The sequence below is a fragment of the Lampetra planeri genome, chromosome 20 (genome assembly GCF_965212315.1).
Source record: "Lampetra planeri chromosome 20, kcLamPlan1.2.h2, whole genome shotgun sequence".
Taxonomy (NCBI): Eukaryota; Metazoa; Chordata; class Hyperoartia; order Petromyzontiformes; family Petromyzontidae; genus Lampetra; species Lampetra planeri.
The window spans coordinates 13,022,004-13,270,144 of NC_136126.1; the positions used below are offsets into that span (position 1 = coordinate 13,022,004).

At 52.1% G+C, this 248,141-nt stretch overlaps 5 protein-coding genes across 6 annotated transcripts; 2 read left to right on the plus strand and 3 right to left on the minus strand.

Moving 5' to 3' along the window:
* Positions 1-3,415: 3,415 nt before the first annotated feature.
* On the minus strand, positions 3,416-11,340 carry LOC144724203 (uncharacterized). The gene is made up of 3 exons (XM_078603119.1): positions 11,119-11,340; positions 5,055-5,230; positions 3,416-4,211 (listed from the first exon to the last, which is right to left on the minus strand). The coding sequence occupies exons 1-3, from the start codon at positions 11,338-11,340 to the stop codon at positions 3,974-3,976; spliced, it is 636 nt and encodes a 211-aa protein (XP_078459245.1). The 3' UTR covers positions 3,416-3,973.
* Positions 11,341-14,543: 3,203 nt separating this feature from the next.
* Positions 14,544-28,365, plus strand: LOC144724467 (all trans-polyprenyl-diphosphate synthase PDSS2-like). Its single transcript, XM_078603624.1, has 8 exons — positions 14,544-14,886; positions 17,154-17,303; positions 22,366-22,564; positions 23,069-23,143; positions 23,676-23,840; positions 25,307-25,435; positions 26,122-26,157; positions 26,393-28,365. Exons 1-8 carry the CDS (start codon positions 14,582-14,584, stop codon positions 26,546-26,548), a joined length of 1,215 nt encoding a protein of 404 aa, XP_078459750.1. The 5' UTR covers positions 14,544-14,581; the 3' UTR covers positions 26,549-28,365.
* Positions 28,366-30,008: 1,643 nt separating this feature from the next.
* Positions 30,009-41,430, minus strand: IMP3 (IMP U3 small nucleolar ribonucleoprotein 3). The gene is made up of 7 exons (XM_078603625.1): positions 40,611-41,430; positions 38,970-39,077; positions 34,362-34,436; positions 33,348-33,427; positions 32,477-32,528; positions 31,038-31,110; positions 30,009-30,270 (listed from the first exon to the last, which is right to left on the minus strand). The coding sequence occupies exons 1-7, from the start codon at positions 40,745-40,747 to the stop codon at positions 30,244-30,246; spliced, it is 552 nt and encodes a 183-aa protein (XP_078459751.1). The 5' UTR covers positions 40,748-41,430; the 3' UTR covers positions 30,009-30,243.
* Positions 41,431-69,501: 28,071 nt separating this feature from the next.
* Positions 69,502-151,242, plus strand: LOC144724469 (uncharacterized). The gene is made up of 35 exons (XM_078603626.1): positions 69,502-69,637; positions 74,086-74,167; positions 92,299-92,561; positions 93,051-93,383; positions 104,013-104,135; positions 115,110-115,343; positions 115,683-115,838; positions 115,976-116,161; positions 116,803-116,916; positions 120,007-120,120; positions 126,254-126,487; positions 127,017-127,127; positions 127,345-127,537; positions 128,715-128,860; positions 129,442-129,555; positions 131,385-131,504; positions 132,476-132,628; positions 132,772-133,000; positions 133,164-133,365; positions 134,445-134,598; positions 135,393-135,577; positions 135,868-136,000; positions 136,376-136,633; positions 137,061-137,173; positions 137,465-137,729; positions 138,111-138,444; positions 138,842-139,210; positions 139,783-139,925; positions 140,690-140,909; positions 141,375-141,471; positions 142,811-142,982; positions 143,469-143,800; positions 144,255-144,402; positions 146,556-146,653; positions 146,814-151,242. Exons 1-35 carry the CDS (start codon positions 69,571-69,573, stop codon positions 148,221-148,223), a joined length of 7,605 nt encoding a protein of 2,534 aa, XP_078459752.1. The 5' UTR covers positions 69,502-69,570; the 3' UTR covers positions 148,224-151,242.
* A 3,097-nt stretch (positions 151,243-154,339) lies between these two features.
* LOC144724470 (vesicle-trafficking protein SEC22b-like) lies at positions 154,340-177,489 on the minus strand. 2 transcript variants are annotated; one of them, XM_078603627.1, is made up of 5 exons: positions 176,959-177,489; positions 164,256-164,365; positions 157,175-157,335; positions 155,955-156,101; positions 154,340-155,143 (listed from the first exon to the last, which is right to left on the minus strand). In XM_078603627.1, the coding sequence occupies exons 1-5, from the start codon at positions 177,364-177,366 to the stop codon at positions 154,989-154,991; spliced, it is 981 nt and encodes a 326-aa protein (XP_078459753.1). In that variant the 5' UTR covers positions 177,367-177,489; the 3' UTR covers positions 154,340-154,988. The 2 variants fall into 2 exon arrangements, with proteins under 2 accessions (XP_078459753.1, XP_078459754.1); XM_078603628.1 differs by having other exon boundaries at positions 177,283-177,482.
* Positions 177,490-248,141: the final 70,652 nt, after the last annotated feature.

The following is a 248,141-nucleotide window of genomic DNA, read 5'->3' on the forward strand; positions in this document are numbered from 1 at the left end:
GTTATCTGAGACAATGTTCTGATGCTGTGGTGTTCATTGTGTGGGTGTTTCCGAATTATAACAGATGCTGTATCTGTGTTTTCTCACCAGTTTTACCTGTTACAATCAATAAATGACGATCGGAGTTGGACGGTCATCCTGGCTCCGAGGGTTTATTGAACACATGGTTATCTACTCGACTAGTGGTGCAACGCAGCGCACGGCGAGGCCGAGATAGTAAAAAGATAATGCTTCTTAAGCTCCCACAATGGACAAGTGCAGCTGTGATCTCACTGAGATGCGATGCGTGCCGCCATCTTGACTTATCTGTGTAATGGCTGACGCCCGCGTGGTACAGTGGAAATCTAACATCGTCACTTCCTGGTCACGTGACCAACATTAGCATCAAAAAACAGGAACTTCCTGTGAACACACGCTCCACATCTGCCGTGAGGCAAGACAGCTATCGAGTTGGTAGATCATGCTATATTGAGTTAGTAGATACTAAAACAGTCAGTGTATACCACGACAGTCCGTTAATACTGCTACAGTCAGTATATACTACTATACAGTCAGTACATACTACTACGGTGAGTAGCTACTAGAGTCAGCAGATACTACTATACAGTTAGTCGTTACTACTATAGAGTTGGTAGATACTACTGTAGGCCCAGTCAATACTACTATGGTCAGTAGTTACTACAGTCAGTAAATACTACTACACAGTCAGTGGCTACTACTGACTCAGTAGATACTACTGTAATAAACCTCTTGGAGACGGCTTGTGGAATCGGTCCTTTTATTTCACTTCTGCAGTTCACAAACATTCCCCGTTGCTGGCAGGCAACGGGAAGTGGGCAGACAGCCCACCAGAGACGCATCGCCACGTGGCACCCGGAGCCCACTTGCGCGTGGCCCCTCTCTCTCTTCGTTCCGTGTCTGACCACGTGTCTCTCCTTTCTCTCCTTATTTAACGCCTGGGTCACGTGGTACACTCCAGCCAATCCTCAATAGCCTGCGCCGAATGTTCCAGATTCCCCATCAACTCCCGGGACCATGCCCCTGACTTGTCTTCCCATTGGCTGAGGCCAAGACCAGCAGAACCAATCACCTAGCTGACATCCCGTGATCACGCCGAGGCCATGCTCCCAGGCTCTCCCCCCATTGGCTGTAAAGCGGGACCGGCAGAGCCGATCACCACGTGAGCCCGACATAGGCTCTTATTACACTACTGTACAGTCAGTAGATACTACTACAGAGTCAATAGATACAACTTCCTCTGTTGTATGTAAGGTGTGTAGGTATATATACCTACGCGGGGGTAAATATATTTTTTGAGGGGGGGGGGGTCCACAATTTTCGGAAACCTTTTACATCAACTATTTACCCCACACTTTCTGTAACTTTTTGGACTTGTGCAAGCCTCTTATAATTTTGTTGGTAGAGAAATGTATGTGTAAGGTTTTTAAGAGAAGTCTTGAAATATATTTTTCACCCGGGCAACGCCGGGTACCTCCCGCTAGTAAGAAATAAAGGGTAAGGAAATAATCCTTTCCAGAGTATAAGAAATTATATTTTATATGGTATATACATTAATGGGGTTGTATAAAATATTTTAGACACTACTTATTACTAAAATGCATACATAAAATAAATGCATAAATATAAAATAAATTTCAATAAAAATAAAATGTAACATCACTTTACCTTGCTGAGAGGAGTTCATAGCCGACGAGGATGGTGGTGAGGAAGGGGAGGAGTCATGAACGGGGTCTACGCGGGTACGCGGTGACTCATCCCGACCCATACAAGTTCTAGCAAGCGCATCGTATCCCAAGCAAGAGGTCGTATCCCAAGACATTTTTTTCTCGTCAAAACACGACGTATACCAAATTCGACGTAATCCAAAGCGGTCGTATACCGAGGTATGACTAGTATCTCCTGAGCCAGTTGTAGCTACTGACTGGATAGTAGTATTTACTGACTGTAGTGACTACTGACCGTAGTAGTATCTACTGGCCCTAAAGCAGTATCTACCGACTCTATAGTAGTAACGACTAACTGTATAGTAGTATCTGCTGACTCTATAGTAGTGTAGTGGAGTAGCAAGTGGAGTAGCAAGCGGTATGCACGCATGTGCGAGTTACGGGCAGTGAGGTCGGATCTGGGAGGAACAGGTGCGGCGAGAGAGAGCAACGGAAAGGAGACGGCTAATGAAGATGCATAGCGGTGATTGGCTGGCTGCAAATGCAGGCACGGAACAGGCGCCATGTTGACAGTAGATTGAGGTGATAGCCACGGGTGTGAGGCGATGGTAGGTCGCCAACTTAATTAATGAGTTAATAAGGACGGCGATATATACGGGAGCGTGAGAGAGAGGGAGTTGAGTTGGTCGGAGTGCAGATGAGGAAAGACAAGAGAAGCCCCAGGCCCCGCTCTCCACACCTCGCCCTCTCCAGCGGTGATGGCTTAACCCCCACTGGAGGCAAGGGCGAGGTAGGAGAGGCGAGGGGAGAAAGGCTAGCGGTAGAGAAGCTAGTGGAATCCTAAGTGTGAGCGTGTTGTTGTCTCGTGATGTTCTCGATTCCTATTGTTCATGCTTTTTATTGAGAGAAAAGGATTTTGGTCTCCTCATCCATCAGACCCTCGCACACCCCCCGAGCTGCAAATCATCCCACGATGTGACACGGCCTCGAAGCTTGCGACTGCCCTGGCATTTTTAATTTTTCTAATGGCAGCGCTCATATTCATTCTCAGCTGGCTCCGAATGTTGGGGTTGTCTACCGTTGTTGCTGTCGCTGCGGCTTTGCGAGAGCTCTTCAAGAGGGATGATGACGAAGAGTGATTCGGCATCTGGGAGCTGATGCTAGTTTCTGCCTCTTATCTCTGACCCAAGTGGCCACTAGCATCCATTATTTGGGCGGGAATCATTGCAGGAGGCTACCTGGAGCTGCCTGAAGTTGGGAGACTTGAACAAGAATACATGAGCTTGGGAAAAAAAGAATGAGGGAATTCTATCGTCTAAAGGAAGAAGCAGAAACGTTACGTGCAGGTGGAGAGCGTGGGAGGAATGTATGTTGAAGTTCTTTTGCACCGTACGTAGCCAACCATGCTAAAAGGAAGTGTGTGGATAAGTGGGTGTGTTGTTGTGACGTGCGGTGTGGAAGCAGTCTGGTAAGGCAAGTCGTCAACAACGGTGAAGGAATCAATGAGTGATGTTTACTGATAAAGAGTAACGATTGGAGTAGCAATATTCGAGTGTGGAGGAGGCAATCGACTCAAGTGTTCAGGAAGTTTGCAGTACAAAATATGTTGTTAAATAAGATCCGTGGTACACAATTATCTATTTGAAAATAGGTTGGAATGCAAAAACGTTAATTGCGGACTTAGGTCACTTACAAGGTTGATGTGAATATATTAAAAAACAGGTAAAACATTACATTTTTTGACATTTTTAATTGTTGGAAATATGACAATAACCCCAGCACATATAACAAATAAACATGTGATTACAGATTTTTTTTTTCCCGGTTATTACATTTTGACTAAAATAACACCTCTAACACACGTCACAGTACCGGCTCCAAGACGATGTACGTCAATTATCTGTCAAAGCGTCGACTGCGTTACTCGTGCATAGGTCAAACCAAGCGGCAAAGTCGCTGTGAGGCTAATCACAAACTCTTTAAACTATGTTTTATCTTAGCAGGTAAGGCCCACTGAGCTATATAGCTAATTTTTAGAAGTGACCTGGCCACAAATGATAGCTCAAAAAAGTGGCTTATCAAGTGGAAATTTATAACAGCCAAATACTCGAAACGTTGAATCTAAATGTGGAGGGAAAAAACGAAGGACCCTGAGAAAAATCCACGTGACCACGGCGAGAGATACACGCAAACGCTGAATACACAGCAGGCGTCAGGGTCTGGATCAAGCCCACAACCGCATGTAAACCAGGCGAGGTAGTCAACATCTCGCCTCTGCAGCGCCAGCATCAATCATCGGCGTTGCTCGCCGCGGCCGCATTTGGCTGCTCGGGAAGTTTGCCTGGCAGTTCGCGCGCCGCCCGCTCCACTTGGGTGCCAGGGTCCTCGCCGGCGGCGGCTTGCTTGGTGCGTTGCAGGGCAGCCTGCTCCAAGAGCAGCGGGCGGTAGATGTAGGTGCCACTCGCAACACCCAGCACCATCACAAACATCACCTCCATCACGCGCCGCCGCCGCATCATCATCATCCTGCACGCACAGTGCCAAGCGCGTTACTCTCACAGGGCACTTCATTCGGAGGTCAAAGCGAGTTCAGCGCGTTACTCTCACACACTGGGGGGAGGGGGGGTTAAAACGAGATCCTTCTCTCACGAGCGTGGGAGTGGTGCTCATCTCCCGTTAACGGCGCCAGAACCAGTGGTGGAAATGCCAGGTTCCAGTGGTGGAAATGCCAGGTTCCAGTGGTGGAAATGCCAGGTTCCAGTGGTGGAAATGCCAGGTTCCAGTGTTGGAAATGCCAGGTTCCAGTGGTGGAAATGCCAGGTTCCAGTGTTGGAAATGCCAGGTTCCAGTGGTGGAAATGCCAGGTGCCAGTGGTGGAAATGCCAGGTTCCAGTGGTGGGGGCGAGTCCTATCGACAGGACAACTTCCTCAGGAAGTGGTGACGATGGGCTGAGTCACCCCCAGCCAGGATTTGAACTCAGTGGAGCAAAGAGATTTACAAGTGAGCAGCAAAATAAACGTAGATATATTTAACAGGTAAACACCATACAGGACAGTGTGATTACCGTGTTGTGAATATTTACAGTGATTCCACTGCTCACCGCTTCCCAGTGCATTTGTGAATCTGCCTGCATGTTTATGTTTTCAAGTAATATGTTAATTTGTGTAAACGACTACTTAGTCGTGTAAGTTCTCGCGGAATGTACGCAATGTCCCCTCTGCGTAAACCCCGTATGGGATGGAGCGTTGGAACGACGTCTCAGCCGACGCAGCGCCGCCTGAGGCTTGCGCAGTCGCCCCGTGCCCGGCGCCCCGTGGCCCGGAGCACGGGGCACGGGGCCCTCCACGCGGGACGCAGCTTCTACTCACGGCGCCACGGGCGGAGCGCGGCTCCTCTCGCTCGCGCCGCCAGTCGCGCCAAGGCCCGAGGCCACGTGGAGGCCGCTAGGAGACCTCGTGGAGACCGGGTGGAGGCCGCGTGGAGCGTCGCCGTCGAGACGAACCTGGCTGACGCCTCCGCGCTCAGCAGCAGCAGCACCGTAGAGCTGTCACCCACACAGACAACAGCCACCAAGTGGCAGTGGCGTTACCACGGCGCTTGTGCCAGGCTCGGTGCACGTTGAGACCGTCACGTGAAGTGTGGAAAGCGCGCTGCCGGGAGGTCACGGGCAGACCCCTGTGGCGTTCTGGGTTGACTGCTCCCCTCTGTACCGTCTTACTCGCACATACAGTATCTACTGTACATACAAGAGGCACGTTTGGGACAAAAACTGTTCGCCAACACTTACGAAGAACGGCAGGGCACACGGGAGGCCTTGGAGGTCAGAACCGCGCACGGGGCCACCTTTGTTTCCCCAGTGCTGACGTTTACTACACACACCGCACCAAGTGCTCGTTGAAGGCCGAGTCGACCTAGGAGGAGTCCCCCAGACACAATGGGAGCGCGCTCACTGCGAAGCCGCCGCCGGGAGAGGTCGCGAGGGCGACGCCCGGAACGTGAATCGGGCGGCGAGATGCGGGCTGCTGCCGGGTGGCCGTGAGAGACGCGATGCGCCCTCCTCCTAAACTTCAGCTGCTCCCCGCATTACACTGGACACCCACATCAAAGATACACGTACCCGAAATACAATCACAAAATACGCCTCGGTGGATAGATAAATGTGTGAAACCGTTGTGAATGTTTGTGTAACAGCTTCAGTATCACGACGGGAGAGCAGCGACACGGTGGCCGGGAGATGTTGACTCCCTCGCCTGGTACACAGGAGGTCGGGGGTGCGATCCCGACCCTGACGCCTGCTGCTGTATACTTGGAGTTTGAGGGTCTCCCTTTTCCCGTGGGTCGTGTGGGGTTTTTTTGTTTTGCCTCCACATTTAGAATTGATATCACACAATTAGAGTAATTTGGCTGCTATAAATGTTCACGTGATAATCCACTTTTTTTTAGTTATTTGTGGCCAGGTCGCTTCTAAAAAAAGAACTGTATAGTCCTGTGGGCCTTGGTAAAACATTTTTTTTTAGTTCAGTACGATGTTGGCTATCCGGTCCAATTGGATTAATTTGTTTTATCACAAGCAGCTTCCACTCCGATGATATACACCCCTCTTCAGGCGTCTGCCCCTCCAAATAACAGACGAGCACAACATGTGTTCTTACAATCATCAGCCGCACGACCTTCTGGGATTCACACCATTTCAGCAGCGTTGGTTCAACACTAACAAAACGCTGGATCGGTATTGGCATTTGCCGTCTCGTCGGCAGTCAGGCTTGCTTGAACGAATACTACGAGTCTATTCTTGCGTATGATGGCAATATGTTCAGAAGGTAAATGCCAATGTTGAGATCTGCCGCGAGCCACGAGAGGGCTTCAGGGGAGAGAGTTTGTGTTGTATTGCTCTTTCTACTCCATTTGTTGAGGTCTAAGTGATGATTCGGAGGCAGATCTTCGTTTAAGGGCTTGCGCCGGTTATTTATTAAGGGTTTAGACAACTTCCCCAGGGGTAGGGGTCCTTCACACGAACCTTCACTCGGCCTGTTCCTTAGCTCGGCTAGCTCCGGTCTCTCTCCCTCGAGTCGGATCGGGGGATTAGCGAACACCGACCGACCGGAGAGAGTAGCACCTCCTATGACTACCGCCGGCTTCTCTCTCCAGACTCCTCGAGCCCTGGCTTGGCTCTTCACCCGTTCACCTTCCCGGGCTCCCACAGTGACCCCGCTCTCGTTACGGGGTCCCCCTTAAGTACCTAGAGGCGACATGACGTCATCACCCCGCCTAGCGCGCAATGTGTCTAGACCACTGGTTTACTGCGTGGTCCATAGTTTGGGTTGATCACCGAAAAAACCAAAGAGTATGGTCACAACCGCACGGTAGTGCGGCTCGTCTTTAATTTTCCATCCATGAAGGAGATGTGTGCATCGGCCTGTAGATGTTCTGATGCGGTTCATGGTAACAGCACCAGTGTCTTCAAGGAGGAATGTCAAAGCCAGGAGGAGAGTGCGATGATGTTTGGGTCTCGAATGAGGTGTTTATACTGGTAGGAACGAAGTGGACCAGACCACCAATAGATTAATGTGTCCGTCCGTCCGCGTCCGTCCGTCCGTCCGCCCGTCCGTCCGTCCGCGTTTGTCCGTCCGTCCGTCCGCGTCCGTCCGTCCGTCCGTGTATCAACATCGCCCCCTACTGCAAACACTTGGCATGACCCTGTCCGACAAGATGGCCGCCCGCTCCCCCTGCGATCTGTGAATTAAACAAGATGGCCGTCGCTTCCGGCGCATCACGGCAAAACTTTAAACTTCGCTTCAAAATTACTTTACTGAAACGCAGCACGTTTATTTAAAAAAATACTTTACTGAAACGCAGCACGTTTTTTTAACACAGAGACAAGAAACATTTATTAACACAGAGACGAGATACATTTAATCGCCTTATTTGTGCACGAAAAGCACGGCGCGAGGCCTAGTGCGGCAGGCTTCGCGAGGCCTAGTGCGGCAGGCTTATTAACACAGAGATGAAACGCAGCACGTTTATTTAAAAAAAAAATACTTTACTGAAATGCAGCACGTTTTTTTAACACAGAGACAAGAAACATTTATTAACACAGAGACGAGATACATTTAATCACCTTATTTGTGCACGAAAAGCACGGCGCGAGGCCTAGTGCGGCAGGCTTCGCGAGGCCTAGTGCGGCAGGCTTATTAACACAGAGATGAAACGCAGCACGTTTATTTAAAAAAAAATTACTTTACTGAAACGCAGCACGATTTTTTAACACAGAGACAAGAAACATTTATTAACACAGAGACGAGATACATTTAATCGCCTTATTTGTGCACGAAAAGCACGGCGCGAGGCCTAGTGCGGCAGGCTTCGCGAGGCCTAGTGCGGCAGGCTTATTAACACAGAGATGAAACGCAGCACGTTTATTTTAAAAAAAAAACTTTACTGAAACGCAGCACGTTTTTTTAACACAGAGACAAGAAACATTTATTAACACAGAGACGAGATACATTTAATCGCCTTATTGTGCACGAAAAGCACGGCGCGAGGCCTAGTGCGGCAGGCTTCGCGAGGCCTAGTGCGGGAGGCTTATTAACACAGAGATGAAACGCAGCACGTTTATTGTTGTTGTTGTGCATATTGGCAGTGGTGCCTGACTCGGCTGAATCTGCAGCCCAGCAGCGGCAGAGCAGAGGCAGCGAGAGGCCTCGTCGCTGCTGCTATTCACTCGCTTATAGTTCTACCGTGTTCACTACATCTCTGTCGTGTTCACTACATCTGCTGTGTTCACTACATCTCTGCCGTGTTCACTATCATCTCTACATCTCTGTCGTGTTCACTATCATCTCTACATCTCTGTCGTGTTCACTACATCTCTGTCGTGTTCACTATCATCTCTACATCTCTGTCGTGTTCACTATATCTCTGTCGTGTTCACTATCATCTCTACATCTCTGTCGTGTTCACTACATCTCTGCCGTGTTCACCACATCTCTGCCGTGTTCACCACATCTCTGCCGTGTTCACCACATCTCTGCCGTGTTCACTACATCTCTGCCGTGTTCACTACATCTGCTGTGTTCACTACATCTCTGCCGTGTTCACTATCATCTCTACATCTCTGTCGTGTTCACTACATCTCTGTCGTGTTCACTATCATCTCTACATCTCTGTCGTGTTCACTATATCTCTGTCGTGTTCACTATCATCTCTACATCTCTGTCGTGTTCACTACATCTCTGCCGTGTTCACCACATCTCTGCCGTGTTCACCACATCTCTGCCGTGTTCACCACATCTCTGCCGTGTTCACCACATCTCTGCCGTGTTCACTACATCTCTGCCGTGTTCACTATCATCTCTACATCTCTGTCGTGTTCACTATATCTCTGTCGTGTTCACTATATCTCTGTCGTGTTCACTATCATCTCTGTCGTGTTCACTACATCTCTGCCGTGTTCACCACATCTCTGCCGTGTTCACCACATCTCTGCCGTGTGCTGCAATCTTTGATTATTTAGCTGCTGGCTGCATGTCTGGTGGCGATGCTACCGTTATAGCAGCACCAACTGCGGTTCGTTCTGGGTCCATGGAAACGACGCTTTTCACTGCGAGTTTGTAAAGGGTTCCAGCAGCAAATGCGGTCTCTGTTTCAGCAAGCATATTTTCAACGTGGGCGTCCAGACAACCATTGGGGTCTTCAAAGTCGTGGTTGTTTTCGGTATCCATGTCGTGCGCGCGAATAAAAACTCGAAGTGCCAAACAAACACTGCTCAATGTAGTACTGTTATATGAATATGCCAAACGCCCGTTTATTCAACGCTATGTAGACGACATAAAATGCACCAAGGTGCCGTTTATTCCCTCTATTTTATTTCACCTTTATACTAGTAAATGCATTCGAGTTTCCCCATCTAAGGTCAATTAATCTCAGATGTGATCGTTTGGAAATGAAAGACTACGAGTCTTTAAATCTCACAGCGTTTCTTGTCAAAACAAACACTTTTAATTAACGTTACACTAGAATACAGTAATTTTTTCTTTAACTCCTCTATACCCGGTCGATATCCCTGTACCGGTACTAAGTATTATTCCTACCAGCCCACCCCGCAGGGTCCTGTTTCTGTACGTTACGCGTTCCACTCTGTTCATCAGCAACAGCAGCTTTTGCTGCGTTTTTCGGGATCTGGGTATTATTCTAGAATGGTGCCGACACGAACCCCGAAGGGGGATCGGAAATCGAGTCGATGGCGAGGTACATTTGTAGTGTTGCAGCGCTAACTGGCGGCCACAAGTGGCAACTGCGGGTGTACCAACAGTTGCATATGTAATAGGTAATAAACTGAAGGAAGCTTGCTTGAGGCAACACGTTTATTACAACTTGTCAAACTACAATACAAAGGGGGTAACGGCCCCTTCCACCTGATGTGCTACGTAGTCGGCTAGCTCGCCTCTTTCGGCTAAACTGCCGGGGGCTTGAGTCTTCTCTGAAGACTTCACTGGTTATAAGCTCGGAGCTTCACTGGTACATCTCAAGCCTCACCCTAGCCAGGGGTTCGGCTTTGCCTACAAGGCTAAAGGTTGATCTTCAGTCTTCAGCCAGACGATACTGAGCTGAGCCGTTCAGGGCCCTGGCTTATATACCGGGTCCCGGCTCACTCCGCCCCTGGCCTCGCCTCCCTTCCGGAACCTTCTCGAAGGCCCTGGAGAATGACCTCATCCCCCAGTCCCCTTCTGGGGGCCTGGGGTCCCAACCGTTGGCCCCGGTGCTCCCCCCATGCAACTGCACCTCCTAGGGCCAACTGGCCATCATTACTCTTGAGCAGGTCTGGTCTCCCTTCTGCTCTCTAGTTTCAAGTTTCATTTATTTGGTATAGTCCTGTGAGCCATGCGGCTCTTAAGTCAGGTGCAACCGCAACAAACAAAATATGAATGGAGAACATCTTAAAGCGACGACGCGCAACAGAAACATCCTGGATAAGCCAAAAAAAAACCGCTGTGTGCAAAAATCCCAGTGTGATGCAAGTCAAACAATAACAACCATAATACAATTTAGATTCCCCATATGTTTTCGAAATCACCAAAATAACGCAATAAAAACAATGTAACAACAGTAATCATAAGAACTGTGATTTAAATTTAACAATAAACGAGATATATAACATGTACGAACAAACTTTGCAGCCATAGCTGGCAGCATGACACTCCCAGTGTATGATGTGTGAGTCAGTGGTAGTGTGAGTCAGCGTATGATGTGTGAGTGAGTCAGTGTATGATGTGTGAGTGAGTCAGTGTAAGATGAGTGAGTGTATCACGGCCTCCTCCACGCCATCACGGCCTCCTCCCCTCGGCTCCCTCGGCTCCCTCGGATCTGTCGGCTCCCTCGGCTCGCGCCTCTCGCCCACCGCACGCCATCACGGCCAAGAGGTTGCGTCGTCACAGGAGCTTCTCCTCGGCAGAGAGATGCGGGAGCCGCTGCCTCTTGCGGGGCCGCCGAGGCCGCACGCACGCCCTGCGCCTCATCCCTCATCCTCCGAGACCGAAGCGGCCTCGGAGCTCGAGCTCCGGCCGGACCAGGGCGAGCCGAACCCTGCCGCCGAGCCAGGCGAGACCGAGGCTCCCGAGACACCAGGCCGCAGTGCTGGGACTCCACCACGACCATTGTCACCCCCTAACCCCTCACACACTCATTCTCTCACACACTTCCCCACACACTCACTCATTCCCTCACACACTCACCCCCTAACCCCTCACACACACTCATTTCCTTCCACACTCCCTCACACACTCATTTTCTCACACATTCGCCACTCGGGTCGCCTCCTCACTCGCTATCCACAGCGAGCGAGGAGGCGGCTAGTACTGCCGACTATGAGTAGTGGCGATCGTGACCAACCATGCCACTACACATATAAGGCGCAGACAGTATACACGGGAGCGTCGGCAGAGGGGAGGAACTGGAGCGAGGGTCATTGAGGGGATCTATCTGGAAGCTCCGGGAACCTGCTAGAGAGTTCCAGAAAGGGGGCGTGGCCAGGGCGGAGACGGGTCATGCTGGAAGGATAAAAGGGGGTGTGAGTCGGAGCTGTTTGTGGGAATCGGGGTCGTCTCGTCGTGGAAGTCCTCTTCGCCGTCGCCATTGTCACTGTCGTCCTTGTCATCGCTCGACGTCGCTGCTGCTGGATAGTCAGCCAGCTATCTAGGCAGTTAGCGCCGTCGTGCTAGATGATCAGCGTTGTGTTATGTGCTAGTGACTTGAAATAGTGTGATGTACGAGTAATTAATAAAGAAAGTACCTCTACAGTTATTATCTCCGGAGTCCTACATTACACATTTGTAATGACTGAAATGAAGAAGCACTCACCCCAAGCAAACGTGCAGCCAAACTGTCTTTCAAAAAGTAGGCCAAGGCCTCCTATTGGCAGACAGAGGCCTCCTCGATTATCGGTCGGGAGGGAGGGTTTGAAAAGATTGGAGGAAAGATTTAAGCGGGAAAACACGGGAAACAGAGTGGGACCCGGAAGTGACGGTTGGGAACCGTTGGAGGACGGGGTTTGGCTGCGGTAAAAACGGTGAGGGAAAGTTCGAGAAAAGGGGCTCGAGAAAGATAAAAGGGGAGAGCATGAGGAGAGGGGACATTCGAGAGAAGTGACGAGCTTCAAGGTCAAGAACAAAGCCCGGGCCTAGTGTTGTTCAAAGTTCATTTATTAGGTATAGCCCTGTGAGCCATTCGGCTCTTGAATCGGGTGCAACCGCAACAAACAAAAAAACATGAACAAGAAAACATCTTAAAGTGACTATGTGCAAACAGAAAATCCAAGAAAAGACAGCAAAATATTGCAGAAAAAGCACCGTACACCAACCCTGTGCAAATATCCCAGTGGGATGCAAGTCAAACAACAACAACCACAAGACAACTTAGATTAAGGCCATCAGTCTAACTCTGTACTACAACAAACAAACATGGCCAAACCAAATAACTTTTCGAAAATCACGAAAATAAAGCCATAAAAGCAATGAAACAGTGGTCATAGGAACTGTGACAGAATTTTCACAATAAACGACGTAAACAACATATACTACCAAACTCTGCAGCCATAGCTGGCTGCATGAGTCACTCCACAACAGTAGGAGCATCAGTCGGATTATCAACATTTTTCAATGCACCTTTAAGATCAGCACACTAAATCAAAACACAGATCATACTTTGCATACTTTGCAGCGATCATCCGGAGCGAAACATTGTATTTTAGGCCAATAAATTGCAGTGGCAGCTAGGGGTGTACAACTCCTCTAGAGCAGTTTTGATTGAAGATCTCATAGGTAGTGATTCAAGTTGCAGTTTATTGGCAATAGCATTCCAGACCCTGGGGGCATCAATAGCAAAGGCCCTTCCTCCAGTATTTGTACGGCAATAGGGAATGTGAAGCTGGTAAATGAGAGAAGAGCTTAGGTCAAATTTGTTCTTTGAAACAAAGAGGAGATTGTTACTGTCTATAATAAACAAACTCCCAGGATAGGTCGTCAATGATGGGTGTTGTTTCATCATTCGACCTCCTTTTCCAGTACCAAAATATAATAAGTGTTTTTCCCCTTTTTTTCTGGCAACAAAACTGAAACCTTTTTACAAGGATTCATGGCTGCATTAACCACAATACTTGCAGTCAAAATTCAAACAAAAAACATACTATGTGCATTGTCCTTGAAACTGATTGGTCCACACCAAGGTTTCAGTTTTGTTGCCAGAAAAAATGGGGAAAACCCCTATTATTACATGGGTGTTGTTGATAAGAAAACGGGAAAACTCCTTTGTGGTTTGCACGTCTGTATATATTTGGTGGGAGAATGTTCACTAGAATAGACAGCCAGGGAATTGTCGGTTTCAGTGTTCCAGTTATGATGAGTGCAGCATCTTGACTTATTTAATTGTGCATCTTGTAGTAGTTCTGTGTCCTGTACGATCTCCCGGTACGCAGTTCTCTGCCACTGCATAGATCGTTGAGGTGGCAGCCTAGGTCGCTGAAATGATGCACTCCCCGAAGGGCTGATGAGATGCGTGAAAACATGCTCGTGTTTCGTACGTGGAGAGAGAGAGGGGTGAGTCGTCTGCCCCCGGTACTCGGTGCCTCGTGGATGTTGTCGGCTCCGCCCGGGTCGCGCTGTAACAGGGTATTAATGAATCCGCGACAGAATGAATGATTCATTAAATTAATGTGGAGGGAAAGCAAATCAGCGTCAATGGGCGGCCGAATATGGAATTTTTGGATCCACAAATCGTCTTTATCGATCCAGAAACCACGTGACAGAAATAACTTCACCGATTTTAAAACAAATCGCCCAGATGACTGCTCCAACACAGACACTTGGATGGCAGTTTTTGATCTTTGGATCGTAAGAAATCCGATTCCCGTTCCAGTATGGTACTTCTTATCAGAATCAGAATATGTATCTACAAAGGTCTTTTTCACATATGTCCAGTCGGGGCGGTTAAGAACGTTACAACAACAAACAATACATAAGAAAGGTAAACAAATCACCCAAACACATACAAACAAAACTCAACCATCCTCATCCTACCAGACAAAGCCCACTCAGGTATCATATGGCCAAAGCCACGGCCAATTACTCCATATCTGGGTATTTTTGTTTACATCATGTATAAATAAATCTATCCCGGATTCTACAGCCTGACACAGCGCACGCGGCGCTGCTGACCTCTGAATTTTGACCCCCGCTGCTGCCAATTATTTCGTGACGCCCTTTTGGAATAGCCCCGCCCATCACACCCACCAGCCCCGCCCGCCATACCCACGACCCCTGCCCACCACAGCGACGAAGCCCCGCTTCGCGCCGCGCTCTGATTGGCTGCGGGCGCCTTCGCGGAAGCCCCCTTCACTCGGACCATGCCGCTGCCGCCGCCGCTGGCGCTGCTCGCGAGGCCGCGGTTCGGGGTCGTCGCGCTGCAGGCCCTGGGGGCGCGAGCGCACTCGGGGGGAGGAGCCCCCCCGGGGGGGGGTTTCGTCGCGGGGCCCCCCGCCGCGGGGCCCCCCGGCGCGTGGCAGAGCGCGGTGCACGCGGCCCGGCGCGAGGTCGGCTACCCGGGGTCGGTGCTCGGGCTCCGCGCGCTGCTGGGGGACGGCGCCAGCCACGCGGCCGGGAGGGCGGGGAGGCTGCGGCGCGCGGGGCACCCGTTGCTCAACACGGCCACGTCGGTACCACACCAACACACAACGACCCCCTGCGAGTAGCACCTGTGAAGGCCGACGCGGCACACGAGGGGGTGGGTGGTGTTTACACACCGCACAAGGGACTTACTTGAGGCCGAGTCGACCTAGCGGAGGTCCAGGACCCATTTAGACAATGGTCACTGGTATTGACCGGGAGCAGGAATCGAACTCGTGTCGCCGGGTTGGGGGCCGTCCATAAATGACGTCACGCACCTGGGGGGGGGGGGTCAGACATTTGTGAAGATGTGTGACGAGGGGGGGGGGGTGAGAAATGCGACGTCACATCAAAATGCGCAACTTTATGCGCAACTTTAAATTAATAGTTAAATATACCTTTTTCATAAAACATTTCTCCTACAACATCAGAGTGCAGCGCCACATTAAATACGCACTACTATGACAATAGTTTCAAACGATTTGAAGCATGTTTTATTTTCAAAATGGAAATATGATTTGGGGGAGGGGGTAGAGCTTTGTGACGTCATATGAGGGGGGTCTGACTTTGTGTGACGCCGTGTGCGCGAACCACTGCACCGCTCCCCAACGTCACACAAAGTAACACTCGTAACACCAACACCCTCTCCTCAACATGGCCACGTGAGGATAGCGCAGCATAGGCAACACACGGACACAACAACACACGTTTGGGTGGCGTTGCACTCAGATGCTGTTGGGGTCCCTGACCCTTTGCTGGGTCACGGGTGATCGTCACGGTACGGTAGCGGCAGCAGCTCGGGTCGCGATGCTGGGTGGCTGCCGGTCAAAGCTGTCCACATACACATCGTGGATATTCTCAGCGATGCAGGAAGGCACTGGAAGATGAAATGTTTGTTTTGCTGTGGCCTCCTCCATGCGCCGTGTCCCCGAGGTAGCCAGCCCTCGCGTCGGCCTTCAGGACACGTCGCCATGTGTGGGGTGTCCACCACCACCACCACTGGCCCCTGTCTGAGGAGCTGCACACTGAGCCGAGCCGTGGAGCCGGGCGCAACAAGTGATCCTTATGGCGGTACCCCGGGGGGGGGGTACCAAATAATACTAAATGGGACACTTTTTTCCAGGGGTGTACTTAACTCCGCGACTGGGGTGCCAATCCGAAATCAGTGCCACTCCGCGATGTCGAAACGAGCGAGGACGATTGCGCTGAAACCCTGGACGCTCGCACGCACCACGGTGGTGCATCGTGTCCAGCTCGTTGAGATGAGTCGATTGCCGCATCGCCGACCATCAACAGACTAAACATGACTGCATCACGGACATTGTGCGAGAGCCGGGGTACTATGGTACCCCGAGGTACCGCCATAAGTTTCAAGTGTCTGTGCTCACATTCGAGGCCCTGATTTGCAGCCTCTGGTTTTGGGAAGATGGCTTCTGCGAGTGCGGCGTCTCATTGTCTTACAGTATGACAGCTGTGTGGTTGTGCTGTAGTGTGTGACTGCTGTAGTGTGTGACTGCTGTGTGGTTGTGCTGTCGTGTGTGACTGCTGTGTGGTTGTGCTGTAGTGTGTGACTGCTGTGTGGTTGTGCTGTAGTGTGTGACTGCTGTGTGGTTGTGCTGTAGTGTGTGACTGCTGTGTGGTTGTGCTGTAGTGTGTGACTGCTGTGTGGTTGTGCTGTAGTGTGTGACTGCTGTGTGGTTGTGCTGTAGTGTGTGACTGCTGTGTGGTTGTGCTGTAGTGTGTGACTGCTGTGTGGTTGTGCTGTAGTGTGTGACTGCTGTGTGGTTGTGCTGTAGTGTGTGACTGCTGTGTGGTTGTGCTGTAGTGTGTGACTGCTGTGTGGTTGTGCTGTAGTGTGACTGCTGTGTGGTTGTGCTGTAGTGTGTGACTGCTGTGTGGTTGTGCTGTAGTGTGTGACTGCTGTGTGGTTGTGCTGTAGTGTGTGACTGCTGTGTGGTTGTGCTGTAGTGTGTGACTGCTGTGTGGTTGTGCTGTAGTGTGTGACTGCTGTGTGGTTGTGCTGTAGTGTGTGACTGCTGTGTGGTTGTGCTGTAGTGTGTGACTGCAGTGTGGTTGTGCTGTAGTGTGTGACTGCTGTGTGGTGTGTGACTGTGCTGTAGGGTGTGACTGTTGGGTGATGTGTGGCTGTGGGCTGTGACTGCCGTGGTAAGTATGTGGAACCTTTTTCACACCGTATGTGCTAATCGGAGGTGTGGGGACTGGGGTGGTGTGTGTATGTGCTGTGAATGTGGGGTGCTGTGTTGGTGTGGGGTGCTGTGTGACTGGTGTGTCTGCTGTGGTGTGCACCCACAGGGGCTTGGTTTGTGACAGCAGCCAGATGGTTCAGATGCGAGGCCTTGTCGTGCTTCTCATGTCCAAAGCGGCCGGACCCAAACCCAGCAAGCAGCCCGACGGCAAGATCTCCTCCGATCCCGAGGTGATGGTAGACGGCATCTACCCAAGGTAACGCCTTGATAGGCAACATCTCTACGTGTGTGCACAATGCGTGTTGAATGTATTTGTTGCGGTATGAATGTATTTGTTGGTCGGCAGAATTGCCGTGGGAACAGTAATTGGTAATGGGAAAATGTCAAAACTGGGTGGTTTTTAACTTTTGCCGACAAAACTGGATCCCAAATGTCAAAACTGGGTGCACCCTGGGTGGCCAAAAACTTGAGTTTTGGACACTCAGGGTGCACCCAGTTTTGACATTTGTCAAATACACTTGATAATTGTATACTAGCACAGTGTGCCAGAACCCCATTCATCCAAACACTTGGTATTTGTATACTGGCACACTGTGCCAGCACCCCATTCATCTAAACACGTGGTATTAGTATTCTGGCACAGTGTGCCAGCACCATATAACTACACACACTTGATATTTGTACGCTGGCACAGTGTGCCAGCACCCCAACGACCAACATTTCAAGCTACGGCTCGGACTCGGAAGTGAGCTCGGGGCGGGCTTGCGACCAGGCGGGCGCACTGCCACCTTGCTCACATTCGAATGGCAACCCTCCACCCCAAGAAGACTTTTACCACGCGCCGCGAGGCCATCCACGGCATCCAAGACTTTGCTTTGCAACAAGGCAAGCGCGCGGTCCTTGACCTCAAGCGAAGCGGCGGACGACACGTTGCCATCGTCTGCTCTAGTTCAACACCTTGTTCCTTCAAGGTGAAGCTGACGAAGCTCACGGGGGAACGACGCGGCTTCCGCGTCTCGGCGCTGTGCACGGATCACCACGGCTGCACGGGCACTACCAAGATCACGCAGCGCCAAGTGGAGGCGAACACGACAGCCCGTTCGGCCTTTCGCGCCAACCCCCGTACCTCCGCACCGACTGTCATTGCCCAGGTCGCCGACGTTGCTCGCGTCATTGTCCCGACCCGGATGATGTACCGCGCCAAGGACACGTGCATCGCGGCGAACGAGAGTGCGGCCCATGCAGGCTTCGAGTTCATCAACTCGCTGGTGGAGACGTTCGGCAAGCTCAACGCGACGACCTGCAGTGTGCGAGAAGACGCGGGCATCTTCTGGGGTGCGTTCATCTGCAACCCGATCGCACGCTCGTTGCAGCCAAGTCTTCAACGCGTCGTCGGCATCGACGGGTCGCACATGAAGGCGCGCGCCTACAATGGAACCATGCTCGTTCTCGTTGGGCGCGACGGCAACAACCGCAACGTCCTTCTCGCCGTGGCGCTGGTGCCGTCCGAGACGGCAGCGGCCTACGACTGGTTTCTCAACTGCTGCATGACCAACGACATCGAGCTCGACGGCACGCCGGTCTTCTGCGATCGTGGCACGGGCATCCTAGCCTCCGACTGGAAGGACCTCATGCTCATCCACTGCACGCGGCATTTGATCTGCAACGGCGTGGACAACATCGGCTCCGCGTTCACGCCCGACCTCCAAGGCATCATCTACGATGCCCAAGGGTGCGCCTCCGAGGCCGCGTTCCGCAGCTCCTTGGGCTGCTTGGGCGTAGCTCTGCCTGCGGCGGCCACGTACTACAACAAGATCGACCCCCACACGTGGGCGCTCTACCCGCACCTGCACACGACGCCATTGTACGGCTGGCGCACGACGAACTTTGTGGAGTCCACGAACAGCGAGGCCCTGCCGGCTCGCGAGATGGACCCCTTCCACTTCCTCATGCACCACATGGAAGACATGATGACGACGGCCTTTGCACACCGCAGCGACGCCGAGAAGTGTGCCGCTCAAGGGCGTGTCATTACGCCGTACGCTCAAGGACTCATCGACGCTCAGCAGGCGTTGGCCCCGAGGTACAAAGTCTACGAGAGTACCTCGACGCGTGCATACGTCAAGGATCCAGACGCCTACGCCTCTGCCAAGCGCCGAGTCGATCTCAGCTCTCGGTCGTGCACGTGCGGGTACATGAAGCAGATGGGCTTGCCGTGTCGGCACTACATTCGTGCCCTCATGGCGTTTGGGCGGATGCCCGAGCTCTACGACACATGTGCGGTGTGTTACCAAGTCTCTGCCATCAACACGACATGGACCTCGGTTGCCGGTATCGAGCTGCCCATTGCCGAGGAGCTGCAACGTGACAACACCATGATGGCACCTCCTCGCCAGAAGAAGGCTGGCCGCCCGAAGAAGCGTCGGATTCGCAACCGTGGCGAAGGTGGCCCATTGGGCCTCACGCGGTGCTCCTTCTGTCGCGCCAAGGGCCACAACAAGCGCTCTTGCCCGTCGAAGTAGTTATATATATGTAACAAACATGTTTTGTTCTAAGTGCAGCACCATACTTCTCGACGCAAACACTATCTACCGTTGTTCTACTGTAGTAGGTGTAGCATGCAAGCTGGCACACTGTACCAGTATACAAATGGCAAGTTCGTGTATGTTCGCGAGCTGAAAGTGTTACTGTAGTTGCAAGCTGGCACACTGTGCCAGTATACATATGGCAAGTAAGTGTTACTGTAGTAGCGAGCTGGCACACTGTGCCAGTATGCAAACGGGAAGTTTGTGGTGCAAGGTATGGAACATGAGCCACGAGAAACATCATTTGGAACGCTCTAAATCTGTGGCGACATATGGATGAATAACGCAAGGACCTAAACGTGTACAAAATGATACATTAAATCGTACACCTTCTTCACCCAGTTTTGACATTTGTCCACATTGAACATCACCCAGTTTTGTCATATCAAAAAGCACCACCCTGTTTTGCCTGTCGTTTTCCAAGACCACCCAGTTTTGACATTTGGGATCCAGTTTTGTCGGCAAAAGTTAAAAACCACCCAGTTTTGACATTTTCCCAATTGGTAATTGAAATTCGGTTTCGGCGCCGAAAGTTGGCAAATGGCCTCTTCAGGCATACTTTTGGTTTCGGCCGAAAATCAATTTTTAACTTTCGGTTTACTTTCGGTTTCGGCCGAAACTGATATTGACTTTCGGTCGTTAACCGAAGATCTATTTTTAGAATATAATGCTAGTGCTACGTCTATCACTCTGCCTATCGGCCGGTCAGTCGGCGCTAGGCAATCCTATGCGATAGGCTGCAAACACACACGTCAGCAGCAGCAGCTTGGGAGCGAGGTTACAGCCGCAACCACGGTCTGCTAAACCGGTCAACAGACGGCAGCCTGCATTTCCATCCGTAGGTGGAGTCTCTTTGGCGGGACGACAACAAAGTGCCTCTGTTGTCTGTTCCCAGCCGCCTGCCCGCCTTGGCTTATGTGTATTGCGTTCGCTTCAGTCTACACGCGTGTTTATACCGAGATTCGAAGTCTGACAATATTGATATTCAGTAAGTTAATAGTTCTGTAGCGAATTAGTTATAACGACATTACGAATCTGAGTGAAGTAGAAAATTAAAGTTAATAAACGGAGCAGTTAATCACCGTCAAGAATGTCGAAACACGCGGTGTGGGATTACTTCACTAAAGTTGATTCTGGTGCAAGCAAGGCGCAGCAACCTGCTGGGCGAGAATGCGGAAAAACTGTTGTTTCTTAACTACAACATTCGTTTGTTTGGATATAATTATCTAGGTAAGTAACACCTAAAGATTTTATATTTAGCTACTCTTACTGCAGGCTCTGAATAATTAGTTCTAGATTTATTTTAAATTAAAGTAGCATTGCATCATGACATATTTAATCAAACTTGTGTTCGGTAACTTCGGTTATATACCTTTCTGTTTCGGTCTCGGTCGAAAGTGAAGTTAAATCTTCTTGGTTCTTTCGGTAAAGTCACGTAGGAGGGAAATAATAAAATAAGAAAAATAAAACATAATAAAATACAATTCTCACGACGTTTCAGACGCTGTCTTTCCGACAGACCTGTTCTTCACATGAGGACGGCTGCTTGCGTTGTGGCCGAAACGTCGTGAGAATTATATTTTATTATGTTACATTTTTATTATTTTATTATTTCCCTTCTACGTGACTTTACTGAAAGAACCAAAAAGATGAATCCCTGCAGTCACAAAAGCTTTAAAGTGAAGTTAAACTTTCGGTTTCAGCTTTGGTTTAGGCCGAAAGTGAAGTTAAACTTTCGGTTTCAGCTTTGGTTTTGGCCGAAAGTGAAGTTAAGCTTTCAGTTTCGGCTTCAGTTTTGGCCGAAACCAGAAATTTAGTTTCGGTCAGCCTCTAATGTGTACATCCTTTCAAGGAACCGTTTAAGATTTTTTGACATCACGAGGGAGAATTTCCTGTCTGGTTCGTTCATCATAAACATTGAGATTGAGCTGTGACTTGATCGCTAAAGAAGAATAACCATGCCAACTAATTGAATCGTTAATTGAAGAGGCTGCTGTGGTTCATATGCACAGTACATAACATCCCATGCTTATCAAATGCAAATTATATTTTATTATTGACTGCCACGATGCAAAAACATCTTGTTGTATGATTTGACTTGTAATATTTGTGTGTAACTTCCTTGAAATAAATAAATAGTGCACCACCCTCCCATATCTGTCACTTCATATGAATAAAATATATTTTTTACACATCGCATCAGCTACACAGCCTTTGGGGAGCGCACAAATTCAGGAGCACTGGTTCAACACAAGCAAAACTCTCAACCGGTTTCGACATTCGTTGTCTCTTCAGTAGTCAGGCTTGCTTTGGACTCATTGCTGGTGAAGGGAATACCTTATTGGAGCTGTGCACTGTTGAAGCTAGATTGAAAACGAATTTCTTTAGAACTGCTTTTTTGTATTTAGTTTGTTGTCCTTCCCTCATACCTTCGATTAGCAGTTGGTTACGTACGGTGCGAAAGAAGTTCAACATACGTGCACACACAAGACTCAAATAGAGACCCATAGTTTTTTTCGTACCGTACATATCTATGTGTGCACCGTACGTATGCGTGTGTCTGTTGAACTTCTTTTGCACCGTACGTAGCCAACCGTGATAATCGTGTGTACGGGGAAGGACAACTATGGGTCTCTGTGTATGTATCTATGTTGAACTTATGTACAGTGCGAAAGAAGTTCAACACATTCCACGTCGTCGTTGTTCTAAACGCTTAGTGTTTTCCATGCACAGCCAGCGCAGCTTGGCGGAGATTGCCGAGCTCATCCACACGGCGTTTGCCGTGCACCGCGGCATCGTGGATGTCGCCGCCATGGTACTCAGCGACGACTGCCGCGACGACATGGATTTTGGGAACAAGATGGCGGTGCTTAGCGGCGACCTCCTGCTTGCGAACGCGTCCACGGGGCTGGCGCGCCTCAACAACACGCACGTGAGCGCGTGGCGCTCGCCCTGTTGCTCTGGGTGTCGCATCACTTTCAAGTTTCGTTTTGTGTCGAACTAAGACTCGTATCTAGCGGAGGGTCCTAGTTGTCTATTAACATCTAGTTATTTTGCTGTGCCTTTTTACACCTGCTGAAGGAAGCTTGTGTTGCCTCCGAAACGTCGTGATTTAATTTATTTTCATTTATTATTATTTTATTTTTATTTCTACCTACGTGACTTTACCGAAAAAAACCTAATAGCATGAATCCTTGCAGTCACGAAAGCTCAAATCTAGAATCAAGTGTAAGTTGTTGATGAGACACTGAATTTCAAAACAGGTCCCAAGTTTTTCTGGCGTTGTACTAATGCTGCTGAAATTATGCACTCCCAGAAGGCTGTGTGGCAGAGGCATGTTATCGTGGTTATTTATTTTGTTGCTTTAAAAGATGTGCGCCATGACGAGACAAGGTCTGCAGTTAGGATGGTGAAGACGATGCTGTGACGTGTGCAGGTTGTGGAGTTAATGTCCAGCGCGATTGGAGACCTCGTGCAGGGGTTGTTCTATGAAGGAAGTGGAAGCGAGGAGGTGAGTGGGACACACAGGGCGGCAGTGTGGCCCCGTGCTCACACTCACGCCTCACAGCAACAAGGGCCCGGGTTTAATTCCCAACTCATGCGCCTTTCTGCGTGGAGTTTCTATGCCCCCTCCCCCTGTTGTGCATAGGCTTATCTGGGTACTGTGGGATGTTGCAATGTACCATCTTAGTGCTGAAAAATTACCTGCAAATCGCTCAATTCGGATTACACACAGCAGCATCACCTCGAACTGCGAAAACTTGGAAGGACCCTCCTGAGAGTTAGGCTTTCCTTTGTAAAGTGTAATAATAATTATTTGTAACTCGCCACCGCAGCAGAGTTCATTCGCTCTCGGAGAGGGAGGTGCGAGGAGGAACCAAAGGGGGATTAAGGCAGCCAGGCGATCGGCCATGGATAAATTCCACCCCCCGCCCCAAGCTCTGCGGTCCTCTATATATGAAGGTGGTATCAGACATTGAATGTGTGTTACATGTGGGAGGAAACGAGAGCGCGCGTATAATAATGTTAAACGTGTGTTTCAGGTTCCAGAGAATGCCAGTGTCTGTGATTATCTGGACCGGACCTTCCTCTCTCATGGTGCCTTGCTTGCCAAGAGCTGCCAAGCGACGCTCGTGCTGGCCAATCAGAGCGCTGAGCTGCAGCGGTCCGCGTTCAGCTACGGCAGGGACATGGCGGCGGCACACCAGGTGCGAGCAGCGCAGACGCGTCACGCATCTCACACGGCCGCCTACCTGTCATCCCTTGTGGGCGATAAAATTAGTTTGTATCATTTTGTGGGAAGTCAGCAGCGGTCGTGATTATGGAGAGATGGAAATCCCACATCGCCACCACCACCACCAGGGATGAGTATGGGCCACTCTCGCTTGAGCATCCAGATTTGGAGACCGCTTGGCTTTTGGGTTCACTCGTTATGGTCGCGCAGCACACCTTGTACATACGGAAATGGTCACGTACCCTTCGTATACTCTCATAACAAGCACGCGGCATGCACGTACAAACCGTGTAACCAAGTGCCATTCATCGCGTGAGACGTGATTCTGAAGCACTCTGTGGGATGAACTAAACTCCTAACAGTACACATGGCCGCACAGGGGGTGTGTCAATGAAATACACAAGGTGATATATTCATAGATACCCCACTGATTTTTTTTACGAACCCTCTCTTCTCAACAGCCGAGTAAATATTGTGAACGTGACGGCTCAGTAGCTTACACAGGAGAGGGTTAGAGATGTAGCACGTGTGTTGAGATTGGTAGGAGGCTGCACGTAAAGGCTGTGAAATCAAATATAGTTTTATGTTGGTAGAGTATCTATAAATGGATCACCTTGTCACTGTCTCGCACGGTGAGTTAGCAGTCGTGTGGCTGGGAACATCGGGTTTTCCCGTCTCCGGTAACTGGCTTGAAAAGCAACGGTGAACCGTTGCCCCCTGGGTTTGCTGGAGGCAATGAACGATGTCTCTTGCCATGAACATCGCGCGCGACAATCGGTACCGACATTCCGCTGGAAATGGTTCCCGCTTTACCGCTTAGTAACCCTAATTTACATGTGTGTGCACATGTGTTTGTGCGCGTGTGTATAGCTTATCGGATTTCTCCAGTATAAATATTCTGATGTGCGTGTGTATGTGGACTGCAGCAGTTAGCACGTTGCACTACAAACCAAGTGGCCCGAGTTAGATTTCCGCTTACGGCCAACGCCAGTAACAATTATCTGAACCGGTCCTGGGCCTCCCCTAGGTTAACTCAGCCTCAAATAAGTACCTAGTAAACATCACCACTCGCGAGATAAAGGTGGTCGAGCGTGGTGCTTATCACCCACCTCCTTCCCGTACTTGCCAACAGCACTTGCCCCAACAGTCTGTTCAGGTTATATGGCGGATATTTGTCTTTTTTGCATGCGTGTGCATTGGAAGCAGTAGTGTAGCGGTTAGTGCGCTACGCTATGAACACGGCGACCCGAGTTAATTTCCCACACACCGCCAATACCAGTGACGATTATCTGAATTGTTCATGGGCATCCCCTGGGTCGACCCAGTGTTAAATGAGTGCCTGGTGCCATGTTGGCTTTCATAGGTGCTACATGGTAACAGCACTTTCCCCGACAGTCTGTGTAGGCTGCACAGGGAACCTGTGTCCGTTTGTTTACGCAGCTGAATCTGGACATGCAGCCGTTTATTGGGGTGGACAATGATGCGGTGCACTTCAGCTTTCACTCTGCGCCGGCGATCCTGCACCAAGAGCGAGTGGGAACAAGAGCCTGGCAGAGCGCCGTCAAGAAGGTATGCAAGCATGCGTAGAACGCCGGCACACGTGCGAGTGATAACAAAATATGAATTGCAACATATAAGGAGCTAGCCGCACAGCACAGCGAGTGGTGTTTCTGCTGTAAAATGCAAAAAAAAATATTAGTGTCGCAGTGTAGAATATTCGTAACATTGTGAACAAGCGGGCAATATGCGTCCCCCACTCATCCGTTCCTTCACAAAAAGTATCAAAGTAGGTTTACTTTTAGAACTGCTTTCTATGTTAAGTTTGTTGTCCTTCCCTCACATCTCCAATTAGCACGGTTGGCTATGTATGGTGCAAAAGAAGTTCAACATACATATGTATATCCCGTCAACCTCACGGCCTTCTGGAAGTGTGTCATTTCAGTGGCGTTGGCTCATTACTTGCAAACTCTGGACCGGTTTCAACATTCAGTGTCTAATCAGTAAAGCCACGCTTGTCATTTTATGGATTGTTTTGATTTTAGATTGCTCTGTCGTCCGTCTGCGTCTGTCATATCTGATATTGTCCCGGTATACCTTTGAGGGAGAGAGGTGTTTACCTTGGTCGGATCTTGCCCAGCTAAAGATGCCTCTGGCAATGTTGAGATGTGCAACGTTCATCATGGGGGGCTTGTGGCAACGCGCGTGGGGAATGCACGCCATCGCCCACTCATGGGACTTCTGCCATTCTCTTCCAGGCCACAGATGCCTCGGGACGCATTGACTTTGGAAAGGTGGGAATCGCTTCGCGTGCAATATATAGCTACACACACGCATTGATATTTAAACACAGTTGATGAGGACAAGGCGCAGACGCCCAAAATGTCAAGCGACCAGCAACTGTGCCACGTGCATGACGCATTTGGCGTGTGCCGTTTGTGTATGCTGTACGTGTGTGCTGTACGTGATGCTCCGATACTGCGTGCACGACACGTGCCGTGCGCGACGCTCGCGTTGTGTTGCATGCAGCTGGCCTCCTCCCCGGATGTGCGCCAGTCTGTGCTCGCCACGTCCCAGCTCTGCCACCTGCACGGAGAGCGGGCTCTGGCGGCGCTGGCGGCGCTGCCTCCGTCTCCGGCGCGCGACGCCCTCACCACGATGGCGCACGCCGCCTCTGTGCTGTGAGATGACGCCGCCCTCGACGTCACGGCCGACCCCACCCCACGCGTCTAACTACGGCGATGTCCGGCTCGAATGAGCAGAGGCGGTGCTCGTCTCCCGTTTACGATCCCGAGCCGGTGGTGGAAATTCCCAGTTACTATGGTGGGGGGTGAGTCTCTCCACGGGACAACCCCTGTTGAATTCCCTACAAAGTGGTACATGTTTTTACGATGGGCTGAATCATCCCCAACCGGGATTTGAATTCTCAACCCCCGCTCGCTTGTGCGCCGAGCCACGTGGCTGGACTCCCAAGCACAATATAACATTTGACAAGGCCCTATGGCTGTAAATGAAACATATAACATACACAAATACGGGAAAACCTTGCACATGTCTGGAACACGGGGGGGGGGGGGGTTATGCTGCTACGGTGTGAATTAATCGACTGAGAACGATTTACAGTATTTGCCATGTGTTTGTGTGATAATATAACGCACTCAACATTCACAATGGCACAACACAAATAGGGTGCCGCGGTGGCGAGATGTTAACTGCCTCGCCTGGTTTCCAGATCGTTGGTTCAATCGCGATCCCGACCGACGCCTGTATATTCGGAGTTGACATGTTTTCCCTGTGGTCACATGGATTTTTCTCCAGGTCCTCCAGTTTTTCCCTCCACGTTTATAAACGTGCGTTTAAGAGTATTTTGCTGCTATAAATTTCCACGTGATAAGCCACTTCGTTGAGCTATCATTTGTGGCCAGGTTGCTTCTGAAAAGAGCTACACAGCTCAGTGGGCTTTAGCTGGTAAAATAAAAAAAATGGTTTAGTTTAAAATGTTGACATTGTCGCATGATCCAGCCGCCTGGTCGTTGAGGACTGTCAGGTGCAGGCCTAGATGGCGAATCGTTAACGTTCAAGTATCGGTGTCAGTGGCGAGCATTGGGCGTTAAGTGCCGCTCGCTGTGCGTGAAAAGGAATCGAGCTGGGGGTTTTGTGTCGAGGTTAAATTGAAAAATAAAGTGTACGCACTGCAGAAATAAAGAGCAAATCACCATCCCTTAGTACAATACCAAGGTTGGAAATCTTGTAGAATTAATTCAACAACGGAGGGGGGGGGGGTGATTTCATACCCAGGAACGCTACTCTATTTTTCACCATAAGGTCTATTATATATTTGTTAAAGATGGTTTTGCCCAACACGGAATATTCCAGGAATGTACCCCCCCCCCCCGTGTTTTTTCGTGGTCTGCCTGGACTCAATGTGGTGAGATGGTTATTTTATGTGCTCGGACAGAGACTTTTTGAAATCAAACACTTGTAAAAGTACACAGCTAATTGTATTTTCTATGTTCTTAAGCTCATGGTAGAACCCTACGCAGCATCACTTAAAATCTGCTTCGGACACTAAAGGTCTCAAACTGTTTGTTACAGCCTCATATTGCAATACATGACACTATACATAACTACTATACACGACACTATTGTTCCAGCCTCAAGTCGGTTCTTTGCTGTCGCCCCCTCAGTGTGGAACTCTATATCCCTATGCATATCCGCAACATTAGGCAGCCCTAAGCTTGGCTCCGCGCCTCTGAGTTCTTGACTTGTACACAATCTGGCGTGTTAGAAATGTCATCATTATTATTAAGGCCTGGGTACAATGATGCAATTTGAGCACGATTGATGGTATGCGATGGTGTTTTGCGCTGTCCATGGCATCCCCACCGACACATACGTGGTTACGTTGCTAAGTTGGCACCGTGCCGTCTCTCTTTACGCGTTTGAGCCCAGTTCTCAATTTTTGCAGTTGGGGCATAATCGCAATAAAACTACCAATCGGTGGACGAGTTTGAGTCATGTGACCACGTAGAGGAGTCTCTCTTCAACGTTGTGCGTGCGGCAGTTAGCAAGCCGTGTTATGAACCCAGTGACCCGAGTTCAGTTTAACACGTCGGCTTTCACGACCAATATTCATAATAAAGGTTTTTTTTCGGTAAAGAGTAATCCCTGCAGTCACGAAAGCTCCAAATTAAGATTGAACCACTTCTACGGGGAAGTTTTAAGCTTATCTTTTTTCTCTCTCTCTGGGTTTTTTGTTTTCTCTCTCTGCCTGTGTCCTCTCTTTGGAATTTTCACACTTAAATTCTAACTTAGCAATCTTTGAAATACGTAATCAACCAGGCTATGCGTTAATTGTGTGTTGACCGACTCCCTGTGTTGCATTACATTTCGATATTTTGCTAGGTTATTTAATTTTAGTGTGTCTCTCCCGTTCACCTAATTTTCAAGCTTGCGTACCCCGTACCACACGTCGTCGTACTCATTGACATGCTAATTTTTTCTTTGCCCCCTCCTCTCTCCGCCCCCGCCCCCCTTTCTCTATTTAAGGCCCCGTCACAGAGACGATCTCCTCTCTTTGTGCCGATACGTGTTCTCTCTCTGTGTATCTTTGTGATATCTGTCTGCTTATATGTCTGTCTAGAGTTTTCTGGTTAGATTTTTGTTGCTATTTATTTTATACCTGATGATTGCTTGTGTTGCAATCGAAACGTCGTAGTATGCTATTATTTAATTTATTATTTTATCTTTATACGTGACTTTACCGAAAGAACCAAAGAGTAATTAGTAAGGGATTTGTCACGTAAACAAAATGCCAAATAGTTACCAGAGTTCACTGCCCACTCACGGCCAACACCAGCCACTATCTGAACCGGTTGTAGGGCATCCCCTAGGTTAAGTCAGCCATAAATGAGTACCCTGGTGTGATGTGTAACGATCACCACTGGCAAGACAAAGGCAGCCAGGTGTGGTACTAGCGATACTTGCCCTAATAGTTTAAGGCTTTTATGCTTGCGAGACTTGGAATTCGAACCGTGTGTGATCGACATCGCTCTCGCTGAAGGTATGCCTTCAGATAAGTCGTGTAATGTATACGCAACTGCGCACAATTTTGTGAGTTACTTATTGCCGATTATGGACTCAGACTATTGTCCCATCATCTAATCGAGTCCCTGGCACAATAATATGCTACACTGACAGTGGTGGTCGCAAAAACCCGATTTATTACTAATAAACCCCAATGATCTGATCGAAATTAGGGATTTCAATCGGATCATTGGGGGGGCACGTGCCACCCCCCCCCCCCACTGGCTCTGCCAGTGAATAAGGCCATAACCCCTAAACCGCATGCACAAACAAAAACCATGAAAACAGATGCAGACACTTGAAGCACAAATGGAAAATTAAAAACGTTTCGGCTCGGTGTAAGGTGACTGCGATCGCCGAGAACTAAACCATGGGACATCTAACGGCTGCAATTCACTAACACAAAGGGGGCATCGCAGCGCTACACTCGGCTGCTTCAAACGCAGTTGTTTGGCTCCACCACCTCAATGTAAAACTATAGCTGTTGCTCTTCATCAACACCAGCCATACCAAGAAGACCAGATTGGTGATACTGAATCTGTTGCACAACAAAAATCCATGACGGTTTTCACACATTTATTAACCATTTAAAACCGCAAAACAAAGTTATAGAAAATATTTAATTCAGTCTACCATGTCAGGTTTTATGAACACGGTGGTGTAATTATGAACGAATCCACGACAGTATCTTGGCCAGCCTCCTGCTTTTGTAATGGAAGAGTTAAGGTGGCCAACCAGGTGTCTCCACATCGCTCGCAGGGCCAGGAATCGTGTGGTGACGGCAGCCCCCCGCTTCACCCGACCAGGTCAAAGTCGTCTCTCTGCGGCGAAACGAAAGCATAGCACGGCCATGACGCGGCTGACACCAATTGCTCAACAGCCACCACACCCGAGCTATTGAGCGGCAAGCTTGTATTCTCCACTACGACGCTCGTGATTATGTTATTACGTGTTCTATGAGACCCATGTTGAACAGAGAATCCTCGCCTATAAACACCTGGTAGTTCACCAGCATTGGTTAAAGTAAGCGCGACTGCTGATGAGACAATGTCAAAAACTGGCCCAGTTTGCTTGCGTTGAACCAATGCTGCTGAAATTCTGCACACCCAGAAGGCCATGTGGCTGATAGTATGTTACGGAGGGACAGATATGTGAAGGACACGTGTTACATGCTTAGTTATTTAGCTAACACCCTGGGGTCACGCTGTGCATGACTGGGAGTTTGAATGTCAATACGTATGAGTGACCATCGATTTTCCTTTGACTAACGTCGATCTTCAACAATGGGCACGACCATCCACTCTTTAAAATCTATGACTGTACGAGCCGCCTGGTTTTAACGCATTGAAAACATCACAGCGCAGGCGGTGAGCGTCTTGAGAGAGAATGTGGATGGCTGTTGCTGCAGGCCATGGCTCTGGTGAGCGTGGGCTGTGAGGCCATATCTCTGGTGAGCGTAGGCCGTGAGGTCATGGGCTGTGGCCATGGCTTTGGCGAGTGTGGGGCGTGGTTTGTAGTTCAGGCTGCAGTGGGGGTAGTGTTGGCTGTAGTGGGGGCGGTAGTGCAGGAGAAGTGTGGGAGGCCGTACCTCTTCGTTGTAGTCCATGAGATGGCGCCGGATCTTGGACGAGTCCACCCACGTGACGAAGTCCTCCATGCTCCTGGGATGCGGTGCACACGCAGATGCACACGCAGATACACACCAGCTCACTTCCACACAGCTGCCAAGCCACGGCCCGACGACCCAAAACGCCAAGCGGCCAGGAGCAAATGGCATAATCGCAGTTGTCATTCAAATAAGAGCGAGGTTGTTGCAAGAGCTTGGAGACAGACGATGGGAGAGGGAATTCCGAAGTAGAGTGGTGCAAGGGAAGAAGCAGAAAGAGGGGTGAGGCGACCTGGGTGAGTCGTTGGGTGAATGGGTTAGTGACCAGCTTCGTGGTTGAGACAAAACATCATAATAGGTTTTTACCCTTTTTTTGGCAACAAAACAGGTGTTAAGATTTTAAAACACCAAACTGAAACCTTTTACAAGGAATCATATCTGCATCAACCACAATGCTTGTGGTCAGAATGCAAACAAAAAACACTGATAATATATGCATTGTCCTTGAAACTGATTGGTCCACACCAGAGACCGCTTTCTTTTGAGCCTCGTCTCAAATGGTGTTACACCAGAGGACGCCAAAAGGCATACAGCCCAAAGACAATGCACTATCAGAGTAATGAGAGCTCGTGGCGAGTACCTACATCATGGGACCTCCTTATCCAGTACCAAAATATAATAGGTTTTTCTTCTTTATTCTGGCAGCATCTTAACACCTGTTTTGTTGCCAGAAAAAAGGGGGAAAGTGGACGAGTTTGATACTGGCAAAGGAGGTCCCATGATGTAGATGCTCACCCCGAGCTCTCATAACTCTAATAGTGCATTGTCTTTGGGCTGTACGCCTTTTGGCGTCCTCTGGTCTAACACATTTTGAGACGAGGCTCAAAAGAAAGCTGTCTCTGGTGTGGACCAATCAGTTTCAAGGACAATGCATATATGATCAGAGTATGTTTTTTGTTTGCATTCTGACCACAAGCATTGTGGTTAATGCAGTCATGATTCCTTGTAAAAGGTTTAAGTTTGGTGTTTAAAAAAAAAAAAGTGGAAACACCTTTCATCTTAACACCTGTTTTGCTGCCAGAAAAAAGGGGAAAAACCTATTATCATATTTTGGTACTGGCAAAGGAGGTCCCATGATGAGACAAAACAGTCGGTGTTTGGTACTCTCAACGTGGGTGAAGCGACCAATGGTCATGCGTTCCGAATATTTGGCTGCTTTAAATTTCAACGTGATAAGCCACTTCATTGAACGATCATCTGAAAATGAGCTATATAGCTCAGTGGGCCTTGGTAAAAAAAATGTAACCACGGAAGTGGTGACAGGTGAGTGACCGCTGGTGAGGAAGTGAGAATTGGATCCTCGATCCAGGACTGATGTGGTGGCAGGAGCGGGGCCGGCCCACCTGCAGTTGCGCGCTCACCTGGTCACGAGGAAAGCCGGGTCCATCACCACTTCCGTCCCAACTCGAACGTCTGATCGTTCCTTTAACGGAAACATCTCACGGCAAATGTGTCCCGAGAGCGTTCGCTGCAGCGACGACCACTCCACACAGACGCGCACAAAAGTCTCGTGGATCACAGGGACAGCTGAGAACCCCCACCCTGACTCTAGATTTGAAGCTTTCGTGACTACAAGGATTCATATTCTTAGGTTTTTTCGGTAAAGTCACATAGGTAAAACATTTACTTGATACAGCTGTCGTGGCTGTGACGGTTCCACCTGAAGACGGAAGCTTGTGTTGCCTCCGAAACGTGATTTTTATTTTATTTTGATTAATTTTAATGTTTTACCTACGTGACTTTACCGAAAAAACCTAAGAATACCCCACCCTGACGTCATCTCGCGGAGGATCGTGGCGTCGACAGACAGCACCGTGGGCCGCTCGCAGTGATTACCGTGGCTAACGCCGCGGTAATCACTGCTGCTGCCCATATGATTCACGACGAACGTCAAAGATACGCTGACCTCATTTGAAATGAGGCCATTTGCATGCCGGCATCACAGTCTAAATTTTACAAAATGAAAAAATAAATACCAGCAAATTGACTCAAATGGGACCTCACACACACAGCAGTAATCGTCGCCCCCTACTGGCAGACGACAGCCAGGTGTCGAGTCTCCTTGTGCCACAAGGATAGCTCCCATTGGGGGTGCCCTTTAAACGTCGGAGACGAGATGCGGTGCAAATCGCTGGGAAACGCCCGGCGTATGGGAGGGCGGCGCCATCACATGCCCGTCTCCAGTGACACGCGGTGTGGCGCACCACCACGAGCGCTCGCGACAGAGGATACGTCCCTGCTCGATGAAGGTGACGGCCATCTTGAGATTCTGGGCCATCCTCAGCTTGATGATGATCGTTGGCAACCGCCGCCTACGCTCGGAAAAAACGAGGGGATTGAGCGGAGACCTTTACTAAGGGGCAGGACCCTCCCAGAAAAGGGACTTGTGGGTGAGGCTTTCCTGGATATACAAGCATCATGATAACAAGACAAATCTATTCATCTCTAACACCGCATGGCTCTACAAAACGCGCGGCCTGCACCAACTGAGCGTGCTGTTGAAGCGCAGTGCTTCCCGTGGAAGCACGGTGCTTCCCGTGGAGGCACGGTGCTTCCCGTGGAGGCACGGTGCTTCCCGTGGAGGCACGGTGCTTCCCGTGGAGGCACGGTGCTTCCCGTGGTGGCACGGTGCTTCCCGTGGAGGCACGGTGCTTCCCGTGGTGGCACGGTGCTTCCCGTGGTGGTACGGTGCTTCCCGTGGAGGCACGGTGCTTCCCGTGGTGGCACGGTGCTTCCCGTGGAGGCACGGTGCTTCCCGTGGTGGCACGGTGCTTCCCGTGGTGGCACGGTGCTTCCCGTGGTAGCGAGGGGTCGCCGGAGCTCCATGTCAGCCGGGTTCCCGAGCGGCTATCGCCACGATCCGCTCCCCTTCGGTCCTGACCTCTTTGAGCCCCACAACGGAGCCCTCCACTCGTGGAGGAGGAACCCACCTTGGGTTCCAGCATAGGAAACGACCGCTCTCCCCAACTTCAAATAATAATCCGTGCGGCTGATGGGTTATTTTAAAAATGACGTTCCTTTTTTATATGAAGGGACAGAATACAAAAAGAAAAGGTGTAGTAGTAAGGTTTCTGCATAATGATTTCAGTGTCGTGCCGGCCTCGCGGCATCTTCACGGCACAAACCTCTGGATCGGCGCAATGAGCAGCCTCGCGGACTAAGCGGTCGCGATGAAACCGGCGTGGAGGTGTGGTGGCGGTGCGGTGGCGGTGCGGGGACGGTGCGGGGACGGTGCGGTCCTCGTACCGGCAGAAGGAGCTCGCCGACACGTTGTCGCACAGCTGCAGGCCCTGCCTGGTGGGGATGATGCCCATGGCATACCTGAATGACCCAACAAACAAGCAGAACGGCATTCGCTAAAAAAACGTAAACACGCAAGACGGCGACGTGGTGGCGGCAATGAGTTAGGAAGCAGGTGGTGCAGATTTTGGACCCAAGAGATTGTCATGAATCAGTGTCTTGTACGAATGTACACTGGCCCCACACACATTTACACTGGCAGTATGTGAGCTGCGTTCGGCCAACGCCGGCCCTTCCCCGGCAGGGGCGAGTCACGGAGGAAGATGCGAGCGATGTAAACAAAAACATTTGTAATTGCGCACTCTAATGTCCAGTCCATCACGAATGCACGTCCCTGAGCAGGAGTGGAGGCTAAATAAAGGCGGGCGCGGTATAAATACCCAGTGAGCGCGAGACCCGGGGCTGTGCTGTGGGACGCGCGGCATCAGCACTCGGCACTGGGAACTTGGCACGCGGCACTCAGCACTCGGCACGCGGAATGTGCGACTCACCACACCGCACATAGCACGTAGCACACAGCACGTAGCACACAGCACGTAGCACACCGCATCTAACACACAGCACGTAGCACACCGCATCTAACACACAGCACATAGCACACAGCACGTAGCACACAGCATTTAACATACAGCATCTAACATACAGCACGTAGCACACAGCATCTAACACACAGCACGTAGCACACAGCATCTAACACAGCACTTAGCACACAGCACGTAGCACACAGCATCTAACACAGCACATAGCACACCGCACATAGCACACAGTGAGTGAGTGTGTTTGCTGGGTGAGTGTGTTTGCTGGGTGAGTGTGTTTGCTGAGTGAGTGTTTGTGTGCTGCTACCAGAGAATCTAGCCATAGCCAGAAGGGGGAGTGTAAGAGCCAAGTGGAGGACTAAAACTATTTAAACTTTTAATTTTACCAGGTAAGCCTCATTGAGCTATTTAGCTCTTTTTTACAAGTGAGCTGGTCACAAATGATAGCTCAACGAAGTGCCTTATCATGTGGATATATATAGCAGCCAAATACTCTAAACGCAAGTTTCTAAATGTGGAGGGAAAAACCGGAGGACCCGGAGAAAAATCCACACGAGAGACGCAAACTCCAAATATACAGCAGGCATCAGAGATCGCTAATGATGGAGCAGGGTGAGAGCCAAGTGGTGGACGCGAGTGGTGGAGCAGGGCAAGTTGATGGCTGTAGATGATTCTGGTGGACAGCTGGTGCTTGCACCCAGCTGTCCCTACTGCGGCACTGTCTTTTATTGCACGTGCACCAATTTAAAACTTTCCTCTAGCAGGCAATTATTTAGCTACGTCTCACCATCAACCTCAATTCTTAAAAAAACAGCCCCACTTCTTTTCACTCACCTCCTCGGTGAATCATCATGACCCCGGTGTGCATTCAGTAAATGACCGCAGGTGAAGTGCAATGCGATGTTATTCCACAATAATTGTAATTGTTTCAGAGACAGCAAGAGGAAGGCGTGGATTGGAGAATGACCACGACCGAGAGGCATCGCGTCGACCCCGGAACAAAACGGAGTGCGTTTGGGCGCAGGGCTCATCGCCAGAAGCGACGATGGCCGGTGACGAAAATTATCTCAACCTCCGAGAGCGCGGATAGCGTGCATGTGCGGTAGAGTGTGAGGGGTGGGCCAAGAGCGTGTCCGGTTATGTAGCTCCTCGGAGCGCACGTTAGCACCGAGGAGTTTTCCCATTTTCAAACACTACTTCATCAATGCGGAATTTTGACAAAAAACAAGAACCTTTTTAAGTTTCCTTCAAGATTAACAACGTTCACGCTCTGCACGCCTCCCTGCGGCCTCCTCCTCACTTTTGTCCCAGGGTCGTACGAACGGACATTCGGCTTAAAGTAAACAGTGGGAGCGTTTCAGGGCCCGTTTAAATCAACCGCTGCTAATGGTCACTCGGGCATTTCCCACGCCCCCACGGCAGCTTTTATTCTCATCAGAGCCGGAGCGAAGAGCTGCTCAGCACATGGGCGAGAAACTAGACGCCGCCTGCTACTGCTGCTGTCCAAGTTGCAGCTCACTCAACCTCGCCCGCCTGCTTCTCCCCTCCCTCTTCCTGCCGTCCTCCCTCACAGCCGCCAGCCCCCCCCACTACTCCCACCAGGGGCCACAAATCACACGGAGAGCAAGCCACACAGAGAACCAGACACACAGAGAACCAGCCACACAGAGTCAGGGGCAAGTCACACTTCAAACACTCGTTTACCCCCCAGCATAGTCTCACGAAGTCTCACAGATGTGCTGCTTGTAAGCGTAGCGTATTATCAAGTGATGCTACTACACTGTTTAACTGCATGCCTATACAGGCCACCATACGTCGATGGTGACTAACTGTGAGCAACCAATAACAGGTATTGGGATTTATTGTACTCAAAAAGGGCAGGATGTGCATGCACACATGCATGCGCATTGTGCATGCACATTATGTATGTTGATTACCCTATGAATAACTCATCCAGTAATATATATCCATTGTACTTTAAATGAAAACATGAACCCCTCCACTGGCCTTCACACCTGATTGGTTCACAAGTGATGACATCACGTATCCCTCTATTTAAGACCGAAACAGGATTTCTCCACAAATTTCGCTGCCGCCTGATAATGCTGGTTGTAATTAACGGCGAAACGTCACGGTACTTGAATGGTAAACGTTGTGGGTTTACTCTCTAACACACCGGTCTGCTTAAGTAGTAACTAATTGCCATGTTTTGTTCACGTGACAAACCTTACCCATTGGCTGTCAGGTGGTGGTGGTGGTCTAAAAGACACTTTTATATTTATGCAATCAAACACAAAAAAACCTCTCGAATATGATTTCTACACGTAATTAGAATTGAATAATTTGAGGGTTTATTATTAAAAATTTGGACCACGATTCCGGCACACAATGACTACTCTGGCGAATGAAGTCATGTGGATCTGTAACGCCGGATTCAAACCGTGATCCCCTGCAACAAGCAGTGAACGTGCTTCCGCAAGGCCGCGTCACCACAAAGGAACACTCAACGATTCAACCAAGCCCCGACTGCTGATTTAGAGACACTGATAGTTGAACCGAGTCTTGAAACGGTGCACTCCCAGAAGTCCGTGTGAATGATGGGTTGTGCAGAAAACAATACCGTCGGTTTTTACGTGGAAGGACAGACATGTGAATGAGGCGTGCTGTCCATTTATTTGTTACCTGGGCAGCAATCCCTCGCCAAGCGTGGACTTGCCAACCACGGGATTCATGTACACACACGGTTTATTATCTGTATACCAATGTATCAACCTCGGCCTGGAAATGAGTATCTACGGGTAAGCACGGTGTTAAGGAAGTTACGTGACGTGTATTAACGTCATTGTAATGCGTGACGTCATTGTCTGCTGACGTCGTTCTATGCATCTATAACACACACGGGGGGGGTCCGCAATACAGTTACATGGTTCTCCTCTGTGCTGCCACACCACCCGTGCGCCCCCCCCCCCCCCCCCCGTGGTGCTGCTGTCCGTCTAAATTTCGATTTAAAGCTTTCGTGAGTGCAGGGATTCATCTTCTTGGTTCTTTCGATAAAGTCACGTAGAAGGGAAGTAATAAAATAATAAAAATTCAACATGTGTGTTTCGGCCACAACGCAAGCAGCCGTCCGTAGGGACGGCTGCTTGCGTTGTGGCCGAAACGTCGTGAGAATTATTTTATTATGTTTTATTTTTATTATTGTATTACTTCCCTTCTACGTGACTTTACCGAAAGAACCAAGAAGAAGGAGCTGTCCGTCTGTTGGGTTGCAATTCTCGCAGTGCATCGATCGCATAGCAACTGCATATTTTGCTTGTGTTGATGGTCATTCACGTTAATTTTGCCCTTAATGGTGGGGCCCGAAGCGTAAGGCGAGTGGTGAGGGTGAGAAAAAGGCCAAGAGAGCAAGAAAAGGGATGGGTTTTGCAGAGAAAGAAGTGTAAGTGTTAGATCGGCTTGTACGTGGTGAGAGTGATGCGTCTGTGAAGGCGAGTCTTTGGGGTTAATGAGTCGACAATTAGAACTGTTTAAAGGAAGTGATGTTGCGATTATGGCTCGTGTTGCTGTGTTGTTGGTGAGGCCACCGTGCTTCTCCGCCTGCCCACTCGTCTGTCATTGATGATCCGGAGAGGGGAAGGTTCGGCTGAGGCCCTCCTCTTTCTAACCACCCCTTCCCCCATCATCTCATTGTCATCATCGATCATATAAATGGAATATACAGTTAATGTAATGTGTATGTTATTGTCATTGAGTAATGTGCTGCATTTTATTCGGTGTTTATTATTTAATAAACAGGCAACTCGGTTGAATTGTGACGAGCCTGACCGTGGCTGTCGTTCTGAATAACCCCGTAGTTCCCATAGGCCCCCCCTGTACTTCAACTGCGGATTTGCCTACCGCAGCCTTTTCCAAGTATCTAAACCCCGCAGTTGGCAAGGAATTGTTATTCTCCACACGACGCTAACAATGACGATGATGGTGGTGGAAGAGGAATGCGTTGCGCAGTAGCAGCACTTACAGCTTGTCGAGGAGGCGGTTCGTGCCTTCACTGCGGAACGGATCGGCCGGGTCCAGCTCCTTGAGCTTGCCGGCCAGCGTGCGCACCTCGCGGCTCAGCTTATTGTACCTGCACAGCACAACATCGCACAGCTCGCCAGCGCTCACGACACGGGCAGAGACCACGGTACCTGCACAGCCAAAGATCTCCTGTGGTGTGGCCTTAATAGACTGTTGGGGGAAGTGCTGTTAGCGAGCACCTATGAAGACCGAAACGTTACACGATTAGGTGGGTGGCTTGCACCACGCCCGACCGCCTTTGTTTCCCTAGTGACGATGTTTACTACACACCACACCAGGTACTCATTTGACACTGAGTCGACCTAGGCGAGGCCCAGGATCGGTTAAAATAGTCACCGGTGGTGGCCGTGAGCGAGAATCGAACTCGGGTCGCCGGGTTCATAGCGCAGCGCGCTAACCACTGCACCACCGCTCCCACCACACCACCCACCACCCCTATCACACACACGCCACCCCCATCACCACCATCACACACACGCCGCCCCCATCACCACCCACCACCTCCATCACACACACGCCACCCCCATCACCACCCACCACCTCCATCACCACCCACCACCTCCATCACCACCCACCACCTCCATCACCGCCCACCACCACCCACCACCTCCATCACCACCCACCACCTCCCATCACACACACGCCACCCCCATCACCACCCTCCACCTCCATCACACACACGCCACCCCCATCACCACCCACCACCTCCCATCACACACACGCCACCCCCATCACACCACCCACCACCTCCATCACACACACAACGCCACAATCCCGTGCCGTCCGCCACGTGTGTCCGGCCTAAGCCAGGTACTCATTTGACACTGAGTCGACCTAGGCGAGGCCCAGGATCGGTTAAAATAATAGTCACCGGTGGTGGCCGTGAGCGAGAATCGAACTCGGGTCGCCGGGTTCATAGCGCAGCGCGCTAACCACTGAACCACCACCTCCCATCACACACACGCCAACCCCATCACCACCCACCACCTCCATCACACACACGCCACCCCCATCACCACCCACCACCTCCCATCACACACACGCCACCCCCATCACCACCCACCACCTCCATCACACACACGCTACCCCCATCACCACCCACCACCTCCCATCACACACACGCCACCCCCATCACCACCCACCACCTCCATCACACACACGCCACCCCCATCACCACCCACCACCTCCATCACACACACGCCACCCCCATCACCACCCACCACCTCCATCACACACACGCCACCCCTATCACCACCCACCAACTCCATCACCACCCACCACCTCCATCACCACCCACGCCACCCCCATCACCACCCACCACCTCCATCACACACACGCCACCCCCATCACCACCCACCACCTCCCATCACACACACGCCATCCCCATCACCACCCACCACCTCCATCACACACACGCCACCCCCATCACCACCCACCACCTCCCATCACACACACGCCACCCCCATCACACCACCCACCACCTACATCACACACACAACGCCACAATCCTATGCCGTCCGCCACGTGTGTCCGGCCTAAGCCTCCCCGTGCCCCCCCATGTTGCCTGTCCGCCCGCCCGCACTTGGTGTAGTCGTCGCGGCGCTGGATGTGGAAGCGGCGTAGTGCTCGCAGCTCCTTGCGGTCCGCGTCCGCCTCCCACGAGATGAAGTCGACTTTCTTGAGCAGCTTCTGCTCGTGAAAGCGAAGCTTGCGAACCATGGCGGCGGTGGAAATAAACACTCAAGCACACACACACGTGCCTCACGCTCTCTCACACACACGAATACACGTGTCTCACGCTCTCTCTCACACACACGAACACACGTGTCTCTCTCACACGAACACACGTGTCTCTCTCACACGAACACACGTGTCTCTCTCACACGAACACACGTGTCTCTCTCACACGAACACACGTGTCTCTCTCACACGAACACACGTGTCTCTCTCACACGAACACACGTGTCTCTCTCACACGAACACACGTGTCTCTCTCACACGAACACACGTGTCTCTCTCACACGAACACACGTGTCTCTCTCACACGAACACACGTGTCTCTCTCACACGAACACACGTGTCTCTCTCACACGAACACACGTGTCTCTCTCACACGAACACACGTGTCTCTCTCACACGAACACACGTGTCTCTCTCACACGAACACACGTGTCTCTCTCACACGAACACACGTGTCTCTCTCACACGAACACACGTGTCTCTCTCACACGAACACACGTGTCTCTCTCACACGAACACTCGTGTCTCTCTCACACGAACACACGTGTCTCTCTCACACGAACACACGTGTCTCTCTCACACGAACACACGTGTCTCACGCTCTAACACGAACACACGTGACGCGTCTCTCTTCCTGCCCGCTCGGATCGCCCACCGCGCCACGTGACCGCGCAAGTGAAACCCCATTGGCTGGTTTTCCGCGATATGGCGATATATCGTACGATATGTAAATAACCGCCTCCTGGTCATATATCGTACGATATGTACATACACACGATGTCGCGAAATTTCGTACAATTTATAAATACAGAGACCGATCTTGGATAAACCCAATAACTATGGTCTGTGTTTTTGCCGCATTGTCACTCAAACCATCAAACTCACCGCCACCCCATCCATCACACACAACACACTCCGATATACCTTCTCAAACAATAGAACATCCCATATTGTGTTCATTTTATAATATTCTACAAAATCATAATATCGCTCGTTTCATAAGAAAGATTACAAAACACGTCGAGAAGCTATCAAGAATTATATTCTTGATTAGATCAGGTGTTGAAACCAATCCTGGTCCCATTACTGCCACATTTTCTCCATCACTCATATTTAACTCAATAGATTTCAAAAACATCGTCTTGGCATTGTCCATGTCAACATTCGAGGCCTTATTTTAACAATTCAAATTTTAATTCAATAATATTTGCTCGGACATCTTCTGTCTGTCTGAGAAATGGCTTACCCACATATAACTCCTCGCCTCGTAGAAATTAAATGGTATAATATATTCCGATTTGCCAGACAATCAAGAGGAGGTGTGGCAATACATGTAAAAAACGACCTACCTTACATTCAACTTACTATTGTGTCCTACCCGGACTCTTTTGAACGTATCACACTCATCATTCTTTTAGAGATAACCAACATTTGACTCTGATGCGTTGATATAGACTACCAAATAATAAAATATGAAATTAATCCCTCGACAAAATTGTCAACCATTCCCATAGGTGACCTCTTGATCATAGGGGAACTAAATTGGAATTGGTTAAACCTACCACATGATGCATTCGACTTTAGAAACCAGTACCATATAAATCAATTGATTACTTCAACTACTAGACTAAATATAAAAAAAACTCCGATCGTTCGTCCATACTTGATATCCTACTAACAAATTCACCCAGTAAATTTTCAAAAGTGGGAGTCTTAGGAAACCATCCCAGTGACCATGCCATTTGTCATACAAAATTACTAAAACACCTCATAAATTCATTATGAAACGGTTTGCAAAAAGATTGACCCTTCAAGCATGTATACATGACACTCTCCATTCTGACTTGGATACGGTGAGCAAAATCCCAGTTTTTGAAAGTGCTTAGACATATTTTAAGAACTAGTTCCTGGGTCTTAAATGTATTTACGCGATCTAACCCCAAAAAACCTTTATTATGGATGATATTGGTCACGAAATCCTATGTGTTAAACAGTTCCTAAAGTTATTGACAAACATGTCCCCTTAAAAAGTTCAGAATAAAGGTTGAGAGTCCACCTTAGTTTGATCCGAACATCTCTGAATTAATGAAAACTATATAACCTGGTGTTATATTAAAAAAAAAACATCAAATAACCTCCATGATTAGATTAACTACAGAATAATAAAACGTAGACGTACTCCACAAGTAAGAAACACTAAATTATCTTACTACCACTAAAGAACTATTAAATTCAGAAAAAAATCCAATACTTTTCTGGCAAAAATTCAACTCAGTTGAAAACAAAGGAAAGCTAAATATTACTTCAAATAAACTCTTATTGGATGGCAATGGAACTGTAAAAAAAAACCAAGACATTGTGAATGGATTCAATTATTATTTTGGATGAGGAAAGCATATATTCGACAAAAACACATCAGAGTAAAATGTATCCTAATACTGTACGCCACTGTTTACATCACTTATGTGTTCCTCTTCATCCACCAACCCTCAAAATGTTCGTGAAAGTCATCGTCCATACTTCTCGTTTAGTCCCATATCTCAACTGGATGTATTTTAAACCTCTCAGTTACCGAAGGTACATTTTCACAAGAGTGTAAATCCACTCTTATTTGTCCAGTATATAAAATGGCTCCATATAAAATCCTAATAATTACAGACCAATCTCTATTCTTTCACCAGTGACTACAGTATTCGAAAAATACTCAAATTACAAATAAACTCCTACATAAAAAGGCACAATCGCCTTCACAGTAAACAGTCTGGTTTTCGACAGGATTACTGCACTACCATAGCAAATTATAGATGTGTTACATTTGCTCTTCAGTAACCTGGTTAAAAGCCACTATTGCTGTACGGTGTTCCTAGAGTTGTCAAAAGCCTTTGATACTATTGACCATCATATTCTACTCACAAGAATATATGTTTTTCGGGTAAGATCGCGTAAATATAAATGCGTCGTTAAACCAGCCACCATTTGACCAGCCATTTAGTAAGGTGTGTCACGTAAACAGAACATGCCAATTCGTTACTAGTACAACACACCGGTGAGTTGGAGAGCAAATCCACAACATTTACAATCCTCAGATTATATTATAAATGTTGTGGTTTGCTCTCCAACACACCGGTGTGCTGTACTAGTGTAGTGTCCTCCATCCTCCCGGCGTGTGTGTGCATGTGGTGTGTGGCGCACACACTCAGTCAGAGACGAGGTAATCTCTTTCTTTATTCCTCTATCTTGTTCACACCACCAACTCCGGCCTCCTCTCTCACGACCACGCTGCTGTACAGCCCGGCCCAGACACAATCCTGTCCGCGTTGCACCGGCGGCATCGATCGTGACAGCCAACTACTGTTTGGCCGCGCAATGATCGGGTGAAGGCGGCAGCGACGAAGGCGGCGGCAACGACAGCGACGACGAGACGAGTCCACTCCCCGAACTTGCAGCCCGGAGCTCTCGCTCTTCGCTGCTTATATTCTACTCGGCGTGTTTTGGTTCTGCCCTAGCCGCACCTCCCTTCTCAAACCCACCAGAGGGTTCCAGGGGCCTCCCTATGAGGTCTACCGTGACCCTTGCCCCAGTTTCTCTGCCCTGCCGGTACACCCGTGTATATGCTCAACGGCGTGTGCGCTGACTGTCTACCGCAGTTGCTGCTGCTGGACAGCAGTTGGCACTGTGTCACTACATCACCCCCCCCCTCCGTAAAAAAAACAGCCATCCCGGCTGCCAATACAGCAGCCGCAAACGGTAGACAGGCAGAGCAACCCCCTACTCTCGAGGAACACCCCTAACACCAACGAACTGAACAAAAAAAACGAAGACATTTTTTTTCCCCACAATCCTGTTACAACCACGGTGCTCCCGCGAATCAACAGAAAACTTCGCTACCACCCCAGTGCCCTCCGCGAACCAAAGCGACGCCCCCGATCTCGCGAATTGGCAACCTCCCTCACAGCGCGGCGCCCCCCTCTGCAATCTGCAACACTCTACTCAGCACGGCGCCTTCTTCCGTGAATAGGCAACATTTTACACAGCACGGCGCCCCCCATCCGTGAATCAGCAACATTTTACACAGCGCAGCCCCCCCCCCCCCCGCAATTGGCACATCCCCTTAGCTCCAACACCTCCTCTCCTTCGGATCCCCTCCCAATGCAAGGAAGTGTCCCCCCAAACCGGGTCGCGTGATCTTGTCCATAGCACCGGTAACCCCCATCTCAGGAGCGTCTTGCACCTCGGCTTCCAGGGCATGGCCCCTCACTGCTCGGCAGCACCCGTTCGTATCCGGTCCCCGAGACCTCGTATTTGGCGGTAGGCCTCAGAGACCCGGGTCCGGCGGGGCTTTGGTCGACTTTGCTGATGGGTCAAAGGGTGTGGGTGACTCTGCTGGTGGTCCTCTGTCACCCCGACACTCCACAGGAATGTGGCCCGACCAGCCACACATGAAGCATCTGGGCGTGCGTTCCCAGGGCGGAGGGAATTTGCCCTGCCGTGGGTCCCCCCGTGGGGATCTTCTTGCTTGCGTTCCCCGGCCACCCACCGCTGCCATCATGTCTTCCATGCTCCATGCCACAGCCTCCCATTTTACCCGTTGCTGGTGTTCTTCGAAGACTTGTATCTTCCGGGCCACCATTGAGGATCACATTTCTGTGCCGACGGCAGAGGGCAAAGCAACCCTCAGCTTTCTTGCCAGCTCCCGCAGCCTTTCCGCCACCCGAAGGTCGAGCGCCCCCTCACCCAGAAGTGGGTATGCCTCCCGTCCCAACGCCAGCAGCGCTGTCCGGAAGGCGTAGGGCGTCTCGGCCTCCATCCGCTCCCTCTGGAGGAATCTTGTGCGAGCCTTCCATGCCAGCTCAGGAGCAGCCTCTTGCAGTTCCGTCAATCTTCACACCTCCTACACGTGTTCCCGCACTCACCTCAAAATGGCGCCCGCTGGCAATGGGAGGTCCTCCGAGGGCAAAATGGCGCCCACTATGTGCACGGTCCCTCGTCTAGAGCCCCTTGCTCTGACGGAAGCTCCAGCTGGGTTATCCCCGCTCCCCTTTACGCCGTCACCCGGGGTGTGTTGTTCGCGCCATCTCACACCCCTCTCCATACTGCGGTCCTCTGCCATGCCGCGTGGTCGGCGCGTGACCGCAGGAAAATCTCAGCCGCTCTCCGGGTCGATGTGCAGCTCCCGCTTTCTACGTCGACTTGCAGCCGCTCTGTCTGTCGATGTGCAGTCACTCTCGCCGTCATTGCGCAGCTGCTCTCACCATCAATGCACAGGCGTTCTCGCCATTGTGCATAGCCGCTCTCCCCACAATTGCATAGTGGCTGTCCCGCAGATGTGTAGCCGCTATCCCCATAGATGCGTAGCCGGTCTCTCACAGATGCGTAGCTGCTGCCACGCCGATCTGTGGCGGCTCATTCGCTGCCCAATGGGGTTCATAACCGGGGTCCCGGGGCTGTCGGAAGGATGACCGTCTCACAGTCCTCGTCCCGACAACACAACAGGTGGGTTTTTTAATATCCCACTTCTGACACCAAATGTAGTGTCCTTCTTCCTCCCGGCGTGTGTGTGGGTGTGGTGTGCGGCGCACAAAGTTAGTCGGAGACGAGGTAATTGCAGGAGGCACCGTCTCTCTCTTTATTCCTCTTGTTCACACCATGAACTCCGGCCCCATCTCTCACGACCACACTGCCATACATCCCGGCCCAGACATGACCCTGTCCGTGTTGCATCGACGGTGTAGACAACTACTGTTTGCGCAATGATCGGGTGAAGGCGGCAGCGATGAAGGCGGCGAGGACAGCGACGATGAGATGAGTCCACTCCCCGAACCGGCAGCCTGGAGCTCTCGCTCTCCGCTGCTTATATTCTACTCAGCGCAGCTTGGCTCCACCCTAGCCGAGCCTCACTTCTCAAACCCACCAGAGGGTTCCAGGGGCCTCCCTATGAGGTCTACCATGACCCTTATCCCAGTTCCTCTGACCTACCGGCACACCCGTGTATATGCTCAACGGCATGTGCGCTAACTGTCCCCCGCAGTTGCTGCTGCTGGACAGCAGTCGGCGCTGTGTCACTACACTAGTAACACATTGGCATGTTCGGGTTCAACGACACATTTATATTTAAGCAATCTAAACCAAAAAACCTATATTATGGATGATATTGGTCACAAAAACCTACGTGTTAAACTACTCACAAGAGTTGGTCAACTAAAAATTTCAGACAGTACAATGAAATAGTTTAAGAGCTACCTCTTGGACCGTTCTCAAAAGGTAAAATAGTGATAGAATCTTGTCCACAAATAATAAAATAACAAAAAGTGTTCTACAAGGTTCCATGTTGGGTCTAATTCTGTTCTCATTATATTTAAACAATCTTGGACTCAACTTAAACTACTCAGAATTAAATATCTTTGCTGATGACACTGTCATGCTTGTGTAGTGACATAGAATCGGTCACTTAGCAGCATAGCACTGGTGGCTGGCAGGGGATCTGCCGCTACAGCAACCCTGACTGACAGCAGGTCACGTGATAGGCCAGAGAGAGGGACGGTAGGGGCACATAGAGAACCTGCTAGTAGGTTCCAGAAGGGGGACATGGCCGGGGCGGAGCCAGGCCACGGTGACAGTATAAGAGGGATCCCGGGAGGGGATCTCGGTGCTGTTATTTGAAGTGGCGGCGTCAGTCAGGCAGTCTGCCAGCTGTCCTGACTGGGAACCATAGTAACTAAAGTGTGAAATGTTAAGGCTGTCAATAAACAGAGTGCCTCCTACTCTTAGTGTCTCTGAGTCAGTCACTGCACTGGTGTAATGCGGGCGTAAACGGCCTCGCGGATATGACGTCACGGGGGGGAGGAGTTAGGTCACGTGAGAGAGAGGGGTGAGGTCTTAAGGGAGAGATACCGGAAGAGACGGAAGAGTGTTGGGGATAGAGACAGAGTGAGGCCACGCAGGGCGGAGGTTGGAGAGTGGCGAGATCGCCACACGCAGTAAGACTCGGCACCGTCGGCCAGCGGTGACCGAGCACGGAGGAACGGGGAGCAGCGGTGGAGTTGCAGTGAGAGCAGCCGGAGGACTGCACAGGGGACCTGCAGCGGAGCTGCAGGAGCGGAAAGGCTACGGGAGCGAAGGCAGCTGTCGAGCTGCCAAGCGGGGAGGCTCTGAGCGAGGGCCGTGTGGGACAAGTGTAAAGAACCCAAATAAAGGACAACGGAGACAGACCCAGTGAACGAGTCCTTTATTACACTAGTATCAGGTAAATCTCCAAACAAAGTAAAACAGAATCTCCAACACGATTTCGATTGAATTCAAAGTCAATTATGCCTAATATTGCTCCTAAATCCGAAAAAAGCGACGATCATGATATTTTATTCAACCAAAATCTAATTAATTATCTTCACGTATTACAAACATCAGAAACAGCATTATTGAACAGTCCTTCAAATACTTGGGTTTACTAATTGATTTAAAATGTTATTTCAAACCCCATGTTGATCACTTCTCAAAGAAAAGAAAAGAAAAATTGGGTTTTATAAAGAAGCAAACATTGTTTTTCCTTTCGATTATGCTTGAAGTTATTCTACAACTGTTTGACTACGGTGATGCTGCTTACAGATCACCTACTAATGAATCAATAAACAGACAACCTGCTTTATAATTATGCACTTTGCACTGGATGTACCATACAGGACCCACCTTTGTGACTTCTACTTAAAATACAATCTTACATCACTTGATGCAAGAAGAAATCTACATTGGGCCCTGTTCATCCATAAAATCATGATTGGAAAATATGCGCTATTACTTGTGTAGGGACATCGCGGATGTCACTGTGTGGTTCCGGCTCTCGCGAGGCACAGCGTGCGATGCATTGTCATCGCGGACACCCAGTAGGTGGGTGTTATACCAGCCCTAGAGGGAGCTTGGTGAGCGCTGGGATAGCACAGTTGCACCATGCGTGGCATGTAGTGCTGACTCCTACAGGAGGGAGTGTGGGAGTGTCAGCCATTGGATGAGGTTACTCTAGGCCATGGCACTCTGGTTGACCCTGGAAGGCACGTGACCAGTAAGATCTACACAAGGGCCCCAGGAGGGGGATTGGGGGTGGTCACGTGTCAGGGTATGATCCTATGGGAAGGGTCATGAGATGACCCGAGGTTTCTCAAAGGTGGTCGTGGCCAAGGGCGAGGCCAGCCACGACCCAGCAGCATATAAACCGGGTCCGCACAGGGATTCAGCGTTGCTGCCGTCACCTGAAAATCTACAATCTACGTCCAAGAAGAAGTCACCAAAACGTGGACGAGGACTCCAGCTAGGGTCCTGTCCGTTGTAGCTACTCCCAGTAACTAGCGTAATTAGCCTGGTGGTCCACCACCATAGGTTATCTGGTAAAGGGGCAGTAACCACTTTGTGTTATGTATTGGTATTAATAAATGTGTTGCCTCCAAGAAGTACGTCTGCGATTCAGTTGAATCCACTACTACTGGTGTTGGAAGTGGCCATACGCTAATTTTTCTTTACTTAGCAAGCTGTAGATTATGTCTACGCGCCGCAGACTACGTACCAGGATGTTGGACGATGAAGATGAAAACGAAGATCTCATCCCGCAAACAGACCCGACGGGGAAGTTGCTCCAGGCTGCACATGGTAGCATCGCGGAGCTCCTCCACGCCGCGGCGTCCATTCTGGTGGCATTCCTCATCATCCCGCCATGTGAGAGGGCCACGTTGATGCAAGCCTTCCACCAGATGGCGGCCATTTACGAGCCGGCATCCAACGTGCACCACAAGTTCGCTACGCGAAAAATAGGGGAAACCAAAACGTCCCTTGCCTAACGTAGCGCACTTTTGGTGCTGGCAAAGACTGCCTTTCCAAGGATGGACCACGACGGAGCCGACTCGTTGGTCCTTGAGAGACTGCTGGCTTTGGCGAAGGACCTCAACATCATCCTGCCAGCTGTAGACGACGATCTTTTGTCCATCAAAGTGGCGAGGTGCATTCAGGCTCACCAGCTCCTGCAATAGCACAATGGGTTAGTGGCGTGTTCCGCGTCCCACAAAGGGCCGGATACACTTGACAAAGTGGAGCCCGTCACAGCCTGCACATCGACCCAGAGTGGAGGCGGGCTAGGGGACGGCATGGTGCGGCGGGCGGACGACCAGCGATGGCGGAAGACATCTCCTCGTCCCGGGAGCAGCCCTGTCGTGTGCTACAGCTGCGGCCTGCCGGGACACATCTCGTCGGGCTCTCACCAACCACGACGGCATCTCCCCGGACCACGGCCATCATTCGCCTGACCGTCCTTCGCTCCACTGCACCCTAAGGTGAGTCGCAACACATTCCACACTTGGCCGATAAATCCACCTCACCCATCTCGTGCGTTCGGGGTTCGTTCCGGTCGCGTGTCGGGGAGGAAGGATCCTGATGTTGATCGGGCCGGTCGGACGCTCCGACAGGGTCAGTGGTCGGAGCTGGCCCATCGAGTGGTGGTCGCGACCAACAAAGCTAAATACAACATTTCTGACTCTGTGCGTTTCACCCTTCAGCAGCTTTCCGAAGAGCGGGAAGCCTCTAGGGTTAATTCTGATTTGCGCCAATTGGCCAATGAGCGGCTGAGGGGTTCCCGTGTTTCTACACATGAGTGGGCGCCTGGGGACAGAGCCGGTTGCACTGTCCACAGGTATCGGTAGGTACGTCGCACAAATTGTTCAAACCTTGGAGAGGGCCGTTTGATGTGATTCGGGTCGTTCGGCCACAGTGTGTCCAGATCCGCTTGGGGCAGCGGAGTTGGTTTGTGAATCCCTCGCACCTCAAGCCTTTTATTGCGCCGCGTGAGTTCGTTCCATCTCCACACCGCAGGGGCCGAGTGTCAGATGTGCCCGGCGAGCTTGGGTGTGTGCCCGCTGAGGGTGGTCCTCAGGGGAGTCGTGCGATCCTGTCCCCAGGTGCCGCGCATTTGACGTCCCCAGCACCACCACCTGCGCCATCTCCACAGGATTCGGGAGAGGAGAACCCGTCGACCTGGCCTACTGCTCTTCGTGAGGAGCCGGGCTCGACAGGACAATTGCATATTCCACCAGGGACCTCAAAAGAGAGCAAGTCCACCTCCCCTGGATGCCCGGCCACGAGAACTCATTCTAAATCTCTTCGGGTTTCGTGATCCCCACGCACACACACTCCCACTCCCTCAGTTGGTTATTGCACTCGTTAAGCCGTATCGGTTATTGGCTGAACCTAACCCTTATTGTGCTTGTGGGTGTTGTTACACGGTGAGGTGGGAGGTGTTGGCGATGAAGGGGATTCTGAGCGTTCGCGGTTCACTGCACTGTTTTTTTTCCCTCTCGTGTTGTTCTGTACTCACACCCTTTTTCCCTGTTGTAATGTACATTTGTAGGTAGTGTAAATATTGTATAGGTGGGTTTGGGTATTTAATTGATAAGTGTTATTGTTAATTGTTGAGGCACACATAGCGTTAATCACTTTCTTTTCTCACTTGTATCACCTTACTCACTTAGATCATTTTAAGGGGGAGTTAACAGCCGGGTCGGCTGAGTGCTACAGAGAGGGGGGGGGTGATGTAGTGACATCGCGGGGCACGGCATGCGATGTATTCACATCGCGTTCATCATGTATGTAGCAACATCGTGTATGTCACAGGTTACCCTTGGCCATGGCACTCTGGTTGAACCTGGAAGGCACGTGACCAATACGATCTACACAAGGGCCCCAGGAGGGGGCTTGGGGGTGGTCACGTGTCAGGGTAAGATCATATGGGAAGGGTCAAGAGATGACCCGAGGTTTCTCGAAGGTGGTCGTGGCCAAGGGCGGGGCCAGCCACGACCCAGCAGCATATAAATTGGGTCTGCACAGGGGACCGGGGTTCCGCATTGCTGCCATCATCTGAAGATCTACGATCTACGTTCTACGTCCAAGAAGTCACCAACACGTGGACGAGGACTCCAGCTAGGACCCTGTCCGTTGTAGCTACTCCCAGTAACTAGTGTAGTTAGCCTGGTGGTCCACCACCATAGGTTATCTGGTAAAGGGGCAGTAACCCCTTTGTGTTATGTGTTGGTATTAATAAATATGTGTTGCCTCCAAGAAGTACATCTGCGACTCAATTGAATCCACTACACTTGTATGAATGTGTAGTGAGCGACTTCCGAGACATGACGTTTAGAGGGCTCCTTGTTAATTTCTCACACTTTACAGGCACAATCACTGAGCAACATATATATTGAGCTATGCATGGCTGACCCACTCGCACAACCACATCGCTGGCTTCTAACTATATAGCTGGCTGACTAATACGGCGACGACGGCTATGGGAGCCATGCAGCGGATCGGCCATGCGCTCGGGCGATTGAGAAGAGATGACAGTGAAGACAGCGACGGCAGCCAGGACCCGAACCCCCACAACAGCCCCGAACCTCTGATTACACCCCCCTTATATACTCCTCGGCGTAGCCAAGCCCTGCCTCCGGCCACGCCCCCTTCTAGAACCTTCGAGCAGGTTTCCGGAGCTTCCTGACTGATTCCCGCCTCTGACCTTAAGCGAAGTTACACCCACCCTTATGGTTGGCTATCATATACGCATCCATACCCGTAATTATCCCTCCTGGTCACTCCACATATATGTTGAACTTCTTTCACACCAAACATAGGCAACCATGCTAATTGGAGATGCGGGGAAGAACTTTCTAAGCACAAAAAATCAGTTCTAAAGAAATGAGTTTTCAATCTAGATGTATAACTCCTATGCCTCTCAAACCGTGCGATGTGGTAACTATCTTTGTTCGATGGCTAGCCAAAAGCTGCTGCGAGGATGACTGGAGTTTGAGTGATGTAACACAGGTATTGTGGTTCATTTGTAGCAAGCAATTTGTGTGGAATGAGTATGACCTTATAACGTATTAATTCGGCAACCGGAAGTTAACGCAACTCGGCGAGCACAGCACAGATGTAACGGTGTAAATAGTGCAGGAGACGGTTGACGGAGGCAACACGTATTTATTTATAACACACTACAGTAACAGTCAGCTATACAGCCTAGGAACACAGCCTACGGCTAGCGTGCCTGACACCGGCTATGCTCGCAGGTCCTCCGGCTATGTATTTCCTAGAGGAGGCTATCTGACCCGACCTAGCCAGGGTATGGGTCCCAACCACTGGCCCATCGGACCCAGCCCTGATAAGGACGTCGGGCCGGGGGTTCCCAGGGTCTCACCACTGAGCCACACAAAGTCCCGGCCCTGATAAGGGCGGCAGGGCTAGGGGTCCCAGGGTCCTACCTAGCTTGCCCTGTCTTCCTTCTTCACTGGCTCTTCTGCTCCAACGACTCCTCGAGCTCTCTCGCGCACCGCCCTATATACCCAACTTCCCCCTGAGGGGCGGGGCTGTATCCGGACGTCGATGTAGCCACCCCACGCACGGACCGTGATGTAGACACCGCAACGTAATGGCTTGCTACACCCCGGTACGTACCACCTCTACACAGACATGGTCGGATCTTGCAGTACCCGTCACGACACATGTCAGAGAATTTTGCACAAGCTGCAGCATGAGGCCTTGGTCAACGGATGGAGTCTGTCTCCCCATGGGAGATTCTGACCTCCAGCCCTCTCCCCTCTCCCCATCTCTCTTTTGCCATCTTCCACCGTCGTTGAACTTGGAATCTGGCTGAGTTGTGTTGTGATTCTCCTCCTCCTTCCCCGGTTCCTCTATCATTCTCCGCTCGCTTCTCCCCAGTAGCGCGCGTTGGGGGTGGGGGGTTATGGGGAGGACTGTTGTTGCAAGCAGAGTTCCCCCTCTCCCCTCCATCTCTCCTGCCGCTTTGCTCACCTCCATCCCTTCACCTGCCTTTCCCTTTGCGCATTAGTTATCATGTCCCAGTTCAGTGCAGTATGGAAATGTCTCATGGCCCTCGTCCATCTCCGGGAAGAATGCCTGGCACGGGTCCCCTCGCCCGACCCCCGTTATTAGCAACAGATCTCCCGGCAGTGATTAAACTGAATATCGTTTTTTTAAACGTGAACGGCCCGAATCACTTCGTAAAAAAAACGTGTCCTAAAATTTCTAAATGTGCGGATATAGCTTTCATACAGCAAATGGACCGAACTCAACTAAGAAGCCAGTAAACTAAGGAGAGGCTAGGTTGGTCATGTGCATCATGCCATATACACCTCGGGCAGTAGGGGGTAGCCATCTTAGTCAATAAAATATATCAATATCTCTCCTGAGTTGCTAGTTTTCGATCCTCAAGGCAAGTATCTCCTTCTATCTGGCAAGTTATGAGATAGGGAAATCACCTTACTAAATGTCTACAACCCACCTCGCCATTAATTCCAAAATGTTAACATCGATTCCTGTGTTGATTGAGAAGAGAATGGGCAAGATTGTTGTGGGAGGGGCTGGAATCTGGTACTGGACCCTACCCTCGACAAATCCCATGTTACTGCATCGGACCAAAATGCTGCAAAAATTCTCTTCACCGAAAAAATTTCCAACACAACTTAGTCGATCTCTGGAGAGCACTTAACCTGACAGAAAATGATGTTACCCATATCTCTAAAGCACACAGTAAACTGTGCAGAATTTACTACTCCCTGGTCTCTAAGCTGCTCTTATCACAACTCACGAAAGCCAAAATCCTGGACATGCAACTTTTGACCACGCCCCGATATTGATCCAACTAATTTTAAACCCAGACGAAGTAGTTTTTAATATCTTGTCCCAGGACAGGCAGCACTTGGATGAAGAAAACATGATGGAGGAGCTGAGGAAGGAGATAGGTGAGTTTATACAGATTCATTTGGCTCCGAACCCCCTTCTTCTACCCAGCTAATCTGGGATTCTCTTAAAACCTTCATAAGGGGCTCATTAATGGAAAAGGGTGCTCGCAGAGTTAAAAAGATGAATACAGACAATTGGAGCTGAAGGAGGGTGTCACTGCTTTGCATGCAAAGTTCCTGATGACGACCGCTTGTGTTGTGATCGAAACGTCGTAGTTTTTTGTTATTTTATTTGAACCTATCTACGTGACTTTATCGAAAGACCCAAAGAATATGAATAAGTTTAAATCCACGCAACAGTCAGGAATCATATGATAAATTAATGCAACAAAAATCTAACTAGAAAAGGTTGTCAACAACCAAGCTAGCTTGTTATATAGGAAAGCCTGGCTGCACTTCTGTAGTGGTGATACGTGCTGGCAGGGAGGATCGTGAGACAGTGCGTGGTGGGTGGCTACATTACGGTCCGCAGGCGGGTGCCCACATTGCGGTCCGCATAGGCCCCGCCCCCTGGAGCGGAGGGCTATGTAAGGCGATGCGCGGGGGCACTCGGGGAGTTGGTAACCGGCGAAGACAGAAGACGGAGGAAGAGATAGGCCCTGGGACCCCTAGCCCCGCTGCCCTTGTAAGGGCCGGGGCTCTGTGAGGCTCAGAGGCGAGGCCTTGGGATTCACGGCCTGACGCCCTTGTAAGGGCCGGGCTGTGTAACTCAGTGGTCGAGACCCGTGGCCTGGAAAGGCGGGTCTGATAGCTCCCCGTGGGGAGAGCGTAGCCGGAGAGCCTGAGTGCAAGGCAGAGTTAGGCACGCGTACCCTACGGGAGAGACTGAGTGCGTGGCCGAGCCGGCGCGCGTAGGGGTCTGATAGCTCCCCGTGGGGAGAGCGTAGCCAGAGGGCCTGAGTGCAAGGCAGAGTGAGGTACGCGTACCCTACGGGAGAGACGGAGTGCGTGGCCCAGCCAGGCACGCGTAACATAGGCGTTATCTCGGTTGTGCCTGTTACTGTGCATCCATTGTGAATAAACAAGTGCTGCCCCGTCAACTCGTCTCCCGCCATTATTGAAGATATTACAACTCGTGTCAGAAGTGAAACTGTCTTCAAGTTATGGATACCAGGAAGACTCATCGGACTCACGAGCGTGACCGGGAGGACGACCACGACGAATCGGGACAGCGAGCATCGGGAGGAGAGGAAGAGGAGATGCCGACGCCACAGAACCTTTCGGGGAAGCCCGACGCTCCGCTGGGGTCCGACACCGGACTCCAGGATGCGCACTCTCGACTGGCGGAGCTGCTACTCGCCGCGGCGTCCATTTTTGCGGAGATCACCGCGTCGGGAGGAGGAAGGACGACGACGGGCGTCGAAAAGAGTCGCGTGGGAGATTCTCGCCAAAATGCGCTTCGCCCCACTGACTTTTAAAATGGTGCCATTTTTACGGAGCGCCCGTCAATTGGCGGGAATCACGAGCAACATGTGACCGGGGACCTCCACTCTCCGCCGCTCACGTCATCGGCGCGCACCACGGCCCGCCATGAACCACCCATGGTAGGGGCCGCCATTTCCCATACCGACGGCGCAGCGCGGGAAAATCACCTGTCGGAAGACGACATGGTGTTTCAACAGCGACTTCCCGCGTTGACGGCCTTCAAAGCTGAGGGGGGTGACTGGGGCGCCTTCCAGCGGAGATTCCTCGCCCATCAAGAAATGTCGGGGTGGTCCGACGCTACGGCGCTACGGGCACTGCCTGCAATGCTGGACGACGACGCGCTCGCAGCCTTCAGGTCCGCCCCGAGATCGGGCCGCTCCACACTCAAGGCCGCGCTGGGCCTTATGGCCAAGGTGTATGGACCACCCTCGGCCTGCCGCCACCAATTCTACGGGCGACTAAAGGGGGACACGGAGACTACGCTCGCCTACCGCACAGCGCTGCTTGCTCTCGCGGACGCCGCCTTCCCTCGCATGGACGAGGAGGGGCAGGACGCCATGGTGATGGAAGAGCTGCTGGCAATAGCTCAGGACCTGGGGGTCCCCATCAACACGGCGGACGAGGTGGACATTTGTTCGTTGCGGGTTGCAACGAGCATCCAGGCACATGAGGTCCTGAAACGGAAGCAGGCGGTCGTCTGCGCTTCTGCCGCGGTCTCAACTCCTGCCCCGGTGGACACCGACCCCCAAGTCATCCGGCCTCGGGAGGAGGCATTCGCTATAGCGCGACCGGGGGATTGGAGGTCGGGAGGTCGTTTGCCTCTGTGATCGACCCGCAAGCTGGAGCAACCGAAACCTGCGACGTCCCTCGTCACGTGCTACAACTGCGGCCTTCGCGGCCACGTGGCGTCCGGGTGCCGCGCTCCGCGTCAGCGCGCCACGGGACCTCGGCTGGACGACGACCAAGGCCTAAAGTCGTCCCAACTACCCCCGGCAAGTCGCGGCACTACACATGCTCGGTCCACATACACGTCACACATGGGCCGCCGCTTCGCGGCGGAGGAGGTGCGCATGGGGGCCCGGTATTCAATTCGGCAAGGGGGGTTCGTACGGGGGCCGGGAGCGATCAAATGGTCCAAGCTGGGCCACAGGATGGTGGCTGCGTCGGCCGGGTCGTCTGTGGTTACGGGATTTATAGACGGTATTGCAGTCAGGGTGCTGGTGGACACGGGTGCGTCGGCGACTATCATTTCTGATCTTATTTACAACATTTTCCCCGTCCAATGTCGGCCCCTGCTCCCGGTAGACGTGCCATGTTGGGGGCTCGTTGGGCATTGTCGGCCAGATTCGGGCGAGCATTTGTATAGGGGATATTAAATTGGCGGGACCTGTTTTGGTCTCTTCTTCCCTGGCGGTTCCATGTCTGTTGGGCACAGACTTTTTGGCTAAAATGCCGATTAAAATTCTCGTTGATCAGGGTTGTATCGAGCTGCCATCGGGTCGCCGTATTTCTTTTTTGTCTAACCCTACAAAACTGCGCACAGCTTGTGCGACGGTCCAAGCGCTGGCGACCCATACGGTGCACGTACCCCCGGGTTCGCAGATGTTGGTACCCCTCTGGTTGCTGAAGCCATTGGGTGGGGAGACTGCGGGGCAGGGCGTGCTGTTGGGTCTGTCGAACAGAGCTGTTGGGGGTCTGGACTTGGCGGTGGCTCAGACGTTGGTACGGGCTGACAGGGACCCGTTCGTCATGGTTTTGAACGCGGGGTCGCGGCCGGCCGTGATTCCACAGGGCACTGTGCTTGCTCACGCGGCACCGGTCCCTGTGGAAGAGCGGCTCATTGCGCACGTTGATCCCGTTCCGGCGCAGAAATTTCAATCGGGGGAGGACCAACAGTGGTTGGACTCGCTATGTGCGGGCTCCAGTAACTTGTCAGGTGTGCAATTGGGGGCGCTGCGTGCCCTGCTGATTGAATTCTCGGACGTGTTCAGCAAGCACAAATATGATATTGGGTGCACGGACCTGTTATGCCACCACATTGAAACGGGTGACGCGGCCCCGGTTCGGCAGAATCCCTTTCGGTTAAGCCCAACCGAGAAGGAACACGTTCAATCGGCCGTCAATGACATGCTGACCGCCGACATCATTTCGCCCTCATCCAGTCCATGGGGAGCACCCATCGTGCTTGTTAAAAAACAAGACGGGTCCTTGCGATTTTGTGTAGATTTCCGCCGCCTCAATAAGATCTCCGTGGCTGACGCGTATCCGCTCCCCAGAATGGATGAATCTCTGGATGCATTAGCGGGGGCGCGTTATTTTTCTACGCTAAACCTACTGTCGGGATTCTGGCAATTACCGCTCGATGAGGAGTCGAAACCTAAGACCGCATTTTGGACCCCAGTAGGCCTGTTTCAGTTTAATCGCTTGCCCATGGGACTCCATTCTGCTCCCGCGACGTTTCAGCGCCTTATGGAATTGGTTCTGTCGGGTCTCCAATGGGATACCTGCTTAATTTACCTTGACGACGTCATGGTTTTCAGTAGAACTTTCGAGGAACACCTCCAACGCTTAAGGGGAGTGTTCCTGAGGATGCGATCGGCTAAGTTAAAGTTTAAACCGGCTAAATGCCACCTACTTCGGGAATCCGTACGGTACTTGGGGCACATTGTCGGCCATTCGGGGATCTCCACCGATCCCGCAAAGACAAACTGCGTCAGTTCATGGCCGACGCCCACGTCGGTTACTGAGGTCCGCAGTTTCATTGGGTTTGCTTCCTACTACCGTCGGTTCATTGAGCACTTTGCCACCATAGCCAAACCCCTGCATGCTCTGACAGCTAAAGGGGTCAGGTTTCGCTGGGGGCCAGAGGAGGAGGCCGCGTTCTGCTCCCTTCGGGACGCCTTGGTGAGTGCCCCGCCCTTGTGTTACCCTAATTTTACGAAACCCTTCCTGCTGGATACGGATGCCAGTAACACAGGCATTGGGGGGGTGCTCTCACAGGTGGTCGGGGGAGTCGAACGGGTGGTCGCCTACGGTAGCAGGGTTTTGTCACCAGTGGAACAGCGCTACTGTGTGACCCGTCGCGAGTTGCTGGCTATCGTTTTTTTTGTACAGCAATTCAGACCGTATCTCTACGGCCGTCATTTTACGGTCCGTACGGACCACGCAGCGCTTCAATACGCAATGCGGGTCGCCCAACCCTTGGGCCAATTATCACGGTGGTTGGAGGTCCTCCAGGACTACCAATTTACGACCACTTACCGTAAGGGGTTGCGCCACACCAACGCGGATGCCCTGTCGCGGTTGTCGCCTCGTTCCGAATGTGCGTGTTTTCTGGGGTCGGCGCGCTTTAAGCCGCATGTCGCTGTCCCCGGAGGTGAGTTGGTCGCGGCCGCAAATGCACCACGGGTCGACGTTCCCGCTACTCCTGCGGGCGGGGACTCGCTACTTTCGTTGTCTCTCGTTGAGTGGGGCCGACTCCAGATGTCTGACAGCTCCCTACTTGCGTTGCATCGTAGGGCAGGGGGTCCCGAGGAAGGTCAGATGGGAGCCGGCTCCTGGGTGCTCAAACAGGGCCTGCTCATGAGATGGGACAGTATGTCCTGGTGACATGCGCTTGTCGTGCCTTCCGCTATGCGGGGCAGAGTTGTTCTGGCCGCACACGAACGCCTCTTGCATCTGGGAGTTAACAAAACGCTCGCTCTGCTCCAGCGGGACTATTATTGGCCGGGGATGGGGAGCGATGTGGTCAACATACTAAAGGGGTGTGTAGGGTGCGCTCAACGGAAACCACCGCCCATTGCGGCTAATCCACCGCTACAGTCCATTCAGGTCTTGCGCACGAACGAGCTCGTTGCGCTGGATATCTTGGGGCCTTTTCCGGTGACGCCTAGGGGTAACAAGTACCTGCTGGTTGGTGTGGAATACTTCACTCGATGGCCCATGGCATGGCCGCTTGCCAACCAGTCGGCAGCGGCCGTGGCGGACGCCTTTGTCCAGGGCTATGTCTTGGACAAGGGTGCTCCCGAACGCTTGCTGACCGACCAGGGAAAGAATTTTTCGAGCATTTTACTGCATGAGGTGTGCGACCTTTTGGGTACAAAAAAGTGCGTACCTCCCCGTACCACCCACAGACTGATGGGATGGTGGAGCGACTCCACAGAATGATTACTTCCATGTTGTGCCAACAGGTATGCGAGGCACAGGTTGACTGGGACTTGCAGGTCCCTGGTGTCCTCGCCGCGTACAGGATGGCCCCCCATGCGGCTACGGGGTTTTCCCCATTTTATCTGATGTACGGTCGGGAGGCCGATCCGCCCATGGAGGCCCAGCTGGGGATTCCAGAGCCGCGGCCTAGATCTAAGTTGGCCGACCAAATTAAATTTAACATAGCGAAACTGGCCGAGGCACGGGAGGCTGCAAGGCTGAATTCGAGGTCTCGCCAAATCGCTAACGAGCGGTTGCGTACACCAAAGGTGTACGTGCACGAATGGAAACCGGGCGATAGGGCCTGGCTGCACTGCCCGCATGCGCCATTGGCTACATCCCCTAAACTACTGAGGCCATGGCGGGGACCAGTGGAAGTCGTGCGGGTTGCACGACCCCAGTGTGTTCAGATAAAAGGGGGAAAGCGCCTTTGGTACGTTCACCCCTCCCGGCTGAAACCATTCTCGACACCATATGGCCTTCCTTTATGTCGTGATGACCGAGCATGTGATGTGGCCGTCGACTCGGGGAGGGAAATGTCTCCGCCTGATCCTCACATGTCTCCGCCTGATCCGCTCCCAGGTGTCTCGGAACTGACGGCTGCCGACCGTCGGCGACCGGATCCCCAAGGCACGTGCGGTTCTTCCAAGCCTGCTCCGTGCCTTCCTGGGCTGCCGGAGCCACCAGACGGTCAACCACGTCCCGTCCCGTACGATGGACCGGCCAGGCGGACTCGCGCTAGGTCGTGCCACTTTTCCTGACTGTAAAAGGGGGGGGTGCGGGACGGTTCCGCCGGATCGTCTCGTCACAGCGTTCCCCGTCGGTCCGACCGCTCTAATGTTCCGTTCAAGGGGCGAGCGGGGGGGGGGGGGGGGGGGGGACCAGGGGGTCGAGGGGACGCTGGACACGTCATTCTTGTAAATACTTTATTCGGTTTACTCGTCGGTGTGTACATATGTTCGTTATTATTACTGTTTAATGTTCGGGGTTATTGCGGTTGTGTTGCGTTGTGTTGTGTTGATGTTACGGGGCGCACATGCGGAGTGGGGTTTTTTTTTGCCGCCGGGCGGGCTGCGAGCTATGTGGGAGGGGGTGATGTAGTGGTGATACGTGCTGGCAGGGAGGATCATGAGACAGCACGTGGTGAGTGGCTACATCACGGTCCGCAGGCGGGTGCCTACATCGCGGTCCGCATAGGCCCCGCCGCCTGGAGCGGAGGGCTATGTAAGGCGATGCGCGGGGGCACTCGGGGAGTTGGTAACCGGCGAAGACAGAAGACGGAGGAAGAGATAGGCCCTGGGACCCCTAGCCCCGCTGCCCTTGTAAGGGCCGGGGCTCTGTGAGGCTCAGAGGCGAGGCCTTGGGATTCACGGCCTGACGCCCTTGTAAGGGCCGGGCTGTGTAACTCAGTGGTCGAGACCCGTGGCCTGGAAAGGCGGGTCTGATAGCTCCCCGTGGGGAGAGCGTAGCCGGAGAGCCTGAGTGCAAGGCAGAGTTAGGCACGCGTACCCTACGGGAGAGACTGAGTGCGTGGCCGAGCCGGCGCGCGTAGGGGTCTGATAGCTCCCCGTGGGGAGAGCGTAGCCAGAGGGCCTGAGTGCAAGGCAGAGTGAGGTACGCGTACCCTACGGGAGAGACGGAGTGCGTGGCCCAGCCAGGCACGCGTAACATAGGCGTTATCTCGGTTGTGCCTGTTACTGTGCAACCATTGTGAATAAACAAGTGCTGCCCCGTCAACTCGTCTCCCGCCATTATTGAAGATATTACACTTCCATGACCCCTCCCCTGGCAGTGGCCAGACTGTTAGCCAGAATGGTCAAGTCCCAGCGACACCGCTCGTTTATTGCTTACATCTGGCGCGGGAAGGACCCTCGTCAAACTTAAAACCAAAGATATTAACACTCACTTTAGGGAATTCTGAGTCTCTGTACACTTCTGAATCCCAACCGGTGAGGAGATATACACCTTCTTAGCAAAGATTACACTTCCTAATCTGAATCCCCACCAGAGTGGAGAGCTGGTCAGGCCTATTCCTCTCCAAATTTTATGGAAGACATGGTCTTGTCATCTGTAGGGAAAGCGGCTGGTCCAGATGGTATCCCAGCGGAGCCTTACAAGAAAGTTGGAGCCCCCCTTTACTTCCCAACTAATGGTTAACCTCAATGCGACCTTACATTCCTGCTCTCCATGATTGAAGCCAGGATCTCGGTTTTACATAAACCGGGTACCCCAGTGGAAATTTTAGGTAATTATAAATCTATCTCCCTCTTGGATGCAGACTATAAACTCTTTGCACAGATCCTTGCAAACAGACAGGATGAGATTATTCCGACGATCATTGGAGAAGCACAGACTTGTTAAGAATAGGGACTCGGCAGATAATGTGAGGACTCTGGTTAATACAGTGGATATACTATGAGACCTCCTTTTCCAGTGGCAAAATATAGTAATAGGTTTTTACCCTTTCAACTGGTACAGAAACTGACACCTTTATACAAGGCATCATGTTTGCAATAACCACAACACAAGCAGTCAAAATGCAAACAAAAAAAACAACTCTGATGATGATAATGATATGCACTGTCCTGATGCCTTGTATAAAAGTGTCAGTTTTTGTACAAGTTGAAAGAGTAAAAACCTATTACTACAGTGGAGATAGCCACGAAGGACAGCTTGGTCACCTATGCCCTTATTCTGGATGGGGAAAGGCATTTAACAGGGTGGAGTGGGCCTTCCTATTCCGGGTGATGGATAAATTTGGCATTCCTCCCCCATTTATTGACAAATGAACCTTATGGCGGGACCCGGAGTCCCACATGCCCCTGGCTCTCGCATAAACATTATATCATAATGTTAACAAAAACTTTGCTCTTTTTCACCAATGGGTTTGAAGGATGGTGGCAAGTGTTGTCTTGTTAAACTATGCCTTTAAAACTGAAAACTACTTACCTGCAGTACATGTATTTAAATCCACTATCGAAAAAAGTATTCACACCCCTCTGTTAATCATCGTGTTCCTCAGTGTGTATTTGTGATTACACTTTGTAAACAGTACACGAAATAGTACGCATTTTCAATGTGCTGTTCATATTGTAACAAGCGTTTATACCAATGTTACTCTACAGAGTAGTGGGTCGCCGCTCCTCTTATCCGCATTGATACGAGCTATGGCTTAACCGCAACAAAAACCTATCTGCACAGATGCATACGGACAAGAGAAGTATTATCAAACAGGATGAATTAACGGTGCAACGCATCTCATCTGTTAAATATCTGCAGGTAATAGGATTGTTATCGATTGATCCTGGCTGCAGACATTGGTAGGTCACAAATAATAATGAAGATAAGAGAGCAGTTTCACTGTATTATGCATAAGACTTACGATCCTGCCCATACCCGAGCATGGAGTGCATTCACTTGTACAGCTCTTCTACGCATTCGTCCTCGTTGCACTTGGACGACATGACAACAGAATGATCCATGCCAGATGGGTTGCGGCGTTTATGTGCGCGGTGGGATGGAGTCGCCAAAAACAAATTAATTAATTGCGTTTTTTTTTTACTTCCGTTTATTTGGGACCACGGGGTCCCGCCAAAAGGTTCAAATGTAAATTCCTATATGCTAACACATCGGCTCGGTGGTTATAAATTGCTTGGTATCTTCAAGTAGAGGCACAAGGCAGGGTTTCTCTCTCTCTCCGCTACTGTTCACAAGGGAGGGTTGGCCTCTCACTCCGCCATGGTTTACTTTGGCCATGGAGTCATTTGCTGAGTGTGTCTGGAGTAGTCAATAGATCTCAGGAGTAAGGTGTGGAACGGTATCAAGTAAAATTAACCTGCATGACAACGATGCTCTAATCACGTTCACGGACCTGGAAACTTCGATCTCCGCTATTTTAGCCTCAGTAAGGGAATACGGTGGAGCATCGGGATACAAGTTGAATGTTTCTAAGTCGGAACTGATGCCCCTATCCCCTGTATGCCCACCCCATATAAAACATGGATGTGGCAATCCCTTCTTCCCTAGCATCGCTTTTCCAGAAGAACTTTCCTTCCCTGCTCCAGGATATTACATCTTTACTAGTGGCATGGGCAGATGTCCCCCTATGCCTCCACAACATTTTATTAAGATGATGGTCCTCCCTAAACGTTTATAATATTTACAAATGGTCCCCTCCCAGATCCCAAGGCCCTTTTTCTAAATGATTTCACTCCCAATTCTCGTCTTTTATCAGGAACTATAAACTCACACGGGTAGATAATCACTCCGTTACTCGCCCTGTGAAGGAAGGAGATATACTTAAATGTCATAAGGCAGTCGCCCTCCAGAACATGAAAAGCTGGTTTGACCCTACAAAGTGAGGGATCGGTAAACGGTGGGGGTGAAATCTGTGAGCTCGTGGTCCCTTGCTCGGCTTTTTTTCTCCTCGGTCAAAGATAGACCCTGGGGCATTAAGTCAGGTGTGGACAGTTTCCTCGATGCTGGGGATATGTAGGGATAGACGCATCCCCCCATCCAGCGCCTTTTCATCAAAGATCCTCACTTTGGGGCAACACCTCGTTGAAAATGGAGGGCAAAGAGATGAGGAGGATTTGCTGGAGATAGTTGGTGACCTCTTGTAGAAGGAAGGCAACGTGTTGCCCTTCGTTCAGTTGCAAGCAAGATACAACATCCCCCGGTCACATTTCTTCAGGTATTTACAGACTAGGGACGCCATCACTAAAGCCCCTGGAAAGAACATACATTATTTGTTTTACCCGAAAATAGACTGGCTAGAGATACCAAAAGTTAAATGCATATTAGTAGAGGTAGAGTGAGTCACTCGGAGACACTCATCGTAGGAGGCACTTTATTTATTTCAGCCTTCACAGGCACAAGGGTTAACTAGATTAAGGTCAGGATAGCTAACAAGCTCCCTGACTTACAACGCCGGGAAGGTGAAGACGGTGACGAAGACTCACGCCGCATGACGGTTCCACACCAACAACAGCCCCGAACCCGCACTTGGGGTCTTTCCTTTATACACCCAGCGTGACCTCGCTCCGCCTTCAGCCATGCCCCCTTCTCGAACCATCAAAAGGTTCCTGGGCTTTACCACACATACTCCCTCTATCCCCCTTGCCTCACGTCCCTCCCTCTGGCTCAACACATCCTGCAGGCAGACAGGGCTACTACACCTCCGATCCCCTTCTGTGCCAGCAACCAGCGCTATGCGCCACAGTGAGACATTCAATGTCAGTACATCACCCCCTCCTGTGAAAAAAAACAGCCATCCCCACTGACCTCCATACCTCGCGTAACAGGACAACAAACACAACAATAATAACCGTCATCCCATTCTGCGAGTTGAATTAACGATAACAATAAATAACTGGAACAATAAAAAAAAATCGCGAACGCACAGCAATAAACCCGGCCCCCAAGAATATACAACACCCAACGACCTTCAGCATGCCTCAGCCCACGAGCACAGGAAGGACCTCAGTTCAACTGATAGCCACAGCCCGGCTTGTGTTTGCGACTACCCGCCAGACAGTGTTGGAAAAAATAGGACAACGGGAAGGGGCGGGTTATTTGAACCGAATAGTTTTGGAACGAGTCCTCATCGCCAGGCCCCAAGGCGGGGCAAGAATGGGTTTCCTAGGAACCCCGGGGACGTCTTGTAACTGGCCTAATGGGCGCGGCCCCTCCCGGGAAGAAGATGTAGGGGGAGAAGAAGCGGGTGGCGGTCGTTCCGTCCTCCCTGGCCCGCCTGTGGACGGCGTCGCTGGTGGTTCCACGGGTGTCAGGCGCTGGTATCCTGGAGGTGGAAGAATAAAGTCTCACTGAGACGCAATCTCCGTGACCGTATGTCCCGGGCTCAGTGGACACATCAGACACCCGGCCTTCAGGTAGTGGGGATGAAACGACCTCGCAAGTGGGAAATAGGGTTTCCCACCTTGACGGGTGCACATACCAACGCCTGCGACCGACCTGGATCCACACGCACTGCGGCCTCCTGACCTGCAAATTGAGTACAGGGCCGGATGGACACACGCAAACGCGGACGCATTGTTAAGGCGACCTGCGGTGTGCTCCAAGACACGGGCTGAGGAGGCATGCCCATGCTTCATGGGGGGACCGCTGCCAATAGGCAGTGCCCCCCCCCCCCTGGAATTCCCTGAGACTAACCCCCCTCCGTTGAGAGAGAGTGCCATGTGTGCCACAAAGGTCCCTGCGGAATGAGCCGGGGGCCTGGGGGGCCACCCGGCGGGCACAGAGCCCACACCAAGGGGCCCGAAGGGACACTCTGCCCCGTCCGATTGGATCCAAGAGGACATTGGCTGTGCGTTCCCTGGCCTGGATAATGAACAGCTGCGACAGGCCCAACAGCGGGACCCGGATCTGGCGGCGGTGGAGGCGGCCCTGCAGGAGGAGGTCGCCGTACAGGGACCCTGGAATGGTTTGTACCTCCGGTTGTGTGTGAAAGATGGGGTGGTGCGGGAACTAACCGAAGCCGGACAGCCGGGGTGCATCTGTGTTCCCACCCAGGTGCGACCCCAGCTGCTATGGTTGGTGCATGACCACCCGTTCAAGGTCCATGATGGGGAACGGCGTACTCGGGAGACCCTGCGTCGCCAATATCTTTGGCCCAAACTGACGGAAGACGTGGCCGCCTGGGTACAAGGCTGTCGCACAGAAGCCGGCACGGTGCCCCTGAGGCCGTTCCGCGTCACCTGGGCGAACCTGTTGGTTGGGGTGGATCTACAAGGGCCATTCCCACGGTCCCACTGAGACAGTGATAGACAAGGTTCTCACCTATCTCCGTCCCTCCGCCTCTCTCAGCGTCCGTGCAACGCCGTGAGAACAGCTGCGAGGTACATAACACCTGATATTCATTTGAGGCTGAGTCGACCTAGGGGAGGCCCAAGACCGTTTCAGACAATCGTCACTGGTGTTGGCCATGAGCCAGAATCGAACTCGGGTAGCCGGGTTAGTAGCGCAGCATGCTAACCACGCACCACCGCTCCCCCACATCACGCATCGCAGTGAGCGAGACTCAACTCAATCATTAGCGTCGTTGTGAGGAATAGAAAAATATATTATCGCCATATAAATAACAAACATTCTCCATAATAACAATAATGATTATTCTGTTGTGTATTATGTAAAGTTACGGAGATGCTCCTTGCAGTTAGCCCAGAATTAGTGCAGGTGTAGTGGGTTCGAATTAGGTGCACACACACGCAGCTTGGAGGCCACCCTATTTATTAACGGTAAGTAATATAACACTGTACATGAGGTGGTGACCACCTTCCTCAACTCACTAACACTCTGGAACGCGACACAGACTGGACTAGGCAGGCAACGGCCTGCCTGGCCCAGGACGACGACTCGGGACTTGACGACCGATGATGTCTTCACTTTGGAGTACAGTACAACAGCCTCGCTCTGCGTTCACACCACGCTTATATCTGCTTTGGCGTGGCTGGCTCCGCCCCGGCGTGGCTGGCTCTCTTCAGGCCACGCCTCCCTTCCCAGGACACGCCTCACTTCCCCCACCTCTGGGAAGGTCCGGATCTCTTCACCACGTGACCCCCCAGGCACCCCCTTGGGGCCCCCAGCCTTCGTACGGGCCGACACAGTAGTGACCGTTCTATGTCACTACACAGGCAAGCATCACCACTGATGAGATACTGAATGTTGAAAAACTCGTCCAAGGTTTTGGTTGCACTGAAACAATGCTGAACTCCCAGCAGGAGGCCGTGCGGCTGATGGGATGTGTAAAAAAATACTTCACGTGGAGGGCGGATTACATGTGAAGGGGACATTGTCTGCCGGTCAATTTATGGGTTGTGTGTGATTGAAGATCTCGCGGTGGCAGTTGCTGAGTGGCTTAACTTTGATCTCTTTCCTAAATCCAAAGTCAACATTCAGCGACGTTGACCTGATATTGCGATTATCGCGATATCGTGAAGTGTGATACCGAAACGTATCCTGGTCATTATATCGTGCCGACTCGTATCGTACAGAAAGACAACCAACACAGATTCGCCAACGCCTTGTGTGTGTCCTTGAAGGGAAGCGTACAAAGACAGGGTGGCCCAAAAGTCAGGACACAGGGTTATTTAATGTATTGTAACACTGACATGAACACATTTTAATTGTTTATACCGTTAAGTTTATCTTTAGTCTCTTATTATTGTTTTCCTGTGGGGTCACCTCAAATCTGTCGTTTAACTAAGACCCCTGAATTAATTGAGATTAAACAGAGTTGATAAATTCTAGTTTTGAAACTTTCGTGACTGCAACGATTCATACTCCTAGGTTTTTTCGGTAAAGTCACGTAGGTAGAAAATAATAGAAATAAAATAATAATAAATGAAAATAAATAAATTACATCACGACGTTTCGGAGGCAGCCAACATCGGCCGTAACCCCGAGCGAGGTGCACCAACTGCACCCTCCCTGCTAGCCCCGCCCCCCCCACACCGTTCCATTCCCTGACTACCACAATCAGATAAGCCCCTCCACCCCTCCCCTTAACTTGTATTTAAGAGCTTGTCTCTTGGATTTTTCCTCACTTGATAGAGTAAATTTAGCTGTGACGGTCCCACTTGAAGACGGAGAGTTGTGTTGCCTCTGAAACGTCGTGATTTAATTGATTTATTTTTATTTATTAGTATTTCATTCATATTATTTTTTACCTACGTGACTTTACCGAAAAAACCTAAGAGTAGAGTTGATGAATGTTCACATTACATCTTAAAAAAAGCCTTACATTAATTTCAAAAGTTAATTTATGCACGCATTAACGTTAACATTTGTAAAAATAAATTAAATAACTATTTGTGATTTGTTTAAAATAAATATAACCCTATGAGTCCGGTCTTTTGTGCGACCCTGTATAATAGGCAACGTTTCGGGCAATTGCACTCCTTCACAACACGTTAGCCCGAACCGTCAGGCATTAAAGCCACACGTAGACGTTGACGACTGCGCCGAGTGGTTTGTGATCACTCCACTCTACTCCACTCTGCTGCATTGTCGGCGCTGATTGAGCCAGTCGCGCACTACGTTTCCTGTCGGCTGGCGGAGCGCTCCACTGTGCTGGAGGGAGCGGAGAACGGTGACGTAGCGGAGGGATACAGCGCGTGGAGAAGGAGGGGGAGTCAAGTCTCACGAGAGGGGCGGGGCATAGGGGAGGGGCGGGGCACGGCAGTCGAAGGAAGGGGGAGGGGAAGTTGATGTCTCACGAGGAGGGGCGGGGTACGGGGGTAGGGGGATGGGCGGTGGAGGGGGCGGGGCGTGGGGTGAGTGGGCGAGACGGGGGGGGGGCCGGAGAGCTCGCGGAGGCAGTCGCCTCGAGAGGAGCAGCGGCAGCAGGAGCAGCAGCAGGAGGAGAGCGGCGCCATGGAGCCCCGCGCGCTGCTGCCGCTTCTTCTACTTCTACTCGCGCTCGGCGCCCGGCTCAGCCGAGGTGAGAGACGGGGAGAGGAGAGACTGTGAGAGGACAGGCGGGGAGAGGAAACTATTCGAGTTGAAGGAAGCGAGGGACGGGAGAGACGAGTGGGAGAAAACTCGAGAGTCGAGGAATGTGAGACGGAGAGGCGAGGAAGGGTTGGGAGAGCCGAGGAGAGACGGGAGGGAGAGTCAAGAGGAGAGACGGGAGGGAGAGTCAAGAGGAGAGACGGGAGGGAGAGAGGTGGGAACAAGGGATGGCGACACGACGAGGAGGGAGAGACGGGGGAGGCGAGTCGAGGCGGGGATGGATAAGGGGAGAAGGCGACGAGGAGAGACGGGGCGATACGTGGGCACGGACGGGAGAGCCTCCAACACACACCCACGTGCAGTACACAGATACAGCACACACGTGCAGCACACACGTGCCAAAGCCCCCGTATAGCCTCTAACATTATGTTGGGGCAAGTGATGCTCGCGAGCAGCACCTCTGAAGGTCGGCACGGCACACGAGGGGGTGGTGTGGCCTACAGCTGCACATGCTCGTGGTATATATCTAACGTGTGTTTGTGTACACATTAGATAATACCACGTGTGCAGTACACTCACACGTGTGTCGCGGCGAGTCGCTCTGAGTCGGAGTCCTGGGACTGGAGTCATGCGCTGCGGGCTGAAAGGTGGAGTGAAGGTGGTGGTGGAGGTGGATGAGACGAAGGTAGAGGAGTTTGGTTGCGTGGTGGCACGGCTCAGCGGTAGCGTATTCGTTCGCCAGTTATGGAATTTCGTGGTTCTAACCCAGCGGCCGCCCTGATTAATACTGCCGCGTGTTACCCATCATTACGCGCCGACTGCTTCGCAGGAGATGTTACCGATCCCCTGAGGTCATTCGAAGCGAGTAGGCCATTGCGGTATAAACTTGCCAAATGAGTAAAATTACACCGCAAATTATTCAATTAGGATTACATATAGCGCTAGTATGAAGGAGGTCGTGGGCTCAATCCCGACCCTGACGCCTGTATATTTGGAGTTTGCGTGTCTCTTTCCTCGTGGTCGCATGGCATTTTCTCCAGGTCCTCCGGTTTTCCCCTCCACATTTAGAAACACGTGTTTAAAGTATGTAGCTGATATAAATTTCACATGATAAGCCACTTCATTGGGCTGCCATTTATGGCCAGGTCGCTTCTGAAAAAGAGCTACGTAGCTCAGTGGACCTTCCCTGGTAAAATAAAAAAAGTTTTTTCATGGTTTACTTTTTAGTTTTACCATCGACCCCTTTAACTGTGACAACGACTGCAGACTGGGGAACCCAGCCAGCGCCGTCGTGGGAACCTGGCGCCCGTAAGAATGGCGTGAAGACAACATTTACTCCGTTATTGTTATATTACTGCTTTGCAATGGGGGGTGTTTACAGAGGCAAGGAAGCCGAGGGTTGGTAACCTGGGCAAAGTTCGCTCGCACTAGGAGTTAACGCTCCGCAGTCCGCGCGGATGGGGTGACAAACCTATTTGCTGTACTGCTGTCCCTAGGCCACCGGGCAGGCCAGCCGGCTGGCTATGGGTGTGCAACAGCAAAGCAGCTGATCTCTGTGTGCGCCACCAACCCCACTTGTAAAGCTGTGGCTGTCAGCTGCAGTTTACATCATCATGTGTAAGCTCGTTTACCTAGGATGAGCCGTGCCCAGTCTCAAAACTCCTTTTTTAAGGAGGGTCCTGCCATGTTTTTTGCAGTAGGTCGGTGATGATGTTGCTCTGTAATCCCATTAGAGTAAATGTGCAGGTAATTTTTAAGCAGTCAGATGTTTGGTCAATACCAGTTACATTGCGTGTGGTTATGTAAGGTAGGAAACCCAAGCAGAATAACAGGGTAACATACAAACTCCACGCAGAGAAGACACCCGAGGCAGAAATCGAACCCAGGCACTTCTTGCTATAAGGCACGAATTTCGCCACTGCGCCGCCGCCGCCGTCGCCACCAACCACTGCCTGGCGCCCGTGATGTAGAGGCTAGGAGCACTTGGCACTGCTGCGCAGAGTCGATGGTGCCAGAGCTGAGCCGAGGGAGCCCAGCTGACGTGAGCCCCACTCCCCCGTGTATCCGTGCAATAAAGGCCGTTGGCTCGTGCCTGTTAACCTCGCTGAGTCGGGCCCATATCTATCAGGAAAAGGTTCCTGCTCATCAAAATCTGACTACCACCAGCAGCGGTTTGAACAGCCTGGCTCTGCTGATGAGACACTGAATCTTAAAACTGGTCCAAGGTTTGCATTGAACCAATTGCTTCTGAAAATGTTCACTCCCAGAATGTGGCGTGGCTGATGAGATGTGTGAACATTTTTTTTTTTAAGTGGAGGGACAGGTGTGCGAAGGAAGGAGGCGGATTGCTTGCTTAGCGATTGAGAACCACATGGGTTCTGTTGTTCCTTGTGGGTGGTGGTGGTGTCTTTGGAGGTCAAGGGGTCGGTGAATCTTCTCATTGTTTACAGATCTCACAGGGCTTGTGGGGGAAGTGCACCATGGATAAACAACTCTCAGGCCTGCCATACAATGGGTTTAATTCCTTGAAAGTTTAATTGTGTTGATAGCGTGGTACAATCATGACCTGCCTTTAAATATGGATGTAAGTTTTGCAGATCACGTGAAAAACAAGATTATACAACTCAAGGGAAATAAAGTTTTTTCATTTTGCAGCCAGACATTGTAAGTCACTGTAAAGTGAAGTTTGTTACCACGTGAAGCCTGACTTTTAATGACTTATATGATTAACTCACCTGCGGGGAAATTGATGTCATGCAGCAGAGTCCCATGTGAACTGAATTCACAAAACTCCCTCTGAGCTGGCCTCTTGGCTCAGCGGTTGGGGTACTGAGTTGGCACTCTTGAGAAGCGGGGTTCAAACCGGGGTCTCGTTCGCCTGCGGGTAAAACAAGCTTCTCGGAGTGTGGCTTTGGCCTTGTCACCAATGACTGCACTCAATTCCCAACGTGTTCCAGTCGCTTTTGTCGCTTTAGTTTGGTAAATTTCCAGCTCTTGAGAATCGTGCTAAACTGCCATGCGACGAACGTTTCTGAGGAAAGTATGTGCGCTCGTGAGTAGATAAAACGGTCACTTGAAGGGAGCTCAGATATAATTTGCCAGGTAAGGCCCACTTATTTACGTAGCTCTTTTTCATAAGCGACCTGGCCACAAATGATAGCTCAACGAAGTGGCTTATCTTGTGGAAATTTATAGCAGCCAAATACTCGAAATGCATGTTTCTAAATGTGGAGGGGAAAAAACTGGAGGACCTGGAGAAAAATCCACATTAATCCACATTAACACGGGGAGAGCGACATCCAAACTCCCAAATATACAGCTGCCTGAGTCAGCATCATACCCACGACCACCTGTATACTAGGCGAGGGAGTAAACATCTCGCCATCGTGGTGAGATGTTAACGTGAACGTTTACCTATGAAAGTTTTGAGTCTGAAGACTTTTTTAGTGAGGCGTGAGCCGTCAACGTTGCACTGCCGCCCCCCCCTGCCACCGTAGTTATATTACCGTCGCTGACCCTGGGGCAGCTTCTTGGGGCTGTTGGTGTGCTGTACCCTTGCGCTGGTCTGCGAGAGTTTCTCAATGGCCACCTCATCTCGTGTCGCGATGCTTGCCGATAGCGCTCTTGGAGCACAGTTAAGAAATAGACCAGAAGCTGTGCTCACTCCCCCCCACCTCTTTTATATGAATATCACATTTATCTTTCGTGAGTGTATTATATCATGAATAACATTAACCTTTCGGCTCATTACAATTTTCAAACTGCAGACTTGGTGCAGTTGCTATGGTGCAACTGTGTTCCACAGCTTTTATTACAGACGTGACATCTAATTATTTGTGGTCTTTGGTTGACGGTGTTGTGGGTTCTTAACGCTGGGCGGCGGAGGAATACATCGTCGTGCGATCTTTTGTGTTTGTTCTGAACAAATCCCAAAGAGAAATTCCCCCCCCACCACCTCCGTCAGCGACGGCGACGAGTGGCCAGGCACGTGCGCTTGGTGGTGGACGCTGCGTTTCCCACATGTGCTTGCTTATTTTGATGAGTCTTATCTTCGTTGTTGCCCCTGCAAGACCCGTCTGCATTGGCTGCTTTCCATTGTTAAAATGAACAAAGTAAATACAAAAGCGCGTGACGGCACACTGCTGCGGAAAGCCACAGACAGGTGTTTGGGGAGGGGGCCAAAACCTGCACCAACAATTGCCCAAGCTCTAGAGTCCTATTTTGCGATGTTTTTCCAGCTCCATTTAATGAGTATTTATACAGGTGGGAGAAAACCAGAGTTCCTGGAGATAACCCGTGCATGCGAGGGTGTAACACTCGATCCCCCGTACACATGGAAATGGACGGAGATTGATCTGCCACGTTCCGTACGGGTTGCCGTGCCGCCCGTGTTTTTATGGCATTGTGCAAGGCTGACACTTTTTCTTCTGTTTGCAGGGCTGCAGTGCCAGGACTCTAACCAACCGTGCATCAACGGCGGCACGTGCGAGACATTTGCCAACGGCACGGGCATCTGCAAGTAAGTGGGACGCCTCAACATTATCGTTATCATGATCATCATCATCGGCATCAAGAATTTTGGCAACAAACTAAATATGCAGAGGTCGCCGCCTCGCCACGTCTGACACTTTGCACACACACAATGGAAGACATGTTTTTGTCCGTCGTGTTTTTGTCCGTCGTGTTCTCCGCGACGCCGCCAAGGCTTGTTTTGTGCTTTGTGGTTGTGCTTTGGCCACCAGAGCCCGTCGACGCAGTGGTTCACCCTCCCTCTCGTGTTTCTCCGAGAGTCGTGGCTGTGTGTGTGACGCGCCGAAGTCGTTGTCATCATTATCCAGGAAATACTTTTTCAGGAGGGTCCTCTGACGTTTTCACAGTAGGAGGGTGATGTTGCTGCTCAGTGTGATCCCAATTGAGTAATTTTCAGGTACATTTTTTAAGCATTGGTTTGATTTGGCCGGTGTGAGTTCCATTGTGTAGTTTAATTTTTTTTAAGTAAGGGAGAAAAACGGGAGAACCCGGAGGAAACCCATGTAGAACAGGGGGAGGGAGAACACACAGAATCCGCGCAGAAAGTCGCCTGAGTCGGGAATCGAACCGAGGTGCTTCTTGCTTTGAGGTGCGAGGGGGTTACCATGGCGTCATGGCTACCGCCCTCTTAGGAGTGTTGGATGGTAGGCACCTCTTGAACTTTAAACAAGCGGTCGGGTCGGTTCCTGTCGTGTTGCGCTTGACGGGCCGAGGTGTAGAGGACGGGTCGAGGCACAGCCCTGCAACTGCCTGCTCATGCCACTGCTGGCTGAAGGACCTCCACTCGAGAGAGCCCCAGAGAGTCCCTCTAGTGGATATTTGGCTTTCACTTCCACGCCAGCCGCACTTCACCCCACCACATGCGATCTGCTGATCGGCCACCAATGTTTGGGATCGCCGCAGGGGTAGCAGCATTATAATAATGCCCGTGAAATAACCATAAAAATGCTACGTGCCACTTGCTTCATTTTACAGTGGCTGTTGAAGCTCCCTTGGCGGCAATGGGAGGGCCAATGTGCGCTGGCGTCGGGGTCAAAATTTGGGTCCTTATACTGAAAATTACTCAATTGATATCACACGTACAACAGTAATCGTCGCCTCCTAGGGACAGCTGCCATGGGGGTGCCCCGTGTGTGAAGTGTGTAGAGATGAGATGCCATATAAATGGTTCAGAGACACCCCCGGCGTAAGGAGGGTGCTCGATGGCGATAATGCGTTGCGCCAGGGCAGATCGCCGGTGCGTCTCCCTCCGGCTCCCCTGCCCTCACGTTCACTTCCTCCGCTCTCGCCGACCGCACCTGCGGCCCCGCTCAACAGTTACCCTAGTGACGGGGTCATATTGGGTGCCAGCCAACTTTCGCGTTTTGTGGGCGGCTCGCAGGGCCCTGGCGTGAGCGTGGTTTTCTCGTTCGTTACTCACAGAACCCCAGGGAGGAAGGTCAGCACCGACACGCTCAGCTGGGTAGAGGAGACACGGCGCTGCCCACAGCCACAGGGTAGCTCAGCGTCAGGCCGGAGAGGCCCACACGGCCATCGAGACCAGTGGACCTCAGGCCTTGCCTCAGTCGGTGTGGAGACAACGAGCTCTGTCAGAGAGGCTATTTTACACGGATCTTTGTGAGTGAACTGTTTTACACGAAGCTCTGTGAGAGAGAGAGAGAGGGGGTTGTTTTACACGGAGCTGTGTGAGAGAGCGAGGCTGTTTTACACGGAGCTCTGTGAGAGAGAGACGGTTTTACACGAGGAAGTCTACTGCTAGCTCCCACCACCTGCCTTCGTGTGGATGTATGCTTGATATCTACCTGTGGTGTACAAATCATCCCTCCATACACATTATCTGTCCCCAGGTGGTAACTTCGCGATTAAATGGAACTAAAGCGTTTAGAATGGCGACCTCTGGAGTGCGAGTCTCGTGTGCCAAGTCTGTTCCCCTTGTCACCCCTCATGATTAGAAACAATTCAGCTGCTTGGCACGACGATAGAACGTCTGAGCGTTCACCGGCGGTGTATGAGACACGCACAGATACACGAGCACATGCAAGATGATTATGCACGTACGTATGTTGAACTTCTTTCGCACTGTACGTAGCCAATCGTACTAATCAGAGGTGCGGGGAAGGACAACAAACCAAACACAAAAAAAGCAGTTGACTATTTGGTGTCCACCCCAAACTCTTTTTGAGCGCTGCCACCATTGGTCCGTATTCATGAAATTTGTCCAACATTTCCTTGCCATTGTTCTGTTATGAGGATTATTCCGTTTGATTCTAATTTATTTGTCTGAATACACAGCTGATCGCTGTGTATTCAATGTTTGAGTTATTTTGCCAGTAAGTTTTCTAAATTGCCAAATTTGGACCCTGACGCTGGTACACAATGGCCTACTCCTGCGTAGCCTGCGAGTGGCCCCTGCGTGGTTCCTGCGTGGCTCCTTTATGGTTCTTTCTCAGCCCGTGATGTAGTCCGCAAGCAGCCTGCGGTGAGGCCCAGGTATAGTTGAAGGTGCAGTTGGTAAGTATGCAGCTGGCGCTGCTTGTGCCCGCTGCTGCTGCTTGTACTGCTCTTGTTTTCAAGGGGGGCGTAATGGACCACATGCAGCCTATTCCAGGCTCTCTCAAATTCCACTCCTTGTGCTGCGACGCGGGCTTTTTTTATCCGTCAGTCTCGTCCATTCAGATGCAAATGATGCTGTTATTCAGTGCATACGCATGATAAGTGGAAAAACTGGAACTCTAGACTGCATTGAGTTCAGAGAGCCGCGGTTTGGGAAGCACTGCACTCGTGTGAAAAATCATTTGCAAGGGGACTTACGATGACCAGCAGCAAGTCACCATTAATCACGTGGGATTTAACAGTGAACTAGTGATCAAAAGCACCCTAACAAAACACCTTTGAGGCCAATGTAAATAACCGAATAATGTACGCTGAAGCGTTCCTATTGATCAGGTGCGGTTCTGTGAGCAGTATCGGATAAACGGTTCCATCGCGCAGCTTTCCGTGGAGTTGGCGCTGGATCCGCCTCTCGCTTGGTTGCACCGCACGCGTTGGCAGAGCCGCGTTGGCAGAGCCCCGTTGGCAGAGCCGCGTTGGCAGAGCCGCGTTGGCAGAGCCGCGTTGGCAGAGCCGCGTTGGCAGAGCCGCGTTGGCAGAGCCGCGTTGGCAGAGCCGCGTTGGCAGAGCCGCGTTGGCAGAGCCGCGGTGGCAGAGCCGCGGTGGCAGAGCCGCGGTGGCAGAGGCAGCAGCTCCACGTCTGTTCCACAGTGCGGAGTAAGGCAAATAAAAACTTGCCTGAAAACTCTACCGCCATTGCCCCATTACAGTAAAAAAAGAGATTTATGCAGATTTGAGTTTTTCACCACCGGTGCTGTCAGCGGCCCCGAGCAGGAGCTTCAAAGTGGGCGATGTGTCGGCATTCAGGGATGAGAGGCCTCGGATTGGCTGGCCTGCACTCTTTTATTCGTGCCCATTGAGGCCAGCTGAACGCGTAACAATGGCCCACATTGTGTGCCAAGAGCGTGTTGGCCGGTGGGGGGGGGTGAGGGGGGCTCCAGATCGGTGCACGTGACGGCGCCTGCTAAATCGCACTCCCACCTTTGTGAACTCGCAAGGCCCGACTCCGCTGAAACCGGCCCTGAGTTCGGTCGCGTCGAACCGATGCCGCTGGAATGTCGCGCTCCCAGACGGGGAAGGCTCCTCGTGTGTCTGAAGGAATGTGTAACCTTTTGGTGTGGTTGGACAGGGATGTCAAAGGGTTTGTGCTGTACCCGCTTAGTTGCTGGCGATGTGCCTCTTGCTTGGAGGTCACGTATTTTTGCTGTGGCTTGACCTATGCTGAACATGGCGGCTGATTGCGGCACTCATCCCACGGCAACTGATGGAGTCAGGCAGTGCGCGCGCTAGCAATGGGGCTCGGTGGCGCATGCGAGCATGAGCCGATGAAACCACAGCAGGGTGCTCTAAGGGGTCCGCTTGGTGTTGCTCGGCGTCAGGACGGTGACCCCCCCCACCCCCCAGTCAGATTTTGCATTTGTTGCGCAAGTTGTTATTCTGGTTTCGCCCACAATGATTATTCAATGTTCATTGTACATCACCGGCTTGGAACCTCTTGGGCATCTTGAGACGCAACTGCATTCATGCACTGCTCGAAAGCCAATTGTGTTCCAGTCGTATACATTGTCATGCAAATACAATTTAATATCGTAAAAACACGCATTCGTAAAATGGAAAACCCCAAAATATCTCAATAAGTGTAGAGAGGTCTGTAAGTTATGCACTTTGTTGGGTGCCTGGACGAGACACCGTGGAGACGAATGCAATATCTCTTAACGCAGTCGTCTTTACCCAGACACAAAGCTCTTCGGACGCAAATTCCTTGTTGCGAGGATCATGCAACCAGTGTGATCTGCTGCCAATTCGGGATGCGCTCACTTCCTGAGTCCTGTCCGATGGTTGCCTGAAGATGCTGGGTGTAACCTCCGGTGACGCGTCGTGACAACATTTTTGGTGTGAATTGCCTTCCAAGATGCAATTGCCGCGTTTACTTTTGTTCGTTTGACAACCTGATGCTGTCGTAAGATGTCACACGTTTGGCGCAACGCTCCTTCACTGACTATGCGTTTCATGAATAACAACCTGATGTGTTTGTCCGTGTAAGGTGGAGGAGGGTATACGAGACCATTGCACATTAATGGGTTGTGCTATATCCAACCCAAAAAGGAATTGTAAACGTTGTTGTTGGTTGTGGCTGCATTATACTCCCGTCGCGGGCCCCTGAGCCTGCACCCTCCTGCACGCTGCCCTGTGCAGCGATGCGACACGCCACGGGTGGGAGGCTGACAGCCCAATGGGCAAGGGCGCTCAATAGCAGATGCTGCTCTGCCACTGATCACTCACACATCGTGTATATCATCAAACTAATATGAATACTATTATTAATATGGTGTATCTACAGTCTGTTCTCTTATAACACAAATTGGATATAATGCGATGAATGTATTAGGGAACACATTTTTTTCATAATGCGGACGCGAATTGGATATAACGCGATTGAGAGAACAGAACTACGTCGCGCGAGTAGGAATAAGCGGTTGTACGGCTGCCTCGGCGTAGCATCACACAAGGCATTGGGATGATGCTGGATGCTTCGAGATGCTACCCACGCGCCTCAGTTTTTGTTCAGCCTGCGTACACATCTCACGTGTTATCGCGGACTGTCCTTTACCCTATATTATATTTTATTCATCGTAACGCGATTTTTCCATGATGCGGTGTTCTTCAGGAAAGCAACAAATACCACGTTATAGGAGAACAGACTGTATGACACTGCATAATAGAGGTTTTTTGGGTTAGATCGCGACACAGCCAACTAGTAAAGGTTGTCACGTAAACAAAACATTCGTCACTAGTCAGTCTCTCCAGAAAAACGCGATTATCGATCACAAGATTTCACGCAAAATCAGCCAAAGTCCGCATATTTATGCGGGGGACGCGTTTTTTCAAATACGCCGCACTTTCGCCGCATAAATTGCAGATTTCCGCGCGCAAAATATGCGGGCTTGCTTGATTTCATAATCCCCGCATTTTCGTTGCAAAAAGTCACATATATCTTAGCAGAAAGTTGAAAAATGTTGCGTTTACTTCACACAAGCGCAGCCATTTCCCCTGTTGCCATGGGAACGTTATGAAGTGACGTCACTCATTACGCGACATCATTGAAAAGCTGCAAACCCCGCGATGCCAATGAAACCATGATGAAGCCCGCAAATCTTTCTCATTTGCCAACAAACATAAGCGCAAAAGACCGCGCAAAGCAGTTCCCCAGTGTGTTACATGACAGTGGGGGCAAATTATTTTGCATAGCTACCTCTGTAAAACAGGAAGCACACATTTTATTTTTTAATATTTTATTTATTCATTTTTACAGAAATTGTAGCATATTCATTTTGTAAAGCTACAGAACTTGTTCGACTCAATGTTTTGTAAGTTTGAGCCATCTGTTTGTTAAGGTCTGAAATAAAACAAGATGAGAACTTAAATATTCCCAGCACTTTCTGTGATGTAGTATGCTTGCTTATCATAGGAAGTAATAAGAAATGACTCTTTACATTAAAGTAGTAGCCTAGTGAATAGGGTGTTGGGGGAATCGCTTTTTTCTCTTTTTCATCAAACCGCAGTTTTTGCAAGTTCCCGCAATTTTTGCAAGTTCCCGCAATTTTTGCAAGTTCCCGCAATTTAATCGCATAAAATTGCATAAATATCCCGCATATTCCATCGCATTTTTTAAGAAAACGTGCCGCATAATCAACGATTTTTGCCCGCAACAATCACCAAAAAACTCCGCGTTTTTCTGGAGGGACTGACTAGTACAGCACTAACCGGTGTGTTGTAGAGCCAAGCCACAACATGTACAATCTGAGTACGACGTTTCGCCAGTAATTACAACTAGCTTCATCAGGCGACAGACAGATTTGTGGAGAAGTCTATTTCGTTCCTTATATAGAGGCGTAGATGTGGTGGCCACGATTCTGTGCTCTTGCGCCACGTGGGGGGGGGGGATTACTGAGGCAACGTACATTATGCATTATGCGAGCCCTTTGAACTTGTCCTTCCTGTCTATTGTGTGTATTAAAATAGCCGTACCAACGGTAATCTCTCTTGAAGTATGCGGCCCTTTGTGGGCATGCATTTAAATAATGTATTATTTGATGATTCGCTTCCACGCAGCACTAAGGCGGTAGCTATCCGAACAGTTAAATTTATTTTTTATTTATTTGAATTTCGATAGATTATCTAATGAGTCTTGGCCAGTAGTAGATAGTTTTGCACAGAACTTCAACATTATCAAAATCAATTGAGTGTCCTTGTTGGCACGCGTGTTCTGCTACTGGTGACAGTTGTATTTGGGATAATTTAATATTTATCTGATGTTCTTTTAGTCTCATGCTGATCATTCGTCCTGTTTGCCCAACATATTTACCACACGTGCAGTTAATCCTGTACACCTTCTGTTGATAGCTTCGGTAATACATCTTTTGTACCAGATATTCAATTCTGTATTTTATGTACCGTGCCACATCTGACTCGGATGTTTTGTTTTTCCAAACATCTGGCTAGTTTATCAGTTACTCCCGCAATGTATGTATTTTGATTGTTTTAATTACTTGGGCAGTTTCAATGCTCGTGTTATTTGATTTGGTTTTCACATTCAATGCCCTATTGATTTGTGCATCATTGTAACCGTTCATTTGCAGTGCTTCTTTAATATGTTGAATTTCCCTTCTCAGACTGTCACCATCTGACACTTTCTTAGCTTGATGAATGAGCGTCTTGATAAGAGCAGATTTCTGTACGGGATGATGGTGCGACTCTGCATTCAGATAGGCGTCAGTATGCGTTTTCTTTCGGTAAGCACTGTGTTATTTTACCATTTAGATCCCATCCGAGCAGAATATCCAGAAATGGTAGAGTTCTGTCAGCTTCCACTTCCATGGTGAACTGGAGGGATGGGTTTTGCGAGTTGAGATGATTTAGAAATGCGTTCAGTGTATCTTTGCGGTGTGGCCAGACACTGGACTGCCGATTGTTGCAGATGAGAAGAGTACAGACTCATTAGCATAAAAAGCCTTCAGGCTGGAGTCCAACATTTCTATTGTGAGCGTAGTTGAACCTGACTGTGCCCGGTTTGTCCAGTTTGTCCAGTCCCCATTCACTCTGGCGGGGAAAGTGCTCACTCCAGATATCTGCGTGGCGCTGTGAAATATGATGGCTCGATGCACAACAGTTGCAATTGAACACATGGCCGACTGACATGCTACACACGTGTATATGCTACGCATATTATGCAATGTCAACTGGGAAATGCCATTCAATTTTCCGGTATTGCCTCGTGCTCTCGGTGTGACGGTATTCTTACTCTCGACCGGCGTTCTCGGGAGTGACTGGGCCGCCGCAGCCACCGGTTGGCGCACGGCGTCCATCTCGGACCCCGTGGCCGTGCTGCGGGCGAGCGGAGCGGTGCGTCGCATCCTCCCGCTCGGCCCCCCGATGCTTCCGGAGCTGTGGTGGTGACGCACCGAGTCGCGTGCTCGGCTCGGTCCGCGCGCTCACAGGAAGTGGGTATGGAACTTGTGCAACACGCGTGGGGTTGGGAACGGTGGAGTTCTCTCGTCCGCTCGCGTATCTCGAAACGAGCACTGTACACGCGTGCGCGTGGCAAAACGATAAGGCGGCATCGCATTGGGGGGGCACGGACGATCAGGGTCACGGCGGTGTGAACGTGGGCGGTGCAGACTGCCACAGGCGCTCCTTGTTGCCGATCGTGCATTTGCTTCTGCCTCATAGTGAACGTTTATAAAACTTCAACAGAGTTATTTCCTGCTCATTGGAGCATCGAGCCACTGTCGGCTCATCTCTTGTTTACAGCACCCAAACCATTGGTGTGAATTTCATATTCGTGCGGCGTAGAGATTGTCTCTGTATCAAACAATTGCTGTTGACTTACACGTTAAGTGGTACGCATTTTATTGATCCCGTGACCAGGATTTGAACTTGCAACTTTCCGATTGTGAGCCGCTTGCTCTGCTCTGAGCTAAGTATGTCTCACGTGTATTATTTAGCAGCCACTCCTGCTGCTGCAGTGCCTGGTTGCCTTGTCTAATCGGTCGAGGTATTCCAGACGAAGAAACATAAATTTGGAAACGTCGCTAATTTATTCTCCTTCACTGCTACGCACAACACTCCTGCAGCTGTGTACACATTGAGGAAATACCGGTCTGGGGGAGGGGGGCGGTGAGCGCCCACACCCCACTCAGCCTGATCAAGCTAGCAGCACGCTCGGCACGGGACCGGGAGCACAAGCATCACTGGAGGCTCGATACGGCACTTCAGCCCCCCGTTCACAGAAACGGAAAGCCAGGCGGAGCGCGGCACCAGCTCCTTCCATCCTGCCCCACCCTCGCCACGCCGCCGCCGCCTCCGGCTTTGCCACAGTCACTCCCACGGCGGAGCGGGAGGGGACGCCGCTGTGCAGTCCCGATCGCCGCGCTCGCTTCGTGCGGCCCAATGCTGCTGTTGGGGCCCTCGACTCCTCCGTATCAACCCAATGCGAAAGGCTTTGAACCCCCCGTGAAATAACGCTACTCCAAGATTATCCTGAAACCGAACACGCGCACTCACCGGTGCAATACAGTCATACCTCGAATTTGGTATATGTCGTGTTTTGACGAGAAAAAAAAATGTCTTGGGATACGACGTCTTGCATGGGATACGACGCGCTTGCTCGAACTTGTATGGGTCGAGATGAGTCACCGCGTACAGTACCCGCGTACACAATACTGTTACGGCTCTAACAAGCCGCAACAGTATTGTGTGGAATGACCAGACAATGTCACACTTCAGGAACATTCTTAGAAGAAGGCAAAAACGAACTTCAATGGACAGGTTTTTAGTAAAACTCAAACCTGGTGAGCCTCAACCAGGTCCAAGTCAAGAAAAAAAAACAGAAAAGAGAAAGAAAAAACCCCAGAATTTTAGTTTCCTGAAATTATAATGGAAGGGGACTCTCCTTCCAAAAAATAACATTTCCTCCCCTTCCTCACCACCATCCTCGTAGGCTATCAACTCCCCTCAGCAAGGTAAAGTGATGTTACGTTTAATTTCAATTTATTTTAATTTATTTATGCATTTATTTAAATGTATGCATGCATTTTAGTAATAAGTAGTGTCTCAATTATTTTATACAACCCCATTAATGTATAATATGCCATATAAAATATAATTTCTTATACTCTGGAACAGATTATTTCCTTTCCCTTTATTTGTTATGGGAAAAATTCGTTTGGTATATGTCATTTTCGGTATAAGTCCTACCTTCTGAAACGAATTAACGACGTATACCGAGGTACCACTGTATCTCACAAACCGTAGCTGCCGTTGTGGAGAATATAAATAGCGAAATAAATATACGCAAACAACGCGCCTCCTTTGCACGTCTGTCCCTCGTAAACAAACAAAAGTATTTCTTGCACAAGGCATCGTCCCGACGGCCTTCTGGGAGTGCGTAATGCGAACGGCGGTCTGCCCTTTTTTGTTGTTGCTTACGTTCCGCGCAAGGACACTCGTGGTTACGTTACCACTGCATAATCGGTGGTGGTTTTGAGAAGCCGCACTGAAGCACCAAACACTTTGGAAAAACGCCATTTGTTATGAAGGCCACAAAGTAAATGTGTCATCTGCGTGCCATGAACGGGGGCCTTTCACAGTGTGTAAAACATCCAGCCACCCATGCCCTCCCTACAGCAAGTTTTATGGATGAGTGAGAAGGGAAAGAGGTCCCCTTGAGCACAGATTAGCAAAGGGCTTCACTCAGGACTGCTGCCTATTTGGATTCTCCAAAACCCCGCTGGTGCTTCATTTCCAGTCCTAACATTGCCACCGCTAATTTTCATGAGAGCTCAAGCCGTGAACACAAAGTGACAAACGGAGTCGGCAGACCCCTGGGCTTCACGTTCTCTGCCCCTCAGAGGAGACTGACGGGGGAACCGAGCGGGCATGTGGGCACGCGCGCGGCAGCCGTCTCTCAGTCACACGGTTGCTCGCGTTCGTCCAAAGACATGGCTCTACCCAAACACCCCGATGTGTGTGTGTATATATAGGGGCCCGAGTTGTAGATAATTAGTATCGTAAGAGCTGAGTAATCTCTGGAGACTGCCGCCTAATCCAGCGGCGGCTGCCGCTCTCTAGCTGTGAGGCATCGGAGTAGCGGGTGGGCGGCCCGCTCCGTGGGCAAACACGCGCAGGGGCGGGTGGCGTGCGTGCGGGCGAGTATCCCGGGGGGGCGGCTCGTGATCTGGTTTCCCCCGCACGCGACAGCTGCGGCATTCCGCGGAGGCCCCTCACGGAGCGGGGTGGCACGCTCCTCCGGGGCGACGCGCGGCGGCGGCCTGCAAACTGCGGGGCCTGGCTTCCTTTAAACCCTTAAAGCTGCCGTTTAAGGAAGAATTAAAAACAAGCGTGTTGCCACCAATAAATATATCAGCGCCGCTGTCTCTACGTCGCCCGTAGTTTTTTTCGTTAGCTGATGTTATGAGGCGTGAGAAATGTTTGGGTTCGGGCCACGTAATTATCCATTTGCTAAATCTGGGTATGAGAATCGCTCTTTAATATTACCGCTGGTGAGCTGATACAATAATAATAATCGGCGTTCTTTAAACACTTGTACTTGTGACAGTTTAATTTGTTGGCTGCGTTGGGTGGTGGAGGGTTTCATGACACATTTGGTCAGATCATGATGAGGCCTGACACAAAAAATCTATTTGTCTATTGTTGCGGTTTAAGCTTAATTATCTGAATGTTTTTACTGATCTTATTGCGATCTCAGGGCTATTCTCAACATTAAGATACATTTGACACCAATTGTATTGGAGAAAAAAAAGGCATAGAAATCAATGGAGATCATGTGAGCCACCGTGCAGATTTTTAAACGTATGCTTCGTATTGAATTTGCAGCCAGTGTTTGGCAGAACCCACGCACTGGATCCCTCGCACTGGGACTCGTTCACACTGCGCGGATGAATCCAGAAGATGACTGCCTGGCATTGATGTGTATGCCTAACACCATTACATAAACTCAACACAATACGTTGAACTTCTTTTGCACCGTTCATAGCCAACCGCGCACTACATCCGTCAATAACACGGGCCTGAAAAGGAAATGCTGTGTCTGTAATAGGTGACATTTTGGCCAATGGGGGCCCATCTTCATCGCACGTGTGCTATGGAGACTGGTCGCCCATTATCTTGTTTCTTTTGAAGGCCCACACAGTTGTTGTTGACGAATGTCCAGGTGTGTTGTTGTTTGTGGTTGTGCACCACTTTCCGCATGGCAGCAGCAGCCCCACATAATTAGTGCAATACAGTGACAATTGTTCAAAGAGCACGTTTATACTAAGTGAGCTTGCACAACAGTGTAGGACACAGCTTCACCCGACGGACTTTTGAGCACGAGGATCGCACCACGGTTTGTTCGTGCCCAATTGCGCCGTGCAGGAAAGAATGATCGGCGTAACGCGATGGGCACGAGTCGCCGTGTCGGTAAGTCACATTCGCAGCCTCTGCCTTTACGTCAGGGGTAACTTCCTGGCATAGAATAGCAAATCCTTCCGAGGGTTTCATCCCAAACCCTGGCGCTTTATCCGTGCGGGAAGGCTGCTGGTGGAACGGATGGGGTTTGTTGTTCCGGTTGACTCGGCGTTGAGCGCGAGCTGCCCGCGTGCGTGTGGAATGAGAGATCTCATACGTGGCATTTCAAGTGCTTTGGCCAGGTGTCGAGACGTAGCTGCAATATCACCGTGGCCTTCACAGGAGGGAACAGATACATCTACAATGGGCGAGGCTTTCGGCCGTCGCCCTCCTGGATGTGCTCTGAAGAATGGCAATTGGCTGAAAAGACTCTCATTTGTCGACATTTCTTTGACGAAGGTGGCGAGTTTGTGATGTTTGTGCTTTTGTGCACCGTTGCTGATGCAGCAGCAGCATCACTACCACTGAATAATCGATTTAGCTTAGTGTAATAAGTGAAGTTTTTTTGTTTTTACACACTTGCTGAGCACAAGTTTTTGGCCCAACACGTCGAGCTTGCCAGCAACAAACAGCACTGTGATTGTGTGTAATAGATTAGGGTGAACACGTTTTTAACAAGGTTATGATTGTAAGAGGTTGGGAGGGGGGGAAGAGACAATGGCAGGGAATTGAGCAGTGCGAGGGAAGACGCAGGAAGAGAAGTGTTGTGACCTGCAGTTTGGTGAGTTTGTGAGAGTAATTGATTGGGTGAATGGGTGAGTTAGTGAATTGTTGTAACCTGCAGTGTGGTGAGTGGGTGAGTTGTGACCTGGTTGAACACCGTGTGATTGAGACAAAACAGTCGGTCGCTGGGAGACCGATTCCTCAATTAGGGTGGTAACCACGGTAGTAGTGATAGTGATAGAATGGTGACAAGGAGGCGACTGAACGCTGGTGAGCGAGTGACCGGAGTGAATCGGTGAGTGCTGGATCAGCCACCCTGACTGTTGCTCTTCTCTGAATTCTATCGGGTGCAGTGAAGTGGGAATTGGGTGCTCCACTCCGGATGTGTTATCTTGCTTACATGCATTAAGGAACACTTACGTAAGAGCTTATGCCACTTGCGTTTCAGCCACGGGCGCAGCGTGTAGGCAAGCCATGTGCTCGCCGTAGACACACGTGCCTTGTGTGTCCACGCGAAGGGAATGCGCGGGTATCTTGACACGCGTGTGCTGGCTGTATTTTGGAATGTGTGCCTACAGACAGACACAGGTGCTACAAAGTGGCCCATGGGAGGAATTTCTATTCTTTTTGGAAGATGGAGTTTTTATTCGGGATAGTTTAGTGCTACACGGTGGGAGCGAGAGAGGGAGCGGCTAAGTTTATATTGAGTGTGGTAAATTAACCCCATGTGGTGTTAATTTGAAGACTCTCCACGCTGCCTCGAGTGATTGATAAACCATTTGTTTGGATGAGCCCTGAGCGAGCAACCAGGGGCGCAGCCGGCGCGTAACGCGATACGTGTGAGAAGCGGCGACTGAAGGACGAGAGGGCACATGTGGGGTTCCCATCGGGGTCGCCACGTCACCCGCCGCACCGGTTCCACGACGGCACCCACCGTCATCCCGGCGCGTGCCGTCGAGCGCGCCCGCGCGTCGTGTTTTACCCGCGCACGGCAGGACGCGTGCCCTCGGTCGCCGGTGGAAACGAGCCGGTACACCGTGCCGGTGAAAAAAAGCGGCAGAGCATGAGGGACCGCCCGGTGGACCCTCCACGCCCATACGGTGACTGCTGCTTGTAGAACCGCAGGTTGGCACAATTTGGTGACAGGGTAGCGCAGTGGTGACGCTTGTGCCCCAAACAGCAAGAAGTGCCTGGGTTTGATTCCCAACTAGGGCACTTTTCTGGATGAAGTTTGTGCGCTCTTCCCTCCTCCGTTTTTCATGGGTTTCCTCCGGCACCTCCGCTTTCCTACCATAGCTAAACAAAAGACAAAGATACCCCGTTAGGCCTAACAGACTGTTGGGGCAGGTGCTGTTAGCAGGCACCTTATGAAGGGCGGAACTGCACACGAGGGGGTGGGTGGGCAGCACCACGTCCGACCGCCTTTGTCTCCCCAGTGGTGATGTTAACACACTGCACCAGGTACTCATTTGAGGCTGAGTCGACCTAGGGGAGGGCCCACGACCAGTTCAGATTATTGTCACTGGTGTTGTGCCGTGAGCGGAAATCGAACGCGGGTCACCGGGTTCGTAGCACAGCGTGCTATGCGATACACCACCGCTGCGCCCTAGCTAAAGACACACATGCAACACAATGTCACAGGTATTGGTCAAACATCCCAATGATAAAAAAATAACCCTGCAAATAACTCAATTGGGATTAACACACAGCAGAAATATTGCCTGCCGTATTGCAACAAAAAACTTTGCAAGGAACCTGCTGAAAAAGAGTTTTGAGAAAAAATGAGGCTCTCCCGGGCAAACAAGTTCAGTGATCAAATAATATGACATTCTCTTGCCACTTGGGAAACACAAGAATCCCCCTCCACGTGGCTTCCCCGCATGGCTTCCTCCACCGGAGTGAACTGGGCTGGCGGCCGCCACCACTCCTCTAGCCCTGCTTCCCAGACGTGCGGGCTGCTGCGATGAACCCACTCGGCTCGCTTAGATCGATGTTTTGCTCTTATTATGAATGAGATTCTACGTTAAATAACAACCCATGCGTTTTAACAACCCTGGGGCAGTTTATTAGCCTATGAATAAAATATTGAGTTGTAATTTTTTTTAAAGCACTGCAGGGAGAATAAACAATATTTATTATCGAAGCTTAGAAAAATTGCATTTGCTGAATTTAAAACGTGAAAATCAGATTTCCCAATAACTCGTTCCCCGAGATGTTGTTTGGACAAACTGCAGTCGTTCGTTGGGCTGCATTTCCTAAGGGGATGTTACAGATAGGAACAACAGGTTCCACACTGCCCACCAGGGGTTATTTGTCTGTCTGTCGTGTATAGCCACGCCCTCGATTTGTATTTCATTGAGCGCTTCGGGCGGGCTCAGCACCACGTGACGCGCCGTCCCACGCAGCTTTCACCGCGTGACACGGATCGCACGAAAGCGCTGTCCAACCAAGTTCCTACCTGCCCACTCCGAAGGAACGTGTGTTTGTGGCAGAGGAGTGGGCTTCATTGCTCTCGAGGCCTGCTCCAGACCTGCTGCTGCTGAAGCCAGCTATGCTGCTGTGCTGATGCAGCCATTCTGCTGCTGCTGCAGCAGACTGGCTGCAGGCGGGAGGGCGAGGGCTAGGGCGGGCGGGATTGCTAGGGCGAGGGCGGACGGGAGGGCGAGGGCGGGCGGGAGAGCGGGAGGGAGGGCGAGGGCGGACAAGAGGGCGAGGGCGGGCGGGAGAGGGTGAGGGCGGGCGAGGGCGGACAAGAGGGCGAGGGCGGGCGGACAAGAGTGCGAGGGCGGGCGGGCAGGAAAGCGAGGGTGCGGGCGGGAGAGCGAGAACGTGGGAGAGCGAGGGTGGGCGGGAGAGCGAGGGCGCGGGCGGGTGGGAGGGTGGCGCGGGCGAGAACGTGGGCGGGCGGGAGGGCGCGGGCGGGAGGGCGAGGGCGGGAGGGCGAGGGCGAGGGCGCGGGCGGGAGGGCGAGGGCGAGGGCGCGGGCGAGGGTGCGGACAAGGGTGCGGGCGGGAGGGCGCGAGCCGGGTCTCTGACCATGTGGAACTTGGTGATGAAAAGAGGCTGGAGAGGAACATCGCATAGCCGGTGCCCACAAAGAGAAGGGAACAAAAGCTGACATGTGCGCAAAAGAAGCGCGCAGAGGACGCGCGCTTAAATTACACACAGAGAGGGACGCTTGCATTGGAGAGCAGTAACAAATAAGACATCTATAGACTCCATAAGAGGTTTTTGGGTTAGATCGCGTAAATATATAAATGTGTCGTTAAAACCCGCCACCACCCGACAGCCAACTAGTAAGGGTTGTCACGTTAACAGAACATGCCAATTCGTCACTCGTACAGCACACCGGTGTGTTGGAGAGCCAAGCCACAACATTTACAGACTGTCAGAACAGTCATCAGTAGGCTTAGGCAGAACACATGGTAATAATCATAATGACAATGACGTAATTGCGTAGAAATTCTAATGTGCACAGTTGTTGACTCTCAGAGGGAGAGAGAGAAGGATTCAAAGGCACGGGAAGCCTCAGACAAGCGCGGGCGAAGGCAACCAAAACCGGAGCCAACAAAAATGTCCAGTTCTGTGGTCCGATGTTGGGATGTTTGGCCAAGAAAGGGATAATGGCTGATGGACGAACCCGCTAATGGAATACCGAGCCGTAGGAGGGAGCGAGCACTGTGGAGACAGCCACGCCATCGGCTGTTGTGGTGGCTGCCTCCATTGCTTCGCTCCGCTCGGAAACCGGTGGCCACGACGTACTGCCTTGGCGAGGTTCGCTGGCTGAGCGCGAGGTTCGCTGGCTGAGCGCGAGGTTCGCTGGCTGAGCGCGAGGTTCGCTGGCTGAGCGCGGGGTTCGCTGGCTGAGCGTGAGGTTCGCTGGCTGAGCGCGAGTTTCGCTGGCTGAGCGCGAGGCTCGCTGGGTGAGCGCAAAGCTCGCGAGCGCCCATGCTCCGAGCCACCCCGGGTAGTTCTGTGTTGGGGGTTCTCCTGTGAGGCATTGCTGGCTCTCGTACGTCTTGGTGTTTTTTTACTTTCTTCGTGTGGTCTTGGTGAGACCAGGCTGTGGGGGAGGAGGAAGAGGGTTGGGGGGTAAGATGAAGACTTAGTATGATTGGTTGTGTCGTTGGTGCTGCAGTGGGTGACAGCGCGTGGGGTTTGAAAGAGGACGTTGGCTGCCGTTGGGGTGGTTTGGATGACGGCGAAGCCCTGGAGTCTCCCCGGTGTCGTTTTGTAATCGGCTCAATGGCTGGGAAAGGCCAAACCTTCCATTGTTCGCACGCGGTGCAATGATGAGAACACTTCGCTCGCTGTGCGTCCTGGCGTGTCGCGTAACCTGCCACGGAAGCCGATGCGCAGGCGACTGCCACCGGCGGTGGCGGCTAGATTCCTCACCGATGGTTGTGTGTGTGTCATGCACCCTCCTCCGCCCGACACAGCCCAGGAGAAACTTTGATGTGTTTTGTTGTTGTTGTGCATTCCACGTGTGTTTTGTTTCGGACGCGTCCTGATAAAAGTTTTGGTTTTTAAGGAAAGCAGCTTTTTGAGATTTGCATTAGTTAGGAGCGAGTTGCCGTTGCAGCATAAGTCAGGGGGTAGTGACAGGGACACGCACCCTGGGGCCTCGCAATCCTCACCAATCTACGTTTACCCCTGGATTCCTTCTCCTCCTCTGTGCACCGAAAATACGGTCGTGGCGTTGTGGGGTGCTCTGGGTGTTTTTAATGTGGCCCTGCGTTGTGGCCTAACCCGGTGCTCGCTTTCTACCGCTCATGCTGTAGTTGAAGTGTTTTTATGACGTAGTCATTATTATTTTATTGTTTTGTTAAGGCAAGGAGTCTCGATGGGTCTTAGGCATCGACACTTTTTCATGACTTTCTTGGGTAATTTTTCAGCATTGATATGTTAGACCAATGGCAGATGCATTGTTTTTTTAATTTTTTTACCTATGGAAATAAATCGGAGAACCTGGACGAAACCCATGCAGAACAGGGAGAGAGCATGCAAACTCCACACAGAAGGGAGCCTGAGTCAGGAACCAAACCAAGGCCCTTGTTGTTGTGAAGCGAGAGTGTTACCACTGGGCCACCACCCACCCTGCTGCCCTTTAACTGGCGAATGACTGTGCAGAGAAGGACACGGGAGGAGTGGCACCGCTCCCTGCTGCCCAACGCCAGCTCCTCAACAGGAAATTAAACCAAACCTCTCCTGTGAGCTGCCGAAAGCGGCGATCGATCGAATTTAAATTGCCTTCTGTTTATGATTCTGCGTCACCATGACCCTGGTGTCTGTGCGTCACCCTGGCTGTGCATCACCCTGACCCTGCTGTTTGTGCATCACCCTAACCCTGATATCTTTTGTGGTTTGTGTGATGCGCAGATGCCAGCGCAACTTTGTGGGCATCTACTGCCAGCTGGATAACCGGTGCGCCAGCTCGCCGTGCCAGAACGGCGGCACGTGCAGCACCGTGGTGCGGGGTGGTGTGCCGGACTACGCTTGCGAGTGCCCGTTGGGCTTCATGGACCCCGTGTGCCTCACCCCCGCCGACAACGCCTGCCTCGGTGTGCCGTGCCACAACGGCGGCACATGCCGCCTGCTCTCCCTCCACAGATTCGAGTGCCACTGCCTCCTCGGGTGGAGTGGTACGTTCCACACGCCAGCCTGGGTAGTACCGCAGGGCGATCGCGTGAGGCGGTGCGAGACTCGCTTGGCGGGAGGGAATGGGATATGGGTTGACTGGCAGATGCACCGACATGTGCTGCCCACTGTGTGAACGGTGGTACATGGCCACGCATGCACACTGCTGTTACACACATGTGCCTTTGGTACGCAAGGTGTTTTTTTATGCTCGGTGACATTCACGATCCACAGTGATATCCACCTCAAATGAGCATCTAGGCGGTGCTCATCTCCTGTTTACCACCCTGAGCCTGTGGTTGAAACTACAAATTCCTATGGCGGGGGTGAGTATACCCTTAGCACAAGCACTTTATTTTTGACACAAAGCAGTGCTCATTTTTTTCCACCCCAGAGGGATGATGGGCCGAGTCAAACCCCCCCCACCCCAGAGCAGGAATTGAACTAACCCTGACTCTCCCCCGTGCATCTCCGTCTCCGTGTTCGTGACACAGGTAAAACGTGCGAGAAGGCCGACCCGTGTGCCTCCAACCCCTGCGCGCACGGCGGTGCCTGTCGCGCCGTGGGCTCACGCTACGCCTGCGCCTGCCGGCCCGGCTTCTCGGGGCCCATGTGCCGCGCCGACGTGGACGAGTGCGCCGCCAGGCCCTGCCGCAACGGGGGCTCTTGCGCCAACGTGCCGGGCTCGTACGCTTGCGCATGCCCCGCTGCCTACACTGGCCGCCACTGCGAGACGGCGTACGTGCCCTGCGCCCCGTCGCCCTGCCTCAACGGGGGCACCTGCCGGCAGACGGGCGACACGGCCTACGACTGCTCCTGCCTGCCAGGTGACGGCTACCACGTGCCGCGGGGTCGCACTCGGGGTTGCCGTTACGACGGCGCGCTTTCCCAGGGCCGTCTCGCCGAGTCTCCGCTCGTTTTTCAGGAGGGTCCTGCTGAGTTTGCGCAGTAAGGGGGGGAGCGGTATTGCTGTCGTGTGCTACCGGACCTGCCAGTCAGGACGCGTCAGTTAGGAAGTTCCTGTCAGGAGCTGCCAGTCGGGACGCGCCAGTCGTGACGCGTCAGTCAGGCAACTCACCCTTGCTGTGGCACGTGCCTTTCTGCCATTGAACCTTACCAGGGATTGAGACTGGTTATTTGAACTTTGTCTGGCACATATTCTGGTATGTGCTGTCAGTTGGTGACTTAAAGTTATTCAGCTGTGTAGCCTCATAACGACCACTCATGTCTACTGTGGGGCTAAAAATACCCCCCAGAGAGAGCTCCACTGGTGGGTATTTTTGTCTTTGTCTTCCACCCTGCCAGACATCTTGGAAGAGGTGGTCGTAACCACACTTTACCCCACCACACGCGGCCTGGCCGATTGACTAACCGTGGTGGTATAATTTATCCTGCTGAGTGGACAGAGGTGGGAGATTGAATAAACGTTTCCCTATTGTTTCAAGTGCCACTCCAGGAGGTTGAACTGGTGACCTCTGGATTGCGAGCCCAGTGCGCTAAAACCACTATGTGGATATTCTATGAATTTAATATTTCAGTCTGCAGTCACTCACTCTGAACTGGATAAACCAATCATTTCCTGCACCATAGCTACAACACGCGCAGCTGAGCATCGTAGCCGCACGCACGCACAGGGAGCCATGAGGCCGTGGCGTCGCGCGCGTCTGGATGGTGGATTGGCATCCCCCGTAATCGCCTCGATCCTCCATTCCTTGCTGGCTGTGCTCACCAGCGGACACGCTTTTCCAAACCTCACCTACTCTTGGCGCACACGAGGTCGCGAGGTCGTGTCAGCCAAAAGTGCGTACTTGGCGCAGGGTGCGCCCTCGAGCTGTGGAGGAACAGCTTCTCGCGGCTGGCTGCTGCTGCTGCGTCCCATTGAAAGCCGCATTGGTGCCACTCCCGAACGGGTCGTGTGGACGAGCGTTATAAATACGAGCGGTATGAACGCATTCGCGTGTCTTCCATGCGACGACGCCAATGACTATTTTGTGTTACGGTGGGGTGCCCACTGCCAGACCCCACCGCAGTGACTTCGCCCCCCGGTGACGTCACCCCTTGGGCTCGTTCCAAGTTTCGGTCTCCTAAAATTTCCTAACGTGAGAAAGTTTTCTTAAGAATAGCTATTTTGCAATATCCGCGCTCAGCATTTCTTGTGATATTTAAAGTTACCAGCCCAGTTAATTAAATGCGTCGCGACACAGCGAGTATTTGCAGCCCTGATACTTGAAGTGGCGCATCAGCCTTGTAGCGCGAGCAGCTATGGGGTAAATCATCCTGGAGCTGGATTAATATTCCAGTTCGAGAAACACAAAACTAGAAGCAATTGTAGAAATGCAGAGGTTGTGAAGAATATTTTAATTTTCATTGTGCATGGGAGATTTCAATTCATAAGAGGTTTTTTGGGTTAGATCGCGTAAATATGTAGTCGCACTCTTAGACTTGGAGGCAGTGCATTTATTTAGTTCCAACACAACAGGGTGACTTCACCCTTTAACAAGAAAACGACCTAGGGTGGTGACCACCCTGGCTAACTACACTGGTTACTGAGTAACTATGAACTCCGGACCCGGGATCAACAACATACTGCCCGGGTCCACGTGCTGGAAGACTCGCAGACCGGAGATCATAGACGAAGGGTTTCGTCCCTGGGATGGACAACCAAGATCCCTTTCCAGCATGGCCGGCTCTGACCTTGGCCACGCCCCCCTTCCAGAACCGTCACGAAGAGCCTGGGTTTGAATCACGTGACCCTCCTAGCCCCCTCTTGGGGGTCCCCCTGTCATTCTAACCGGTCACGTGTCTTCCTGGATCAACCAGTGTCATGGCCTTACCCGACCTTCCCCTTAGATTGGCACACACACACACACCGTGCCCTCTAGGGCCGGCACTGCACTGACAGCATGTTGCCATCCAGCGATGTCACTCCACGCACACCGTGCCCCTCTAGGGCTGGTACTGCACCCAGAACATGGTGACATCCAGCGATGTTTCTACATCACCCCCCCCCTCCTTCGTAAAACCCAGCCGTCTCGGCTGTCAACTCCCCCCTAAAAACAGAACGAAGCCCCCTAGCACGCCTCAACAAATACATATCAACAACTGGTATGTACAATATGCACACTATATACAGTGACGAACGGGGGATGGGAACAGAGGGACAGAACACAACAATAGGGCAATAACACAATAGAAGAGGGAGAAAGAAAAAAAAACGTACTAACACACAATCTCGGGAACCCCTTCCAGCACCAGCATCACCCACCCTCAACGTGTAACAAGACCCGTGAGCACAATAAAGGCCAGGTGCAGCCAATGACCAATACGACTGACGAGTGCGACAACCAACCGACGGCGTGGGAGTTTGTGTGTGTGGGGGTCACGCGAACCGGAGAGTCTTGGAACGAGTCCTTGTAGCCGGGCCCCCAGGCGAGGTGGGCATAAGCTCCCTGAGATCTTGTTTAGCCGACGAAAATCAACACAAAACCGCAAGGAGCCGTCGTGTTTTTTAACTAACACGATGGGTGCACCCCAAGGGCTGGTAGAAGGGGATTTAATATCCGTAGCTAGCATGTCGTCTACGGCCGATTTGACATGATCCTTTTCGGCGGGACTCAACCGAAAAGGATTTTGGCGGATTGGCACACTGTCACCCAGTGTCAATATGGTGTCGCAGCAGTTTAGTACAGCCAATATCGTATTTGTGTCGACTAAAAACGTCGGAAAACTCGCGCAGAAGGGTTCGTAGCTTATCACGCTGTGAGTTGGACAGGTCCGATGATCCCCCGCAAAGCGCATCCAGCCACCCCTCGTCACGGTCCGAATGCGGTTGCGACGGAGGAGCGATGCTCACCTGTCCAATGACCGGTTCCTCACAGGGTACTGGCGTTGCGGGCGCAAGCACGGTCCCTTGAGGAACCACAGCCGTTCGCAACCCAACATTGAGGACCGTGATGAAGGGGTCCCCGTCCCCTTTCACAATGGTCTGGGCCGCTATCAAATCAGGTCCGTTGACCCCAGCCCTAGACGTTCCCAATAGAACACTCCGATCCCCAATCCCCTTAGCGAATGGTCGACGCAGCCTAAGAGGCACGAGCATCTGAGCTCCCGGCGGTACGCGTACCGTCCTCGCAACAAGCGCCTGTACCGTCGAAAATGCCGTACGAACAGTAGCGGGGGAGGAAAAGAACATCATACATCGGCCCGATGGGAGTTCGATGCAGCCTTGGTCGATCAAGATTCGAATTGGCATTTTGGCCAAGAAGTCCATCCCCAACAGGCACGGAACTGCCAGCGAGGAGGAGACCAATACCGGCCCGGATAATTTGATGTCCCCAATACAAATTTGCGCGCGGATCTGTCCGATAATGCCCAGCGAGCCCCCGTTGGCAGCATAGCACGGAACATCAACGGGGAGCAAAGGATGGCTTTGAACGGGAAGAATGTTATAAATTAAATCGGACACAATGGTCGCCGATGCTCCCGTATCAACTAAGACCCGCACCTCAACCCCATCAATATGCCCCACAACGTCCGACGACCCCGCCGACGCGGCAACAACGCGATGGGCCAACTCAGACCACTGGCCCGGTTGGAACACCCTCTCCATCATGGCACCTTTCGACGCAACGACAGGCGATTTCTGACCCCCGTTCGTTGCAGTGCGTGAGTGTGTCACAGGTGTGTGCGTAGGCCAAACGTGGGGTGCCACGACTTGCCGGAGTTTGTTGGTGAGCCTTGGGTAGAGGCGCGTCGTCCGGCCGAGGCGTCGCACCGCGCTGTCGAGGAGCCTGGCATCCCGAAGCCACATGGCCCCGGAGGCCACAGTTGTAGCACCGCGTGAGCGCCCCAGACGGCTTGGGTTGATCCTGGTGACTCGGCCCGTCCCGAGCTGGCGGGCCGACGGATCTCCATTCGGTCGGGCGACCCACAGCGCAGACCTCTTCCGATGGGAGGTTGGCTGCAGTCACGGTATGCCTGGCCGCCGCCTTGCTGGCCTTGCGACGTTGGGACAGCAAGTTTGCGTGGATGTGCCGTGCGGCCCGCAGGGAACACATCTCCTTGTCGTCTTGCGCCAAGACGACGATGTTCAAATCGTCCGCCAACAGCAATATCTTCTCAGCCACCATAGCGTTCACCCCTTCCTCGTCCATCCGCGGGAAAGCCGTCTTCGCCAGGGCCAGGAGAGCTGTGCGGTATGCCAGGGGCGATTCCTTGGCGCCCCGCTGACGATCGTAATACAGCTGTCTGCAGTCAGAAGGTGGTCCGTAGACTGCAGACAGGAGTCGAAGCACCATCTTCAGCGTGGCGCGCGCCGATCTTGGCGCCGAGGTGAGGGTAGCGAGGGCGTCACTGTCAAGCATCGCCGGTAGCGCGCGTAGTGCTTCGTCGTCCGTCCATCACGACATTTCTTAGTGAGCGAGGAAACGTCTTTGGAAGGCTCCCCAGTTGCCGTCTTCCCCCACAAACTCTTTGAGGACCGGCAATCGCTGCTGGAACGAGGCCTCCGCAGCCGTAGATCGCCAACCGTCGTTCCCGCCAATTCGTACAGTATCGGCGGGAACGGCGGGCGCCATCAGCGGTCGCACTGCTGGTGACGCGCTGGCCGCTGATTGGCGTTCGCCGTCACCGGCCGCTGTTGATGACGTGGCGGCTTCTGGTTGGCAACTGTCGGTCACCTGATGTAGCCCGGCCCCGCCCTCAGCACCCACTGTACTGATGGCGGCAAATCCAACTTCCAGCCCCGTTGAAATGGCGGGAACTGGCGTTGCGTGTCGTCCGATGTCGCCCTGTGCTGCTCCTCCAACCCCCAGGCGAGTGATTTCCTCCAACGTGGCGGCTGCCACGTAGAGTAGCTCCGCCAGGCGGGAGTGAGCCAGCCGCACTCCGTCAGTGGACGGTCCCCACCCGTCCGGCCGCTGCGGTGTGGGTGGACTCGGCCCCGGTTGCTCGGATTCGCCTTCGGCGATCTCGGGCTCTGAGTCGGCCGAGGTGTCCTCCTCCCCCGGTTCCTTGGTACGAGCCGTCCGTCTTCTATCCATCTTTAGAAGACCACTTCTGACTCCAGTTGTAGTAGGTTCAAGGAGGCTTGGACGACGTAGTCGGAGGCACACTTATTTATTGAACGTTCCACTATATACAGGCCAAGATATACAACACTCGAAGGGGTATCGGCCCCTTCACCCGCCTAACAGGGAGATCCCACAATCTCTATCCCGGCTAGCCTACTCCCAGGTCCTCCACTACAGGGCTAGGGGAGGCTAGCTGACCCAGCTCTGGTCAAGCTGGGATCACGGCACCCTGAGTCCCCAGACCGGCTCTTATAAGAACATCGGCTCTGGGCTCTCGGGGCCACGCCACTGGCTTGCCCTGGTCGGTCCTTAGAAGGACGGCGATCCAGGGGAATCCCAGGGCCTATCTAGCCAGTCTTCTTTCTTCGCTGGTTTAAGCTAAACACTGAACCCCGAGCCCACCGGCTCACCGCCTTATATAGCAACTCCCCCACCGAGGGGTGGGGCCGTGGGGGATCACAGCGCCGTTTTAGCCCCCCAGGCTAAACGGTGCGGACGTGGATGTAAGCATCCTTCCGCGTGCGGGCATAACCACCCCTGGTGTGTTTGTTCGCCCTCCCGTAACACCTCTACACCTGTAGTAAGGAGAGTTGATGGCTTGAGTGGAAGGTCGTGAGGAGTAGGAGGAGGAGGTGGTGATGTTATTGTTTTGAAGGGGGAGTCCCCTTTGTGTGGGCAAGCGTCATGCATGCTGGCCATATGTGTCTCAGCCGTACAGGTTCTTTCAAGTCGCGATTGCCCATTCGACCTCCGAATTTCGTTCGGTTTCCGGGGCAAAAAATGTTCGGAAATATCGTTCGAACACTGATTTGTTCGGGTTCTGGTGCGTTCGGTCTCCGAGGTTTGACTGTAAGATTGGAGAGCTGATATATCAATATAGTAAAAGAATAGTCTTGCAGGACTTCCAACCAACATGAAAGCTGACCAGACGGCTGTTCAATGCGCAGCGCGTACTGTAGTGCTGCATGGTCAGAGCGCACCTCAAAGTGCCTGCCATAAAGGTAGGGGCAATACTGCTGCACAAATAAAACTATAGCCAAAAGTTTCGGCGTTTCACGTAGTATCGCTGCTCGGCCAGAGCCAGTACTCTGCTGCATTATGCCACAATGCTCTCCACGCCATCCACGACTTCAGACAGAACAGCGCCAATTCTGGTTTTACTAGCGTCCGTATCAAGGATGAACGGGAAGGATAAATCGGGGTATCTGAGGGGAGGGGCGTTCACCAGGCCATCCCGGAGCGCAACAAATGCGGCCTCCTCTTTCCCCCAATGAAATTTCTGACCCTTTGCCGTCAGGCCGTGTAGAGGCTTGGCGATAGTGGCGAACCCGGCGACAAAACGGCAGTAGTAGGACACAAATCCTATAAAACTCCGCACCTCACCCATGGACTTGGGGGTCGGCCAAGAACGCATGCATGCAGTTTTGTCCAGGTCCGTCGCTATCCTTGACTTACTTTGTGGCCAAGGTACCGAACTGATGTTTGAAACGGATGACACTTCTGTGGTTTAAATTTGAGGTTTGCCGCACACATTTTAAGAAAGACAGCGTGTAATCGTTTCAGATGTTCCTTAAACGTGCGGCTAAAAACAATAAGATCATCAAGATATATTAGACACGAATCCAACTGGATGCCAGCTAGAACCAGTTCCATTAGCCACTGGAACGAAGCTGGAGCGGAGTGAAGACCCATTGGAAGCCGATTCAATTCAAATAAGCCTTGTGGTGTGCGAAATGCGGTCTTCGGCTTGGAAGACTCATCCAGAGGCAATTTCCAAAATCCCGATAGGAGGTCAAGCATTGAAAAATAATGTGCCCCTGCCAGAGCATCCAGGGAATCATCCATTTGTGGGAGGGGTATGCATCAGCCACATACATTTGAGTAAGTTTGCAGAAGTCGACGCAGAAGCGCAAACTACCGTCCTGCTTCTTAACAAGAACGATCGGGGCCTCCCATGGACTAATGGATGGCGAGATAATATCAGCGGCCAACATCTTATCAACCGCCAGCCTTACGTAGTCCTTCTCTTTGGGGCTCAGTCGGTAGGGATTCTGCCGGATGGGGGCGGCATTGCCCGTATCGATGTGGTGACTCAAAAGGGTATTGCTAATCACATCGGAGAATTCCTGCAAAAGCACCTGCAACTCCTTCCTTTGAGTCTCGGACAATTCTGGGTTTGCGGAGCAGAGTGCATCCATCCACTTCTCATAGGAATGCTGCTGCGGCTCCGTAACCGAAGCGGGCGACGCGTGGGCTAGCACGGTACCCTGCTGTATAACTGACATGTCCAACCCCGCATTGAGGACCAGAATGAATGGTTCCTGGTCATTGAACACCAGAGTCTGGGCCCCAACCAACATCAACCCACGAACGGCTTTGTTTGAGGGCCCTAGGATTCATCCCGCAGTTGCCTCCTGGTCAAGTGGCTTCCGCAACCGCAAGGGCACTAGCATTTGTGCCCCGAGAGGAATCGTTACGGTTTTGCTCGCAAGCACTTGTACCGTAGCGTAGGCCGTATGCAATCGAGTGGGCGAAGGTAAAAAGGCCAACCTGCGGCCCAATGGGAACTCGACACATCCCTGATCTATTACAATTTTCAGGGGCATCTTCCCCAGGAAATCCCAAGCAAGCAGGGAATGGCAAGGGACGTCGAAACAAGAACTGGTCCCGTCAATTTGATCTCTCCAATGCACACTTCTGCCGTTATTTGTCCAATAATGCCCAATGAGCCGCCATTTGCGGCAAAGCACGGAACGCCGACGGGACACAGGATACGACACTTTCTGGGCAAGATGTTATAAATAAATTCAGAAATGATGGTCGCAGACGCACTGGTATCGACGAGCATCCTAATTTTTATATTTCCTGTATCATACCAATAACAGCGGACGAACCCGCAGCCGCGGCAACTACCCTATGAGCCAACTGACGACTGACCCAGTCGGAGTGGCCAGCCGACCCTGGGACGGACAACCAAGATTCCTCTCCGGCGTGGCTGGCTCCGCCCTTGGCCACGCCCCCCTTCCAGAACCGTTAGGAAGAACCTGGGTTTGAATCACGTGACCCTCCTAGCCCCCTCTTGGGGGCCCCCCTGCCATTCAAACCGGTTACGTGTCCTCCCAGGTCAACCAAAGTGTCATGGCCTTACCCGACCTTCCCCTTAGGTCGGTACACACACCGTGCTCTCTAGGGCCGGCACTGCACTTACAGCATGGTGCCATCCAATGATGTCACTAAAAATATATAAATGTGTCGTTAAAACCCGCCACCACCCGACACAGCCAACTAGTAAGGGTTCAATCTTGATTTGAAGCTTCCGTGACTGCAGGAATCCATACTCTTTGGTTCTTTCGGTAAAGTCACGTAGATAGAAAATTAATAGATCATGATGTTTCGATCGCAACACAAGCGACCGTCTTCAGGTGAGAGAGAGAAAGCTACTGAAACAAGGTCTTATGTAGGCCTGAGTAGCTTTCTCTCTCTCACCTGAAGACGTTCACTTGTGTTGCGATCGAAACATCGTGATCTATTAGTTTTCTAGTAAGGGTTGTCATGTTAAAAGAAAATGCCAATTCGTCACAAGTACAGCACACTGGTGTGTTTGAGAGCCAAGCCACACTATTTACAATCTGAGTACGACGTTTCGCCAGTAATTATAACTAGCTTCATCAGGCGACAGCTAGATTTGTAGAGGTGTCTGTTTCATTCCTTTTATGGAGGCGTAGATGTGGTGATCACGCTTCTGCGCTCTTGTGCCACGTGAGGGGGGTGATTATTGAGTTATCGTACATTATGCATATACATTATGCGATCTTGTCCTTCCTGTCCATTATGTGTATTAAAATGTCCATACCAACGGTAATCCCTATTGACGTAAGCATGCATTTAAATTATGTATTATTTGAGGATTCGCTTCCACGCAGGCGGTAGCTATCCGAACGGATTTTTTTTTATTTTTTTATTTCAATTTTGGTAGATTCTCTCATTAGTCTTGGCCAGTAGTAGCTAGTTTTGCACAGAACTTCAATATTATCAAAATCAATTGAGTTTCCTTGTTGGCACGCGTGTTCTGACAGTAGCAGAACAGAGTTAGACTTCACAAATCTGGCTGTCGTTGATGAAGCTAGTTTTAATTACTGGCGAAACGTCGTACTAAGATTGTAAATAGTGTGGCTTGGCTCTCCAACACACTGGTGTGCTGTACTAGTGACGAATTGGCATGTTCTGTTTACGTGACAACCCTTACTAGTTGGCTGTGTCATGTGGTGGCGGGTTTTAATAACACATTTATATATTTACGCGATCTAACCCTAAAAAAACCTCTTGTGGATGATATTGGTCGCGAAAGCCTACGTGTTAAACTGAGATTTCAATTAATCGTCGCATTCCAGAAATTATCGTTACAAATACATGCACACACAACTTCCGAGCGTGACATTATTTTGAATCGTTTGCACTTTTAATGTAGAATTGTTTTCCTTTCTCGACCTTTGCCTGCGCACGGATTTATTCTAATGGGGACGCTCAGCAGGGCCGTGCCGAGCCGACATTTGGCAGCAGGTAAGCCCCTCCGTGCCGCGGTGCCGGCCGAGCTGCACGCCGCCACCTCCCCCGCTCCATTCCCTGGACCCCCCCCCTCCAAGCCCAATCTGGCTCTGGGGGCAGAGCGGCGCTGGGGGTGGCTGCCCTAATGCGTTTTTCCACTGGAGGTATCGGCTCTCTGCGCGTCGGCACTTCCCATATAAAGCAGTGGCGGTGGTGGCAGCTTGTGTTGAATGCCCGCACTGCTGGTATGCATGCCTCTAATTAGCCGCCTGTGAGTGTCATGTGGCGAGCTTCCCCCTGGATCCGCGTTGAGGGCGGCCGCTCGTAAAGGGACCCACGTGGGCTTCCTGTTGTCGGGGCCGTGGCTTGTCCTGGCGCGATCGACCCACATGGTGTAATGTAATTACGGTGTTAAATGGTCCAATTTGTTAACGTCGCCCCGAACAACTTAAACTTCAATCAACAGAGGTGTCCACTGTCGGGAAGCGGGACGCGCCGTCGCTGCGGCAGACGCGCCGGTGCGAAGCGAGGTTTCGCTGCTGCTGCTGCCGCCCCGTGCTTCTCGCGGTTTTGCTGCTGAGCCCTCCGCTGCATCCTCAAGTCGCACCCCTGTATTCGGTTCCTAATAAAAAGCTCCCAGCAAGTGGAGTAAAACGTCAGACACCGCGCCAAATATTACACGCGGTTCAACCCGTAAGTGCACCGGAGAGAAATTAAGCCACCGCGTGTAGCATTCTTAGAATGCATCGGAATGGGTAAACTGATCGTACCCGCGTCGAATCGCGTTCCGTGAGTTTACGTTCGATGCTGTGTGATTTGGCTGCTGCGGCGGCGGCGCAGGCTTCGAAGGAAGGGATTGTGACGTGAACGTGGACGACTGCCCGGGCAACCGCTGCGACAACGGGGCCACGTGCGTGGACGGGGTCAACACATACAACTGCCAGTGCTCCCCGCAGTGGACAGGTAAGCGGCGGGCACCCGTCTGGGTGCGCGAGTTTCACCTCGCCTCCAGGGCTGGGTGGAGGCGTCACGGGCAAGGTTTATTCTGGACTGTCTCTCAGCCGTTTTGTGTGGAGGAATTGGGATCTGTCGAGCATCGGTGTATATCCAACGTTCTCCCAGCGATTTGCATGTTATTGACTACTTAGTTTCAACTAAGCACATGTCCTCACTCTCATCTGTCCCCTCCAAAAACAAAAACCAAAAAATTCACACCTTGCAAAAATTTCAGCAACATTGCTTCAACACATTCTAGACCGGTTTTGAGCTAGGCTGTTTAAACCAATGCTGATGGGAGAGTCAGATGTTAATAAGCAGCCAGGTCGATGAACTTCTAGACATTTATAGGCTAAGGGCCCTCTCTCTCTTAGACGTGGGCCCTAGCTCGACGCAAAACTCTGTAATACACAATAACATAAACAATAATAGGAAGAGTCTGTAATGAGACAATCACCGGGGCTCGGTGCCAAGCTTCCACTTGGCACGTGGAGCGGGTGGCAGTGCGGGCACAGGGACCCGGAGCCTCCTGCCGTAGAGCCAGTTCTCTGTGTGGTCATGTAGGCGCGGGCAGGGGACAGGGTAGGGAGGAACCCGCGGGGGAGGGGGTGAGATCCATGGGAAGGATCCCGTGGGAGGGGGAGGGACCGGTCAGGCAGTGGGGTGCAGGGAGGGGGCACTGTGTGTGTTTGTGTGTATTCGTGTGTATATGAGTGCGTCTGTTGTTTGAGAGCGGAAGAGTAGTAGTTGGCGTGCTGTGCTATGAACCCAGCGACCCGAATTCGATTCCCACTCGTGGCCATCCACACCAGTAAGGCTTATCTGAACTGTTCCTGGACCTCCCCTAGGTTGACTCAGCTTTAAACGAGTACCTGGTATGGCGGCCAGGGGTGGTACTGGCCACCCACCCCCTCGCTAATAGCACTTGCCCCAAAGCCTGTGAAGGCTATACAGGAGGGGGGGGGGGGCGGAAGCTTTGTGTCCGTAATTGAGTGTGTGTGCTTGTGTGCGTGTGTGAATGAGAGTCTGCACTCTGTTGCGGTTCCCTGCCGGCCCACCGGTAGTTTCTATTTGACTGGAATGATTCCTGTCACTGTGCAACATCAAATGGTAAAAACGTGTCCATTGGTGAATTATAAGAATAGGTTTTACCCCTTCTGGCAATAAAACAGGAGGTGTTAAGATGTTCAGACACCAAATAGATACCTATTCGGTGTTTGAATATCTTAACATCTGAACATCTCCTGTTTTTTTGCCAGAAAGGGTAAAACCTATTCTTATTTTTTATAATTTTGGATCCTGGCAAAAAGGTGATGTAGTGTCCATTGGTGTTATCAGGTTGGAGGCTTTAGAGTGTGACAAACGTAAGCAACAATATACGTGCAAAAGTGTGTGGACAACCTACTTGCTGCTCTGCCAAGTAGCACTGCATATTTGGGAAGTGTCTCGCACGCACGAACACGCACGCGATGATCTCCGTGTGCTCCGGCAACACCGCCCTGCGAAGCCACGCTTGTCACGCTGCGCTCTCACACCCAGTAGTAACCAGCCAAGATAATTTTGCCCGAAGATCATTCCGCAGCTGCCCATTGTTGCAACGGTGAAATGGTTTGTTTAGTTTTTCACACAAGAGTTGCCTGCCGCCTCGTAGAAAGGTGCCGGCGGCCAGACGGGCACGAGCAGAATGTTCGTTATGAGCAGGCGCGACGTTTAGCAAACGAGGCCTTGCGTCAGCGTTGCCACTCGGCAGCGCAAGCCGCCCCTCGCCCCTGGTGCTGCTGCTGGGCGTCTCCGTCCCAGAAGCCAAGGATGGTCGCTGAGATGCTCTGGGAAACTGTCAAAGCAACATTGTTTATGATTATGACATGTTTGTACAATATTAATATAACATGAATACGACCTGAAAAATTACTCCCATTTAACTTGGTGTGCCATAAAAAGCTGACGAGTAACTTAAGTCATCGTGCACCCATTATTTTATGATTATTTATTATTCTTGTTTACCGAGGAAAGCCTCACTGAGGCTCAAGACTGTCATGAAGGAGAGTCCTGCCTCTCAGGTGTACAGACAATTGGCCCAATGTGAGAGATAGCCGTCAGGCCTTCGTGTCTTCAGGCTTTTCATCTCTCGTGTGCCGTCTCTCTTGCTGGCGAGGTTTCGTGAAGTCTACTTTGTGCTCCTGTGCTGAGTTGCCCTGCCGATTCCGAGGTCCACCCATTGGCTGGTACAGCCTGTTACCCCGTGACCCTGTGACCCAGGAAACGAGTTTTATAATGAGGTGCATCGCTCTTGCAAGTGAGACTGCCGGTCTCTCTTCAATTCTCACCAAGTTCAACAAATTAACTTGGTCGCTGTGTCTCAGAATGCTAGAGAGCTCAGACTTACCTTCCAAATAATCTTGGCGAGGTCAACAGGAAAGGGTGCCGCGGTGGGCGAGATGTTAACTACCTTGCCTGGTATACAGGAGGTCGTGAGTTCGATCCCGACCCTGATGCCTGGCGTATATTTGGAGTTTGCATGTTTCTCTCCCCGTGATCACGTGGATTTTTCTCTGGTTTTCTCCTCCACGTTTAGAATGTATATGAGTTTAAAGTATTTGGCTGCTATAAATGTCCACATGAGCCACTTTTTGAGCTATAATTTGTGGCCAGGTCACTTCTGAAAAAGAGTTAAAGCTCAGTGGGGCCTTCCCTGGTAAAATAAAAATAGTTGAGTTTGGAAAGACACACAAGGGAACGTATCGGTTACCCGTGATGTGCACGCACGCCACCTCTCACGTGGTCCAGGTGGGAGCTTGCGAGCTGCTGGGACCTGGAGCCCTCCCTTGCCACCTATGCGGCTGCAGCTCTTTACCGACCCGGTTCGCGTACGATCCGTAATCCACAGATGTGACGACGCCCATCAGAATTATCTCGCACACCTACATTTGACAGGGCCTCTGCACGAGAGCATCGCCGCATGCCTTGGCCTCCTGACATTGTCTCAAAAATAAAACGCTGGACAAATAAATGCACTTATTATTGTGGACGTTTTATTTCCACGAGACACGCGTTTTCCCGCACCTTTGCGTGCCCACACGATGCCAGTTGTAACCACGTGAGTTGGAGCGCCGAGCAACGTGGGTGGCCATTCTCTGCTTCCATCCGTTACCTGGCCCAGTTCACCCACTGATGAACAAGGCGAGGACTCATTGCTACCCACGTGAGAGGCGAAATAATGTAGTTAGTTTGCATGTGCGGTGACTGTACATTTCCTCTAAGTGGATAAACTGGTTTCATATTTGTGCCCACTGCTACTCGGTTACCATTTAAAATGTATTTCATTATGTCGTGTGACCACTTTATAAGTCGAGCCGTGTTCCCATGCTCTCTCTCCTTCCCATGGGTTAAGCCCTGAAGACACAAGACTATAAACCACTCTTCAAGAGCCAAAGCCACGCATTACGTCTTTATCAAATTCATTTTCCACGGGGAGGGGGGACGAGTGCTGTGTTTTTTTGCCATGAGCTGTGTAGGTGTTTAGCCCGGGCAGCTTTACAAGTGGCGTCATTTTTCTCAGCCCATTGTCGCCACTTTTTCACGAGTCTCGCCAGCTCGTTGACACACCCCCCGCGATTATTTTGTGAGCCAGTTCTATCCATGACTCGTGATAGTTATTAATAACGCTCCGGGTTTGGGGCAGCGCTGAAACCTCCCACGTGCCCCTGGCTCTGTGCCCACCCCCACCGTTCAACTCTCTCCCCTCTTCCCGTGCGAAACTCTTGGTTCTCATTGCGCAAGACATTTGCGTGCTCCCTCGGCACGTGACGGTTCGGTGAAACTGCGACGGTGATGGATCCGTGCCCAGGCCGGGACCGGCGTGTTTTCCCGTCGCGTCCCATTTGCCAAGGAGGTTTTTGATTATTTCCATCCTCGGTGATCTGCCAGTCTTTCTGGCCGTAGCCAATCCCGTGCAGGGGCATTCTGTCAGTGAATCGGGGGGGGGGGGGAGGCGTCCCATCCGTGCTTCAGAGTTAGCTTGTGTTGAACCAATGCTGCTGAAAATTATGCACTTCCCAGAAGGCCGTGTGAATGATGGGATGTGCAAAACTACTTTCTTTGCTTATGTGCAGGGTCATATCTGTTGAGGAGGCTTGTTTATTTTCTTCCTTGGTTAATGTGTTCTTCTCTCCCCTGCAACGGTGGGGGAGGGTGAGGGAGGGGTTAGGGGGTTTGTATGTTCATAGGATCACCACTTATGCTGATTCCCCACATTTTTTTTATTCAGTCAACCCCAATGGGTTGATTGGCTGAGTCGAATCCTGTTTGGTGTTTAAACTCACAACCAAACCTTCTGGGAAGCCGTGTGCATGAGGTCATGTCCCTCAAAAGGTTTTGCTCAGTATTTTGCACGTTTTACTCATTCATTATTCTTCAGGAAGTTGAGAAGTGTTACTCCAAATACAATTTAATAACGAGATAATCATAGACCTCCGACACGTCGTTTCTTTTCGGTTTCGAGTTCAGTTTTGCAAAAGTACTGCTGCCAGCTCCTCCGTCACGTCTTCAACTTCATCAATTCCATCTCGATGTGATCCCAGGCTGCCTGTGATCTCGTCACCTCGCTTCTGCACGTGTTCTGTTTTCTCATGTATCTTCAGTCCGTTTGGCAGCCTACATTGTTAAGTTCTTATCACATTTAGCCAGGTTGTGTAGGGTTGGGTCTGCGCACATTGAAGAAATCGCAGCGCAAGTAGAGAACCCCTTAGTTTCGCAGGGGAGACGCTCGGCACGCCACGCACACGGGTTGACAATCCACTTGCTGTACTGCTGCCACCTGGTCACCCCGTGACTCAGCAGGGCTGGGAGTTGCACAGAGCACTCAGTCGTTCACTCGAGTCACTCGAGTCACTCGAGTCACTCGCACGCAGGTGGTCAGTCGTCTCCTTTTTCAGTCTTATATAGCTACTTCCACGGTTACTATTTCTGTAAATCATTTCCTTGATTGCTCCACTCGTATTAAAGACCCGGTCTATACCAGCGACTGTCTATTTCGTCTCATCTATGTTGGTCGACCACCACACTGCAGGACACAACCACTCACTACCCATTCCTCCACCCACTATGTCTTTCACTCACACACTCACTCACCACACTGCAGGTCACAGCAACTCATTTACCCATTCACACACACACACACTCACTCTCTAAATCTCACACTCACTCACACACTCACCACACTGCAGGTCACAACACTTCTCTTCCTGCGTCTTCCCTTGCGCTGCTCCACTTGAGAATTCCCTGCCATTTTCTCTTTCCTCCCCCCCCAACCTCTTACAGTCATAACCTTGCTTGGTTAAAAACTTGTTCACTCTAATCTATTACACACAATCACTGTGCTGTTTGTTGCTGGCAGCTCGACATGTTGGGCCTTTGGGGCTGTGCTCGTTAACGCTGCGATGACTCTAATAAGACTGTGTTGGTGTGTTGCTGGCCATGTGATGTACAATGGGTACATTGGGCCTTTGGGCCGATGCTCAGCAACTGTGTTAAATGATAAATCTCCGAGATTAATGAAGCACCCCCCCCCCGCCCCCCGAAAGCGTGAGGGTTACAGACCTGCCTGCGCCACCTCTTCCACAGACTTGAAGTTCTCTTGAGAATAACAATGATAGCAACGGTGATGCAGACGCAATCCACGGCGCCATGTTGAGCATTTGACCAGTGTGTATTAATACTCTTTGGTTCTTTCGGTAAAGTCGGTGTGTTTTAAATTCAATATGTAGTGAATCCAACTATTAGCACAACATACTCCAGGCTATTAACACAACACACTTCAGGCTATTAACACAACATACTCTCGGGTGGTGACCACCCAACTAACCACGCTACGGCAGAACTAGACACGGTTCCACTATCTCGGTCCGGACCACAAGCTGGGTCCCGGACCACGTGGCTGGATGCTTCTTCAAGCTTGACGTGCATCTGCTGCCTCTCCAACAGTAAGAACCCCGAGCCCCTCCCAGGGCCCCCCCTTATATTGAGTCGGGCTGGGGCTGGCTCCGCCTCTCGCCCCACCTCTCGCCCCGCCCACCTTCTCGATCTCCCTCGCCCTTTCCTGAAGGCTCTCGAGAGTTCTTCCCGGACCATGTAACCACCCATTGGCCCCCTCCACCAGTGGCCCCCTCCACTATCATCCGGTCACATGTCCCCAGGTCAGCCAAGGTATCATGCCCCCAGGTCAGCCAAGGTATCATGCCCCCAACGTAACCCTAGCTGGCTGACACTCTCTCGCTCTCTCAACGGGAGCCCGCACCGCACGCTGTGCGTGGTGCCACCGTGCTTAACCAACGCTCACCCAAGCCCCCACTAGGGCTGGTACTACACCCCGTGTCCAGGGTGTACACACAACAGTATACATCCGCCGTGGCCTCGCAGGCCCGGCACCACACAGTGACATTCCCAGTCACTGCAAATACAAGACAGCGCTTATAAATTCAACTCAAGGCAGAGCTTCTGTAAATGTAACGCAAAACCACGCTTCTGTAAATTCGACAAGAAGCAACGCTTCTGTGAATTCGACAAGAAGCAATGCTTCTGTGATGCTTTTGTCTCTGCCAAGAGAGGACGTGAAACGTAGTCAGCGTCTTCCTGCAGGAGTAACATAACCATCTGCTACAAGAGCAACACATCGGCATAATAATCCTCTCGGAACAATAAAGATTTAATGAGATTGAAGGCAGGGTTTTAAAAGGCACTTGTCCATGGTTGCTACGCTAATCTCGCTCTGGATGTTGTGCAATGGTGACCGACTATTTGCATAAAATAAAGGAATTGCTCAGACAGGAAGTTTGCGCGTGTGGTATTGGACGGAATGACCACCACCAGAAGCCAGATGTTCCGCTTCCTCGTTAGACATCGTTGGCGGATTGTGCAGCCGAGCCCCGGAGCGTGCAGCTTGGCCGCTGTAGCAGCCGCTCGCTCACTGCCAGCATGGCCCACGTCTGCGTGGGAGCCTAGCGTTGCCTCCGTTGGTCGCCGCTCACTCGTTGCCGTGTAACTTCTGTTGGTAAACGGTTCCACATGCAATCGTGGCATCAGAGTCGGGGGTGGGGAAGAGTTTTACTCTCCAAAGAAGCACTTGGTTCACACAAAAAGCTACTTTTTTTCATCGGCCACGGACAATCCACTGCTGCGCATTTCAGTTGGCGGTAGACGTTCGAAGTGGAACTGCGACCCTCAAAGCAATGGCGCCGCCCCCGTGGTCTCCTCCCCCATGATCCATGGATCAAACAAATAACTCGATACACCGGAGCACAGCAGCAAGAGTAGTTCATGCGAATGCTATCGCAAGAGGTCACACGTTTGGCGCAACGCTCCTTCGCTGACTATGCGTGATGAATGAAGACCCCACAAAGCCACCGCTACCTCTCATGGCTCTAATACATTGTCCGTCCGGCGCCTGCACATTGACTGATCTCATCGTTCTATCTCCTCGGTGGACGCTCTTTTGGATGCGTTACATTCATCAGCTGCCACTTCGTCATTATTCTCAATCATCGGCCATCATCTCTTCAAGCCGTGATGGATTTTGCCCCCAAGCCCTGCTGTTCTTCACGGTTTGGGTGGTGTCACGGACCTGTGTGTGTTCTCTAATCCATGTGGGCCCCTTTTTGGTTATGCAATACATCCTAATTCAGTTGAATTTGGGTTGAGCGGAGGTGCTGGATTGGCACGCTGGCGTTTTCAACCCTTGGCTCGATTCCCTGCCACGGTTCGTGGACAGAAAGCTCGGCAGGGCCTCGTGTCATTAACATTCCTTGTAAGTTAGAGTAAAGATTACATTTGTTATCATCTGTGAGCCCCAAATTCTCCTCAAAACATTTCCATTTTCAACATCATTAAACACTTGGTGTGCCTCTGAGAAGACGTTAACCTCCCATAATTACCTTCATAGTTTGTTGGCCTCTCAATTTAAAATCCCACTGAGAGAAACTAAAGATCAAGATCGGCTTCCTCTACAGAAATCGCTCCTGCTTCTTACGAACCACTCCCCACTAACTCTATTGCTTCCACTCAGCTGACCCTCATGGTTACAGAGGCTTGCGTTAAATACCTCGCACACGGCCTCAGGTAGGGTTGGCCTGCTTTCCTTGTGGCCCTGTGCCCGATCTTAATTTGCCACAATTCTGCTACTCATCACGATTTGCTCCTCTAACGCTTGGCCGCAAGCTGCTATCGGTACAGAGACCGGCGCGGATCCTAAGTTTGTCGTTTCAGCGCCCGCCGACGAGGCGCTCTCCGTTGAGCAAGGCAGTGTGCATCATTTACACGTCGTTTATGCGTTGAACGCTGTTCCGTGGAAATCAGATTCTGCTGAGCTGTCGCGTTTCCTCGGTGGGAAATGAGATTGTGAGCGCTTGTGATTGTTATTCATCCGTGCCCTGCTTCGTTCTTGGTATTGCTCCAAGTCGGGTTTTTTTTAATTCGTGTTCAAACCTGCTTCATAGCTTGCATCCACGTGTAACATAATATTTTTTTGATTTGTAAAATGTTTCTTTTGTTATTTTGTGGTTTTGCTGTCGCTACCTATACATATTTTATGGCAAGCACGTGTGGAGTTATGCTGTTCACTCTGGAATCACTGTGTTTGCTGACTGACCTGGCCCCTCTCGGATAAGATACTTTTAACATTGTGTCCTGTCACGCAGTTAAAAATGACTTGACCCAGGTAACAACCTATTGAGACCGGGAGTCTATTATTCATGGGATGAATTGGGTTATAATGAACATATCAAAACGGCAAATATGGCAATATTGTTAACGAGACACCATAGAGGATTGATACGGTAACAACAACAATATTCACAAATAATCGGAGTTTTGGTGTTCCCTGTTTTAAGATCGCAAGGTGCTTTGTGACAGTTGTAGGATCGCTTACTACATGCCTTACGTTACGGTGTACAGGCAGGTTCCCACGTCACACTGTACTGGCAGTTTCACCCACGTTACACTGTCCTGGCAGTTTCACCCACGTCACACTGTACTGGCAGTTTCACCCACGTTACACTGTCCTGGCAGTTTCACCCACGTCACACTGTACTGGCAGTTTCACCCACGTTACACTGTACTGGCAGGTTCACCCACGTCACACTGTACTGGCAGTTTCACCCACGTCACACTGTACTGGCAGTTTCACCCACGTCACACTGTACTGGCAGTTTCACCCACGTTACACTGTACTGGCAGTTTCACTCACGTCACACTGTACTGGCAGTTTCACTCACGTCACACTGTACTGGCAGTTTCACTCACGTTACACTGTACTGGCAGTTTCACCCACGTTACACTGTACTGGCAGTTTCACCCACGTCACACTGTACTGGCAGTTTCACCCACGTTACACTGTACTGGCAGTTTCACCCACGTCACACTGTACTGGCAGTTTCACCCACGTTACACTGTACTGGCAGTTTCACCCACGTCACACTGTACTGGCAGTTTCACTCACGTCACACTGTACTGGCAGTTTCACTCACGTCACACTGTACTGGCAGTTTCACTCACGTCACACTGTACTGGCAGTTTCACCCACGTTACACTGTACTGGCAGGTTCACCCACGTCACACTGTACTGGCAGTTTCACTCACGTCACACTGTACTGGCAGTTTCACCCACGTCACACTGTACTGGCAGTTTCACCCACGTCACACTGTACTGGCAGTTTCACTCACGTCACACTGTACTGGCAGTTTCACTCACGTCACACTGTACTGGCAGTTTCACCCACGTTACACTGTACTGGCAGTTTCACCCACGTCACACTGTACTGGCAGTTTCACCCACGTTACACTGTACTGGCAGTTTCACCCACGTCACACTGTACTGGCAGTTTCACCCACGTCACACTGTACTGGCAGTTTCACCCACGTCACACTGTACTGGCAGTTTCACCCACGTCACACTGTACTGGCAGGTTCACTCACGTCACACTGTACTGGCAGTTTCACCCACGTCACACTGTACTGGCAGTTTCACCCACGTCACACTGTACTGGCAGTTTCACCCACGTCACACTGTACTGGCAGTTTCACTCACGTCACACTGTACTGGCAGTTTCACTCACGTCACACTGTACTGGCAGTTTCACTCACGTCACACTGTACTGGCAGGTTCACTCACGTCACACTGTACTGGCAGTTTCACCCACGTCACACTGTACTGGCAGTTTCACCCACGTCACACTGTACTGGCAGGTTCACTCACGTCACACTGTACTGGCAGTTTCACCCACGTCACACTGTACTGGCAGTTTCACCCACGTCACACTGTACTGGCAGTTTCACCCACGTCACACTGTACTGGCAGTTTCACCCACGTCACACTGTACTGGCAGTTTCACTCACGTCACACTGTACTGGCAGTTTCACCCACGTCACACTGTACTGGCAGTTTCACCCACGTCACACTGTACTGGCAGGTTCACTCACGTCACACTGTACTGGCAGTTTCACCCACGTCACACTGTACTGGCAGTTTCACCCACGTCACACTGTACTGGCAGTTTCACCCACGTCACACTGTACTGGCAGTTTCACCCACGTCACACTGTACTGGCAGTTTCACCCACGTCACACTGTACTGGCAGTTTCACTCACGTCACACTGTACTGGCAGGTTCACTCACGTCACACTGTACTGGCAGTTTCACTCACGTTACACTGTACTGGCAGGTTCACTCACGTCACACTGTACTGGCAGGTTCACTCACGTCACACTGTACTGGCAGTTTCACCCGCGTCACACTGTACTGGCAGTTTCACTCACGTCACACTGTACTGGCAGGTTCACTCACGTCACACTGTACTGGCAGGTTCACTCACGTTACTCGGCGGTGTGAATGTTGGCGTAAGCTGTGGAAGACGCCTGCATGTTGCGGCGCACGCTGCTGCTGCATTGCAGGCCAGTACTGCACGGAGGACGTGGACGAGTGCCAGCTTCAGCCCAACGCGTGCCTTAACGGGGGCACGTGCCACAACACGCACGGCGGATACAACTGTGTGTGCGTCAACGGCTGGACCGGCGAGGACTGCAGCGAGAACATCGATGACTGCGCCATCGCTGCCTGCTTCAACGGCGCCACGTGCCACGACCGCGTCGCCTCCTTCTTCTGCCAGTGCCCGCTCGGCAAGACCGGTGAGGGCGAACGCTGGCAATCGGGTTTCCCCCTCGAAATCGACATTTGGTGTTTTGTCAGAAAGGTCGGGCTCGCTTGAACCACCGCTGGTGAACTGCCGGATATATTTATAGGCAAGGGGACGCTTTCCATGAGATGTGGTTCCTGTTAAACTGTACAACACACGATGCAGGATAATCAGCATATTTGTGGGGAATATGAGTAACAGTGAATGGCGGTTTTCTTGAGCGATGGCACTGTGGGCGGTGCCGTGAGAGAGTTGGTATCACCATGGACGTCGCCGGTTGTGACGCGGTCGGCCATGGTGACGTCTTTTCACCGCACCCGTGTATGCGCAGGTTTGCTGTGCCACTTGGACGACGCGTGTGTGAGCGACCCGTGCCACGAGGGGGCTATCTGCGACACGAACCCCATCAACGGCAAGGCCATCTGCACCTGCCGTGCCGGATTCACCGGCGGCGCCTGCAACCAGGACGTGGACGAATGCTCCATCGGTGAGGCGCGCCCCCCCTTAGCGTGCACGGCACAGTGAGCTGCCCTTTCGACAACGTCAGTGGCGAGCAATGTCTGTAGAGTGCTCCCCTTGGCTGTCACCGTCATTTGATCCTGCGCGGCCATTGCTCTGTTTCAGGAGCGAACCCCTGCGAGCACGGAGGCCGCTGCATCAACACCCAGGGCTCTTTCCGCTGCCAGTGCACGGCAGGTTTCACGGGCCCGCGCTGTGAAACGGACATCAACGAGTGCAACTCAATGCCCTGTCTCAACGACGCTACCTGCCTCGACAAGATCGGAGAATTCACCTGCATCTGCATGCCAGGTATGCTGGGAGATATTTTGCCGGCTGCCGCGTAAGAACCGCAATCTGTAAGTGGCGACAAAAGCAAAGGCACGAGCATGCACCGGTACAGTGCAGTCATCAATGTCTGCCGCTGCCGTGCGCCTCTGCTGTGTACGACGGTGAGAGTTTTTCGCCGACACAGTGCGTGCGTGCCACCTTATTGTGCATAGTAGGGGGCACAGGTGGTGCATCGGCCAGTCATCTCAGTCAGTCAACCCATGGCACCTGTGTCTTTCTGGGGCCTTCTGCCAGCGGGCGTTCAACTCTTCAACTGGACTTAAAGTGCACATAGCCTGGCATAAGCACCTTGGTGATGTCACCGCTACTTAGTGGCAAATGGCGGTTGTTGTTGTGCAATTCCACTTTTGGGGTTCACCCGTCGCTCGCCTGGTGAACCAGAGCGGAGCGAGTGAATGAGCATTCAGGACACCAGGATGGTCTCATTTACACGAGTGACCTGGGAGCGGGCTTGGACCGCGTATGAGAGGTAGTCGCTTGTGGTATCAGCTTCTTGAGTTGTTTTATGAAGCTCTTAATTAACAAGCGAGCAATCCCAGTGTCCGTATGGCTCCTGTTGACATGCGATTAACACGGGCGCGGGGCCGCGGTGTCGCTCGCAGGTTTCGAAGGACGGCACTGCGAGATTGACATCAACGAGTGCCAGAGCGGACCTTGCCTCAATGACGGAAACTGCACGGACCATGTGAATGGCTTCTTATGCCGCTGCCCACCCGGTGAGTCGCATGCTAACGCAACGTCGCCTTATGGACCAATGGTGTAAGATTTTATTCTAACCCACTGCCCATTTCAAATCGGTGCGCTTCATCATTCACTCGGGTTCCCATTCACGCATTGATGGAAACTTTTTTTTTCACTTAATTTTTATGGAAAACGAGACACCGAGGCGGAGGGTGGTGCATGTTTGGCTGCTATGCAGAGTGCTGCCAGAGAAGCCTGTTGTTGGTTTTGTACATTAAGAGCAAACTGGTATTTTTCGCTTACAAAGTATCTTTATGCAAAATTCTAACACTGTTAGAATGACCGCTTGGGTTCGGCAGGGCATGTGGTGCATGTGGCGGCACCGACCTGCCTCTTGCGCGCAAACGCTGCATTGTGCTCGGCGGAACCACAGCCGGGCTTTGCGGAATGCCTTCTCAGCTCCGACCGCGAGCCGATCTCCTTGGAGCTCCCACTCATGTTGTTTGCTCAGCTCTTGTCGTGTGGTGCCTTTGTCTCACTGTCGCCCATTGTTGGGACGGGCACACCTTTTCAAAGCCGCAATTCGGTGGCCCGAGCGACAATGTGGCCGCACATTGGGTTTTTGTGAGCTGGATGGTCTGGACAAGACTGAGAGCGTTTGTACATGCGATGCTGCATGCGCCTGTGCGTTTTTTAATCAACCGGAGTCGCCTTCACCTGTCCTTGTTTACACTCTTACTTTGTGAATGCCACCTGTACCCGTGACGATGGGTTCCCGACACTCCTTCAGGTCATTTTAAAGTTCTAACTACGTAGTTTAAATGTGGCAAGTGGAACCCTGTGAGCGAGTGGGGGGCCCTGCGAGCGGGGGGGCCCTACGAGCCAGTGGGGCCCCACTCGAGGAGGCCCGGCGTGCGTTTCCAGGGGCCGTTCCCGCTCAGGAGTGGTGGCCGCTGGATAAAGACCGTCTGGCCACTGCGAGCGTGGTGGCGGCGGCGGCGGTGCTGGCTTTGTGTACGGAGCACAGAGGAGGCCATTGTGAGGCTCGCACTGGGATCGAGTTCTGCGCGCCTCTCACGGCGCTGCCCCCGTGCTGCACAATGCTCATGAGCCTCTGCTTTCAAGTGCAAATGTTTTGCAACTCCCTCTCCCGCCGATGCTTGCCGCTAAAAACCGCCGAGCTGTACATGCAGATTAGTCGAGAGGGAGGGTTCATTGGTTTGGTGTGGCCGCTGGCCGGGCCCTGTGTGCATGCGTTTATCGAACGCTCCACGGCGAAGGGAACATAAACGCCGCGGATCACTCCGATTTGGTTTTTAAAGCGTGTCATTTGTTGTTCGCATTTTTTTGGATTCGATTTTAACCCGGAGACATTTTCGCCTTCACCAGATTGAATTAGTGTGGCTTTGGCTGTTGCGTAAGCTCTTTGTAGATGTTGGAGTAATTTCGTTTATGGGCTGGAAGGTAGTTTGAACCAGTTTGACGGCAGGATTATTCTGGCTTGTGCTGTTTAAGATTGTACCGGCAGTAATTGAATATCCTGTGTGTGTTGTAGTGATGCATTAGCGCAGCTCGTCTCAGCTGGTTGCCCCATTGCCTTCCTGGGGGCTTTACTCCGTGGTCGGCATCGGCTGTGGCTATACCATCATCTTGGCTGCCAAGCAAAATGGGAACAAAATATGACACCGCAGTGGAGGGATTTAATAAGCAGTGACTTGTGCAGTTTCATTATCATCAGCATAAGTCGGGAGACGCACACCAATTCGAAACTGATGTGCAGTGATGTTTATTTTTCTCAACGTTGTCCTCGCAGTTTCACTTCTGCACTTCAGTTTTCTCCGCTCTCGTTTCTCGGTCCATGTGGAGTTCCATTTGAGAGTGACATTGGTTCCACATTGGGACTACGTTAGTAACAAGTTGGTATCAGGTTTGGAACCACATTGGTACCATGTTGGAATCACACTGGTGCCACATTAATACTAAGTTATTACCACGTTAGTACCATGTTGGTACCACGCTGGTATCTTCCTGATGTCGCATTGGTTTCAGAATGAGTGACGAAGGGGGCTGTGCCGGCGCTTGGACTTGTCGGGGGGGGGGGGTGCGGGATGCCAAGTGGACCTTGTCTTTCCTGGCATGACGTGCCTTGTTGGTGTCGTGCTCACACTGGCTCAGTGCTTCAGGCTTTTGCGCTTTAACTCGTGAGAGCGGCGTGTCGGCACCCAGCATTTAGCAGTAAACAACCCTCCTGGCCAATCTGCTCTTCCCTGCCAATTGTGAGAGTGAAGATTGGCCGGTGTAACTCTCATTGGCCAAACATCCACGGTGCTTAAATATTTCCTGCAAATCCCTCAATCGGGATCACACACGGCAGCAGCAACATCGCCCCCCATTGCAAAAAAGCTTGACAAGACCCTCCTGAAAAAGAATCCTGAGGCTTTCCCCGGGCAAATAAGCGAAACGGTAATAAATATATAATTACACGATTTACGCTAAGATCCGGACTCTCTTTGTTGACCAAGGGGAGCATGGTGGCCTCGTCTGCGACTGACATGCCCATAGTAGTACCTCCTGCAAGTGCTGGCTGGGGGTCCATGCCAGGGCTGTCTCTTGCTCTCGTGGGTGATGCCAGCGTCTGCTCGCCCTACGGTGCAGCACAGCCTCGTGTGTGTGTGTGGAGACATGAATGTACATATCCCCCTGATATGCAATTCACTGTAACAATCCTGTGAGTCACGGTAGAAAATACAAGTAACAAAATTAACACGCTCCCCTCCCATGTCTGTCCCTTCACACATAAAATACTAAATTATGTTTTTACACATTTCATCAGCCATGCGGCCAGCCTACTGGGAATGTGTCATTCCATCAGAATTGGTTCAACATGAGCAAACTCTGGACATGATCTGCTGATGAGACACTGCATATCAAATCCTGTCCGGAGGGCTGTCTTGCCGATGGCATGCGTACATTTATTTTATTACGTGGAGGAATAGATGTGCGATGGAGGAGGAATATTGTTTTATCTGCTGATTTATTGCGTGCAACACAACTCTTGCTGTCTTGTACTGCTCGTCCTGGCGCCGTGTCTGACACTGACCCCCCGCGCGTTTCGCCCCCGCCAGGCTTCACGGGGCCCATGTGTCAGATCGACATGGACGAGTGCGCCAGCACGCCATGTCTCAACGGGGCCAAGTGCATGGACCAGCCCAACGCCTACTCGTGCGAGTGCACAGAAGGTATTGTGAAATGGCACCCTCCGCACTACCGGGCCCCACAGGCCCCAGCGTAGCGGTGAGAACTTCTGTGGAAAAATAACTTCACAGCTCAGCGGACTCATCCACTCTAAATACAGATGCTGATTCTGAAATATTCCGATTATGAGAACCGATATAACTATTAAAAAATATGTTTTTATTTTACCAGATAAGGCCCACGGAGCGATATTATAGCTCTTTTTCAGAACCGACCTGGCCACAAATGATAGTCGACCAAAGTGGCTTATGTGTACATTTATAGCAGCCAAATACTCTAAATGTATATTATAATGTGGAGGAGAAAACCGGAGGACCCGGAGAAAAATCCGCGTAACCACGGGGAGAAAGACGCACAAACTCCAAATATGCAGGAGGCGTCAGGGGTCAGGATCGAACCCACGGCCTCCTGCATACCAGGCCAGGTAGTTAACATCTCACCACCGCGATGCCCTACGCCCCTTCTCTGCTTTTGGAGCGAAGTTCACAGGAACAGTTTGCCGTGGCAGCGGCGATAGAAGCACAATTTAAAGTCCGATCTTTGAAAAGTTTGGTAATGGTGTAAAACGTGTGGTGACTTGTTTAGCGATGATCAAGGTTGTGCCTGGCGCGTGACGTTGCAGCGCTCGTGCGGCTTCGAGTTGCGAGTGTGAGCCGACATTTCACGACGGCGACTCCCGATTGGCCCCGGGGAGGACGCTCGCTCGCGAAATCCTCGCCGGAGAAGAAATAACAGAACTCCTTTATTATAGCCTCGGAGGGCTCTCACCTTTCACCCGGCCTTTGTTGGTACCAGGTCAACCGGCTCCTGGGAAGAATTGCCGAGAATTATAATGAGCGGCGGGGCCCCGGGGGCTGAGAAGGGGGCAGCAGCGTGATAGAAATTCTAATGAGTTGGGGGGGGGGGGGTTGGGCGACCCGCGTGAATAGAAATTATAATGAGCGCCCGCCTGGAAGCCGCTGCACAGAAGCGGCTCGTTCTCACGGAAATGGCGGGAAAGTTGCAGCTGGAGGCATGGCGTGCCTAGGCTGCCCCGCCGGCCGTCCAGGTTGCGGTGTTGGCCTTCCGGGCCCGTGCAGGCAGGCGAGCGAATCTCGCTGCCTGGCCGCGTCGGCGAGCGTCTGCAAGTGTTAGAGGGCGGAGCCCCCTAGCCTGGGCCGATGGTCGCGTTTACTGCAGGTTTCAGTATTAAGTCGCGTTCAGTGAATGCTTGCGCCCGCGTGGTATTGAAATAAAGTTATCTCTGAGCTACGATAGAGGGGAGGCTGCTTCCACAGTTTGATTGTTCGCGCGCTGAAAATTCAGAGGTCACCGGTTCTATCTCCAGGCGTGGCAGTTAAAACAATGGGGCGAGTTCCTTAAATCACTTCCCCCTGTGACCGCCGCCTCTGTCCGCCCAGCGGTGTAACTGGGTCCATCGCAGTCAAATCTGTAGGTAGCATTGAAGAGTAGGCCAAATACCCCTCGTCGAGGAGATCTCTAGAGCCCTCCCCCTAAACAGTGGCATGAGCGAGCGATTGCAGGGCTGCGCCTGTGCTTTGTGTTGGTATTCTTGCTTCGGAGATTTCGAAACACACCCAGACGTCTCAACTCCTGCTGAAGGAGTCCCGACTGCCTCCCCACCTCCCCCCTTCCCCTCCCCACTCTTATTCCCCACTCAACCCACTCCTCCCCCGTTTAAGCCTGTCTCTTCTACTGTACAGCTTCTGGTAACACTACTTTAGGCCAGCACGCTTCAAATCCACATCGTCTCTTGCAGTTCCTCCCCATTCGTTTTGGCCTCTGCGGAGCAGCTTATTTGGACTTTGCTTACAAAGTGATGCAGCCTTTTCAGTGCCTCTGTCTGAGAGGTGGTGCATCACAGATGCCCCCCACCAACGCACACACCTGGGGCCGCCGTGATGCCACGCTCTCGAGTTGGCGCGCGCCAACTCGGCTCCGCGCGTCGCCTGGCCGCGTGGGTCTGCCTGTCAGAGCGTTAGAGTCCACTGTGCCGTGCCACGTGCCACTTGCGGCCTTGCCATGGAGGCATTGGGATCCCCCCGGGGGCACGCCGCCATTGACGCTGCGAGGGGCGGCTGCGTGGATGCCGCCGCCAGCTCGAGCCCCCGGGTCCCTGCAGCACTCGATGGCAGCATGCCGGCAGAGTCCGCACGCCCGTCACTTTCTCTCCTCATCTGTCGCTCCTCACCGTGTCGCTGCTTGCCTGTCGCTCGCTTACCTGTAGCTCCTCACCTATCCCTCCTCACCTGTCGGTTCACTCACCTGTCCCTCACCTGTCGCTCACCACAAATACCCAGACAGTGACAAGTTAGAGTGGCATTTAAATATTTACTAATTCTTAACAAGCGTTTAATTGGTTCTGGAAAGTTGTGTTGTTTTATTATCATTATTGTTATTAAGTTTCCGCAGTGTGACGAGTTGCGTTCCATGCCGTTGCTTTGCAAAACACACAACATTAGAAATGGGAAACAGCAGAGGCGGCTGGAGTTTTTATTTATTTACATTCATTCAGTGAAATTATAGTTTGGGATTTTTGGGGTAGCTGAGCTGCGTTTGGGCCCCACGACGTCGCTGCGCAAGGGGGGGGGGGGCTGTCCAGGCTCACGGGAGCATCCGTCTCTCCTCCCCTGGCTCTGGTGGGACATCTCACTGAGTCACTTCTGCCACTGGGGCCCATCCTGAGAGCTGCACTTCACGTCTCTACCGACTCCTGTGAGCCACCCCCCCGGCCAGGCGCTGAGTTTGTTATTTGGTTCTCCGGCCCCCCCATGGTGCGTTTTTCCCCTCGCTGTGAAACGTGGTGACATTCAGGGCTGTATAAAGCTATGAACCACAGCACAGGGGGGTTGCTTGAGGCTCGCGTTTACCCATTTGGGTCCGGTCGCCCAGTGAACTGGGCCCCTGCTTTATTTCTGTGCTCTCGTTGAACGTGGCAACGTAATTATTGTTTGCTACCGCTTGAAGCAATTGAATTAACTTGCGTGGTGTCGCGGCAGCTGCTGTGGCCGTGCGGCATGGAGGAGCGGGCGGAGGAGCGGGCGATGGGCGGGGTGCAGCGCTCGCGAGCTCTCATCTCCACGCGTCTCGGGTTGCCGTCTCTACCGGCGCATGAATGCGTCTGTCTTTTCTATCCCTGCTTGACTACGTCTCTCCCTGTCCCTTCGCTCGCATCGGAATGCGTTGTTCATATCATCTCCGCTTTCTCTCTCATCCGAACACGCCCCTCTCCCATCGTTGCGTTTCACAGCGATATGTCTCCCCATTCTCTGCCTCGTATCTCCCCTGAATACTCCTCTCCCCTGTCACGTCTCCTTTCTCTCATATGGACGCATCTCTCCTATCATCTCTTGCGTCTCAGTTGACGGTGTCTATATTCACCTTCGCCTACGTGTCTCTCTCTGACACGTCTCGTGTCTCACTGCCCCCTGCGTGCCTCTGTCTATCGTTTGTAATCTCACCACATCTCTCTTCCTCTCTATTTGCATCTCCTCCTCCCTTCTCGCTACTTATCTATCCAAGGCTTTACTATGCGGATCAGTCCGGATACCTGATTAGTTGCAGTGGACCCCCCCCTCCTTCCCCCGTGTGTCCCGGTGCTGCTAATCTGTGGTGCGGATTAACCATCCGTGAAGCTCTCACTCACACGCAAGTGCAGATTTGGCGTGGTGCGCCGCCGCAAAACCCAGACGTGGAGCGTCCACACACGGATCCTGGAGTCCTCTCCCAGGACGGCACAGCCTCTGCTTTGGCTCTGGCTGTTGCCGTCCCCTGCCTGCTCTGTACTGGGTTGGGGTGGGGATGGGGGGTTACTTAACCCAGTTGCTGAGCACAAAGGCCCAAAGCTTCAAGCGGCCAGTGACAAACAGCACTATCAGAGTTGTAATAGAATATAGAGTGAACACTTTTTTTTCAATTGAGCAACGTTGTTAAGAGCTGGGGGGAGGAGGAGTCAGGGGGTGGAACGGAGAGCAGTGTGAGCAAAAAGGGATGAAAGCAGAGTGGTGGGTGGTTGAGTGGGTGAGTTGTGACCTACAGCGTGGTGAGTGGGTGAGTTGTTGTAACCTGCAGTGTGGTGAGTGGGTGAGTTGTTGTGACCTACAGTGTGGTGAGTGGGTGAGTTGTTGTGACCTGCAGTGTGCTGAGTAGGAGAGTGGTTACCTGCAGTGTGGTGGTTGAACACAGTGTGGTTGAGACAAAACAGTCAGTCCTCGACATGGCTGGAGTAAACAATGAGTGAAGTTCACGGGAGCAGTAACCATGGTAGTCGTCCTAGTGATAGAAGAGTGATAAGGAGGCGACTGACCACCGGTGAGCAAGTGACTGGGGTTCCTAGACAGATGCATACAAGGGAGATGGTGAGTCGTTAGGCAAGGTGAGCCTCAACACAAGGAGTGGAGCGTCAATAGTGGGATTGGAAAGGCAGCCGTTTGATCGTCTGGAATGTGGAAGGTAATTGCAGGCCTGCTTGTACAGTGCAGCGCACTGTGGTAATTATTTTGAAATGAGGGTCCCCAACCCGTCCGGGCTCGACCCGGACAGTCCAGGTATTGGAATTTGTGTTCAGGTGGCAGCAGTTGATTTGTACCGAGGTCTGGTGCCGGGTGTTGTGTTGAACTTGTATCACAGTTTACTGCACAGTGTTGATTGACCTGGGCTAACAGCAAGGCTGTGTCATGCTGGTTTGGTCTAGAGTGGGAAAAGGTGGCGGTGTCCCTCATGGGATCTTTGTGCCGTACAGTCCAGCAGCAGGAACATGTTACCACTGTGCTGGACCACCACTCGGCACTGGCGGTGTTTTGTCGGCCTATAAAAAAAATACCTCCTCGTCCTGGGTGTAAACTCAGCCATGGGGTGTTCTCTCTGCCCTCATTGCTGATTATCCTTTTACGCAGAAATTAAATCGCATATCTCGCTTGTGGGAATAATGCCTTGTTTGTTTCACTGCACACCCGGTTGTTTGCCTCCTGTCTCGCGAGGACGTGACTTATTCATAGAAAACCGACATTGTGGAGGCCGGCCATTGACCCAAGGAACCCTGTACAGCTTCTGGTAACACTACTTTAGGCCCAAAATATTTCCGACCAATCAGAAAATGAGTTTGAGATACCATCTACGCCTGGCTTTCCAACTGCAGCTCGTCACAGCTTTACGACTTCGAACACTGATGAAATCGATGAGGTCATGTGACCCCCGCGAGTGTAATGGGGGTAAATGCTGTTCATTATCGAGCTATTTTTGTTTAATAACTATTGTTCCAGGAAATACGTGTATATATTTACGAGTCATGACCATCACAATACGTCGATATTTAGCAAAATAGGAAATACAATTATTTTAGATCTTATTATTTATGTTGACTTTTACTCAGGAAATCCTCAACGAGTCTCGTGGTTATTTTTTCAGGAGGGTCCTGCCAAGTATTTGCAGTGGAGCAAGGTGGGGGGCAATGATTGCTTTGTATCATTCCGATTGAGTAATTTTGTGGGCCCATTTTTCAACTGTGGCAGATGTGGACCATGATGCTGGGACAGTGTCCTACTCTTGTAAATTATCAAATGAAAAAACCTTTTTATTTATTTTAGCAGGTAAGGCCCCTCATCTTCAGAAGCAACCTGGCCACAAATGAAAGCTCAACGAAGTGGCTTATATGGAAATTGACAGCAACCAAATGCTGTAAACGCATGTTTCTAAATATTTGGAGGGAAAACCTGGAGAAGCCAGAGAAAAATCCACACGACCCCAGGGAGAATGCGCAAACTTAAAAATGTACAGGCATCGTCAGGGTCTGAATTGAACCCACGACCTACTGCATACCAGGTGGGGGAGTTACCATCTCGGCACGTGGATCTTTAATATCCACTGTGAAACAGATGGAGTGAAGTATTTCTGTGGTCATGACACCTGCAGCGATAACCAGGGCGGCTGCTGAATGCAAACCGTGAACATCTGCAACAGGCGAGGAGTGAGCTACCTATGCTGGGCCCCATCACCACCCCGTACCCCGCGGTCACCAAAGTGAATGTAAATGTAGTAGTGAAAGCGCAATGCTGGGCATTGATTGAATCTCCGGCCGTCAGTGTTTACTCCGTGTGTGTGTGCTCGTGGGTGATGCAGGCTTTGCAGGGCTGGTATGCGAGCTGAACGTTAACGAGTGCCAGCCTGACCCGTGCCACCACGGCAAGTGCGTGGATGGCATCGCCAGCTTCTACTGCGTGTGCAGCCCCGGCTACACCGGCTTCCTGTGCGACTCCCAGCTCAATGAATGCCAGAGCAGCCCCTGCCAGAACGGGGGCAAGTGCGTGGATCTGGTGAACCGCTACCACTGCCAGTGCCCCGAGGGCACTGAAGGTAAACTATCTCTCCTCACACCTTCACATCACTTGGCTCGCGACGTCACGTGTTTTAGCAGACCAGTACCACTCTAGCCCTGCACTTGGGTAGGCTGTGATGTGGATGGGGGGGGAGCCTGGGGGTATATCGGACTAGCTGTGCAGTACCCGAAGTGCCTGGAACCGGCCGGTTATACGACGGAGCAAGTGTACTGCCGGCAGTGAACGTGGGCTGCTGCAGGCCGACTTGGGTCACGCCACCACTGCTGCTGCCTACATTTCGACCAATGGCAACAACAAGAACAACAAAAGTCCACTCTCGATAATGTGCTAAATGTATCCTCCCTCTAAAACAGACGCACGTTGAGGTGTCATGCAGAGTGCGTACGAGTTGATTGACGAACGTAATTCATACGGATGTCGCATCTTGGATTTTTTCCGTCACGAGATAGTGTGTGCCCGTTTAACAGATCGCGGCACGGAATCTCAGTTTCCAAACGAGTTGCAGGTTGAGTTTTTATTTTTTTGTCCACCCATTGCCCCGGCAGGTGTGAACTGTGAGACGAACTTTGACGACTGCGCAGGAGATCCGTGCCAGCGTGGGAAGTGCGTGGATGGCGTCAACGAGTACCGGTGCCTCTGCGACGCTGGCTACACTGGTAAGCCTGGCAAGTGGCGTTACAGTGTGCGAGTGCGCGCCGTGTTCTCTGTTGCCCTCACCGTGATGCTGGGTATGCCCAGGGAAAGCCTCGCTGAGTCTCACGACCATTTTTTATGAGGGTCCTGCCAGGTTTTGGCAGTAGGGTGACGCGCGCTCGCGAGGCTGTGACGCGCGCTCGTGTGTGAGCCCATGACAAAGGCTGTGGCATTCCACAGGCCTGCAATGTGACGTCGAGCTGAACGAGTGCGAGTCGTCTCCGTGCCACAACGATGGTTCGTGCAAGGACCTCATCAATGCGTTTGAGTGCGTGTGCCTGCCGGGGTTCCACGGGCCGCTGTGCTACTCAGAGACTGATGCCTGCTATGCCAGCCCCTGTCTGCATGGAACCTGCCTCGACCATGGGGAATCGTACGCTCGCATGCACGCACGCACGCACCCATGCACCCACGCACCCACGCACCCACGCATGCACACCCACGCACTGGCCATCACACGCAAAGATCCCCCGGTCTAGCTTTTCACAGGCTGTTCGGGAAAGTGCTGTAGTGAGCACCAATGGAGGAACACAATGGAGTGGGTGGCCAGCACCACGCACTTGCCCCAATAGTCTATAAAAGCTATACAGGGGATCGTTGTCTTTGTATATTCCAATGGAGATGCGTTACCGACAGCGCTATAAGAAACAGCGCGATAGGAGGTTACTATAACGTGGTTCCAATGGAGATGCATTACCAACAGTGCTATTTTTTTACCTATGAGCAATATATGAGGGCTTCATTGGGTTATTGGTAATGGCCTTAATAATGATACTGTACACATCATAAACGTATTAAAGCAATTAACAAACAGAATTATACATTTCAATGATAATGACATAAAATACAATAAGTTATGTACTCGCCAGTGCATTCGGTTGAAGCTTGCCTAAGATTAACCACCGTTTGCCATAAACACACATTCCGCGGGATGCCTTACTTACCAATGGGATTACTCTATCCATGAATCGTCAATGAATTGATACAGTGATTAACCCTCGATGAATCAATACTCTTACATGGCTGTCGGATCGACTGTGAGCAAAATCGATACAATAGACACCTCGCTTTCAGGATCCACAAGACCATGTATGGTATGAGACACGCCCCTACGGGCGACGTCATGCCTATTCTCTAACACGTATCGGCTGATCTGCGTCCGGATTTACGTGGCATTACGCATTTGCTACGCATGTGTCAATCTCGGAGACATTTTCCAGTCAAGAGCCGTTACCACATGTTCGCACGTATGTTGAACTTCTTTTGCACCGTACGTAGCCGACTGCACTAGTCAGAGGTGTGGGGGAAGGACAATAAACTATACACAACAACAAGCAGTTCTAAAGAAATTAGTTCGTAAATCTAGATGATGATTTAAAAGTTCGTAGCTCACAGTGGCTTCCTAATATCAGAAAGGAAGAGCATTTCAGACGGCCGCAGAAGCACATTTGAAAAGCGCCGCGCGATGATGCAGTGACTGGGGTGGGGGAGAGGGGAGCGGCGCCTTGTCGGCGTCGCTCACGGCCAGCATGCTCCGTGTCTTGCCACAGCTATCGGTGCGCCTGCGAAGCGGGCTGGACAGGGCCGCTCTGCGAGGTGGACATCGACGAGTGCGAGTCGTCACCGTGCCAGAACGGAGGCGCCTGCCAGGAGCAACTCGACGGCTACACGTGCCGGTGCCGCGACGGCTTCAAAGGTATGCGCCCGCCGGGCTGCGCCTCTCGGCATTTGGCGATTGTTGCCCGGCAATCGCACGGCTTCGGCGCGTTTGCGAGTGGACGCGCGAGCGTGCGTCCGTGGCGCTGTCCCGGTAATTCGTGAGCACGTTAATTCCCTTTTTCCTGCTGACGTCATGCCTTACCAGCAGGCCGATGGGTTGTGTGAGAAATAGTCTTATGGGTTTTTTTTGCAGCTAGACAGACGCGGGGAACGAGGTGTATTGTTTCCTCGAGGGTCACTGGTCATCGTCTAAATTGACACTAATTATAAAAGTGAATCGTGCTGTTAGGGTATTAACAGAGATTGACATGGGAACATGGAAGTGCCACTGGGGAAGTGCCACTATTGGTCATGCGGAAGCTAATGCTCACTACCGTTTCCCCTCTGTGGAGACTTCATACCTGGGCACGCCGATGCCCCCGAGTCGCCTGTGAATGTGGACTGTGCTCGCGTGAGCAGTGCCCCCCGCCCCCCCCAGGTGGCTGCGTGTGTGCGGGAACACTCGCCCTGAGCGTGAACTGACACCGGAAACCATCCCCTTCCCTTGCTGGTGCGCAGGCCCTACCTGCCAGAAGAATGTGAACGAGTGCGTCTCCAACCCGTGCCTGAACCGGGGCACGTGCGTGGACGGGGTGGCCGGCTACACATGCCTCTGCACGCTGCCGTTCACCGGCAAGTAACCAAGCGTGCCGCCCCCGCTCGACCCGCTGGGGCCAGCGCCTCCACCGCCTGTCGGCTGAGAGCGCCTCGTCCGTGGCTATAATGTGCAGATCCTCGAACCGCGTTCCCATCCCGAGCTGAATGGCTGATGTTACCCGGTGATGTTACCCGGTGATGTTACCCAGTGATGTAACCCGGTCACGGTGGTGGGGGTGTGCGGCTCGTTTGTTTTCCCGTGAACCATGGCCTCCAATAGGGACGGTCTCCCTCCCTGGGGGGGGGGGAGTGGGGCTGCTTGTGATCCCCTGATGTCGGCCAATCACGTGCAAGCACCCACAGTGCACTGCGCGGCCTGCTTTTGCTGCTGCCATTCCCTTATCAAAACATTCCCCCAGCTGGATTGTAGTGATGGCACTTTTGGCGGCAACGAGGGTTGGTGGATCACACGAACATTGTTGTTATCCTTCATAACGATGATAATAATAGTAAATTGTGCATGAGAGGGCGTTTTCACACCCAGACGACTCGGAGACCATGCCCATGGTGTGGTGCCCGTGTCTCGCAGGGGCAACGCTCGCGTCTGTTGTGCTCCCTCGCAGGGTTCGCTTTGCGGTCTGGCTGCTCCACGGAAGTGAGGGAGATGGAGCCACGCTCACTAGGAATGAGTTCCCAGTCATGACCCAGGGTTTGACTGCAGGGCAACGGTTATTCTCGCATGGTTGTGGATGCTATGTTTGTTCTCCGGAATGGCTCGAGTCATGTCAACAAAAACTCAGAATAGTCAGTAATCAAAGATGCGTACTCCCCTAATGTTGTTATGGTTTGCCGTCTGACGCAGTATTAATTGGACGTTGTAGGAAACATAGCTGTAAATAACCAGGTGTCGTCGTGTCACGCAGCGTGAGTGTCTGTGCCGCCTGCAGTCCACCAGATTGTTGATCGTATTTGTCGCTCTGAGCAGGGAGCTCTAATGGCTGTTTGACTGCAGACCCTAAGGATGATTTGGTAGCTCAGACGCCTGGAGACAAACACTTTGTCGTGACTTTTGCTGTGAATTAAGGGCCATTCCAGCATCCGCTTGTGTTAGTGAGCCATGTTACACATGTGCTGATGTTTGTGTGTGTTGAATTGTACGTGTGTGTACATATATATCAGTCAGTAGGTGAGTGGTAGTGTAGTGCTTAGCGCGCTGCGCTATGAACTCGGTCACCCGAGTTCAATTCCCGCTCGCGGCCAACAGTAGTGACGATTATTTGAACCAGTCATGGGCCTCCCCTAGGTTGACTCAAGCTCAAATGAGTACCTGATGTGGTGTGTAAACAACACCACTGGGGGACAAAAGGCAGCTGGGCGTGGTGTTGGCCACCCACCTCCTTATGTGCCATGCCAGCCTTCATACGTGCTCGCTAACAGCATTTTCCCCAACAGTCTGTTCAGGCTGTACGGGGGTGTTTAGCTTTGTTTTGTTTTTATTAGGCGATAGGGAGACAGCGCATTGGTAACACTTGTGCTTCGCAGAAAAAAAAACCTGGGTTCCATTCCTGACTCAGCCTCATTTTTACGTGGAGTTTTATGTTCTCCCCCATTTTCTGCGGTTTCCTGCCATCGCTTAACAAAATAAAAGCCACGCCATGTAACCGGCATTGGCCCAAACATCCCAATAGTGAAAATTTTACACTGCAAATTACTCAACTGGGATTTGCACACAGCGGCAACATTGCCACCCCCCCTACTGTGAAAACGTGGCAGGACCCTCGTGAAAGGGAGCCTTGAGACTCGGCGAGGCTGCTCTGGGCGAACGAGCACCATGTTGACCATGTGGCTGATGCTGTGTGCCCCAGGCCGTAACTGTGAGGTGGTGATGGCCCCGTGCGCCTCCCAGCCGTGCCACAACACAGCCACCTGCAAGGAATCGGTGAACTTGTCCTCCTTCTCCTGCGCATGTCCCCCGGGCTGGCGTGGTGAGATGCACCATCCATGGTCCCCACGGACACCACAACCTCCACATCCTCCATAACCTCCACATCCTCCATGACCTCCACAGACATCACGACCTTCATGATTTCCACAGACACCATCAGCTCCACATCCTCCATAACCTCCACATCCTCCATGACCACCACAGACACAACGACCTACTTGACCTCCACGACCTCCACAGACACCACGACCTCCACAACCTTCACAACTCCCACCCCACCTGCAGTTCTCAAAACGTGGATCCTGGTCGACCTCTGCGAGCACCCCATCTGGGGCGCTTGGCGAGACTCAGGCTCGCGTGCTCCTCCTGTTTTGTGTTTGTGGGCGAGCATGTACGTGTGTGTGCAAGCGTGTACTTTTGTGTGCAAGTGTGTACATGTATGAGCATGTACGTGTGCCAGCGTGTATGTGTGTGTGTTGAACTTTCGCATCGTACGTAGCCAACCGTGCTAATCGGAGGTGCAGGGGAAAGAAAAGCTCAACCCTGTTGATGGTTCAGCTTGGAACGTGTCGCTGCCAGACGCCGCGCGGGATGCCTGACAATGGCTCCGTCTCCCTGCTTGGTTGGGCATTGAGACGAAGCTGTTAACCAGCATCTAGGTTGTAAATCTAGAGCACAGCGATGATCTCTACCACCCGTGCCCTTGAGAAATGCTCACAGCAGACACAAATTTACACCCACTCGCACAGAGACGCACCGACTCGCACCGAGACCCACAGACTGGAGATGATGGTTGGGTTTTCACAACTCTGCCAGTCCCCCAAGCTGCCCGCCATATAGCTCGGTCTTTCCACTGTGGGGCTTCTCGCTTCGCGGGCTACGCGGAGCGTGAAGGCCAGCGTCGCGCCAGCTGGCGCTGCGCACGAGAGAGGAGCGACCCCACGTGGAGGAGGCCGCTTTGCTCCGAGTAAAACTCACGTTTGTGACGGCTCCGACACCGGCCGCGTGCAGGTGCCACCTGCTCGCTGGACATTGACGAGTGCGCCGGCGCGCCGTGCCAGCACGGGGGGGCTTGCATGAACACGCAGGGTGGATTCCGGTGCTCCTGCCGCCCCGGCTACACAGGCCCCACGTGCCAGACGGACATCGACGACTGCAGCCCGAGTGAGTGGCGCGAGTAGACCGATACGTGAAGGAGGCCATAATAACATTCCGCTTATTTAACACAAAGTGTTCGAGTGCCGCTGGCGTTGGTCGGTGCCCCGTGAAGGGGACGGAGCCGTGAACGTCCATCTCGTCCCCCGCAGATCCGTGCCAGAATGGGGGCTCATGCACTGACAGCATCGGCGCCTTCAGCTGCAAGTGCCGCCCCGGATTCCGTGGGTCGCGCTGCGAGACGGAGGTGAACGAGTGTGCCAGCAACCCCTGCCGCAACGGAGGCTCGTGTGCCGACTATGTCAACAGTTATACGTGCCGCTGCCGGCCCGGCTTCAACGGCATCCATTGCGAGCACGACATCACCGAGTGCACCGACAGGTGAACCGCACACCAGCCCTCTTAACTAACAGTGTGGTGCAGTGGTAACGCTCGTGCCGTGCAGCAGTCCTTACTAGCGTGATGGCGTGCGATGCACCGGCGTGTTGGCTCGTACGCATGCGCTTTGGAGGGGGAGGGTGATCGGCGTTGTGTCTATGCGTAGCTCGTGCCTGAACGGCGGCTCGTGCGTGGACGGCATCAACGCGTACACGTGCCTGTGCCGCGGCGGCTTCACGGGAAGCTACTGCCAGTTCGACATCGACGAGTGCGAGTCCCAGCCCTGCCAGCACGGAGGCACCTGCCTGGACGGCCTGGGCACCTACAAGTGCACGTGCCCGCGCGGGTACACTGGAGGGAACTGCCAGGTATCGTTGGTGCGCCGGCGCGGCCTGCGTGGTTCGATCGCGCCACCCTCGCCGCCTGTTCAATTTCTGTCACGGTTCCTGAGCGCGCAGGCCTCGTTTTGAATTTACAGCAAGACCGTCTCTTCTTGAATTTAAAACGCACCGATAAAATGCTCAACATGGCGGCGTGCATTGGATTGCGTCTACATCGCTGTTGCTTTCGTTGTCTGTGGAAAAGGTGGTGTAGGCAGGCCTGCAACCCCCTGCGCTCTGGGGATGGTGCTTCTTTCATCATGGAGATTTATAATTTAATACAGTTGCTGAGCAGAGGCCTAAATAGCCCAATATACATCACATGCCAGCAACACACCAATACACAGTCCTATCAGAGTCATCGCAGCATTAAGCCCAGGCCCAAAGGCCCAATACGTCAAGCGACCGGCAACAAACAGCACTGTGACTGTTGTATCACCTCAAGAGTTAACACATTTCTTGAATTGAGCGAGGTTATTTTTAGTGTAAAAACTTGGGGGGGGGGGGGGGATGAGGTAAAGACGGTGTTGGGAGGGAATTTCAAAGTGCGACAGTGCAAGGGAAGAAACGGAAAGGGAAGCGTTGTGACCTGCAGTGTGGTGAGTGGGTGAGTTGAGTGGGTATGTATGTCTAGGGTGCAGTAGTGTAGCGGTATGCACGCTGTGCTACGAACCCAGTGACCCGAGTTCGATTCCCACTCATGGCCAACACCAGTGACGATTATCTGAGCCGGTTTTGGGCCTTCTCTAGGTTGACTCAGCCTCAAATGAGTATCTGGTATGATGTGTAAACATCGCCACTCGAGAGACAATGGCTGCTGGGCATGGTGCTAGTCACCCACCCCCTCGTGTGCCGTGCCGGCCTTCATAGGTGCTCGCTAACAGCACTTGCCCCAACAGTCTGTTAAGGCTATACAGGGGATTTTTCTCTTTGTTTTATGTATGTATGTTGAACTTCTTTCGCTGGGTTAGTGGGTGGCTGGGTGGGTTGGTGCAGGCTTACTATGATGATCGGTTTGTTGGCAATAGCTGGAGCTGTGCTTGTGGCTGTCGCTCCGCTGCTCAAAGGCGCTCGTGGACTGGTGCTCCTCGTCACCCTGCAAGAACAGCGGGTCCTGTGTGCAGTCGCGCACGTCATACCGCTGCGATTGCCACAGTGGCTGGACTGGCCTCTACTGCGACATCCCCAATATGAGCTGCGATACGGCCGCCAGAAACAAAGGTACCAGCTGCAGCAGCAGCAGAAGCAGTGCTGTGCCGCATCACGTCGAATCGAAGAAAATTGTTAACATTCACTTTTAACACAACAAACAGAAATATAATTTACGCAGCAGGGTGGCACCCGTGGGTGACACTCTTGTGCCTCACACCAGGAATGTCTGGGTTCGATTCCTGACTCCGGTGCCTTTCTGTGTGGAGTTTGTCTGTTCTCTCACCGTTCTGCAAGGGTTTTCTTCCAGGTTCTTTGCTTTACTCCCATAACTAATAAAACTCAATGTATCAGATGCTAGCCAAACATCCCATTGCTGAAAGATTCCCTGCAAATTACTCAATTGGGATTATACAGAGCAACATTGCTCCTGGGCTGTGACAAACTTGGCAGGAATCCTCCTGAAAAATAATCTAAACTAAACTATGTAAACATTTTTTTTACCATGTAAGGCCCCACTGAGCTGTGTAGCTCCTTTTCAGAAGCGACCTGGCCATCACAAATGAAAGCTCAATGGAAGTGGCTTATCACGTGGACATTTTAGCAGCCAAATACTCTAAATGCATGTTGATTCTAAATTTTGAGGAAATCCACGTGATGACGGGGAGATAGAACACGCAAAATCTAAATATACAGCAGGCATCAGGGTCAGGATCGAAACCACGACCTTCTGTATACCAGGCGAGGCAGTTAACATCTCGCTACTGTGGCGAGTCTGTGTGGCTCTCCTGGGTAAATGAGCAGAACAACAACAATAATATTAAAAAAAGCAATAAGGATGAGTGAATGCGGCGGATGTTTTGCAGGCCTGTCGGTCAGTCACCTCTGTCGGCACGGGGGCCGCTGCATTGACGCGGGCAACACACACCACTGCCAGTGCTCGCGTGGATTCGAGGGCAGCTACTGCGAGAAGGAGGTGGACGAGTGCACCTCCAACCCCTGCCACAATGGGGCCACCTGCCGGAACTTCCTCGGGAGCTACAAGTGCGAGGTTTGTAGTTGGGCCCCAACCGCAGGAGAAGCGCACGCATTTTGCAGAGTGATTCTACAGAGTGTGATTAATGCCGATTGGTAGAATTTCCCAAACGTCCCAATATAGGGCCAATAGAGCTTGCGCCTGAAAATAAAAAAAACGCACTGTACGTTAAAAATTGTACGGCGCTTTGATCGGCAATTTGCACGAATGCTGCAGATGCGCGCAAATGATGGCGCTGCCCTTGTTGTTGTTACCTCCGTGCACATCGCTCACCTTGGCGCTCGCCATCTCCTCTCTCCCTACAGTGCCCCGTGGGCTACCATGGCCTGAACTGTGACTATGAAATCAACGAGTGCCTCTCGCAGCCGTGCCAGAACGGCGGAAAGTGCATCGACCTGGTGAATCGCTTCAACTGCGTGTGCCCGCCCGGCACCCAGGGTGAGCGCCGCAGATGCGCGGCATGCACCGCGATCGTCATGCACCGCAATCACCACGCACTGCCATCGCCACGATCACCATGCACCGTGATGTCTCTGTGGAGGGGGAAACCACAACGCGCCGTGGGGCTGCCGCACGATGGATGGGTTTCGCGCATGCACATCGAGTATGCGTTGAGAGGAAACCACACGCCGCTTCCATGTGCGGCAGGGTGGCGGCGGTGCAGCGATGGCACTCACGCCTCACAGCAAGAAGCGCATGCGCGTACGCGTGCTGCACGTGCGTAGGTATGTGCGTGCTCCTGCATGCGAGTGTGCGTGCGAGCGTGTATGCACCTGCGTGCACCTGCATATGTGCGTGCGTGCGGCTGTGTAGGAATCCTGTGTGAGATCAACACTGACGACTGCAACCCGGGCCCCGACGCGCCGATGCCCGGGCCCCGGTGCTTCAATGGGGGCTCATGCGTGGACGGCGTGGGCAGTTTCACGTGCTCGTGCCCGCCAGGCTTCGTGGGCGAGCGCTGTGAGGGCGACGTCAACGAGTGTTTGTCCAACCCCTGCGACCCCAGGGGCTCCCTCGACTGTATCCAGCTCGTCAACGACTACAAGTGCCAGTGCCGGCCCGGGTTCACAGGTTCATTCTCCGCAGCGCCGTGGCATTCTCGCCGCGTCATCACTGGGTTTACGAGCGCTTTGCGTGCACGATGTTGGGTTTAGAATTTTCACGAATCTGCTCCGTGAGGTCACCCAACCCGTGCACTCCAAAGCGCCGCGCTAGAGGCGCATACTTGGGGGTCAACTTTCTCGGCGCGATCTCCACGCCGAGGCCGTAATTTATTGTTTTGGCCAAACAGCCGTTTTTAGTAATTAACAATGATAAACAGCCACATTTGTTTGTTTTCTAATAATTTCACGCAAAACCCGACTGACCTTCGTCACATGCTTTGGCTTCATCGTTTTTTTTCTCGCCTACGTTAATCGCAAATGCTTCCATCAGTAAGCCGACAGTGGTTGCCGTCGTCGTTGTGTGACGCGGGTTTGTGTTGCATGGCGCCACGCAGGTCACAACTGCGAGGTGGTGATCAATACGTGCCGGTTGGAGCCGTGCCGCAACAGCGGCACGTGCATGATCACCGTCAACACGCCGCTGGGATTCACCTGCCTGTGCGCCCCGGTAAGTCCCGTCGCACGAGCCCCACGCGGCGCGCACTATAGACAAGGCGGAGGGCCTGCAGGAACGTTCCTGCGGGCCGGAACACAGACCGGTTGCAGTTGTTGTTGCCTTCGGGCAGGCGCCGATGGGTTCCGCATCGGGCGGAGCTCACGGCCCTCTCCATGTATGGGGCTTCCAGAGGCACAAGGTAGCGGCGAACATTCGTGGACAAAGATTGTGGAAACGAACGAGCAATTAAATGTGCGCGAGCAGTTGCGTTGTGCGTGACTGACCGTGCCGTGTCGCCCACAGGGCTACGCGGGCCATGCGTGTGAGGACAACGCGTACACGTGTGGCAACCTGAGCTGCCGCAATGGCGGCACGTGCCTGCTGGACCGTGCCGCGGGCCCGCTGTGCGTGTGCCCGCGTGCGTGGCGCGGCCCCGAGTGCCAGTACCATAGCGGCGGTGGCGGAGGAAGCAGCGCATGTGCCAGCTCACCGTGCGAGAATGGCGCTGCGTGCTACGAGGAGGTGCGCCCACCATTCTACCGCTGCGTGTGCCCACCCCTCTTCACAGGTGAGCGCCTCGCTGGCGGTAGGTCGCCTTCGCGTCACACTTCTCATTGCTCCTACCACTAGTGTGGTTACCATTTTCGTGACTTTCTACTCATTGATTCCTCCACACCCGAGTTGAGGACTTGGGTCAACCCGACGCTGACCCATTTCATCTCACCCAATCGCATGCTCGCTTACCCACGTGCGCCCAAGTCTTGCTTACCCTCGCACTCAACTCTCGCCCTCGTAGCTCCGGCCAATAGCCAGAGAACCCGGACACCAATCCCGCGCAACCGCGTCACGGGGACGCGGTTGCTCGTCCCCGCGATTGCTCGTCCCCGCGATGCGCCGCATCAAGGATGGCGAGTGAGGGTTTGTGTGAACGTCCGCTTGCTGTGTGAAGGGCCGCGATGCCGGGTGCTGGGCCCAAAGGTGCCCGGCGACGCCAGCTCGGGCCGCGCTCTGCCTGTGCCGCCCCCCGTGCTGGAAGAGAGCTGCCCTGTCGCCGAGTGCGAGAGCCACGCGGGCGACGGACTATGCGACCGGGACTGCAACAACCACGCGTGTGCGTGGGATGGGGGCGACTGTTCCCTGCACTTCCCCTCACCCTGGCGCAACTGCTCCATTCGGCTGCAGTGCTGGCTCCGCTTCCGCAACGGCGAGTGCGACGAGCAGTGCAACTCCCTGGGCTGCCTTTTTGACGGGTTCGACTGCCAGCTCGGCATGAAGAACTGCAAGTGAGTTGGCGGGGGAGGGGGGGGGTGTGGCGGCGTCGCCACCGTCGCGTGGATTCTCCATCGGGTTGTCCTGAAGCACGCGTCACGTGTAAACTCCTAGAAGAGTAATTAGGCAGCAGGATCCCCTGTATGGTGTGTGTAACGTGACTGGGCGCGCTCGTCGCCCGTTATCGGGTTGGGCAAGCTCCTACGTTTTGAGTCTGCGTGCACCGCGCGTGATTGTGGAACCGGCGGGGCTGATGCGATCACACCACCGTCGAGTGATGTCCCCTTGCCTCTCGCCCCCACGAACACCGCGCGCTGCCGATCGAGCCTAACGCGATTGCGGTTCTGGTCGTTCCGGCGATCGTGCTCCAAGTGCCGCAAGTACATCTCGCCCCTCCCTTGTGCTCCGCAGCCCGCTGTATAACGCCTACTGCACGGCACACTATGCCGACCAGCACTGCGACCAGGGCTGCAATAGCGACGAGTGCGGCTGGGACGGGGGCGACTGCGCGGGCGAGGTGCCCGAGCGGCTGGCGGACGGCGTGCTGGTGCTCATCGTGCTGCTGCCGCCTGCGCGCGTGCACAACGACTCCGCCAACTTCCTGCGCCAGCTGGGCAGCCTGCTGCATGCCACCGCGCGCTTCAAGAAAGACACCAATGGCCAGGACATGATCTTCCCCTACTACGGGGACGAGGCGAGGGGGGGTGTCGGGCCGCGCCTGGAGCGCGCGTCCCGCTCGCTTTCGCGATTCGTCCGGGAGATGGAGCGGCCACTGATCGGGTGAGATGCTCGCTCGCGCACCGTCAAGCGAACGTGACTCGTGCGATCCACCCTGCGTTCGACCACGCTACGTTGGTTCACTGGCCGCTTGGCAAGCCATGTCTTTGGGGCCGTTCACTTGAAACAAAATGGAGCCCCTCGTCGTTGAGCCACGTGTCAATTTGAACGCTGCATTTTTAAACCGGTGTGAAACGTCGTTTTGAAACTTTCCATGTGCACATGCACATGCGCACATGCACACACGCACATGGTCGTGTAGTGGTTAGCGTGCTGCTGTGCTACGAACCCGGTGACCCGATTCCCGCTCACGGCCAACACCAGTGACGATTATCCGAACCGGTCCTGAACTCTCCCCTAGGTCGACTCAGCCTCAAACGAGTACCTGGTGTGGTGTGTAATCATTGCCGCTGGAGAGACAAAGGCGGCCGGGCGTAGTGCTGGCTACCCCACCCCCTCGTGTGCCACAGTGCCAGCCTTCATAGGTCCTACTCGCTAATAGCACTTGCCCCAACAGTCTGTTAAGGCTATAAGGGGGATCTTTGTCTTTCTGTGTGTGTGTGCGTGGGTGGCAGCTCCAAGGTCTATGTGGAGATCGACAACCGCCACTGTTACCAGACCTCGGACCGCTGCTTCTCGAGCGCCGCCGATGCGGCGGCGTTTCTCGCCGCGCAGGCGACACATGGCAGCCTCCCCCTGCCCCTCCTGGGTGTCTCCAGTACGACACCCCCACCACCCCCACCACCCTCACCACCCTCACCACCCTCACCACCCTCACCACCCTCCCTCACCTCCCTTCACAGTGGGCAAAATGTAAATGTGGAAGAAGGCCTAGTATGAAGCCTACCTGCATCCCCTATGCCACACGTTCACTGACACTCGCACAGACACTCGCTCGCACACCCTCACGCACCCTCACACTGTGTGTGTTTGTAGAGTGTAGCTGCGTTGAGTGTAGGGGTGTACTCCTAACCAATCTCAGTATTCCACATTCATATTCTTTGGCCGTGCGTGTGTTAGGGCCATGTTGTAGGATCTAGATTGAAAACTAATTTCTTTAGAAGCACTTTTTGTGTGTTAGTTGGTTGTCTTTCCCCCACTCCTCCGATTAGCACAGTTGGCTACATAAGGTGCGAAAGTTCAACATACGTACATACAGGATCACCTCTGCCACGATTGCTATGAATGCGGTGGCTAAACCGCTGTTTCTGAGGTGTGTACACGGTTTATCTCCTCACGTCTGTGACAGGATTTTCGACGCATTTTTTTATTTGTTTGTAAGGACTGTTTATTCTGCCTACAGTGAGTTCTGGTGTTGGTTTTTTGTAAATAATTTGTTGCTATTTTTACTCATGAGTTGGCACATTCCCACCTACACTGCCGTCCTTATAACAGAGCTGCTTTGCGCAGTGGGGCTTTACCAGCTGAAATATAAAGTCTTAGTTTGAGTGTTGTTGATCCGGTGTCTCGCTGTGCGTGCAGGCGAGGTGCCTGACGTGACGGCGCCGCGTATCCAAGTCTACGTGCTGCTGGGCCTCGTGCTGCTCGTGCTCATGGTGGTTGTGCTGCTCGGCGTGCTGGTCGGGCGCAAGCGGCGGCGCGAGCAGGGCACCCTCTGGTTCCCCGAAGGCTTCATCCTGGGCCCCCCCTCTGACAAGAAGAAGCGCCGGGAGCCCGTGGGACAGGACGACGTGGGAATGAAGTACGCGGCACTGCGGCGTGGCGTCGGTGCCAGCGGGGGCGTGTGCCGGGAATCGTGCCGCGATGCAGGGAGGGAAACGCGCAGATCGGATCCTAGAAACGCCACACCCATCCGTGTATGACCCGGACAGCTCTCCGGAATCGGCATCTGTGTCGGACTTCATGAAAGTTTACCTAGCAGTGTTGATAGACCTGGGCTGGCATGTGGAGGCTGAGGGAGCAAGCCCCTTAATGCTTTTCAGCTCAGGCTTCAAGTTATTTGTGCGCCAGTTCCGTCCGTTCATGTTTCTGAGCACATGGTTGTATTTGAGTTTTGTGCGATGCTCGGTGCTGGCCCTGTGAAGTTCTTGAGACGTTGAACAACACTCGTCTGAGAACTAACGCGCTGGTGTTCTGTGCTGTGTGTGGCACCTTCTGTCTTTCTCCGTCTCTCTGTCTCTTTCTGTGCATGGTGTTGTGCTACCAGGACCTTGTCTCAGAGCTCCGTGGAGGACAGTCTGATCGATGGAAACCAGAACGAGGCGTGGCTGGATGGCAGCGTGCCCAGCACCAAGCGTAGGAAGGTGTGTACACACAGACACACAAAAGGTTCCCCGCATAGCCTTCACGGACTGTTAGGGCAAGTTCTAGATTTGAAGCTTTCGTGACTGCAAGAATTCATACTCTTAGGCTTTTTTGGTAAAGTCACGGAGGTAAAAAATAAAATTAATAAAAGTAATAATAGAAATAAAATAATAAATCACGACGTTTCGGAGGCAACACAAGCTTCCGTCTTCAGGTGGAACCGTCACAACACAATTGCTGTACTTGATACAGCAATTGCTGTACTTGATACAGCAATTGTGCTGTGACGGTTCCACCTGAAGACGGAAGCTTGTGTTGCCTCCGAAACATCGTGAATTATTATTTTATTTCTATTATTACTTCTATTATTTTTATTTTTTACCTACGTGACTTTACCCAAAAAGCCTACGAGTATGTTAGGGCAAGTGCTGTTAGCGAGCACCTCAGAAGACCGGTACAGCACATGAAAGGGTGGTGTGGCCAGCACGAACACCGGCTGCCTTTGTCTCCGCAAATACCGATGTTTACACACCACACATGGTACTCGCTTAAAGCTCATGTGACCTAGGGGAGGCCCAAGACTAGTCCAGATAATCGCTATCACTGATGGTTTGCAATGAACGGGAATTGAACTCGGGTAGTCTGGGTTCGTAGTGCAGTGCGCTAACCACTGCGCCGCGGCTCCCCGCATCCAAGCTGTATGATCACTCGGCTACATGCGTGGCCTGCAGCAGAGCCAGCGATTGGCGAGCCAAACCTCCGACCGGGATTTGAACTCGCGACGTGTCGATTGGGAGCCGCGTGCTCCAGCGCTGAGCCATCTGGCTCCCGGCCAAGTTTAGTGTGAACCAGAACCTTGAATGGGTCTTCACTTCAACAAATGATCACGATCCAATGCTCTTACTCTGTTCGTTGACCCAGGGAAGCCTCGCTGAGTCTCAACTCTTTTTCAGGAGGGTCCTGCCAGGTTTTTTGCATTCTGGGGACGATGTCGCTTCTGTGCAATCTAAATCAAATAATTGACAGGTTTTTGTTTTTTGGAGTGGTGATGTTAGGCCGATTCCAGTTACATGTAATCGATTTTAGCTATGGGAGGAAACGGGGGAACCTAGAGGGGGGAAACCCATACATACGGGGAGAGCATACTAAATTCACACAGAGGCACCCTGGTGAGGAACCAAACCGAGGCCCTTCCCTTCCCATTGTGAGGCGCGAGTGTCATGACTGCGCCGCCACCCCAAGTCCTGGGTGCACACGTGCAAAGGAGCAATCGTAGCAAGCCGCGCTTACAAAGGGAGAGGCTTGCGGCTTGAGTGACGAGGCGACGCGTGCGCTCAGCTGGAGGAGCAGGGGATGTTGCCTGAGGCCGAAGAGCCGGTGGACCACCGCCCGTGGACGCAGCAGCATCTGGAGGCAGCCGACATCCGCACGGCGCCTGCACTCGCGCTGGCGCTCACCCCACCACAGGGCGAGGCTGACGATGGCATGGACGTGAACGTTCGGGGGCCCAGTGAGTCGCCGCTCCCCTCCCGCACGGTTGTGATCCGCACGCCGTGATGCACACGCAGTTACCCGCATGGTCATGACCCGCTCGCAGTTACCCGCACGGTTGTACGGCCGTGACGCGCTTGGCGGTGCCACTCACAGGTTAGGTCGACAGGGGCAGAGTAAAGTGTCCCATTCGCTGTGTGACGTCAGTGTCTGTGTGGAGGTGATCACACCACATCCCTGTTTTAACGGTGTTTCCCATGTGTATAACAGTTGAGATGATGAATACCAGCAGCAATAAAGAGAGATCACGTTTTCTTAATGGCTGTGTAACTCTCTTAAGTGGTGAAATGTTTGTTAGGTTGTTTGGCATAGCCGTGTTGGAGTATTGGGGAGTATTGGGGAGTGTTGGGGAGTGTTGGGGAGTGTTGGGGATTGTTGGGGAGTGTCGGGGAGAGTGTCTGTGGCTGAAATGTTCCCCGCCGCCTCCTATTCCCCGTGATCCCAGACGGCTTCACGCCGCTCATGGTGGCATCATTCCACGGTGGGGGCCTTGACTCGAGCCTCTGCGATGAGGAGGAGAGTAGCGACGGCCTTTTCGAGGACGGCGCCGATGACGGTTCGGCCAACGTCATCACCGACCTCATCTGCCAGGGCGCCGCGCTGCACGCACAGACGGACCGCACTGGTGAGACGGCGCTACACCTGGCAGCTCGCTACGCGCGCTCCGACGCCGCCAAGCGGCTGCTGGATGCCGGCGCCGATGCCAACCTTCCCGACAACATGGGCCGCTCGCCGCTTCACGCCGCCGTGTCGGCCGACGCGCAGGGCGTGTTCCAGGTGAGTGCCCTACCAGGGCTCTGCGTGCGGAAATTAGAGCGGAGAAGGATGAGGGCGTGGTCGCACCGTTGCGTACGAGTCGAGTGCTCGAATGGCAAAATGATCAGTGGCGCAGGGGGGGGGAGGGGCAAAGACGGCTACTGCCTGTGAGCGCCAAGCTGACGACGGAGCACGCGGCACGGTACTGCCCACCCTCCACGGCCCTCGGCAGGCAGGGCCACCTCAACAACCGGCAGGGCCGCCGGAGCAACCAGTGCCTCCTCACAGCCAGCGCTGCCACACAACAAGCCGTAACAGCTGTCGCCGTTCCGGAACGCGGTCGCTCGTCTCCGCAATGCGCTGTACGTTGAGAGTTGAGATGTGAGCCGGTGCGCCCCATAGCGTGACGTGTCACTGCCCCCGTCGCTGTGCGTGAGCCGTGTGCGTGACCCATGCGCGTGCGTTCTTCCGTCAGATCCTAATCCGCAACCGTGCCACGGACGTGGACGCGCGCATGCACGACGGCACGACGCCGCTCATCCTGGCCGCGCGGCTCGCCGTCGAGGGCATGGCGGAGGAGCTCATCAACTGCCACGCTGACGTCAACAAAGTGGACGACCTCGGTACGACCATGCTGCCAGGCACACAGCGCCCACACAGCGCCCACACAGTGCCCGCATGCTCGAGAGGAAAGCCGTGCTGCCACCCCACCCGTAGCGGCGCTGCTGCTGCTTGCTGCTGCTTGCTGCTGCTTGCTGCTGCTGCTGCTTGCTGCTGCTTGCAGCTGCTGCTGCTTGCTGCTGCTGCTTGCTGCTCTCTGCTGCTGCTTGCTGCTGCTTGCTGCTTGCTGCTGCTGCTTGCTGCTGCTTGCTGCTGCTTGCTGCTGCTTGCTGCTGCTTGCTGCTGCTTGCTGCTGCTGCTTGCTGCTGCTTGCTGCTGCTGCTTGCTGCTGCTGCTTGCTGCTACTGCTTGCTGCTTGCTGCTGCTGCTTGCTGCTGCTGCTTGCTGCTGCTGCTGCTTGCTGCTGCTGTTGGCTGCTGCTGCTGCTGGCTGCTGCTTGCTGCTGCTGCTAGCTGCTTGCTGCTGCTGCTAGCTGCTGCTTGCTACTGCTAGCTGCTTGCTGCTGCTGCTTGCTGCTGCTGCTGCTTGCTGCTGCTTGCTGCTGCTGCTTGCTACTACTTGCTGCTGCTTGCTGCTGCTTGCTGCTGCTGCTTGCTGCTGCTTGCTGCTGCTTGCTGCTGCTGCTTGCTGCTGCTGCTTGCTGCTTGCTGCTGCTGCTTGCTGCTGCTTGCTGCTGCTGCTTGCTGCTGCTGCTTGCTGCTGCTTGCTGCTGCTGCTTGCTGCTGCTGCTTGCTGCTGCTGCTTGCTGCTGCTTGCTGCTGCTGCTTGCTGCTGCTGCTTGCTGCTGCTTGCTGCTGCTGCTTGCTGCTGCCTGCTGCTGCTTGCTGCTGCTTGCTGCTGCTGCTGCTGCTGCTGCTGCTGCTGCTTGCTGCTGCCTGCTGCTGCTTGCTGCTGCTTGCTGCTGCTTGCTGCTGCTGCTTGCTGCTGCTGCTTGCTGCTGCTGCATGCTGCTGCTTGCTGCTGCTGCATGCTGCTGCTTGCTGCTGCTGCTTGCTGCTGCTTGCTGCTGCTTGCTGCTGCTGCTTGCTGCTGCTTGCTGCTGCTTGCTGCTGCTTGCTGCTGCTTGCTGCTGCTTGCTGCTGCTTGCTGCTGCATGCTGCTGCTTGCTGCTGCTGCATGCTGCTGCTGCATGCTGCTGCTTGCTGCTGCTGCTGCATGCTGCTGCTTGCTGCTGCTGCTTGCTGCTGCTGCTTGCTGCTGCTGCTTGCTGCTGCTGCTGCTTGCTGCTGCTGCTTGCTGCTGCTGCTTGCTGCTGCTGCTTGCTGCTGCTTGCTGCTGATTGCTGCTGATTGCTGCTGATTGCTGCTGCTGCATGCTGCTTGCTGCTTGCTGCTCTGATCGCGCGAGACGTTCGACCGTTCGGGTGCCCCGCATCGGCATTGCACAAACACGCGGTGGGGTCGTTGTCGGCCACGTGGTGGCCATCGATCGGTCCCCCATCGCAGATTGTATCACGAGCAGCCTCCCAGCGGGCACACCCCGTGCTCCAATTAGCAACCGTGATAGCGAACATTTGCAGAGCGACGGTTTTGGCTACATGCAAGATGGCGCACACATGCTCCGAATGTCACCCACGAATAACAAAACGCTGCCCTTCGTGGTGTGAAAAGAGGGAAAGCTCCTGAGGGCCAGATGTTAAAACTGTGGATGTCGTCAGAGAAGCGGAATCGGTTGTCGGTATATAACTCGATCGGGGAATGATAACACCATCAAGAATTCTTCCATTCAAAGCGCCAATGAGCAGGCGTCCCTGGCCGCTTGCGCGTAGAGATTATTCGCGAGTCGTCAGGAACAGAAAATGTGAAGGTTTCTCACGGCTGGCAAACAATTGAATTCCCAAATCTAACGCGACAGCGATTCCGCAACGAGGAAGCACCCACCGTGAAGAGAAGAGGCGAGAGCAAGGGTGGCATTTTTTTTGAGAGAACGCACCCGAGGAGGAGACGGAACGATGATATTGTATTTTTTGTGGGAGCTTGATGGAGGGAATGGCGACGGCTTGGGGAGGACTCCATCAGGTGTGGCTAGATGGTGGCTGGCTGATGGCGTGCCAGTTCTTGAGTTCTCGTCGTCAATCGCTTGGTAGTATCCGCTCCGTTTCGGCAGTGGGCGCGTGTCCGTGTCGTCAACTCAAGACACGATTGTCGCCTCGCAGGGAAATCAGCGCTGCACTGGGCGGCAGCTGTGAACAACGTGGAGGCCACCCTCGTGCTGCTCAAGAACGGAGCCAACAAGGACATGCAGGACAACAAGGTGAGCGCACGCACAAGCTGGCACCTCGTGCCGCGCAGCCGGGCATTCCCTTTGTACGTCAATGCTGCACTGGCGAACAGTTTCTGGCTACTTTACGAAAATCTTTTTTTGCCGCGACCCGACGTGCTTGCCTGCCCACCCATGTTTGGCTTCTCTGCAGGAGGAGACGCCGCTGTTCTTGGCGGCCCGCGAGGGCAGCTATGAGACAGCCAAGCTGCTACTGGATCACTTTGCCAGCCGCGACATCACGGACCACGTGGATCGCCTGCCAAGGGACATCGCGCAGGAGCGGCTGCACCACGACATTGTCCGCCTCCTGGACGAGTACAACGTCGTGCGCAACCCCTCGGGGCCCAACGGCCTCGTCTCCCCGCCGCAGGCCAACGGCGCCTACGCCCACGGCGCCAAGGCTGGAAAGAAAGGGGTGCGGCGGCCCGGCAACAAGTCGGGCGTGGCGCACGATGCCGCCAAGTGCAAGAAGGCTCAGAAGAAAGTGAACGGCGGCATCGCGAGCGGTGGCGGTGGCGATGGAGCGCCGCTGCTAGGATTGGACGGATCGGCGTCGCTATCTCCCGTCAACTCCGAGTCGTCGCAGTCGGACGCGACCTCCCCGTCCTTGCTGACATCTCCGCACGCAGCGCATTCCCTCTACGCCTCCATGGAGGCCGTCGGCTGCGGCCCCCCTCGCGTCGGCCACCCGATGGCTTTCAGGAACGGAGCCATAGCGGTGGCGTCCGGATGGATAAACCCCATGCAGAATGTGCCTCTGTCGCAGTTCGCTCATCAAGGCCACTCGCTCGGCCTGACGTCATCGCACCCTCAGTCTAACCACAGGGCCATGATGTCACCCCTGCACCCGGCCATGATCAATAGCCAACATCACCAGATGCTGGCCTTTCAACAGAACTTGTATTCACCGAGAAATAAACCCCTCATGGAGGCTCCACAGCATCACCCGGAGCAGGCCCGTGGCGGGGCTTTTTTTCAGTCCAAGATGCCAATGATGCAGCCACAAAGCAACCTGCAGGCCGCATCCCAACAGTCGCAACTCCTAGCATCCATTAGCCAAGGCAATATGTTTACTTCTCTTCAACAGCAGCATCAGCAGCATCAGGGAATCGCAGTGCCCATGCAGAGTTTTGTAGGGAGCGAATTTGGAGAAAGCTTTACTGCCAATGACTACAAGCCCAACGAGATGTCCCGCTCGCAGACCAGCTGCGTGCTAACGCAGACCGTGCTGCCTCCCCAGGAGGCAAATCCCTCGGCGCAGTCGAGCCAGCTCGCCAAGCGCGAGGGGGCGGCCCCCGCAGAGCAGTTCCCCACGCCGCCGTCCCAGCACAGCCGTGGCGAGGGCAGCCCCGGGCACGCGCCCCCGCCCGGCACCCCCGGCGAGCACCCCTACCTCACCCCTTCCCCCGAGACCCCTGAGCGCTGGTCCACATGCTCGCCCCGCTCGGGGGCATCAGATTGGTCCGACGGCGTCTCCAGTCCGCCCGGCTTAGCCGCACGGGCACAACGCCGGCCCGCCGACCCTCAGCAGCAGCTGCACAACCTGCAGGCGCTCATGTAACCCGGCCTCGCGCCCTCTTCTCTCGCCCACTTCGCTCCTTCTCTCCCAAACGGCACGTGCCGCCGGTCCTGTGACGTGCGGCTGCCCCCTGCGTCGCCGTAGCAATGGCGGTGATGCGGCGGGAGATGGCGTGGCGGAGGGTCGCGGAGCCACGGGTTTGTTTATTCCGGACCGGTGGCGGTTGTGGTTTGTCGTTCACACCAAAATCCCCGCGCGCTCATTCTGCCTGCATCCTCCAAAGATGGAATATCTGCTTCCGATGCCGGCAGAATCTGACCGTCTCCCACCTTGTTGTGAGCGAGCGTCGAGTCGGTAGCTGTGATTGCTGCTGTAGGGGGTCGCGTTGCTACCGCTGCTGCTGTTTTAAGAGCTTGCGTGGGGGCAAGGTTAAACTTGCACGTTCAGTTAAAATATTTCACCCGGGAATGTATGTACGTTGGACTTCTTTCGCACCGTACGTAGCCAATCGTAGGTGCGGGGGAAGGACAACAAAAATGGCTCAAGATGGAACATCTGGTTTGCAAGGGGGTCCCGGCTGCCGTTTTGACACGTGCATAGCGAACACGAGATTACACGGAGGCAAACATGTTACGTATTCAGTTAGTTAAAAAAAAGTTTCACTTAGTTAATTTTTGCACAAATCCTGAGGGCGATCGGACGCAGCAAGTGGTACGGCCAATCACAGCATCCCGTGCTCGTAATTTATGCGACACAATGCAGGCGTTTTGATTTTATTTCCGTCATGGTTTACGATTTTTCTGTTTAGCTGTGGTACCGGCGTAGATGTGTCTTATCAGAGCATGCACAAGCATTTCTGTTGTTGTTCATTTGAAATGGATCAAGGCGTGGGAGTGGAGAGGCCCGCCCGCTGTCTCGCGATGGGAGAGTGGTCGACCTTCTGCTGCTGCTGCTTTTGCAGCTGCTGCTGCTGCAGCTGCACCCTGCCGCGTGCCGTATCCCGGTCGAGTTGTTTCCCACAGTACGCGGACGGTCGGTCGGTCGTCGCGATGAGCACACGTGCATCAAAAAAACTCAAACTGCTCTGCAAACAAATAATTTCCAACTCGGATGAATATTGTTTTGAGCTATGATAATAATTGTGTTTTTTAATGAAGCTCGTTCATGCAAATCGCCTCTCAAGACGCTGCTGTAGAGTCTGTGGCGCCGTAGTATTTCGCGCAGAGATGCATTAAAAACCACAGACAAAGCGAGAAAGCAGCCGGAGCTGGTGCCACCAGTTGTCCAAGCTCTGTGGTCCTTTATTTCGATTTTCAGCCACCTCCATTTCGCCAAAACGCATTGGTTTTGGACAGGGGATGCCGGCGGCGGCACGGCCCGTGACCCAAGTCGCGGCTCGGCTCTCGCCCAGGCGAGCCACTTCAAAGCGACGCTCAACTTGAGCCGGCTCAGAGAACGGTTCCTAGCCACGCACAGGATGTACGTGAGCCATGGCTGAGTCACTTGTGCGTCTGTTTGAGGCAATTGAGCGGCTTACACCTGAGCTGGGCTGTGGCCAAGGTACCGGGCCCGAGTCTGCCAGGAGAAATCACGCGTGGCCACACACACACGCGTGCGTTCGTGCGCGCGCGGGGTTTGTGCGTGGTTACATGAACACACACGCACCGGGTGTGTGCAGTGCTTCCTGGGCCTGGTCTCCAGTGCATGCTGCATCGTGTGTTGTACCGGGAGAAGGGTCACGTCTCAAAATTGTTTAACTTGAATGGATTTGTCTTAAATAGGGAATATATCTTGAAAGCAAAACAATGTCTTATGATCGGAGCTTATTTACACGTGTTTGCCTTATCAGTAAGTGTGGTTTATGCATCACAATAATGGCATTTTTACAAACATTTTGTTTCTAAGCTAGCTTATGTAACCATGTGTAAATTATGATATTGTTATATTCTACATTTTTAAAAAAATGCTTGGGACAGGTATACTTGTCGCGAGTGCACGTTACATTGGTCACGTGTTTGCGGTAGGTTGTCGGCCTGGTGTGAGCGTCAACGTCTCAGGCTGCGGGTGTAGCCTGTAGGGAGTCACCCTCCCGTGGGTTCGATTGAATCCTCCTCCTGTGCCCCTGCTCACTCACAGGTGGGACGAATGTCCCGCAACCACGCAACCCGCGTCTGGTCTGTGCGGTGCTCTTCTCGCAAACCGTGCAGTGCTATTCGTTAATCTCACGGGCTGCTAGAATGCGTGCGTTTTCTTTTCTCTCCGTAACTTGTTCCCATCGTGCATCTGGTATGAACGGTACTCTTAGGAGCGCTTTTATTGGCCGGCGTCTATAGCCTACGGGAACCGTGTGTGTCTTGTCTCTCCGTTGTCGCTCCGAGCAAAATACCGCGGGGAGATGGAGAACGGTGTGGCCGTAAAGAGTCGGGCTCGATGCACATTCTCGATTTAACTTGGTTTGGTACCGAGTCCCTGTGGTACCAGCGCCGCGCGCGCGCGCCCGCTTACTTTCCCACGGTACTGTGGCATGCGTTTAATTGTGAACAGATGTGCTGCTGGTCGGCTGCCAGTCGTGCTGCAGGCGCGGGGGGAGTGCCGAGCGAGGAGCAGGAAGGAGCAACTCCGTTCGTTGCTGCTCGGCGTGGGTACTGCTCGCAGTGTGGCCAGTCGAGCTTTCCAAGGACAATCGTGTCGCCACCGAACGTTTCTCAGTCCCCCTCCCTCAACATACACCAAATCACAATGCTGAATACCGGTACTCACTGTATATGACACTCAACAGATGCTTCAGTGTACATAAGTAATTTGTTTCATGTTTTTATATTTGGTAACTTTTTTCTTACAAAAAGAAAATAACTCCTACTTATTTTAGTATCCAGCGCTGTTGACGTGGAGCCCGTGTTGGTGTTTGACGGAAGTTTGTGAATAAGAAATTATTATACTGTTTAGACTTTTTTTTTTACTCTTAAAATATTTTTTTATTACTAAACCCTGTAGAAATGGTATTAAAATATGTATTTTGAATTGTAAGCACCGACGTGGTAATAAAAGTGCCTATCAGTTGGCTCCGGCTCTGTGATACTGGTGTGCGACCGTGGCGGGTTTGCTTTGGAACGTCTGGGATCCTGTCTGGGATCTTGAGACTCGTGTGGCTCTCAGCGTGCCAGTGTCAAGCGCGCTGCCAGCGGGGGATTTCTCACACAATTAGCCGCGGGGAATTCATGGAAGTTCGATGGAATTCAATAACCACTTTTGTATTTGCATGGCTTCGTGTAAATTCCTCTGCAGCTGAAAGTGCCTTAAGTCTACATCTGAAGCATTCGAGGGGGGGATCCCTAGTGGCAGCTATCCCTGTGCAGGCACTTGGTGACTCAGCAGTGGTCTGTCGGAGGGGTGATAATTGATGGAATCTCAATTGATTTCCAGGAAGTGTTTGGAATTTGGTAAATATGGATCATGAAAAGTGGACTTCGCATAGTGATGTCCGTGGGGTCTTTGAAGCCCACTGACGCGGATGGCGTGCGTTTACACGGCGAATGCGCCTGGCCGCATACATTTAAACAATCGCCACCGCAACAGGGAGAAAGTGCCACCTGCTGGGCCATGCCACCTCCCGGTGAAATTGCTCATCTACTGCTTGGCCCATCAGGAACATTGACGCGGCAGACACACAGACGAGAGCCGTCGCACGGTTGAGAAACCCAGGCATCAATTGTTAAAGTCACCGTTCCAAAATGACCTGCAGTTGCTGATCTCTGCAAGGCGGATGGTGCCTGGGCTTGAATGATTCGCCGGCGCCTCCACATGGTTCCCCCTGCTTTGGTCAGTCTATTGGATTTGCTCTCATTTTACCGTTGAGAGTACGAGTCTCAACTATTCCACTGGAGAAAGTCACAAGGTCGCTGGCGTCTTGTAAAAAGCGCGAGTGAGCAGCGCAATGAGGAGTGGCATTGAGCCACCCACCCCTTGGCACTGCGACCGTATTAGCATGCTTGGATGCAGCTGTAGCAGTGGCCCCATCAGGCGCCCAAGGTTAATTGGGGCTAATGCTGACATCAATAAATAAAACCGTTGAAAAAAAGCAAGAATTTTCGTGGGTTTGATTCTCGACACGGGCACCTGTGCAGAGTTTTATGTTCTCCCCCCCTGTTCTACATGGGTTTCCTCCCTGAGCTAAACACACAGTGTAACTGGCCAAAACGTCCTAATGCTGAATAATTACCTGTGCAGGCTACCCAATTGGGATTGCGCACGTAAACATCGCCCCCTCACTGCGAAAAACTTGGCACGAAGTTCCGAAAAAAGTAAGGCTCATTGAGGCCGAATATAAAAAAAGTAGGCAGTATTTTTACTGTTGCCAAATGCATCCATACATCAAAAAGGGAGAGTAGCTGGTGGATGTGTGAGGGGTCGTCCTATAAGCGGCGAGAACCGCAGGAATATGCAAGTCCCAATCGACCTGTGACTCACTGACCAAGTGACTCAACATGGAGTCCGGTGTAGGCGTTTGCAGGTGGTATGGTGACGTGCGTACCTTTTTTGTCCCCAGCAAATTGCAAACCTCACGCAGCAGCTTGGACGATTTTTTTTTACCTTCATCGGCCCGAGAATATCGAGGGCAAGAACTACGTTACTACCTGGATGTATTGCAGCGGAGGGTAACAGGATCTCGCTAGCGGCTTCCGCCGGGCACATTACACGCAGCCCTTAAGCAGATCTTGGACGTCGGAGGACATGGCCGGCCAATTTAAGAGTTGCCAGCGTCTTTTGCACTTCGAGATGCAACAATCGTTTATGCACAGCCCATACAACATCGCCACGCAGGGCGGTAGGGACGACAATAGTATAACGGCGCAATCCCCCGTCCCAATACACATGAGCAGCCCACCCCGCAGGACAAACGAGGCGACACCTCGCGGAGACGTGCAGTGTACTTCAATAGGGATTACCGTTGGTAGGGCTATTTTGATAAACACAATAGACAGGCAGGACAAGTTCAAAGGGCTCATGCACAAATGTACGTTACCTCAGTAACCCCCCCTCCCCACAGTGTGCAAGAGCGCAGAAGGGTGGTCAACACATCTACGCCTCTATTTTAGGAACGAAACAGTAAGACTTCTCCACAAATCTGGCTGTCGCCTGATGAAGCTAGTTGTAATTACTGGCGAAATGTCGTACTCAGTTTGTTAATGTTGTGGCTAGGCTTTCCAACACACCGGTGTCCTGTACTAGTGACGAATTGGCATGTTCTGTTTACATGACAACCCTTACTATAGTTTCCTGTGTCGGGTGGTGGCGGGTTTTAACGACACATTTACATATTTACGCGATCTAACTCAAAAACCTCTTATGGATATTGGTCGGGAAAGCCTAGGTGTTAAATTACCAATGCAGTTTTTGCATTCGTGGTAATCGCACAAATAGAATAACAAAACCGATTTCCAGTTTTCTGCACACAAATTATTTGTCTAGAGCCGTAAATAAGTAACATTTTTATGTTTTTAACTGAGACACGAAAGGGAAGCCAGCTTTGTGCGCTGGACTTTCAATCCAGAGGTCGCCAGTTCTATTTGATCTCTCGAGACGGCAGTTGAAACAATGGGGAAAGTATCTTAAACCACACCTGCCTCAATCCAGTAGTACAAGTGAACCATTTGCAGATTGTGTGGTAGGGTAAAATGTGGGTACTTGCAACCCTTTACGATGTCTGGTCAGTGTGGAAGTTCAACGATCCTGTAGCGCTCCCCCTAGTGGAGGCCCCTCGCACCAGCAGTGGGCAGAACGAGCAATCGCAGGGCTCCGCCTTGACCTTGTAAGTGAACCACGCCGCGGCGACCTGAGCCCGCCGCTGGTGCCTGAAGATGCCGCCGACCCAATGGGAGAGGCAAGCGCCGGTGCGGTTCGGACGGCTCCACCTGAATCGATGGCCAACTCTTCGGTCACCACAGTCCCGGACTAGCAACTCTCCGGGGGTGGACATCGCACGCCCCCAGGATCCCCATGAACTGTCCGGCTGCAAGCGTCCCGGGGGCGCGTTGTTACCTGCCACTAGCTCCGGGGGGGGGGGGGGGCGAACCAGACGCCGACCCATCACTTGACTGCGCGTTCCTCACTCCATTCTACTTTGAAATCCTTAAATCATGTAAAAAAATCACACGAGAAAATTTTTACGAATGTATTTCAGCCAATCGGCTCTCGGGAGACGAACGCGGATCAACAACGCGACTTCTTCCGCTGCAGCAGCGTTAACAAATGCAGGGGGAACTGACCGGCACCTAGAGTTAGGTATAATTTACGTTTGCAAAGCACATTTCGCAACGTGTACATCCACGTATCTCAAGACCTTGTGTCGCCGCTGTACACATCTGTCCTGGCTATTGTCGGGTGTTTTTAAGCGCCGTAGTTTCAACCAAACAAAGTCTTTCAATTTCAAAGTCGCTCCAAACAAACAATTCTCATCTCCGCTGTACTAATGGGAAACAAAGGCATACAGGAAACGGGGTTTAGGTTAAACTGACGCAGTAAGGGAGAGGAACAACGGCCGGTCACGAAAGGCGCCTGGAGGCACCACAGTGCGCTGTGTGCGTGTTATGTGCATGTTATGTGCGTGCTGTGCATGTTATGTGCGTGCTGTGCATGTGCTGTGCGTGTGCTGTGCGTGTGTGGTGTTGTGTGCATTGTGTACGTGTTGTGTGGTGATGTGTGTTGTGGAAGAGGGCAATGTAGAAAGACAGGATAAGAGATGGGTAAGGAGGCACGTGGGAGGAAGTGACTGTGGGGATCAGCGAATAGGACGTGGCCACGGGACACTCAGAGCCACCAGAAGCGAACGTAGAGGATGAACATGATGGAGAAGACGGCCACGGCCGCCACCTTGGCGTAGGTCGAGCGCATGTTCAGGTATTTGGCGTCTTGCCGATACTTTTTGGACAAACTTGACAAGTTGCTTGCCTTTGTGTCAAGAGCTGCAAAGAGGAAAAACAGCACGTGGTTCACGTTCACCAGAGCTCATTAGCCGACAGCGCAACAACGGGGCATGCTTCCACTCGAGGGCAATTAACATGGACAGCTCTTTATTCATGCACTGCAGGAGGAAGGCCTCCCCAAGCTGCTGGCTGGGTGGGGTGAGATGTGTGGGTGATTGAGTGGGTGGGTGAGTGGAGTAAACTAAACGATTTTAATTTTACCAGCTAGGGCTCCACTAAGCTATATAGCTCTTTTTCAGAAGCGACCTGGCCACAAATGATAGCTCAACGAAGTGGCTTATCAAGTGGAAATGTATTGCAGCCAAATACTCTAAATGCATGTTGAGTCTAAATTTGGATGGAAAAACTAGAGGACCCGGAGTAAAATCCACGCGACCACGGGGAGAACATGCAAAATCCAAATATACAGGGATCAGGGTCGGGATTGAACCCACAACCTCCTCCATACCAGGCGAAGTATTTAACATCTCAAGTACATGAGTGAGTGAGTGGGTGATTTAGTGAGTGGGTGGGTGGATGGGCGAGTTGGTGGTTGGATGGGTAAGTTGATGGTTGGATGGGTGATTGGGTGGGTGGGTGGATTGGGTGCGGTGGGTGGGTGGATTGGGTGCGGTGGGTGGGTGAGTGGATGGGTGGGTGTGCCGTACCAGCCTTCATAGGTGCTCGCTAATAGAACTTATCCCAACCGTCAGTTAAAGCTTTACGGGGTATCTTTGTCTATGTGTACGTGTGTGCGTGTGTGCATGCGTGTGTGCATGCGTGTGTGCATGTGCAAGCCACGGGTCCCAACCTGAGAGGGCCTCTCCGCGCTGCAGCACCTCCTCGATGTTCGTCACCATGATCCTCTGCACGTCCTGCAGCTCTGAGTTGATGGAAGTCAGGTTCCTCCTTGCACGCGAGTCCACATACGACTTCTTCGTTTTCTGTATGAACGTGTCTGTTGAGGCACGGAGGAGATGCAGGGCAAAAGGAATACCTCCGACCACATGGTAGTAGACTGTCAGGGCACATATATGGAAATCTGCAAGTCTGCGGGTTTCTGTGTGAGAGTCGAGTCTGCGGGTCTCTGTGCGAGTCTGCACGTCTGTGGGCCTCTGTTTATTTTTGTTATTTGTATTCTCCACAACGATGTTGATGATTATTCTGTGTTATAGAGTTTTGCATTGAATTAGGACCCATATCTACTACGTTTGGCAGTTCAACAACATGGGTTTAAGAGAGCCTGACTTTGCTGATGAGACAATCAATATCAAAACTGGACCAGAGTTTTGCTTGTGTTAAACAAGTGCTTATTGCAGCCGTCTGGAACGCTCTTTCTTCTGATATTAGGAAGCCACTGGAGCTATGCACTTTTAAATCTAGATTGAAAACTCATTTCTTTAAAACTGCTTTTTTGTGTTTAGTTTTTTGTCCATCCCCCGCACCTCTGATTAGCATGGTTGGCTATGTACGGTGCGGAAGAAGTTCAACATATATACAATGCTGATTAAATTATGCACTTCAGAAGGCCATATGGGAGATGGGATGTGTAAAACAATATATTTTTTACGTGTGAAGGAGCGGATTGCTTGCTTAGTGGTTGTGGTACCTCTATTGTATTTATATTCTCCTTGAGAACGCTGGTTGTGATGCTGTGGTGTGTGTGATGGGAGCGGTGGAGCAGTGCTGAGCGCACCGTGCTACGAACCCCACTACCCGAGTTCGATTCCGGCTCGTGACCAAAAACAGTGGCGAACATGAAACCTAGGTCAACTCAGCTTTAACGGAGTACCTGGTGCGGTGTGAAAAACATTAGCTCTGGGGAAACAAAGGCAGCCTGGTGTGATGTTGGCCACAGTACCCCCTCGTGTGCTGTGCCGACCTTCGCAGGTGCTCACGAACAGCACTTGCCTCAACAGCCTGTCATAGGCTACAAGGGGGATAATTGTCTTTGTGACACGTTGCGGCGCGAGTCACGCAGCCTGCAAGTGACAGGAGTCTACGGCGGCGGCGACCGCGAGCGGCGCTCACCAAACTCGATGAAGGAGTAGGGCCGCGACACGGTGGCCACCTTCTTGTGGTAGAGCTCGTGGAACTCGGTGTGCAGATCGTCCAGGTAGGAGAACGCCAGCTTCTTCGGAAAGGCCGCCTCGCACAGCACCAGGTAACACACGCCCTTCTCGATCAGGTAGCTGGAAACACAGCGTCCACACGGGCCTCCAGCAACAACAAGTCGCCGGGTTCGACTCCCAACCCTGGGATGCCTTTCTGCGTGGAATTTGTATTTTATCCCCCTTTCTGCAGAGTGAGAGTGTGTGAGAGAAAGTGTTTGTGTGTGTGTGCGTGCGGGGAGCATAAGTGTAGCGGTTAGCACGCTGCGCTACAAACCCGGCGACCCAAATTTGATTCCGGCTCACCGCCAATACCAGATACGATTATCTAAAACCAGTCCTGGGCCTCCCCTAGGCCGACTCAGCCTAAAATGAGCACCTGGTGCGTTGTGTAAACATCGCCATTAGGGAGACAAAGGCGGCCGGGCGTGGTGCTGGCCACCCACCCCCTCGTGTGTCGTGCAGGCCTTCATAGGTGCTCGTTAAGAGCACTTTCCCCAACAGTCTGTTAAGGCTATACGGGGGATATTTGTCTTTGTGTATGTGTGTGAGAAGTGTAAGCATGAATGTGTGTGTGAGAGAGTAACTATGAGTGAGTTTCAATGAGTTTGAATAATTTGTTCTCTCCCTGTTCTGCATGGGTTTCCTCTGGGTTCTCTGGTTTCCTTCTATTGCTAAAAAAAACACACACAATGTAACTGGTACTGCCAAAACATCCCAATGTTGCAAAATTACTCATTTAAGAAAGCAACATAACCCTCTGCTGCAAAACAAATTTGGAAGGAGCCTCCTTCAAGATATTTGACATGCAGCTCTGCTACCTGGGTAAACAAGCATCGCAGTGTAGCAACATCGCCCCCTTGTGAAAAATGTCTGCAAATTCACTATAAAACGCAGCAGCGCCTTCCTGCACGGAGAGCCTTGATCTAAGAGTGGCGCAAATACCAAAGGCACCAGAGCAGCGCTTCCAAAATTGTTCTCCAACAGCCCCCCAATTAATGTAAATAATTTTTTTACGACCCCCAACAACGACCGGAATTTAAAATCATGCCAAGTAAGTAATGTAATGTTGCACGGTGTTAAGTTTTGGTGCTGAAGAACAACAAATGAGGCATGCGACACAGCTTCTAAAAAATATTGTGGTATGGTTGATATTACACATCCCACCTCAGCTGTGATATTAAGATTCGATGCAAACAAGTGCGCTCAATCCGGCTTCACTCACGTGTACAGTACATGCTTGCAAAGGGCACCATCGGTTTTAAGGCACGCGTTGAGGAGGTTCTTTCTTCACCGTCAACTACAATCCTGGAAGAGGAGCTCGCAAATATGTTCCGTGCCAAAGCCAATCACGTGACATTTCAATGATCTGTTCGATTTCAGCTGCGGTCAGATGCATTGTTTTAGGCTGGCATTGAAATGGATTTTGTACCCAGTCACAATATTTCACGTCCAGATCAGGGAAATTGGTTGCGAAGTGTGCTTCCAGGCAGCTGAAGTTGTCAGTCTTCACCCGAGTGAGGCACGGGTCAATTTCGTTGTCAAAGATACATTTTGAAAGTTGATTGTAGGAGCCAGCAGCTCAACTTCGACACTCATCTTCCACAGAGGTCTTTTTTAATGAATGCTGTGATTCGATCACTCATACTGGCATTCAGTTCGTTTAAGTTTACGAAATATTTGAGTTAGATAAGCAAGGAGACAAATCTTCTGCTGACCAATGACATCCATCGCCAATGCGAGCAACTCATTCTGCAATTCAAGCAATCTCTACAACACCCTTCCTGTCGACAACCAGCGAGCCTCGATGTGAAACAACAAAGCCATGAACATCACGATGATCGAGAGACCCCATGTCTTCACAAAATTTTGCACGCAGACGCCCACAGAATGGATGGGGTTCACAGTAGTTCAGAATTGATGTGAATTGCTGCATTACCTCACCAAGTTCTCCGCTCAGTTCTTTCGCTCCCAGTTGTTTTCGATGAACCATGCAGTGCATCAAAACAGCGAACCGAGCAATACTCTTCACTGAGGTGCCCACAAGTCCTGTACACAAGCCCACCATGCAATCCCAAGGCATATTTTCCCCCTCTATTTAGCCAACAGCACACGGAACACTCCCCTGAGCGCTTTCGTGTTCAGGGAAGTGTCAGAACAGAATGTCCTCAAGTATAGAATCATCTGAAATGTAGCGCGCAAAACCCGATGTGCGTGCACCACAGCCGTCGGTGCTCACATCAGTTTGAAGAGCGTAAACAGCAGTGAATTTCAGGCATTCAACTTTGTGTTTATTCCTGATCGCCTGCTATAGATTCCATTCTTCAGTTTTACGGCGTTGTTTTGATGGCGGCATATATTTCAGTTTATTTTCCTCCACTTGCCCACCCATTACAGGGACTCCTCTACTTACGAATCAGTTAGATTCCAGAGGTCTGTTCTTAAGTCGATTTGGTCATAAGTCCTCTTGTTGATTCCAAACATTTTATACGGCATGTACAAAACATGAGGCATGGCTTTAAAAGTTGTATAATCTCCTATAGATATAGATGCCACCACCACCATCTATTGCCCTGCGGTTGAACTTGGTAAACAGAGATACGACATCAAAACGGACGAGGATATCATCAAGAGATAGTATCATGTCCTTGACCATAGAGGCTAATTGGTTAGTCTCTAACAATAATTGAGGACTTGGTCCAACATGGATTGAATTCGGATGTACCTGCGCTGGTTAGGCATTGCCTCACCAACACTTATTTTACCTGGAATGGCACCTTCTACAAACAGAATGAGGGTACCCCTATGGCCACTTGAAACTCCGATCAAAACTGTCACGTTACCATACATAGCAGGCGTGACCAAAAAGATCTCCAAAATTCGAAACAAACATAAGATCCAAGACCGATTCAGTACAGTACATAAAATCCGTGATCTAATTCCATCTGTGAAGGATGTCATCCCTGACTTGCAATACCCTGGAGTCTATAAACTGAGTTGCAGCTGTGGTGACTGTTATCTGACAGGCACTATTTTACTTTACCGAGTGTTAACATCCCTAGCGTTTAACAGTACTCTCTTTATTGTCAGCCAACACTGGTATAAACATGGGCATTTTCGTTTCTTTTCTATCATGTGCATCCACAGTGACTTGCGCACAAACACGTCCACGCCCACGCCCACGAATAACCCATGCCCTCTTTTAGCCCCGCCCCCCCCCCTCCCGATACGTTCCATTCATTGGCTACCACATTCTGATAAGCTCCTCCCCCCCTCTCCTCCCCTCTTAACTGGCATTTAAAAGCTTGCATCTTGAATCCCTCCCTCACTTGATGCAGCAAATCTGGCTGTGACGGTCCCACCTGATGACGGAGACTTGTGTTGCCTCCGATACGTCGTGATTTTATTGTTTTATTTTTATTCATTTTTATTTCATTTTTTACCTATGTGACTTTACCGAAAGAACTAAGAGTATGAATCCTTGCAGTCACGAAAGCTTCAAATCTAGAATTAAAGGCTTGTTCGTATCTTTGAAAGTTCGTAAGTCGAATGTTCGTAAATAGAGAAGTCCCTGTACTTTTAAAAGTATCAATTGCAGTGGTTAAAACCATATTTTCCACAATTGTATGTGGCTTCTTTCTTAGCCTGAGCAATCTGGGTAGCTCACCTCGAAGGATGCTCAGAGACAGCCGGCGCCATTTTAAAAGGCACCGGCTGACACGACAGCTCCCGTTTTCTGCATTGAAAGAACTATCTGGGCTTCAGTTTCTAAGCGCCGTTTCCCTTTTATTTGTTTTCGCGCTCTCGTTCGACGGCACAGCGAAACACAAGGCATTTTTGATTTTCTTAGTTCTTCTCGAACAGACTTGTGAAGCCACACTTCAAGAAATATCTCGTGTCGAATTTTCAAAACACGTCTCTTTGAGTTTATTTTCTCGTTTCAACGAGTCGGTGAATTCACTCCTAGAGGTGGAGTTTCAAGTTTCGCTCCATTATGGAAGAATCGACAAGCTCGTTTTTTGTGTTTCATACGTTGTCCTTTCCCTGTACATACGTACGGTGCACGTACAGAACAAACTGTAATTCTCAAAGCTCAATCATCTCCACCAATCAGATAGCCGTATGATCTGAATAAAATAACTTTACAGATTTCTGATGGGTGGAGATGTTTTGGTCTAACAACCGAAAGCAGACTGAGGCATCTCCCTCTACGATGTCGTTTTGCTTTATATGACCAAAACTTTAATTTGTGAGCATGAGACGATTTGTACTGAATTTTACTCCTGAATTTCTTGCGGCCCCATCTTCTGCTGCACTAGAGCCTGAGACCAGGTAAAATGCCAGGCAGAGATGACCTCTCAAGCGAACTATTGAGGGAGCGTGGCATCTGTGTGCTGGCTGCCCTATATGACATCACTAGCTTTACTACCCGACTTCACCCGAGACTTGGATTCTTGTCTTGGATTAATACACGGCCTACGTGGAGGGTTGGGGCGGGGGATGCGTGAACTCAGCAGGCACACTGCGTAACGCTTCCGCATGCGGGTGACATCACAGATGTGACATCCATTATTGCGCCCCCCCCCCCCCCCAAAATACAAAAATCTATTTTTATACTTTTGCAATCTGTACAGTCTCGAAGCTACCCACCCACATGCCAAATTTAAAATTAGTTGCATGTCGGGAAGTATGCTAAACATTTCGAACAGACACACATTCACAAATTTCCCGTCTTGTCTCCAGGCTGGGTCCCGCAGGATTGGAAGGATGCATTTATGTACCGCCTTTAAGAAAGGGGACAACGCTGATTGAAACAACTACCAGGGGGCATCTACCTCCTCAATGTCGGGAAAGGTCCTGGTAAGGATTCTTCAACATTTAGTTACCAGGCATGCTGATGGCTTATAGGGCCTCAATGTGGTTTCACAAAGGGGAGATTCACTCACAGATACGATGTCCTCTGTCCGTCTGTCACAACAGAGGTGTAGCAAATTTAAACAGGAACTACATCTCTGCTTTATTGAGCTGGTCATGACCTATGATACCATCAATAGGACAGGGCTTTGGGTTACTCTTCATGCTTTTAGGGTCCCTGACTCTCTGCTCACAATCTTAAAGGACTTTCATGATGATGGGCAGGCCCGGAATAAATCTGCGTCGCCAGGAGTCAGACTCATTCCTGTTCACCTTGGGGTGTGACAGGGATGTCCTCTGGCCCCCACACTATTTAACATCTTCTTTGACAACGTAGTTAGATAAGCTTTCCATGGCTGTACCAGAAGAATTTCCATCTAGTACAAATGGAATGGGAGGTTGATCAATGACTAAGTGCGGTCAAGGAATGACTCGGTATTGGTCAACCATGTTATGTATGCTGATATGGCAATTGCTGCTCAATCTGAGGAATTGAAGACTCTACTGCTCAACCTGGAGTGTATCATCAAATACTCCACCCCTTCAACTCCGCAAGAGTGGTGGGGTGGTTGTGGAAAGAGTGGAGAAGTTTCTGTAGCCGGGGAGCTTGCTTATGACCAGCTCCAATTTGGCAGCTAAGGTCTCATTCTGAATCAGTCAAGCGGCATTATCTTTTCTTCAGCTGTGTAACACTGTGTGGAAGAAACCTGGCCTATTGCTCCACATCAGTGGAGCTCCTCCTTCAGGCAAAAATGCTTTAGCTGGGTCATATAGCTTGCATGCTCAAGCAGCTTCTGTTTGGCCAAATAGAGGGGGATAAATGGGTGCTGCATGGGCTGGAGAAGAGATGGGATCATGTGGTACAGAAAGACATGGAGCTGATTGGACTTGCTGATGACTGGTACCAGCAGTGTCAAAATCGGCCTATCTTCTTCATTCTTATGGCAGGAAGGAAAAGCAACAATTTTTTACGTATGATAATTGAATGCCAAGTTTGTTTCACAAATACAAGAAGGTTTTAGATGGTGTATGGATCGGAGTATTACTGCCAGGATGTGCATCAATGGCGTGTTCATCAGTGATGCGATTGATGGTTTGGACCTCACCAGTTGCAGTTTGGCAATCCTGTGATCGTTTATTTGTGGAAGGTGGTTGCGCATCTCCCACGCTGCATTCCAGCGCGGTGTCGTGAGATCCGTGGTCATCGTGAAAGAGAGGAGCCCCATGCTTCCAGTCGGCTCCTCAATGAGGTTCATGATTGTTTGCCACATCCATAGCCACCCACAATTCCATCCAGCAAGTGCCGAGGTTTTAATTTGACTGCTAAACCGGAGACGCGCATCCAGAAAGTTTTCCTGGATTTCAGGCGATGGCGCGTGTTTTTATGTTTAGGTCTTGATGGAGCGGCAGACCAGCATTGTCCATAATATTGTGGTACTTCAGCATTTTCGCGGCATCTCAGCTGGGGCGATGTGCGCCAGCACACAGGAAACCACGGAAGTGGAGTGGACTTCAGGGGTGGTTATGCTGATGACACAGTGCGGCGTTGATTTCGGCATTGCCGAGGATTGTGAGTGAGCTGACACCCCATGCTGGGGCACACAGTTACTCCACTGCGGAGTGGGACGAGGGCTTTGCGTCAATGTCTTCAACGTTCTGGTGTAATTTCTCCACCTTGTTCCCGCATGTTTTTGAAAAATGTTGACTCGTTTTTTTTCTCCTTTTGGCTTGTTTGAGGTGCTGGCGGTAGGTGAATGTCAGCCTATGTGGAGGAGGTTCGTGAAGGATGCTACTGGTCAGTTGCCCTTCAACAACGGTTGACAGAGGAGATTATGCTCACAACAAATGAGTGGCGATGCATGTCAGTCATCTCAGTCAGGCAACCCATTACACTTGGATCTCTCCTATAAACTTCTGCCAGCAAGCCCTCCTCATTTCACATGATCTCAAGGTACATCTAACCTGGCACAAGCACCGTAGTGACATCACCGCCACTGAATAGCAAAGAGCACAATATCAGCTTCATAGCTCGTGCATCTCTCCAACCCCACCACACTCTAATACACGAGGAGTTGGACTGTACTCACTGGAATACCATGGGCCCGGCCTCCAGCGTGCAGCGCGACGGGGACTGCTCGTTGAGTTTGCGGAAGAGCTGCTTGGCTTTCGTCTGGTACTCCGTCAGGTTCCTGCCGAACTGCAGCGTCACGCAGAACATCGGGACAACAACTGCCGCTCAGTAACGCACGCCAATGGAAGACGCAGTTAAACGTTCCGAACAAACACGATACATTAAATTTTCCTACGTTTTCTCATGGATTAATGTGTTTTTTATATGAGTACAAGAGGCAAATTCTTTTTAAGCAGAGTTAAGATTTAAACGTACAAATTCCTCTTGCGTCAGTGAAACCTTTACCATCTCATATTCATGAATCTGTTCAGTTGCTTGTAAATGCCATCGCAACATTTTTATAAATAGTAACCGGTAATTTGGGACGTATAAGGTTAAGAGGCAATGTCAGCCATTACCACCGATGACTCCAATCCTCACTCCACTGCACCTCCCGTGAGGTCCTGCAACAGTCGACTCCCAACCTCCCCGCCCCACCTCACAGGATCCCAGCATCTAGCTCCAGGTCTTACCCTGGCCACACACTCAGCACATCCTTATAACGACCCCTACCACAGCATCCCAGCATCTGGCTCCAGGTATCTCATCCTGTTGGTCACCGCCCTTTGCCACTTCAATGCCCGTCTCGGTATCCTGCCCTCCTCCACCCTGCACACGTATCCCACCCATCATAACCTCCTCCTGTATTCCCAACCTCCAAGTTTGCTTACCTTATCCTCATCCTCCTCCACCATTCACACCACGTGTCTCTCCTATCACAACCTCCTCTCTCAGATCTGATCTGCATACAATATCCCAAGTCATGGGACCTCCTTTGACAGTGTAATACGAGAGTTCACCGCCGATCACCGATCAGTGGGATAGGCTCTGCCGCCTGGGCCATCAACCAATCAGAGGGAGGAGCCGAAGTTAAGTGCGGAGCTTAAAGGCTCTGGGGAATACCCATCTAGAAGGGTCGTGAGGGGGCGTGGCTGTAGGCGGGGCTTGGTGACATAGGTCAGGGGATATAAGGGAAAGCGGGAAAGAGCTCGTGGTCAGTGTGTGGAGTCAGAGAGCGGGACCACGTCTCGCGCCTCCGGAACGCCAGCGGCCACGTGGCGGGTCGGAGGCTTCCTCCTTGCGAGCCACCTGTCAGCGGCGCGCGGGAGCGGGAGAGGGTGTGAGCTAGCTGGCGCGAGCGACAACATCTAACCGCGCGGGAACAGCAGTGCAGCCGTGTCAGAGTGAAGAGCGCGGAGCTGTCCAGCTGTGAAGGAATGAATAAATAAAGACACAAGTTCCATATTGTCGTCGCAAGTGGTTTATTATACCAGTACCAAAATATGAGAATAGGTGTTCCCCTTTTTTCTGGCAAAAAAACAGGTGTTAAGATGTTTTAGGCATCCTCTGGTCTAACACCATTTGAGACAAGGCTCCAAAGAAAGCTGTCTCTGGTGTGGACCAATCAGTTTCAAAGATAATGCATATATTATCAGTGTTTTTTTTTGCATTCTGACCACAAATATTGTGGTTAATGCAGACATGATTTCTTGTACAAGGTTTCAGTTTGGTGTTGTAACATCTTAACACCTGTTTTGTTGCCAGAAAAAAGGGGAAAACCTATTATCAATATCCCAAGTGTGCGGAAGCACGTAGAGTGCAACAAACGGCACCTTTCTCCTCAGCAGCCACCGGGTCTCTTGCAAGACCTCATCATAACCTCTCCCCTCTGTCCTTCACACCACGCCGGTGCCACTGGTAAACCGCAGCTCTTTATTTCATACCATTATTGTGCGTATGTAGTGGGAAGCGGTAGTGTAGTGGTCAGCACGCTGCACTAGGAAGCCGGCGACCCAAGTTCAATTCCCACTCACGGCCAACATCAGCCTCAAATGAAGACCTGCTGCGGTGTGTAAACATAACCCCTGGGGAGACAAAGGCAGCGGGTGTGGTGTTGGCCACCCACCCCCTCATGTGCAGTGCCGGCCTTCATATGTCCTTGCTAATAGCACTTGCCCCAACAGTCTGTTCAGGCTATACAGGGGATCTTTGTCTTTCTCTTTGTTTGTGTAGTGTGGTAAAATACGCGGTGTGCACTGCTGCCCGAGGGCAAACGAGGGCAGGCAGGTGCGCGTGTGCAATGTAAGGTTGCACGTGCAAATCGCCACCTCTTTAGCAGGAGATTCGGTTGCAGACGGGGTCGGTCCGGGGTCGTACGCTGGCACCGGAAGTGTCGCCTTGGAGACGTGCGATAAGGAGTGATTGATGGCCCGACAGGCGCCGGCCTGTCGGGCCCTAAAGAGACACAAGGGAGGAGCTGGATAATTGGGAGGAGGATATAAGGGGGTGTGTGAGAGCGGAGTGAGAGTTCGGCTTCTGGGACCAAGGTGAAGACATCTCGCCGCTGCCGCTCAAGCCAAGGATGGACCTCAACCCTCACAAGTCGATGGGGGGGGTGATGGTTGATCCTCCTGCCCAGATCGGACGAGTGAGTGGGTCTGAGGGAACGTAGGTGAGGGCAGCGGCACAGAAGGAGAGCAGCTGTGTGCAAGCTCTGTGTGAGCAAATCCTCTGTGTGAGCAAAGCCACTGTGTGAGCGCTGCCGTGTGCAAGCTCTGTGTGAGCACGACTGTGTGCAAGCTCTGTGTGAGCTGCTGTCTGTGTGCAGAGCTGTGAGGGCGAAGCTGCTGTGAGGAAGAGCTGCCGCAGGCAGGTCAGCGAGGTGTAAAGTAGATAGGGGAAGTTGGTTAACAAAGTGACCGTATAGACAGAGATAGGGATGCCTACAACTGGTGCAAGAGTAGAGTAATAAAGTGTAAGCAGGTGACTTGGAACAACGTGTCCGACTGAGTGATTCTACACAACACTACATTTGGTGTTAGAAGGGCCAACGAACCTGTGTCGTCATGTCCAAGTCGGCATCGAAACGAAGAAACCCACCTGCTGCGTGGTCAGATGATGAAGCGGAGCCGGACGTCGTCCCTCCAACGGCTCCAGTTGCCGGGGCTTTCAGCGGTCGCTCCGACGACGTTCTGCAGTCGGCGCAGGAGACCGTGGTGAGTCCAGCCCTGCCGCCTCCTCCGCAGAGCTGGCTGGACATTGCCAGTTATTTGGGGAGGCTGTTGTCGGCCGCCGCTAAACTGTTCGAGCGAATGACGGCCGCGGCGACCACCAGTCTCTAGCGCGTGCTTTCCACCGCTGTTGGGCCCGAGGCGTTGGGAGCGCTGGACCCATCCGCCATTTTGGAGGCTGCAGCGGGGCTCCGCGTGTCCGCTATTTTGAACGAGCGGCCCACGCCACAGCAGCAGCTGCCGTCTCCCAAGCTGGACGCCTCCAGGCTTCGACAACTGCCACCAGTGCGCCAATTCGTAGCTGCGGACGGCGATTGCACGACCTTCCATCGTCGGTTCAAGGCTGCCTACATCTTGGTGGGATGGACGCCCGGCAAAGCGCTCCGAGCTCTTCCCACAGCCCTCGAAGACCACTCGCTTGCCGCCTTCTTCGCCATCCCTGAGGCGTATAGGGTGACCCTCACACTTACCTACACCGAGATGGCCGCTATCAACGACCTCCAGTGGAATGTGCATCGAAGATTCCGCCTGCGACGACGGGGCGCAAACGAGATGCCATTGGCGTTTCGCAGTGCTCTCCTCACTCTGGGGCACGCGGCTTTTCTGAAAATGGACAGCCAAGCGCTGGACACCTTGGAGCGACTTCTCTCCAAGACTCGGGAGTTGGGGGTCACCCTCGCGGTGACGGAGGACGATAACATCACCTCCCTGCAAGTGGCCCGCGGCATCCAGACACACCTTGACCTAAATGACCGGCCGGCGGTGGCGGCCAGCACATTGGGGCCGAACGCGGACGCGCTCGGGGGTGCCTCCTTCGACCGTGGGTTGGAGGAAAGGGGTACCGCACAACGCCAGCAAGTGCGGAAATAGCGCCCCAGGCTACGCCAACCGACCAGTCGCCCCTACCGTACCTGCTACAAATGCGGCTGTGCAGGACACATCGCTATCGACTGCCGCCGCGGGGCCAGAGGGTTCCCGCCGCATCCATCCTACGGCTTCGACGACTCCTCTTCCCGCAACGTATAGGTGAGTCCGGTTGCATCAGACACACGGCCGTCCTTGTCCCATCATCCATCTAGTATAAGTTGCGTAACATCTCATCCCATCGCGAGTTGTAAACGGGGTGCGCGTTCGTTCATGTGTTGGCCACGCGGCGCTGATCAGTGGGACGTGCTAGCTCATTGTGTTGTGGCCACCGCGGCTGGTTCTTCAACAATTGAGGGGCTGATTCAGGGGATTCGAGTTCGGTTGTTGTTGACACGGGAGCCGTTGCGACTATGGTTTCCGAGGCCATGTTCCACACGTTGCCTTTGTCATCCGATCCACTTGCCCCCATGGAGAACACTTGTGTTGCGGCTAACGGGGGAAGCCTGGGTAATCTGGGGCAAATGTCGGCCACTGTTCAAATCGGGGAGATCCTTCTGGAGGGTCAAATTTTGGTGTCAGGAACGTTGGCCATGCCCTGTTTGTTGGGCACCGAATTGAGCAGGATGCCCTTGAAAATCCTAATCGACCAGGGATGCATTGAATTACCGTCGGGGCAGCGGTTGCAGTTCCTACATTCCCCTGGTCGACAGCCGTCGCAGAACGCTGTCGTTCACACGATGACTAGCTAAACCGTTAAAATACCTGTGGGTTCTCAAATGCTCGTGCCTCTGCGTTTGCGCAGAGAGTTGCCTTTTCCAGGGCCGGAGGGGATCCTGTTTACCCCATCTAACATTCGTTAGTGGGGGCTGTGACGGTTGCGTCCGCCGTGCAGACACCGTTTCTGCAAGTGTTGAATGCGGGACACGTGCCGGTTGTGATTCAGGCGGGTACGGTTCTGGCACACGCTTCAGCAGCCCATTGTCTTGATGATGCAGGGCCGGCTCGATTGGTTGTGGGAAATGTCGGTAATGCTGAGGAGCCGGATTCCACGTGGTTGGAATCCCTGTGCTCTGAGAACCCTGCACTTACGGTAGTGCAGAGAGCTCAACTACGCCGGCTTTTGAACGATTTTTGACATTTTTAATACTGACAAATTTGATATTGGGCGCACTTCCCTCCTTCATCACATTAATACGGATGCACTCCCAATTCGGATGAATTCCCATAGGTTCACCCCACAGAGAAGAAACAGGTGCACCTGGCTGTTGATGAAATGCTAGCAGCAGACATTATTTCTCCGTTGATCAGCCCGTGGAGAGCGCCCATTGTTCTAGTGAAGAAGCGTAATGAAAATTTGAGATTATGCGTTGACTTTTGCAAATAAAATAAAATATGGGTGGCGGATGCGTACCCTCTGCCACATATGGACTACTCGCTCGATGCATTATTGCGCGCGCAATTATTTTCGATGCTCAATTTGTCCGGATTTTGGAAATTGCCCCTCGACGATGAGTCGAAACCAAAGACCGCTTTTCGTACGCCCCAAGGCCTTTATAACTTTAATTGTCTTCCGATGGGATTGAATTCAGCGCCGGCCACCTTTAATCAGTTAATGGAGTTGGTCCTAGCAGGGTTGCAATGGCATTCTTGTCTCATATTTGGATGAGGTCATTGTCTTTAGCAAAACCTTTGATGAACATTTGCAGCGATTGCGCTCGGTCTACGAGAGAGTGCGTGCGGCCAAATTGAAATTCAAGCCACAGAATTGCCATTTGCTTCAGACGTCGGTTAAGTACTTGGGGCATGTAGTTAGGTGCGGCCGGTGTCGCAACAGATCCAGAAAAGACTTTGTGCGTGCGCACGTGGCAGGTGCCTAAATCGGTAGCAGACATCCGCAGTTTCGTTGGATTCGCTTCTTACTACCGACGGTTCATTCAAGATTTTTCCACCATTGCTAAACCACTCCATGCCCTTAAGGCCAAGGGCCAGAGATTTTGGTCGGATAAGGCTGAAGAGGTTCCTTCCTTGCCCTCTGCGCTGCCCTTGTCGATGTCTCCCCGCTCGCATACTTCGATTTCACTAAACCCTTCGTTTTGGACACCGACGCCAGCAACACAGGCATCGGGGCGGTCCTTTCCAGCTTATCAAAGGAACGGAGAGAGTGGTTGCTTATGGCAGTCGAGTCTTGTCTCCTGCTGAGCAGCGCTATTGCGTCACGTGCAGGGAGCTACTGGCCATGGTCCACTTTATTCAGCTCTATCATCCTTATTTGTATGGACGGGACTTTGTAGTCCACACGAACCATGCGGCCCTCCAGTATTCCCTGCGCATTGACCAACCGTCTGGCCAGTTGTCTCGTTCAGGGTGGTGCACAGGAAGGGCACCTGGCACGTCAATGCTGACACCTTGTCCCGGCTGCCGCCCCATGCCGTATGCACGTGTGCTTCAGGCACGTCAAGATGCGAGCCCCCGCAAGGGGAGGCGCCCATGGTGCTCGTGGCAGCAGGGACAACACGGGATGCGGGCGCTCAGTCGCCATGTGATTCTATTCTGAATCTCGACCACGAGACGTGGGCTAAACAACAGTTTGATGATGCTTTGCGGTTGACGTTGCGCCGGCGTGCTTCTCGGGGCCCGGGTCCTGTGGGTCGCCCTTCCATCGTGCTGCGGGAGGGACTCCTCATGCGGTGGGAGGGGGAGTCCCAGCGATATGCTGTGATCATACCCAGGGTCCTTAGGGACAAACTTACAAAGGCCGTACACAAAAAAGTTAATGCATTTGGTTGTGCATAAAACGTTGGCGACGTTGAAAAAGGACTTTTACTGGCCCAGGCGATTAAAAGTTGTGTCGATTGTGCACGTCCGAAATCTCCTGCCATGCGACCGCAGATTCTGCTACAGTCTATTGTTGTGTCGCGGGTGAATTCATTGCTTGCGCTGGACATTGAGTCCCTTCCCAGTCTCCTGGAGAAGGCACAAGTACCCCCTCGTAGTCGGTTGATTATCTGACTCTTTGGCCTATGGCCTGGTCCTTGGTTGACCAGTCAGCTGCGTCTATAGCCGACGCCTTTGTGAACGGCTATGTTCTGGATAAGGGAGCCCCGGAGCAACTGCTCACGAATCAAGCTCGGAATTTCTCCTCCAAATTGCTCCAGGAGATGTGCGAGTCCTTGGGCACGACTAAAATACGCACCTCACCGTATCATCCGCAGACTGACGGGATGGTTGAGCGGTTGCATAGAACCCTCACCGCTATGCTATGCCAGCATGTGACCGAGGCACAGTCGGATTGGGATCTGCACATCCCGGGTCCTTGCGGCTTATAGACTTGTTCCCCATGCCTCGACGGGGTTCTTACCGTTTTATTTCATGTATGGGAGGGAGCCCGAACTCCCTGTGCAAGTTCAGTTGGGACTGAGCCCCCCACGGAAAGGTTCGGCAGTGCCTGACCACATGTTGAAAGCACTGGAGCAGCTGCGGTTGGCCCGTGAAGCCGCTAGGGTCAACTCGGCCCGCAAACAGGCCTATAACGAGTGGCTGAAGGGTCCTGAAGGGCCAGGAATACCATGGCAAGTGGGGGACAAGGTTTGGCTACATTGTCCCTAGGTGCCTGTGGGCTTGTCCCTAAAACTGTACTGCCCCTGGAACGGATCCGTCGAGGTCATTGAGGTTTGACAGCCACAGTGTGTGCGTATCCGATTGGGCCGGTAGTGCTATTTTGTGCATCCTTCGCGTTTAAAAACATACATTCCGTCCGGTCTGGTCGATTCATCCCCACATCCCTGTCGGCCGGTGTCTGATGCGTCCGGTACTCAGACCGCCACGCCTAAAGTAACAGGCCATGAGGAGGAATGTTCTATACTGCCTGCAGGACCTAAGGACCACGGGCGGAGCGTTGCGGACTCCCGCATTGGACCACTCATCACACTCAAGCGGAACGGTCTCTACCCACGGAGACGGGCCTGCTGCACACACTCGTTCGCGACGTGTCGTTTTTAGTTAATTCCCCATTCCCTTGTTATTGTTCTTCTTGGTTCTTTCGGTAAAGTCACGTAGAAAGGAAATAATAAAAATAAAACATAATAAAATACAATTCTCACGACGTTTCGGCCACAACGCAAGCAGCCGTCCTCAGGTGAAGAACACGTCTGTCGGAAAGACAGCGTCTGAATGAACACCACCAAGCTTGGCAGCGTATATTGAATCTGGGTTAGAGGAGGAAGAGCGCCTTGACAAAGGAATTTGCATATCAACAGATGAATTTAGCATATTTATGGAAATTGCAGATATGGGATTAGTCACTACTTGTAGAATGTGTAGGAGGTGGGGGGGGGTCTCAAAGTCATATTATGCTCGTGTATTATGTAGGATTAGCAGTAATAAAGGGAGGAAGTAGGGTTAGCAGTAATAAAGGGAAGGAATTTTAATAGTAAGGAGCTGCAGCAGCCAAACCACCACGTAATAACTAAAATATAAACTACATCAATATCATCAATATACTAAATATACTCTCCAATAAGCTGAGCTACTAACAGTAAGTCATACATTACAATTCTATGTCACAAAAAATATAATATGCCTGCAGCTAAACTTTTTCTTACATCACACGGATCTACCCTGTACTATATACTGCCATAGACAAACCCAACATTAAATTATATACTGCATTACTATACACCACCTTAGACTATACATTGTAATATTACAGGTAGGAACAATGTTCCACACTGCCCACCAGGGATTTTTTGTCTGTCTGACTGTCCGTCTGTCTGTTGTGCATAAATAAATATATAACATAAACAGCTCTTTGATTGGTGGAGACCTACTTCCGGGTACAGAGAGGGGAGGTGCTTAAGGGAAGAGGGTCAGGGGAGGGGCCTAAGGAAGGGGGGAGTCAGGAGAGGGGCCTGAGGGGGGGGGGTCAGCGGAGGGGCCTGAGGGAGGGGGGGTCAGGGGAGGGGCCTAAGGGAGGGTCAGGGGAGGGGCCTAAAGGAAGGGGGGTCAGGGGAGGGACCTAAGGATATGGGGGGTGGTCAGGGGAGGGGCCTAAGGGAAGGGGGGTCAGGGGAGGGGCCTAAGGGAGGGGGGAGGCGATAGTTAAGGGGGCTACCTAAAGTCAAGTTATTTTTTATATAGGTAGGAACAACAGGTTCCACACTGCCCACCAGGGATTATTTGTCTGTCTGTCTGTCGTGCATATTATTCACTGCGTTAACTCTCCCATGCCACTCGAGGGCATCTTGGTGCCAGTCCTTTCCCACCCCACCACCTCTGTGCTCTCTCCCTCCCCCGCCGATGCTGCTTCAAGCAATGTTGAATAGGCTTCAACGTAAATATTAAGAGTCTTCTATTAAGAGTCTTCAAGGCGGTACGTGACTCCACAGACATTTGCTTTATCACTAAAAGCACCATGAGTATATTGATCAGCTTTTCTCTCGTATCTCTTGACGCAGAGTAAGCTGCCTATGCACATATAATATCGTATTGTAAGTTAGGGTACTGGCGAAGCGTACTCAGTGTTTTGTATCTCCTGCACTTTTATTATCGATTTCTACCGTTTGCTTATGGAATATTGTATTGATTCCTAAGTCATGGAGTCTATAATCTTCTTTTTGAGTGCTTGATCAAACTGCTTGGCGCATGGGACGCATTTTTACAGACACATGTTGTAATGTCATTGTTCTGATCATTATAGATACAATATAAACAATATAATAGACGTACACCCCTTGGTCAAGCCACTGCTAGATGAAGGCCTAACCACGCCATGTCAGTCATTGAGCTTGTTTTGACCATACTTCACTCCGGTTATTGTGGGTGTGGTGAAGATTGGTCGTGGTTTTTTTAATAGGCTTTTGTGCATGCAATTATCGTAAAACCCTTAAAAATTCAATGAACATCCCTAATTGGGCATGTGTGCATGGTGACAATGGCTGCCTGTAGCCATGTTTACGATTCAACTGGAGTCCCCCCCCACTCCCAGCACACTTTCCAGTTATTCAATTAATTGTGATTGATTTACAGTCATTATTTCATTATTTTTATTTCATTTTGACCATCTCTATTTTAATTCATAGAGTTATTTTTTGGTTACTTTACTTTATCCTCAATGCAACATTGCGAAAATGCAAATTGAGTTTTAATTAGGCTTGGGGCAAGACACGTCGTGGCTAAAAGGGATAATAGCAAGTGGACAGAGCTTGAGATGGCATGTCAACCGAAGGATAAAACACGTCTGAGAAAATAACCACCACAGAGATGAAGCAATGAGATCATCTCATGCGCATGAGCTGGGTGGATCGCAGGATCATGAGGAATGGTGACAATATTGGGGAAAATATTGGGGAACCTTTTCTCCCAGCAGTCGATTGAGCATGGCTGATGATGATGATGAAGAACATTGGCATGTAATGTATATGCATCGTAAATAATCTAATCTCACGTGCATTGTTTATTTGTCAGGAGCATAATAAATTTCAGTTTTTGAATATATTTTACGTGCCTACTCAACACTTTGGGTAGTTGCTAGATGTGTAGGTAAGACACGAGGTTTCCATTTATTCATTTGAAAAATTCTGTTTGGCATTTATTAATTATAAAAAATTCTGACATGATACATTATTTAATTTATTATTTTATCTTTATACGTGACTTTACCGAAAGAACCAAAGAATAATTCCTGCAGTCACAAAAGCTCCAAAATTAAGATTGAACCACTTCTACGGGGAAGTTCTAAGTTTACCTTTTTCTCTCTCTCTGGGTTTTTTGTTCTCTCTCTCTCTGCCTGTATATTTAGTGTACTTTTTTCTGTCTACACTCGTTTTTTGTCGTTCTTATGTTCTGCTCTGTCTGTGTGTCTCCGTTCCTCTTGTTTTTATGTTTTGTCTTTCTTTAGAATTTTCACACTTAAATTCTAACTTAGCAATCTTTGAAATACGTAATCGACCAGGCTATGCGTTGTGTGTTGACCGACTCTCTGTGTTGTATTACATAACATTTCGATATTTTGCTAGGTTATTTAATTTAGTGTGTTCTTTCTCCCTCTTTCCTAATGTTCAAGCTTGCGTACAGGACCACGCGTCGCCGTACTCATTGACATGTTAATTTTTTCTCTAACCCCTCTCTCCGCCCCCGCCCCCCCTCTGTCTATTTAAGGCCTCGCCACAGAGACGATCTCCCTCTCTGTGCCTATGTGTTACTCTCTCTCTATGTATCTTGGTGATATCTGTCTGCTTATATGTCTGTCTATAGTTTTTTGGTTAGATTTTTGTTGCTATTTCATTTATACCTGATGATGATTGCTTGTGTTGCAATCGAAACGTCGTATGCTATTATTTAATTTATTATTTTATCTTTATACGTGACTTTACTGAAAGAACCAAAGAGTAATTCCTGCAGTCACGAAAGCTCCAAATTTAAGATCGAACCACTTCTATGGGGAAGTTTCAAGTTTATCTTTTTCTCTCTCTCTGGGTTTTTTGTTTTCTCTCTCTGCCTGTGTATTTAGTGTACTTTTTCTGTCTCCACTCGTTTTTTGTCGTTCTTATGTTCTGCTCTGTCTGTGTGTCTCCGTTCCTCTTGTTTTATGTTTTGTCTCTCTTTGGAATTTTCACACTTAAATTCGAACTTAACAATCTTTGAAATACGTAATCGACCAGGCTATGCGTTGTGTGTTGACCGACTCTCTGTGTTGTATTACATAACATTTCGATATTTTGCTAGGTTATTTAATTTAGTGTGTTCTTTCTCCCTCTTTCCTGTTCAAGCTTGCGTACTTGACCACGCGTCGCCGTACTCATTGACATGTAAATGTTTTCTCGAACCCCTCCCTCTCTCCGTCCCCGCCCCCCTCTGTCTATTTAAGGCCTCGCCACAGAGACGATCTCCCTCTCTGTGCCTATGTGTTACTCTCTCTCTATGTATCTTGGTGATATCTGTCTGCTTATATGTCTGTCTATAGTTTTCTGGTTAGATTTTTGTTGCTATTTCATTTATACCTGATGATTGCTTGTGTTGCAATCGAAACGTCGTATGCAATTATTTAATTTATTATTTTATCTTTATACGTGACTTTACCGAAAGAACCAAAGAGTAATTCCTGCAGTCACGAAAGCTCCAAATTTAAGATCGTATTTGGTATAGCCCTGTGAGCCATTCGGCTCTTGAATCGGGTGCAACCGCAACAAACAAAAACATGAACAAAAAAACATCTTAAAGAGACTATGTGCAAATCTTAAAGTGACCATGCGCATAACCCAACCACCGTATACCCAAGCAGCTTCTGTTTGGATGGATAGGGGGGGTGGCTAAATGGGTGCGCGGCACGGGCTGGAGAAAAGATGGATCAGGTGTGGTACACGAGGATGTGCAGCTGATTGGAATTGTCGATGACTGACACCAGCGGTGTCAAGATAGGCTTCTGTGGAGGCTCATTAAGGACATTACTGGGCAGTTTGAGGAAGTCGCCTTTCAACAAAGGAGGGCAGAAAAGGGACGCTCACAACAACAAACGAAGCACCGGGTGTCTAAAGCGCAAGTTGGCGCAGTGCGGGGCACAGCTGGTGCATTTGCCAGTCATCTCGGCCAACCCAAAGTACCTGGGTCTGTCGCGTGACCTCCTGCCAGTGAGCTTTCCTTACTTCACATGGCCTCAAGGTACACCTAGTCTGGCACAAGCACCGTGCTGACGTCACCACCACTTGGTGGATATTCGCGGCTGTTGGTGTGCGTGCACATACATACATAGTTGCACGCTGTACAGATGGCGTGGAGGACTGGCGGGCAGGAGCGTGGGCTGATGGTGGAGCGCGGGTTGATGGGAGCGCGGGCTGGTGGTGGAGCGCGGGCTGGTGGTGGAGCGCGGGCTGGTGGTGGAGCGCGGGCTGGTGGTGGAGCGCGGGCTGGTGGATGAGCGTGGGCTGGTGGATGAGTGCGGGTTGATGAAGCGTGGGCTGGTGGTGGAGCGTGGGCTGGTGGATGAGTGCGGGTTGATGAAGCATGGGCCAGTGGAGGAGCGCGAACTCGCTGCGTGACAATTGTTAGCGTGGCGCCACTTCCCGTTCTCACCTGCTCGTTCTGCTGGTTCTCCTGCATGGAGGCCGCCAGCGGAAGCCCGTCCGCCACCCGCGCTATCATCGTCATCGCCACCATGGCTGCGGAGGAGACGCAGGCGGGACTCTCGCGGGGAGAGACGCAAGGAGAGAGTACGGCCTGCGGGTGACGTGGCCCTGCGACCCCTGACCGGTGACGTCACCGCTCCGGCACACGTGTCGAAAACAGCTGATGGCCGGTTCGAAGCGCCAGAATCGATTCCCGATTCACTCGCGCAGCGATTGCTCGTGATGATTCCAATGATTGAGGGGAGTCAGAATTGATTACTCATCTAGGAAATGATGGAATAGATTCCCAATCTACCCCACCGAAACAAACTAACTTCTGCGTTGTAGAATATTTTATTATCGTTTTAATTGTTGTATTAATACAGCACGAACAATGCACGAACGACTACGCGATGAAAACGAACCCATGTACAGAAGAATAAACATGTAAATGACGGATCTGAATACTTTTGTAATACCTGAATGTTAAACCATTCAGATACATATAAATACTGTACTGCATACTAAAAAATAATAGCAAAAATATGAAAATAACCTATACATATTCACAATAAAAATCTAATTTATAAATTCCAACCCATGAATAATCACAATTCATACCTATCACCGTTCATTAAAATGAGTTTACTTTATGAATAAAAAAACGATTGTCTTTTATAATTCAAGGTTTGGAATCAATGACGTGGCTGGATTCTGCTCGATTCAGGCCAACACGAGAATCAATTTCGAAACTCGCCTTAAACGGGGGCTCTCAGGAATCGATTCGAGTGGGAAGGACTCCAGCACAAACCGCGTGAACCGACAGCCTTGTCCACACCACCAGCTTCAGCAGAACTAAAAGTGTGTGTGCATGTGTGGGGGCTACTGCCCCCCGATTCCTCTCTGTGAGACATAACTCTCAGCTGGCCCCTTGGTCACCTTGTTCATTCAAACACCCTCCGCATGCCTTCCCTCAAACATTGGTAATAACTACCCGCACGCTACTGTTCAACTCCGTGCACGCTCTAAAAAGGGCATGGCAGCTGGGAGTCGGAGGTCAGAGGGCAGTGGCGTTGCTCGCACACGCGCGGCTGCCGTGAGCGGGTGATAACGCTCGTTTAAAGAGACCGTGGAACAGGTGTTTACGGTGGGTGTGAGCCCTCACGCAGCACGAGGCTCCACAGCGACAGAACAGAGCGGGCACCCGCGAAAACACCGACCACCCACGTTACGAGCGTACGTACACACAGCACCACGCGCTTTCACACGCTCGTCGAAACCACACGAGGCTGCGATTAGCTATTAATGATTTATTACCGGCCGACTGTGATTCACTGTTGGGTCAGTAGGGATCGGCAAGGCAGGCCTACACTATCGCCCGAGGGTCTGTATAGGCTTTAAGCGGTTTTGGTTTCTCTAGCCTCAATCCCAATACTCTCTTTTTTCTTACTCACAGTTTCGATGCGTACGGCGCTCCGGTGGTCTCGTCCTCTCTGCACACTTTGATGCGTCGCACGGACGTTCGAGTGGCCGAACTGGGGACCGTCCCCGGCGCTGACCTCAGGAGCAAGACCGTTTCTACCTTTCTGCGCCCCCCTTTTATGGCTAACCCACATCAAAGAAAGCTGCCGCTGAGGGTCTTCTCGGCCAATCAGATCGCTGTGCTTGCTCAGCCGTTACTCGCGCTCTACATCGCCGTCCGCCGCCCGGTTTCCATAACAAAGGGCCCGCCGCTGGCTGCGGCGCGGGCGGCGGTCCACGAGCACATTTGCTATGCTAATCAGCCACCCACCCTGCTTTCTCTCTTCGTTCGTGGCTGCGTCCCCCTGCCTGCCTGCCGATTCGTGTGTGGGGGTGCATTTTAACCGTGGTGGCTGGATAGCCCCCGCCGTGACCATGTAATCTCAACCCAGGTCACAGCGCCGCGGTGCGAATTAGCATCGGGGGGAGATCGCCCAATTCCCTGGCCGCAGGAAACCGTGAAGATTATCCCTATGAGGGCTTTCGGGTGAAAACCTGTCGGCCAGGTGACCTCCCCTCGGAGCTCTATGGGGGGGAAATGTGTGAGGGTGTGTTTATGTGGGGGGCGGTGAGGGAAAAGCAGGGTCGGCCCCGTCGCTTGGTGGTGGCGAGGTCGTAGATGGGGCGCCCGCCGAGCGGCTTCGCGGCGGCGGCATCACAGACCTCCCCTCGGAGCTCTATGGAGGGGAAATGTGTGAGGGTGTGTTTATGTGGGGGGTGGTGAGGGAGAAGCGGGGTCGAGCCCGTCGCTTAGTGGTGGCGAGGTCGTAGATGGGGCGCCCGCCGAGCGGCTTCGCGGCGGCGGCATTACACATGCGTGCGCCATCCATGTTGTTTAGACCACCAGCTTTCTCACTCTATCTGTAGTACGCAACTAGAGATAATTGTTCCACGTCGTTGTGGAGAATACAATTGTAATGGGTTCCGGAGACACTTGTAGAGGTAACTCCTTTATTACAACACAACACTCCAACAGTCCTGATACTCTGTTACAGCCTAGGTACACAGCCTCGGTACACAGCCTAGATACTCTACTCTGGCTACGCTCTGGAACTCGCCCTCACAAGGTCGTAGAGTCGGGAGTTCCAGAGTCCCACCACTCGCTCTCACAACATTCCAGGGTCTTCAGATGGCTGGTCGTGGGTCTTGGGTCTTGAGTTACAACTGGCCCTGATCGTCTAGGGAGCTCTGCTTTTATAACTACTCCCCAACGAGGGGTGGGGCCGTGTGCGCCCCCAGATCTCCCACAGAGCACACACAGCCCCCCCCTTTGGCGGCGCCAAGGGGATTAAGCGCCTGGGAACTTAACGCCTGGCGCCCAGAGGCTTAAGCGTCTGGACCCCCTGGGAACCCAGCGCCTGGCACCCAGAGGCTTAAGTGTCTGGACCCGCCCGGGAACCCAGAGCCCCCAGCAGCCCCTCCCTTCTTATGTCACTACGTAGCCTCCAGCCGACCCGGCTGTCAAAAAAAATAATACAATTGTACAATAAATAATTTGTTAACCATCAGAATGAGTGTGTGACAAATCAAGAAAAAAAAATGAGAAGAAAGCGCCTCTCCCCCTCCTGTGGTCACCGATGCAGAACAACACTGTATAAACACATATATGCAGGATGAACGCACGCCCCAATCGCCCACTATACATGATGGCAAGGTGAGTGGTGTCGCGTTGGGACGAGAGTTCGTGGGCGGGGGTCATGAAAATCGTTTGAGTTTTGAGCGAGTCCGAGTGGCAGGTCCATCGGTCGCGACGGAGGCGGGAGGGGACCGACGACCCACTGTTGCACTTGTGTCCTGGGTCGCTGATCCCGCGGGCAAGCTTGTTCCCGCTGGGTCGGCCGTGGCGGGTTTCATTCCCAAGGCACCTGAGGGCGGGACAGCGGGACCTGCCCGAGAGTTAGAAGCAGCATCATCGCGGCGCGGCTCGTCAGACATGTCGCGCTCTCGGCCCCGGAGAAGTGAAGGAGGTGTGTAGGGTTGAATGTAAGGTTTTAGACGTGACGGGTGCACGAACCAACGTCGCTTGCCATGCTGGATCCTGACACACTGCGGGCGGAGAACGCAAATAATAACAACCGGGCCTCTCCAAAGCTTAAGCAGTTTTGAGGAAGTAGCCAATGGTACCTGCGGGCAGTGAAGCCAGGCGCGGTCCCCTTCTACCCAAACGTGGCGTGACGTGCGGAGATTCCGCAACCGCTCGTTGGCAAGCTGACGGGCTTCTGAGTTATTTTGAGCAGCCTCCCGGGCATCCACAAGACGACGCACATTAGCACGGATGTGGTCGGCAATCTTAGCCTTAGGTGTGGGCTGTTTAATGTGCAATTGTACGTCGATCGGGGGGAAAACCTCCATACCATACATAAGATAGAATGGCGAGTACCCCATGGTAGCATGGGGCGCCATTCTATAGGCGGCCAAGACACCAGGTATGTGGAGATCCCAATCAGTCTGTGACTCAGACACCTGGTGGCTTCGCATGGAGGTAAGTGTCTTATGTAATCGCTCGACCATACCGTCAGTTTGGGGGTGATATGGCGAGGTGCGAATTTTGTGTGTCCCTAGCAGGTTGCACACATCCCGCAACAGGGTGGAAGAGAAATGTTTCCCTTGGTCAGTCAGCAGGTGTTCGGGAGCACCCTTATCGAGGACGTAGCCCTGGAAAAAGGCTTCCGTAATAGCTGCTGCAGACTGGTTGGGGAGTGGCCAGGCCATGGCCCATCGGGTAAAATATTCGAACCCCAACCAAAAGGTACTTACTACCCCGAGGAGTAGCGGGAAACGGACCCAAAATATCCAATGCGACGATCTCATTGACCCGGGAAACCTTAATGGATTGGAGCGGCGGGCAGGACGGCCTAGCAGGTGGTTTCCGCCGTGCACATTCTGTGCAACCTTGCACAAGGTCAGCCACATCGTTTGACATGCCCGGCCAGAAAAATTCCAATTGGATTTTAGCTAGTGTTTTCTGAACACCCAAGTGCAAGAGGCGACTGTGGGTTTCCCACACAAGTCGCCCCCGCAGGGAGGTGGGCACCACCAATGTGTGGGATTGGGACCCCCCATCCCAATGCATGAGGACGCCTTCCCGGATGACATATGATACGGGGCCCCCCTGCCCCCTGTGACCCTCGGCATCCCTAGTGCGGCGTCTCAATTTGAGGAGGGAGACGTCTTCCATCTGAGGCCCAGCAATGCGTCCTGCGGAACTTGCGTGGAGGGAGCCCCGTGGTTCCCGACCCCATCCCCGGCCGCGGCCGCAAGGGATGGGGGCGGTACCCCATCAGGCTGCCTACAACGCCCCGCACCCAAAAAACAAGCACAGCGCCCATTGTTCGGCAGTCGCGACAACCCGTCGGCGTTCCCGTGTTGAATCCCCTTGCGGTAAATGACAGTGAACGCAAAGTCCTGGAGGATCTCGAGCCAACGCGAGAGCTGTCCAGATGGTTGGTCCACTCGCAAGGCGTATTGTAGCGCCGCGTGGTCAGAGCGTACTGTGAAATGCCTGCCATACACGTATGGCCTGTACTGCTTTATGAAAAAACGATAGCAAGCAATTCGCGGCGCGTCACGCAGTAACGTTGCTCCGCAGGCGACAGCACCCTGCTGCCATAGGCGACGACGCGCTCCACTCCATTGACAATTTGCGACAGCACCCCTCCAATTCCGGTGTTGCTGGCATCTGTATTCAGAATGAACGGAGTGGTAAAATCTGGATAAGACAGGGTAGGAGCATCGACCAGTGCTTTTCGGACGGCATTGAACGATGCCTGTTCTAACTCTCCCCAGCGGAATTTGACCCCTTTGGCCGTTAATGCGTGGAGGGGCTTCGCGATGATGCGAATCCCGCAACAAATCGTCGATAATATGAGGCAAAGCCGATAAAACTCCGCACCTCCCCAACAGAGGTAGGAGTTGGCCATGAGCGCACGCAATTTGTCTTTTCGGGGTCCATGGCAATTCCCGAGCGGCTGACAATATGGCCCAAATAACGAACCGAATCCCTCATGAGGTGGCACTTTTGTGGTTTGAATTTGAGGTTAGCCGCTCGCATTTTAAGGAAAACTGCCTTCAATCGCGTGAGGTGTTCATCAAAAGTTTTGCTGAACACGATTACATCGTCGAGGTAGATTAGGCAAGAATCCCACTGGAGCCCAGCGAGGACCAGCTCCATCAGGCGCTGGAACGTCGCCGGGGCCGAGTGAAGACCCATGGGAAGTCTGTTGAATTGGAACAGTCCCTGCGGCGTGCGAAAGGCCGTCTTTGGTTTGGATGCGTCATAAAGGGGTAGCTGCCAAAACCCCGAGAGGAGATCCAAGGTGGAGAAGTAGTGCGCACCTGCTAAGGCATCGAGCGACTCGTCCATCCTGGGAAGCGGGTAGGCGTCGGCCACAGAAATCTTATTAAGTTTCCTGAAGTCAACACAAAAGCGGAGGCTCCCGTCGTGCTTCTTAACAAGAACGATCGGCGCCCCCCATGGGCTATTTGATGGCGCAATGACATCGGCCGCCAACATATCGTTGACGGCCACCCGTACATGTTCCTTTTCGGCCGGGCTCAACCGGAATGGGTTTTGACGAATTGGAGCGGCATCACCCGTGTCGATGTGGTGGCTTAGCAATTTAGTGCAGCCAATGTCGAATTTGCTTTGACTGAAAACGTCGGCGAAATCGCTCAGCAGCGTGCGTAATTTAGCATGCTGTAATGGTGACAAATCGGCAGAAGTGGAGCAAAGCGCGTCGAGCCATCCTGTGTCAGGACCTGGCTTGGCAACGGAAGAGGACTCGCCCCCTACGCGACCCACGATCACATCTTCTGGCGGGGCTGGCGTCGCGTGAGCAAGCACCATTCCCTGACAGATAACGGCCATTTCCAATCCCGCATTAAGAACCTGGATAAAGGGGTCGTGGTCGCTTCGCACGAGCGTTTGTGCACACACGAGGTCCGACACCCGCTCAGCTGAACGCGAAGGCCCGATCACAGCACCCCCCATGAACGCGTCGTAATCAAGGGGTTTACGAAACCGGAGGGGAACTAACATCTGAGAGCTGGGAGGAATGTGAATTGTGCACGCCGCCAACGCCTGCACCGTCGTAGATGCGGAGTGCAACCGAGTGGGTGTGGGTAGGAAGGCCATGCGTCGGCCGGAGGGGAGCTCAATACACCCTTTGTTAATGAGAATTTTAATGGGCATCTTCCCCAAGAAATCTGTTCCGAGGAGGCACGGAACGGCGAGGGTTGATGAGACCAAAATGGGCCCAACTAATTGGACGTCAGCAATGCGGATCTGAGCATTGATCCGTCCGGTGATGCCCAACGAACCCCCATTTGCGGCATAGCATGGCACATCAACTGGCTGCAAGGGACGGCATGTATCGGGCAGAATGTTATAAATTATGTCTGAAATGATGGTCGCTGACGCACCCGTATCGATCAACATACGAACATCAATGCCCTCGATGGAACCCACTACGGCAGAGGACCCTGCCGCCGCGGCAACGACCCTATGGGCCAACTCGGACCATTGACCTGGTCCGAGCGCCCGGTTGTTCAATGATGGGCCCGAATCCCCCTCCTCCGAAGCATGACCCCCCTGTGTGGTGTGAGGGTGCGTGCTTGTTGTAAGTGGGGGCCGAGAGTGCGAGGTGTCGTAACTCGCCTGGGTATGCCGAGGATACGGTGGTGGCCGAGTCGCCGGAGGTCCTGAAGTCCGGCGTCGAGGGACCCGGCAGCCGGACGCCACATGGCCCCGAAGGCCACAGTTGTGGCAGACGATGGACGCCCCATCCTGGCGCGAGGTTGGCCGGTCCCGCTGGTGGTGATCTCGCTGGGATCACCAGTTGGACGATCCACGATTTTCTGTTGCCACGAAGGCCTGATGAGGCCCCGAATGCACGTCATAGGCTTGTGCATCAGGTGGGCCTGCGCAGGCGGCGATGGTCGTGTCCTCATCGCAATGTAGGTGTGCTTGGATGCACCTGGCAGCACGGTGCGACGTGAAGTCGTCGTCGGCTGTCGGCATGGCAACTCGAAGCTGGCGGGCCAAGCTCATGAGCTTCTGCAGCACGAGTGACTCCACAGCGTCTTCATCCATGTGAGGGTAGGCAACCCGCGCCATGGCCAGCAGCGCGCTGCGGTACCCCATCGCCGACTCGGAGGCCTTCTTCCTCCTCGCATCGAAGCGGTGACGTGCTTCGGACGGGGGTCCATAAATCAGCCGCATCTGATGAAGGGCATCCGTGAGCGTGGCACGTTTCGCCCGTGGCACCGCAAGGAGTGCTGCGAGGGAGTCGTCGTCGAGCATGGCCGGGAGGCCCTGGAGCACTTCATACTCCGACCAGCCGGACGTCTCTATAACAGAGACGAACCGGCGTTCGAACGCTGCCCACTCACCTCCCTCTGAAGAAAATGCCTTGAGTGCCGGCAGGCGTTGGTGGACGTGAGCCCCGCGCTCGTTGCCTGGCAACCCGGCTGAAGCTGGCTTCGCGTTCCCAGTGCTGTCACTTGGCGGTGAGGGACGCAGCGCTGATGACGCGGCGTTGCTAGGTTGCAAACAGCTGTCACCCGGCGGTGAGGGACGCAGCGCTGATGACGCAGCGTTGCTAGGTTGCAAACAGCTGTCACTCGGCGGTGAGGGACGCAGCGCTGATGACGCGGCATCGTCGGGTTGGCCCACGCTGGGCCCGGAAGTGACGTCGCTCCCAGCGGTCATTGCTCCCCCGGCAGAAGTAACGACACACCCGGATGTATTTGCGGCGGGAACGGCTGCCATCTTTGTGTTGGAGCCAGCGGAATGGCGCGGCCGCTGCGCCGCCTCTCTCCCTCCTGTCTCCGCCTGTGAGCGACGCATGTCGTCCAGGATGGAGACGGTGGCGTGGAGCAGCTTGGTGAGGCGAAGCAGCGTTTCCTCCATTGCTGCTCCCGACGCTGGAGGAGGATCGGCAGGTGTGGTGGACGACTGCTCAGCCGGCGGTGCGGCGTCGTTGTCGGCCCAAGTTGGCTGCCCCGTCGCCGCTTGCTCCTCAACATCGCCGTCAGGACTGAAGGTACGTGGCTTACTTCTTGTCTCCATTGCCACTTCTGACGCCAAATGTAATGGGTTCCGGAGACACTTGTAGAGGTAACTCCTTTATTACAACACAACACTCCAACAGTCCTGATACTCTGTTACAGCCTAGGTACACAGCCTAGGTACACAGCCTAGATACTCTACTCTGGCTATGCTCTGGAACTCGCCCTCACAAGGTCGTAGAGTCGGGAGTTCCAGAGTCCCACCACTCGCTCTCACAACATCCCAGGGTCTTCAGATGGCTGGTCGTGGGTCTTGGGTCTTGAGTTACAACTGGCCCTGATCGTCCAGGGAGCTCCGCTTTTATAACTAGTCCCCAACGAGGGGTGGGGCCGTGTGCGCCCCCAGATCTCCCACAGAGCACACACAGCCCCCCCCTTTGGCGGCGCCAAGGGGATTGAGCGCCTGGGAACTCAACGCCTGGTGCCCAGAGGCTTAAGCGTCTGGACCCGCCCGGGAACCCAGAGCCCCCAGCAGCCCCTCCCTTCTTATGTCACTACACAATCAGCAATATTTGGCCAATACGAGTTTACGTTTAAAGTTGAGTATATTGCATATCTGTCAACGCCTTATCAGTGACTTCCTTAGAACAAACCAATTCAGACGTTATTGTTCACCAGGTTCCCTTATAAATCTCAAAGTTCATCCTACAAAGTCCAATCACAAGGGAGAAACACATATAGACAAAAAATGTTGCCCGTATTGAAACGGTTGTATGCCGTATGGACCTGAAAACTAAATTTCCCTGTACAAGAACATTGGTAAACCGTATGAGTTGACATATATGATATTGTCACTCCAAGACAGTGAGGAAAGTGGAAACAAATGACAAAATCTGCCCATGGATAGTGACGATGATTTAAGCAGGTGTGGGGGCTGACGCCCACCTCCCCCCTCCCCGCGAGAGCTTCTCGCCGGGCCACCGCTGATCGGGTGAACGCCCCCCCCCCGCGCCAGCAACCTCTTGGAGAGACATGTCTCACGGCTGGTTCACCACCGCGCGGATTATTACGCGTGCGCCCCTATGGGCACTCTTCACTCCACAACATGCACGTCCGCACTCGCGGCGTTCCACCTGCCCGCGCTGATTGTGCAATATATGCGTGTGTGTGTACCCGAGCTCTCCCACGGGTGGTGACTGATTAACCCGCTGGCAGCCACGGCTCGGCTCTGCCGCTGTTCGGATATAAATTAATTAATCTGCACTCACGCGATACCCACCCACTGATTTTTCTCTGCGCGATACACGCGCGTGTCTCTCCGTTAATACTGCGGTTCTCGCATGTACACGCGCTGGCGTGGGCGATCGTTTATATTTTAATATGCGCGCACATCATACACACACTGATTTATATCACCCACACACACCGATTTATATCACCCACGCCCACCGATTTGTATCACCCACATACCGCATTGCGCCAATCGCTGTTCCACCACTCTTCACACACACACGCACAACGCGTCAACCATCAATCTGTACTAAGGTTTTATTCTCGGCGCGAATAGTGAACCCCTGTTTATGGCTCCTAGCGAACACCCTACAGGTAGCACCTAGCCTCTTATTTCCCACCCTTCATGATGTGTGACTATCTCAGGCTAAGTCGAACGAGCGAACTGGACTGAATCGACCAACTGAACGATCACTCACCTCGCAGACACACTCACGGCGTCGCACGGGCACGGTGGGAGTTGGGGAGGACGCTGGACAGCGAAGACTCTGTCTGGTAGACGGTTCGCAGCTACACCCGGCAGGCGTCACGCGGACGCTGCGAGCGGCTTAGATTCTCGACGGTCGGAGGAGAACTCTGATTCAAATTCGCTCTCTCCCTTATCGCTCTTATCCTCTCAGAGCCTGTTAAACCCCCGGGTGACATGATGTCATCCTGCCGAGTTTTGAACGCTCTGGCCGTTACGGGGGGCATCATGATATCCTCCGCCCCTCTTCTCCCCCTTTCCATTGTCCCCGTATCTGCATTCCTCATCTCTGATTCACCGGTAATTTCCTGTGTCTCTCTTATAAATCGCTCATCCTAGGGCACCCAGGGATTTTCCCCCACCCCACTGTTTGCACTGCCCGTAGAGTGTTTTCCTTCAAGGTCCTAGGTTTCGTGTTGTGTATGCTTCATCACGGCCAGCCTGTAAAGCTCTATGCGCCCCTACGACTTTTTTAGGGGGGGCGCCATGTAATCTGGCCTGGGGGAGGGGGTCGGCCAATCTCCTCGCAATGAGAAACTGGGGGACATCTCTACTAGGGGCCCTTCGGATGAAAACCTGTGGTGCCAGGCACCCCCCCCCCCATCGAGACCCTACGTGGGTGCGTGTGTGTATAGTGCGGGTGTGCGTGCGTGCGTTCGTGTGGAGGGGTGCGAGGGGATTGCGGCGCCGGCGGAGTTGCTCCGTGCAAGACTGGCCGAGATCAACCATGGGTGTTGTGTCTCGTAGAGAGAAGGGACAATGTGTTGTTAAGAGCTGAGTTCGGCATGAACCGACAGAGTATCGCTGAAGTTGTTTTCTACATTTATCCTGATATTTTGAGTCGCTTGCAGAATCGAGGATTGCGAAAAGTTGTATTGCAACTCCTATGACTAATTGGGCATGGGACGCAAGCGTAGGATTGATCACCCTGTCGCTGGCCGCCTTTGGGGAGGGTGTATAGTGTGAAAGGCCGAAACACCCTAGGAACCAAAGGTACACTACTGACGATGCGCTCCCCAAATTTCACCAGGCTCACTGTTCATGAACTCTTGGAAGTGCTTGCACAAAGGATAGTAACATCTCATCCTGTGTTCTTGGAATCTAAGCTATCAGAGTTGTGTAAGAGGTGTGCTAATATAAGCACGAAAGTTGAGCAACGACAAGGCGAAGCTCTGAAGTAAGGATGGAGAGCAGTGGAAAGAGCCTGAGCCAGCGCAGCCCTGAAGTGAGGGCGGGAGAGGCACCAGCGGGTGGCCGTGTGAAGCTGGCAGCTGCACGATAAAGGAGAGAGCATGGAGAAAACAAGGAGAGAGAACGGAGCAGTGGAAAGAGCCTGAGCCAGCGCAGCCCTGAAATGAGGGCGGGAGAGGCACCAGCGGGTGCCCTGTGAAGCTGGCAGCTGCACGCCAAGGGCGAGAGCACGGAGAGAGCAAGGGGAGAGCACGGAGCAGTGGATAGAGCCTGGCCAGCTGCCCGTGAGGAAGAGGAGAGCGCCGGCGAGAGCGCCGTGGGTTCGACCCACACACATCGACCAGCACCAGCTGGGAACCAAGAGAAGAGTGAGGAACCCGCGCAGCGGACGAGCCGCGCGCTATCTGACGACGGAATCATTGCGCACCGCCGACGGCGAGCATCGTGCCAACTCAACCAGCAGTGGAGAGAGCTGCAACGCCAAGAGGAAGAATGTTGGCGCAGGCAAGAGCGCCGTGTGTTTAATACACACACACGCCATCCAAACGGCCCTGCTGGGAACCCGAGGTATTTTCAGCACAAGGAACGCCATACCGCGTAAGTCGCCAAGTCAACAAGTGGCAAAGAAGACACACGCACACAACATGCATATCGGGACTAATAAGATTGTTCCAAAGAGTTATCTTTGTGTTTCAAGAAGGGTTGCCATTCCAAGGTGGTGCGTTAAATATCAACTGATCGTGAAAAGCATTGCTGCCCATCGAGTTACATGAAAACGATTGTTAGAAGTATTTTAGTCATTCGTTTTCGTTAATTGCATAATCTTTCCAATGAATTAATTGATAACTACTCTTGCTTTAGGAACAGGTTCCTTCATTACTTTTTGTGTAATGTGAGGATATATCCGTGTTGCTGATGGATCACACCTTGTTACGATGATTGTCTCTACCGGTCCTGGCCCATAGCCAATGGGGGGAAGTCTAGGGGCGTGGCCCTGACGTAATGGGAAGGTGACATCTGTAAGTAGAGGATTGGATCTGCTGGCTTTAGCCACAGCCAATGGGGGGACGAGTCAGGGGCACGGTCCTGGGAACGTACGATGGAGTCTAGAAGATTCCATAGAGGTTAACCAGGATTGGTGGAAAGGTACCACGTGACCCGGGTATTAAAAGGGGTGGAGACGAACAACACGTGGTCAGATCTGGAACGAACGGAGGGTGAGGCCACGCTGGAACGGGGTCCAGGCTGCCACGTGGCCGCGCGTGTCTCTCTCTCTCTCCCTCTCACGCTGTCTGTCAGCAGCGTGAAGGAGTAAGATAGGAGTGTTGTGAACGAAATAAAGACCGGATTCCAGAAGTCGCTTCCATGACCTTTATTACATTGGTGACAGAAGTGCTTCTTGAGACCGTTTGGACAATTATTAGAAAATGTCCAAGCACCTCAAGAAAAGAAACCCACCGGATCCTCCATCGGATGAAGATGTCGAGGCGGACAAGGACGAGCTGCTGGGAGCCACGGGTCCTCTATCACCGTCTGCCGCTCTCCCCGACACCGCGCATCGACGACAGGCCGGCGAGGCGACGTCTCCGGCTGCGGACGAGGGGTGGCATCGGGTGGCGGAGCAGATAGAGTCGCTCCGTGCGATCCTGCTAAATCTTGCAACGGCGGTCGCATCATCAGCGGCCCTCGGTCGGCCGCGTGGAACTCACCCAAGGGCCGATGACCAAGATCTTCAGCGGGAAACGCCATCCGCCATTACTTCTGCCGCGGAGGGGGAGGCCTCCATTTTGGGCGGGGCTGCTGCCACGGGGCCGCCGGACGCCATCTTGGGCGGGGCTGCTGCCACGCGGCTGCTGGACGCCATCTTGACGGAGCCGCGTGCTGCGCGGGGAGCGGGATCTGACATGCCCGAGGCCTCGGATATTCACCGCGGCCATCGCCTTCCTCAAATTAAAGAATTTGTCGCCGGGGGAGACTGGAGCGCGTTCACGTGGCGAGTCAGCCTTTCGGTCTGTGCGATGGACGGAGGCAGAAGCACTGGAGGCTCTGCCCACGCTATTGGACGACGTCTCCTTGGCAGTCTTCCACTCCATCCCGGCGAGTAAGAAAAAGATGCTGCATGACGCTTTCGCGGAAATGGCGGAGTTCTACGAGCCGCCGGCGGCGGCTACCAGGAAATTCATGCAGCGGCATCGAGGAGTGGATGAATCGCCCTTGGCCTACCGAGGGGCGCTGTTGGCGCTTGCCATGGCTGCCTACCCCGATTCGTCAGCCGATCTCCTGGATCCTCTCATCCTTTCTAGAATGATTGAGTTGTCCCAGGAACTTAACATATCATTACCGGTGTGCGGCCACGAACCGCTAACATCTCGATGGGCGGCGCGCTGTTTGGAAACCAAGTTCATCCTCAAACGCTGGGACCAGATGGCTGCATGGACGGGAGATCCTGAGATAGACGGGCCACCGTTGGGATGGGCCCCACGTCGTGTCGTCCACGGCTCCAATGACTCCAGCGACGACGAGGTGATGGCAGCCGTTCCTTGCTGGGTCTCGAAACGCTGGCTGCGCGACCAGCATGACGGGGCCGGACGTCCACGAGTGGGGACCAGGGTGGCCGACCACCGGGTGGCGACGGCCATTTCGCCCGGGATTGCCGCTGCCGACTTCAACCTCCTCAGCTCCCGTCGGGCCGACTTCCATCTCCTCCACCGGACGCGGATCCACGGCACCCTCGGGCAAGTCGGCACATATCGGACACCCGGCAGGTCTTGACACATCACGCATCCACTCGCACCCATGTTTGCACTCCTGCACCGGCAACGTTCCAACGCCTGATGGAACTGATGCTAGCGGGGCTGCAGTGGGAAACGTGCCTCATATATTTGGACGATATCATCGTATTCAGTCGCACCTTCAAAGAACACCTCCAATGACTGGAAACTGTCTTTCAGAGGATGCGGTTGGCTGACCACAAATTTAAACCAAAGAAGTGCCACCTTTTGCAAAGATCTGTCTGCTACCTGGGACACATCGTCAGCTGTGACGGTGTCCACGGACCCTCAGAAAACGTCGTGTGTCCGAGAGTGGCCCATGCCCACTTCAGTGGGCGACGTACGGCGGTTTATAGGATTCGCATCCTACTATCGCCGATTTGTTAAGAATTTCGCGATGCTGGCTAAGCCGCTGCATGTTCTGACAGGGAAGAATCAGAGATTTAAATGGGGCCCGGAAGAGGAGCACTCTTTTCAATCTTTCCGGGATCGTCTGGCCACCGCTCTGACACTCGACTACCCAGACTTTTCCCAGCCGTTCATCCTTGACACTGATGCTAGCAACATCGGCATAGGGGCCGTTTTGTCGCAACGGAAAGACGGGGTCGAGCGAGTGGTGGCATACGGCAGCAGGGTTCTGTCTCCTGCCGAGATGCGCTATTGCGTGACGCGACAGAGAATTGCTGGCAATCGTCCATTTTGTTCGCCAGTACCGGCCGTACCTGTATGGAAGGAAATTCCTCGTGCGCACTGACCATGCCGCCTTGCAATATTCTTTGAAATTGGAACAACCGTCCGGTCAATTGGCTCGGTGGTTAGAATCGCTGCAGGAGTTTTCCTTCAATATCACGTACCGCAAAGGTACTCGCCATGGCAACGCGGACGCTCTCTCTAGGTTGCCCGCGACTCCTCCCTGTGCCTGTTTGACGGGTACGCACCGCTGTACGGCGCTGCCTACCCCGCCCTGTTCGGTCATGGGGGCGATGTCAAAGGATGAAGGCCAGGATGTGCCCGTTGGCGCCGACAATACGCTGCATTTGCCGCACTCGGTGTGGCTACGCAAGCAAGAAGCTGATGCCTCTTTGGCTCCACTGCGGGAATTGGTCGGAAAACCGAGATCTCATTTGGCAGGATGGAAATGGCAGTTGTTTCGGGGCCAGGCGGGATTACTGATGTGTACGGATGGGTTGTCGGATCGTTCACGCCTGGTTGTGCCGACGTCCCTTCGCCACGATCTGATCCGCGCGTTGCACGCTGACAAGCTGATGCACCTTGGCGTGCAGAAAACATTGGCCGTGATGCAGCAGGATTTCTTTTGGCCAGGCATGACAGCGGATGTCACTTTATCCGGTCATGCCATGATTGTGCGAAGCGGAAACCGCCACGTCAAAATCATGTCCCGTCCCTACGATCGATCCAGGTGTCCCGTATTAATGAGCTGGTTGCTCTGGATATCCTGGGCCTGTTCCCTCCATCGGCTAGGGGAAATAAATACCTTTTGATCGGGGTCGAATACTTTTCTTGCTGGCCTATGGCCTGGCCTCTACCTGACCAAACGGCCTCATCCATCACCGAGGCTTTCTTGAATGGGTACGTCATGGATAAGGGAGCACCTGAAGGGCTGCTCACGGATCAAGAACGTAACTTCTCCTCTAAATTGCTCAAAGACGTGTGCTCTGCCTTGGGTACAAAGAAAATCCGCACTTCCCCTTACCATCCACAAACGGATGGCATGGTGGAACAATTTAACCGCACCCTTTCGGCCATGCTTTGTCACACGGTGAGTGAAAAACAAACCGATTGCATGCGTCCACAGGAAATTCGCCATTTTTCCTGATGTATGGCCGTGAGAATGTACCCCCGATTGATGTGCAACTTGGTGCAGCGGGGAAACAACCATCCTCTTCCTTGCCTGACCACGTGCGGGACTCGCTTAAACGGGTTATGGAGGCGCGAGAGACCGCCAGATGTGCGACGGCCTGTACGCAGGCAAGGAACGAGAGGTGTGCGCGTCGATCGCGAACTGACATGCCTTGGTCAGTGGGCGATATGGCATGGCTCCATTGCCCTCAGATGCCAGTGGGTACGTCCCCTAAACTGCACAGGCCTTGGCGGGGGCCTGTGAGGCTGGTGGACATTCGGAATCCCCAGAGTGTTCGCATCCAGTATGGCCAACGTCATTGGTATGTTAATTCGTCGCGGCTCAAGCCCTATGTTGACCCGCGTGCTGGCCCTTCATCCCCACTTGTTGACCTGCCGGGGTCTGGCGTGCCAAATGTGCCACTTGCCTCGCCGATTGATCCCCAGTGGGGCTGTATTCTACCCCCCGCAGACGCACAGGTTTTGAAGGACGACGAGACCCCGGACGTTCCACCTCCAACGGGGCCTGTCCCAGACACAACAGAAACCGAAAATTCTTCTTCTTCTCCACTGCAACCACCTCCTGCTGAACAGTCGGCGAGGCAACCACGCGTGAGGGGAGGAGAGGGTCCGGCGTCGCGTACGCGGTTGAAGTCTCTCCCATTTCGCTAATACTGTTGTCCTTGCGGTCTGTCACCCTGGTGTTACTGCGCTACAAGGGCGCCCTAATGTATGTCGGTTGTTTTAATGTTTTAATTCCTCTGCGCATTGGCACCTACTCCCCTATGTAATGTGAGGATATATCCGGGTTGCTGATGGATCACACCTCGTTACGATTGTTGAGTAGTTCCGATGGACGTACTCGGAGAAGGAGGTGAGTTAGGGGCTTCCGCCAGGGTTTATTAACACGTATCACTATCCCTGGTTCCCTCTTCACCCCTTCCACTATCCCCGTTCCTCCAGTGATCCCGCTTACGTCACGGGGTCTCCCTTAAATACCCTCTCAGGCGTGACGTCACGTGCACTGCCCAGCACGTGCGACCCCACGTCCCGTGATGTCACCGCACCGGACAGCGCACATGACGCCACCACTCTCCTCTACTCCTCTACATCACCCCCCCCCCCCCCGTGAAAAAAAACAGCCGACCCGGCTGCAAGCACCCCGCAAGCGGGGCCCCACACCGGACCGAAGACCGAATAATCACGAGTTCATGTGCCTGAAGGTAAAACCGGCTGCTAGAAAACTCAACCTTAGGGCAGCACGGCCCCTCAAGCAGAACAGCAACAACAACCACAACAAAAAAACAAAGCAAATAGAGCCCGAAGGCCTCATCCGCCGGATAGCGCCGAACGGGCGCCAGGGGCTGGGCCCGCTGAACGGCCATCAGGGCCGTCACCGGAGCCGCATCCCCCTCGAGCGGGTATGCGCTGCTGGCCCGCTCTCCCATGCGGTGTCCGCCTCCCGTGCAGGTGGCCCGTCAGCGGGCAACAGGCCCACCGCCGTGGCCTCCGGTGACCGGGGGGTCTCTGTCGGCCTCACTCGGGAGGGGCCTGGGGGCACACACACAGGTCGGACGTCACCTCCGTCAACGAGACCCGGCCGGTCAGGCACGCCGGATACATCATCAGCCGGCCGCTCCGGAATTGGGGGTGGATCCCCCAGGGTAGATGGAACATAACGTTTGAGCCAGGACGGGTGCACTATCCACTGCCGGCGACCGAACCGAATCCGGACGCATTGCGGCCGGCGGACCTCCACAACCTCCACGGGGCCCTGCCAAGGGCGATGCAATTTGGCCGATGTGCCAACGGGGACCTGGGGACAATGCAGCCACGCTTTTTGACCCGCTACCCATGGGAGGCCAGCTGCCTGGTGTTTGGGCAGCCGCTCATTAGCCGCCTGCCGGCTTGCGGAATTCTCGGCAGCGGCCTGTCGCGCCTCGCGCAGCCGGTCAAGCGCGACCTTCAAAGGGGTCGGCACCGCCGACCCCTTCTTGGAGGAGCCAACGTCCATCTGGACGTGCACCGGGGGCTCCGGTTCCCTACCGTACATCAAATAAAAAGGCGAAAATCCCGTGGAGGCATGAGGGGCCAACCGATACGCCGCCAAGACCCCCGGGACGAACAGGTCCCAGTCTGACTGGGACGTGTTCACCTGGTGGCACAGCATGGACGTAAGGGTGCGGTTCAAGCGCTCTACCATCCCGTCTGACTGGGGGTGGTAGGGCGAGGTGCGGATTTTCTTGGTGCCAAGGAGGTCACACACCTCCTTGAGCAACCTAGACGAGAAATTCCGCCCCTGGTCAGTCAACAATTGTTCCGACGCGCCCTTGTCAAACACGTACCCCTGGATAAAGGCCTCGGTGATAGAAGAGGCCGACTGATCGACCAAAGGCCATGCCATGGGCCAACGTGTGAGGTACTCAACGCCCACCAAGAGGTATTTGTGGCCCTGTTGGGATGCAGGGAATGGCCCCAAAATGTCGAGCGCCACGAGCTCATTAACGCGAGAAACCCGGATGGACTGCAGCGGGGCCCGTTCCCGGACAACTGGGGCCTTCCTCCGCGCGCAGTCGTGGCAACCCTTCAAAATCAGTGCCACGTCACCCTCAACACCCGGCCAGTAATAGTCCCGCTTAAGGGTCAATAAGGTATTGTGGTAGCCAAGGTGCATAAGCTTCTCGTGAATGGCTCGGGTTAATTTACCACGCAGGCTAGTGGGCACAACCACACAATAGCGTTCCAATTGGGCATCCCAACGCATGAGGAGTCCGTCATGCACGGCGATCGCCGGGGCAGCCGACGAAGCTGAGCTCCGGGCCTTATGTCCGACACGGCGCCATAGCTTCAGCAGAGAGGAATCCTCCATCTGCAAGCTGGACCATACCTCCCGGGGAAGTCCAAGGGCGAAATCCGCGGGCGCCGCCGCACTTGGAGGGGTGTCCGCCTCGGCCGACGCGACCAACTGGGCCGCGGCGTCCCCTGGGGCCTTGCAACGGCTAGAGCCCAGGGCGCAAGCACACCCGCCGCCTGCCGGCAATCAGGATAAACCGTCCGCATTTCCATGCTGTGTCCCCTTCCTGTGGATTACATCAAAGGGGTAATCCTGGAGCACTTCGAGCCAGTGAGACAGCTGACCCGAGGGCTGACTAATCTTCAGCGAATATTGCAGGGCCGCGTGGTCGGTTCGGACCGTAAACAGTCTACCGTACAAATATGGTCTATACAATTGAACAAAATAAACTATGGCCAAAAGCTCCCTCCGGGTCACACAATATCGCTGTTCCGTCGGGGACAGAACGCGACTGCCATAGGCTACCACCCTCTCAACCCCGTCGACCACCTGGGCCAGGACAGCCCCAATTCCCGTGTCGCTGGCATCGGTATCGAGCAGGAAGGGTTTCGAAAAATCCGGGTACCCCAAGGGCGGCGCATCTGCCAAGGCCGTGCGAAGCGCCGCAAAAGCAGCCTCCTCCTCCGCGCCCCAGTGAAACCTTTGGCCTTTGGCGGAAAGGGCGTGCAGTGGCTTCGCAATTGTCGCAAAATTGCGGACAAACCGGCGATAGTACGATGCGAAGCCAACGAAGCTACGCACCTCCGCGACAGATGTGGGAGTCGGCCACGTCCGGACACAAGCCGTTTTATCCGGGTCCGTGGTGACACCTGACGTGCTAACAATGTGTCCCAAATACTTCACCGATGGTTGTAGCAAGTGGGATTTCTGGGGTTTGAATTTCAAGCCAGCAGCACGCACTTTGACGAACACCGCCTCAAGGCGTTGCAAGTGCTCGCCAAACGTACGGCCAAAAACAATAACGTCAGAAGCCGGAGAGCAAATCTAAAGTCGAAAAGAACCGCGCGCCCGAGAGGGCGTCGAGGGAATCATCCATGCGAGGCAATGGATATGCATCAGCCACCGAGATCTTGTTTAATCTACGGAAATCGACGCAGAACCGGAGACTCCTGTCCCGTTTCTTGACTAACACAATGGGGGCACCCCAAGGGCTAGTAGATGGGGAGATGATGTCCGCCGCCAACATTTCGTCGACAGCCGAGCGGACATGATCTTTTTCTGCTGGGCTAAATCGGTGGGAATTAAGTCGAATAGGGGCCGCGTCGCCCATGTCTATGTGGTGGTTCAAAAGAGTAGTGCGACCCAGATCAAACTTACTTTGGCTGAACACATCGGTGAACCGCTCGATGAGGTCGCGGAGTTGCCGACGTTCCCCGGAGGACAACGAGGCATTCTCGTCACACAACGTGGCGATCCATGATGCGTCGGGGTCCCCCGTGCGCATCACGCCCGCCACGACCCCTCCATCTGGGGCAGCGCTCTCGGGTGGAGGAGCCGGGGTCGCGTGTGCCAGGACGGTGCCTGCCGGGACTACAACCGGCAAGGATCCCGAATTGAGGACCTGCAAAAAAAGGTCCTGGCCCCCCGACACGGCCGTCAAGGCGCCCACCAACCCCTTCGTCCTTGCTTGCGCAACCTAAGGGGTATCAGGATTTGTGACGCCGGTGGTACGGTCACCGGTGCTTTATTCAAGGCCCGTACACCGGTGACCAAGGGAGATAGGACGGTAGGCGATTGTAGGAATTACAGCCGCCTCCCTGACGGCATTTCCTCACAGCCCTGGTCAACGAGAATTCGGATGGGCATCCTAGACAAAAAGTCGGTCCCCAAGAGGCATGGCACTGCCAAGGTCCTGGAGACCAAAATAGGCCCGGCCAACTCAATCTCGTCAACCCGAACCGACGCTACAACTTGGCCCAAGATGCCCAAACTGCCGCCGTTCGCGGCGACACAAGCCCCGCGAACCGGCCTTAACGGACCCACGCTGTGGGGTAGCAGCCCAAAAATGGCCTCAGAAATAATGGTGGCCGACGCCCCCGTATCCACCAGGAGGCGAACGTGCACCCCTTGCACATATCCTGCCACCGCTGAGGAGCCGGCAGCTGCCGCCACCATCCTATGCGCAAGCGCATCCCAGTGGCGGGTCTGTCTGGGCCATTGAGGGGGTGATGACGATGGTGCACCCGACCCTTCGAGGACAACCCCATGACGATGGGCCCTAGCCCCGCTAGATGCATGAGGTGAAGGGAGCGGCCGCGCAGATGATGCGTCGCGACTCGCCTGGGGCCCCGGACCCGATGCCAATGAGGGTCTGGGAGAAGGTGGAGTCCCTTTTCCAAAGGCCCCCGGGAAATTCCGGCAGCCCCGCTCAATGTGGCCCCGCTGACCACAGCGGAAGCAGGCCACCGTGTCCGCCTCCTGCGGATGGGAAGGTCCCGGCCGCCCCCGCTGCTCCGGACGGCGACCATCCGCCCCCCTTCCTCGACGATCGGGCATCGCCAGGGCCGCGAGGGTGTCCACCCCCTGAGAGGTGGCCCCCCCGTCCGGCGCCGGGACCCCCGCACATGCCACCATCTGAGGCCGTTGGCGGAGGGAGAGGTGCGCCTGAATGTTTTCGGCGACCGCCAAGGATGTGATCTGCCGATCATTGTTGATCGACAGAGCAATTCCTAGCTCCCTTGCCAGGTCAAGCAGCTTCCCCAAGGCCATAGAATCAAGTGCCCTGCCGTACAGGTCAGGGTATGCAGCCTGCGCCAGGGCCAGGACCGAGCAGCGGAAGGCCAGCGGCAATGAAAACTTTAGCTGCGCGCAGGACGGCGGCTCAAAAACGTTGGCCATTTGAATATAGGCCGCCGGGAGTGTAGCCCGATTGGCCGGATGGATGGACTTGAAGGCCTGCAGAGCCCTTTCGTCCAAGCAGGTCGGAAGCGCCGGCAAGGCCTCCTCCATGGACCAGCTGACCGACATGTATGCCGCGTCGAACCGGTCCTGGAAGGCCGACCAGTCGCCCCTTGCGCGACAAACGGCGCGACGTCGGGTAACCGGCGCTGCCATTGGCCGCGCGGCGCCGCGAGCCAAGCGGCACCTGCGGGCCACCCGGCGGACGCGACGTGGTGCGGCAGTGGCAGCGTTGCGGCTCCCGCGGGCCACGCCGAAGACTCGGAAAGGTGCGGTGGTGCTGCGGCCCCCATGGGCCACGCCGTAGGCGCAGCGAAGTGTGGCTGAGTTGCGGCCCCCATGGGCCACGCCGTAGATGCAGCAAAGTGCGGCTGAGTTGCGGCCCCCATGGGCCACGCCGTAGACGCAGCGAGGTGTGAAGGCTCCTGCGCTTTCGCGACCCACCTGTCAGCGGCGGCGTACGAAGCCACGGCGTCGTCCCGCGACGCGGCGAGTGACCACGGCGTTGCAGCCTCAACGGGCCACACCGAAGACGCGGCGGTATATTTCGGGCCTGCAGTGGCCCTCGCGGCCCACCCCGCCGGCGCAGCGAGATGCGGGACAGCGGGCCGTACCCGCGGCAACCTCCCGCGACGCGGCGAGGCACCACGGCGTTGCAGCCTCCATATAATTTGGGTCTGCAGCGGCCCCCGCGGCCCACCCCGGCGGCGCATCGAGGTGCGGGACAGCGGCCGTAGCCGCGGCAACCTCTCGCAACGCGGCGAGGCACCACGGCGTTGCGGCCTCCCTGGGCCACGCCGAAGACGCGGCGGTATAACACGGAGCCGCGGCGGCATCCATGACAAGGGACGCAGGCACGGCGAGGTGCAGAGCCGCGGCATCGCCGGTTGCCGGCCCCGTGAGCGCGGCGACAGGTGGAGCTGCGGCAGCACCCGCGGTCCATTCTGGCGGCACGGCGATGTACGGGGCAGCGGCAGCCACCGCTGGCCCCCCGGCGGCCCGGCGAGGACGGCACGCGCGTACTTACCCGGGGCCCCCCCGGCGGGCGCAGCTTGATATGGAGCTGCGTCGTCGCTGGCAGCTGGTCCCGCAGGAGCGGCGTGCCGAGAAACCCCGGCCGCGTCGGTGGAGAGACGCGGCATCGCGGTCGCCATGGCAGCCATGGCGCCGACTTGCGGCGTCGCAGCAACAATGTCCGCCGGCCGCCGCGTCGCAGCCGTAGCAGCGGCCGCATACGGCTCCCGAGCCAACATGGCCGCCACGGATTGCGTCGCAGCCAACATGGCGGCCATTTGCGGTGGAGCGGTCGCTGGGAAAACGGCGGCGGTTTCAACGATGGCGGTTGACGGTTGCTCCCGTCCCGAGTGCGGGCCGGTTGGCTGCGTCCGCGCCTCCACCTCGGCCAACCTGACGGTCAGCTGCCTTACCGCCTGCAGGACCTGCTGCAGCAGAGCTGCGGGGACGCTCTCCGTCTCTGGCGGCGGCGGTGAGCTGGCACTCCACGCAGCCGACTCCTCCCGCTCCGGCCCGCTCGTCTCTATGGGGACCGTCACCGGGGTCCCGGGCTCCGGGGTCACTGCTGGAGCCTCCTCTCCGCCTTCGGCACCCTCCAAGTGATGTGCCGGTGGGTTCTTATGCCGTGCGCCCGCTTTAGACATTGTGGCGACGGTGTAAACTACTGACACCAGTTGTTGAGTAGTTCCGATGGACTTACTCGGAGACGGAGGTGAGTTAGGGGCTTCCGCCAGGGTTTATTAACACGTATCACTATCCCTGGTTCCCTCTTCACCCCTTCCACTATCCCCGTTCCTCCAGTGACCCCGCTTACGTCACGGGGTCTCCCTTAAATACCCTCTCAGGCGTGACGTCACGTGCACTGCCCAGCGCGTGCGACCCCACGTCCCGTGATGTCACCGCACCGGACAGCGCACACGACGCCACCACTCTCCTCTACTCCTCTACACGATGATTGGCTCTACCGGTCCTGGCCCATAGCCAATGGGGGGAAGTCTGCACCCGTGTCAATTTGGTGCTCACTAAACACGTCGGCGTACTCCCGTAGTAACCCCCACAGCTGATCCGCCTCCACCTCGGTTAAATCTGCCCAGGGTACCCGTAGCACGTCAAGCAGGACGACCTCAGCTCGGCGGGTCGGGCCGACCCCTTACACCAGGTCTTGGTTGTCCTCGGGGCGGCAGGGATCCTCAGCCCAGAGGGCAAACACCGAGCTGCTAGAGTGACGCGCGTGCAGGAGGTACATGTTGGCCACTGGGGTGCGCCGTCCCAGTGTTCCTGGGGTACTGTGGGGGTTAAAAACTTGCAGAAACAGCCGGCCCCCATCAACGTGGTCGACCCTACAACCCCGTACCGTGCCGCAAACTCCAGGTGAGGAGTCAACATAACCTCACCCAATGATCAGTGAGAGGGGTCGGTGGGGGGGCCGACGGTGACGGCTGACGCCAAGATAGCGGCCATGGGCTCGAAGCGGCGGCGATCCGGCTCCTATCCCAAGAAGGAAATCCACACATTGAGCCACAAATTTTCCAGGAGGTCGGTACCTACAACACACTTGTGGCATAACACGCTCGACATATAGAACTCCTGGTTACACATCTGGTGTCCGAGGCGGACCTCAAGGGTCACCCTCCCCAGCAGTCCCATCCCAGCTCCACTTGCAGTGTGCAGCGCATGATCCGGGGCCTGTAGGTGGCCCACGTCAACCCCGTCTACGCTGCATTGTGTTGCGCTCACGAGTGAGGCTACCGCTCCCGTGTCCAGCAAAATCCGGGTACGCCGCCAGTTCACCTGCCCTTCCACCAGCGACGTTCTTGGGTGTTGTCGGCATCTGCATGGGGGTCACTCGCTCAGCATTATCATTACCGTTTATTTGTGGCAGGACTGCATCGATTGTACCCCTCGGTGGTCCCCTCTCTCGGGGCGCATTGGTGTTTAACCCTGGCACTTGTCTACCACGGGCGATCTGGGGACAGTCTCTCATGAGATACCCCCATTGGTCGCATAGATAGTACGCACGGGGAAGGGCGGTGGCTCCATAAGAGGCCCTTTGCTCCCTTCCCCTCCCAGTGCGCATTTGTTCGAGCTTTGCCTCTAATTGAGACACTCGCCCGGTTAGCCCCCGTACCGTGGAGCATTGCCCTCCCACCTTGGACTAGACTATCTCCACTGTGGACTGCAGCTTGGTCACCTCCCCGCGTAAATGGGTCATATTGCCTGCGATATCTCCTATGCCGGTCTGTATCCCTGCCACCCATCCCAGGGTGACCTCACTGTGTCTCAGGGGCTCGTTCCCCCCCCTCCTCACCGTCCTGGCGAGCTCCTTCTCCTCCTCCTCCGGAAGGAGGCTTGCGATGGTGCGCTCCCGTCCCATCCCTCGGAATTGCACGCGCTCATGAGCAAATCTCTCACAAACACGCGCGCGCTCGACAAGGGTGTTAAATGGGGGATACGGGCAGTTCGCATCTGGCTGCCACCACGCCGTGCTAATCAGATACTGCTGAATTTTCTCAGTGGCGAGGTCATCAATGGTCTCGGCATCGTACCCCAGGCATGCGCTCTGCATTAGCAAGTGCACGTCCTTGGCATACAGTGAGGGAAAAAAGTATTTGATCCCCTGCTGATTTTGTACGTTTGCCCACTGACAAAGAAATGATCAGTCTATAATTTTAATGGTAGGTTTATTTGAACAGTGAGAGACAGAATAACAACAACAAAATCCAGAAAAACGCATGTCAAAAATGTTATAAATTGATTTGCATTTTAATGAGGGAAATAAGTATTTGACCCTCTACAAAACATGACTTAGTACTTGGTGGCAAAACCCTTGTTGGCAATCACAGAGGTCAGACGTTTCTTGTAGTTGGCCACCAGGTTTGCACACATCTCAGGAGGGATTTTGTCCCACTCCTCTTTGCAGATCTTCTCCAAGTCATTAAGGTTTCGAGGCTGACGTTTGGAAACTCGAACCTTCAGCTCCCTCCACAGATTTTCTATGGGATTAAGGTTTGGAGACTGGCTAGGCCACTCCAGGACCTTAATATGCTTCTTCTTGAGCCACTCCTTTGTTGCCTTGGCCGTGTGTTTTGGGTCATTGTCATTCTGGAATACCCATCCACGACCCATTTTCAATGCCCTGGCTGAGGGAAGGAGATTCTCACCCAAGATTTGACGGTACATGGCCCCGTCCATCGTCCCTTTGATGCGGTGAAGTTGTCCTGTCCCCTTAGCAGAAAAACACCCCCAAAGCATAATGTTTCCACCTACATGTTTGACGGTGGGGATGGTGTTCTTGGGGTCATAGGCAGCATTCCTCCTCCTCCAAACACGGCGAGTTGAGTTGATGCCAAAGAGCTCCATTTTGGTCTCATCTGACCACAACACTTTCTCTCAGTTGTCCTCTGAATCATTCAGATTTTTATTGGCAAACTTCAGACGGGCATGTATATGCCCGTCTGAAGTTTGGGACCTTGCGGGCGCTGCAGGATTTCAGTCCTTCACGGCGTAGTGTGTTACCAACTGTTTTATTGGTGACTATGGTCCCAGCTGCCTTGAGATAATTGACAAGATCCTCCCGTGTAGTTCTGAGCTGATTCCTCACCGTTCTCATGATCATTAAAACTCCACGAGGTGAGATATTGCATGGAGCCCCAGGCCGAGGGAGATTGACAGTTCTTTTGTGTTTCTTCCATTTGCGAATAAACGCACCAACTGTTGTCACCTTCTCACCAAGCTGCTTGGCAATGGTCTTGTAGCCCATTCCAGCCTTGTGTAGGTCTACAATCTTGTCCCTGACATCCTTGGAGAGCTCTTTGGTCTTGGCCATGGTGGAGAGTTTGGAATCTGATTGATTGATTGCTTCTGTGAACAGGTGTCTTTTATATAGGTAACAAGCTGAGATTAGGAGCACTCCCCTTAAGAGTGTGCTCCTAATCTCAGCTCGTTACCTGTGTAGTGACATAGAATGGTCACTACTGTGTCGGCCTGTACGAGGGCTGGGGGCCCCAAGGGGGTGCCTGGGGGGTCACGTGCTGGAGGGATCCGGACCTTCCCAGAGGTGGGGGAAGTGAGGCGTGTCCTGGGAAGGGAGGCGTGGCCTGAAGAGAACCAGCCACGCCGGGGCGGAGCCAGCCACGCCAAACCAGATATAAGCGTGATGTGAACGCAGAGCGAGGCTGTTGTACTGTACTCCAAAGTGAAGACATCATCGGTCGTCAAGTCCCGAGTCGTCGTCCTGGGCCAGGCAGGCCGTTGCCTGCCTGGTCCAGTCTGTGTCGTGTTCCAGAGTGTTAGTGAGTTGAGGAAGGTGGTCACCACCTTATGTACCGTGTTATGTTACGTACCGTTTAATAAATAGTGTTGCCTCCAAGCTGCGTGTGTGTGCACCTAATTCGAACCTACTACATTTGGTGTAGAAGTGGTCATCGAACTTTCGCTGATTAATTTGAAGAAGCTGTACCCTTCGCTGCCATGGTGTAAAAGCTGGCAGCGAAGTGCAAGACCCAACCGGAGGTGCGGATGGACGGTGTGGGTTGCACCTGGCCTCTCCCTGCGACGACCCCGGAGTCCAGGGCCCCGGTGATGTGCCCCGGGGGGATGGGCGACTGCAGCCTGCATGGGAGGAGGCTGCGGGCCCGGGCTGGTCGCCATCGACGGCGAGTTGGAGCGACGTCGCTCGTCAACTCGACCAGCTGCTGGTGGCAAGGGAGTGGCCGGGTGTTGGTGAGTGATGGCGAAATTGCAAGATGACGCAGCTGTGGCGTTCGCGCCGTTTCGGCGGTGCCGGCGTTCCTGCATTTCACTGCGGCGGCGTTCCCGCCAGTTTCACAGCGCCGGCGTTCCCGCCATTTGCACCATACCGCGTTTCCCGCCACTTCAACGTGCCAGCGTTCCCGCCATTTTTTTACGTGCCAGCGTTCCCGCGGCGGCGGCGTTCCCGCCATTTCCACGTGTGGGCGTTCCCGCACTTCCCACAGCGGCGTTCCCGCCATTTTCACCGCGGCAGTGTTTTCGCGGTGGCAGCGTTCCCGCCTTTTGCGCCTTGGGTGCTGCGCCGGCCTGGCGCCGCGCCGCTGCAGCCCTGTGATTACGGGCCTCCCTCCCCACATTAAAGTAAGAAGAGCGGGGGAGGGCATCGGTGGTGAGAGCGAGAGGGGCCCGTGATTGAAGAGAGGGTTTCGACGTTGGAGACACTGCTGGGAGGGACTTTTTCAGTTTGACTCTCCGGTTTTGTGTTCCTCGCGGACGGTTTTTCCCTCTGTTCTTTTTGCATTTTGGCTTGTGCGAGTGTTATTTGGTGTTATATTGTTGTTGTGATGTTGTGGCCAGGAAGAGGTTGGCTTAGGGCTTTTGGTTTGCTATTCATAGGGATGTTAGTTGGGTGCTTGGTGTTGTGGTGTGTTGCTGTGTGGCGTTTTTGATGCTTGGCGTAGGGGGTTAGGATTGGTTTGTTGTTGCGGTTGTCTAGGATTGTTGTTGTTTATATGTGGGGACTGGATGGAGCATTGCGCCAAATGATTGACTGTACGAACTTCGTATACTGCATATACTGTATTAATCAATTCGGCGATTTTTGACGTTTGTGTCTAGTTTTTTTTTTGCTCTCAAAATTCGAATGCCCTGAGTCCCATGGTTAATGTTGAAGGGGATTTTGAAATGACAGGTTCGGTTTGTTTCAAACTCACTGGTTGGTTCCTGTCCGTTGTTGCACAGATGATGTCTTTTGTGCGGGAATGCTCCTTGTGTTCTACGTGGATCGGGGGTGCGTTTCCGTTAATTGCCGTCAAATTGCGTTGCTCTCTCCACTCGGTTGGTACCGCTGCATGCTGCAATGCGAGTCTCGGAGATGATGTGTACGGATACGGGATGTGAGGTGTATTGTTGTGACCATTGAATATTCGGGATCGTCACAAATTGTGCGTACCTGTTCGGCATTGGATCAGTTCTGTGGGGGATCATAATTCAAATTGTATGTGTTGTGATCGTGTTAAATTGCGATGGTGACATGCTGCCAGGGATTTGGAATTGTGGTGCTGGCTGTCACTTATCTTGGGGCGCAGATCCTGACCAGGATGGCCCAGTGAGTGTTGCGTGTCTAACATGAACGTTGTGGTCCCGTCATGCTATGGCTGACGGCTTGACCTGACAGCCCGGAGATTGAAACACTCCGTGGTATGTCTAGCCTAGTGGGCTGTGCGCTCACAGGGCTCGGAGAGTGTGGTCCCGTCATGCAATGGCTGACGGCTTGACCTGACAGCCCGGAGATTGAAACACTCCGTGGCATGTCTAGCCTAGTGGGCTGTGCGCTCACAGGGCTCGGAGAGTGTGGTCCCGTCATGCAATGGCTGACGGCTTGACCTGACAGCCCGGAGATTGAAACACTCCGTGGCATGTCTAGCCTAGTGGGCTGTGCGCTCACATGGCTCGGAGAGTGTGGTCCCGTCATGCTATGGCTGACGGCTTGACCTGACAGCCCGGAGATTGAAACACTCCGTGGTATGTCTAGCCTAGTGGGCTGTGCGCTCACATGGCTCGGAGAGTGTGGTCCCGTCATGCAATGGCTGACGGCTTGACCTGACAGCCCGGAGATTGAAACACTCCGTGGCATGTCTAGCCTAGTGGGCTGTGCGCTCACATGGCTCGGAGAGTGTGGTCCCGTCATGCTATGGCTGACGGCTTGACCTGACAGCCCGGAGATTGAAACACTCCGTGGTATGTCTAGCCTAGTGGGCTGTGCGCTCACATGGCTCGGAGAGTGTGGTCCCATCATGCAATGGCTGACGGCTTGACCTGACAGCCCGGAGATTGAAACACTCCGTGGCATGTCTAGCCTAGTGGGCTGTGCGCTCACATGGCTCGGAGAGTGTGGTCCCGTCATGCTATGGCTGACAGCTTGACCTGACGGCTCGGAGGTTGAGACCCTCCGAGGTGCGTTGAAACAGTGGGCTGGAGATTCGTAAGGTTCAGGTGGAGTTGTCCTGTTACGTTTAGACTGTATCCCTCAGTTGTTAGGGTGCATGTTGTGCAGTGAGTGAACGATGGGTCGTCTCAGCTTGGTCGGTACAGCTATATGCTGCGATGCGAGTCTTGGAGAGAGACTGGGTTAAAATCCCACCGATATGGCCGACGCGTGCTGCTGGTTGTGACGCCGCGTCGGAAAGGCGGTGGGGTGGTAACATGGAAATTCCCCCCCCCGATATGGCCGACGCGTGCTACTGGTTGTGACGCCGCGTCGGAAAGGCGGTGGGGTGGTAACATGGAAATTCCCCGCCCGATATGGCCGACGCGTGCTACTAGTTGTGACGCCACGTCGGAAAGGCGGGGGGGTGCTAACGGGTGACTGTCATTGCATGCGTGATTCTAACGGGGGGGGGGGGGGGGGGGGCTGTGCTGGAGCGTAAGTGGGTTAGCCAGTTTTCATGTATATTTGTTGTTAATTCCCGTTTTCTATGCGGTTCCCTTTTACCCTCGTCGATTCTGTATATATTACGTGATTGTATTTCTTATCGGTCGCCGGTCATTTATTGATGTTGCTGGTTCGGAGGCACACCTTTTCGATTTTTCACAGTTGTGTTACAGCCAGGGACGGCTGTGTGTTTATACAGGGGGGGGTGATGTAGTGACATAGAATGGTCACTACTGTGTCGGCCTGTACGAGGGCTGGGGGCCCCAAGGGGGTGCCTGGGGGGTCACGTGCTGGAGGGATCCGGACCTTCCCAGAGGTGGGGGAAGTGAGGCGTGTCCTGGGAAGGGAGGCGTGGCCTGAAGAGAGCCAGCCACGCCGGGGCGGAGCCAGCCACGCCAAACCAGATATAAGCGTGGTGTGAACGCAGAGCGAGGCTGTTGTACTGTACTCCAAAGTGAAGACATCATCGGTCGTCAAGTCCCGAGTCGTCGTCCTGGGCCAGGCAGGCCGTTGCCTGCCTGGTCCAGTCTGTGTCGTGTTCCAGAGTGTTAGTGAGTTGAGGAAGGTGGTCACCACCTTATGTACCGTGTTATGTTACGTACCGTTTAATAAATAGTGTTGCCTCCAAGCTGCGTGTGTGTGCACCTAATTCGAACCTACTACACCTGTATAAAAGACACCTGGAAGCCAGAAATCTTTCTGATTGAGAGGGGGTCAAATACTTATTTCCCTCATTAAAATGCAAATAAATTTATAACATTTTTGACATGCGTTTTTCTGGATTTTGTTGTTGTTATTCTGTCTCTCACTGTTCATATAAACCTACCATTAAAATGATAGACTGATAATTTCTTTGTCAGTGGGCAAACGTACAAAATCAGCAGGGGATCAAATACTTTTTTCCCTCACTGTAGCTGCGGAGGTCCTTGCCGGGCTGGTGGCGGCGCACATTTAATGCTGCCTATGCCTACATCACAGTCGCACGCACAAAAGCGTTGGCCGCGGTGGTGCATTAACTTTCCCCAATGCGCTTGTGCGCTTGTGGGTAGTGCTTCCACAAAATCGGCAGCCCGCCCATGCAAATGAATGTTTAGCTGCTGCTGCAGCTCTTGCGCGTCCGTCCGGTCATTAATGTCTCTCGCATACGTGAGGTTCCGGGCAAACGATTTCCATGATGATATCCCTTGCCCGGTGAACACATACCTTACTTTTCGATTTAAAGCTTTCGTGACTGCAGCGATTCATCTTCTTGGTTCTTTCGGTAAAGTCACGTAGAAGGGAAGTAATAAAATAATAAAAATAAAACATAATAAAATAAAATAATTCTCACGACGTTTCGGCTACAACGCAAGCAGCCGTCTTCAGGTGAAGAATGAGACACTGCCAAGCTAGGAGCTTATATATAAGCTGGGTTGGAGGTGGAAGAAGAGCGCCTTAACAAAAAGAATGTGCATATCAAGAGGAATTTAGCATATTCATGGAGAATGCGTAGGAGGTGGGCGGGGGGGTTTCAAAGTCATATTATGCCCATGCATTATGCAGGATCAGCAGCACCAAAGGGAGGGTGCAGGGAGTAGCATTAACAAAGGAAAGGAATGTTAATAGTAGGTAGCTGCAGTTACTAAACAACCACGTAGAAAACTAAAGTATAAACTACATAAAAAACTAAAGTATAAACTGCATAGCATCATCAGTATACTTACTGTAGATATACTGATGATGCTATGCAGTATTTATACTAAAGTAATACAAAAATGACTACAAAATATTTAAAAGTGAGTAGTTTTTCGAGATTTTCGATTATACTGTAAATAATTTTCACGAATCAGCCCCCAAATGTAGTCTCCCATCATGTTTTCGTTATACTGTCCTTGGTAGTGCCATTCTAAGTCCAGTATATCCTGGTGTAAGCGCTCGCCTTGTTCCTCCGAGTAAGCTCCCATGTTCTCCTTGAATTGATCAAGATGAGCATCAAGGATATGGACTTTGAGGGACATCCTACAGCCCATTGTGCCGTAGTTCTTCACCAAAGTCTTAACCAGCTCCACATAGTTTTCGACCTTGTGATTGCCCAGGAAACCACGAACCACTGCGACAATGCTGTCCCAAACCGCTTTCTCCTTACTATTGAGCTTCTTGGAGAATTCATTGCACTCTAGGATCTTCTTTATCTGTGATCCAACGAAGACACCGGCTTTGACCTTTGCCAGACAGCTTAGGAAAGAAGTCTTGAAGGTACTTGAAGGCTGCCGACTCCTTATCTACAGCTCTGACAAATTGTTTAATAAGGCTCAATTTTATGTGCAGTGACGGCATCAGCACCGTCCGGGGATCCACCAGTGGCTCCCACTTGACGTTGTTCCTCCCCACAGAGAACTCGGTCCGCTGTGGCCAGTCCCGTCTGTGGTAGTGCGCCTTGATGTCCCTGCTGTCCCAAAGGCAAAGCTAGTAGGGAAACTTGGTAAAACCGCCTTGGAGACCCATCAGGAATGCCACCATTTTGAAGTATCCGATGACCTCTTCGATGACCTCCCTGCCATACTCACCATACTTCAAGGCGTCCAGCAAGGTCTTGAGGTGCACCGAGTGAGCAGCACGGCTTTGAGGCTCCTGGATGAGCTGTCAATGAAGAGTCGCCACTCATTCTGGTTACAGGCGATTCCGATTTCCTCGAACAGACTGGTCACATTGTGGCAGAAGCAGAGCTGCAAAAAGATTGGTGACACTTCCCCTGATCTGCGACTTGCATCCAACAAGTTCTACTGCTTGAGCCTAGACGTCAAAAGCTCGGCATTGGACTTGGTGAGACCAATATCTCTGTTCAAGTCGTTGAGGTCTTTTTGGTTGGAGTAGTATGGATTCTAGATTTGAAGCTTTCGTGACTGCAATGATTCATATTCTCAGGTTTTTTCGGTAAAGTCACGTAGGTAAAAACATTAAAATTAATGAAAGTAAAATAAAACAAAACAAAATAAAATTCACGACGTTTCGGAGGCAACACAAGTCTCCGTCATCAGGTGGGACCGTCACAGCCGAATTAGCTGCATCAAGTGAAGCAATGATTCAAGATGTAATCCCTTATAAGCAAGTTGAAGGGAGGTGGAGAGGGGGGAGAGCTTATCAGGCTGTGGTAGCCAATGAATGGAAACGTATCGGGAGGGAGGAGGAGCGGTGATCAAAGACTGCACGCAGTGCTCAACACAATGAATAGAGACGTGTCGGGACGGAGGGCGAGCGGCGATCAAAGACTGCACGCAGTGCTCAACACAATGAATGGAGACGCGCCGGGACGGAGGGCGAGCGGTGATCAAAGACATCACGTAGTGCTCAACACAATGAATGGAAACGTGGCGAGCGGTGATCAAAGAACAATGAAGAGATTACTGTTAAACACTGTGGATGTTAACACTCGGTGAAGTAAATTAAAATAGTGCCTGTCAGATAAGATGGTCCAAAAAGTGTAATTAAGTGTTTTTTGCGTGGTTAATAACATCTTTCCAGTGATTGCTGAGTTTGTACCCATCATCACGGTTGAAATTATGTCTGTGTTTGTATATTTGTATGGCTTCGTGTACAAACCTTTGATGGTAGCCCGGAGGTTTGCAGAGAACCTTGGTCTCGGAAAAGACAATTTCATGAGAGCCCGCCGAGTTGTAGCAATGATCGGCAACGGCCGAAGAATCAGTTCTGCCGTGTTTCAGATCTGACTTGTGCTCGCGGACACGATCAGCAACATGACGTTTTGTTTCTCCAATGTAGCAATCACCACAAATGCAACTCAATTTGTAGACTCCAGGATACTGTAAGTCAGGAACGACATCCTTCACAGATGGAATCAGATCACGGATTTTATGCACTGTACTGAATCGGACTTGGATCTTATGTTTGTTTAGAATTTTGGAGATCTTTTTGGTCACGCCTGCTATGTATGGTAACGTGATAGTTTTGGTCAGAGTTTCATGTGGTTGTTTCTGTGTGGTGGGAGAGACAGCTTGGCGGATAGTGCGGTCAGAGTATCCGTTCATCCTGAGGGCCCGATGTACATGTCTTAATTCATCAGTCAGGTGGTGTTGGTCAGAAATGCCATGGGCTCTGTGGTATAGCGTTTTGATGAGAGAATTCTTTTGAGATGGGTGGTGGTGGGAATCCGGTTTCAAGTAGGAATTTGTGTGGGTGGCTTTCCTGTAGACAGAATGTCCCAAGGATCCGTCAAGCCTCCTCTTAAACAGAATATCCAAGAATGGTAGTTTACCGTCTTTCTCCACTTCCATGGTGAATCTGATAGATGGGTGTCTAGAATTGATGTGGTCCAAGAAGTGGTTCAATGCTGGGAGGCCATGTGGCCAGATGACGAAAGTGTCATCCACATATCTCTTCCACAGGGAAGGACGCAGGGTGGATGTCTGGATGGCGTCTGATTCAAAATCTGTGAAGGATGTCGTTCCTGACTTACAGTATCCTGGAGTCTACAAATTGAGTTGCATTTGTGGTGATTGCTACATTGGAGAAACAAAACGTCATGTTGCTGATCGTGTCCGCGAGCACAAGTCAGATCTGAAACACGGCAGAACTGATTCTTCGGCCGTTGCCGATCATTGCTACAACTCGGCGGGCTCTCATGAAATTGTCTTTTCCGAGACCAAGGTTCTCTGCAAACCTCCGGGCTACCATCAAAGGTTTGTACACGAAGCCATACAAATATACAAACACAGACATAATTTCAACCGTGATGATGGGTACAAACTCAGCAATCACTGGAAAGATGTTATTAACCACGCAAAAAACACTTAATTACACTTTTTGGACCATCTTATCTGACAGGCACTATTTTAATTTACTTCACCGAGTGTTAACATCCACAGTGTTTAACAGTAATCTCTTCATTGTTCTTTGATCACCGCTCGCCACGTTTCCATTCATTGTGTTGAGCACTACGTGATGTCTTTGATCACCGCTCGCCCTCCGTCCCGGCGCGTCTCCATTCATTGTGTTGAGCACTGCGTGCAGTCTTTGATCACCGCTCCTCCTCCCTCCCGATACGTTTCCATTCATTGGCTACCACAGCCTGATAAGCTCTCCCCCCTCTCCACCTCCCTTCAACTTGCTTATAAGGGATTACATCTTGAATCATTGCTTCACTTGATGCAGCTAATTCGGCTGTGACGGTCCCACCTGATGACGGAGACTTGTGTTGCCTCCGAAACGTCGTGAATTTTATTTTGTTTTGTTTTATTTTACTTTCATTAATTTTAATGTTTTTACCTACGTGACTTTACCGAAAAAACCTGAGAATAGGAGTAGTATGGGTTTCTCTCCTCAGCTCGACCCCTGAAATTATCATCTGGATCTACGTCTTCCTCGCTCTCTGACTTGCTGCTCTCTTCTAAAGACGGCTGCTTTCTCTCAGGAGCAGTGGGTATGAGGAGCTCATGGCAGTGTGGCATTGGGACGATGGATGAAGGAAGGTCCGGAAACGTGATAACAGGTGCATTCTTGCCAGTCCGACTTTTGGAAGGAACCACCATGCAGAAGTAGCAGTTGCTTGAGTGGTCAGTGGGTTCCCACCAAATTATTGGGATAGCTAACTTCATTGCTCTCTTTCCCCCTCTGTACCATCCTACAAAAATACATTTATTATCAGCCATGACTAATGTGTAAGAGATTCTCGCAACATTTTTCATATATTATATATTTTTTCAATAACATTGAAAATTATAAAGCATTTTTAAATTATAAAATTTTACAATATATATTTTTAACACATTGTATAACATAAAATTCCGAGCAACAATTGTCCATTTTACCTTCCAGAGGTTTTTTTCATTGCTCGCAGTTGAAATGAGGTGCCCAGGGTTTGTCTTGATCCCTGACAGGCATGCCGAAATATGCCTTGTAGGCCTCACACATCTTCGCAGATGCTTCCACAGAGCACTTTTTTGCTCTTGTCTTGATAAATTGGCTGCAGACATAGCAAAATGCGTCTGCCAGATGCTTGCAGCCTCTTGATCTCGGAAAAATACAGAAATGTATCCACTTAGGCAGCTGGAACTAAACTGAACTGGTGGGCTTAAGGCCCCTGTAGTTGCAAACGGCGTGAAACAGGGCTGTGTTCTTGCTCCCACGCTGTTCACCATTTTGTTCAGCATGATGCTCCAGCAGGCCACAGATGACCTCGACGACGCTGATGGCGTATACATCCGTTTTCGTCTCGATGGGAGCGTGTTCAACCTGAGGCGTTTGCAGGCCACACAAAGACCATGGAGCAACTGATCAGGGAGCTGCTTTTTGCTGATGATGCCGCCCTCCTTGCTCACGCAGAGGCAGCTATGCAGCGAATTACGTCCTGTTTCGCGAAAACAGCTCAGATCTTCGGCCTTGAAGTCAGCCTGAGGAAGACTGAAGTTCTTCATCAGTCCGCACCCCATGAGGAGCACCATCCACCAAGCATCTTCATTGAACAAACAGAACTGAAAGCTGTCCACCAGTTCAGCTACTTGGGGTGCGTGATCTCGTCTGACGCCAAGATCGACAACGAAGTCGACAACAGGCTGGCCAAGGCAAACAGTGCATTTGGCAGACTATACAAACGTGTCTGGAACAACAGCAACCTTAAAAGAGCCACAAAGGTCAACGTCTACAAAGCTGTTGTGCTGACCACTCTCCTGTATGGCGCTGAGTGCTGGGTCACATACCGTCGTCACCTGAGTCTCCTCGAGCGTTTCCATTCAGCGCTGCCTCCGCACAATCTTCAATATTCACTGGAGTGACTTCGTCGCCAACACTGAAGTCCTCAAGTCAGCGAAGGTCATCAGCATCGAGGCCATGGTCCTCAAGACACAGCTTCGTTGGGCAGGGCACATCGCCAGGATGGAGAACCACCACTTACCTAAGATTGTGCTGTATGGGGAACTGTCCTCTGGCCATCGCGACATAGGGGCACCACGAAAGCGATACAAAGACTCCCTGAAGAAGTCCCTCACTGCTTGCTGCATCGATCACCGTCAGTGGGCAACACAAGCAGCTGATCGCAACTCCTGGCGGCACACAGTCCACCAGGCCACCTCCTTCTTCAAAGATACCCGCAGGGCCCGTTTGGAGGACAAAAGGAGGAGGAGGAAGAACCATGATCCCTCAGCACCCATGCCAGATTAGACCTATACTTGCAGCAGCTGTGGCAGGACCTGCTTGTCCCGCATAGGCCTCGTCAGCCACCAGCGTGCCTGCAGAAGACGTGGATGTCCTTCCTAGATCTTCGTTCGCGAAGCCAAGCCATGAGTTATACTACTACTATTTATATTACTGGAAAGTTCTAGAATGTTCTAGAAGTTACACCAAGTTTACTCAGCACTGAATCTTTCTGGAATGTTCTGGAAAATAGGTAAATTTCCAAATATCATTGTCCTGGTCAAAAAAGCTCAGTTTGCGGGGAATAATAACCATTTTCTGTACTTTTGAGGCATAAGCAATTAGGAAATAACACTTACTACCCAGGAACAAAAAAGAAATAAAAATTTGTTCCACAGTGTTACTGCTCACTTGGACCTTGTGCCACGGGGAGTGCTGCTGCTCCGCCCACCCATTGTTCTCCCGTGCTCATTAATTCTGAACTCCTGGTCTGCCCTTCTTGCCTAATATTCCACCCTCAGCCTCTCCCAATATCGTGAATAACTCATTGTGGCTGGCCCAGTGAACCTTTTTGTGCCCATACAATTTTAAGCCAACTCAGGGGCACCGCAATGTCATCTGTCCTGCAAGGGTCAGCCAATCTCCTGGCACCGGGAAACCATGGGACTTTCCTCCTAGGGACACTTCGGATTAAAACCCGTCGTGCCAGGCAATCCCCCACCAGGACACTACGTGTGAGCGCTGCGTGTGGGTGCTCAGGGTGTGTGCTCAGCGTGGGGGCCAGGGGAGAGTCGTGGCGCTGCCGACTTGCTTCGCAGCTGTGGCACCACAAACCTACGTTCTTTAGAGCTGGCCAGCTGGATAAGGGCCATGTGTTGTTAGATATTTGTTTCTGCCTGTACTAACGTTTCTGTTGTGATGTGTGTGGGGGGGGGGGGGGTCTCGTCATTTTACAGATTTGAATTGGAAGGCTGCATCTGAGTGCCAGAGAGAGGGGTGTAGTATCCTGCAGTGGCTTATGGGTAGCTCAGTCTGCAAGGCCAGTCTGTCGGCAGACTGAGATATACGTTGCGGAGATAAAGAAAATACATTGGCTCGCGTTGCTTATTACTAAGGAGACTTGAGCGTTCATAGACAAACTGGGACACAGTGGGGATCAGCGAGGAGAGGATCAATTACTGGCACGGACGGTGTTGAGTAGCGAGCACTCTTTATTACTGTTCACTTTACAGATGAACAATTACTCTGGGTGCAATTAACTTGAGTACCCAGAGGAATGCCATGCACGTAAGGTTTTCAAGAGTCCACACAAATAGATTCAACAATCCATGTGTCTGTGCACATTGTCTGCAGCGCTGATATGCTCCGCCACTTGGTGAGCAGACAGGTCTTTGCACTGTTCGCCTTTTGGCGTTCTCTGGTCTAACGTTGGTGCAGAGACAATGCCATAAAGAAGACTCGCCTCTGGTGTAGTCCAATCAATTTCGAAGACAATGCATATGAAACGGAAGAGCCGACACAAGGTTGCAGGGGGTTCATCTTTTATTTCTTCCTTCAGTCCACACTTGTCCGCAGCCATCTTAATCTCGTCCTGCCAAGATCTCCCCTCTTCCCGCCCGTTCTCTGTCTTATATCTCCTCGCTTGCTCCTCCCCCTTCCCCAGTCACCGTCCCACTCCCCCTCCTTTTGGTGGGAATCCTTCTCTTGACATCCCTTACATCAGCCCCCCCCCCCCCCCTGGAAAAAAAGTCCTCGGTTCTGCCTACCCCATGGACCATTTAACTCTCCCCATGAGCCCCCCCACCCCACTTACAGTAACAACCACCCTTAACCCCCCCGCAACCATACAATTTAATAAAACACAACAACATCAATGGAACGGTCTGCCCAGGTATCCAGCCAGAGCCCCGTAACAGCCCGGACATCCACAGGCTGCAGATGACTGCGGCAGGCCCCCTCCGTCGGAGGCCCTCTCGTCGCGGTCCCCGGTTCGGTGGCGCCGGTGTCGCCTTGTCTGGTGCTGCTGTCTCTCCAGCCCCCGCGACCCCCGGTCGTGCTGCCTCTCCATCAGGCCTCACATGGGGCACTGTAGGCGACAAGGGAACACAGGGCACCGAACCCCCTGCTGGTTGGCGAGTGGTGGTAGGCGACCTTGGCCCGGGTAGGGGTGATGATGATGGCGGTGACGATGGCGGTGAAGATAGCAGTGACGATGGCGGTGACAATGGCGGTGATGATGGCGGTGATGATGGTGGAGATGCTGGTGGAGAGATGTATGGCTTGAGGCGGGTGGGGTGCACAAACCATCATCGCTTACCCAGTTGGACCTAGACGCACTGTGGTCGGAGTGGTTTAACGACCTTGACCGGTTCTTTCCAGGGTCGGTGCAGCTTCGGTGAGAGGCCGACCGGCACCTGAGGACAGTGCAGCCATGCCTGGTCCCCGACTTTAAAGGGCTTGGCTGTCACTGTCCTCTCCCGTATCCGTACAATGCTCCCTTGGCTAGTGGCCGATGTGGCCTCGGCTGCTTGGCAGGCCTCCCTCAAATAAATGAGAGAGGCCTTTAGTGCCTTTGGCCACGCGTCGGCTCTCACGGAAATGTCCGTCAGGTTGAACGGGATCTCGTCCGTACATCACCCTGTACGCCGATGGGATGTGGAGGTCCCAGTCGGAGTGGTTTTCATCCACCACTTGGGACAGCATGGCTGCTATGGTGTGGTTAAGCCGCTCCACCATCCCATCGGTCTGGGGATGATACGGAAATGTTCAGACCTTTTTAGTGCCCAGAATAGAGCAGACGTCCTTCAATAGCTTTGGGGAGAAATTCCTGCCTTGATCCGTGAGCAACCGCTCCGGTGCCCCCTTATCAAAAACAAGGCGTCGGCAATGGTCTGTGCCGTTTGGTCTGGGAGGCCCCACGCCATCGGCCACCTCGTGCAGTACTCAACTTCGACTAACAGGTATTTATTTCCCCGTGGCGTGACCGGCAGTGGTCCCAGGATGTCCAATGCAAGAAATTCGCTGACCCTGGTCACCATGATGGGCTGCAGGGGCGCCCGGGTTACCCCGGGTGGTGGCTTCCACCACGCGCATTCGACGCAGGTAGCAGACCCATCGGTGCACGTCAGGTGTAGCAGCTGGTGGCAGTGCACGTCCATGACCAATTGTCGACGCAGCGACTCCAGAACCACCAGGCATCGCTGGCGTCCTGCCGGGTCCCATCTGTTGTATATGTTGGGTATGAAATTTTGATGTGTTGTATGCGTGCGTGGGTGAAATTATTATGTTGTATATGTGGGTTATGAATATTCAGTGAAAATAATAATAATAATCAAATGAAATTTGGCCAAATGTGTAATTATCCGGAAATATGTTAATTTATGTAATTATGCACATTCAATTATGCCAATTCGAGAGGTTGTCGTAGTAATTATGCGAGTGGGTGTAATTATTGTAATAAAAGACTTGACCACGATCTCTGGCTCAGTGTCCTTTATTTGGTCCTTACTGTATTACCCACACGGCTGTCTCTTCTTATTCTCTCAGTGCTGGTTCCGATGTCACTCCAGTCACCATCAGCAGCCCCGCTGCTGTTCTTTGTCGCTCTTGCAGCCCCCACAGCAGCTCCGCTGCTGTTACTCACTCTCAGCCCCCTTGGCTGTAATCGCTGCTGCTCACTCCGCAGCGCTGACAGCCTCGTGCTGTCTCTCTCTCTCTTCGTCGCTCCTGCGACTCTCTGCAGCCACACCGCTGCCTCTAACACACAGCCTTCCTGGCTGTACTCTCCTCTCTCTTCGTCGCTCCTGCGACTCTCTGCAGCCACACCGCTGCCTCTAACACACAGCCTTCCTGGCTGTACTCTGGGGTCGGCTCCCGCTCGCCGGCGGTGCCCCCCTCCTCTCATTCGCCCTCGTGGCCTCACCCTTTTCCATTCACAACCCGACTGCCTTCTCTTTCCGGTTTACCCGCTTAAGGACCCCAACCTTTCACCCACGTCACCTGGCTCCGCCTCCTCGTGACGTCACATCCGGAAGGTCGCTTACGCCCGCATTACACCACCCTCCCCCGTAGAAAAAACCCAGCCGACCTCGGCTGAACAATACCAAAGCGTAATGCGGTGAACCGACCTTCCCCCTTAAAGGACACTAAGCATGTAATATAACAACAAGAACAACAATGGCACAAAGCACAACAACGCACATCCGCATGTCGTACACGACAGCCACCCGGCCCCAGGGTAGTGGAGATGATGTAACTCCGGCCCGCTTAAGAAAACCCCAATAATTACCCAAATAACCGCGATGGACGCCCCAGTATTTACATTTTAACAACAATATTATTTACACGTGAAAACAACAACAACAAAAAAATTTCTGCTCTTACCCACCAGCAGTCCTCCCTTGAGGACCAGCACAGACCTCAGACGTACACAGCATGTACCCACAGTCACTCTCAACAAACCAACAAAACCCCTAATCGCACACCCTCGCGTGGAGAGAGCCACGCTCCCCAGCGGTAACGTTTAATTCGCCGTAACCCTCACCGTGGTCGTCAACCCACGGCAACATCCATTTACCATACTCTCAGCTAGTGCCATTTCGGGGATGAGCAGCACTCGGCCATGCTCCTCCCTTACTATCCCATCAGCGATGGACACACACCAGCCTTGCCAAAAATAATGACGTTGCAACGTCAACAAAGTCTTCTGCACCCCTAAATGCAATAGTGTGTCACAATGGAGAGTTCTAATCAACTCGAATCGCAAGGACGTTGGTAGCACCACACGCCAGCTTTCCTGGAACCCTTCTCGCCACATAAGCAGACCATCTCGGAGAGCGGTTCGCGGCCCCACAGCCGTACTCGGACTCCCATTGTCCCTCATAGACCGCTTCCGCATGGACAACAACAACTCATCCATCATTTGTTCCCGAATCCAGACAGACCGCGGCAGATTCAAAACCCCGTCAGTCGGTCCCGGTTCCATCGGAGTATCCGACTTCTCGACGGCCAACGTAAGCGGCTGAGGGGGGTTTAGAATCGGCGAACACCTATGCGTCCCCGGCGCACATTTACAAGGGGCGCGCCCTGGTAATCTGGAAAGTGCGTCAGCGTTCGCATGGCGCACTCCCTTCCGATGCTGAATTTGGAAGGAAAATGCCTGTAGCGTGTCCAACCAACGTGCCCACTGTCCCGATGGCTGGTCCATTTTAAGTGCATATTGCAAGGCCGCATGATCCGTACGCACAATAAAAGAACGACCGTAAAGGTACGGTCGAAATTGCCGTAGGAAAAACCAACCGCCAAAAGTTCTCTACGAGTGACACAGTAGCGTGTTTCCGCAGGCGACAAGACTCGGCTACCATACGCCACGACGCGCTCTACGCCCCCTTTAGACTGTGATAATACCGCCCCATTACCTGTGTCACTCGCGTCCGTATCAAGAATGAAAGGGCGATCAAAATCGGGATAATCCAATGTCGGAGCCGTAGCCAATAGATCACGCAGACTCCGAAAGGCCGCCTCTTCCGGCTGTCCCCAACAAATTTCCGTCCTTTACCCGTAAGGAGATGCAAGGGCCTCGCAATCGTCGCAAAACCCGGCACAAATCTTCGGTAATACGAGGCAAATCCCAAAAACCGCCGAACATCCCCCACGGTGGCCGGAGTCGGCCAATCCCGGACGCACGCCGTCTTTTCCGGATCCGTGGACACCCCCTCAGCACTCACAATGTGCCCCAGATAACGGACGGACCGTTGCAGTAGGTGGCATTTCTTTGGTTTAAATTTTAAAATCGCAGAGCGCATCCTCGTGAACACTGTCTCCAGCCGTGTTAAATGTTCCTCAAATGTGCGGCTGAAGACAATGATATCGTCCAAATATATAGGACACGTCTGCCACTGCAACCCCGTCAAACGAGCTCCATCAATCTTTGAAATGCGCTTCATAGCCAAGGGAAGATCAATCCCTCGGCAAGGCCAGATATCAACGACCCCCCCCACGGGGTAATGTTCTCTTATAGAGACAATAACGCCCTAACCCAAAACCCGTGAGCCCCCGGCACACCAGGTTCAGTCTGCCACCGCACAACTGAACCATGACTCCCCGAGCCATATGAGCACACGGCCCATTAGTTTAAGACATACCACGGAGGTTTCGCCTCCGGGCTGTCAGGTCAGCCATCAGCCATAGGCCGACGTGACCACCACTCGTGCATCACCCAATCAACAATGGCAGGCATAACAGATGGAATATTTGCCCCACCGAGGTTTTTCCCGCGCGCTCAAAATGGCGGCCCCCTTCGCCCAGCGCGTTCGCGCAATATCTCGCGCGCACTCAAAATGGCGGCCCTTTCCGCAAAGCGCATCGACGCCATACCCCGCGTGTGCGCAAAATGGCGGCCCAACGTGCGAACACGTGGCCAGTTTTCTCCATTCGTGCACCCCAGCTTCCCTTTGCTGGGGGTCACAAATTGCATCCCCCGTCTTATTGTAACAATCCCAACAACGATAGACGCACAGCCCCAGCTTGCTGCGCGCAGCAGTCATATCGGGGAATTTTTAACCAATATTTTACCAACCACATTGGTTACACAACCCAACTCGCAAAGCAACTCGTGGCTGCATGCGACCAACCGAATACGCGACGCAACTTGGCGCCAATTTACGGTCCCATTAGCATTAACCTTTGAGACACCCACAACGGCGTCATCACGCACCCTCAAAGTGCGCTCTCTCTCTCACAAAGCGCCGTTACCCATAATATACACAAAATCGCGTGTACATAACATCCATACGACCAAATAATAGGGTCCCCCTCGAATTTGTTACCAATTTCCAAACAGGTACGCACAATTAATAACATCCCAACCCCAATAGTCAATCAATGCATCGCACCCCATAACCGTACAGAACGGTGTAACAGCACATACAGTCAGCATATCGCGATCACACGCGCACATTTAAGCACAATAGCAAGCCGATCTGCAGGTAACCAACACACCATTAATCCAGTCGTAACATTGCAGCAACAACACAAATATTACCCACAGTCCGAACCGCGCTCCGCACAATCGAGTCATGAGAGAAAACAAAATCGCCCCCCCCCGGCCCTCGAAAGATGGGTGAGGTGTGTGTAAAGGCCGGGTGCGTATCGTTACGACCCGCCCGGGGCTGCAGCAAGAAGAGGACGGCAGGGCGGCAACTTGAGTCGTCTCGCAGAACTCGTTCGGCGACTTGACTGCTCCGTTGTCACGCACCCGAGCCAGGACGGGAGAGCTCCCGCCCCAGCAGCTGTAGCGTCGTCGTCCTCTCCTCGCAGCTCCCCCTCGCAAAACAGCAGCTCACAGCAGGCTGCTCTCCCCACGGCACCTCCAGATGGCAGCGCTAGGCTGCCTCTCCGCCGCGATGTTGAAGATGGCGGCGTCTCCCCGCCGCGGTGAAGACAAGATGGCGGCTTCCCGCCGTTTCTCCCCTGCCACGCCCAAGATGGCGTCTTCGTGCCGCGTGGCAGATGGCGCTGGCAGCGCAGCCAAGGCGTCGGCCTGCAGACCACCATCGGCTCTCCCCACTGCCGTCGTCGGCGTGGTGAGCTCACACGGTTTCGCCAGCACGATTTTCCAGGTCTCCAGCTGCGCCATCTGTCTCAATCGTAAGTCGGATGATGTAGCAGATGATGGCACAGGAATATTCTTTCTTCCGAGCCATCTTGACAAGCCGTTTCACTTCTGACACCAGTGTAATAAAAGACTTGACCACGATCTCTGGCTCAGTGTCCTTTATTTGGTCCTTACTGTATTACCCACACGGCTGTCTCTTCTTATTCTCTCAGTGCTGGTTCCGATGTCACTCCAGTCACCATCAGCAGCCCCGCTGCTGTTCTTTGTCGCTCTTGCAGCCCCCACAGCAGCTCCGCTGCTGTTACTCACTCTCAGCCCCCTTGGCTGTAATCGCTGCTGCTCACTCCGCAGCGCTGACAGCCTCGTGCTGTCTCTCTCTCTCTTCGTCGCTCCTGCGACTCTCTGCAGCCACACCGCTGCCTCTAACACACAGCCTTCCTGGCTGTACTCTCCTCTCTCTTCGTCGCTCCTGCGACTCTCTGCAGCCACACCGCTGCCTCTAACACACAGCCTTCCTGGCTGTACTCTGGGGTCGGCTCCCGCTCGCCGGCGGTGCCCCCCTCCTCTCATTCGCCCTCGTGGCCTCACCCTTTTCCATTCACAACCCGACTGCCTTCTCTTTCCGGTTTACCCGCTTAAGGACCCCAACCTTTCACCCACGTCACCTGGCTCCGCCTCCTCGTGACGTCACATCCGGAAGGTCGCTTACGCCCGCATTACATTATGATAATGCAAGTCGTTATGATAACCATACCCCGCCTCGGTGACGAGGGTGGGTTATCGATCGGAATACGGCAATTAATCGTATGCAGTTATGCAGGTGTGGTGTAAGTATACAAGATTAACTTAGATTAACTCGGCATCGTTGTCTAGGTTCGTCTCATTCTCGCTTATTTTTAGGTCCCCGGTTCACCCCGTTATCGCTTTAACATTTACTGAGTACGTGTTAGTGTGTTTATTAAGGTCACCAAGTTCAGATCTCAACGCAGAAGCAGATCTTATGCATAAATTTCAGGAAAGAATCACACAACCACTTCTGTATTAATCAATTTATTACTAATTCAACTTCAACTATGATATAGTATGCGAACTCTCAATCTCGGAACGTCAATACGGCATCAATACAGTATCATCAACGATTGTCTGATTTCACTTTGACAACGGCACATAGATCCCGCATAACGCGATGGTTGTTAGTGAGAGAGAGAGTCGTTAAAACATGCAAATACTATGCTAAGAAAACCTTAACGTTAATGAATGAAAGATACTTGAAAGATTATACGGCGATAAAAACACAATCAAAAACAGTTATTATTCTTAAAGGCACCAATCTCAACAGATACATCGGCAGGTTATCTGACAGCAGAATGGCTCGGAGTAAAGGCCTGCGACGGCGCTCCTTTTCCGAAGATCGTTATCTTATACAGAGTTTACTAATTGGGGACCAGATCACCTGATAAGGATCTGGTGGGCCACCACTCCCCACGTGAGCGTGGCTCGGCGGAAGGAGGTGCCAAGAATCAATTCGTATTGATGGATCTGTTGGGAATTTATGCGATTAAGAGTACAGTCCACTAAATATTAAAGATAAAATTACGAATACTCTTATAAACGACGGATGGCCATCACTCGGTCGTTGGGATGCCTTCACAGCCACGGACGGCTTATGGGTTCGAGTGGGTTTGAGTGGTAAGAGTGGTCTTGAATAGTCAATGTTCGGAGTCGGTTCTTTATGTCAAACAGACGCCTGGTGGTCGTGTGGTGAGGGGGCGGTGCGCGTCATACGTATTAGTCGCTCCTCTGTCGCCGTGGGGAATTTGGTTTGGATGCTCGGTCGGTAGGTGGCGCCCACAGCTCGCTCCTGGCGTGCAGTGTTGGGTCGTCACCTCGTCGCCAAACCGCGACGCTGGCGGCCAGCAGAGGGACCTCCGACTCAGCAGAGGTTGGCCCACGCGGCCGAGTTGAGCTGTCAAGCGGGTCTTGCCCGCCTGCAGAGGAGACGGGGAGCCGCTTGAGTCGAGCCCCGAGAGCCGTCTGAACTCGGCTGAGTCCCAGACGAGCTGAAGAGTCGAGCCGACCCGTTGGTCGCAGCTCGCTCCTGAGTGGACCCGCTCGGTCGAGCTGAAGATGAGTCGAGCCGACCCGCTGGTCGCAGCTCGGCTGGTGAGTTGACCCTTCTGGTCGAACTCGGCTGATGAGTCGAGCCGACCCTTCCGGTCAGGCTCGCTCCTGAGTCGACCCGTTGGTCGCACTCTTGAGTCGACCCTCTCGGTCGAACTCTTGAGTCGACCCTCTCGGTCAAACTCGTGATGAGTTGACTCTCCTGGTCGAACTCCTGAGCCGACCCTGTTGTTAAATTCCGACTTTAACGTGACTTTAATAGCAATACAGAATAATTGAGCTTTTTGACTTAACTAGGCAAACATGAACTTCTGGTGGCCCCCGCAGCCTCGCTGTTCAGCTGAGCCAGCAGCCTCGAGAGTAACAACACCCTTATTCTCGTCTCACTGTGGTCACCCAACCTTCTGCTCTGGGAGTGTGATTAATTTCAGGACAAGGCCCCCTCACGTTCAGACGCGCAGTGGTTGTTAATCAGCCCCCTCTCCTGTGTACACAACCTTGAGCTGAGTTTATCTTGGCTCTTTCAGCTGCAGAGAACAAGGCGTATTTCTCCTCCCTGTGTGCACGTGTTCCAATTAGCTCGAAATCCCTAACACACAATCAGTGATGACCCCCCCGGCCTTCTGTGGCCGTGATCCAGACAAAGGCGCCTCTGCTTCGAGTCGACACTGCCCTTATCTCTCCTTGAAACAAGGCGGCAATTCTGCCATCCTAGCCCTCCTCCCGTTCATTACTACAACACCTGGTGTTTTGCAGTTTTGCTGCGCTTTGGGGTGTTTTCATTCATTATATATCAATGATGGAAGAAGGCTAGAATACAACATTCCGCCCTTTTAAAAATGGCCAGTGGTCAAATGGCCACGGGTTATTTTTAAAAAAATGTATACCCTTCTTCCATCATGAACCATCAATTGTCCTCAAGTTTTGCTGCTATTTCCTTACAACGCGCGCGTACGTGTCACAACTTACATGGTTATATGTGACAAAAAATATATATATTCTAAAGGAAGGTAAAACAATAAGGGAGGTTGAAATTATTCTATTGACTATGTGTTATAGGAGATATCGTTAAAAAGATAGTTTCTACGGTTATTCTTGGGTGGCATCATCAGGCCTTGGCTCTATCCCTGCTAGCTTGGCAAGGTACGTTAGCAGGAGCGTGAGCAGGAGGGCTGCCCTTTCCTGGAAAACATGTTACACATTATTGTAGTGAGATATGCCCATTAGTTTAGTTCCCCAGAGATTGGTGTTTATTCTGAGTTAATTTTTTTTATGTCCTAAGGTTAAGTGTACTAGGCACTTAAGCTTTCTGGAATTCGTACTCTTTAGTTTTTCGGAAGGTCGTGTAGATAGGAAACATATACTAATAGAAAAAAATATTATTGTTTGTTGGTTAATTATCTTTGTTAAGTTTCTACTTTTCGGTAAGGAAAACGTTAAGAAAACGCGAAGTTTCAACCGTTATTTATTCTGCCCTTATCTGTATATCTCCAGATGTCTCGGGAGGCTAGTCCATACATCTTTGTCCATTTGGATGTCCATGACCTCTTTGTGACCCAACTCTCAACATTTTAACCGCCCTCCATGTTTCATGGATTCCTGGTGTTCTTGTGAGGAGAAGTGAGTTGTTTTCATTAATTAATTAAAAAGGTATATATATAGATTGAAAAAATTATTATATATTTTTTTGAATTGTTCTTAATTAAAAAAAATAGACACAATAATCCGGCCGTTTGAAAATTATCAGGGGTCGATTTGGCCACTGACGAATTTCCAAACCAAGTAAATGCCCCTTTTTTTGTGTTATGAATCTATAAGCCGCCCTCACTCTCGGCGGTTATTTCTTACGACGCGCGCATATGTATCACAATCGTAACATAATTACATTTGAAATAAGCAAAAGAAATAAAACACAACGTTAAACATCGGTACTAATCCATAACGCATTCCTTCCAAAGCGCGCGCATGTATCACAATCTTAACAAGGTTACATTTGAAATAAGCAAAAGAAATAAACTTTAACATCGATATCACCAGTTACATGGTTCTCATCCCTCATAACTCCGACGGATATCAATTTTTTTTGTTTTTGTTAAATCCTGGGAAACGATAGGTAGCGGTTTCGAACGCATTTTTGCGTTAATTCCCTCCTGTTACATCCTGGCAATCTTTTTACCAAGTTCCGAGTGTCTGGTTTACCACTTATCACTTTGATCATTCGATCACGGTTTTCCGGTTCGTTTTTATAATTTCCCCTCTCACTCTCTCGCGTCGTGGGAGTGTGGGGTGTAAAATTGTGCTGCACATAATCAGAATTCGCGCACACAACCAACTTCGGTATTCCGTCATCACTGGCATTCGCTCTCTCTGCGATTACATGCACATTTGCCGAGTCAGTGTGTCGATTTAATTCTGTCCCTCGTAATGTTGCCCTCTTTGTTTTTACGAGTGTGTTGGATTCCAACACCATTCCAGATACGTCATGGACATTCGTCTCCATTTTAGCACTCCGATCTACATAAATTTTGGTTTCCCTTGGATATTTTCCATTCAAAGGCTCATGCCTGCGCTCCTCAGGGCGTGTCCCTGCTGTCGGTTTTTGTACTGTCCGATCACGCTTCAATGCAACCCTGTCCTTGTATTCGATCCGCGCGTCATTTACGGGAGTACTGTCCACGTTTTTGCCCGCCCTGTCACTTGCAGCCTGCCTGTATTTCTCATTGAGCTTCGGGTTTAATACCTCGGCGGGTGGGGCGCGTGTTGGCCGCTCGCTCGCGCTCACTGTGGGTTGTTTATCATGTCTTTGGACCGCATTCTGTGTTATTCCTCTATTCCCTCCTGGTATAGCCGGTGGAGGAATTGGTCGGAATTGGATCGATTGTGTTTGACCTCCCATCCTGCGATTCCTCTGAATCTTCGCATCCATACCTCCGCGGTCTGTGTAACACCTTCCCGCTAGGTGGTTATCTTGCCATCTCTCTGCGTAATTTGAACCTGGCGTGTGTCGTGGGATGGGGTGTTGATATGGTTCTGCTCTGAACCTCTCCCTCCTACGATTCTCCTGCATGTTCGGCTTTGTGCCGCTCTCATTCTCGTGCCAACCTCTCTCTGGGTTATTTTGCCATGTGTGCGTGTTTGTTTGCTCCGTCCTGCATTGTGGGACTGCTCGGTGATTTGTATTCCTCTCTGAGAGGCTGGGTTCCTTATCCCTCTCCCTGTGTTCTGGATCCGAATTATGATTCTTAGCTCTGTATAACCATGCCATGTACGCCTTGCTCTCTATGCGGCGTAAGGATGCGGTTTCTGGATTCACAACCATTCTCACCCTTTCGGTAATCTCTGGGCTCAAGGATTCAAAAAACATAATTTTGAACATTTTATCTCCTTCGTGGTATTGATTCACATCGCCTGCGTAATACGCTCTTTTAAATTGTACGAGGTAATCACGTGGATCTTGGTCCATGCCCTGGGTCATCGATTTTACAGCATAAAACCCCTCAGTGAGTGTCGAATATTCTCCAAACTTCCGAATCACTGCCAGGCTCAGTTGTTTAAAATCATTTCTAACCTTGTGTGGTAGTGACTTTACCCATGGGATAGAATCTTTATTTAAGCTTCGTTTCAACAAACTCGCTTTTTCATCCCGTCTCATCAACCCTCTAATCATTGCCTCCTCTTCCACTGTCGCGATATGTGTGTGGATATCCATAGTCTTATTGTGGGGGTCAAAATCGGGAATTCTGACTAGAGCCTTGTCCATCAATTTAAGGGTTTTACTGTTGAAAAAGTATTCCGAAAGTTGATCGCCGTCAGCGTCATCATCAAACAAGTTATCATCAGGCAATCTGTCACTTTTATCTGTTCTGTGTGGGGCGTGATTAAGCGGTGTGCATTTTCTGTGTGCGCGCCCAATGCCGTGTCGCTCGTGTTGCCATTTCCCTTCAGTTTTTGCCTCTGCCCTTAGCGGAGCACGTCCTGTCGACTTTACTTTAACATTTTGCTTCCCTCTATCTGTGAAGTTGTCAATCTCACATGTTTTTGTTTGCATATGTATCTCTCCATCCCTTCTCTCGAATGAGTGTGATTTAAAGTTACTTCCATATTTATTCTGTGGATCCACGTCTGTGAGTTCCGCTGGTGTCGCGAGCCCTGACTTCTCCTCCCTTACGATGGTGTGAGGACATTTTTCCTCGTTTATGAGAGACGATTTCTCTCCTGTTTCCTTTCCAAATTTCCCTTTATTCCACCATCCCTGTCTGTATGCCTGTGTGAAAAGGAATGAGTCCTGTCCTGCCTTCTCTGCAGCTTTTGCATCGTGTTCGCCTTTGTTACATTTTATCCAGTCAATTAGTTTCCCCCGAGGTGTGTTCGTGTTATCGATACAGCTCCCTCCCCATATGTCTCTCTGACTGTACTGCTTTGTAACAGATTGGTCGGTACGTTTTAATACGAGTTCCCCGTACCCCGTCACCAATTCAAAAATTATTCTTAATCCTATCATCTCAGGTATGGCGGAAGTTACTTTGACATTCCTTTTCAGAGTACTTATACACAATTGTATCACAGGATGCGTCAGTTCAACTCGAGCAAATAATCTCAGCCCAGCTGTCTTTGTTATACTCTGCTACTCTGGTATTTCCCTTCAGAGCGCGTATATACCCCCGTTTATAATCACAAGGCAACGTTAGTTCACAACACCTTGATTAACACAACAGTGATTCGTTCCTGAATTCATGCATAAACTGTCTGCGAGAAATCCCGGACCCGAGCCCCCATTATGTTGTATATGTTGGGTATGAAATTTTGATGTGTTGTATGCGTGCGTGGGTGAAATTATTATGTTGTATATGTGGGTTATGAATATTCAGTGAAAATAATAATAATCAAATGAAATTTGGCCAAATGTGTAATTATCCGGAAATATGTTAATTTATGTAATTATGCACATTTAATTATGCCAATTCGAGAGGTAGTCGTAGTAATTATGCGAGTGGGTGTAATTATGATAATGCAAGTCGTTATGATAACCATACCCCGCCTCGGTGACGAGGGTGGGTTATCGATCGGAATACGGCAATTAATTGTATGCAGTTATGCAGGTGTGGTGTAAGTATACAAGATTAACTTAGATTAACTCGGCATCGTTGTCTAGGTTCGTCTCATTCTCGCTTATTTTTAGGTCCCCGGTTCACCCCGTTATCGCTTTAACATTTACTGAGTACGTGTTAGTGTGTTTATTAAGGTCACCAAGTTCAGATCTCAACGCAGAAGCAGATCTTATGCATAAATTTCAGGAAAGAATCACACAACCACTTCTGTATTAATCAATTTATTACTAATTCAACTTCAACTATGATATAGTATGCGAACTCTCAATCTCGGAACGTCAATACGGCATCAATACAGTATCATCAACGATTGTCTGATTTCACTTTGACAACGGCACATAGATCCCGCATAACGCGATGGTTGTTAGTGAGAGAGAGAGTCGTTAAAACATGCAAATACTATGCTAAGAAAACCTTAACGTTAATGAATGAAAGATACTTGAAAGATTATACGGCGATAAAAACACAATCAAAAACAGTTATTATTCTTAAAGGCACCAATCTCAACAGATACATCGGCAGGTTATCTGACAGCAGAATGGCTCGGAGTAAAGGCCTGCGACGGCGCTCCTTTTCCGAAGATCGTTATCTTATACAGAGTTTACTAATTGGGGACCAGATCACCTGATAAGGATCTGGTGGGCCACCACTCCCCACGTGAGCGTGGCTCGGCGGAAGGAGGTGCCAAGAATCAATTCGTATTGATGGATCTGTTGGGAATTTATGCGATTAAGAGTACAGTCCACTAAATATTAAAGATAAAATTACGAATACTCTTATAAACGACGGATGGCCATCACTCGGTCGTTGGGATGCCTTCACAGCCACGGACGGCTTATGGGTTCGAGTGGGTTTGAGTGGTAAGAGTGGTCTTGAATAGTCAATGTTCGGAGTCGGTTCTTTATGTCAAACAGACGCCTGGTGGTCGTGTGGTGAGGGGGCGGTGCGCGTCATACGTATTAGTCGCTCCTCTGTCGCCGTGGGGAATTTGGTTTGGATGCTCGGTCGGTAGGTGGCGCCCACAGCTCGCTCCTGGCGTGCAGTGTTGGGTCGTCACCTCGTCGCCAAACCGCGACGCTGGCGGCCAGCAGAGGGACCTCCGACTCGGCAGAGGTTGGCCCACGCGGCCGAGTTGAGCTGTCAAGCGGGTCTTGCCCGCCTGCAGAGGAGACGGGGAGCCGCTTGAGTCGAGCCCCGAGAGCCGTCTGAACTCGGCTGAGTCCCAGACGAGCTGAAGAGTCGAGCCGACCCGTTGGTCGCAGCTCGCTCCTGAGTGGACCCGCTCGGTCGAGCTGAAGATGAGTCGAGCCGACCCGCTGGTCGCAGCTCGGCTGGTGAGTTGACCCTTCTGGTCGAACTCGGCTGATGAGTCGAGCCGACCCTTCCGGTCGAGCTCGCTCCTGAGTCGACCCGTTGGTCGCACTCTTGAGTCGACCCTCTCGGTCGAACTCTTGAGTCGACCCTCTCGGTCGAACTCGTGATGAGTTGACTGTCCTGGTCGAACTCCTGAGCCGACCCTGTTGTTAAATTCCGACTTTAACGTGACTTTAATAGCAATACAGAATAATTGAGCTTTTTGACTTAACTAGGCAAACATGAACTTCTGGTGGCCCCCGCAGCCTCGCTGTTCAGCTGAGCCAGCAGCCTCGAGAGTAACAACACCCTTATTCTCGTCTCACTGTGGTCACCCAACCTTCTGCTCTGGGAGTGTGATTAATTTCAGGACAAGGCCCCCTCACGTTCAGACGCGCAGTGGTTGTTAATCAGCCCCCTCTCCTGTGTACACAACCTTGAGCTGAGTTTATCTTGGCTCTTTCAGCTGCAGAGAACAAGGCGTATTTCTCCTCCCTGTGTGCACGTGTTCCAATTAGCTCGAAATCCCTAACACACAATCAGTGATGACCCCCCCGGCCTTCTGTGGCCGTGATCCAGACAAAGGCGCCTCTGCTTCGAGTCGACACTGCCCTTATCTCTCCTTGAAACAAGGCGGCAATTCTGCCATCCTAGCCCTCCTCCCGTTCATTACTACAACACCTGGTGTTTTGCAGTTTTGCTGCGCTTTGGGGTGTTTTCATTCATTATATATCAATGATGGAAGAAGGCTAGAATACAACATTCCGCCCTTTTAAAAATGGCCAGTGGTCAAATGGCCACGGGTTATTTTTAAAAAAATGTATACCCTTCTTCCATCATGAACCATCAATTGTCCTCAAGTTTTGCTGCTATTTCCTTACAACGCGCGCGTACGTGTCACAACTTACATGGTTATATGTGACAAAAAAAATATATATTCTAAAGGAAGGTAAAACAATAAGGGAGGTTGAAATTATTCTATTGACTATGTGTTATAGGAGATATCGTTAAAAAGATAGTTTCTACGGTTATTCTTGGGTGGCATCATCAGGCCTTGGCTCTATCCCTGCTAGCTTGGCAAGGTACGTTAGCAGGAGCGTGAGCAGGAGGGCTGCCCTTTCCTGGAAAACATGTTACACATTATTGTAGTGAGATATGCCCATTAGTTTAGTTCCCCAGAGATTGGTGTTTATTCTGAGTTAATTTTTTTTATGTCCTAAGGTTAAGTGTACTAGGCACTTAAGCTTTCTGGAATTCGTACTCTTTAGTTTTTCGGAAGGTCGTGTAGATAGGAAACATATACTAATAGAAAAAAATATTATTGTTTGTTGGTTAATTATCTTTGTTAAGTTTCTACTTTTCGGTAAGGAAAACGTTAAGAAAACGCGAAGTTTCAACCGTTATTTATTCTGCCCTTATCTGTATATCTCCAGATGTCTCGGGAGGCTAGTCCATACATCTTTGTCCATTTGGATGTCCATGACCTCTTTGTGACCCAACTCTCAACATTTTAACCGCCCTCCATGTTTCATGGATTCCTGGTGTTCTTGTGAGGAGAAGTGAGTTGTTTTCATTAATTAATTAAAAAGGTATATATATAGATTGAAAAAATTATTATATATTTTTTTGAATTGTTCTTAATTAAAAAAAATAGACACAATAATCCGGCCGTTTGAAAATTATCAGGGGTCGATTTGGCCACTGACGAATTTCCAAACCAAGTAAATGCCCCTTTTTTTGTGTTATGAATCTATAAGCCGCCCTCACTCTCGGCGGTTATTTCTTACGACGCGCGCATATGTATCACAATCGTAACATAATTACATTTGAAATAAGCAAAAGAAATAAAACACAACGTTAAACATCGGTACTAATCCATAACGCATTCCTTCCAAAGCGCGCGCATGTATCACAATCTTAACAAGGTTACATTTGAAATAAGCAAAAGAAATAAACTTTAACATCGATATCACCAGTTACATGGTTCTCATCCCTCATAACTCCGACGGATATCAATTTTTTTTGTTTTTGTTAAATCCTGGGAAACGATAGGTAGCGGTTTCGAACGCATTTTTGCGTTAATTCCCTCCTGTTACATCCTGGCAATCTTTTTACCAAGTTCCGAGTGTCTGGTTTACCACTTATCACTTTGATCATTCGATCACGGTTTTCCGGTTCGTTTTTATAATTTCCCCTCTCACTCTCTCGCGTCGTGGGAGTGTGGGGTGTAAAATTGTGCTGCACATAATCAGAATTCGCGCACACAACCAACTTCGGTATTCCGTCATCACTGGCATTCGCTCTCTCTGCGATTACATGCACATTTGCCGAGTCAGTGTGTCGATTTAATTCTGTCCCTCGTAATGTTGCCCTCTTTGTTTTTACGAGTGTGTTGGATTCCAACACCATTCCAGATACGTCATGGACATTCGTCTCCATTTTAGCACTCCGATCTACATAAATTTTGGTTTCCCTTGGATATTTTCCATTCAAAGGCTCATGCCTGCGCTCCTCAGGGCGTGTCCCTGCTGTCGGTTTTTGTACTGTCCGATCACGCTTCAATGCAACCCTGTCCTTGTATTCGATCCGCGCGTCATTTACGGGAGTACTGTCCACGTTTTTGCCCGCCCTGTCACTTGCAGCCTGCCTGTATTTCTCATTGAGCTTCGGGTTTAATACCTCGGCGGGTGGGGCGCGTGTTGGCCGCTCGCTCGCGCTCACTGTGGGTTGTTTATCATGTCTTTGGACCGCATTCTGTGTTATTCCTCTATTCCCTCCTGGTATAGCCGGTGGAGGAATTGGTCGGAATTGGATCGATTGTGTTTGACCTCCCATCCTGCGATTCCTCTGAATGTTCGCATCCATACCTCCGCGGTCTGTGTAACACCTTCCCGCTAGGTGGTTATCTTGCCATCTCTCTGCGTAATTTGAACCTGGCGTGTGTCGTGGGATGGGGTGTTGATATGGTTCTGCTCTGAACCTCTCCCTCCTACGATTCTCCTGCATGTTCGGCTTTGTGCCGCTCTCATTCTCGTGCCAACCTCTCTCTGGGTTATTTTGCCATGTGTGCGTGTTTGTTTGCTCCGTCCTGCATTGTGGGACTGCTCGGTGATTTGTATTCCTCTCTGAGAGGCTGGGTTCCTTATCCCTCTCCCTGTGTTCTGGATCCGAATTATGATTCTTAGCTCTGTATAACCATGCCATGTACGCCTTGCTCTCTATGCGGCGTAAGGATGCGGTTTCTGGATTCACAACCATTCTCACCCTTTCGGTAATCTCTGGGCTCAAGGATTCAAAAAACATAATTTTGAACATTTTATCTCCTTCGTGGTATTGATTCACATCGCCTGCGTAATACGCTCTTTTAAATTGTACGAGGTAATCACGTGGATCTTGGTCCATGCCCTGGGTCATCGATTTTACAGCATAAAACCCCTCAGTGAGTGTCGAATATTCTCCAAACTTCCGAATCACTGCCAGGCTCAGTTGTTTAAAATCATTTCTAACCTTGTGTGGTAGTGACTTTACCCATGGGATAGAATCTTTATTTAAGCTTCGTTTCAACAAACTCGCTTTTTCATCCCGTCTCATCAACCCTCTAATCATTGCCTCCTCTTCCACTGTCGCGATATGTGTGTGGATATCCATAGTCTTATTGTGGGGGTCAAAATCGGGAATTCTGACTAGAGCCTTGTCCATCAATTTAAGGGTTTTACTGTTGAAAAAGTATTCCGAAAGTTGATCGCCGTCAGCGTCATCATCAAACAAGTTATCATCAGGCAATCTGTCACTTTTATCTGTTCTGTGTGGGGCGTGATTAAGCGGTGTGCATTTTCTGTGTGCGCGCCCAATGCCGTGTCGCTCGTGTTGCCATTTCCCTTCAGTTTTTGCCTCTGCCCTTAGCGGAGCACGTCCTGTCGACTTTACTTTAACATTTTGCTTCCCTCTATCTGTGAAGTTGTCAATCTCACATGTTTTTGTTTGCATATGTATCTCTCCATCCCTTCTCTCGAATGAGTGTGATTTAAAGTTACTTCCATATTTATTCTGTGGATCCACGTCTGTGAGTTCCGCTGGTGTCGCGAGCCCTGACTTCTCCTCCCTTACGATGGTGTGAGGACATTTTTCCTCGTTTATGAGAGACGATTTCTCTCCTGTTTCCTTTCCAAATTTCCCTTTATTCCACCATCCCTGTCTGTATGCCTGTGTGAAAAGGAATGAGTCCTGTCCTGCCTTCTCTGCAGCTTTTGCATCGTGTTCGCCTTTGTTACATTTTATCCAGTCAATTAGTTTCCCCCGAGGTGTGTTCGTGTTATCGATACAGCTCCCTCCCCATATGTCTCTCTGACTGTACTGCTTTGTAACAGATTGGTCGGTACGTTTTAATACGAGTTCCCCGTACCCCGTCACCAATTCAAAAATTATTCTTAATCCTATCATCTCAGGTATGGCGGAAGTTACTTTGACATTCCTTTTCAGAGTACTTATACACAATTGTATCACAGGATGCGTCAGTTCAACTCGAGCAAATAATCTCAGCCCAGCTGTCTTTGTTATACTCTGCTACTCTGGTATTTCCCTTCAGAGCGCGTATATACCCCCGTTTATAATCACAAGGCAACGTTAGTTCACAACACCTTGATTAACACAACAGTGATTCGTTCCTGAATTCATGCATAAACTGTCTGCGAGAAATCCCGGACCCGAGCCCCCATTATGTTGTATATGTTGGGTATGAAATTTTGATGTGTTGTATGCGTGCGTGGGTGAAATTATTATGTTGTATATGTGGGTTATGAATATTCAGTGAAAATAATAATAATCAAATGAAATTTGGCCAAATGTGTAATTATCCGGAAATATGTTAATTTATGTAATTATGCACATTTAATTATGCCAATTCGAGAGGTAGTCGTAGTAATTATGCGAGTGGGTGTAATTATGATAATGCAAGTCGTTATGATAACCATACCCCGCCTCGGTGACGAGGGTGGGTTATCGATCGGAATACGGCAATTAATCGTATGCAGTTATGCAGGTGTGGTGTAAGTATACAAGATTAACTTAGATTAACTCGGCATCGTTGTCTAGGTTCGTCTCATTCTCGCTTATTTTTAGGTCCCCGGTTCACCCCGTTATCGCTTTAACATTTACTGAGTACGTGTTAGTGTGTTTATTAAGGTCACCAAGTTCAGATCTCAACGCAGAAGCAGATCTTATGCATAAATTTCAGGAAAGAATCACACAACCACTTCTGTATTAATCAATTTATTACTAATTCAACTTCAACTATGATATAGTATGCGAACTCTCAATCTCGGAACGTCAATACGGCATCAATACAGTATCATCAACGATTGTCTGATTTCACTTTGACAACGGCACATAGATCCCGCATAACGCGATGGTTGTTAGTGAGAGAGAGAGTCGTTAAAACATGCAAATACTATGCTAAGAAAACCTTAACGTTAATGAATGAAAGATACTTGAAAGATTATACGGCGATAAAAACACAATCAAAAACAGTTATTATTCTTAAAGGCACCAATCTCAACAGATACATCGGCAGGTTATCTGACAGCAGAATGGCTCGGAGTAAAGGCCTGCGACGGCGCTCCTTTTCCGAAGATCGTTATCTTATACAGAGTTTACTAATTGGGGACCAGATCACCTGATAAGGATCTGGTGGGCCACCACTCCCCACGTGAGCGTGGCTCGGCGGAAGGAGGTGCCAAGAATCAATTCGTATTGATGGATCTGTTGGGAATTTATGCGATTAAGAGTACAGTCCACTAAATATTAAAGATAAAATTACGAATACTCTTATAAACGACGGATGGCCATCACTCGGTCGTTGGGATGCCTTCACAGCCACGGACGGCTTATGGGTTCGAGTGGGTTTGAGTGGTAAGAGTGGTCTTGAATAGTCAATGTTCGGAGTCGGTTCTTTATGTCAAACAGACGCCTGGTGGTCGTGTGGTGAGGGGGCGGTGCGCGTCATACGTATTAGTCGCTCCTCTGTCGCCGTGGGGAATTTGGTTTGGATGCTCGGTCGGTAGGTGGCGCCCACAGCTCGCTCCTGGCGTGCAGTGTTGGGTCGTCACCTCGTCGCCAAACCGCGACGCTGGCGGCCAGCAGAGGGACCTCCGACTCGGCAGAGGTTGGCCCACGCGGCCGAGTTGAGCTATCAAGCGGGTCTTGCCCGCCTGCAGAGGAGACGGGGAGCCGCTTGAGTCGAGCCCCGAGAGCCGTCTGAACTCGGCTGAGTCCCAGACGAGCTGAAGAGTCGAGCCGACCCGTTGGTCGCAGCTCGCTCCTGAGTGGACCCGCTCGGTCGAGCTGAAGATGAGTCGAGCCGACCCGCTGGTCGCAGCTCGGCTGGTGAGTTGACCCTTCTGGTCGAACTCGGCTGATGAGTCGAGCCGACCCTTCCGGTCGAGCTCGCTCCTGAGTCGACCCGTTGGTCGCACTCTTGAGTCGACCCTCTCGGTCGAACTCTTGAGTCGACCCTCTCGGTCGAACTCGTGATGAGTTGACTGTCCTGGTCGAACTCCTGAGCCGACCCTGTTGTTAAATTCCGACTTTAACGTGACTTTAATAGCAATACAGAATAATTGAGCTTTTTGACTTAACTAGGCAAACATGAACTTCTGGTGGCCCCCGCAGCCTCGCTGTTCAGCTGAGCCAGCAGCCTCGAGAGTAACAACACCCTTATTCTCGTCTCACTGTGGTCACCCAACCTTCTGCTCTGGGAGTGTGATTAATTTCAGGACAAGGCCCCCTCACGTTCAGACGCGCAGTGGTTGTTAATCAGCCCCCTCTCCTGTGTACACAACCTTGAGCTGAGTTTATCTTGGCTCTTTCAGCTGCAGAGAACAAGGCGTATTTCTCCTCCCTGTGTGCACGTGTTCCAATTAGCTCGAAATCCCTAACACACAATCAGTGATGACCCCCCCGGCCTTCTGTGGCCGTGATCCAGACAAAGGCGCCTCTGCTTCGAGTCGACACTGCCCTTATCTCTCCTTGAAACAAGGCGGCAATTCTGCCATCCTAGCCCTCCTCCCGTTCATTACTACAACACCTGGTGTTTTGCAGTTTTGCTGCGCTTTGGGGTGTTTTCATTCATTATATATCAATGATGGAAGAAGGCTAGAATACAACACATCGCATGAGGAGGTCCTCCCATATGACGTACTCCTGCCCCCCCTGCCTCCACTGAGGCACATAGCACTCGCAGGGGGGCCTCCTCCAGCTGTAGACATCTTCAATCGTCCAAGGTCAGCCCCAGGCCGTGGTCGGTCAGCTGGACCTCACCCTGTGCGCCCTCTGCCGTGTGTATGAGAGCGATGACCGTTCCTTCCGGCCTCGCCTCCTTGCAGCGTACTGCGCCTGTGGTGCATGCACAAGGGCCCTGGGGCACCAGCCGGGACAATGCGTCCGCGTTGGTGTGTCTGGTCCCCTTGCGTGGTCAGTGAGGAGCCTAAATTTGCGACCATACAGGTAACGACTGCCAAGCGTTCCCTACGTGTGATGCAGTAGCGTTGCTCTGCTGATGAAAGCACGCGACTACCGTAGGCGATAACCACCTCCCGACCCTGCTGGATTTGTGACAAGACGCTGCCGATGCCCACATCGTTGGCGTCCGTGTCCAGGAAAAAGAGGAAGCCAAAATCCGGAAAGGCACCGTCGCTGCTCTGTTCGAGGTGTTCAGCACCTGAATGAACAGATGCTGGTTCCCCTAGACAATAGTTTCAGCCCCCACCAGTGCGTTCCCCGGCAGGGTCCCCGGCCCTGGCGCGATCCCCGGCCTTGGCGCAATCCCCGGACACCCGGTGCGATCCCCGGCAGGGTCCCAGGCCCTGGGTGCAGTCCCCGGCCCCGGTGCGATCCCCGGCAGGGTCCCCGGCCCTGGTGCGGTCCCGCGGCCCCGGCGCGGTCCCCGGCCCCGGTGCGGTCCCCGGCCCCGGCGTGGTCCCCGGCCCTGGCGCGGTCCCCGGCCCCAGCGTGGTCCCCGGCCCTGGCACGGTCTCCGGCCCCAGCTTGATCTTCGGCACTGGCGCGATCCCCTTCCCTCGACCAGGACGGTGGAGCCCGGGCCCCGACACCGACGGCGCCCACCCCGAGGAGGCCCCCGGTGAGGTCGTGGTGTTGGGAATGCGGATTTCCAGCCCGGCCGGTAGGCCGGGCGGGACGGTGTCACTCGCCTGGTTCCTGTCGGTGTTCGGCCCCGGCGGGTTCCAGGTGTAGTTGGCTGCCTCTGGCTCCATGCGGCACCCCCTCACCACATTCCCCTCTCGACCACAATGGTGGCAGACCCACGGAGCGTTTCATCAGGGTGGCTCGGCGCGGTGTTGTAAAGGCAGCTGCCAGCAGCGCGGCGGCTGGTCGCGCCCCTGGTCTCTCTGCTCCGCCAGCCCCCAGATCGCCAATTAGACCTCCCGCAGCGATGGCTCCGGCTCAAACACTGAAGGTCCGTTCCCAGCTGCCACATAGGCAGCCTACGGCGACGGTGCAGGTTCGGCAGTTGGCGTCGCTGGTCCCGGTTGCTCCCCCCCCGCCACGCCAGCCACCTGGCCCATGGGTAGCGCCCGGCCCATTACCTGTTCATGGACTTGGAGGATCCGGGTGGCCCACAGCGAGGTACGTTCCTCCGGCGTCACCACCGGCATTACAATGCCGGTGCGACAAGCATAGGCGATAAGACAGAGGTCGCAAACGGGTTTTGATTCCTTACCCGTACCCGTACACGGCCGCACCAGGGTCGCAAACGGGTACCCGTACCCGATACCCGGCCGGGTACGGGTAGCCGGGTATCGGATAGGGTACGGGTATCGGGTACCCGATTGCAACTTCTGGGATGAAGCCATGCTGCAGGTGCGGGTGGGTTGATTCTAGGAACTTGAATTGTGAGAAGATACAAGACGTTGGGAAATGAGTAACAAACGGTTACTCACCAGTGACTCACGGTCTACCCATACCCACCAGGTATCGGGTAGGGTACGGGTATCGGGTACCCGATTACGACCTCTGCGATAAGGTGCTCGACCACGAGGTTTTTGAGCGCCTCGTCAGCTAGGCGAGGGAAAGCCCTCCTCGCGAGCAGCGCACCTCTGTAGGTTAAAGGGGATCCTCTAGCCCCCCGCTGGCGGTCCTGGAACCGTCTAAAGGCGCCCTCAGCTGAGCAGTAAATCTCCCCCAAAGCCTCGTAGGCTGCCTGTAGCGTGGTCTTGCTGTGCGTGGGAAGGGAGGTGTAAGAGGCGAGCACATCGTCGTCTAGAACGGATGGCAATACTCGTAGTGCCTCTTCGTCCGACCACTCGAGAGCATGGAAGGCAGCCTCGAATCGGCGGACGAACGCCTCCCAATCACCTCCCTCGGCCACGAATTTCTCGATGGGCCCCAGCCGGCGCGCCCGTCCTCCCACCAGCTCCCCCCGTTGGGTGTTTAGCCCTGGCGGTTTTGGTGGGAGCGGCGGCGGCGGCTGGCATGACGAGGTTGGTTGCGGCTCATGCTCGGCTGGCTGGTCAACCTCTGGGTCCCGTGGCGCCTCCTCCCATAGTACAATGGGAGAGGGGGTCCCGATGCCGGCGGGCCCCCCCATAGGGAGCCGCCGCAGTAGCTCCTGGATTGCCCTCTCCACGAAGGCCATGCGGTCCTCCATGGGGTCCTCCATGGGGTCCGGGCCCCCTGCTGCTGCTCCTGGTAGCAGGCCCCCTTGTTGCCCTGGCCTTTGCTTCCTCTTCTGTTGGTTCTCTTCCACGGAGGTTTTTCCTTGTAGCCATTGTCGATCCCACCAATGCCACCAGATGTAAAGAAGAGCCGACACAAGGTTGTATGGGGTTTGTCTTTTATTCCTTCATTCAATCCACACTTGTCCCTAGCCGTCTCAATCTCCCCTCTTCCCACCCGTTCTCTCTCTTATATCTCCTCGCTTGCTCCTCCTCCTTCCCCTGTCACCGTCCCACTCCCAATCCTTTTGGTGGGAATCCTTCCCCTGACATCCCTTACACATATATTATTATAAGAGCATGTTTGTTTACGTGTTTTTTTTTGCCACAAGTACGTGTGGTTAATCCATACTTGATGCCTTGCAAAAGGTATCTATTTGGTGTTTGAATATCTTAACTGTTTAATTGCAATAAGGGGCCGTCCATAAATGACGTCACAAAAAGTCAGACCCCCCCTCAAATATGGTGTGACAAAGCTCTGCCCCCCCCCCCCCAAATAAATAAAACATGCTTCAGATCGCTTTAAACTATTGTCATTGTAGTGCGTATTGTCTATATTTATTTAAAGTTGCGCATTTTTATGTGACGTCACATTTCTCAACCCCCCCCCCCCCCTCGTCACACATCGTCACAAATTTCTGACCCCCCCCTAGGTGCGTGACGTCATTTATGGACGGCCCCTAAAGGGTAAAACCTATTTGTAATAATTCAGGTCGCTCGTGTAAGTAAATGTGACTATTATCCCCCAGTATATTGAGTTCTCATCTGGTGAATGAAATACCACGAAGCCAGGTGGATGGAGGTTGCCGAGGAGGGGAGGGGGGATGAAAATGTGCGATACCTGTTAGCGGATAAAGCGGAGTGGAGGCCCCATCAGCATCATTATTGTTACCCAGGAAAGCTGCTTCACAATCTCTTTTCAAGGATCCTGCCAAGTTTTCGTAGGAGGAGGGTGGTGTTGCCACGTCATATCCCAGTTGAGTGATGTGCAGGTAAACTTTCAGCATTGGAATATTTGGCCAATATGAGTTACGTTTTTTTTTATAGCTATGGGAGGAAACTGTAAACCCACGCAGAAAAGCCCCCCCCCCCCCCACCAAGTCGGGATGTGAACCCAGGCCATTGTTGCTGTGAGGCGAGAGTGTTACCACTGTGTAGTGGAGTAACAGGCGCGGGGTTTTGCAAATAGTGTGTATGCACGTGTGAGCCACGGGCAGTGAAGTCACGTCAGGGCAAACAGGTGCGGTGAGAGAGTAATCCAGAGACGACCAATTAAGATGCATAGCGGTGATTGGCTGGCTGAAAATGCAGATACATTGAGACGATAGCAGCGGAAGCCACGTGCGGGAGGACACGGCAACGTGTGAGGCAGGGGGTCGAGTTGGTTGGAGTGAAAAGAAGAGTGAACACAAGAGCCCGCTCTCCACACCTCGTCCTCTCCAGCAGTGATGGCTGACCCCCCACTGGAGGCAAGGGCGAGGTTGTAGAGGCGAGGGTAGACAGGCTAGCAGTAGAGAGGCTAGCGGAATCCTAAGCTAGCAGAGTATATAGCGAGAGGCTAGCAGTGAAGCTAGCAGAGTATATAGTGAAAGGCTAATAGTGGAGAAGCAAGCAGAGTATATAGCGAAAGAGAAATAGTGGAGAAGCTAGCAGAGTGTGCGGTGGGAAGCTACCAGAGTGTTTAGTGATAGGCTAGCAGTGGAGAGGCTAGAGGTGAAAGAGCGAGCAAAGCGTGGCAGACAAGCTAGCAGAGTGAGAGAGCAGGCTAGCAGTGGAGAGGCTAGCAGAGTGAGAGAGCGGGCTAGCAGAGTGAGAAAGCAGGCTAGCAGTGGAGAGGCTAGGAGAGTGAGAGAGAGGAGGCTAGCAGTGGAGAGGCTAGGCGAGTGAGAGAGAGCAGGCTAGGAGAGTGAGAGAGAGACCAGGCTGGCAGTGGAGAGGCTAGGAGAGTGAAAGCAGGCTAGCAGCGGAGAGGCTCTGAGAGAAAGCTGAGTGAGCGAAGCGAGCGGAGTGAAGCAGGCGAGCAGCGCAAGCGGGAGTTGCGACGGAGTTACGTGGTGTTCAACGCGAGGAGTTCTGTTCGAATAAAAGTGACAGGAGAAAAAGGTCATCCGCGTGAAATAACACCACTACAACTGCACCATCACAACCCTGCTGCATTGGTCATGATGACCTTGAGATGTCAAACTATTTTTAACAAACCTCATAATAGGATGTACCAAACAACTCGGTGCACTTCAAATTAAGGCAGCACGGTGGTGATTAATGATTCAACAGGCAGCTGAAACACCCATTAAATAAAACATGGAAATTGTGTATTCAGTCATCACATTACAGGCCAAGTTAAGTTCAAGCACTCTCCTTTGCAAGACTGCAATATATTTTAAGTCCAGTATAACATTTTGTGCCGTGACTTGTTCTTTCACCAATGTCAAATTATCCTACAGGTTAATGACAAAGTAACAAACGTCACACTGAGGAACGACACGAGAGAAATATGTTTTAAAAACTCCTTCAAGGGTCTATCCACAGAAAAGTTGATCTCGGCCGACTTTGCACACACGTTAAATATAAAACGTCGCCATTACAAAGATGACTAGTGCAAATAAAAATGTAGTTTTTCTCCACAACGGAGAATGTTTTTTTATTTTTTATTTTGGGTGGCTGTGTGGTGCCACGACCACAGAGCCACTCCGCAAACGCCGCGACTCCCCTCCTACCCCCACCCTGAACGCACACATGCCGTGCACACACACGTAGTGTCCTGGCGGGGGATCTCCTGACACCACGGGTTTTCATCCGAAGAGCCCCTAGGTGGGAAGTCCCACGGTTTCCCACTGCCAGATTGGCCGACCCCCCCAGGGCAAATTACATTGCGGCCCCCCTAAATTGGCTTAAAATTGTATGGGTGCACAGAAGCTCACCGGGCTAGCCACAATGAGTCACAGCACCGGGGAGGAGCCAGCGTGAAATATTAAGTGAACAGCACAGACGATGAGGTCAAAGGGAAATCCCAGTGCACACCCGTGGATTAAACCGGCTGAGTCAGGGGTAAGGAATGCGGGCGCAGAAACAATGGGCCGGAAAATAGCGTAACGTAATGCTCACGGTAACGGCAGCAAAACGTTTGAAAATCTAAATGGAGGCACACAATTGGCTGTGTCGGATGATGTAACGTAACCCTGGATTTTCGAAATCACAGGGCATAAAAAGGGGAGCCAAAAACGGTGAAGGGTCTACTGATCTCCAGCCACTTGGTGACCCAGACCAACTCCCTGCCAGCCAGCCTGCCTCTTCGAGCCGCTCGCAGCGTCCATGAGATGCCAGCGAGTGCCGCCACGAGACAGCAATAGGCAAGGCGATAGCACAGAGCTTCGGCGCAGTGTTTGTGACTCGAGTGCGCGTGTTCGCGCAGCCGAATTAGAGTCTTAGCGCGGGTGAGGGGTAGCGAATAACCACCCACCGGCACGCGTATTCGCGCAGCCATTTAACACGTCTTTATGTGGAGCGGCTGCGTGGGTGGACGTGCGGCGAGGGTGAGGGCAGAGCTGCATCACGAGCGCTCGTTGAAATAATCGCTTGCAGGTGAGCACGTCTGCGCTGCTGCTGTAGTGTTAACTGTGGGACGTGCGCGTGTTAGAATATAAACGTCAGCAGAAGCGCGCACGTTCGCGCTGCCGCTATAGCGTTAATCAGTGTGTGCGTGGGTTAGTATATAAACTGCCCACAGAAGGGCTCGCGTTCGCGCTGCCGCTATAGTGCTAGTCGTGGTGCGGGCGCTTATTAGAATACAAGTGCCAGTAGGGGCATGCGCGTTTGCGCAGCCGCTTTCACATTAAAGGTGTTGTACGTGGGCGTGTGTGGAGTAAACCCATGCGGCAGTGAGCCAGCGCTTTAGTCATGTCTCTCCGAGAAGGTGCTAGCTCGGGAGGTCCAATCACCCAATCGGCGGTAGAGAACCATCTGAGGACCCAATGAAAACCATCACCTTGCCATACATAGCAGTGGTTACCAAAAAGATTTCCAAAATCTTGAACAAACACAAGATCCAGGTTCAATTCTACACAGTACACAATCTGTGACCTGATCCCAACTGTCAAAGATGTGATTCCTGACATGCAATATCCTGGTATATACAAACTAAGTTGTGTCTGCGGTAGCAGTTACATTGGGGAAACGAAACGACATGTCTTGGACCGTTTTCGCAAACACAAGGCAGATTTGAAACACGGCAGAACCAATACCTCTGCCGTGGCTGATCATTGCTTGAACACGGTGGGCTCACACGACATTGTTTTTTCCAAGACTAAGATACTCTGCAAACCTTCGGGCTACCATCAAAGATTTGTCCATGAAGCCATCCAGATAAAAACACAGACATAGCTTCAACCGAGATGGGTACAAATTGAGCAATCATTGGAAGGACGTTATTAACCAGGTAAAGCCTTAACTGCTTGTTGATGTTTCCATCCTACCTGCCATTGTCAGCAGTTTTTCCCGACTCTCTTGAGTTACATTACCAAGTTAAATTTCTTTACTTTAATGGACTAAATGTCTCACTAACAAAGCCAACGTTGCCCCCTTTCGCTTGATCTGGCGGTGGCTCTCGTTTTTTAGCAGACTATAACTGGCTGTGATGTTTTTGTGTTTCTCTCTCTGTGTCTATCGGTTTGTGTGTCTCTCTCCCCGTGTGTCTCTCTCTGTGTCTCTTTGTGTGTATGTGTGCCTCCCTCTTTTTTGTGTGTCACTTAGTGCGTCTCTCTCCGTGTGGGTGTGTCTCTCTGTCTCTCTCTCTCGGTGTGTCCCTCTGTGTCTGCGTGTCTCTGCGAGTGTCTCTGTCTCTCTAGGTGTCTCTCTCTATGTGTATCCCTGTGTCTCTGTCTCTCTGTGTGTCTCACTCGGTGCGTTTCCTGATGCGCACTCTATCCCCCCTAGTGGCTGATATACCGTCATTACACTCGACCCTCAATCTACGCCCCTTTCCTTCACCCTGTTCAGCACTGCCTTTCCTTCACCCTGTTCAGCGCTCTATGCCCCTAGTGGGTGATATACCGTCAATACACATTGACATGCTAATCTCTCACAATACAATGACCACCTCCTCAGCACAAGCTCCAGCCCCCACCCTCTTGCCCGATGCGGCAACCCCCACCCCCTCCCGGTTCTATATATAAGGACTTGTTTCAGCAGCCTGTTGCTCACTCCCACCTGAATACGGTTGCTTGTGGCGATCGAAACGTCGTGATTTATTATTTTTCTACCTACGTGACTTCACCGAAACAACCAAAGAGTATGGTTTCCTGCAGTCACGAAAGCTTCAAATCAAGATTGATAAAACTTTGTTTCAGAAACCAATACATTCTTACATCTACATGTGAATACAGTGCATTCCCATGAGCTCTTGCATATTCACATACGCTGTTTTGACCTTGTTCGAGCAACGTGTTTTCAATCGTCTAATGCAATATACAGCCGTCAATTAAAAAATACCACCATGGAAAAAAACGCTCCAAATACACTGCCCATCGGCACAATTGAAAGATACCCAATCAACAGAAATGTTTTCCCGTACAAAAAGTTCCAACGGAAATCTGAAATTTACTCGAACCACACTGTAAAGGAGTAAAACTCTGAATGGCACAAAACCTAGCTGGAATATGTACAGAATTTAAACATGCATTTGCATTCCCTAGATATCTACACTTCAACAAGTACACGAGTACTGTATGTGACACTGCAATCATTTTGCAGCATCGGCAAAAATAAACTCTGCACTTCAAAGCATAAAGTGCATTACGTAGTCGACTGTGTACGTTGTTAAAAAGTCCTCACCATGTATTTACAAGCTATGGCACAAAATCTGTGGCACTCAGACTACTCATGTTTTGATGGACAAATTACGACCGTACAGCATTATAGGTACAGCAATCCCTTGACAACGGTTTTTCCAACCGCGATTTCGAGGATCCACACATATTCCGTATACTGTTTTGCCAACCACGGTATAGTTTTGCTTAACCACGGTTTGGTTTTCGCTACCCACAATTTCAAATCTCCAGCCGTATTCAAGCAATCCACCAGTGGCACGTAAAGCGCGCGTGTACCCACCACTCTTGCCCGCGTACAGTACTTGTCTGCCTCGTTCAATGTTGTGCAGCAGTATCTTCAAGCGTAGCAGTGCTGTCATTTATGCTTCATGAAAGTCTACCATAATTACTGTCAATGCCACTAATTTTTGCCCTTAATCATGGCCCCTAAGTGTCGAGCTGGTGAAGGTGAAGCGTAATGTGAAGAGGGCAAGGCAAGTGGTTTGTCTTTATATAAACAAGTTCTGAAGAGGGGAACAGTCCCGCATCCCTATAACCCCCTCCTCCATTAACATCATCATCGTCGTCAGTGTCGTTGTTATCTGGACTTCACTACAGTATCAATATTAAAGGTAATTAAACGTATTTTTGATCACTATTATTCAAGTTATTTTTGTTCATACAGTACAATATATATTTTTCACGTTGACTGAATGCATTGGATGCATAGTTAGGCTGCGATGAGTGTTAACCGCGGCCGCGGAACGTAACCCTCTATTTTTCATAAGCCTTTAGTCTTGTCAACCACGGTTTTGCCAACCATTGTGGTTTTTAGGAACCTAACCCCCCGCAATTGGCGAGAAATTAATGTACTTCATATGTAGAGCATTATAAATAAACCATAATTCATACAGCATTATATGTACGCTTCCACCAAACAGGAATTAAGCAGGGCACTTCATTCCCTTTACAGGCCAACTCAAATTTCCTGTCGTTGGAGTGATGATTTTGTGGTTTCAATTATTTAACCAGAGAATGCAACAGGCGCTGTCTCTCTTATTACAAGCACAATCAATTACAAACTAGCTGGATGCGATAGTGTGAGCTTGAAATCCGGCATTTTGGAGGGGAGACAGGAGTGGATCACACAAAATTTGCCAGGCTCCCCAAGGCTATTGGGCTGCGAGGTGGCCAGGAGATAGCAGTACATGAACTAGACTAAATCCATCTGTGTGAAGCTTTGAGTTTTATCCCCTCGTATGTGTGGGTTTACTCTAGGTAATTTGGCTTCCTCCCATATGCCATAAAATAAACTTCCTGAGTCTTAAACAAGGGCAATGTTAATCATAATATATTTCCAAGGTGCCAAGATAAAATCTTGCCATACGAACAAATACCTCGGCGTAAGTGGTGTGTGATAGTCACACTTGTTCACATTCCGATTGATAATTTTAGCTACTGTATTTACCATAGAAGGCACATCACAATACAGATAAATTCGAATTTGTATCCAGGAAATGGTTAATTACTTCCTGTTTTTAAATGCGGCTGTGTACGAAAGTGGGGGAACATCAGTGTTGCACAGTTTATAACGGAGTTCTTGTTAAATAAAGACGTGTTTAAATATCTGCAAGATTTTTATACCTGGTTAAACATAAAGCTCCCATGTGTGTAATCCTTTTCATGGGGCGGGAC

Bases quoted from the DNA above. Each gene is read 5' to 3' on its own strand.
- LOC144724470 (XM_078603627.1), bottom strand. From the start codon at position 177,366: ATGGTGGCGATGACGATGATAGCGCGGGTGGCGGACGGGCTTCCGCTG. The intron at 164,366-176,958 runs GTATGTATGTGC...GTGACGCTGCAG, and splicing joins TCTGTACAGCGTGCAACTAT to TTCGGCAGGAACCTGACGGA. The intron at 157,336-164,255 runs GTGAGTACAGTC...CTGTGTTTCCAG, and splicing joins GCCGGGCCCATGGTATTCCA to CTACCTGATCGAGAAGGGCG.
- LOC144724467 (XM_078603624.1), top strand. From the start codon at position 14,582: ATGCCGCTGCCGCCGCCGCTGGCGCTGCTCGCGAGGCCGCGGTTCGGG. The intron at 17,304-22,365 runs GTAACGCCTTGA...TTCCATGCACAG, and splicing joins GTAGACGGCATCTACCCAAG to CCAGCGCAGCTTGGCGGAGA. The intron at 26,158-26,392 runs GTGGGAATCGCT...TGTTGCATGCAG, and splicing joins GACGCATTGACTTTGGAAAG to CTGGCCTCCTCCCCGGATGT.
- LOC144724469 (XM_078603626.1), top strand. From the start codon at position 69,571: ATGGAGCCCCGCGCGCTGCTGCCGCTTCTTCTACTTCTACTCGCGCTC. The intron at 115,839-115,975 runs GTGAGGCGCGCC...GCTCTGTTTCAG, and splicing joins CGTGGACGAATGCTCCATCG to GAGCGAACCCCTGCGAGCAC. The intron at 127,538-128,714 runs GTACGCTCGCAT...GTCTTGCCACAG, and splicing joins TGCCTCGACCATGGGGAATC to CTATCGGTGCGCCTGCGAAG.
- IMP3 (XM_078603625.1), bottom strand. From the start codon at position 40,747: ATGGTTCGCAAGCTTCGCTTTCACGAGCAGAAGCTGCTCAAGAAAGTC. The intron at 39,078-40,610 runs GTGCGGGCGGGC...TGTGCTGTGCAG, and splicing joins CGCCGCGACGACTACACCAA to GTACAATAAGCTGAGCCGCG. The intron at 32,529-33,347 runs GTATCCTCTGTC...AGGAACGATCAG, and splicing joins CACCTTCATCGAGCAGGGAC to ACGTTCGAGTTGGGACGGAA.
- LOC144724203 (XM_078603119.1), bottom strand. From the start codon at position 11,340: ATGGTCGTGGTGGAGTCCCAGCACTGCGGCCTGGTGTCTCGGGAGCCT. The intron at 5,231-11,118 runs GTGACGACGCAA...TGTGGGTGACAG, and splicing joins TCTGCCGAGGAGAAGCTCCT to CTCTACGGTGCTGCTGCTGC. The intron at 4,212-5,054 runs GTGAGTAGAAGC...CTGTGCGTGCAG, and splicing joins CGCGCTCCGCCCGTGGCGCC to GATGATGATGATGCGGCGGC.